Genomic DNA, 244,318 nt, shown 5'->3' with positions numbered 1-244,318 from the left:
GAACTACTATTGTAGGGCTGGACAACATGCTCTGTAGTTTAGTGAACTACTGTAGTTTAGTGAACTACTATAGAGGGCCTGGACAACATCCTCTGTAGTTTAGTGAACTACTATAGCAGGGATGGACAACATGCTCTGTAGTTTAGTGAACTACTGTAGTTTAGTGAACTACTATAGAGGGCCTGGACAACATGCTCTGTAGTTTAGTGAACTACTATAGTAGGGCTGGACAACGTCCTCTGTAGTTTAGTGAACTACTATAGTAGGGCTGGACAACGTCCTCTGTAGTTTAGTGAACTACTGTAGTTTAGTGAACTACTATAGTAGGGCTGGACAACATGCTCTGTAGTTTAGTGAACTACTATAGTAGGGCTGGACAACGTCCTCTGTAGTTTAGTGAACTACTGTAGTTTAGTGAACTACTATAGTAGGGCTGGACAACATGCTCTGTAGTTTAGTGAACTACTGTAGTTTAGTGAACTACTATAGAGGGCCTGGACAACATGCTCTGTAGTTTAGTGAACTACTATAGTAGGGCTGGACAACGTCCTCTGTAGTTTAGTGAACTACTGTAGTAGGGCTGGACAACGTCCTCTGTAGTTTAGTGAACTACTATAGCAGGACAACATGCTCTGTACTTTAGTGAACTACTATAGCAGGACAACATGCTCTGTAGTTTAGTGAACTACTATAGCAGGACAACATGCTCTGTAGTTTAGTGAACTACTATAGCAGGACAACATCCTCTGTAGTTTAGTGAACTACTATAGCAGGACAACATGCTCTGTAGTTTAGTGAACTACTATAGTAGGGCTGGACAACATGCTCTGTAGTTTAGTGAACTACTATAGTAGGGCTGGACAACGTCCTCTGTAGTTTAGTGAACTACTATAGCAGGAAAACATGCTCTAGTGAACTACTGTAGTTTAGTGAACTACTATAGTAGGGCTGGACAACATGCTCTGTAGTTTAGTGAACTTCTATAGCAGGACAACATCCTCTGTAGTTTAGTGAACTACTATAGCAGGACAACATGCTCTGTAGTTTAGTGAACTACTATAGCAGGACAACATGCTCTGTAGTTTAGTGAACTACTATAGCAGGACAACATGCTCTGTAGTTTAGTGAACTACTATAGCAGGACAACATCCTCTGTAGTTTAGTGAACTACTATAGCAGGACAACATGCTCTGTAGTTTAGTGAACTACTATAGTAGGACAACATCCTCTGTAGTTTAGTGAACTACTATAGCAGGACAACATCCTCTGTAGTTTAGTGAACTACTATAGTAGGGCTGGACAACATGCTCTGTAGTTTAGTGAACTACTATAGCAGGACAACATGCTCTGTAGTTTAGTGAACTACTATAGCAGGACAACATGCTCTGTAGTTTAGTGAACTACTATAGCAGGACAACATGCTCTGTAGTTTAGTGAACTACTATAGCAGGACAACATGCTCTGTAGTTTAGTGAACTACTATAGCAGGACAACATGCTCTGTAGTTTAGTGAACTACTATAGCAGGACAACATGCTCTGTAGTTTAGTGAACTACTATAGCAGGACAACATCCTCTGTAGTTTAGTGAACTACTATAGCAGGACAACATGCTCTGTAGTTTAGTGAACTACTATAGTAGGGCTGGACAACATGCTATGTAGTTTAGTGAACTACTATAGCAGGACAACATGCTCTATAGTTTAGTGAACTACTATAGCAGGACAACATGCTCTGTAGTTTAGTGAACTACTATAGCAGGACAACATGCTCTGTAGTTTAGTGAACTACTATAGCAGGACAACATGCTCTGTAGTTTATTGAACTACTATAGCAGGACAACATGCTCTGTAGTTTAGTGAACTGCTATAGCAGGACAACATGCTCTGTAGTTTAGTGAACTACTATAGCAGGGCTGGACAACATGCTCTGTAGTTTAGTGAACTACTATAGTAGGGCTGGACAATGTCCTCTGTAGTTTAGTGAACTACTATAGCTGGACAACATGCTCTGTAGTTTAGTGAACTACTATAGCAGGGCTGGACAACATGCTCTGTAGTTTAGTGAACTACTATAGTAGGGCTGGACAACGTCCTCTGTAGTTTAGTGAACTACTATAGTAGGGCTGGACAACGTCCTCTGTAGTTTAGTGAACTACTATAGAGGGCCTAGACAACATTCTCTGTAGTTTAGTGAACTACTATAGTAGGGCTGGACAACGTCCTCTGTAGTTTAGTGAACTACTATAGAGGGCCTAGACAACATGCTCTGTAGTTTAGTGAACTACTATAGCAGGACAACATGCTCTGTAGTTTAGTGAACTACTATAGCAGGACAACATGCTCTGTAGTTTAGTGAACTACTATAGTAGGGCAACATCCTCTGTAGTTTAGTGAACTACTATAGTAGGACAACATGCTCTGTAGTTTAGTGAACTACTATAGCAGGGCTGGACAACATGCTCTGTAGTTTAGTGAACTACTATAGTAGGGCTGGACAACGTCCTCTGTAGTTTAGTGAACTACTATAGTAGGGCTGGACAACGTCCTCTGTAGTTTAGTGAACTACTATAGCAGGGCTGGACAACATGCTCTGTAGTTTAGTGAACTACTATAGTAGGGCTGGACAACGTCCTCTGTAGTTTAGTGAACTACTATAGCTGGACAACATGCTCTGTAGTTTAGTGAACTACTATAGCAGGACAACATGCTCTGTAGTTTAGTGAACTACTATAGCAGGACAACATGCTCTGTAGTTTAGTGAACTACTATAGTAGGGCTGGACAACGTCCTCTGTAGTTTAGTGAACTACTATAGTAGGGCTGGACAACGTCCTCTGTAGTTTAGTGAACTACTATAGAGGGCCTAGACAACATGCTCTGTAGTTTAGTGAACTACTATAGTAGGGCTGGACAACGTCCTCTGTAGTTTAGTGAACTACTATAGAGGGCCTAGACAACATGCTCTGTAGTTTAGTGAACTACTGTAGTAGGGCTGGACAACGTCCTCTGTAGTTTAGTGAACTAATATAGAGGGCCTGGACAACATGCTCTGTAGTTTAGTGAACTACTGTAGTTTAGTGAACTACTATAGTAGGGCTGGACAACATGCTCTGTAGTTTAGTGAACTACTGTAGTTTAGTGAACTACTATAGTAGGGCTGGACAACATGCTCTGTAGTTTAGTGAACTACTATAGTAGGGCTGGACAACGTCCTCTGTAGTTTAGTGAACTGCTATAGCAGGGCTGGACAACATGCTCTGTAGTTTAGTGAACTACTATAGTAGGGCTGGACAACGTCCTCTGTAGTTTAGTGAACTACTATAGCAGGACAACATGCTCTGTAGTTTAGTGAACTACTATAGTAGGACAACATCCTCTGTAGTTTAGTGAACTACTATAGCAGGACAACATCCTCTGTAGTTTAGTGAACTACTATAGTAGGGCTGGACAACATGCTCTGTAGTTTAGTGAACTACTATAGCAGGACAACATGCTCTGTAGTTTAGTGAACTACTATAGTAGGACAACATCCTCTGTAGTTTAGTGAACTACTATAGCAGGACAACATCCTCTGTAGTTTAGTGAACTACTATAGCAGGACAACATGCTCTGTAGTTTTGTGAACTACTATAGCAGGACAACATCCTCTGTAGTTTAGTGAACTACTATAGCAGGACAACATGCTCTGTAGTTTAGTGAACTACTATAGCAGGACAACATGCTCTGTAGTTTAGTGAACTACTATAGCAGGACAACATCCTCTGTAGTTTAGTGAACTACTATAGCAGGGCTGGACAACATGCTCTGTAGTTTAGTGAACTACTATAGTAGGGCTGGACAACATGCTCTGTAGTTTTGTGAACTACTATAGCAGGACAACATCCTCTGTAGTTTAGTGAACTACTATAGCAGGACAACATGCTCTGTAGTTTAGTGAACTACTATAGCAGGACAACATGCTCTGTAGTTTAGTGAACTACTATGGCAGGACAACATGCTCTGTAGTTTAGTGAACTACTAAATTAGGGCTGGACAACATGCTCTGTAGTTTAGTGAACTACTATAGTAGGGCTGGACAACATGCTCTGTAGTTTAGTGAACTACTATAGCAGGACAACATGCTCTGTAGTTTAGGGAACTACTATAGCAGGACAACATGCTCTGTAGTTTAGTGAACTACTATGGCTGGACAACATGCTCTGTAGTTTAGTGAACTACTATAGTAGGGCAGGACAACATGCTCTGTAGTTTAGTGAACTACTAAATTAGGGCTGGACAACATGCTCTGTAGGATAGTGAACTACTATAGTAGGGCTGGACAACGTCCTCTGTAGTTTAGTGAACTACTATAGAGGGCCTGGACAAAATGCTCTGTAGTTTAGTGAACTACTGTAGTTTAGTGAACTACTATAGCAGGACAACATGCTCTGTAGTTTAGGGAACTACTATAGCAGGACAACATGCTCTGTAGTTTATTGAACTACTATAGCAGGACAACATGCTCTGTAGTTTAGTGAACTACTATAGCAGGACAACATGCTCTATACTTTAGTGAACTACTATAGTAGGGCTGGACAACATGCTCTGTAGTTTAGTGAACTACTATTGCAGGGCTGGACAACAAGATACAGCAGATAGATAGAGCAGCAGCAATAGTTACAGCAGCAGCAGCAATAGTTACAGCAGCAGCAGCAATAGTTACAGCAGCAGTAATAGATACAGCAGCAGCAGCAATAGTTACAGCAGCAGTAATAGATACAGCAGCAGTAATAGATACAGCAGCAGCAATAGATACAGCAGCAGCAATAGATACAGCAGCAGCAATAGATACAGCAGCAGCAATAGATACAGCAGCAGCAATAGATACAGCAGCAGCAATAGATACAGCAGCAGCAATAGATACAGCAGCAGCAATAGATACAGCAGCAGCAATAGATACAGCAGCAGTAATAGATACAGCAGCAGTAATAGATACAGCAGCAGCAATAGATACAGCAGCAGCAATAGATACAGCAGCAGCAATAGATACAGCAGCAGCAATAGATACAGCAGCAGCAATAGATACAGCAGCAGCAATAGATACAGCAGCAGCAATAGATACAGCAGCAGCAATAGATACAGCAGCAGCAGCAATAGTTACAGCAGCAGCAATAGATACAGCAGCAGCAATAGATACAGCAGCAGCAGCAATAGTTACAGCAGCAGCAATAGATACAGCAGCAGCAATAGATACAGCAGCAGCAGCAATAGTTACAGCAGCAGCAATAGATACAGCAGCAGCAGCAATAGATACAGCAGCAGCAATAGTTACAGCAGCAGCAATAGATACAGCAGCAGCAATAGTTACAGCAGCAGTAATAGATACAGCAGCAGCAATAGATACAGCAGCAGCAATAGATACAGCAGCAGCAATAGATACAGCAGCAGCAATAGTTACAGCAGCAGCAATAGATACAGCAGCAGCAATAGTTACAGCAGCAGTAATAGATACAGCAGCAGCAATAGATACAGCAGCAGCAATAGATACAGCAGCAGCAATAGTTACAGCAGCAGTAATATATACAGCAGCAGCAGCAGTAATAGATACAGCAGCAGCAATAGTAGATACAGCAGCAGCAATAGATACAGCAGCAGCAATAGATACAGCAGCAGCAATAGATACAGCAGCAGCAATAGATACAGCAGCAGCAATAGATACAGCAGCAGTAATAGATACAGCAGCAGCAATAGATACAGCAGCAGCAATAGATACAGCAGCAGCAATAGTTACAGCAGCAGTAATAGATACAGCAGCAGTAATAGATACAGCAGCAGTAATAGATACGGCAGCAGTAATAGATACAGCAGCAGCAGCAATAGTTACAGCAGCAGCAATAGATACAGCAGCATCAGCAATAGTTACAGCAGCAGCAGCAATAGATACAGCAGCAGTAATAGATACAGCAGCAGCAGCAATAGTTACAGCAGCAGCAGTAATAGATACAGCAGCAGTAATAGATACAGCAGCAATAGTTACAGCAGCAGCAGCAATAGATACAGCAGCAGCAATAGATACAGCAGCAGTAATAGATACAGCAGCAGCAGCAATAGTTACAGCAGCAGCAATAGATACAGCAGCAGCAATAGATACAGCAGCATCAGCAATAGATACAGCAGCAGCAGCAATAGATACAGCAGCAGTAATAGATACAGCAGCAGTAATAGATACAGCAGCAGCAATAGATACAGCAGCAGCAATAGATACAGCAGCATCAGCAATAGATACAGCAGCAGTAATAGATACAGCAGCAGCAGCAATAGATACAGCAGCAGCAATAGATACAGCAGCAGCAGCAATAGTTACAGCAGCAGCAGCAATAGTTACAGCAGCAGCAGCAATAGATACAGCAGCAGCAATAGATACAGCAGCAGCAGCAATAGATACAGCAGCAGCAATAGTTACAGCAGCAGCAGCAATAGTTACAGCAGCAGCAGCAATAGATACAGCAGCAGCAATAGATACAGCAGCAGCAATAGATACAGCAGCAGCAATAGATACAGCAGCAGCAATAGATACAGCAGCAGCAATAGATACAGCAGCAGCAATAGATACAGCAGCAGCAATAGATACAGCAGCAGCAGCAATAGATACAGCAACAGCAGCAATAGATACAGCAGCAGCAGCAATAGATACAGCAGCAGCAGTAATAGATACAGCAGCAGCAGCAATAGTTACAGCAGCAGCAGCAATAGATACAGCAGCAGCAGCAATAGATACAGCAGCAGCAGCAATAGATACAGCAGCAGCAATAGTTACAGCAGCAGCAATAGATACAGCAGCAGCAATAGTTACAGCAGCAGCAATAGATACAGCAGCAGCAATAGTTACAGCAGCAGCAATAGATACAGCAGCAGCAATAGTTACAGCAGCAGCAATAGTTACAGCAGCAGCAGCAATAGATACAGCAGCAGCAATAGATACAGCAGCAGCAATAGATACAGCAGCAGTAATAGATACAGCAGCAGTAATAGATACAGCAGCAGCAATAGATACAGCAGCAGCAATAGATACAGCAGCAGCAATAGATACAGCAGCAGCAGCAATAGATACAGCAGCAGCAATAGATACAGCAGCAGCAGCAATAGATACAGCAGCAGCAATAGATACAGCAGCAGCAATAGTTACAGCAGCAGCAATAGATACAGCAGCAGCAATAGATACAGCAGCAGCAGCAATAGTTACAGCAGCAGCAATAGATACAGCAGCAGCAGCAATAGATACAGCAGCAGCAATAGATACTGCAGCAGTAATAGATACAGCAGCAGTAATAGATACAGCAGCAGTAATAGATACAGCAGCAGTAATAGATACAGCAGCAGCAGCAATAGTTACAGCAGCAGCAATAGATACAGCAGCATCAGCAATAGTTACAGCAGCAGCAGCAATAGATACAGCAGCAGTAATAGATACAGCAGCAGCAATAGTTACAGCAGCAGCAGTAATAGATACAGCAGCAGTAATAGATACAGCAGCAATAGTTACAGCAGCAGCAGCAATAGATACAGCAGCAGCAATAGATACAGCAGCAGTAATAGATACAGCAGCAGCAGCAATAGTTACAGCAGCAGCAATAGATACAGCAGCAGCAATAGATACAGCAGCATCAGCAATAGATACAGCAGCAGCAGCAATAGATACAGCAGCAGTAATAGATACAGCAGCAGTAATAGATACAGCAGCAGCAATAGATACAGCAGCAGCAATAGTTACAGCAGCAGCAATAGATACAGCAGCATCAGCAATAGATACAGCAGCAGTAATAGATACAGCAGCAGCAGCAATAGATACAGCAGCAGCAATAGATACAGCAGCAGCAGCAATAGTTACAGCAGCAGCAGCAATAGTTACAGCAGCAGCAGCAATAGATACAGCAGCAGCAATAGATACAGCAGCAGCAGTAATAGATACAGCAGCAGTAATAGATACAGCAGCAGTAATAGATACAGCAGCAGCAGCAATAGTTACAGCAGCAGCAATAGATACAGCAGCATCAGCAATAGTTACAGCAGCAGCAGCAATAGATACAGCAGCAGTAATAGATACAGCAGCAGCAATAGTTACAGCAGCAGCAGTAATAGATACAGCAGCAGTAATAGATACAGCAGCAATAGTTACAGCAGCAGCAGCAATAGATACAGCAGCAGCAATAGATACAGCAGCAGTAATAGATACAGCAGCAGCAGCAATAGTTACAGCAGCAGCAATAGATACAGCAGCAGCAATAGATACAGCAGCATCAGCAATAGATACAGCAGCAGCAGCAATAGATACAGCAGCAGTAATAGATACAGCAGCAGTAATAGATACAGCAGCAGCAATAGATACAGCAGCAGCAATAGTTACAGCAGCAGCAATAGATACAGCAGCATCAGCAATAGATACAGCAGCAGTAATAGATACAGCAGCAGCAGCAATAGATACAGCAGCAGCAATAGATACAGCAGCAGCAGCAATAGTTACAGCAGCAGCAGCAATAGTTACAGCAGCAGCAGCAATAGATACAGCAGCAGCAATAGATACAGCAGCAGCAGCAATAGATACAGCAGCAGCAATAGATACAGCAGCAGCAATAGATACAGCAGCAGCAATAGATACAGCAGCAGCAATAGATACAGCAGCAGCAATAGATACAGCAGCAGCAATAGATACAGCAGCAGCAGCAATAGATACAGCAACAGCAGCAATAGATACAGCAGCAGCAGCAATAGATACAGCAGCAGCAGCAATAGTTACAGCAGCAGCAGCAATAGATACAGCAGCAGCAGCAATAGATACAGCAGCAGCAGCAATAGATACAGCAGCAGCAATAGTTACAGCAGCAGCAATAGATACAGCAGCAGCAATAGTTACAGCAGCAGCAATAGATACAGCAGCAGCAATAGTTACAGCAGCAGCAATAGATACAGCAGCAGCAATAGTTACAGCAGCAGCAATAGATACAGCAGCAGCAGCAATAGTTACAGCAGCAGCAGCAATAGATACAGCAGCAGCAATAGATACAGCAGCAGCAGCAATAGATACAGCAGCAGCAATAGATACAGCAGCAGCAATAGTTACAGCAGCAGCAATAGATACAGCAGCAGCAATAGTTACAGCAGCAGCAGTAATAGATACAGCAGCAGCAATAGTTACAGCAGCAGCAGCAATAGTTACAGCAGCAGCAATAGATACAGCAGCAGCAGGAATAGATACAGCAGCAGCAGCAATAGATACAGCAGCAGCAATAGATACAGCAGCAGCAATAGATACAGCAGCAGCAGCAATAGATACAGCAGCAGCAGCAATAGATACAGCAGCAGCAGCAATAGATACAGCAGCAGCAGCAATAGATACAGCAGCAGCAATAGTTACAGCAGCAGCAATAGTTACAGCAGCAGCAATAGATACAGCAGCAGCAATAGTTACAGCAGCAGCAATAGATACAGCAGCAGCAATAGTTACAGCAGCAGCAATAGATACAGCAGCAGCAGCAATAGATACAGCAGCAGCAATAGATACAGCAGCAGCAATAGATACAGCAGCAGCAATAGATACAGCAGCAGCAGCAATAGATACAGCAGCAGCAATAGATACAGCAGCAGCAGCAATAGTTACAGCAGCAGCAATAGATACAGCAGCAGCAATAGTTACAGCAGCAGCAATAGATACAGCAGCAGCAGCAATAGATACAGCAGCAGCAATAGATACAGCAGCAGCAGCAATAGTTACAGCAGCAGCAATAGATACAGCAGCAGCAGCAATAGATACAGCAGCAGCAGCAATAGATACAGCAGCAGCAATAGATACAGCAGCAGCAATAGATACAGCAGCAGCAGCAATAGATACAGCAGCAGCAGCAATAGATACAGCAGCAGCAATAGTTACAGCAGCAGCAGCAATAGATACAGCAGCAGCAATAGATACAGCAGCAGCAGCAATAGATACAGCAGCAGCAATAGATACAGCAGCAGCAATAGTTACAGCAGCAGCAATAGATACAGCAGCAGCAATAGTTACAGCAGCAGCAGTAATAGATACAGCAGCAGCAATAGTTACAGCAGCAGCAGCAATAGTTACAGCAGCAGCAATAGTTACAGCAGCAGCAATAGTTACAGCAGCAGCAATAGATACAGCAGCAGCAGCAATAGATACAGCAGCAGTAATAGATACAGCAGCAGTAATAGATACAGCAGCAGCAGCAATAGTTACAGCAGCAGCAGCAATAGATACAGCAGCAGCAGTAATAGATACAGCAGCAGCAGCAATAGTTACAGCAGCAGCAGCAATAGATACAGCAGCAGTAATAGATACAGCAGCAGCAGCAATAGATACAGCAGCAGTAATAGATACAGCAGCAGCAATAGATACAGCAGCAGCAATAGATACAGCAGCAGCAGCAATAGATACAGCAGCAGCAATAGATACAGCAGCAGCAGTAATAGATACAGCAGCAGCAATAGATACAGCAGCAGCAATAGATACAGCAGCAGCAATAGATACAGCAGCAGCAGCAATAGATACAGCAGCAGCAATAGATACAGCAGCAGCAGCAATAGATACAGCAGCAGCAATAGATACAGCAGCAGCAATAGTTACAGCAGCAGCAATAGATACAGCAGCAGCAATAGATACAGCAGCAGCAGCAATAGTTACAGCAGCAGCAATAGATACAGCAGCAGCAGCAATAGATACAGCAGCAGCAATAGATACTGCAGCAGTAATAGATACAGCAGCAGTAATAGATACAGCAGCAGTAATAGATACAGCAGCAGTAATAGATACAGCAGCAGCAGCAATAGTTACAGCAGCAGCAATAGATACAGCAGCATCAGCAATAGTTACAGCAGCAGCAGCAATAGATACAGCAGCAGTAATAGATACAGCAGCAGCAATAGTTACAGCAGCAGCAGTAATAGATACAGCAGCAGTAATAGATACAGCAGCAATAGTTACAGCAGCAGCAGCAATAGATACAGCAGCAGCAATAGATACAGCAGCAGTAATAGATACAGCAGCAGCAGCAATAGTTACAGCAGCAGCAATAGATACAGCAGCAGCAATAGATACAGCAGCATCAGCAATAGATACAGCAGCAGCAGCAATAGATACAGCAGCAGTAATAGATACAGCAGCAGTAATAGATACAGCAGCAGCAATAGATACAGCAGCAGCAATAGTTACAGCAGCAGCAATAGATACAGCAGCATCAGCAATAGATACAGCAGCAGTAATAGATACAGCAGCAGCAGCAATAGATACAGCAGCAGCAATAGATACAGCAGCAGCAGCAATAGTTACAGCAGCAGCAGCAATAGTTACAGCAGCAGCAGCAATAGATACAGCAGCAGCAATAGATACAGCAGCAGCAGTAATAGATACAGCAGCAGTAATAGATACAGCAGCAGTAATAGATACAGCAGCAGCAGCAATAGTTACAGCAGCAGCAATAGATACAGCAGCATCAGCAATAGTTACAGCAGCAGCAGCAATAGATACAGCAGCAGTAATAGATACAGCAGCAGCAATAGTTACAGCAGCAGCAGTAATAGATACAGCAGCAGTAATAGATACAGCAGCAATAGTTACAGCAGCAGCAGCAATAGATACAGCAGCAGCAATAGATACAGCAGCAGTAATAGATACAGCAGCAGCAGCAATAGTTACAGCAGCAGCAATAGATACAGCAGCAGCAATAGATACAGCAGCATCAGCAATAGATACAGCAGCAGCAGCAATAGATACAGCAGCAGTAATAGATACAGCAGCAGTAATAGATACAGCAGCAGCAATAGATACAGCAGCAGCAATAGTTACAGCAGCAGCAATAGATACAGCAGCATCAGCAATAGATACAGCAGCAGTAATAGATACAGCAGCAGCAGCAATAGATACAGCAGCAGCAATAGATACAGCAGCAGCAGCAATAGTTACAGCAGCAGCAGCAATAGTTACAGCAGCAGCAGCAATAGATACAGCAGCAGCAATAGATACAGCAGCAGCAGCAATAGATACAGCAGCAGCAATAGATACAGCAGCAGCAATAGATACAGCAGCAGCAATAGATACAGCAGCAGCAATAGATACAGCAGCAGCAATAGATACAGCAGCAGCAATAGATACAGCAGCAGCAATAGATACAGCAGCAGCAGCAATAGATACAGCAACAGCAGCAATAGATACAGCAGCAGCAGCAATAGATACAGCAGCAGCAGCAATAGTTACAGCAGCAGCAGCAATAGATACAGCAGCAGCAGCAATAGATACAGCAGCAGCAGCAATAGATACAGCAGCAGCAATAGTTACAGCAGCAGCAATAGATACAGCAGCAGCAATAGTTACAGCAGCAGCAATAGATACAGCAGCAGCAATAGTTACAGCAGCAGCAATAGATACAGCAGCAGCAATAGTTACAGCAGCAGCAATAGATACAGCAGCAGCAGCAATAGTTACAGCAGCAGCAGCAATAGATACAGCAGCAGCAATAGATACAGCAGCAGCAGCAATAGATACAGCAGCAGCAATAGATACAGCAGCAGCAATAGTTACAGCAGCAGCAATAGATACAGCAGCAGCAATAGTTACAGCAGCAGCAGTAATAGATACAGCAGCAGCAATAGTTACAGCAGCAGCAGCAATAGTTACAGCAGCAGCAATAGATACAGCAGCAGCAGGAATAGATACAGCAGCAGCAGCAATAGATACAGCAGCAGCAATAGATACAGCAGCAGCAATAGATACAGCAGCAGCAGCAATAGATACAGCAGCAGCAGCAATAGATACAGCAGCAGCAGCAATAGATACAGCAGCAGCAGCAATAGATACAGCAGCAGCAATAGTTACAGCAGCAGCAATAGATACAGCAGCAGCAATAGTTACAGCAGCAGCAATAGATACAGCAGCAGCAATAGTTACAGCAGCAGCAATAGATACAGCAGCAGCAGCAATAGATACAGCAGCAGCAATAGATACAGCAGCAGCAATAGATACAGCAGCAGCAATAGATACAGCAGCAGCAGCAATAGATACAGCAGCAGCAATAGATACAGCAGCAGCAGCAATAGTTACAGCAGCAGCAATAGATACAGCAGCAGCAATAGTTACAGCAGCAGCAATAGATACAGCAGCAGCAATAGATACAGCAGCAGCAATAGATACAGCAGCAGCAGCAATAGTTACAGCAGCAGCAATAGATACAGCAGCAGCAGCAATAGATACAGCAGCAGCAGCAATAGATACAGCAGCAGCAATAGATACAGCAGCAGCAATAGATACAGCAGCAGCAGCAATAGATACAGCAGCAGCAGCAATAGATACAGCAGCAGCAATAGTTACAGCAGCAGCAGCAATAGATACAGCAGCAGCAATAGATACAGCAGCAGCAGCAATAGATACAGCAGCAGCAATAGATACAGCAGCAGCAATAGTTACAGCAGCAGCAATAGATACAGCAGCAGCAATAGTTACAGCAGCAGCAGTAATAGATACAGCAGCAGCAATAGTTACAGCAGCAGCAGCAATAGTTACAGCAGCAGCAATAGTTACAGCAGCAGCAATAGTTACAGCAGCAGCAATAGATACAGCAGCAGCAGCAATAGATACAGCAGCAGTAATAGATACAGCAGCAGTAATAGATACAGCAGCAGCAGCAATAGTTACAGCAGCAGCAGCAATAGATACAGCAGCAGCAGTAATAGATACAGCAGCAGCAGCAATAGTTACAGCAGCAGCAGCAATAGATACAGCAGCAGTAATAGATACAGCAGCAGCAGCAATAGATACAGCAGCAGTAATAGATACAGCAGCAGCAATAGATACAGCAGCAGTAATAGATACAGCAGCAGCAGCAATAGATACAGCAGCAGTAATAGATACAGCAGCAGCAGCAATAGTTACAGCAGCAGCAGCAATAGTTACAGCAGCAGCAGCAATAGTTACAGCAGCAGCAGCAATAGTTACAGCAGCAGCAGCAATAGTTACAGCAGCAGCAGCAATAGATACAGCAGCAGCAGCAATAGTTACAGCAGCAGCAGCAATAGTTACAGCAGCAGCAGCAATAGATACAGCAGCAGTAATAGATACAGCAGCAGCAGCAATAGTTACAGCAGCAGCAGCAATAGATACAGCAGCAGCAGCAATAGATACAGCAGCAGTAATAGATACAGCAGCAGCAGCAATAGATACAGCAGCAGCAATAGATACAGCAGCAGCAATAGATACAGCAGCAACAATAGATACAGCAGCAGCAGCAATAGATACAGCAGCAGCAGCAATAGATACAGCAGCAGCAGCAATAGTTACAGCAGCAGCAGCAATAGATACAGCAGCAGCAGCAATAGTTACAGCAGCAGCAATAGATACAGCAGCAGCAGCAATAGTTACAGAAGCAGCAGCAATAGTTACAGCAGCAGCAGCAATAGTTACAGAAGCAGCAGCAATAGATACAGCAGCAGCAGCAATAGTTACAGAAGCAGCAATAGATACAGCAGCAGCAGCAATAGTTACAGCAGCAGCAGCAATATATACAGCAGCAGCAATAGTTACAGCAGCAGCAGCAATAGATACAGCAGCAGCAATAGATACAGCAGCAGCAATAGTTACAGCAGCAGCAATAGTTACAGCAGCAGCAATAGTTACAGCAGCAGCAATAGTTACAGCAGCAGCAGCAATAGATACAGCAGCAGCAATAGATACAGCAGCAGCAATAGATACAGCAGCAGCAGCAATAGTTACAGCAGCAGCAATAGATACAGCAGCAGCAGCAATAGTTACAGCAGCAGCAATAGATACAGCAGCAGCAATAGTTACAGCAGCAGCAATAGATACAGCAGCAGCAGTAATAGATACAGCAGCAGCAGCAATAGATACAGCAGCAGCAGCAATAGATACAGCAGCAGCAGCAATAGTTACAGCAGCAGCAGCAATAGATACAGCAGCAATAGATACAGCAGCAATAGATACAGCAGCAGCAATAGTTACAGCAGCAGCAGCAATAGATACAGCAGCAGCAATAGATACAGCAGCAGCAGCAATATATACAGCAGCAGCAACAATAGTTACAGCAGCAGCAGCAATAGATACAGCAGCAGCAGCAATAGATACAGCAGCAGCAGCAATAGTTACAGCAGCAGCAGCAATAGTTACAGCAGCAGCAGCAATAGTTATAGCAGCAGCAATAGATACAGCAGCAGCAATAGTTACAGCAGCAGCAATAGTTACAGCAGCAGCAATAGATACAGCAGCAGCAACAATAGTTACAGCAGCAGCAGCAATAGATACAGCAGCAGCAGCAATAGATACAGCAGCAGCAATAGATACAGCAGCAGCAATAGATACAGCAGCAGCAGCAATAGATACAGCAGCAGCAGCAATAGATACAGCAGCAGCAATAGTTACAGCAGCAGCAGCAATAGTTACAGCAGCAGCAATAGTTACAGCAGCAGCAGCAATAGTTACAGCAGCAGCAATAGATACAGCAGCAGCAATAGTTACAGCAGCAGCAATAGATACAGCAGCAGCAATAGATACAGCAGCAGCAATAGATACAGCAGCAGCAGCAATAGATACAGCAGCAGCAATAGTTACAGCAGCAGCAGCAATAGATACAGCAGCAGCAATAGTTACAGCAGCAGCAATAGTTACAGCAGCAGCAATAGTTACAGCAGCAGCAGCAATAGTTACAGCAGCAGCAATAGATACAGCAGCAGCAATAGTTACAGCAGCAGCAATAGTTACAGCAGCAGCAGCAATAGATACAGCAGCAGCAATAGATACAGCAGCAGCAGCAATAGATACAGCAGCAGCAATAGATACAGCAGCAGCAATAGTTACAGCAGCAGCAATAGATACAGCAGCAGCAATAGTTACAGCAGCAGCAATAGATACAGCAGCAGCAATAGTTACAGCAGCAGCAGCAATAGATACAGCAGCAGCAATAGTTACAGCAGCAGCAGCAATAGTTACAGCAGCAGCAATAGTTACAGCAGCAGCAATAGATACAGCAGCAGCAATAGTTACAGCAGCAGCAGCAATAGATACAGCAGCAGCAATAGTTACAGCAGCAGCAGCAATAGTTACAGCAGCAGCAATAGTTACAGCAGCAGCAATAGATACAGCAGCAGCAATAGTTACAGCAGCAGCAATAGTTACAGCAGCAGCAATAGATACAGCAGCAGCAATAGATACAGCAGCAGCAATAGTTACAGCAGCAGCAGCAATAGATACAGCAGCAGCAATAGATACAGCAGCAGCAATAGATACAGCAGCAGCAATAGATACAGCAGCAGCAATAGATACAGCAGCAGCAGCAATAGATACAGCAGCAGCAATAGATACAGCAGCAGCAGCAATAGATACAGCAGCAGCAATAGATACAGCAGCAGCAATAGATACAGCAGCAGCAGCAATAGATACAGCAGCAGCAATAGATACAGCAGCAGCAATAGATACAGCAGCAGCAATAGATACAGCAGCAGCAATAGATACAGCAGCAGCAGCAATAGATACAGCAGCAGCAATAGATACAGCAGCAGCAGCAATAGATACAGCAGCAGCAATAGATACAGCAGCAGCAATAGATACAGCAGCAGCAATAGTTACAGCAGCAGCAATAGATACAGCAGCAGTAATAGATACAGCAGCAGCAGCAATAGATACAGCAGCAGCAATAGTTACAGCAGCAGCAATAGATACAGCAGCAGCAGCAATAGATACAGCAGCAGCAATAGATACAGCAGCAGCAATAGATACAGCAGCAGCAATAGTTACAGCAGCAGCAATAGATACAGCAGCAGTAATAGATACAGCAGCAGCAGCAATAGATACAGCAGCAGCAATAGTTACAGCAGCAGCAGCAATAGTTACAGCAGCAGCAATAGTTACAGCAGCAGCAATAGATACAGCAGCAGCAATAGTTACAGCAGCAGCAATAGTTACAGCAGCAGCAATAGATACAGCAGCAGCAATAGATACAGCAGCAGCAGCAATAGATACAGCAGCAGCAATAGATACAGCAGCAGCAGCAATAGATACAGCAGCAGCAATAGATACAGCAGCAGCAATAGATACAGCAGCAGCAATAGTTACAGCAGCAGCAATAGATACAGCAGCAGCAGCAATAGATACAGCAGCAGCAATAGATACAGCAGCAGCAATAGATACAGCAGCAGCAATAGATACAGCAGCAGCAGCAATAGATACAGCAGCAGCAATAGTTACAGCAGCAGCAGCAATAGATACAGCAGCAGCAATAGTTACAGCAGCAGCAGCAATAGTTACAGCAGCAGCAATAGATACAGCAGCAGCAATAGATACAGCAGCAGCAGCAATAGATACAGCAGCAGCAGCAATAGATACAGCAGCAGCAATAGTTACAGCAGCAGCAGCAATAGTTACAGCAGCAGCAGCAATAGATTCAGCAGCAGCAGCAATAGATACAGCAGCAGCAATAGATACAGCAGCAGCAGCAATAGATACAGCAGCAGCAATAGTTACAGCAGCAGCAGCAATAGTTACAGCAGCAGCAATAGATACAGCAGCAGCAGCAATAGATACAGCAGCAGCAATAGATACAGCAGCAGCAGCAATAGATACAGCAGCAGCAATAGTTACAGCAGCAGCAGCAATAGATACAGCAGCAGCAATAGTTACAGCAGCAGCAGCAATAGTTACAGCAGCAGCAATAGATACAGCAGCAGCAATAGATACAGCAGCAGCAGCAATAGATACAGCAGCAGCAGCAATAGATACAGCAGCAGCAATAGTTACAGCAGCAGCAGCAATAGTTACAGCAGCAGCAGCAATAGATACAGCAGCAGCAATAGATACAGCAGCAGCAGCAATAGATACAGCAGCAGCAGCAATAGATACAGCAGCAGCAATAGATACAGCAGCAGCAATAGTTACAGCAGCAGCAGCAATAGTTACAGCAGCAGCAGCAATAGATACAGCAGCAGCAATAGATACAGCAGCAGCAGCAATAGATACAGCAGCAGCAGCAATAGATACAGCAGCAGCAATAGTTACAGCAGCAGCAGCAATAGATACAGCAGCAGCAGCAATATATACAGCAGCAGCAATAGTTACAGCAGCAGCAGCAATAGTTACAGCAGCAGCAGCAATAGTTACAGCAGCAGCAATAGATACAGCAGCAGCAATAGTTACAGCAGCAGCAGCAATATATACAGCAGCAGCAGCAATAGATACAGCAGCAGCAATAGTTACAGCAGCAGCAATAGTTACAGCAGCAGCAATAGTTACAGCAGCAGCAATAGTTACAGCAGCAGCAGCAATAGATACAGCAGCAGCAATAGATACAGCAGCAGCAGCAATAGATACAGCAGCAGCAGCAATAGATACAGCAGCAGCAGCAATAGTTACAGAAGCAGCAATAGTTACAGCAGCAGCAGCAATATATACAGCAGCAGCAGCAATAGATACAGCAGCAGCAATAGTTACAGCAGCAGCAATAGTTACAGCAGCAGCAATAGTTACAGCAGCAGCAGCAATAGTTACAGCAGCAGCAGCAATAGTTATAGCAGCAGCAATAGATACAGCAGCAGCAATAGTTACAGCAGCAGCAATAGATACAGCAGCAGCAGCAATAGATACAGCAGCAGCAGCAATAGTTACAGCAGCAGCAATATATACAGCAGCAGCAATAGATACAGCAGCAGCAGCAATAGATACAGCAGCAGCAGCAATAGATACAGCAGCAGCAATAGTTACAGCAGCAGCAATAGTTACAGCAGCAGCAATAGTTACAGCAGCAGCAGCAATAGTTACAGCAGCAGCAATAGATACAGCAGCAGCAATAGTTACAGCAGCAGCAATAGATACAGCAGCAGCAATAGATACAGCAGCAGCAGCAATAGATACAGCAGCAGCAGCAATAGTTACAGCAGCAGCAGCAATAGTTACAGCAGCAGCAGCAATAGTTACAGCAGCAGCAGCAATAGTTACAGCAGCAGCAGCAATAGTTACAGCAGCAGCAGCAATAGATACAGCAGCAGCAGCAATAGATACAGCAGCAGCAGCAATAGATACAGCAGCAGCAATAGTTACAGCAGCAGCAGCAATAGATACAGCAGCAGCAATAGTTACAGCAGCAGCAATAGTTACAGCAGCAGCAATAGTTACAGCAGCAGCAGCAATAGTTACAGCAGCAGCAATAGATACAGCAGCAGCAATAGTTACAGCAGCAGCAATAGTTACAGCAGCAGCAGCAATAGTTACAGCAGCAGCAATAGATACAGCAGCAGCAATAGTTACAGCAGCAGCAATAGATACAGCAGCAGCAATAGTTACAGCAGCAGCAGCAATAGATACAGCAGCAGCAATAGATACAGCAGCAGCAATAGTTACAGCAGCAGCAATAGTTACAGCAGCAGCAATAGATACAGCAGCAGCAATAGTTACAGCAGCAGCAATAGTTACAGCAGCAGCAGCAATAGATACAGCAGCAGCAATAGATACAGCAGCAGCAATAGTTACAGCAGCAGCAGCAATAGATACAGCAGCAGCAATAGATACAGCAGCAGCAATAGTTACAGCAGCAGCAATAGATACAGCAGCAGCAGCAATAGATACAGCAGCAGCAATAGTTACAGCAGCAGCAGCAATAGTTACAGCAGCAGCAATAGATACAGCAGCAGCAATAGTTACAGCAGCAGCAGCAATAGATACAGCAGCGGCAGCAATATATACAGCAGCAGCAATAGATACAGCAGCAGCAGCAATAGATACAGCAGCAGCAGCAATAGATACAGCAGCAGCAGCAATAGATACAGCAGCAGCAGCAATAGATACAGCAGCAGCAGCAATAGTTACAGCAGCGGCAGCAATAGTTACAGCAGCAGCAGCAAAAGATACAGAAGCAGCAATAGATACAGCAGCAGCAGCAATAGATACAGCAGCAGCAATAGATACAGCAGCAGCAGCAATAGATACAGCAGCAGCAATAGTTACAGCAGCAGCAGCAATAGATACAGCAGCAGCAATAGATACAGCAGCAGCAGCAATAGATACAGCAGCAGCAATAGATACAGCAGCAGCAGCAAAAGATACAGCAGCAGCAGCAATAGATACAGCAGCAGCAGCAATAGATACAGCAGCAGCAATAGTTACAGCAGCAGCAGCAATAGATACAGCAGCAGCAATAGATACAGCAGCAGCAATAGATACAGCAGCAGCAATAGATACAGCAGCAGCAGCAATAGATACAGCAGCAGCAATAGATACAGCAGCAGCAATAGATACAGCAGCAGCAGTAGATACAGCAGCAGCAATAGTTACAGCAGCAGCAATAGTTACAGCAGCAGCAATAGATACAGCAGCAGCAATAGATACAGCAGCAGCAACAATAGTTACAGCAGCAGCAGCAATAGTTACAGCAGCAGCAGCAATAGTTACAGCAGCAGCAGCAATAGATACAGCAGCAGCAATAGATACAGCAGCAGCAGCAATAGATACAGCAGCAGCAATAGATACAGCAGCATCAGCAATAGTTACAGCAGCAGCAGCAATAGATACAGCAGCAGCAGCAATAGATACAGCAGCAGCAGCAATAGATACAGCAGCAGCAATAGATACAGCAGCAGCAATAGTTACAGCAGCAGCAATAGATACAGCAGCAGCAGGAATAGATACAGCAGCAGTAGCAATAGATACAGCAGCAGTAATAGATACAGCAGCAGCAGCAATAGTTACAGCACCAGCAGCAATAGTTACAGCAGCAGCAGCAATAGATACAGCAGCAGCAATAGATACAGCAGCAGCAATAGTTACAGCAGCAGCAATAGATACAGCAGCAGCAATAGTTACAGCAGCAGCAGCAATAGTTACAGCAGCAGCAGCAATAGTTACAGCAGCAGCAGCAATAGATACAGCAGCAGCAATAGATACAGCAGCAGCAATAGTTACAGCAGCAGCAGCAATAGATACAGCAGCAGCAATAGTTACAGCAGCAGCAATAGTTACAGCAGCAGCAATAGTTACAGCAGCAGCAGCAATAGATACAGCAGCAGCAATAGATACAGCAGCAGCAACAATAGTTACAGCAGCAGCAGCAATAGTTACAGCAGCAGCAGCAATAGATACAGCAGCAGCAGCAATAGATACAGCAGCAGCAGCAATAGATACAGCAGCAGCAGCAATAGTTACAGCAGCAGCAGCAATAGTTACAGCAGCGGCAGCAATAGTTACAGCAGCAGCAGCAAAAGATACAGCAGCAGCAATAGTTACAGCAGCAGCAATAGATACAGCAGCAGCAATAGATACAGCAGCAGCAATAGATACAGCAGCAGCAGCAATATATACAGCAGCAGCAATAGATACAGCAGCAGCAGCAATAGATACAGCAGCAGCAGCAATAGATACAGCAGCAGTAATAGTTACAGCAGCAGCAATAGTTACAGCAGCAGCAGCAATAGTTACAGCAGCAGCAGCAATAGATACAGCAGCAGCAATAGATACAGCAGCAGCAACAATAGTTACAGCAGCAGCAGCAATAGTTACAGCAGCAGCAGCAATAGTTACAGCAGCAGCAGCAATAGTTACAGCAGCAGCAGCAATAGATACAGCAGCAGCAATAGTTACAGCAGCATCAGCAATAGTTACAGCAGCAGCAGCAATAGATACAGCAGCAGCAGCAATAGATACAGCAGCAGCAATAGATACAGCAGCAGCAATAGTTACAGCAGCAGCAATAGTTACAGCAGCAGCAGGAATAGATACAGCAGCAGCAGCAATAGATACAGCAGCAGCAGCAATAGATACAGCAGCAGCAATAGATACAGCAGCAGCAATAGTTACAGCAGCAGCAGCAATAGTTACAGCAGCAGCAGCAATAGTTACAGCAGCAGTAATAGATACAGCAGCAGCAGCAATAGATACAGCAGCAGCAGCAATAGATACAGCAGCAGCAATAGATACAGCAGCAGCAATAGATACAGCAGCAGCAGTAATAGATACAGCAGCAGTAATAGATACAGCAGCAGTAATAGTTACAGCAGCAGTAATAGATACAGCAGCAGCAGCAATAGTTACAGCAGCAGCAGCAATAGTTACAGCAGCAGTAATAGATACAGCAGCAGCAATAGTTACAGCAGCAGCAGTAATAGATACAGCAGCAGTAATAGATACAGCAGCAGTAATAGATACAGCAGCAGTAATAGATACAGCAGCAGTAATAGATACAGCAGCAGTAATAGATACAGCAGCAGCAGTAATAGATACAGCAGCAGCAATAGTTACAGCAGCAGCAGTAATAGATACAGCAGCAGCAATAGATACAGCAGCAGCAATAGTTACAGCAGCAATAGTTACAGCAGCAGCAGCAATAGTTACAGCAGCAGTAATAGATACAGCAGCAGCAATAGTTACAGCAGCAGCAGCAATAGTTACAGCAGCAGCAGCAATAGTTACAGCAGCAGCAGCAATAGTTACAGCAGCAGTAATAGATACAGCAGCAGCAATAGTTACAGCAGCAGCAGCAATAGTTACAGCAGCAGCAATAGATACAGCAGCAGCAATAGTTACAGCAGCAGCAGCAATAGTTACAGCAGCAGCAGCAATAGTTACAGCAGCAGTAATAGATACAGCAGCAGCAGCAATAGATACAGCAGCAGCAGCAATAGATACAGCAGCAGCAATAGTTACAGCAGCAGTAATAGTTACAGCAGCAGTAATAGATACAGCAGCAGCAATAGTTACAGCAGCAGCAATAGTTACAGCAGAAGCAGCAATAGATACAGCAGCAGCAATTGTTACAGCAGCAGCAATAGTTACAGCAGCAGCAATAGATACAGCAGCAGCAATTGTTACAGCAGCAGCAATAGTTACAGCAGCAGCAATAGTTGCAGCAGCAGCAATAGATACAGCAGCAGCAATAGATACAGCAGCAGCAATAGATACAGCAGCAGCAATTGTTACAGCAGCAGCAATAGTTACAGCAGCAGCAGGAATAGATACAGGAGCAGCAATCGATACAGCAGCAGCAGTAATAGTTACAGCAGCAGCAGCAATAGTTACAGCAGGAGCAGCAATAGTTACAGCAGCAGCAGCAATAGTTACAGCTGTAGCAGCAATAGTTACAGCAGCAGCAGCAATAGTTACAGCTGTAGCAGCAATAGTTACAGTAGCAGCAGCAATAGATACAGCAGCAGCAGCAATAGTTACAGCTGTAGCAGCAATAGTTACAGCAGCAGCAGCAATAGTTACAGCAGCAGCAATAGATACAGCAGCAGCAGCAATAGTTACAGCAGCAGTAATAGATACAGCAGCAGCAGCAATAGTTACAGCAGCAGCAGCAATAGTTACAGCAGCAGCAGCAATAGTTAGAGCAGCAGCAATAGATACAGCAGCAGCAGCAATAGTTACAGCAGCAGCAGCAATAGTTACAGCAGCAGCAATAGATACAGCAGCAGCAGCAATAGATACAGCAGCAGCAGCAATAGTTACAGCAGCAGCAATAGATACAGCAGCAATAGTTACAGCAGCAGCAATAGTTACAGCAGCAGCAATAGATACAGCAGCAGCAATAGTTACAGCAGCAGCAATAGATACAGCAGCAGCAATAGATACAGCAGCAGCAGCAATAGATACAGCAGCAGCAATAGATACAGCAGCAGCAATAGATACAGCAGCAATAGTTACAGCAGCAGCAATAGTTACAGCAGCAGCAGCAATAGTTACAGCAGCAGCAATAGTTACAGCAGCAGCAGCAATAGTTACAGCAGCAGCAGCAATAGTTACAGCAGCAGCAGCAATAGTTACAGCAGCAGCAGCAATAGTTACAGCAGCAGCAGCAATAGATACAGCAGCAGCAGCAATAGATACAGCAGCAGTAATAGATACAGCAGCAGCAATAGTTACAGCAGCAGCAGCAATAGTTACAGCAGCAGCAGCAATAGTTACAGCAGCAGCAATAGATACAGCAGCAGCAGCAATAGTTACAGCAGCAGCAGCAATAGTTACAGCAGCAGCAATAGATACAGCAGCAGCAATAGATACAGCAGCAGCAATAGTTACAGCAGCAGCAATAGATACAGCAGCAGCAATAGTTACAGCAGCAGCAATAGTTACAGCAGCAGCAGCAATAGTTACAGCAGCAGCAATAGTTACAGCAGCAGCAGCAATAGTTACAGCAGCAGCAGCAATAGTTACAGCAGCAGCAGCAATAGTTACAGCAGCAGCAGCAATAGTTACAGCAGCAGCAGCAATAGATACAGCAGCAGTAATAGATACAGCAGCAGCAATAGTTACAGCAGCAGCAGCAATAGATACAGCAGCAGCAATAGTTACAGCAGCAGCAATAGATACAGCAGCAGCAATAGATACAGCAGCATCAGTAATAGATACAGCAGCAGCAATAGATACAGCAGCAGCAATAGATACAGCAGCAGCAATAGATACAGCAGCATCAGCAATAGTTACAGCAGCAGCAATTGGTACAGCAGCAGCAATAGATACAGCAGCAGCAGCAATAGTTACAGCAGCAGCAGCAATAGTTACAGCAGCAGTAGCAATAGTTACAGCAGCAGCAGCAATAGTTACAGCAGCAGCAGCAATAGTTACAGCAGCAGTAGCAATAGTTACAGCAGCAGCAGCAATAGATACAGCAGCAGCAGCAATAGTTACAGCAGCAGTAGCAATAGTTACAGCAGCAGCAGCAATAGTTACAGCAGCAGCAGCAATAGTTACAGCAGCAGTAGCAATAGTTACAGCAGCAGTAGCAATAGATACAGCAGCAGCAGCAATAGATACAGCAGCAGTAATAGATACAGCAGCAGCAGCAATAGTTACAGCAGCAGTAATAGATACAGCAGCAATAGTTACAGCAGCAGCAGCAATAGATACAGCAGCAGCAACAATAGATACAGCAGCAGCAGCAATAGTTACAGCAGCAGTAATAGATACAGCAGCAGCAATAGATACAGCAGCAACAATAGATACAGCAGCAGCAGCAATAGATACAGCAGCAGCAGCAATAGTTACAGCAGCAGCAATAGATACAGCAGCAGCAGCAATAGATACAGCAGCAGCAACAATAGATACAGCAGCAGCAGCAATAGATACAGCAGCAGCAGCAATAGTTACAGCAGCAGCAGCAATATATACAGCAGCAGCAGCAATAGATACAGCAGCAGCAGCAATTGATACAGCAGCAGAAATAGTTACAGCAGCAGCAGCAATAGATACAGCAGCAGCAGCAATAGTTACAGCAGCAGCAGCAATAGTTACAGCAGCAGCAATAGTTACAGCAGCAGAAGCAATAGATACAGCAGCAGCAGCAATAGATACAGCAGCAGCAGCAATAGTTACAGCAGCAGCAGCAATAGTTACAGCAGCAGCAATAGATACAGCAGCAGCAATAGTTACAGCAGCAGCAGCAATAGTTACAGCAGCAGCAGCAATAGTTACAGCAGCAGCAGCAATAGTTACAGCAGCAGCAGCAATAGTTACAGCAGCAGCAGCAATAGTTACAGCAGCAGCAGCAATAGTTACAGCAGCAGCAGCAATAGTTACAGCAGCAGCAGCAATAGTTACAGCAGCAGCAGCAATAGTTACAGCAGCAGCAATAGTTACAGCAGCAGCAGCAATAGATACAGCAGCAGCAATAGTTACAGCAGCAGCAATAGATACAGCAGCAGCAATAGTTACAGCAGCAGCAGCAATAGTTACAGCAGCAGAAGCAATAGTTACAGCAGCAGCAGCAATAGATACAGCAGCAGCAGCAATAGTTACAGCAGCAGCAGCAATAGTTACAGCAGCAGCAATAGTTACAGCAGCAGAAGCAATAGATACAGCAGCAGCAGCAATAGTTACAGCAGCAGCAATAGTTACAGCAGCAGTAATAGTTACAGCAGCAGCAGCAATAGTTACAGCAGCAGCAGCAATAGACACAGCAGCAGCAATAGATACAGCAGCAGCAATAGATACAGCAGCAGCAGTAGATACAGCAGCAGCAATAGTTACAGCAGCAGCAATAGTTACAGCAGCAGCAATAGTTACAGCAGCAGCAGCAATATATACAGCAGCAGCAACAATAGTTACAGCAGCAGCAGCAATAGTTACAGCAGCAGCAGCAATAGTTACAGCAGCAGCAGCAATAGTTACAGCAGCAGCAGCAATAGTTACAGCAGCAGCAGCAATAGTTACAGCAGCAGCAGCAATAGATACAGCAGCAGCAATAGATACAGCAGCAGCAATAGATACAGCAGCAGCAATAGATACAGCAGCAGCAGCAATAGATACAGCAGCAGCAGCAATAGATACAGCAGCAGCAGCAATAGATACAGCAGCAGCAGCAATAGTTACAGCAGCAGCAGCAATAGATACAGCAGCAGCAGCAATCGATACAGCAGCAGCAGCAATAGATACAGCAGCAGCAATAGATACAGCAGCAGCAATAGATACAGCAGCAGCAATAGATACAGCAGCAGCAATAGATACAGCAGCAGCAGCAATAGTTACAGCAGCAGCAGCAATCGATACAGCAGCAGCAGCAATAGATACAGCAGCAGCAATAGATACAGCAGCAGCAATAGATACAGCAGCAGCAATAGATACAGCAGCAGCAATAGATACAGCAGCAGCAGCAATAGTTACAGCAGCAGCAGCAATCGATACAGCAGCAGCAGCAATAGATACAGCAGCAGCAATAGATACAGCAGCAGCAGCAATAGTTACAGCAGCAGCAGCAATAGATACAGCAGCAGCAGCAATAGATACAGCAGCAGTAATAGATACAGCAGCAGCAGGAATAGATACAGCAGCAGCAATAGTTACAGCAGCAGCAGCAATAGATACAGCAGCAGCAGCAATAGTTACAGCAGCAGCAGCAATAGATACAGCAGCAGCAGCAATAGTTACAGCAGCAGCAGCAATAGTTACAGCAGCAGCAATAGATACAGCAGCAGCAATAGTTACAGCAGCAGCAATAGTTACAGCAGCAGCAGCAATAGATACAGCAGCAGCAGCAATAGATACAGCAGCAGCAGCAATAGTTACAGCAGCAGCAATAGATACAGCAGCAGCAGCAATAGATACAGCAGCAGCAATAGTTACAGCAGCAGCAGCAATAGATACAGCAGCAGCAGCAATAGTTACAGCAGCAGCAGCAATAGTTACAGCAGCAGCAATAGTTACAGCAGCAGAAGCAATAGTTACAGCAGCAGCAGCAATAGATACAGCAGCAGCAGCAATAGTTACAGCAGCAGCAGCAATAGTTACAGCAGCAGCAATAGATACAGCAGCAGCAATAGTTACAGCAGCAGCAGCAATAGTTACAGCAGCAGCAGCAATAGTTACAGCAGCAGCAGCAATAGTTACAGCAGCAGCAGCAATAGTTACAGCAGCAGCAGCAATAGTTACAGCAGCAGCAGCAATAGTTACAGCAGCAGCAGCAATAGTTACAGCAGCAGCAGCAATAGTTACAGCAGCAGCAGCAATAGATACAGCAGCAGCAATAGTTACAGCAGCAGCAATAGATACAGCAGCAGCAATAGTTACAGCAGCAGCAGCAATAGTTACAGCAGCAGAAGCAATAGTTACAGCAGCAGCAGCAATAGATACAGCAGCAGCAGCAATAGTTACAGCAGCAGCAGCAATAGTTACAGCAGCAGCAATAGATACAGCAGCAGCAATAGTTACAGCAGCAGCAATAGATACAGCAGCAGCAATAGTTACAGCAGCAGTAATAGTTACAGCAGCAGCAGCAATAGTTACAGCAGCAGCAGCAATAGATACAGCAGCAGCAATAGATACAGCAGCAGCAATAGATACAGCAGCAGCAGTAGATACAGCAGCAGCAATAGTTACAGCAGCAGCAATAGTTACAGCAGCAGCAGCAATATATACAGCAGCAGCAACAATAGTTACAGCAGCAGCAGCAATAGTTACAGCAGCAGCAGCAATAGTTACAGCAGCAGCAGCAATAGTTACAGCAGCAGCAGCAATAGTTACAGCAGCAGCAGCAATAGTTACAGCAGCAGCAGCAATAGTTACAGCAGCAGCAGCAATAGTTACAGCAGCAGCAGTAATAGTTACAGCAGCAGCAATAGATACAGCAGCAGCAGTAATAGTTACAGCAGCAGCAATAGTTACAGCAGCAGCAATAGATACAGCAGCAGCAGCAATAGATACAGCAGCAGCAGCAATAGTTACAGCAGCAGCAGCAATCGATACAGCAGCAGCAGCAATAGATACAGCAGCAGCAGCAATAGTTACAGCAGCAGCAGCAATAGTTACAGCAGCAGCAATAGATACAGCAGCAGCAATAGATACAGCAGCAGCAATAGTTACAGCAGCAGCAGCAATAGATACAGCAGCAGCAATAGATACAGCAGCAGCAATAGATACAGCAGCAGCAATAGTTACAGCAGCAGCAATAGATACAGCAGCAGCAATAGTTACAGCAGCAGCAATAGATACAGCAGCAGCAGCAATAGTTACAGCAGCAGCAATAGTTACAGCAGCAGCAATAGATACAGCAGCAGCAGCAATAGATACAGCAGCAGCAGCAATAGATACAGCAGCAGCAATAGTTACAGCAGCAGCAGCAATAGTTACAGCAGCAGCAGTAGATACAGCAGCAGCAATAGATACAGCAGCAGCAATAGTTACAGCAGCAGCAGCAATAGTTACAGCAGCAGCAGCAATAGATACAGCAGCAGTAATAGATACAGCAGCAGTAATAGATACAGCAGCAGCAATAGATACAGCAGCAGTAATAGATACAGCAGCAGCAGCAATAGATACAGCAGCAGTAATAGATACAGCAGCAGCAGCAATAGATACAGCAGCAGCAATAGATACAGCAGCAGTAATAGATACAGCAGCAGCAATAGATACAGCAGCAGCAATAGATACAGCAGCAGCAGCAATAGTTACAGCAGCAGCAATAGATACAGCAGCAGCAGCAATAGATACAGCAGCAGCAGCAATAGTTACAGCAGTAGCAATAGATACAGCAGCAGCAGCAATAGATACAGCAGCAGCAATAGATACAGCAGCATCAGCAATAGTTACAGCAGCAGCAGCAATAGATACAGCAGCAGTAATAGATACAGCAGCAGCAGCAATAGATACAGCAGCAGCAATAGTTACAGCAGCAGCAGCAATAGTTACAGCAGCAGCAGCAATAGATACAGCAGCAGTAATAGATACAGCAGCAGTAATAGATACAGCAGCAGCAGCAATAGTTACAGCAGCAGCAATAGATACAGCAGCATCAGCAATAGTTACAGCAGCAGCAGCAATAGATACAGCAGCAGTAATAGATACAGCAGCAGCAATAGTTACAGCAGCAGCAGCAATAGTTACAGCAGCAGCAATAGTTACAGCAGCAGCAGCAATAGTTACAGCAGCAGCAGCAATAGATACAGCAGCAGTAATAGTTACAGCAGCAGTAATAGATACAGCAGCAGCAATAGTTACAGCAGCAGCAGCAATAGTTACAGCAGCAGCAATAGTTACAGCAGCAGCAGCAATAGTTACAGCAGCAGCAGCAATAGTTACAGCAGCAGCAGCAATAGTTACAGCAGCAGCAATAGATACAGCAGCAGCAGCAATAGATACAGCAGCAGCAATAGTTACAGCAGCAGCAATAGATACAGCAACAGCAGCAATAGTTACAGCAGCAGCAGCAATAGATACAGCAGCAGCAATAGTTACAGCAGCAGCAGCAATAGATACAGCAGCAGCAGCAATAGATACAGCAGCAGCAATAGATACAGCAGCAGCAATAGATACAGCAGCAGCAATAGATACAGCAGCAGCAGTAATAGATACAGCAGCAGCAATAGATACAGCAGCAGCAATAGATACAGCAGCAGCAATAGATACAGCAGCAGCAGCAATAGTTACAGCAGCAGTAATAGATACAGCAGCAGCAGCAATAGTTACAGCAGCAGCAGCAATAGATACAGCAGCAGCAGCAATAGATACAGCAGCAGCAACAATAGATACAGCAGCAGCAATAGATACAGCAGCAGCAGCAATAGTTACAGCAGCAGCAATAGATACAGCAGCAGCAATAGATACAGCAGCAGCAATAGATACTGCAGCAGTAATAGATACAGCAGCAGCAGCAATAGATACAGCAGCAGCAGCAATAGTTACAGCAGCAGCAATAGATACAGCAGCAGTAATAGATACAGCAGCAGTAATAGATACAGCAGCAGCAGCAATAGTTACAGCAGCAGTAATAGATACAGCAGCAGCAATAGTTACAGCAGCAGCAGCAATAGATACAGCAGCAGCAGCAATAGTTACAGCAGCAGCAGCAATAGTTACAGCAGCAGCAATAGTTACAGCAGCAGCAGCAATAGTTACAGCAGCAGCAGCAATAGATACAGCAGCAGTAATAGTTACAGCAGCAGTAATAGATACAGCAGCAGCAATAGTTACAGCAGCAGCAGCAATAGTTACAGCAGCAGCAATAGTTACAGCAGCAGCAGCAATAGTTACAGCAGCAGCAGCAATAGTTACAGCAGCAGCAGCAATAGTTACAGCAGCAGCAATAGATACAGCAGCAGCAGCAATAGATACAGCAGCAGCAATAGTTACAGCAGCAGCAATAGATACAGCAACAGCAGCAATAGTTACAGCAGCAGCAGCAATAGATACAGCAGCAGCAGTAATAGATACAGCAGCAGCAGCAATAGTTACAGCAGCAGCAGCAATAGATACAGCAGCAGCAGCAATAGATACAGCAGCAGCAGTAATAGTTACAGCAGCAGCAGTAATAGATACAGCAGCAGCAGCAATAGTTACAGCAGCAGCAGCAATAGATACAGCAGCAGCAGCAATAGTTACAGCAGCAGCAGTAATAGATACAGCAGCAGCAGCAATAGTTACAGCAGCAGCAGCAATAGATACAGCAGCAGCAGCAATAGATACAGCAGCAGCAATAGATACAGCAGCAGTAATAGATACAGCAGCAGTAATAGATACAGCAGCAGCAGCAATAGATACAGCAGCAGCAATAGATACAGCAGCAGTAATAGATACAGCAGCAGCAATAGATACAGCAGCAGCAGCAATAGATACAGCAGCAGCAGCAATAGTTACAGCAGCAATAGATACAGCAGCAGCAGCAATAGTTACAGCAGCAGCAGCAATAGATACAGCAGCAGCAGCAATAGATACAGCAGCAGCAATAGATACAGCAGCAGCAGCAATAGATACAGCAGCAGCAATAGATACAGCAGCAGCAATAGATACAGCAGCAGCAATAGATACAGCAGCAGCAATAGATACAGCAGCAGCAGCAATAGTTACAGCAGCAGCAGCAATAGATACAGCAGCAGCAATAGATACAGCAGCAGCAATAGATACAGCAGCAGCAGCAATAGTTACAGCAGCAGCAGCAATAGATACAGCAGCAGCAATAGATACAGCAGCAGCAGTAATAGTTACAGCAGCAGCAATAGATACAGCAGCAGCAGTAATAGTTACAGCAGCAGCAATAGTTACAGCAGCAGCAATAGATACAGCAGCAGCAGCAATAGTTACAGCAGCAGCAATAGTTACAGCAGCAGCAATAGATACAGCAGCAGCAGCAATAGTTACAGCAGCAGCAGCAATAGATACAGCAGCAGCAATAGTTACAGCAGCAGCAGCAATAGATACAGCAGCAGTAATAGATACAGCAGCAGCAGCAATAGATACAGCAGCAGCAGCAATAGATACAGCAGCAGCAATAGTTACAGCAGCAGCAATAGATACAGCAACAGCAGCAATAGTTACAGCAGCAGCAGCAATAGATACAGCAGCAGCAATAGTTACAGCAGCAGCAGCAATAGATACAGCAGCAGCAGCAATAGATACAGCAGCAGCAATAGATACAGCAGCAGCAATAGATACAGCAGCAGCAGCAATAGATACAGCAGCAGCAATAGATACAGCAGCAGCAGCAATAGTTACAGCAGCAGCAGCAATAGATACAGCAGCAGCAATAGATACAGCAGCAGCAGCAATAGATACAGCAGCAGCAATAGATACAGCAGCAGCAGCAATAGATACAGCAGCAGCAATAGATACTGCAGCAGCAATAGATACAGCAGCAGTAATAGATACAGCAGCAGCAGCAATAGATACAGCAGCAGCAATAGATACTGCAGCAGCAATAGTTACAGCAGCAGCAGCAATAGATACAGCAGCAGCAATAGATACAGCAGCAGCAATAGATACAGCAGCAGCAATAGTTACAGCAGCAGCAGCAATAGTTACAGCAGCAGCAGCAATAGATACAGCAGCAGCAATAGATACAGCAGCAGCAGCAATAGTTACAGCAGCAGCAGCAATAGATACAGCAGCAGCAATAGATACAGCAGCAGCAGCAATAGTTACAGCAGCAGCAGCAATAGTTACAGCAGCAGCAGCAATAGTTACAGCAGCAGCAATAGATACAGCAGCAGCAATAGATACAGCAGCAGCAGCAATAGTTACAGCAGCAGCAGCAATAGATACAGCAGCAGCAATAGATACAGCAGCAGCAGCAATAGTTACAGCAGCAGCAGCAATAGTTACAGCAGCAGCAGCAATAGTTACAGCAGCAGCAATAGATACAGCAGCAGCAGCAATAGATACAGCAGCAGCAATAGTTACAGCAGCAGCAATAGATACAGCAACAGCAGCAATAGTTACAGCAGCAGCAGCAATAGATACAGCAGCAGCAATAGTTACAGCAGCAGCAGCAATAGTTACAGCAGCAGCAGCAATAGATACAGCAGCAGCAATAGTTACAGCAGCAGTAATAGATACAGCAGCAGCAGCAATAGATACAGCAGCAGCAGCAATAGATACAGCAGCAGCAATAGATACAGCAGCAGCAGCAATAGATACAGCAGCAGCAATAGATACAGCAGCAGCAATAGATACAGCAGCAGTAATAGATACAGCAGCAGCAGCAATAGTTACAGCAGCAGCAGCAATAGATACAGCAGCAGCAATAGTTACAGCAGCAGTAATAGATACAGCAGCAGCAGCAATAGATACAGCAGCAGCAGCAATAGTTACAGCAGCATCAGCAATAGTTACAGCAGCAGCAGCAATAGATACAGCAGCAGCAGCAATAGATACAGCAGCAGCAATAGATACAGCAGCAGCAATAGATACAGCAGCAGCAGCAATATATACAGCAGCAGCAATAGATACAGCAGCAGCAGCAGTAATAGTTACAGCAGCAGCAGCAATAGATACAGCAGCAGCAGCAATAGATACAGCAGCAGCAGCAATAGTTACAGCAGCAGCAGCAATAGTTACAGCAGCAGCAATAGATACAGCAGCAGCAGCAATAGTTACAGCAGCAGCAATAGATACAGCAGCAGCAGCAATAGATACAGCAGCAGCAATAGATACAGCAGCAGCAGCAATAGTTACAGCAGCAATAGATACAGCAGCAGCAATAGTTACAGCAGCAGCAATAGTTACAGCAGCAGCAGCAATAGATACAGCAGCAGCAATAGTTACAGCAGCAGCAGCAATAGATACAGCAGCAGCAGCAATAGATACAGCAGCAGCAGCAATAGTTACAGCAGCAGCAGCAATAGTTACAGCAGCAGCAATAGATACAGCAGCAGCAGCAATAGATACAGCAGCAGCAATAGTTACAGCAGCAGCAATAGATACAGCAGCAGCAATAGTTACAGCAGCAGCAATAGTTACAGCAGCAGCAATAGATACAGCAGCAGCAGCAATAGTTACAGCAGCAGCAATAGATACAGCAGCAGCAGCAATAGTTACAGCAGCAGCAGTAATAGATACAGCAGCAGCAACAATAGATACAGCAGCAGCAGCAATAGTTACAGCAGCAGCAGCAATAGTTACAGCAGCAGCAGCAATAGATACAGCAGCAGCAATAGATACAGCAGCAGCAGCAATAGATACAGCAGCAGCAGCAATAGATACAGCAGCAGCAATAGATACAGCAGCAGCAGCAATAGATACAGCAGCAGCAGCAATAGATACAGCAGCAATAGATACAGCAGCAGCAGCAATAGATACAGCAGCAGCAATAGATACAGCAGCAGCAGCAATAGTTACAGCAGCAGCAGCAATAGATACAGCAGCAGCAGCAATAGTTACAGCAGCAGCAATAGATACAGCAGCAGCAATAGTTACAGCAGCAGCAATAGTTACAGCAGCAGCAGCAATAGATACAGCAGCAGCAGCAATAGTTACAGCAGCAGCAGCAATAGTTACAGCAGCAGCAATAGATACAGCAGCAGCAATAGATACAGCAGCAGCAGCAATAGTTACAGCAGCAGCAATAGATACAGCAGCAGCAGCAATAGATACAGCAGCAGCAATAGATACAGCAGCAGCAGCAATAGTTACAGCAGCAATAGATACAGCAGCAGCAATAGATACAGCAGCAGCAGCAATAGTTACAGCAGCAATAGATACAGCAGCAGCAATAGTTACAGCAGCAGCAATAGTTACAGCAGCAGCAGCAATAGATACAGCAGCAGCAATAGTTACAGCAGCAGCAGCAATAGATACAGCAGCAGCAGCAATAGATACAGCAGCAGCAGCAATAGTTACAGCAGCAGCAATAGATACAGCAGCAGCAATAGATACAGCAGCAGCAATAGATACAGCAGCAGCAGCAATAGTTACAGCAGCAGCAGCAATAGTTACAGCAGCAGCAATAGATACAGCAGCAGCAGCAATAGTTACAGCAGCAGCAATAGATACAGCAGCAGCAGCAATAGATACAGCAGCAGCAGCAATAGATACAGCAGCAGCAGCAATAGATACAGCAGCAGCAATAGATACAGCAGCAGCAGCAATAGTTACAGCAGCAATAGATACAGCAGCAGCAATAGATACAGCAGCAGCAGTAATAGATACAGCAGCAGCAACAATAGATACAGCAGCAGCAGCAATAGTTACAGCAGCAGCAGCAATAGTTACAGCAGCAGCAGTAATAGATACAGCAGCAGCAGCAATAGATACAGCAGCAGCAGCAATAGTTACAGCAGCAGCAGCAATAGATACAGCAGCAGCAGCAATAGATACAGCAGCAGCAGCAATAGATACAGCAGCAGCAGCAATAGATACAGCAGCAGCAGCAATAGTTACAGCAGCAGCAGCAATAGATACAGCAGCAGCAGCAATAGATACAGCAGCAATAGATACAGCAGCAGCAGCAATAGATACAGCAGCAATAGATACAGCAGCAGCAATAGATACAGCAGCAATAGATACAGCAGCAGCAATAGATACAGCAGCAATAGATACAGCAGCAGCAATAGATACAGCAGCAGCAATAGATACAGCAGCAGCAGCAATAGTTACAGCAGCAGCAGCAATAGATACAGCAGCAGCAGCAATAGATACAGCAGCAGCAGCAATAGTTACAGCAGCGGCAGCAATAGTTACAGCAGCAGCAGCAATAGTTACAGCAGCAGCAATAGATACAGCAGCAGCAGCAATAGATACAGCAGCAGCAATAGATACAGCAGCAGCAGCAATAGTTACAGCAGCAATAGATACAGCAGCAGCAATAGTTACAGCAGCAGCAATAGTTACAGCAGCAGCAGCAATAGATACAGCAGCAGCAATAGTTACAGCAGCAGCAGCAATAGATACAGCAGCAGCAATAGTTACAGCAGCAGCAGCAATAGATACAGCAGCAGCAGCAATAGATACAGCAGCAGCAGCAATAGTTACAGCAGCAGCAGCAATAGTTACAGCAGCAGCAATAGATACAGCAGCAGCAGCAATAGTTACAGCAGCAGCAATAGATACAGCAGCAGCAGCAATAGATACAGCAGCAGCAATAGTTACAGCAGCAGCAATAGATACAGCAGCAGCAATAGTTACAGCAGCAGCAATAGTTACAGCAGCAGCAATAGATACAGCAGCAGCAGCAATAGTTACAGCAGCAGCAGCAATAGATACAGCAGCAGCAGCAATAGATACAGCAGCAGCAGCAATAGTTACAGCAGCGGCAGCAATAGTTACAGCAGCAGCAGCAATAGTTACAGCAGCAGCAATAGATACAGCAGCAGCAGCAATAGATACAGCAGCAGCAATAGATACAGCAGCAGCAGCAATAGTTACAGCAGCAATAGATACAGCAGCAGCAATAGTTACAGCAGCAGCAATAGTTACAGCAGCAGCAGCAATAGATACAGCAGCAGCAATAGTTACAGCAGCAGCAGCAATAGATACAGCAGCAGCAATAGTTACAGCAGCAGCAGCAATAGATACAGCAGCAGCAGCAATAGATACAGCAGCAGCAGCAATAGTTACAGCAGCAGCAGCAATAGTTACAGCAGCAGCAATAGATACAGCAGCAGCAGCAATAGTTACAGCAGCAGCAATAGATACAGCAGCAGCAGCAATAGATACAGCAGCAGCAATAGATACAGCAGCAGCAGCAATAGTTACAGCAGCAGCAGCAATAGATACAGCAGCAGCAGCAATAGATACAGCAGCAGCAGCAATAGTTACAGCAGCGGCAGCAATAGTTACAGCAGCAGCAGCAATAGTTACAGCAGCAGCAATAGATACAGCAGCAGCAGCAATAGATACAGCAGCAGCAATAGATACAGCAGCAGCAGCAATAGTTACAGCAGCAATAGATACAGCAGCAGCAATAGTTACAGCAGCAGCAATAGTTACAGCAGCAGCAGCAATAGATACAGCAGCAGCAATAGTTACAGCAGCAGCAGCAATAGATACAGCAGCAGCAATAGTTACAGCAGCAGCAGCAATAGATACAGCAGCAGCAGCAATAGATACAGCAGCAGCAGCAATAGTTACAGCAGCAGCAGCAATATTTACAGCAGCAGCAATAGATACAGCAGCAGCAGCAATAGTTACAGCAGCAGCAATAGATACAGCAGCAGCAGCAATAGATACAGCAGCAGCAATAGTTACAGCAGCAGCAATAGATACAGCAGCAGCAATAGTTACAGCAGCAGCAATAGTTACAGCAGCAGCAATAGATACAGCAGCAGCAGCAATAGTTACAGCAGCAGCAATAGATACAGCAGCAGCAGCAATAGTTACAGCAGCAATAGATACAGCAGCAGCAATAGTTACAGCAGCAGCAGTAATAGATACAGCAGCAGCAACAATAGTTACAGCAGCAGCAGCAATAGATACAGCAGCAATAGATACAGCAGCAATAGATACAGCAGCAGCAGCAATAGATACAGCAGCAGCAGCAATAGATACAGCAGCAGCAACAATAGATACAGCAGCAGCAGCAATAGATACAGCAGCAGCAATAGATACAGCAGCAATAGATACAGCAGCAATAGATACAGCAGCAGCAGCAATAGATACAGCAGCAGCAATAGATACAGCAGCAGCAGCAATAGTTACAGCAGCAGCAGCAATAGATACAGCAGCAGCAGCAATAGATACAGCAGCAGCAGCAATAGATACAGCAGCAGCAATAGATACAGCAGCAGCAGCAATAGATACAGCAGCAGCAGCAATAGTTACAGCAGCAGCAGCAATAGTTACAGCAGCAGCAATAGTTACAGCAGCAGCAATAGATACAGCAGCAGCAGCAATAGATACAGCAGCAGCAGCAATAGATACAGCAGCAGCAGCAATAGTTACAGCAGCAGCAGCAATAGTTACAGCAGCAGCAGCAATAGTTACAGCAGCAGCAGCAATAGATACAGCAGCAGCAGCAATAGATACAGCAGCAGTAATAGATACAGCAGCAGCAATAGATACAGCAGCAGCAATAGATACAGCAGCAGCAACAATAGTTACAGCAGCAGCAGCAATAGATACAGCAGCAGCAATAGATACAGCAGCAGCAATAGATACAGCAGCAGCAATAGATACAGCAGCAGCAATAGATACAGCAGCAGCAATAGATACAGCAGCAGCAACAATAGATACAGCAGCAGCAACAATAGTTACAGCAGCAGCAGCAATAGATACAGCAGCAGCAGTAATAGATACAGCAGCAGCAGTAATAGATACAGCAGCAGCAGCAATAGTTACAGCAGCAGCAGCAATAGTTACAGCAGCAGCAGCAATAGATACAGCAGCAGCAGTAATAGATACAGCAGCAGCAGCAATAGTTACAGCAGCAGCAGCAATAGATACAGCAGCAGCAGCAATAGATACAGCAGCAGCAATAGTTACAGCAGCAGCAGCAATAGATACAGCAGCAGCAATAGTTACAGCAGCAGCAGCAATAGATACAGCAGCAGCAATAGTTACAGCAGCAGCAGCAATAGATACAGCAGCAGCAGCAATAGATACAGCAGCAGCAGCAATAGTTACAGCAGCAGCAGCAATAGTTACAGCAGCAGCAATAGATACAGCAGCAGCAGCAATAGTTACAGCAGCAGCAATAGATACAGCAGCAGCAGCAATAGATACAGCAGCAGCAATAGATACAGCAGCAGCAGCAATAGTTACAGCAGCAGCAGCAATAGATACAGCAGCAGCAGCAATAGATACAGCAGCAGCAGCAATAGTTACAGCAGCTGCAGCAATAGTTACAGCAGCAGCAGCAATAGTTACAGCAGCAGCAATAGATACAGCAGCAGCAGCAATAGATACAGCAGCAGCAATAGATACAGCAGCAGCAGCAATAGTTACAGCAGCAATAGATACAGCAGCAGCAATAGTTACAGCAGCAGCAATAGTTACAGCAGCAGCAGCAATAGATACAGCAGCAGCAATAGTTACAGCAGCAGCAGCAATAGATACAGCAGCAGCAATAGTTACAGCAGCAGCAGCAATAGATACAGCAGCAGCAGCAATAGATACAGCAGCAGCAGCAATAGTTACAGCAGCAGCAGCAATAGTTACAGCAGCAGCAATAGATACAGCAGCAGCAGCAATAGTTACAGCAGCAGCAATAGATACAGCAGCAGCAGCAATAGATACAGCAGCAGCAATAGTTACAGCAGCAGCAATAGATACAGCAGCAGCAATAGTTACAGCAGCAGCAATAGTTACAGCAGCAGCAATAGATACAGCAGCAGCAGCAATAGTTACAGCAGCAGCAATAGATACAGCAGCAGCAGCAATAGTTACAGCAGCAATAGATACAGCAGCAGCAATAGTTACAGCAGCAGCAGTAATAGATACAGCAGCAGCAACAATAGTTACAGCAGCAGCAGCAATAGATACAGCAGCAATAGATACAGCAGCAATAGATACAGCAGCAGCAGCAATAGATACAGCAGCAGCAGCAATAGATACAGCAGCAGCAACAATAGATACAGCAGCAGCAGCAATAGATACAGCAGCAGCAATAGATACAGCAGCAATAGATACAGCAGCAATAGATACAGCAGCAGCAGCAATAGATACAGCAGCAGCAATAGATACAGCAGCAGCAGCAATAGTTACAGCAGCAGCAGCAATAGATACAGCAGCAGCAGCAATAGATACAGCAGCAGCAGCAATAGATACAGCAGCAGCAATAGATACAGCAGCAGCAGCAATAGATACAGCAGCAGCAGCAATAGTTACAGCAGCAGCAGCAATAGTTACAGCAGCAGCAATAGTTACAGCAGCAGCAATAGATACAGCAGCAGCAGCAATAGATACAGCAGCAGCAGCAATAGATACAGCAGCAGCAGCAATAGTTACAGCAGCAGCAGCAATAGTTACAGCAGCAGCAGCAATAGTTACAGCAGCAGCAGCAATAGATACAGCAGCAGCAGCAATAGATACAGCAGCAGTAATAGATACAGCAGCAGCAATAGATACAGCAGCAGCAATAGATACAGCAGCAGCAACAATAGTTACAGCAGCAGCAGCAATAGATACAGCAGCAGCAATAGATACAGCAGCAGCAATAGATACAGCAGCAGCAATAGATACAGCAGCAGCAATAGATACAGCAGCAGCAATAGATACAGCAGCAGCAACAATAGATACAGCAGCAGCAACAATAGTTACAGCAGCAGCAGCAATAGATACAGCAGCAGCAGTAATAGATACAGCAGCAGCAGTAATAGATACAGCAGCAGCAGCAATAGTTACAGCAGCAGCAGCAATAGTTACAGCAGCAGCAGCAATAGATACAGCAGCAGCAGTAATAGATACAGCAGCAGCAGCAATAGTTACAGCAGCAGCAGCAATAGATACAGCAGCAGCAGCAATAGATACAGCAGCAGCAACAATAGATACAGCAGCAGCAACAATAGTTACAGCAGCAGCAGCAATAGATACAGCAGCAGCAATAGTTACAGCAGCAGCAGCAATAGATACAGCAGCAGCAGTAATAGATACAGCAGCAGCAGCAATAGTTACAGCAGCAGCAGCAATAGTTACAGCAGCAGCAATAGATACAGCAGCAGCAACAATAGTTACAGCAGCAGCAGCAATAGATACAGCAGCAGCAGTAATAGATACAGCAGCAGCAACAATAGTTACAGCAGCAGCAGCAATAGTTACAGCAGCAGCAGCAATAGATACAGCAGCAGCAACAATAGTTACAGCAGCAGCAGCAATAGTTACAGCAGCAGCAGCAATAGATACAGCAGCAGCAATAGATACAGCAGCAGCAATAGATACAGCAGCAGCAATAGATACAGCAGCAGCAGCAATAGTTACAGCAGCAGCAATAGATACAGCAGCAGCAATAGTTACAGCAGCAGCAATAGATACAGCAGCAGCAATAGTTACAGCAGCAGCAATAGATACAGCAGCAGCAATAGTTACAGCAGCAGCAGCAATAGTTACAGCAGCAGCAATAGATACAGCAGCAGCAATAGATACAGCAGCAGCAATAGTTACAGCAGCAGCAATAGATACAGCAGCAGCAATAGTTACAGCAGCAGCAATAGATACAGCAGCAGCAATAGTTACAGCAGCAGCAGCAATAGATACAGCAGCAGCAATAGATACAGCAGCAGCAATAGATACAGCAGCAGCAATAGATACAGCAGCAGCAATAGTTACAGCAGCAGCAATAGTTACAGCAGCAGCAATAGATACAGCAGCAGCAATAGTTACAGCAGCAGCAATAGTTACAGCAGCAATAGATACAGCAGCAGCAGCAATAGTTACAGCAGCAGCAATAGATACAGCAGCAGCAATAGTTACAGCAGCAGCAATAGATACAGCAGCAGCAATAGATACAGCAGCAGCAATAGTTACAGCAGCAGCAGCAATAGTTACAGCAGCAGCAATAGATACAGCAGCAGCAATAGATACAGCAGCAGCAGCAATAGTTACAGCAGCAGCAATAGATACAGCAGCAGCAGCAATAGATACAGCAGCAGCAGCAATAGTTACAGCAGCAGCAATAGATACAGCAGCAGCAGCAATAGTTACAGCAGCAGCAATAGATACAGCAGCAGCAGCAATAGATACAGCAGCAGCAGCAATAGTTACAGCAGCAGCAGCAATAGATACAGCAGCAGCAGCAATAGATACAGCAGCAGCAGCAATAGATACAGCAGCAGTAATAGATACAGCAGCAGCAATAGTTACAGCAGCAGCAGCAATAGTTACAGCAGCAGCAATAGATACAGCAGCAGCAGCAATAGATACAGCAGCAGCAACAATAGATACAGCAGCAGCAGCAATAGTTACAGCAGCAGCAATAGATACAGCAGCAGCAGCAATAGTTACAGCAGCAGCAATAGATACAGCAGCAGCAGCAATAGATACAGCAGCAGCAGCAATAGTTACAGCAGCAGTAATAGTTACAGCAGCAGCAATAGATACAGCAGCAGCAATAGATACAGCAGCAGCAATAGTTACAGCAGCAGCAATAGATACAGCAGCAGTAATAGATACAGCAGCAGTAATAGATACAGCAGCAGTAATAGATACAGCAGCAGCAATAGATACAGCAGCAGCAATAGATACAGCAGCAGCAATAGATACAGCAGCAGCAATAGATACAGCAGCAGCAGCAATAGATACAGCAGCAGCAATAGATACAGCAGCAGCAGCAATAGATACAGCAGCAGCAATAGTTACAGCAGCAGCAATAGATACAGCAGCAGCAGCAATAGATACAGCAGCAGCAATAGATACAGCAGCAGCAATAGATACAGCAGCAGCAGCAATAGATACAGCAGCAGCAATAGATACAGCAGCAGCAATAGATACAATAGATACAATTCAATAGCAGGTCAGTTTAAAATACACTGCTGTTTTTAACATTGAATATTTTTCTTCTAGTCTAGTTGGCGCAACCTTAACTGATGTTATCAGCCAATGAAAACACTTGAGTTTCATGTCCTAACTGGCTTGGCTAGTAGTAGTAGGCTACATAGTTTATAGTCAATTAATCTGATGGCCTTTATTTATAAAGGAACATGACCCATATTAATGGTTGGGGTTATGGCCTGTTGAGTTAAAGGAAGCTGACCCATATTAATGGTTGGGGTTATGGCCTGTTGAGTTAAAGGAAGCTGACTCATATTAATGGTTAGTGTTAGTGTTAGGGTTATGGCCTGTTGAGTTAAAGGAAGCTGACTCATTAATGGTTAGGGTTATGGCCTGTTGAGTTAATGAAAGCTGACCCATATTAATGGTTAGTGTTATGGTTATGGCCTGTTGAGTTAAAGGAAGCTGACCCATATTAATGGTTGGGGTTATGGCCTGTTGAGTTAAAGGAAGCTGACCCATATTAATGGTTAGTGTTAGTGTTAGGGTTATGGCCTGTTGAGTTAAAGGAAGCTGACTCATATTAATGGTTAGGGTTATGGCCTGTTGAGTTAAAGGAAGCTGACCCATATTAATGGTTAGTGTTATTGCCTGTTGAGTTAATGAAAGCTGACCCATATTAATGGTTAGTGTTAATGCCTGTTGAGTTAAAGGAAACTGACCCATATTAATGGTTAGTGTTATTGCCTGTTGAGTTAATGAAAGCTGACCCATATTAATGGTTAGGGTTATGGCCTGTTGAGTTATAGGAAGCTGTCCCATATTAATGGTTAGGGTTATGGCCTGTTGAGTTAAAGGAAGCTGTCCCATATTAATGGTTAGTGTTAGTGTTAGGGTTATGGCCTGTTGAGTTAAAGGAAGCTGACCCATATTACTGGTTAGGGTTATGGCCTGTTGAGTTAAAGGAAGCTGACCCATATTAATGGTTAGTTTTAGGGTTATGGCCTGTTGAGTTAAGGGAAGCTGACCCATATTAATGGTTAGGGTTATGGCCTGTTGAGTTAAAGGAAGCTGACCCATATTAATGGTTAGTGTTAGGGTTATGGCCTGTTGAGTTAAAGGAAGCTGACTCATATTAATGGTTAGGGTTATGGCCTGTTGAGTTAAAGGAAGCTGACCCATATTAATGGTTAGTGTTAGTGTTAGGGTTATGGCCTGTTGAGTTAAAGGAAGCTGACTCATATTAATGGTTAGGGTTATGGCCTGTTGAGTTAAAGGAAGCTGACCCATATTAATGGTTAGTGTTAATGTTAGGGTTATGGCCTGTTGAGTTAAAGGAAGCTGACCCATATTAATGGTTATGGTTATGGCCTGTTGAGTTAAAGGAAGCTGACCCATATTAATGGTTAGGGTTAGTGTTAGGGTTATGGCCTGTTGAGTTAAAGGAAGCTGACCCATATTAATGGTTGGGGTTATAGCCTGTTGAGTTAAAGGAAGCTGACCCATATTAATGGTTAGTGTTAGTGTTAGGGTTATGGCCTGTTGAGTTAAAGGAAGCTGACTCATATTAATGGTTAGGGTTATGGCCTGTTGAGTTAAAGGAAGCTGACCCATATTAATGGTTAGTGTTAGTGTTAGGGTTATGGCCTGTTGAGTTAACTTCTTGATTCTACTTGAGACGCATATGTCTCAAGTAGGCACCTGGAAATGCAAATGCGCTACGCTAAATGCTAAATGTACTCGTTAAAACTCAAACCTTGATCAAAATTCACAAGCAGGGTATTGAATTAAAGCTACACTCGTTGTGAACCTAGCCAACAAGTCAGATTTTTAAAATGCTTTTCGGCGAAAGCATGAGAAGGTATTATCTGATAGCATGCACCACCTGAAAATGCCTGAATGCGACGTAAACAAAGACTCTGCTTATCCGACGCAGCACAAAACGCAGAAATAAAATATAAAACATTCATTACCTTTGACGAGCTTCTTTCTTGGCACTCCTATATGCCCCATAAACATCACTATTGGGTCTTTTTTTCGTTTAAATCGGTCCATATATACCCAAAATAGCTTTCTATGGAAGCTGTGTCATTCAGAAAAAAACATAGTTTTTTAACGCTGCATCATTTTTTTAAATTAAAAAAGTCGACGATAAACTTTCACAAAACACTTCGAAATACTTTTGTAATCCAACTTTAGGTATTAGTAAACGTTTATAATCTATCAAAATGATTACAGGGCGATGTATATTCAATAGCTCCTCATCTGCAAATCAATGGCTGCCATTGTCCACATTTACAGCGTCCTGGTGGAGACTGGAAGAAACGGATGCCAGATACTTGGATTTTCCAACAAAAAATTCAATTGAAAATGACGACAATGGCGACATCGTGTGGAATTTGTATGAATTGCATGCAGGTCGATATTAAATTTTGTCCTCTTTTAACATCCCATGAAAGTGACTTATGGAAATTATTTTTAGCTTTCAGAGAGCAGTTTTTCTTGCGTTTTTCAATGAAACACACGATCTGTTATAGTCACAGCCGTGATTTAACCAGTTTTAGAAACTTCAGAGTGTTTTCTATCCACACATACTAATCATATGCATATACTATATTCCTGGCATGAGTAGCAGGACGCTGAAAAGTTGCGCGATTTTTAACAGAATGTTCGAAAAAGGAGGGGGTAGAAGTAAGGGAAGCTGACCCATATTAATGGTTAGGGTTATGGCCTGTTGAGTTAAAGGAAGCTGACTCATATTAATGGTTAGGGTTAGGGCCTGTTGAGTTAAAGGAAGCTGACCCATATTAATGGTTAGTGTTAGTGTTAGGGTTATGGCCTGTTGAGTTAAAGGAAGCTGACCCATATTAATGGTTAGTGTTAGGGTTATGGCCTGTTGAGTTAAAGGAAGCTGACCCATATTATTGGTTAGTGTTAGTGTTAGGGTTATGGCCTGTTGAGTTAAAGGAAGCTGACCCATATTAATGATTAGTGTTATGGCCTGTTGAGTTAATGAAAGCTGACCCATATTAATGGTTAGGGTTATGGCCTGTTGAGTTAAAGGAAGCTGACTCATATTAATGGTTAGGGTTAGGGCCTGTTGAGTTAAAGGAAGCTGACCCATTGTAATGGTTAGGGTTAGGGCCTGTTGAGTTAAAGGAAGCTGACCCATATTAATGGTTAGTGTTAGTGTTAGGGTTATGGCCTGTTGAGTAAAAGACAGCTGACCCATATTAATGGTTAGTGTTAGGGTTATGGCCTGTTGAGTTAAAGGAAGCTGACCCATATTATTGGTTAGGGTTATGGCCTGTTGAGTTAATGAAAGCTGACCCATATTAATGGTTAGTGTTATGGCCTGTTGAGTTAATGAAAGCTGACCCATATTAATGGTTAGTGTTAGTGTTATGGCCTGTTGAGTTAAAGGAAGCTGACCCATATTAATGGTTAGGGTTATGGCCTGTTGAGTTAAAGGAAGCTGTCCCATATTAATGGTTAGTGTTAGGGTTATGGCCTGTTGAGTTAAAGGAAGCTGACCCATATTAATGGTTAGGGTTATGGCCTGTTGAGTTAAAGGAAGCTGACTCATATTAATGGTTAGTGTTAGTGTTAGGGTTATGGCCTGTTGAGTTAAAGGAAGCTGACTCATATTAATGGTTAGGGTTATGGCCTGTTGAGTTAATGAAAGCTGACCCATATTAATGGTTAGGGTTATGGCCTGTTGAGTTAAAGGAAGCTGACCCATATTAATGGTTGGGGTTATGGCCTGTTGAGTTAAAGGAAGCTGACCCATATTAATGGTTAGTGTTAGTGTTAGGGTTATGGCCTGTTGAGTTAAAGGAAGCTGACTCATATTAATGGTTAGGGTTATGGCCTGTTGAGTTAAAGGAAGCTGACCCATATTAATGGTTAGTGTTATTGCCTGTTGAGTTAATGAAAGCTGACCCATATTAATGGTTAGTGTTATTGCCTGTTGAGTTAAAGGAAACTGACCCATATTAATGGTTAGTGTTATTGCCTGTTGAGTTAATGAAAGCTGACCCATATTAATGGTTAGGGTTATGGCCTGTTGAGTTAAAGGAAGCTGACTCATATTAATGGTTAGGGTTAGGGCCTGTTGAGTTAAAGGAAGCTGACCCATATTAATGGTTAGTGTTAGTGTTAGGGTTATGGCCTGTTGAGTTAAAGGAAGCTGACCCATATTAATGGTTAGTGTTAGGGTTATGGCCTGTTGAGTTAAAGGAAGCTGACCCATATTATTGGTTAGTGTTAGTGTTAGGGTTATGGCCTGTTGAGTTAAAGGAAGCTGACCCATATTAATGGTTAGGGTTATGGCCTGTTGAGTTAAAGGAAGCTGACCCATATTAATGGTTAGTGTTAGTGTTAGGGTTATGGCCTGTTGAGTTAAAGGAAGCTGACCAATATTAATGGTTAGTGTTAGGGTTATGGCCTGTTGAGTTAAAGGAAGCTGACTCATATTAATGGTTAGGGTTATGGCCTGTTGAGTTATAGGAAGCTGACTCATATTAATGGTTAGTGTTATGGCCTGTTGAGTTAAAGGAAGCTGACCCATATTAATGGTTGGGGTTATGGCCTGTTGAGTTAAAGGAAGCTGACCCATATTAATGGTTGGGGTTATGGCCTGTTGAGTTAAAGGAAGCTGTCCCATATTAATGGTTAGGGTTATGGCCTGTTGAGTTAAAGGAAGCTGTCCCATATTAATGGTTAGTGTTAGTGTTAGGGTTATGGCCTGTTGAGTTAAAGGAAGCTGACCCATATTAATGGTTAGGGTTATGGCCTGTTGAGTTAAAGGAAGCTGACCCATATTAATGGTTAGTGTTATTGTTAGGGTTATGGCCTGTTGAGTTAAAGGAAGCTGACCCATATTAATGGTTAGGGTTATGGCCTGTTGAGTTAAAGGAAGCTGTCCCATATTAATGGTTAGTGTTAGTGTTAGGGTTATGGCCTGTTGAGTTAAAGGAAGCTGACCCATATTAATGGTTAGGGTTATGGCCTGTTGAGTTAAAGGAAGCTGACCCATATTAATGGTTAGTTTTAGGGTTATGGCCTGTTGAGTTAAGGGAAGCTGACCCATATTAATGGTTAGGGTTATGGCCTGTTGAGTTAAAGGAAGCTGACCCATATTAATGGTTAGTGTTAGGGTTATGGCCTGTTGAGTTAAAGGAAGCTGACCCATATTAATGGTTAGGGTTATGGCCTGTTGAGTTAAAGGAAGCTGACCCATATTAATGGATAGTGTTAGTGTTAGGGTTATGGCCTGTTGAGTTAAAGGAAGCTGACCCATATTAATGGTTAGGGTTATGGCCTGTTGAGTTAAAGGAAGCTGACCCATATTAATGGTTAGGGTTATGGCCTGTTGAGTTAAAGGAAGCTGACCCATATTAATGGTTAGTGTTAGTGTTAGGGTTATGGCCTGTTGAGTTAAAGGAAGCTGACCCATATTAATGGTTAGGGTTATGGCCTGTTGAGTTAAAGGAAGCTGACCCATATTAATGGTTAGGGTTATGGTTATGGCCTGTTGAGTTAAAGGAAGCTGACCCATATTAATGGTTAGGGTTAGGGTTATGGCCTGTTGAGTTAAAGGAAGCTGACCCATATTAATGGTTAGGGTTATGGCCTGTTGAGTTAAAGGAAGCTGACCCATATTAATGGTTAGTGTTAGTGTTAGGGTTATGGCCTGTTGAGTTAAAGGAAGCTGACCCATATTAATGGTTAGGGTTATGGCCTGTTGAGTTAAAGGAAGCTGACCCATATTAATTGTTAGGGTTATGGTTATGGCCTGTTGAGTTAAAGGAAGCTGACCCATATTAATGGTTAGGGTTAGGGTTATGGCCTGTTGAGTTAAAGGAAGCTGACCCATATTAATGGTTAGGGTTATGGCCTGTTGAGTTAAAGGAAGCTGACTCATATTAATGGTTAGGGTTATGGCCTGTTGAGTTAAAGGAAGCTGACCCATATTAATGGTTAGGGTTATGGCCTGTTGAGTTAAAGGAAGCTGACCCATATTAATGGTTAGTGTTATGGCCTGTTGAGTTAAAGGAAGCTGACTCATATTAATGGTTAGGGTTATGGCCTGTTGAGTTAAAGGAAGCTGACCCATATTAATTGTTAGGGTTATGGTTATGGCCTGTTGAGTTAAAGGAAGCTGACCCATATTAATGGTTAGGGTTAGGGTTATGGCCTGTTGAGTTAAAGGAAGCTGACCCATATTAATGGTTAGGGTTATGGCCTGTTGAGTTAAAGGAAGCTGACTCATATTAATGGTTAGGGTTATGGCCTGTTGAGTTAAAGGAAGCTGACCCATATTAATGGTTAGGGTTATGGCCTGTTGAGTTAAAGGAAGCTGACCCATATTAATGGTTAGTGTTATGGCCTGTTGAGTTAAAGGAAGCTGACTCATATTAATGGTTAGGGTTATGGCCTGTTGAGTTAAAGGAAGCTGACCCATATTAATGGTTAGGGTTATGGCCTGTTGAGTTAAAGGAAGCTGACCCATATTAATGGTTAGTGTTAGGGTTATGGCCTGTTGAGTTAAAGGAAGCTGACCCATATTAATAGTTATGGTTATGGCCTGTTGAGTTAAAGGAAGCTGACCCATATTAATAGTTAGGGTTATGGCCTGTTGAGTTAAAGGAAGCTGCCCATTTCTCCTAAACCAGGTTAGTTCATAAATTTTCACTGACTGTTCTATTACCACAAACGAGGTGTGAGAGATATGAAACCACTAAACATCCTTAACCTCCCTCTCACACAGTCACGTGTAGTAATCTGTCTTTGCCTCTGTTATCAGCTAACTTCTGTCAGTTGGGGACTTCCTCTCTCATCGTCGCAGCCGCAGTTTTCAGTAGTTTTACATAACTATCAGACCACAACACTACAACGTTAGAAGAAAGATCAGAACATTTCCATGAAGTTTGAACCATTTGTTAATTGTCTTTTGAGGTTGTATGTTAACGTGGTTGGTAAAGTTCAGATGGACTTGTCTCTAGGATGGCTTCTGAACTTCCATCACACTTCAATCACTCTCTGTCTTCCATTTCTCTCTCTCTCTCCTCGTCCCTCTGTCTTCCATTTCTCTCTCTCTCTCTCCTCGTCCCTCTGTCTTTCATTTCTCTCTCTCTCCTCATCCCTCTGTCTTCCATTTCTCTCTCTCTCTCCTCGTCCCTCTGTCTTCCATTTCTCTCTCTCTCTCTCCTCGTCCCTCTGTCTTCCATTTCTCTCTCTCTCCTCGTCCCTCTGTCTTCCATTTCTCTCTCTCTCTCCTCGTCCCTCTGTCTTCCATTTCTCTCTCTCTCTCCTTGTCCCTCTGTCTTCCATTTCTCTCTCTCTCCTCATCCCTCTGTCTTCCATTTCTCTCTCTCTCTCCTCGTCCCTCTGTCTTACATTTCTCTCTCTCTCTCCTCGTCCCTCTGTCTTCCATTTCTCTCTCTCTCTATCCTCGTCCCTCTGTCTTCCATTTCTCTCTTTCTCTCCTCGTCCCTCTGTCTTTCTTGAATGTCTTTTTCTCTTTCAAAATGACTGAGACCCTTCTCCCTCGCTGGCAGCTTTCCAGTAAACAACCCCCTCCCCTCATCACCCCTGGCGACAAACGCCCGTGCCAAACACTCTCACGTTAATTTAAACTCATCTGTAGTGTGAAGAGCAGCTTGTGTGTGTGGTCAACCACACTTTAAGGGGGCGAGATTCGATGATTATGATAAATCGGCTGTGTGTGTTGCAGCATGGATGATGAAAGCTGCTCAGCCATGCTCAGGACAGAGAAGACCATCACAAAGAGAGGTAGGACACGCATGTGATAACACGGACACAGTGTCTGAAATTGTCTCTGTTTGCTAACTGTGTGTGTTGTTTTTTGTTGCAGAGGCCTCTGACATCATGAAGAGTATTGGAGAGGCCAGCCAGTTCAACATCACCTCACAAATAAATCAAGGTACCTGACCTTTAACCACTGACCTCTTACCCTACCTGTTCACTACCGGCAGTTTCACCTGCTGACATCTGACTCTAAAATATAATCAAGTCCTATAGCCAAATTAAACTGGTCTCTCATTTCTCTCTCTTCTCTCTCTTTCTGTTACTGTATTTAATTATGCCAATGTGTTTTCATTAAATGAAAACCCTTAATCTATTTTATGAGAATTTGTAAGATTCTTGTTTGCATAAAATAGACGGAGACCAGCCATTTCAATAATAGGTAACAGAATTTATTCTCGAACAGCGCTGCCACGTTACCACCAGCAACAGTTTATATACAATAACATGACGTCATTTCATTGTTTTAACAGAATCCCCTCCTCTCGACCGGGACAAAGTGAGGTTAATAGTTCATTCTAGCTTACTAACACACTCACAGGTCACACAACATAACTGTATTAACTTTTGACCCATCAACATTATCGATCACCACTTAGCTGACAGTTCTAATTAACAGAGAACCTAGGAATGCACTCACAGCCTTATCTAAAACACCCCAGAGCTCACTTTCATTGGTTCAACCATAGGTTAACTACCTTATCTGTTTACTTAATCCACAACCCATTCGTTTCTGCCTAGTTGGAATGATGTTCATTAACTTTAATTACTCCTTGTCCGTGTCTCACAATCCCTTCTTATGAACTCATATTGTTAATCAGATATAATAAAAGAGAATAAGTTTTACTTAGTTACAGTTCCATTTAAAATGATTTGTTCAGTCATTTAATCATCATTTTACCAACACTTTCCCTCTCTCTCTCCCCCCTTTCTCTCTCTCTCTCTTTCCCTCTCTCTCTCCCCCCTTTCTCTCTCTCTCTCTCTCTCTCTTTCCCTCTCTCTCTCCCCCTTTCTTTCCCTCTCTCTCCCTCCCCCTTCTCTCGCTCGCTTTCTCTCCCATCTCTCTCTTTCCCTCTCTTTCTCTCTCCCATTTCTCTCTTTCCCTCTCTCTCTCTCTCTCTCCCATTTCTCTCTATCCCTCTCTCTCCCATCTCTCTCTTTCCCTCTCTTTCTCTCCCATCTCTCTTTTTCCCGCTCTTTCTCTCCCATCGCTCTCTTTCCCTCTCTCTCTCTCTCCCATTTCTCTCTTTCCCTCTCTTTCTCTCCCATCTCTCTCTTTCCCTCTCTTTCTCTCTCCCATTGTTCTCTTTCCCACTCTTTCTCTCTCCCATCTCTCTCTTTCCCTCTCTCTCCCATCTCTCTCTCTCCCTCTCTCTCCCTCTCTCCCATTTCTCTCTTTCCCTCTCTTTCTCTCTCCCATTTCTCTCTTTCCCTCTCTTTCTCTCTCCCATCTCTCTATTTCCCTCTCTCTCGCTCTCTCTCTCCCATCTCTCTCTTTCCCTCTCTCTGTCTCCCATCTCTCTCTCTCCCATCTCTCTCTCTCCCTCTCTCTCTCCCATCTCTCTCATCTCTCTCTCCCATCTCTCTCTCCAATCTCTCTCTCTCTCCCATCTCTCTCTCTCTCTCTCGCATCTCTCTCTCCCATCTCTCTCTCTCCCATCTCTCTCTCTCCCATCTCTCTCTCCCCTCTCTCTCTTCCATCTCTCTCTCTCTCTCCCCTCTCTCTCTTCCATCTCTCTCTCTCTCCCTCTCTCTCTCTCCCTCTCTCTCTCTCCCATCTCTCTCTCCCATCTCTCTCTCCCATCTCTCTCTCCCCTCTCTCTCTTCCATCTCTCCCTCTCTCTCTCTCCCCTCTCTCTCTTCCATCTCTCTCTCTCCCCTCTCTCTCTCCCCTCTCTCTCTTCCATCTCTCTCTCTCTCCCATCTCTCTCTCCCATCTCTCTCTCTCCCATCTCTCTCTCCCCTCTCTCTCTTCCATCTCTCCCTCTCTCTCTTCCCTCTCTCTCTTCCATCTCTCTCTCTCCCCTCTCTCTCTCCCCTCTCTCTCTTCCATCTCTCTCTCTCTTCCATCTCTCCCTCTCTCTCTCTCCCCTCTCTCTCTTCCATCTCTCTCTCTCCCCTCTCTCTCTCCCCTCTCTCTCTTCCATCTCTCTCTCTCTCCCATCTCTCTCTCTCCCCTCTCTCTCTCTCCCATCTCACTCTCTCTCTCTCTCCCTCCTTCTAGCCAGATAACCTCTGTCTAAAATGTCTAATGCACAGCTAAAACTGGCAGAATTTGGTTTTTACTAAAGAGACATTACTGACTAGCCAAGCCGTGTTACACACCATACTACATTGGTAAGGACACACACACACACACACACACACACACACACACACACACACACACACACACACACACACACACACACACACACACACACACACACACACATACTCCTCTGTACACACTCTCCATGCTTGAACTATACAGTGGAGAGGTACGTTAAGATGGTTTAAAACCTTTAACCCCCCCCCCCCCCCCCAAAGAAGTACGATAAATCATGTGACATGGTCTCAAATGTCTGGACATACCTACTCATTCATACCTACTCATACCCAGTATAGGTTATATCAGGGCTGTATGTCTTTACCCAGTAGAGGTTATATCAGGGCTGTATATCTTTACCCAGTAGAGGTTAGATCAGGGATATCTTTACCCAGTAGATGTTAGATCAGAGATATCTTTACCCAGTAGAGGTTAGATCAGGGATATCTTTACCCAGTAGAGGTTAGATCAGAGATATCTTTACCCTGTAGAGCACATATGTCAGAGTCAAGGCCCGCGGGCCACATCCGGCCCGCAAGAAGGTTTTTTACGGCCCCTGGGATGATCTTGATTTATTATTAGAACCGGCCCGCAGCAAGCCGGCAGCCCGCAGATCTTTTACACGCACCAATACTACATTTCCCACAATGCAAAGGTGACGCACCGAGCAGTAGGCTGCTTCATTTCAATATTTATTGGCACAGCAGTCGTCAGCATCACAGTAAAATTAACTTTCAGATACCCATCAAAAATGACAAAACGGAAGGTGGATACTGAGAACCGGGGGTTTCAAACAAGGTGGGAGTCGGAGTATATGTTCACGAAGGTAGCTGGAAAACCTGTGTGTCTTCTGTGTGGAGAAAGTGTGGCGGTACTGAAAGAGTATAATCTGAGACGACATTATGAAACGAAACACGCGGACAAAAACAAGAATATGGACATGGAACAAAGGCTACAAAAGGCAGAGGAATTAAAACGAGGCCTCAAATCTCGACAGGCTCTGTTCAAAAAAGCCAAATCACAAGGCCAGGCTGCTGTCAAGGCCAGTTTTATTTTGGCAGAAGAGATCGCTAAATCAGCCCGGCCATTTACGGAGGGGGATTTCATCAAAAACTGCATGATTAAAGTTTGTGACGAAGTTTGCCCAGAAAAAAGGCAACTCTTTTTAAATGTGAGTCTGAGCAGAAACACCATTGCCGAGAGAGTAGACCAGTTGTCCATCAATCTAAAAGAGCAGCTTGTGAAAAAGGGAAAAGATTTTATTGCATATTCCTTGGCTGTGGATGAGAGCACCGACATTTCTGACATTGCCCAGTTGTCAATTTTCATCCGCGGAGTGGACTCCAACCTAAGCGTGACAGAGGAGTTTTTGGCTTTACGTCCTATGCATGGCACAACTACGGGGCATGATTTGTATGAAGAGGTGTCAAGATGTGTAAATGAGATGGAGCTGCCTTGGGAAAAACTTGTGGGTTTGACAACCGACGGAGCACCTGCGATGTGTGGACACAGGAGCGGACTGGTGGCGAAGATACGGGAAAAGATGCAAGAGGAAAACGCGACAGGTGAGCTGACAGCTTATCATTGTATCATACACCAGGAAGCGTTGTGCGGTAAAGCCTTGAAAATGGAGCATGTAATGAGCATCATCACGCGCACAGTTAACTTTATCAGAGCCAAAGGTTTGAATCACCGCCAGTTCAAGGCATTTCTGACGGAGTTAGAAACGGAGCATGGTGATTTGCCTTATCACACAGAGGTGCGATGGCTAAGCCAGGGAAAGGTGCTTCAAAGATGTTTCGAGCTTCGTGAGGAGATTTGTCTGTTCTTGGACAGCAAAGGGAAAGACACAACACAACTCCGAGACGAAATGTTTCTGTGTGAAATGGCTTTTCTGTGTGACATTACGAGTCATCTGAATGCAATAAACTTGCAGCTGCAGGGTCGGGATCGTGTCATCTCTGATATGTACAGTACAGTGAAGGCATTTAAAACCAAACTGACTCTGTGGGAGACGCAGATGCGGAAAGAAAATTTGAGCCACTTTCCCAGCTGCCAGACCATGAAAGAGAAGCTCTCTACCAGTGCGTTCCCGAGCACACAGTTGGCTGATAAAATAGGTATGCTTGCCGCTGACTTTCGACGCCGATTTGCTGACTTTGAAGCACAAAAAAGCAGGTTGGAACTGCTCGGTAACCCATTTGCTGTTGACGTGGAAAGCTCACCACCAAACCTCCAAATGGAGTTGATTGACCTCCAATGCAATGATGCACTGAGGGCAAAATATGCGGCAGTGGGTGCTGCGGAGTTCGCCCGTTTCCTCCCCGGCACAATGCCCCAGCTGCGCATCCAGGCTGCTCAAACGTTGTCTATGTTTGGCAGCACATACCTGTGTGAACAACTGTTTTCTTTGATGAACCTGAACAAAACATCACACAGAAGTCGACTTACTGCTGAACACCTCCACTCAATTCTGAGGATTTCTTCAGCTCAGAGCCTTACCCCGAACATTGATGAACTTGTGGAAAAGATGGGACACCACCAAGTATCACCCTCAACCTCAAACAAGTGAACATTACTGTGCAATCACATATTTAGAGTTTTTACTCAGTTCAAGTTTAAAAGTTAAAATTTAATATTTGTTTTCACTGCATGTTACTTCTCCTTAAACAAAGTGTTGTTTTTGATTAATAGATTTTTGCACTTTATTTTTTTGTATTTCAATCCAATTATATTTTAAAAATATTTCAGTTGAGTGGATGATAGAAAATTGCTATTATTGTTTTTTCTTTGAAGTAAATTTAGCCCACTTTTGCTAAAATAGAAAATATAGTCTACTGATGGTGCCTTGAATACCGGTTTCTTTCATTTAATGTTCATGTTATGGGGATATTTATATAAAGGAAATTTGTCTTTTGTGTCTGTTGAAAATTAAAGATTACTGACAGAGCCATAAGAAAATATTGCTTTATTTATCTGATCATATTGTAATATATTTGTTAGGTTTTCAGTAGGTTCAATTAGGTTCACTAGACTATATGCGTCATTTAAAAATTTTTCAATGAACATTCGAACAGTCCGGCCCTCGTCTTGTAGCTGATTTTTTTATTTGGCCCTCCGTCCATTTGACTTTGACACCCCTGCTGTAGAGGATAGATCAGGGATATCTTTAACCAGTAGAGGATAGATCAGGGATGTATGTCTTTACCCAGTAGAGGTTGGATCAGGGCTGTATATCTTTACCCAGTAGAGGTTAGATCAGGGATATCTTTACCCATTAGAGGTTAGATCAGGGATATCTTTACCAAGTAGAGGTTAGATCAGAGATATCTTTACCCAGTAAAGGTTAGATCAGAGGTGTCTTTACCCAGTAGAGGTTAGATCAGAGGTGTCTTTACCCAGTAGAGGTTAGATCAGGGCTGTACGTCTTTACCCAGTAGAGGTTAGATCAGGGCTTCGTATCTTTACCCTGTAGAGGTTAGGTCAGAGATATCTTTACCCAGTAGAGGTTAGATCAGGGCTGCATATCTTTACCCAGTAGAGGTTAGATCAGGGCTGCATATCTTTACCCAGTAGAGGTTAGATCAGGGCTGCATATCTTTACCCAGTAGAGGTTAGATCAGGGCTGCATATCTTTACCCAGTAGAGGTTAGATCAGGGATATCTTTAACCAGTAGAGGTTAGATCAGGGCTGTATATCTTTAACCAGTAGAGGTTAGATCAGGGCTGTATGTCTTTACCCAGTAGAGGTTAGATCAGGGATATCTTTAACCAGTAGAGGTTAGATCAGGGATGTATGTCTTTACCCAGTAGAGGTTAGATCAGGGATATCTTTACCCGGTAGAGGTTAGATCAGGGATGTATGTCTTTACCCAGTAGAGGTTAGATCAGGGATATCTTTACCCAGTAGATGTTAGATCAGAGATATCTTTACCCAGTAGAGGTTAGATCAGGGATATCTTTACCCAGTAGAGGTTAGATCAGAGATATCCTTACCCAGTAGAGGTTAGATCAGAGATATCTTTACCCAGTAGAGGTTAGATCTGGGCTGTATATCTTTACCCGGTAGAGGTTAGATCAGGGATGTATGTCTTTACCCAGTAGAGGTTAGATCAGGGATATCTTTACCCAGTAGAGGTTAGATCAGAGATATCTTTACCCAGTAGAGGTTAGATCAGGGCTGTATATCTTTACCCAGTAGAGCTTAGATCAGGGATATCTTTACCCTGTAGAGGATAGATCAGGGATATCTTTAACCAGTAGAGGTTAGATCAGGGCTGTATATCTTTACCCGGTAGAGGTTAGATCAGGGCTGTATGTCTTTACCCAGTAGAGGTTGGATCAGGGCTGTATATCTTTACCCAGTAGAGGTTAGATCAAGGATATCTTTACCCTGTAGAGGTTAGATCAGGGATATCTTTACCCATTAGAGGTTAGATCAGGGATATCTTTACCAAGTAGAGGTTAGATCAGAGATATCTTTACCCAGTAAAGGTTAGATCAGAGGTGTCTTTACCCAGTAGAGGTTAGATCAGGGCTGTACGTCTTTACCCAGTAGAGGTTAGATCAGGGCTTCGTATCTTTACCCTGTAGAGGTTAGGTCAGCGATATCTTTACCCAGTAGAGGTTAGATCAGGGCTGCATATCTTTACCCAGTAGAGATTAGTTCAGGGATATCTTTACCCAGTAGAGGTTAGATCAGGGCTGTACGTCTTTACCCTGTAGAGGTTAGATCAGGGCTTCGTATCTTTACCCTGTAGAGGTTAGGTCAGAGATATCTTTACCCAGTAGAGGTTAGATCAGGGCTGCATATCTTTACCCAGTAGAGGTTAGATCCGGGATATCTTTACCCGGTAGAGGTTAGATCAGGGCTGTATGTCTTTACCCAGTAGAGGTTAGATCAGGGCTGTATATCTTTACCCAGTGGAAGTTAGATCAGGGCTGTATATCTTTACCCAGTAGAGGTTAGATCCGGGATATCTTTACCCGGTAGAGGTTAGATCAGGGCTGTATGTCTTTACCCAGTAGAGTTTAGATCAGGGCTGTATATCTTTACCCAGTAGAGGTTAGATCAGGGATATCTTTACCCAGTAGAGGTTAGATCAGGGATATCTTTACCCAGTAGAGGTTAGATCAGGGATATCTTTACCCAGTAGAGGTTAGATCAGGGATATCTTTACCCAGTAGCAGGAGTGAAGGGCGACTCCGGCAGCTCCTGACTGACGGACGGCTCTGGCAGCTCCTGGCTGACGGACGGCTCTGGCAGCTCCTGGCTGACTGACTGCTCTGGCAGCTCCTGATTGATTGGCCGCTCTGGCAGCTCAGGACAGGCTGTCGGCTCTGGCAGCTCAGTGCCTGTCACGTTGCCGTGCTGCCTCCTCATATCGCCGCCTTTTCGCTTTCGCTACCTCCAGCTCTGCCTTGGGGCCGCGATATTCCCCAGCCTGTTACTGGTTGGTTGGTGATCAAATAGTTATGTCATGCAATAAAATGCAAATTAATTTCTTAAAAATCATACAATGTGATTTTCTGGATTTTGTTTTGTATTCCGTCTCTCACAGTTGAAGTGGTACCTATGATAAAAAAGTACAGACCTCTACATGCTTTGTAAGTAGGAATACCTGCAAAATCGGCAGTGTATCAAATACTTGTTCTCCCCACTGTATGTGTACTATGTGTCATCCATTTCATATGTGTACTACATCATCCATTTCATATGTGTACTACATCATCCATTTCATATGTGTACTACATCATCCATTTCATATGTGTACTCTGTCATCCATTTCATATGTGTACTACATCATCCATTTCATATGTGTACTCTGTCATCCATTTCATATGTGTACTACATCATCCATTTGATATGTGTACTCTGTCATCCATTTCATATGCGTACTACATCATCCATTTCATATGCGTACTACATCATCCATTTCATATGCGTACTACATCATCCATTTCATATGTGTACTACATCATCCATTTCATATGTGTACTACATCATCCATTTCATATGCGTACAACATCATCCATTTCATATGCGTACTACATCATCCATTTCATATGTGTACTCTGTCATCCATTTCATATGTGTACTACATCATCCATTTAATATGTGTACTCTGTCATCCATTTCATATGCGTACTACATCATCCATTTCATATGCGTACTACATCATCCATTTCATATGCGTACTACATCATCCATTTCATATGTGTACTACATCATCCATTTCATATGTGTACTACATCATCCATTTCATATGCGTACTACATCATCCATTTCATATGTGTACTACATCATCCATTTTGTATGACATTACAACAAATTGCCCCAAAAAATGGTATGTGTATATATATATACATACAATTTTTTGGGGCAATTTTTTTAAATATATATATAGATATATATATATATATATATATATATATATATATATTCTGGGGGATTGTTGAAATTTGTATGATATGTTGTGAATTCCTATTTGTACAATATGTTACGAATTTGTAATTGCTCAATAAGATCCCAGACTACATCATTAACCATTAGTGGAAGAAATGTAAAACTGATCCAAGATCAGTGTCTAGAGGCAACTTCGCCCTACACCTCCAACATGCAGGTGAACATGAAGGTGAACATGAAGGTGAACATGAAGGTGAACATGAAGGTGAACATGAAGGTGAACATGCAGGTGAACATGCAGGTGAACATGAAGGTGAAAATGAAGGTGAACATGAAGGTGAACATGCAGGTGAACATGCAGGTGAACATGCAGGTGAACATGAAGGTGAACATGCAGGTGAACATGCAGGTGAACATGCAGGTGAACATGCAGGTGAACATGAAGGTGAACATGCAGGTGAACATGAAGGTGAACATGAAGGTGAACATGAAGGTGAACATGCAGGTGAACATGAAGGTGAACATGAAGGTGAACATGAAGGTGAACATGAAGGTGAACATGAAGGTGAACATGAAGGTGAACATGCAGGTGAACATGCAGGTGAACATGAAGGTAAACATGAAGGTGAACATGCAGGTGAACATGAAGGTGAACATGCAGGTGAACATGAAGGTGAACATGAAGGTGAACATGAAGGTAAACATGAAGGTAAACATGAAGGGTGAACATGAAGGTGAACATGCAGGTGAACATGAAGGTGAACATGAAGGTGAACATGAAGGTGAACATGCAGGTGAACATGAAGGTGAACATGAAGGTGAACATGCAGGTGAACATGAAGGTGAACATGCAAATGTAATGCCTTACTTTTCACACAGAGTGATAGAAGGAAAGTGAGAACATCACAAACTGAAAACATGAAACTCAGAGTTGTTCTGATGAATTCTCTATACATCCTAACAAATGATGGGATCGTTAGAGAGATGGCCTCTTGTGACGATGTTTAGGGTAAGAGAGGGGCCCTTTGGTGACGAAGGCTTTCCTGGTTTTGGGGACGTTCAGCCATGCCATGCTGTCTATCGTTGACCTGGGCTGCATAGACACACACACACACACACACACACACACACACACACACACACACACACACACACACACACACACACACACACACACACACACACACACACACACACACACACATAGAGAAATGCACACACACACACACACAGAGAAATGCACACACACATAGAGAAATGCACACACACACACACAGTGTTCATGCAGGTTTGTGCCTGTTTATCATCAACGTGTTGAAAAATAACCATGATGACAATCAAAGTACACACTCTAAACAGCTGATCTGAAGTAGACACCATTCCAGAAATGGACCTCTTTATCTGAGTCCTTGTACCAAGAAACATAATACTTTGTGTTGTTTTGGAAACATTGTCATGATATGTTGCGTCAGAGTATGATATTTGCTTTTTCTTGACGTTCTAAAATTCAGAAAGTATTCTGGAACAAACACACACGGTGTGCAGATGCAACACTGTCTATGGTTAGATGCACGCTACTGACGTCATACTTACATAGAAACATGGAAACTGAAAACCCAAAGTGACACCTGCAGTTTGGCATCTTTCTCAGCTGTTGACTGTTATGGTGAAGATCACTGTAACACTGTATCCCTATATCAAATCAAATGTATTTATATAGCCCTTCGTACATCAGCTGATATTTCAAAGTGCTGTACAGAAACCCAGCCTAAAACCCCAAACAGCAAGCAATGCAGGTGTAGAAGCACGGTGGCTAGGAAAAACTTCCTAGAAAGGCCAAAACCTAGGAAGAAACCTAGAGAGGAATCAGGCTATGAGGGGTGGCCAGTCCTCTTCTGGCTGTGCCGGGTGGAGATTATAACAGAACATGGCCAAGATGTTCAAATGTTCATAAATGACCAGCATGGTCAAATAATAATAATCACAGTAGTTGTCGAGGGTGCAGCAAGTCAGCACCTCAGGAGTAAATGTCAGTTGGCTTTTCATAGCCAATCATTAATAGTATCTCTACCACTCCTGCTGTCTCTAGAGAGTTGAAAACAGCAGGTCTGGGACAGGTAGCACGTCCGGTGAACAGGTCAGGATTCTATAGCCGCAGGCAGAACAGTAGACACTGGAGCAGCAGCACGGCCAGTTGGACTGGGGACAGCAAGGAGTCTGCATGCCAGATAGTCTTGAGGCATGGTCCTAGGGCTCAGGTCCTCCGAGAGAAAGAAGGAAAGAGAGAAAGAGAGAATTAGAGCATACTTAAATTCACACAGGACACCAGATAAGACAGGAGAAGTACTCCAGATATAACAAACTGACCCTAGCCCCCCGACACATAAACTACTGCAGCATAAATACTGGAGGCTGAGACAGGAGGGGTCAGGAGACATTGTGGCCTCATCCGATGATACCTCCGGACAGGGCCAAACAGGAAGGATATAACCCCACCCACTTTGCCAAAGCACAGCCCCCACACCACTAGAGGGATATATTCAATCACCAACTTACCATCCTGAGACAAGGCCGAGATCTCCGCCACGGCACAACCCAAGGGGGTGCGCCAACCCAGACAGGAAGATCACATCAGTGACTCAACCCACTCAAGTGACGCACCCCTCCTAGGGACGGCATGAAAGAGCACCAGTAAGCCAGTGACTCAGCCCCTGTAATAGGGTTAGAGGCAGAGAATCACAGTGGAAAGAGGGGAACCGGCCAGGCAGAGACAGCAAGGGCGGTTCGTTGCTCCAGAGCCTTTCCGTTCACCTTCCCACTCCTGGGTCAGACTACACTCAATCATATGACCCACTGAAGAGATGAGTCTTCAGTAAAGACTTAAAGGTTGAGACAGAGTCTGCGTCTCTCACATGGGTAGGCAGACCATTCCATAAAAATGGAGCTCTATAGGAGAAAGCCCTGCCTCAAGCTGTTTGCTGAGAAATTATAGGGATGTACTAGTCCGTACGCACTACCCTCTGTAGTGCCTTGCGTTCAGAGGCTGAGATGTTGCCATACCAGGCAGTGATGCAACCAGTCAGGATGCTCTCGATGGTGCAGCTGTAGAACCTTTTGAGGACCCATACCAAATCTTTTCAGTCTCCTGAGGGGGAATAGGTGTTGTCGTGCCCTCTTCACGACTGTCTTGGTTTGCTTGGACCATGTTAGTTTGTTGGTGATGTGTAGAGGATCAGCGTGACGGATGTGCTGTTACCTACCCTTGCCACCTAGGGGCGGCCCATCAGGAAGTCCAGGATCCAGTTGCAGAGGGAGGTGTTTAGTCCTAGGGTCTATAGCTTATTGATGAGCTTTGAGGGCACTATGGTGTTGAACGCTGAGCTGTAGTCGTTGAATAGCATTCTCACATAGGTGTTCCTTTTGTCCAGGTGGGAAAGGGCAGTGTGGAGTGCAACAGAGATTGCATCATCTGTGGATCTGTTGGGGCGGTATGCAAATTGGAGTGGTTCTAGAGTTTCTGGGATAATGGTGTTGATGTGAGCCATGACCAGCCTTTCAAAGCACTTCATGGCTACAGACCTGAGTGCTACAGGTCGGTAGTCATTTAGGCAAGTTACCTTAGTGTTCTTGGGCACAGGGACTATGGTGGTCTGCTTAAAACATGTTGGTATTACAGACTCGGACAGGGAGAGGTTGAAAATGTCAGTGAAGACACTTGCCAGTTGGTCAGCGCATGCTAGCAGTACCTGTCCTGGTAATCCGTCTGGCCCAGCGGCCTTGTGAATGTCTTACTCACGACGGCTGCGGAAAGCGTAATCACAGTCTTCCGGAACAGCTGGCTCTCTCAAGCATGTCTCGGTGTTATTTGCCTCGAAGCGATCATAGAAGTAGTTTGGTACATATAATAACATCTCCTGTAAGTATGTTACCGTCTCCTGTATATTACATCTCCCGCATATTACCATATCCTGTAAGTATATTTCCATCTCCTGTAAGTATATTACTGTCTCCTGTAAATATATTAAGATGTCCTGTAAATATATTACCATTTCCTGTTGCATATTTCAATGTCCTGTAAGTATATTAGTGTCCTGTGTTTTAAATTCGATTTGAGTTTTTACAACAATTTTACTTCCTATTCCTTTTTGGAATTCTAGTGATTATAAAGATACAGTACAGTAGAACTATGGACTCTCCAGATGTAGATACAGTACAGTAGAACTATGGACTCTCCAGATGTAGATACAGTACAGTAGTAGTATGGACTCTCCAGATGTAGATACAGTACAGTAGTAGTATGGTTTGGTGTGTTAATGTGGACTCTCCAGATGTAGATACAGTACAGTAGAACTATGGACTCTCCAGATGTAGATACAGTACAGTAGAACTATGGACTCTCCAGATGTAGCTACAGTACAGTAGAACTATGGACTCTCCAGATGTAGATACAGTACAGTAGAACTATGGACTCTCCAGATGTAGATACAGTACAGTAGAACTATGGACTCTCCAGATGTAGTTACAGTACAGTAGAACTATGGACTCTCCAGATGTAGATACAGTACAGTAGAACTATGGACTCTCCAGATGTAGATACAGTACAGTAGAACTATGGACTCTCCAGATGTAGATACAGTACAGTAGAACTATGGACTCTCCAGATGTAGATACAGTACAGTAGAACTATGGACTCTCCAGATGTAAATACAGTACAGTAGTAGTATGGTTTGGTGTGTTAATGTGGACTCTCCAGATGTAGCTACAGTAGTAGTATGGTTTGGTGTGTTAATATGGACACTACAGATGTAGATAGAGTAGTAGAATGGCTTGGTGTCTTGGTGTGGACTCTCCAGATGCGTGCCTCTCTTCAAATGGAATCATATTCCCGACTTTAGTGCACTACTTTTGACCAGGCCCACACGACTCTGTTCAAAAGTAGTGCTCTATATAGGGAATGCGTTGCCATTTGGGATGCAGATACATTCTCCTGTGACAACAGGCCTCAGTACGCTGACGCTAACCTTTACCCTGTACTCTGGATGAGTCAGAGCCTTCTCATCTTCAGCTGATGCTCTCAGCTAGAAAGCCTTGATGAATTGCCTGGTAGTTAAGCAGAGTCAGTGTGAATGCATGGTGGTTAGAGTTATGTTATGACTGTTTCACTGATGCCCTGATGCACGTTCAGAGATTATCTTCACACCGATTTAGCTATTTCCTCAGAATATCTCTGACTCCTGTTGGTGCAGTACAATAATATACACACACACACACACACACACACACACACACACACACACACACACACACACACACACACACACACACACACACACACAAAGTGTCTCTCTGCAGAAATGCGTCAGCATCAGTCTCATATGGAAACCACATAGAAGCGCCTTCGTCAGAAAAAAATATGTGGACTAAGGTTTCGTTTTCTCATTTGCTATCTAGAACCTAAAAGGGTTCTTCAGCTGTCCCCAAAGGAGAGCCAAATAACCCCTTTGGAACCCTGTTTTCTAAGAGTGTATATTTAAACAGAAAAACTGGTCTAATTTGTTGTATGTTTTTAGTGGTTTGTTCCCGATAGTTTTTGCAGTGAGCGTTAAAGGTGAGGCCAGTATGGTTGTCATTACAGTAAAGGTTTGCTGCCTGCTGTTAAGTGCTCTGGGGCAGGTTTGCTGCTGGTAAGTGCTCTGGGGCAGGTTTGCTGCTGCTGGTAAGTGCTCTGGGGCAGGTGTGCTGCTGGTAAGTGCTCTGGGGCAGGTTTGCTGCTGCTGGTAAGTGCTCTGGGGCAGGTTTGCTGCTGGTAAGTGCTCTGGGGCAGGTTTGCTGCTGGTAAGTGCTCTGGGGCAGGTTTGCTGCTGGTAAGTGCTCAGGGGCAGGTTAGCTGCTGGTAAGTGCTCTGGGGCAGGTTTGCTGCTGGTAAGTGCTCTGGGGGCAGGTTTGCTGCTGCTGGTAAGTGCTCTGGGGCAGGTTTGCTGCTGGTAAGTGCTCTGGGGCAGGTTTGCTGCTGGTAAGTGCTCTGGGGCAGGTTTGCTGCTGGTAAGTGCTCTGGGGCAGGTTTGCTGCTGGTAAGTGCTCTGGGGCAGGTTTGCTGCTGGTAAGTGCTCAGGGGCAGGTTAGCTGCTGGTAAGTGCTCAGGGGCAGGTTTGCTGCTGGTAAGTGCTCTGGGGGCAGGTTTGCTGCTGCTGGTAAGTCCTCTATGTGGGTCACGTTTGAGGGTAGAGTAGGGGAAGGTAACTCCAGTCCTCGGGGGCCTGATTGGTGTCATAGTTTTTCCCCAGCCCCAGCTAACACACCTGACTCCAATATTCACCTAGTCATGAACTTCAGGTTAGAATGCCATTTGATGAGTCACCTGTATTTGCTTAGGATGGAGACAAAGAGTGACACCAATCAGGAACCCAGAGGACTGGAGTTTCCCACGCCTGGGTTAGAGTGTAGAAACGAGTAGCTTTGGTTCTGCTGTTATGGTTAGGATTGGTGTCACATGGTGTCAACCCTCCCTCCGTCTGATAGGGTTAGGATTAACACATGGTGTCAACCCTCCCTCTGTCTGATAGGGTATTGGTATTTAAGGGTATTGGTATTTAACAGCAGCAGTAGAGGTCAGAGACATTATAATGGTATTTAACAGCAGCAGTAGAGGTCAGAGACATTATAATGGTATTTAACAGCAGCAGAGGTCAGAGACATTATAATGGTATTTAACAGCAGCAGATGTCAGAGACATTATAATGGTATTTAACAGCAGCAGTAGAGGTCAGAGACATTATAATGGTATTTAACAGCAGCAGCAGAGGTCAGAGACATTATAATGGTATTTAACAGCAGCAGTAGAGGTCAGAGACATTATAATGGTATTTAACAGCAGCAGCAGAGGTCAGAGACATTATAATGGTATTTAACAGCAGCAGCAGAGGTCAGAGACCATATAATGGTATTTAACAGCAGCAGCAGAGGTCAGAGACATTATAATGGTATTTAACAGCAGTAGAGGTCAGAGACATTATAATGGTATTTAACAGCAGCAGTAGAGGTCAGAGACATTATAATGGTATTTAACAGCAGCAGTAGAGGTCAGAGACATTATAATGGTATTTAACAGCAGTAGAGGTCAGAGACATTATAATGGTATTTAACAGCAGCAGCAGAGGTCAGAGACATTATAATGGTATTTAACAGCAGTAGAGGTCAGAGACATTATAATGGTATTTAACAGCAGCAGAGGTCAGATACATTATAATGGTATTTAACAGCAGTAGAGGTCAGATACATTATAACGGTATTTAACAGCAGCAGTAGAGGTCAGAGACATTATAATGGTATTTAACAGCAGCAGCAGCAGAGGTCAGAGACATTATAATGGTATTTAACAGCAGTAGAGGTCAGAGACATTATAATGGTATTTAACAGCAGCAGTAGAGGTCAGAGACATTATAATGGTATTTAACAGCAGCAGTAGAGGTCAGAGACATTATAATGGTATTTAACAGCAGCAGTAGAGGTCAGAGACATTATAATGGTATTTAACAGCAGCAGTAGAGGTCAGAGACATTATAATGGTATTTAACAGCAGCAGAGGTCAGAGACATTATAATGGTATTTAACAGCAGCAGTAGAGGTCAGAGACATTATAATGGTATTTAACAGCAGCAGTAGAGGTCAGAGACATTATAATGGTATTTAACAGCAGCAGTAGAGGTCAGAGACATTATAATGGTATTTAACAGCAGCAGTAGAGGTCAGAGACATTATAATGGTATTTAACAGCAGCAGTAGAGGTCAGAGACATTATAATGGTATTTAACAGCAGCAGAGGTCAGAGACATTATAATGGTATTTAACAGCAGCAGCAGATGTCAGAGACATTATAATGGTATTTAACAGCAGCAGTAGAGGTCAGAGACATTATAATGGTATTTAACAGCAGCAGCAGAGGTCAGAGACATTATAATGGTATTTAACAGCAGCAGCAGAGGTCAGAGACATTATAATGGTATTTAACAGCAGTAGAGGTCAGAGACATTATAATGGTATTTAACAGCAGCAGTAGAGGTCAGATACATTATAATGGTATTTAACAGCAGCAGCAGAGGTCAGAGACATTATAATGGTATTTAACAGCAGCAGTAGAGGTCAGAGACATTATAATGGTATTTAACAGCAGCAGCAGAGGTCAGAGACATTATAATGGTATTTAACAGCAGCAGAGGTCAGAGACATTATAATGGTATTTAACAGCAGCAGTAGAGGTCAGATACATTATAATGGTATTTAACAGCAGCAGTAGAGGTCAGAGACATTATAATGGTATTTAACAGCAGCAGCAGAGGTCAGAGACATTATAATGGTATTTAACAGCAGCAGTAGAGGTCAGAGACATTATAATGGTATTTAACAGCAGTGGAGGTCAGATACATTATAATGGTATTTAACAGCAGTAGAGGTCAGAGACATTATAATGGTATTTAACAGCAGCAGCAGATGTCAGAGACATTATAATGGTATTTAACAGCAGCAGAGGTCAGAGACATTATAATGGTATTTAACAGCAGTAGAGGTCAGAGACATTATAATGGTATTTAACAGCAGCAGTAGAGGTCAGAGACATTATAATGGTATTTAACAGCAGCAGCAGAGGTCAGAGACATTATAATGGTATTTAACAGCAGCAGTAGAGGTCAGATACATTATAATGGTATTTAACAGCAGCAGTAGAGGTCAGAGACATTATAATGGTATTTAACAGCAGCAGTAGAGGTCAGAGACATTATAATGGTATTTAACAGCAGCAGCAGAGGTCAGAGACATTATAATGGTATTTAACAGCAGTAGAGGTCAGAGACATTATAATGGTATTTAACAGCAGCAGCAGAGGTCAGAGACATTATAATGGTATTTAACAGCAGCAGCAGAGGTCAGAGACATTATAATGGTATTTAACAGCAGCAGTAGAGGTCAGATACATTATAATGGTATTTAACAGCAGCAGTAGAGGTCAGAGACATTATAATGGTATTTAACAGCAGTAGAGGTCAGAGACATTATAATGGTATTTAACAGCAGTAGAGGTCAGAGACATTATAATGGTATTTAACAGCAGCAGCAGAGGTCAGAGACATTATAATGGTATTTAACAGCAGTAGAGGTCAGAGACATTATAATGGTATTTAACAGCAGCAGCAGAGGTCAGATACATTATAATGGTATTTAACAGCAGCAGCAGAGGTCAGAGACATTATAATGGTATTTAACAGCAGTAGAGGTCAGAGACATTATAATGGTATTTAACAGCAGCAGAGGTCAGAGACATTATAATGGTATTTAACAGCAGCAGCAGATGTCAGAGACATTATAATGGTATTTAACAGCAGCAGCAGAGGTCAGAGACATTATAATGGTATTTAACAGCAGCAGCAGAGGTCAGAGACATTATAATGGTATATAACAGCAGCAGAGGTCAGAGACATTATAATGGTATTTAACAGCAGCAGCAGAGGTCAGAGACATTATAATGGTATTTAACAGCAGCAGAGGTCAGAGACATTATAATGGTATTTAACAGCAGCAGCGGAGGTCAGAGACATTATAATGGTATTTAACAGCAGCAGCAGAGGTCAGAGACATTATAATGGTATTTAACAGCAGCAGCAGAGGTCAGAGACATTATAATGGTATTTAACAGCAGCAGCAGAGGTCAGAGACATTATAATGGTATTTAACAGCAGAAGAGGTCAGAGACATTATAATGGTATTTAACAGCAGCAGCAGAGGTCAGAGACATTATAATGGCATTTAACAGCAGTAGAGGTCAGAGACATTATAATGGTATTTAACAGCAGCAGTAGAGGTCAGAGACATTATAATGGTATTTAACAGCAGCAGCAGAGGTCAGAGACATTATAATGGTATTTAACAGCAGCAGCAGAGGTCAGAGACATTATAATGGTATTTAACAGCAGCAGTAGAGGTCAGAGACATTATAATGGTATTTAACAGCAGTAGAGGTCAGAGACATTATAATGGTATTTAACAGCAGCAGTAGAGGTCAGAGACATTATAATGGTATTTAACAGCAGTAGAGGTCAGAGACATTATAATGGTATTTAACAGCAGTAGAGGTCAGAGACATTATAATGGTATTTAACAGCAGTAGAGGTCAGAGACATTATAATGGTATTTAACAGCAGCAGTAGAGGTCAGAGACATTATAATGGTATTTAACAGCAGTAGAGGTCAGAGACATTATAATGGTATTTAACAGCAGCAGCAGAGGTCAGAGACATTATAATGGTATTTAACAGCAGCAGCAGAGGTCAGAGACATTATAATGGTATTTAACAGCAGCAGTAGAGGTCAGATACATTATAATGGTATTTAACAGCAGCAGCAGAGGTCAGAGACATTATAATGGTATTTAACAGCAGTAGAGGTCAGAGACATTATAATGGTATTTAACAGCAGTAGAGGTCAGAGACATTATAATGGTATTTAACAGCAGTAGAGGTCAGAGACATTATAATGGTATTTAACAGCAGTAGAGGTCAGAGACATTATAATGGTATTTAACAGCAGCAGAGGTCAGAGACATTATAATGGTATTTAACAGCAGCAGAGGTCAGAGACATTATAATGGTATTTAACAGCAGCAGAGGTCAGAGACATTATAATGGTATTTAACAGCAGCAGTAGAGGTCAGAGACATTATAATGGTATTTAACAGCAGCAGTAGAGGTCAGAGACATTATAATGGTATTTAACAGCAGTAGAGGTCAGAGACATTATAATGGTATTTAACAGCAGTAGAGGTCAGAGACATTATAATGGTATTTAACAGCAGCAGTAGAGGTCAGAGACATTATAATGGTATTTAACAGCAGCAGCAGAGGTCAGAGACATTATAATGGTATTTAACAGCAGCAGAGGTCAGATACATTATAATGGTATTTAACAGCAGCAGCAGAGGTCAGAGACATTATAATGGTATTTAACAGCAGTGGAGGTCAGAGACATTATAATGGTATTTAACAGCAGTAGAGGTCAGAGACATTATAATGGTATTTAACAGCAGCAGCAGAGGTCAGAGACATTATAATGGTATTTAACAGCAGTAGAGATCAGAGACATTATAATGGTATTTAAAGCAGCAGCAGCAGAGGTCAGAGACATTATAATGGTATTTAACAGCAGCAGTAGAGGTCAGAGACATTATAATGGTATTTAACAGCAGCAGAGGTCAGAGACATTATAATGGTATTTAACAGCAGCAGCAGAGGTCAGAGACATTATAATGGTATTTAACAGCAGTAGAGGTCAGAGACATTATAATGGTATTTAACAGCAGCAGCAGAGGTCAGAGACATTATAATGGTATTTAACAGCAGCAGCAGAGGTCAGAGACATTATAATGGTATTTAACAGCAGCAGTAGAGGTCAGAGACATTATAATGGTATTTAACAGCAGTAGAGGTCAGAGACATTATAATGGTATTTAACAGCAGCAGTAGAGGTCAGAGACATTATAATGGTATTTAACAGCAGCAGAGGTCAGAGACATTATAATGGTATTTAACAGCAGCAGCAGAGGTCAGAGACATTATAATGGTATTTAACAGCAGCAGCAGAGGTCAGAGACCATATAATGGTATTTAACAGCAGCAGCAGAGGTCAGAGACATTATAATGGTATTTAACAGCAGTAGAGGTCAGAGACATTATAATGGTATTTAACAGCAGTAGAGGTCAGAGACATTATAATGGTATTTAACAGCAGTAGAGGTCAGAGACATTATAATGGTATTTAACAGCAGTAGAGGTCAGAGACATTATAATGGTATTTAACAGCAGCAGCAGAGGTCAGAGACATTATAATGGTATTTAACAGCAGTAGAGGTCAGAGACATTATAATGGTATTTAACAGCAGCAGCAGAGGTCAGAGACATTATAATGGTATTTAACAGCAGTAGAGGTCAGAGACATTATAATGGTATTGAACAGCAGCAGCAGAGGTCAGAGACATTATAATGGTATTTAACAGCAGCAGTAGAGGTCAGAGACATTATAATGGTATTTAACAGCAGCAGCAGAGGTCAGAGACATTATAATGGTATTTAACAGCAGCAGCAGAGGTCAGAGACATTATAATGGTATTTAACAGCAGCAGCAGAGGTCAGAGACATTATAATGGTATTTAACAGCAGTAGAGGTCAGAGACATTATAATGGTATTTAACAGCAGCAGCAGAGGTCAGAGACATTATAATGGTATTTAACAGCAGCAGCAGAGGTCAGAGACATTATAATGGTATTTAACAGCAGTAGAGGTCAGAGACATTATAATGGTATTTAACAGCAGCAGTAGAGGTCAGAGACATTATAATGGTATTTAACAGCAGTAGAGGTCAGAGACATTATAATGGTATTTAACAGCAGCAGTAGAGGTCAGAGACATTATAATGGTATTTAACAGCAGCAGTAGAGGTCAGAGACATTATAATGGTATTTAACAGCAGTAGAGGTCAGAGACATTATAATGGTATTTAACAGCAGCAGCAGAGGTCAGAGACATTATAATGGTATTTAACAGCAGCAGCAGAGGTCAGAGACATTATAATGGTATTTAACAGCAGTAGAGGTCAGAGACATTATAATGGTATTTAACAGCAGCAGTAGAGGTCAGAGACATTATAACGGTATTTAACAGCAGCAGTAGAGGTCAGAGACATTATAATGGTATTTAACAGCAGCAGTAGAGGTCAGAGACATTATAATGGTATTTAACAGCAGCAGCAGAGGTCAGAGACATTATAATGGTATTTAACAGCAGCAGTTGAGGTCAGAGACATTATAATGGTATTTAACAGCAGCAGTAGAGGTCAGAGACATTATAATGGTATTTAACAGCAGTAGAGGTCAGAGACATTATAATGGTATTTAACAGCAGTAGAGGTCAGAGACATTATAATGGTATTTAACAGCAGCAGCAGAGGTCAGAGACATTATAATGGTATTTAACAGCAGCAGAGGTCTGTAGTGGAAATTTCCTGTATTTACCAAATCATGAGAGCAAACCACACACAAGTCAGAGTTACACAGAGACACAGTGACTGGCACACAGACATTGTGGAGCCAAGAGATAATTGGTTTAAAAGATATGTTTACATATGAAGACAAGCTTGACCCCTCCCCTCTCTGCGGCCCAAGTAACTTACCCCATGACAGAGAACAGATAACTGCAACCCGCCAACAGTATTATCCAAAATTAGACATTCTGATGAGAAGTAACTCACAAGCATATAATGAATATAAAACATCTATGTTACCCAACTAATTCTGATTATTCCCCAACAGGTCAGAGACATTATAATGGTATTTGTTCTAAAATGAATTACATATTTTTTTTCCTCATCCGTCTACACACAATACTCCATAATGACAAGCAAAAACACATTTTTAGAATTTTTTGCAAATGTATAAATACTGAAAACAATGGATGCCAAGAGAGCCAATGAAATGGTAAGGTATGTGAAGGGTTATTAAGTTATAGCAGCAAACCAAGCAAAATAAGAAGAATAAGAGCATCACATTGAAGCTGCCCAGCAACACCCATTGGGGTGGTGTTGTCGTCATGTTTGACAGTCTCCTGGAGGGGAAGGAGTCTCTCCAGGAAATGGCCATATCACAGTCTGTCGATATGGACAGCCCCATCAAGAGGATACTCCTGGATTATATATTTTGGGAGAGAGTGGTAAGCAGTCTGAAACTCCTGAAACCTATAGCAGTAGCCATTTCACGGATTGAGGGAGACAACGCCATCCTGTCTGATGTTCAAACTCTGCTTGCAGATGTGAGATAATAAATCCATATTGCCCACTTCATTACACTTCACTGTTGCTCCAAGCAGAGGAAACTGCAGTTCTGAAATACATCAAAAAGCGTGAAGACTTCTGCCTGAAGCCCATACACACCGCAGCGTACATGTTGGATCCCAAGTACGCTGGCAAGAGCATCCTGTCTGGTGCAGAGATCAACAAGGCCTATGGTGTCATCACTACCATGTCTCGCCACCTTGGCCTGGATGAGGGCAAGGTTCTTAGCAGTCTGGCGAAGTACACTTCCAAGCATGGGCTTTGGGATGGAGATGTAATATTGCAGTCGTGCCAACATATCTAATCAACCACCTAGTGGAAGGAGCTTTGTGGATCTGAGGCTGTTTCCCCTGTTGCCTCCATCATCCTCCATATCCCACCAACATCAGCCGCCTCAGAGTGCAACTGGTCCTTGTTTGGGAACACACACACACAAACCAAAGCACGCAACAGGCTGACCAATACAAGGGTGGAAAAATTGGTGGCCATTCAGGCAAATTTTAGGCTTTTTGAGCTTGACAACAAGCCATCCTCAACAAGGTTGGAAAGTGACAGTGAAGATGAGGCCTCAGAGTCTGATGTTCAAGAGGTGGACATTGAGGAGGTCCAGGGAGAAGACGTGGAAGCCTGAGAGGAAGACAACCAAAGCTTTAGTTTCTATTTTACAGATGTATGTTGAAAATGTATTTGGGAGATGCGATGGATCATTGGGGGTCATTCAATATTCCCTTTCTTTTGTTGTTCAATGAAATCATCCCATGTGAAGAGTCAACTCATTGAATTAATGTTCAATTCGTAACTAAATTTTTTTTTCTATTGGAAGGATTTAATCATTTGCAATTACTGTATGTCCACTTATGATAAGGTAAATGTTTCTGTCTCCATATGGTAAATATATCCAATGCAAAAAGCCTCTACATTTAAATGGTATTAATATTCATTTTGCATATATTCCCGTTAATTCCCACGGAAAGTGTCCACCTCTGAATATTCCCCAAAATGTGCCACCATACAACCCATCGCTGAAGCGTTCTGATTAGCATGTGGAAGAACTGGCCCACCACTTAAAAGGCTTCACATTTTAAAGGTAAACAAAAGCACTGAGGTAAAATGGTTTCAAAGTAGAAGATTTATTTTAAAACTGCAGTTAAAATCATAATTAAATATCAAAACATTGACAGCTAAAACACTTAAAACCTGATTTAAAATAAATACATTCTACCTCACAAACATTTAGGCACAACTATTTAAAATGTCAGGGGAGCTAATTATTAGTCAAAAACAGACCATGAAGAGATGGCAGTTATTGATTCTTTTACAAAACAAAATACGCTTTCAACATGATCCCATTAATACATTATGGTGCAGAATTCTACTTTATTTCAAATCAGTACTGACATTGGTAATAAAAATAGGATATATTTTTAAATCGCAATATGTTGCAATATGTTGTAAACATGGTCATTCGTAATAGTCATTATTATAGATCAGTATATGATTCCTTACCACATTGTGGTTTATGGTCATTATTACACATCAGTATATGATTCCTTATCACATTGTGGTTAGAATAACATCACATCATTATGCTAATATCCAAACTATACTAAACAAAAATATAAACTCAACATGTAAAGTGTTGGTCCCATGTTTCATGAGCTGAAATAAAACATCCCATCAATGTTCCGTACACACAGAAAGCTTCTTTCTCTCAAATATTGCTTACATTCCTGTTAGTGAGCATTTCCCCTTGGCCAAGATAATTCAGCCACCTGACAGGTGTGGCATATCAAGAATCTGATTAAACAGCATGATCATTACACAGGTGCACCTTGTGCTGGGGACAATAAAAGGATGTGCAATTTTGTCATTTAGATCAATGGCAATTGTATACCGTGACGAGATCCTGACGCCCATAGTCATGCTACTAATCCGCCACCTTCCCCTCACGGTTCAGCATGATGATGCACGGCCCCATGTCTCAAGGATCTGTACACATTTCCTGAAAATGGCCCAGTTCTTCCATGGCCTGCATACTCACTCAGGATGTTTGGGATGCTCTGATTCCACGTGTACGACGGCGAGTTCCAGTTCAATTCCTACCCAGCAACTTCGCACAGCCATTGAAGAGAAGTGGGGAAACATTCCACAGGCCACAATCAACAGCCTGATCACATCTATGCAAAGGAGATGTGCTTGAGGCAAATGGTGGTTACACCAGATACTGACTGGTTTTCTGATCCACGCCACAACAGATCTGTATTCCCAGTCATGTGAAATCCATAGATTAGGGCTGAATGAATTTATTACACTGATTTCCCTATGAATTGTAAACTCAGTAAAATCTTTGAAATTCTTGCACGTTGCATTTATATTTGTGTTCAATGTCCACTATAGAAGGACTTCCAGAAAGTGTCAATCATGAAAATTGATGCAATACAAATTAAACTTTACAGCAGAATGTTTTAGTCAATATGACTGAATAATAAACACGATGATGAATCTGAAGCTAAATGTGTTTCAGGACTTTAGAGAGAAGTTCCTGGCTTAGTTGGTAGAGCATGGCGCTTATAAGGTCATGAACACGGGTTGACTTCCCACTGGGCCCATCCATACCAAAATGTATAAAGGCAGTACTGTACTGAACACGAATTAGGATAAAGTCATCTGATCAATGGTATATATTATAATTATTAGGTCCTCAGAAGGTCTTCAGGACTTTAGAGAGTCGGTCTTCGAGAACGACTAAAGAGTAGGATTAAAGACTAACGCAAAGACTTCTATGGAAAGTTAGAAAAAACACTTCCGCAAAGACACAGACACAGATTCCTTCCTGGACTGAACATGCAGTTTATAGGTTTGGGGTTGGAGGTTATTAGAGGTTTGAGGTTACTCATTCTTGTTGGTCCATGCTCAGGGTCAGTGTGTCCTGGTTGGCTGAGGCAGTAGTTAGGGGTCAGGGGTCAGTGTTTGCGTCTCTGAGAGACCAGGTACTCCTCGATGTAGTTGAAGAGCAGGTCCAGCTCTCCCATTGCCTTATAAAAGCCCTTATCCTGCATCTAGACACACAGGAAGCACACACTCAGGTTAGAGGAACCACACCTTGTGGGGATACAGAATTCAGTCCCATTCAAAATCCTATTTTCCCTAACCCCTAACCCATACTCTTACCCTAATCCTAACTTTAACCCAAAAACCTAGCCTTAATACTAAACCTAATCCTAGTTCTTAACCCTATAACTAACCCTAGTTCCTAACCAACACTAAACCTAATCCTGGTTCCTAACACTCAAACTGACCCTAGCAGCTAACAAACACTGAACCTAATTCTAGTTCCTAACCCTAAAACTAACCCTAGCTCCTAACCAACACTAAACCTAATCCTAGTTCCTAACCCTAAAACTAACCCTAGCTCCTAACCAACCCTAAACCTAATTCTAACCTTAACACGAATTCTAGTCTTAACCCTAAACCCCTTAGAAATAGCATTTGACCTTGTGGGGACCAACAGCATGTCCCCAGTTGGTCAAGTTTCTGGTCTTTTACTATTCTTTTGGGGAATTCTGGTTCAGTATAGTTAAACACACACACACACACACACACACACACACACACACACACACACACACACACACACACACACACACACACACACACACACACACACACACACACACACACACACACACACAAGTAGACAATAAAGATAATTAAAATACCTGACAGGAAACACATTTAACATTCAGTTGATGCTTTCTATTTCCTGTCCAGACACATGGTCTATCGCATTAGATGTTCTTTCTATTTCCTGTCCAGTCATATGGTCTATCGCATTAGATGTTCTTTCTATTTCCTGTCCAGTCATATGGTCTATCACATTAGATGTTCTGTCTATTTCCTGTCCAGTCATATGGTCTATCACATTAGATGTTCTGTCTATTTCCTGTCCAGTCATATGGTCTATCACATTAGATGTTCTGTCTATTTCCTGTCCAGTCATATGGTCTATCACATTAAATGTTCTGTCTATTTCCTGTCCAGTCATATGGTCTATCACATTAGATGTTCTTTCTATTTCCTGTCCAGTCATATGGTCTATCACATTAGATGTTCTTTCTATTTCCTGTCCAGTCATATGGTCTATCACATTAGATGTTCTTTCTATTTCCTGTCCAGTCATATGGTCTATCACATTAAATGTTCTTTCTATTTCCTGTCCAGTCATATGGTCTATCACATTAGATGTTCTTTCTATTTCCTGTCCAGTCATATGGTCTATCACATTAGATGTTCTTTCTATTTCCTGTCCAGTCATATGGTCTATCACATTAAATGTTCTGTCTATTTCCTGTCCAGTCATATGGTCTATCACATTAGATGTTCTGTCTATTTCCTGTCCAGTCATATGGTCTATCACATTAAATGTTCTGTCTATTTCCTGTCCAGTCATATGGTCTATCACATTAGATGTTCTTTCTATTTCCTGTCCAGTCATATGGTCTATCACATTAGATGTTCTTTCTATTTCCTGTCCAGTCATATGGTCTATCACATTAAATGTTCTGTCTATTTCCTGTCCAGTCATATGGTCTATCACATTAGATGTTCTGTCTATTTCCTGTCCAGTCATATAGTCTATCACATTAGATGTTCTTGAATTTTTTTCTTGAAGGTGGATTTACTTTTTGCCTGAGAGATATGGATTGGTAAAGAGTTCCAATCAGCTATAGCTCTTTATAAAACTGTGTATTTAAGGTGATTTGTCCTTGGCTTGGGTTGTCTTAGCTGCCCTGAATTTGCCTGTCTGGTTTGGTGGTTATGCGTGTTGCTAGTATGTACTGGAATGAAAATACTGTTTTTATATATATATATAAATATATAAAACATTCCTAAATAAAATCAGAAGACTGGATAATAATTTGATTTCAACGTGAAGACACGAGATTCTGATGCATTTGGATAATATTTATTACGGTTAGAACAATGGAGAGTTAATCTGGATACCCTGTTTAGAACAATAGAGAGTTAATCTGGCTGCTCTGTTTTGAACAATGGAGAGTTAATCTGGATGCCCTGTTTAGAACAATAGAGAGTTAATCTGGCAGCCCTGTTTAGAACAATAGAGAGTTAATCTGGTAGCCCTGTTTAGAACAATGGAGAGTTAATCTAGATGCCCTGTTTAGAACAATGGAGAGTTAATCTGGCAGCCCTGTTTAGAACAATAGAGAGTTAATCTGGCTCCCCTGTTTAGAACAATGGAGAGTTAATCTGGATGCCCTGTTTAGAACAATGGAGAGTTAATCTGGCTGCCCTGTTTAGAACAATAGAGAGTTAATCTGGCTGCCCTGTTTAAAACAATGGAGAGTTAATCTGGCAGCCCTGTTTGGAACAATGGAGAGTTAATCTGGCAGCCCTGTTTAGAACAATGGAGAGTTAATCTGGAAGCCCTGTTTAGAACAATGGAGAGTTAATCTGGAAGCCCTGTTTAGAACAATGGAGAGTTAATCTGGCTGCCCTGTTTAGAACAATGGAGAGTTAATCTGGCTGCCCTGTTTAGAAAAATGGAAAGTTAATCTGGCTGCCCTGTTTAGAACAATGGAGAGTTAATCTGGCTGCCCTCTTTAGAACAATGGAGAGTTAATCTGGATGCCCTGTTTAGAACAATGGAGAGTTAATCTGGCTGCCCTGTTTAGAACAATGGAGAGTTAATCTGGCTGCCCTGTTTTGAGCCATTTGAAGATTTTTTTTATATCTTTCTTTGCTGCAGATGACCATATAACTGGACAGTACTCTAAGTGTGATAGGACCAGGGATTGACCATATAACCAGACAGTACTCTAAGTGTGATAGGACCAGGGATTAACCATGTAACTGGACAGTACTCTAAGTGTGATAGGACCAGGGATTAACCATGTAACTGGACAGTACTCTAAGTGTGACAGGACCAGGGGTTGACCATATAACCAGACAGTACTCTAAGTGTGATAGGACCAGGGATTGACCATATAACTGCACAGTACTCTAAGTGTGATAGGACCAGGGATTGAATCACCTGATTCAGTGTGCCATATTTTACATACTCTGAAAATTTTTTTGGAACAGCAAATCCCGTACCCATCATAATAACAATATTATCAATGTGTTCTGACCATGATAACATGACGCTTTGTAGTTTAGTTTTGTCCACTTGCTCTACATGCGTTCTATTCATCGACAAATTCAATGAGGGATCATCAGCAAGCATATATCTTGAACCAAATACAATGCATTTCATTTTAGAAATGTTCAACACCAATTTGTTCATATCAACCGACTCAGACACCATTTGTAGTTCACTGCTCAGTACATCTGTTAGCTCGTTAGATTCTGATGCTGCGCTAAACATTATAGTCATTAGCATACATGACCACTCCTGCTTTGTTCATTACTGAAGGTTAATCATTAGTAAAGATAAGAGAAGAGAAGTGGGCCTAGGCAACTTCCTTGAGGAACACCTCAGTGTATATCTTTACTGTTTGAAAAGCTACCATTAAAAAACACTTTTGGATTGATAGCTTTCCATCCAGGACACAGCTGCAGACTTAAAACCATAACGTTTGAGTTTACCTAGTAACAGTTCATGATCAACTACATCAAAAGCAGCACTGAAATCTGGCAACACCGCACCAACTAACTTCCTGTCGTCCCATACTCTTAACACCGGCAGCAAGCTTATAGGATGACTATTAGGACCCGTGAATGCAGTGTTTTATCCTTAAGAAGTGGAATAACCTTTGACTCTTTCCAGACTTCTGGGCACACCCCATACACCAAGCTCTTATTAAAAACATGAGAGATTGGGGCTGATATTTGGTTAGCTGTAACTCTAAGCAATTTGGTGTATAGATTATCTGTACCAGGTGACTTGTTATCTGAATGAGACAACAGCATCCTTTCTGCCTCTTCCCTTTCTACTTGATGAAATTTGAACCGGCATTGCCTCTCCTTCATGATGCAATCTTTTATAAGGGTATATGACATTCAGCCATCAGTTGGAATCATAGCATTTCTCAACTTGTCCGCTTTGCCTGTAAAAATATTACTTAAAGTTGTTTGCGATGTCATGTGGTTTAGTCATAAATATACCCTCTGACATGTTCTGGTCATCATAATCATGTTTAAGGATTATGTAAGACCTACTACACAATTAAGTTATTCATAATGGTCATAAAATGTGTCTTTTTTTAAATGCTAGTGCAGAATATGTATTATAAAACATTGTTCTAAAGCTGTATCAGTGGCACGAGGTTACAGTGATCACAACTTGGTTGCACTCACTAGGAGCACTACAATACCAAAGGCTGGCCCTAAGGTAATCTACCACAGGTCCTATAGAGGGTTCAATCAGGACTCACTCACTAGGAACACTACAATACCTGGCCCTAAGGTAATCTACCACAGGTCCTATAGAGGGTTCAATCAGGACTCACTCACTAGGAACACTACAATACCAAAGGCTGGCCCTAAGGTAATCTACCACAGGTCCTATAGAGGGTTCAATCAGGACTCACTCACTAGGAACACTACAATACCTGGCCCTAAGGTAATCTACCACAGGTCCTATAGAGGGTTCAATCAGGACTCACTTGTGGATGTGATTAAGAAAGGGAATGGTTAAAAGTGTGTAGTAAGGATGATCCTGAAATGTCACTAAGTTTGTTAATGAAATGATTTATGAGTATAGCTGATAAGCCCCTTTAAGAAATGATTTATGAGTACAGCTGATAAACACGCCCCTTTAAGAAAATGCACTGTGAGGTCAAACGGTGCCCCGTGGACTGATGACAAGCTGAGAAATGTAATTATTCAACTTTATGATGTCAAAAAAGTAACAGATAAATCTGGTTCTCTGATAAGCAAAGTTATTGTAAATTAAGAACATGTTTGCCTCTTCTGTTGAATCAGAGAGTATATTTATTACAAAACCACATGACATCGCAAACTACTTGATGAATATTTTATGTACACACACAGATACACACACATAAATGCATGTGCACACACACACACACACACTCAGAGCCTGCTGGGGACTGACCTTTTTATATGAGGAGATTAAGTTGTTGATGTCAAACGGTTTCTTACAGGAGAAGTAGTTCCTCTGTGGAGAGAGAAAGAGGGGAAGGGGGAGGAAGAGATCAGATCTTGTGACAGCCACCCCACGCTGCAATATTGTTGGGAGGCTCCAGGCTGCTACAGTAGTACACTGGAAACAGACAGACATACAGACATACAGACAGACAGACAGACAGACAGACAGACAGACAGACAGACAGACAGACAGACAGACTCTCTCTCTAGCGTAAGAAGGTTGTTGGATGCTGTGTAAATTAGGAAGTAACCGTGTCAGAGTGTGTTTAGGGTTAGACCGCCAGCTGGTCCCTAACTCTGAGGTTTCCAGGGCGGGGGATACATATACAACTATGTCACAGAACATGACGAAGCATTAATGATATGACACACATCCATGGAATAAATAGGAGCAGTTTATATAGGACCAGACTATATAGGACCAGATTATATAGGACCAGACTATATAGGACCAGATTATATAGGACCAGACTATATTGGACTATATAGGACCAGACTATATAGGACCAGATTATATAGGACCAGATTATATAGGACCAGATTATATAGGACCAGACTATATTGGACTATATAGGACCAGACTATATAGGACCAGACTATATTGGACTATATAGGACCAGACTATATAGGACCAGATTATATAGGACCAGATTATATAGGACCAGACTATATAGGACCAGATTATATAGGACCAGACTATATAGGACCAGATTATATAGGACCAGACTATATAGGACTATATAGGACCAGACTATATAGGACCAGATTATATAGGACCAGATTATATAGGACCAGACTATATAGGACCAGATTATATAGGACCAGACTATATAGGACTATATAGGACCAGACTATATAGGACTAGACTATATAGGACTATATAGGACCAGACTATATAGGACCAGGCTATATAGGACTATATAGGACCAGACTATATTGGACTATATAGGACCAGACTATATAGGACTATATAGGACCAGACTATATAGGACCAGATTATATAGGACCAGACTATATAGGACCAGATTATATAGGAACAGACTATATAAGACTATATAGGACCAGACTATATAGGACTAGACTATATAGGACTATATAGGATCAGACTATATAGGACCAGATTATATAGGACCAGACTATATAGGACCAGATTATATAGGACCAGACTATATAGGACTATATAGGACCAGACTATATAGGACTAGACTATATAGGACTATATAGGACCAGACTATATAGGACTATATAGACCAGACTATATAGGATTATATAGGACCAGACTATATAGGACTATATAGGACCAAATTATATAGGACCAGACTATATAGGACCAGATTATATAGGACCAGACTATATAGGACTATATAGGACCAGATTATATAGGACTATATAGGACCAGACTATATAGGACTAAATAGGACCAGACTATATAGGACTATATAGGACCAGATTATATAGGACTATATAGGACCAGACTATATAGGACTATATAGGACCAGACTATATAGGACTATATAGGACCAGACTATATAGGACTATATAGGACCAGACTATATAGGACTATATAGGACCAGTCTATATAGGACTATATAGGACCAGACTATATAGGACTAAATAGGACCAGACTATATAGGACTATATAGGACCAGACTATATAGGACTATATAGGACCAGACTATATAGGACTATATAGGACCAGACTATATAGGACTATATAGGACCAGACTATATAAGACTATATAGGACCAGATTATATAGGACCAGACTATATAGGACTATATAGGACCAGACTATATAGGACCATATAGGACCAGACTATATAGGACTATATAGAACCAGACTATATAGGACTATATAGGACCAGACTATATAGGACCAGATTATATAGGACCAGATTATATAGGACCAGACTATATAGGACCAGATTATATAGGACCAGACTATATAGGACTATATAGGACCAGACTATATAGGACTATATAGGACCAGACTATATAGGACTATATAGGACCAGACTATATAGGACTATATAGGACCAGACTATATGGGACTATATAGGACCAGACTACTTTAACAGGATATCAGACCAGGCTACATACACATTGGACGATCTTCTTCTTCAGCTCGTGGAAGATGTTTCCGATGGAGTCGATGGGAGATTTAAAGTTGTGTGTTCCATTGTTGTTGTTCATGGCGCTGGGCAGCACCGTGTGGAGATAGAACTTCAGGATGCTGTCCATAGTATGACACCCCACCGGACTCTGATGAGGAAACAAAGTCATCAACATCACAACTTTGCTATGTATTTCTGGAGAGAGGAGCAAACACACTGAAGATGAGTTAACTATAACTAACCCTAACTAACCTTAACCCTAGCTGAAGATGAGGACATTTTAACTAACCTTAACTAATCTTAACCCTAATTGAAGATGAGGACATTACAACTAACCCTAAAATTAGGAAATTATCCAGAAACTCTTGGGGGATAATGGTTTATTTTTTAAATAAATGTTGTTAATCTTCAACACACAGAGGAGACAGTATGAACTCAACTTGATGTGGTCTAGAATCCCCTTGTCTAGCAGAGGAGACAGTATGAACTCACCTTGATGTGGTCTAGAATCCCCTCGTCTAGCAGAGGAGACAGTATGAACTCACCTTGATGTGGTCTAGAATCCCCTCGTCTAGCAGAGGAGACAGTATGAACTCACCTTGATGTGGTCTAGAATCCCCTCTCTATCAGAGGAGACAGTATGAACTCACCTTGATGTGGTCTAGAATCCCCTCTCTATCAGAGGAGTCAGTATGACCTCCCCTTGATGTGGTCTAGAATCCCCTCGTCTAGCAGAGGAGACAGTATGAACTCACCTTGATGTGGTCTAGAATCCCCTCTCTATCAGAGGAGACAGGTATGAACTCACCTTGATGTGGTCTAGAATCCCCTCTCTATCAGAGGAGACAGTATGAACTCACCTTGATGTGGTCTAGAATCCCCTCTCTATCAGAGGAGACAGTATGAACTCACCTTGATGTGGTCTAGAATCCCCTCGTCTAGCAGAGGAGACAGTTTGAACTAACCTTGATGTGGTCTAGAATCCCCTCTCTATCAGAGGAGACAGTATGAACTCACCTTGATGTGGTCTAGAATCCCCTCTCTATCAGAGGAGACAGTATGAACTCACCTTGATGTGGTCTAGAATCCCCTTGTCGAGAAGAGAAGACAGTATGAACTCACCTTGATGTGGTCTAGAATCCCCTTGTCGAGAAGAGGTGTCTCCAGCTCATCATTAGCCTCCTGCAGACAACAAACAGCCCAGTTTAGTGAAGTCTGTTTTGTATCATATCCAGTCATGCAGTGGGTGTAAACGGTACAATAAGGTGCTTACTAAAGGGTTGTATATAAAGGTTAGATCAAGAAGTGGTTCTAATTGATACAATGATATGCTTGGTTTGGGTTATGTACAGAGCCTTCGGTAAGTATTGAACCCTTGACTTGTTCTAAAATTTATAAAATTGATTAAATCATTTTTTTCCCTCATCATTCGACACATAATATCCCATAATGACATCACAATACCCCATAATGACCTCACAATACCCCATAATGACAAAGCAAAAACAGGTTTTGAACCACCAAGACTCTTCCTAGAGCACTCAGGGGAGAAGGGCAATGGTCAGGGAGGTGACCAAGAATCCAATGGTCACTCTGACAGAGCTCCAGAGTTCCTCTGTGGAGATGGGAGAACCTTTCAGAAGGACAAGCATCTCTGCAGCACTCCACCAATCATGCCTTTATGGTAGAGTGGCCAGACGGCAGCCACTCATAAGTAAAAGGCACATAACAGTCTGCTTGGAGTTTGCCAAAAGGCACCTAAAGACTCTCAGACCATGAGAAACAAGATTCTCTGGTCTGATGAAACCAAGATTGGCCCCTTTGGCCTGAAATCCAAACGTCACGTCTGGAGGAAACCTGGCACCATCCCTACGGTGAAGCATGGTGGTGGCAGCATCATGCTATGAGGATGTTTTTCAGCAGCAGGGACTGGGAGACTAGTCAGGATTGAGAGAAGGATGAACAGAGTCTTTGAATGTACTTTGAGTGGCCCAGCCAGAGCCCGGACTTAAACCCGATCAAACATCTCTGGAAAAACCTGAAAACAGCTGTGATGCGACGCTCCCCATCCAACAGAGCTTGAGAGATCTGCAGAGAAGAATGGGAGAAACTCCCCGAATACAGGTGTTTCGACCTTGTTGTGTCATAAAGGTTAAATAAAGATTAAATGAAATAAATATATATATTAAAAAATATATATTTTTATATACTTTAGAATAAGGCCATAACATAACAAAATGTGTAAAAAGTCAAGGGGTCTGAATACTTTCCAAAATCACTGTGTAGAGTACTTACATAGTAGTATATTAATTTAAATATATATATAGTACTTAGATAGTAGTATATTAATGTATATATATAGAGTAATTACATAGTAGTATATTCATTTAAATGTATATATAGAGTACTTACATACTACTAATTAATATAAATATGTTTATATATATATATATGAGAGAGATAGAGAGAGAGAGAGAGTACTTAGATGGTAGTATATTAATATAAATGTATATTTCTATAGTACTTATATGGTGGTATATTCAAATAAATGTGTATATTAGAGTACTTACATAGTGGTATATTAATATAAATGTATATATAGAGTACTTACATGGTAGTATATTAATATAAACGTGTAAATATATATATATACAGTATATATATATATATATATATATAGAGTACTTGCATAGTAGTATTTTCATATAAATGTATGTATATAGAGAGAGTACTTTCATAGAAGTATGTTAATATAAAAGTATATACATAGTATAGTACTTACAGAGTAGTATATTAATATAAATGTATATATATATATATATATATATATATATATATATATATATATAGAGAGAGAGAGAGAGAGAGAGAGAGTACTTACGTAGTAGTCTCTGATGGTGGAGAAGGCGGTGCGGAGCTCCTTCAGTCTGACGGGGAAGCCCTCTACGAAGGAGCAGCAGCGGTCGGAGCACAGTACACGTCTGCACTGGGCATGCTCACACTGCAGCGCTGCAGCCAACAGCACGGATAGGAGGAGAGAGCAGGGAGACATCCTGGAGTCTACTGGTGCTGGAGATACTGATCCTCTGGACCTGACACCGTCTGGTGCTGGAGTCTACTGGTGCTGGAGATACTGATCCTCTGGACCTGACACCGTCTGGTGCTGGAGTCTACTGGTGCTGGAGTCTACTGGTGCTGGAGATACTGATCTTCTGGACCTGACACCGTCTGGTGCTGGAGTCTACCGGTGCTGGAGTCTACTGGTGCCTGAAATACTGATCCTCTGGACCTGACACTGTCTGGTGCTGGAGTCTACCGGTGCTGGAGTCTACCGGTGCTGGAGATACTGATCCTCTGGACCTGACACCGTCTGGTGCTGGAGTCTACCGGTGCTGGAGTCTACTGGTGCTGGAAAAACTGATCCTCTGGACCTGACACAGTCTGGTGCTGGAGTCTACTGGTGCTGGAGATACTGATCCTCTGGACCTGACACCGTCTGATGCTGGAGTCTACTGGTTCTCCTTCTCCTGTAGATGTCCTGTTCAGCAGCAGACAGGAGAGCATGTGTACTGTCTGGCCTCAACCCTTCATCGTTTATACCCTGAGAAACTCTATCCTCACCTATTTCCTTTGTGATGTGATCTGGTGATTGGGGGGAAGGGGAGGGAGTTCCTGACAGAACTAGGGTTAACTCGGCAAACTTGATGTTCATGATGCAACATATTCAGTCATTTACATGTCTGCTGCGTTGGGGAAAGTTCTGACTGTGTAATTTACTTCCTCCACATTCCAATTCTCTACATCATATAGACCATAGACAGAAATAGAGAGAAATTCCTGGTACAGACTTCTAAATAGATCTTTACAAATGCGTGATTCATGAGAAATATCTATTTATATGTTTAATTTGCTTTGTAGATTTATCCGTGTTTCACCCTATCATGAGATAATTCTGCTAGTCCAGTGTTTCCCTCAGTTATGTTTTTACTGGTCATGTTCATGAATTGTGCATCAATTAATTCAAACAGTTTCTTTTGACCCCATACAACAGTGGTTCCTAACTCCAGTCCTCCAGTACCCCCAACAGTGGTTCATAACTCCAGTCCTCCAGTACCCCCAACAGTGGTTCCTAACTCCAGTCCTCCAGTACCCCCAACAGTGGTTCATAACTCCAGTCCTCCAGTACCCCCAACAGTGGTTCCTAACTCCAGTCCTCCAGTACCCCCAACAGTGGTTCATAACTCCAGTCCTCCAGTACCCCCAACAGTGGTTCCTAACTCCAGTCCTCCAGTACCCCCAACAGTGGTTCATAACTCCAGTCCTCCAGTACCCCCAACAGTGGTTCCTAACTCCGGTCCTCCAGTACCCCCAACAGTTGTTCCTAACTCCAGTCCTCCAGTACCCCCAACAGTGTTATTTGTTTACAAATACTGGTATGCTTAGATTACATGCTGTAAAATTGGATTAGATTACCAGGTGTAAAATTGGATTAGATTACCTGCTGTAAAGTTGGATTAGATTACCTGCTGTAAAGTTGGATTAGATGACCTGCTGTAAAATTGGATTAGATTACCTGCTGTAAAGTTGGATTAGATTACCTGCTGTAAAATTGGATTAGATTACCTGCTGTAAAATTGGATTAGATTACCTGCTGTAAAGTAGGATTAGATTACCTGCTTTAAAGTAAAATTAGATTACCTGCTGTAAAATTGGATTAGATTACCTGCTGTAAAATTGGATTAGATTACCTGCTGTAAAATTGGATTAGATTATCTGATGTAAAATTGGATTAGATTACCTGCTGTAAAATTGGATTGGATTAGATTACCTGCTGTAAAGTAGGATTAGATTACCTGCTGTAAAATTGTATTAGATTACCTGCTGTAAAATTGGATTAGGACACTGGGTGAATTATAACATATATTCCACAGAAAATACATGATACAACCTAAACTAATTTCAGGTGTTTTGTTTTTGTCCAAGCACTGCAGCGCTGATTCAAATAATCAAAGCTTGATGATGTGTTGATCATTTGAATCAGCTGTGTAATGCTAGGGCAATAATGAAAATGTGCACCCCTTGGGGTCCCTAGGACCGAATTCGGGAAACACTGCTTTATTTGAAAAAGGGTGAATGAAATGACACCGGTCCCAAGATTGGGTTTTAGGGGGAGACGTTGACAAACATGACTCACTTGTCCACATTTGCGTTTACTCCCTGTTGATTTGTGACTGGTTTCAGGTGAATGGGGGGGATATGAGTATGTATGATGGTAAATTATGAGCTGGGTGGTTATCTGGTTACTTGCTGGAGCTTGTGAGAGGGAGTGTGTGTGTGTGAGAGAGAGAGAGAGAGAGAGAGAGAGAGAGAGAGAGAGAGAGATCATGTGCTAGTAAATCACATTTGGGAGCTTCTCTTTCTAAAAAAAATAATATTTTGTGATTAAAAATACGTTTATTTTTAAGTTTTAAAGACCACCCTACTCATCTTAAATACACTTGATGTCACTGAAAGAGGGAGAGAGAAAAAAAAGAGAGAGAGATAAAAAAAGAGAGAGATATGAGTGAAAGAGAAAAGAGATGAGAAAGAAAGGGTGTGTTTCACAGCTGACTTTCCTCTCATGCTGTGACTCTTCTGTTTGTCTGCTCTGTGGTTCTCTACGTCTCTTCTCTCCACCTCTTCTCTCCATCTCTTCTCTACGTCTCTTCTCTACCTCTCTTCTCTACGTCTCTTCTCTCCACCTCTTCTCTATCTCTCTTCTCTACGTCTCTTCTCTACCTCTCTTCTCTCCATCTTCAAGAATTTGTGAGAGCGGATCGTGTTCTGATTGTGTTCAATATAAAGCATTTCTGATCAATGAGCAATTACAAAAGCACACACACACAGTGTGAGATAAGGAGTTGAAAGATAAATGCTGAGTAAGCCTGTTTCTGTAGTGTCTTTAGTGTCTGAAGGGTTTGAAGGGTCTGTAGGGTCTGTAGTGTCTGTAGTGTCTATAGTGTTTGTGGTGTTGGTAGTGTAGTGGTTGTGTTGTCTGAAGTGTTGGTAGTGTAGCGTCTGTGGTGGCTGTGTCGTCTGAAGTGTCTGTAGTGTCTGAAGGGTCTGTAGGGTATGTAGTGTCTGTAGTGGCTGTAGATAAATGCTGAGTAAGTCTGTGTCTGTAGTGTCTGTAGTGTCTGTAGTGAATGTGGTGTCTGTAGGGCCTGTAGTATCTGTAGGGTCTATTTTTGTAAATAACAGCTGGCGCACGATTATCTATGGAAGTCTCGAGCTGTTGCTCACCTGAGGTAGAGTATCTCATGATAAACTGTAGTTGGATTAAATTACCTGCTGTAAAGTTGGATTATATTACCTGCTGTAAAATTGGATTAGATTACCTGCTGTAAAATTAGATTAGATTACCTGCTGTAAAATTAGATTAGATTAGATTACCTGCTGTAAAATTGGATTATATTACCTGCTGTAAAATTGTATTAGATTACCTGCTGTAAAATTGGATTAGGACACTGGGTGAATTATAACATATATTCCACAGAAAATACATGATACAACCTAAACTAATTTCAGGTGTTTTGTTTTTGTCCAAGCACTGCAGCGCTGATTCAAATAATCAAAGCTTGATGATGTGTTGATCATTTGAATCAGCTGTGTAATGCTAGGGCAATAATGAAAATGTGCACCCCTTGGGGTCCCTAGGACCGAATTCGGGAAACACTGCTTTATTTGAAAAAGGGTGAATGAAATGACACCTGTCCCAAGATTGGGTTTTAGGGGGAGACGTTGACAAACATGACTCACTTGTCCACATTTGCGTTTACTCCCCGTTGATTTGTGACTGGTTTCAGGTGAATGGGGGGGATATGAGTATGTATGATGGTAAATTATGAGCTGGGTGGTTATCTGGTTACTTGCTGGAGCTTGTGAGAGGGAGTGTGTGTGTGTGTGTGAGAGAGAGAGAGAGAGAGAGAGAGAGAGAGAGAGAGAGAGAGAGAGAGAGAGATCATGTGCTAGTAAATCACATTTGGGAGCTTCTCTTTCTAAAAAAATAAATATTTTGTGATTAAAAATACGTTTATTTTTAAGTTTTAAAGACCACCCTACTCATCTTAAATACACTTGATGTCACTGAAAGAGGGAGAGAAAAAAAAGAGAGAGAGATAAAAAAAGAGAGAGATATGAGTGAAAGAGAAAAGAGATGAGAAAGAAAGGGTGTGTTTCACAGCTGACTTTCCTCTCATGCTGTGACTCTTCTGTTTGTCTGCTCTGTGGTTCTCTACGTCTCTTCTCTCCACCTCTTCTCTCCATCTCTTCTCTACGTCTCTTCTCTCCACCTCTTCTCTCCACCTCTTCTCTACCTCTCTTCTCTACGTCTCTTCTCTCCACCTCTTCTCTCCACCTCTTCTCTACCTCTCTTCTCTACCTCTCTTCTCTACCTCTCTTCTCTCCACCTCTTCTCTCCACCTCTTCTCTACCTCTCTTCTCTCCATCTTCAAGAATTTGTGAGAGCGGATCGTGTTCTGATTGTGTTCAATATAAAGCATTTCTGATCAATGAGCAATTACAAAAGCACACACACACAGTGTGAGATAAGGAGTTGAAAGATAAATGCTGAGTAAGCCTGTTTCTGTAGTGTCTTTAGTGTCTGAAGGGTTTGAAGGGTCTGTAGGGTCTGTAGTGTCTGTAGTGTCTATAGTGTTTGTGGTGTTGGTAGTGTAGTGGCTGTGGTGGCTGTGTTGTCTGAAGTGTCTGTAGTGTCTGAAGGGTCTGTAGGGTATGTAGTGTCTGTAGATAAATGCTGAGTAAGCCTGTGTCTGTAGTGTCTGTAGTGTATGTGGTGTCTGTAGGGCCTGTAGTATCTGTAGGGTCTATTTTTGTAAATAACAGCTGGCACACGATTATCTATGGAAGACAAAGGAGATGATTGTGGACTACAGGAAAAAGAGGACCGAGCACACCCCCATTCTCATCGAGTGGGCTGCAGTGGAGCAGGTTGAGAGCTTCAAGTTCCTTGGTGTCCACATCAATAAGAATCTAACATGGTACATGTACACCAAGACAGTCGTGAAGAGGGCACGACAAAGCCTATTCCCCCTCAGGAAACTGAAAAGATTTGTCATGGTCATGAAGCCTGGTCACTGGGACACAAAGCTGACCTATATCATGAAGCCTGGTCACTGGGACACAAACCTGACCTATATCATGAAGCCTGGTCACTGGGACACAAAGCTGACCTATATCATGAAGCCTGGTCACTGGGACACAAACCTGACCTATGTCATGAAGCCTGGTCACTGGGACACAAACCTGACCTATATCATGAAGCCTGGTCACTGGGACACAAACCTGACCTATATCATTAAGCCTGGTCACTGGGACACAAAGCTGACCTATATCATGAAGCCTGGTCACTGGGACACAAACCTGACCTATATCATGAAGCCTGGTCACTGGGACACAAACCTGACCTATATCATGAAGCCTGGTCACTGGGACACAAACCTGACCTATATCATGAAGCCTGGTCACTGGGACACAAAGCTGACCTATATCATGAAGCCTGGTCACTGGGACACAAACCTGACCTATATCATGTAGCCTGGTCACTGGGACACAAACCTGACCTATATCATGTAGCCTGGTCACTGGGACACAAAGCTGACCTATATCATGAAGCCTGGTCACTGGGACACAAAGCTGACCTATATCATGAAGCCTGGTCACTGGGACACAAAGCTGACCTATATCATGAAGCCTGGTCACTGGGACACAAAGCTGACCTATATCATGAAGCCTGGTCACTGGGACACAAAGCTGACCTATATCATGAAGCCTGGTCACTGGGACACAAAGCTGACCTATATCATGAAGCCTGGTCACTGGGACACAAAGCTGACCTATATCATGAAGCCTGGTCACTGGGACACAAACCTGACCTATATCATGAAGCCTGGTCACTGGGACACAAAGCTGACCTATATCATGAAGCCTGGTCACTGGGACACAAAGCTGACCTATATCATGAAGCCTGGTCACTGGGACACAAACCTGACCTATATCATGAAGCCTGGTCACTGGGACACAAAGCTGACCTATATCATGAAGCCTGGTCACTGGGACACAAACCTGACCTATATCATGAAGCCTGGTCACTGGGACACAAACCTGACCTATATCATGAAGCCTGGTCACTGGGACACAAAGCTGACCTATATCATGAAGCCTGGTCACTGGGACACAAAGCTGACCTATATCATGAAGCCTGGTCACTGGGACACAAACCTGACCTATATCATGAAGCCTGGTCACTGGGACACAAAGCTGACCTATATCATGAAGCCTGGTCACTGGGACACAAACCTGACCTATATCATGTAGCCTGGTCACTGGGACACAAAGCTGACCTATATCATGTAGCCTGGTCACTGGGACACAAACCTGACCTATATCATGAAGCCTGGTCACTGGGACACAAAGCTGACCTATATCATGAAGCCTGGTCACTGGGACACAAAGCTGACCTATATCATGAAGCCTGGTCACTGGGACACAAACCTGACCTATATCATGAAGCCTGGTCACTGGGACACAAAGCTGACCTATATCATGAAGCCTGGTCACTGGGACACAAACCTGACCTATATCATGTAGCCTGGTCACTGGGACACAAACCTGACCTATATCATGAAGCCTGGTCACTGGGACACAAAGCTGACCTATATCATGAAGCCTGGTCACTGGGACACAAAGCTGACCTATATCATGAAGCCTGGTCACTGGGACACAAACCTGACCTATATCATGAAGCCTGGTCACTGGGACACAAACCTGACCTATATCATGAAGCCTGGTCACTGGGACACAAAGCTGACCTATATCATGAAGCCTGGTCACTGGGACACAAAGCTGACCTATATCATGAAGCCTGGTCACTGGGACACAAAGCTGACCTATATCATGAAGCCTGGTCACTGGGACACAAAGCTGACCTATATCATGAAGCCTGGTCACTGGGACACAAAGCTGACCTATATCATGAAGCCTGGTCACTGGGACACAAAGCTGACCTATATCATGAAGCCTGGTCACTGGGACACAAACCTGACCTATATCATGAAGCCTGGTCACTGGGACACAAACCTGACCTATATCATGAAGCCTAGTCACTGGGACACAAACCTGACCTATATCATGAAGCCTGGTCACTGGGACACAAACCTGACCTATATCATGAAGCCTGGTCACTGGGACACAAAGCTGACCTATATCATGAAGCCTGGTCACTGGGACACAAAGCTGACCTATATCATGAAGCCTGGTCACTGGGACACAAAGCTGACCTATATCATGAAGCCTGGTCACTGGGACACAAACCTGACCTATATCATGAAGCCTGGTCACTGGGACACAAACCTGACCTATATCATGAAGCCTGGTCACTGGGACACAAAGCTGACCTATATCATGAAGCCTGGTCACTGGGACACAAACCTGACCTATATCATGTAGCCTGGTCACTGGGACACAAACCTGACCTATATCATGAAGCCTGGTCACTGGGACACAAAGCTGACCTATATCATGAAGCCTGGTCACTGGGACACAAAGCTGACCTATATCATGAAGCCTGGTCACTGGGACACAAAGCTATATTCTCTTCTATTCAAACGATGTATTCTTCTTCTTCTGTGTTCAGGATTTAAAATCAGTGCTTTACTTTTCTTCACTGGGTTGGAGTAGTTCAAAATGGAGAATAAAATATTACAGTATGTTGTTATGCTTTAGATTGAGATTGTGTGAGTGGGAGTCTCCTGTTTTCCTGAGCATTTAAAGACTAATTAAACTAACACACACACACACACACACTCACTCTCTGTTCTCACACGTCATCAAATCGCATCTGCTCTGAAACATTGGGCTTTCGAAGTACAGTATGGAGTGAACACCTCCGGGAATGAGGATTGTGTTTTCGTACGAGGTGAGGTATGCTTTTGGTTGTTCAGACTATTCAGGTTTCAAATCTTCCTAACATGCAAAGTTTAGTCTGATGTCCTCTCTATATGCAGGATGTGTCTGGGTGTTTTCATATCACACTGTGTGCACGTTTTTTGTAATGTGCCGAAACTGTCTGGCCTCATTTCAGATCAAAGAGAGATGGTCAGAGGTGACTGGCTGACTCATTGGCTGACTGACTGACTCATTGGCTGACTGTCTGACTGGCTGAATGACTGGCTGGTTGACTGACTGGCTGGCTGACTGACTGACTGGCTGAATGACTGGCTGGTTGACTGACTGGCTGGCTGGCTGACTGACTGACTGACTGACTGGCTGACTGGCTGGCTGCTGGCTGACTGACTAACTGGCTGGCTGGCTGGTTGACTGACTGACTGGCTGGCTGGCTGGCTGGCTGGCTGACTGACTGACTAACTGGCTGGCTGGCTGGTTGACTGACTGGCTGGCTGGCTGACTGACTGGCCCAATGACAGGTAAATCATGGGATGTGAAGTTGACATTGCTGCTTTTCAGATTAAGATTAATTCTGCTCATTTACCATGAATGTGATTTCAGCAGGTGTTTCTGTCATTCAGCGGGTGTTTCTGTCATTCAGCAGGTGTTTCTGTCTTTCAGCAGGTGTTTCTGTCTTTCAGCAGGTGTTTCTGTCATTCAGCAGGTGTTTCTGTCATTCAGCAGGTGTTTCTGTCATTCAGCAGTTGTTTCTGTCTTTCAGCAGGTGTTTCTGTCATTCAGCAGGTGTTTCTGTCTTTCAGCAGGTGTTTCTGTCATTCAGCAGGTGTTTCTGTCATTCAGCAGGTGTTTCTGTCTTTCAGCAGGTGTTTCTGTCATTCAGCAGGTGTTTCTGTCATTCAGCAGGTGTTTCTGTCATTCAGCGGGTGTTTCTGTCTTTCAGCGGGTGTTTATGTCATTCAGCAGGCGTTTCTGTCTTTCAGCAGGTGTTTCTGTCATTCAGCAGGTGTTTCTGTCATTCAGCAGGTGTCAATGCTGTTCATCGACTACAGCTCGGCGTTTAACACCATAGTGCCCACAAAAGCTCATCACTAAGCTAAGGTTCCTGGGACTAATCACCTCCCTCTGCAGCTGGATCCTGGACTCTGCCCCCAGGTGGTAAGGGTAGGCAACAACACATCTTCCACGCTGATCCTCAACACTGGGGCCCCTCAGGGGTGCGTGCTTAGTCCCCTTCTGTACTCCCTGTTCACCCATGACTGCATGGCTAAGTACGACTCCCACACCATCATTACGTTTGCTGACGACACAACAGTGTTAAGACTGATCACTGACAACGATGAGACAGCCTATAGAGAGGCGGTCAGGGACCTGGCCGTGTGGTGTCAGGACAACAACCTCTCCCTCAACGATGAGACAGCCTATAGGGAGGAGGTCAGGGACCTGGCCGTGTGGTGTCAGGACAACAACCTCTCCCTCAACGATGAGACAGCCTATAGGGAGGAGGTCAGAGACCTGGCCGTGTGGTGTCAGGACAACAACCTCTCCCTCAACGATGAGACAGCCTATAGGGAGGAGGTCAGGGACCTGGCCGTGTGGTGTCAGGACAACAACCTCTCCCTCAACGATGAGACAGCCTATAGGGAGGAGGTCAGAGACCTGGCCGTGTGGTGTCGGGACAACAACCTCTCCCTCAACGATGAGACAGCCTATAGGGAGGAGGTCAGAGACCTGGCCGTGTGGTGTCAGGACAACAACCTCTCCCTCAACGATGAGACAGCCTATAGGGAGGAGGTCAGAGACCTGGCCGTGTGGTGTCAGGACAACAACCTCTCCCTCAACGATGAGACAGCCTATCGGGAGGAGGTCAGGGACCTGGCCGTGTGGTGCCAGATGAGACAGCCTATAGAGAGGAGGTCAGAGACCTGGCCGTGTGGTGCCAGATGAGACAGCCTATAGGGAGGAGGTCAGAGACCTGGCCGTGTGGTGCCAGAACAACAACCTCTCCCTCAACGATGAGACAGCCTATAGAGAGGAGGTCAGAGACCTGGCCGTGTGGTGTCAGGACAACAACCTCTCCCTCAACGATGAGACAGCCTATAGGGGGGAGGTCAGAGACCTGGCCGTGTGGTGTCAGGACAACAACCTCTCCCTCAACGATGAGACAGCCTATAGGGGGGAGGTCAGAGACCTGGCCGTGTGGTGTCAGGACAACAACCTCTCCCTCAACGATGAGACAGCCTATAGGGGGGAGGTCAGGGACCTGGCCGTGTGGTGTCAGGACAACAACCTCTCCCTCAACGATGAGACAGCCTATAGGGAGGAGGTCAGAGACCTGGCCGTGTGGTGTCAGGACAACAACTTCTCCCTCAACGATGAGACAGCCTATAGGGAGGAGGTCAGAGACCTGGCCGTGTGGTGTCAGGACAACAACCTCTCCCTCAACGATGAGACAGCCTATAGGGAGGAGGTCAGAGACCTGGCCGTGTGGTGCCAGAACAACAACCTCTCCCTCAACGATGAGACAGCCTATAGGGGGAGGTCAGAGACCTGGCCGTGTGGTGTCAGGACAACAACCTCTACCCCAACGATGAGAAAGACAAAGGAGATGATTGTGGACTACAGGAAAAGGAGGGCCGAACAGGCCCCCATTAACATTGAAGGGGCTGAAGTGGAGCGGGTCGAGAGTTTCAAGTTCCTTGGTGTCCACATCCCCAACCATCTATCATGGTCCAAACACACCAAGACAGTTGTGAAGAGGGCACGACAACAACTTTTCCACCTCCGGAAACTGAAAAGATTTGGCATGGGTTCCCAGATCCTCAAAAAGTTCTGCAGCTGCAACATCGAGAGCATCCTAACTGGTTGCATCACTGCCTGGTATAGCAACTGCTTGGCATCTGACTGTAAGGCGCTACAGAGGGTTAGTGGGTACGGCCCAGTACATCACTGGGGCCAAGCTTCCTAACATCCAGGACCTATATACTAGGCGGTGTCAGAGGAATGCCCAAAATATTGTCAGACTCCAGTCAACCAAGCGGTACCGGAGTGTCAAGTCTAGGACCAAATGGCTCCTTAACAGATTCTACCCCCAAGCCATACATTTGCTGAACAATTGATCAAATGGCCACCGGACTATTTACATTGACCCCCCCCCCCCTTTGTTTTTACACTGCTGTTACTCGCTGTTTATTATCTATGCATAGTCACTTTACAAATTACCTCGACTAACCTGTACCCCCGCACATTGACTTAGTACCGGCACCCCCTGTATATAGCCTCGTTATTGTTGTGTGATTTTGTTGTGTTACTTTTTCTTTCTTAAAAAATTATTAAAATCCACTTCACTTTATTTAGTAAGTATTTTCTTAACTCTATTTATTGAACTGCATTGTTGGTTATGGGTTAGTAAGTAAGCGTTTCACAGTAAGGTCTACAATGTAATCCAACAAGACTCCAGCTATAAATCCTTTGGCAGGTGCCCGGCTCCGAAGTTCCATTGTATCAAGTCGGACTTCGCCTGCATATTTTCGGCCATTTTCTTCAAATCTGAAAACGTTGTGAAGCCACGGCCATTTTCTGAATTGCATTATGGGCCCTAAAAGCACAGAAATAGTGTCCACTGCTTGTATACTTTGTACTTTGGCATGCTAACTCTATTCATACTATGACCAATAAGCATTCTCTACATACTCAATTTATGTCACAAATAGTATTGTTAGTGTGGTTGGTATGAGTATTCGTACACAGCTTCGATTTGTATTGCTAGTACTCTATGGATTGAAATGTTGGTTCATTCTTTAGCTAGCTAGCTGGCTACATGTCTAAACAAAAGGCCCCAAGTTAAAGTATACGGTTAGCTCGCCTGCTAATGTTATGTGCATGATCTGTGTTGTAATATTATCTCAAAAAGCCCTTTCCATTGCTAGTTATAGCCTAATGTTAGCTAGATAATTAATATTAAACGTAGCTGGTTAGCTTTAGCTAGCTTTGACAATCGGTTTGTATTGCTAGTACTCTATGGGCTAAAGTGGTTAGATGTCCACACACAATGTGTTAGGCCGGGGTTAGAGTCAGGGTCATTGTTATTGTGTTATGGTTGTGACTGGGGTTAGTCTGGGTCATGGTTAGGTGTTATGGTTGTGACTGGGGTTAGTCAGGGTCATGGTTAGGTGTTATGGTTGTGACTGGGGTTAGAGTCAGGGTCATGGTTAGGTGTTATGGTTGTGACTGGGGTTAGTCAGGGTCATGGTTAGGTGTTATGGTTGTGACTGGGGTTAGTCAGGGTCATGGTTAGGTGTTATGGTTGTGACTGGGGTTAGAGTCAGGGCCATGGTTAGGTGTTATGGTTGTGACCAGGGTTAGAGTCAGGGTCATTGTTATTGTGTTATGGTTGTGACCAGGGTTAGAGTCAGGGTCATGGTTAGGTGTTATGGTTGTGACCAGGGTTAGAGTCAGGGTCATGGTTAGGTGTTATGGTTGTGACCAGGGTTAGAGTCAGGGTCATGGTTAGGTGTTATGGTTGTGACCAGGGTTAGAGTCAGTGTCATGGTTAAGTGTTATGGTTGTGACCAGGGTTAGTCAGGGTCATGGTTAGGTGTTATGGTTGTGACTGGGGTTAGAGTCAGGGTCATGGTTAGGTGTTATGGTTGTGACCAGGGTTAGAGTCAGGGTCATGGTTAGGTGTTATGGTTGTGACTGGGGTTAGTCAGGGTCATGGTTAGGTGTTATGGTTGTGACTGGGGTTAGAGTCAGGGTCATGGTTAGGTGTTATGGTTGTGACTGGGGTTAGTCAGGGTCATGGTTAGGTGTTATGGTTGTGACTGGGGTTAGAGTCAGGGTCATGGTTAGGTGTTATGGTTGTGACTGGGGTTAGTCAGGGTCATGGTTAGGTGTTATGGTTGTGACCAGGGTTAGAGTCAGGGTCATGGTTAGGTGTTATGGTTGTGACTGGGGTTAGAGTCAGGGTCATGGTTAGGTGTTATGGTTGTGACTGGGGTTAGTCAGGGTCATGGTTAGGTGTTATGGTTGTGACTGGGGTTAGTCAGGGTCATGGTTAGGTGTTATGGTTGTGACCAGGGTTAGAGTCAAGGTCATGGTTAGATGTTATGGTTGTGACTGGGGTTAGTCAGGGTCATGGTTAGGTGTTATGGTTGTGACCAGGGTTAGAGTCAGGGGCATGGTTAGGTGTTATGGTTGTGACTGGGGTTAGAGTCAGGGTCATGGTTAGGTGTTATGGTTGTGACCAGGGTTAGAGTCAGGGTCATGGTTAGGTGTTATGGTTGTGACCAGGGTTAGAGTCAGGGTCATGGTTAGGTGTTATGGTTGTGACCAGGGTTAGAGTCAAGGTCATGGTTAGGTGTTATGGTTGTGACTGGGGTTAGTCAGGGGCATGGTTAGGTGTTATGGTTGTGACTGGGGTTAGAGTCAGGGTCATGGTTAGGTGTTATGGTTGTGACCAGGGTTAGAGTCAGAGTCATAGTTAGGTGTTATGGTTGTGACCAGGGTTAGAGTCAGGGTCATGGTTAGGTGTTATGGTTGTGACTGGGGTTAGTCAGGGCCATGGTTAGGTGTTATGGTTGTGACCAGGGTTAGAGTCAGGGTCATGGTTAGGTGTTATGGTTGTGACTGGGGTTAGAGTCAGGGTCATGGTTAGGTGTTATGGTTGTGACTGGGGTTAGTCAGGGTCATGGTTAGGTGTTATGGTTGTGACTGGGGTTAGTCAGGGGCCTGGTTAGGTGTTATGGTTGTGACCAGGGTTAGTCAGGGTCATGGTTAGGTGTTATGGTTGTGACTGGGGTTAGTCAGGGTCATGGTTAGGTGTTATGGTTGTGACCAGGGTTAGAGTCAGGGTCATGGTTAGGTGTTATGGTTGTGACTGGGGTTAGAGTCAGGGTCATGGTTAGGTGTTATGGTTGTGACTGGGGTTAGAGTCAGGGTCATGGTTAGGTGTTATGGTTGTGACTGGGGTTAGTCAGTGTCATGGTTAGGTGTTATGGTTGTGACCAGGGTTAGAGTCAAGGTCATGGTTAGGTGTTATGGTTGTGACTGGGGTTAGAGTCAGGGTCATGGTTAGGTGTTATGGTTGTGACTGGGGTTAGTCAGTGTCATGGTTAGGTGTTATGGTTGTGACCAGGGTTAGTCAGGGTCACGGTTAGGTGCTATGGTTGTGACCAGAGTTAGAGCCAGGCACATTGTTAGATGCTGTCGTGAGTGAAAAGCCCAGGAAGGTGGGGTACCTAATTAACTGCCATGTATGCATGTGCCACATGTAAAGTGTTTGTCTCATGTTACCTTGAGCTGAAATAAAAAAAAATCCCATATATTTTCCATTCGTATAAAAAGCTTATTTCTCTCAAATTTTGAACACAAATTTGTTTATCGCTGTTAGTGAGCATTTGCCAAGATAATTCATCCACTTGACAGGTGTGGCATATCAAGAAACTTATTAAACAGCATGATCATTACACAGGTGCACCTTGTTCTGGGGACATTAAAAGGCCACTTTAAAATATTATGATTTGTCACACAACACAACAAGTTTTGAGGAAGTGTACAATTGGCATGCTGACTGCAGAAATGTCTGTAATAAACCCCTTTTGTGGGGAAAAACTCATTCTGATTGGCTGGGCCTGGCTGCCAAGTGGGTAGCCCTATGTCCTTGTAGGCCCACCAATGGCTCCACCCCTGCCCAGTCATGAGAAATCCATAGAACAGAGCCAAATTCATTTATTTCAATAGACTGATTTCCTTATATGAACTGTAACTCTTTAAAATATTTTAAATTGTTGCATGTTGTGTTTATTTTTGTTCAGTATAGCAATACTGATACAGCATACACTGAGTTCACCAAACATTAGGAACACCTTCCTGTGATGGACTAGACAAGACAGAATAGGGTTAACACTGCCATCTGCTGGTCATGTGGTGGTACGGACCTTCACTCAGAAGAGCCTCAATTCGTCAGGGCATGGACTCGACAAGGTGTTGAAAGCGTTCCAACATGAGATGCTGTCCCATGTTGACTCCAATGCTTCCCACAGTTGTCTAGTTGGCTGGATGTACGTTGGGTGGTGGACTGTTCTTGATACACACAGGAAATTGTTGAGCTTGAAAAACCTAGCAGCATTGCATTTCTTGACACTAACCGGTTCGCCTGGCCACTACTACCATACCCCGTTCAAAGGCACTTAAACCAGGGCCTCCCGGGTCTCATCCTTGTCTCGACTCCTGTGGCGGGCTGGGCGCAGTGCGCGCTAACCAAGGTTGCCAGATGCACAGTGTTTCCTCCGACACATTGGTGTGGCTGGCTTCCGGGTTGGAGGGCGCTGTGTTAAGAAGCAGTGCGGCTTGGTTGGGTTGTGTATCGGAGGACGCATGACTTTCAACCTTCGTCTCTCCCGAGCCGGTACGGGAGTTGTAGTGATGAGACAAGATAGTAGCCACTAAACAATTGGATATGATCCTGTTATTGTCACATGCACATGTGTTGTGTGCACATGCATCTATCAATCCAATGTGATCATAATTTGTCATCAGGGATATTATACTTTAGTAATCCACAATGACCTGGTGATGTAAAAGTCTAATAATGACATTATCTTCCATATCCCTACAGATACTTTGCAACTGGAGATTCCGTCAAAATGATTGCCTACAGTTACCGCGTAGGGCACTGCAGGGTTGGGTGCATTGCTGCGAGTGTTACCAGGGCCATTTGGGACTGCCTCATGGGGGAATTCAGGTGTGTGAAGGCTACCTGTGTTCTGCATAACTTCATGCGGATGGACATGAGGACCAGGAGAGGATCTGCAGCTCACCGCCGTGTGCCAGAGGAGAAGTCTGATGCTTCAGCACCTGCATTGCTTGCTGTTTGGGGTTTTAGGCTGGGTTTCTGTACAGCACTTTGAGATATCAGCTGATGTACGAAGGGCTATATAAATAAATTTGATTTGATTTTGACGCTCTACAGAATGTTTCAAGGATGGGGTCCATCAACGCAGCAAGAGAGTCAATCCGTGTGCGGAAGATCTTCACCTCCTACTTCTTCGAAGAGGGTGCTGTTCCCTGGCAACACCACAGACTACACTACGCACAACCAAAGGGCATTTTAAGAGCCAGTCACATTGCAATAAGAGTATTCTTCCATTTACTTACATTTTTTACTTTTTCACTGCCTCCCACGCCACATTTGCACCACCCGGAGAGAGAAGCACCTTGGAAGATCTGCTCAGATATTGTCCTAGTACATAGTAGGGTGCCCAGGTATGTCCAAGTAGGCCTCAAAAGTTCCGACCTGTTTTGTCTCCTTAAAAACTCTGTATGCAATATTGCACTATTGTCCAATGCGTTCACAGCCAGATGAAACAAAGGTAAATGGAGAAAAAAAAAACACAAAACATTTCAGCTACAAACACTGATAGACAAACTATGTGACTTTGCATATTATGTGACTTTGCATATCGAACTGGCTCCCAAGTGGGTAGGCCTATGGCCACCCATGGCTGCGCCCCTGCTCAGTCATGTGAAAGCCATAGATTATTGTAACTCAGTAAAATCGTTGAAATTGTTGCACGTTGCGTTAAATGTTTTGTTCAGTATATATCCTCTATGAGGCTGTACAGGGATCCAGATTGTGGATTTAAAAGAAAATATGATTTGTAAGCGTACAATGACACATTTGTTTTTAAGTCTGGGATTTTCTAGCCCCTTGATATTATTGTTGGATCTGATTTTAATGGCTATAATAAATAGATATGCTGATAGTGGACAACCTTGTTTTACTCCTCTTGACAGTTGAATATACTAATTTACTGCCTTTAAAAAAAACATAGCTCATATGGCTGACTTGCTTAAACAAATGTGGTGGATAAGAGGCAATACTTAATTTTGATTAAGGCATTACTGAGCGAGCTAAGACGGACATAGTCAATATAAACATTTATTCAGCACTTTTGAAATGTACAGCGACAGAATTCCGAACATGGGCCGTATTCTCCCTGTACACCAAGTCAGAACCATAGGAAAAACGGCGGCATATAAGCAGACAATGAAAGCTCTTACAATATTCAACAATTACATTTCTCTAAAACAAGCTATGGGCTACATGTGCACCACCAAGTCAGAACAGTTGGCTAAATTCTGAGGGGGAAAGGGACCAAATGATTAGGGTGAAGCACATGGGATAGTAACAGCTTACTACACAACATACACTTCGTATGACTTTCTTAGCTACAGTATACATATCTCCCTGGCATATTACATAATTTATGCAGCAGCATACAAGACATGATTGGACTCCCCTTGAGGCGTGGCCGTCCTTCTTGTGGGTACATTTTCATCAAAGTCCGGCATTCTCTAGATTTATGGTGCTTTCAAGAATCATGATGACATCATTGATCTTCATGTCAGAGCTCTAGAAAGAGGCCAGAGTTCCCGACATGGAATTCCGAGTTGGATGACCGTTCAAAACCTATTTTCCCAGTCGGATCTCGTTTTTTCAGAGTTCCCAGTTGTCTTGAACTCAATGAAGTCTGATATTTCCCAGTTCCGAGTTTCCAGTTGTTTTTAACTCGGCAGAAGTCAAGCTGGATTGAAAGCATGGCCAGTGTATTCAACCTTTTCTTTTCATGTAAATGCTTATCCTTTACAGCTTGGAAAAGAGACTTTTTCAGATAGATGTTATAAAGCCAGACTTGGACCACACACCCTCTCCACCGAATAGCAGAAAGGGGAAGCAAAATAAATGATTGCTTTGCGACACTTGCAGTTAGCCATTGATTCCTTCCAAACCACTCATTGTTGAATTTATGATTTACGAACTTGTGTAATGTTTATGTCCAATGGCTGATGAGCAGAGATACATTGTATCTATAATTTCTCTTGATATGACAAGGATTGAAAAGGATTTGCCAGTAGGTTGTCGACGTGATTCATGAGGACAACTGCTTTTCTAGCTTGCTAGCTGAGATTTGTGAGGATGATGTTGACATCATCAGTCCAATCAAAGCTGTGGTAGATATAACGTGATTTGACGTCATTTTATCTGTGACCAATGACCTTGAGACTTCTTGGATGGGCACTTCTAATGTAAATCTATGGCAGCACCCAAGGGGATTGAACTTTCTAGCTCTCCCTGTAGATTTTGCTGTGACGTAATGTCCCCATGAGTGACAGAACACTGAGCCAATCAGGCTGCAACTAGAGAAGATATGTCCTAACCAAGGGAGTGATACCACCTAATGGAGTACATTCATTTTAATCACAGCAATATGTCCTAACCAAGGGAGTGAGAATGACAACCAACTAGTCAAATCATCCTTAATCTATTGCAAAATCTGATTCAGATTAGATTTAACCACATCATCATGACAGTATTGAACCCGTATTCCTAAATATTTAAACCCATTGTATGAGAGCTGAAAGGGTGATGTCACTGGATTTTCTGGGTTCCTACCAATGCCCAATGGTAGGGCCACAGCTTTCACTGTTTATATTATACTCTGAGAAGGAACTAAATGAATGAAAGACCTCCAGGACAGCTGGGACAGACTTGTTTGGGTCATTCAAGAACAGTAATACATCATCAGCATATAATATATATTGTATGCTCCTTCTTTTTAGTCTCAATACCCTTGATGCTAGGATGGGTTCTGATGGCTTCTGCCAGGGGTTCTATGACTAGGGCAATTAGCATGTGGAAAAGGGACAGCCTGGTGATGTGCCCCTTCCCAGAGCGAAGGGGGCAGATGTTGTTCCATCAACCATAATAGTAGCCTTAGGGGAGGAGTACAGAAGTCTAACCCTGTCTATGAATGTTTTACTGAGAAACACATTGAATAAGTACGGCCACTCTATTCTGTCAAAAGCTTTCTCCATGTCGAGTGAGACTGTTAACCTCTCGAGTGAGACCACAACAGATTAGGATCCAATCTTTTAGCTAAGACCTGGGCAAGGATTCTCTCATCAACTTTCAGTAGGGAAATGGGCCTATAGGAAGAAATCTCTTCCGGGTCTTTGTTTTTGGGGGGTATTAACGTATTTGAGGCATTCTGAAGAGTCGGAGGTAGTGATTCCACTAAGCGTGAGAATATATTCTGGTTAATAATGAGGCAAGGCAATTTCTAAATACTTGAAATACTTCTGGGGGAAACCCATCTGGCCCTGAAGATTTTCCAGAGGGTAATTAATCGATTTATTCAGCTACTTCCGTACTAGCTATTGGCATGTTCAAAATTGAGCTGTCATGCTCCAAGATCTGACAAAGTTTTAAGCATTTATCAACAAGGTAGTTATGGTTTGAGAATTGTAAAGAGTATAGTAATTTATAGAACTGAGTAAACATACTGTTAATCTCAGAGCTGAAACATTGGTTGCCTGATGCATCTTTAACGCATGCAACAGAGTTGTGATTAAGGCGACAACAAATCAGATTAGCTCAGCGACTTCCATATGCATTGCCATGCTCATAGATTAGCTAAGAGACTTCCATATTTATTACCATGCTCATAGATTAGCTACTACTAAATAGCTTTTTTATGCTCTTTGAGAAAGTAGTGTGTTAAGAGCCTTCCTTGCCACTGTTGTTCAATGCATTTCTATTGGCCAATAGCAGTAAAGCCAAATTCAATGTTTCATCCAATATTTTATTTTCTTTCAATAATTTTTTTGAAAACTTATCCTTGGTATGACCATCTTAAAACAATTCAATGTGTTAGCTTAGAGCTGTTGTTAGCCTAGTGGATAGAGCATTGGACTAGAAACCAAAAGGTTGCAAGGTTGAATCACCGAGCTGACAAGGAACAAATCTGTCGTTATGCCCCTGAACAAGGCAGTTAACCCACTGTTCCTGGACCGTCATTGTAAATAAGAATTAGTTGTTAACTGACTTGCCTTGTAAAATTAAAAAACAGGGCTTGGACTCTAGGTTTAAGAGCTCTCTTTGCCACCAGTTGTACATTGCTGTTTATGTTCCTGTTCTAAATGAGAAAGTTGTAATTCGCCTGGTTCACCAACTACTTCTCTGATAGAGTTCAGTGTGTCAAATCGGAGGGTCTGCTGTCCGGACCTCTGGCAGTCTCTATGGGGGTGCCACAGGGTTCAATTCTTGGACCGACTCTCTTCTCTGTATACATCAATGATGTCGCTCTTGCTGCTGGTGAGTCTCTGATTCACCTCTACGCAGACGACCCCATTCTGTATACTTCTGGCCCTTCTTTGGACACTGTGTTAACAACCCTCCAGGCAAGCTTCAATGCCATACAACTCTCCTTCCGTGGCCTCCAATTGCTATTAAATACAAGTAAAACTAAATGCATGCTCTTCAACCGATCGCTGCCTGCACCTGCCCGCCTGTCCAACATCACTACTCTGGACGGCTCTGACTTAGAATACGTGGACAACTACAAATACCTAGGTGTCTGGTTAGACTGTAAACTATCCTTCCAGACCCACATCAAACATCTCCAATCCAAAGTTAAATCTAGAATTGGCTTCCTATTTCGCAACAAAGCATCCTTCACTCATGCTGCCAAAGATACCCTTGTAAAACTGACCATCCTACCAATCCTCGACTTCGGCGATGTCATTTACAAAATAGCCTCCAATACCCTACTCAACAAATTGGATGCAGTCTATCACAGTGCAATCCGTTTTGTCACCAAAGCCCCATATACTACCCACCATTGCGACCTGTAAGCTCTCGTTGGCTGGCCCTCGCTTCATACTCGTCGCCAAACCCACTGGCTCCATGTCATCTACAAGACCTTGCTACGTAAAGTCCCCCCTTATCTCAGCTCGCTGGTCACCATAGCATCACCCACCTGTAGCACGCGCTCCAGCAGGTACAGTGCCTTGCGAAAGTATTCGGCCCCCTTGAACTTTGCGACCTTTTGCCACATTTCAGGCTTCAAACATAAAGATATAAAACTGTATTTTTTTGTGAAGAATCAACAACAAGTGGGACACAATCATGAAGTGGAACGACATTTTTTGGATATTTCAAACTTTTTTAACAAATCAAAAACTGAAAAATTGGGCGTGCAAAATAATTCAGCCCCTTTACTTTCAGTGCAGCAAACTCTCTCCAGAAGTTCAGTGAGGATCTCTGAATGATCCAATGTTGACCTAAATGACTAATGATGGTAAATACAATCCACCTGTGTGTAATCAAGTCTCCGTATAAATGCACCTGCACTGTGATAGTCTCAGAGGTCCGTTAAAAGCGCAGAGAGCATCATGAAGAACAAGGAACACACCAGACAGGTCCGAGATACTGTTGTGAAGAAGTTTAAAGCCGGATTTGGATACAAAAAGATTTCCCAAGCTTTAAACATCCCAAGGAGCACTGTGCAAGCGATAATATTGAAATGGAAGGAGTATCAGACCACTGCAAATCTACCAAGACCTGGCCGTCCCTCTAAACTTTCAGCTCATACAAGGAGAAGACTGATCAGAGATGCAGCCAAGAGGCTCATGATCACTCTGGATGAACTGCAGAGATCTACAGCTGAGGTGGGAGACTCTGTCCATAGGACAACAATCAGTTGTATATTGCACAAATCTGGCCTTTATGGAAGAGTGGCAAGAAGAAAGCCATTTCTTAAAGATATCCATAAAAAGTGTTGTTTAAAGTTTGCCACAAGCCACCTGGTAGACACACCAAACATGTGGAAGAAGGTGCTCTGGTCAGATGAAACCAAAATTGAACTTTTTGGCAACAATGCAAAACGTTATGTTTGGCGTAAAAGCAACACAGCTGAACACACCATCCCCACTGTCAAACATGGTGGTGGCAGCATCATGGTTTGGGCCTGCTTTTCTTCAGCAGGGACAGGGAAGATGTTTAACATTGATGGGAAGATGGATGGAGCCAAATACAGGACCATTCTGGAAGAAAACCTGATGGAGTCTGCAAAAGACCTGAGACTGGGACGGAGATTTGTCTTCCAACAAGACAATGATCCAAAACATAAAGCAAAATCTACAATGGAATGGTTCAAAAATAAACATATCCAGGTGTTAGAATGGCCAAGTCAAAGTCCAGACCTGAATCCAATCGAGAATCTGTGGAAAGAACTGAAAACTGCTGTTCACAAATGCTCTCCATCCAACCTCACTGAGCTCGAGCTGTTTTGCAAGGAGGAATGGGAAACAATGTCAGTCTCTCGATGTGCAAAACTGATAGAGACATACCCCAAGCGACTTACAGCTGTAATCGCAGCAAAAGGTGGCGCTACAAAGTATTAACTTAAGGGGGCTGAATAATTTTGCACGCCCAATTTTTCAGTTTTTGATTTGTTAAAAAAGTTTGAAATATCCAATAAATGTCGTTCCACTTCATGATTGTGTGCCACTTGTTGTTGATTCTTCACAAAAAAATACAGTTTTATATCTTTATGTTTGAAGCCTGAAATGTGGCAAAAGGTCGCAAAGTTCAAGGGGGCCGAATACTTTCGCAAGGCACTGTTTATCTCTCTGGTCACCCCCAAAACCAATTCTTTCTTTGGCCGCCTCTCCTTCCAGTTCTCTGCTGCCAATGACTGGAACAAACTACAAAAATCTCTGAAACTGGAAACACCTAATTCCCTCTCTAGCTTTAAGCACCAACTGTCAGAGCAGCTCACAGATTACTGCACCTGTACATAGCCCACCTATAATTTAGCCCAAACACCTACCTCTTTCCCTACTGTATTTATTTTATTTATTTTGCTCCTTTGCACCCCATTATTTTTATTTCTACTTTGCACATTCTTCCACTGAAAATCTACCATTCCAGTGTTTTACTTGCTATATTGTATTTACTTTGCTACCGTGGCCTTTTTTTTGCCTTTACCTCCCTTATCGCCTCATTTGCTCACATCGTATATAGACTTGTTTATACTGTATTATTGACTGTATGTTTGTTTTACTCCATGTGTAACTCTGTGTCGTTGTATGTGTCGAACTGCTTTGCTTTATCTTGGCCAGGTCGCAGTTGTAAATGAGAACTTGTTCTCAACTTGCCTACCTGGTTAAATAAAGGTGAAATAAATAAAAATTCCAGATATCTTTGTTCAGACATAAAAATATATATATATTTAGCACAATAATATGATACAGGCCACGCAAATCATCTTTGGTGGTTTTCAATAACATAGATGGATTAGTGTCGTCATTGTCATTCTCTTTTAATAAAAAGTATAATGTCTTTACGTATGCTCTCACGGAAGTCAGGACAGCGTGATAACAAAGCCAGTTTGCTCTTTGGGGAGTTGTGTTCTTAAGGACAAACTCCATAGAAATGCATGTGTGATCAGAAACATGGATTGACCCTATTGTACATCTCCTGACCATAATAACAAGGTGTAAAGAGAAATAAGTCCAACCTCCAATATGAACCATGAGGGTTAGGGAACAATGAGAACGTAGTCTACCCTCCAATATGAACCATGAGGGTTAGTGAACAATGAGAACGTAGTCTACCCTCCAATATGAACCATGAGGGTTAGTGAACAATGAGAACGTAGTCTACCCTCCAATATGAACCATGAGGGTTAGTGAACAATGAGAACGTAGTCTACCCTCCAATATGAACCATGAGGGTTAGTGAACAATGAGAACGTAGTCTACCCTCCAATATGAACCATGAGGGTTAGTGAACAATGAGAACGTAGTCTACCCTCCAATATGAACCATGAGGGTTAGCCTTTGGTTGAGGGATGCGTTAAATGTTAAATATCAACCAGCCCTGTATTAAAACATAGCAACCCTCCTAATCAGTCATTTTCTCCACGTATACAGTGCCTTTGGAAAGTGTCCAGACCACCTGATTTTTCCACATTTTGCCTTATTCTAAAATGTATTTAAGAAAAATGTATACGTATATTCCTCATCAATCTACACACAATCAAGAATTTTTTGCTAATTTATTTACAAAAAAAACGGAAATATCACAATTACATAAGTATTCAGACCCCTTACTCAATACTTTGTTCAAGAACCTTTGGCAGCGATTACAGCTTCGAGTCTTCTTCGGTTTGACGCTACCAGCTTGGCACACCTGTATTTGGGGAGTTTCTCTCATTCTTCTCTGCAGATACACTCAAGCTCTGTCAGGTTGGATGGGGAGCATTGCTGCACAACAATTTTAAGGTCTCTCTAGAGATGTTTGATTGGGTTCAAGTCCGGGCTCTGGCTGGGCCACTCAAGGACATTCAGAGACTTGTCCCGAAGCCACTCCTGCGTTGTATTGGCTGTGTGCTTAGGGTTGTTGTCCTGTTGGAAGGTGAACCTTCACCAGAGTCTGAAGTCCTGAGTGCTCTAGAGCAGGTTTTCATCAAGGATCTCCCTGTACTTTCCTCCGTTCATCTTTGCCTCGAGCCTGACTAGTCTCCCAGTCCCTGCCGCTGAAAAACATCCCCACAGCATGATGCTGCCACCACCATGCTTCACCGTGGGGATGGATCCAGGTTTCCTCCAGACGTGACGCTTGGCATTCAAGCCAAAGAGTTCAATCTTGGTTTCATCAGACCAGAGAATCTTGTTTCTTTTAGGTGCTTTTTGGCAAACTCCAAGCAGACTGTTATGTGCCTGTTACTGATGAGTGGCTTCCGTCTGGCCACTCTACCATAAAGACCTGATTGGTGGAGTGCTGCAGAGATGGTTGTCCTTCTGGAAGATTCTCCCATCTCCACAGAGGAACTCTTTCAGAGTGACCATCGGGTTCTTGGTCACCTTCCTGACCTGGGCTCTTAGCCCCCGATTGCTCAGTTTGGTCGGCCAGCTATAGGAAGAGTCTTGGTGGTTCCAAACTTCTTCCATTTAAGAATGATGGAGGCCACTGTGTTTTTGGAGACCTTCAATGCTGCACCCTTCCCCAGATCTGTGCCTTAACACAATCCTGTCTCGGAGCTCTACGGACAATTCCTTGGATCTCATGGCTTGGTTTTTTCTCTGACATGCACTGTCAACTGTGGGACATTATATAGACAGGGGTGTGCCTTTACAAATCATGTCCAATCAATTGAATTTACCACAGGTGGACTCCAACTTGTTGAAACATCTCAAGGATGATCAATGGAAACAGGATGCACCTGAGCTCAATTTCGAGTCTCATAGCAAAGGGTCTGAATACTTATGTAAATATTTCAGTTGTTAATTTTTAAAATACATTTTGTTTGTCATTATGGGGTATTGTGTGTAGATTGATAAGGAATGTTGTTTATTTAATACACTTTAGAATAAGGTTGTAACGTAACAAAATGTGGAAAAAGTCAAGGGGTCTGAATAATTTCTGAAAGCACTGTATGAGAGTTGAATGAAACAATGATCTACTATCATACCGGCAGTAATTTACTTTATGAGAGAATATCTTTATCCATAATAAGACCATATAGCCTTGTACTCCAGTTATTTCATTTGTTTGTTTGTTTCACACATGGGCATTATGATCTGTTCTGCGTGTAGGCTGCTGCAAACTATGAGATAGGCCTTATCATGCCCACAAGTGAGTCATTACTTACCCATGCAGAGTTGGTTTGATGGAATTGTTGTAATAGGCCTAGGTCTGGTAATAGGTCTTGATGGTTAAGAAAGGTTTTGGTAGTTCCTTGGAAAGTGATGATCAGGGCAGGGGTGGCAGGGGTGAATTAGCCCGTTCTGGATTTCTGCCTCACGTAGGTGCGTTCTGATATGATTGAACAGGGCTATCTTTCTGGACATTTCGACGGTCATGTCGGGAAAGAACTTTACCTTCATCCCACGAAAGTTCATAGCTCCTTTTTTCCTTAACAGCTGTATGATTGGATGTTTGATTTGGTACCTCTGCATCCTCACGATCAAGGGGTCTGTCAGCATGTCTAGATGGTTTCGGTCCAATTCGATGTGCATTCTCCACGGCTGGTTCACCAGGAAGATCCTCAGCCTGGATAAGTTCTGTTAGAAAAGTTGTCATGTAAACCTTCGGATTTCCTTGTTAGATGTCATTATCAACTCCTATGACACGAAAATTACATTACCGACTGTGCATTTCCAAAACGTCAAGCTTGTCGCGAAGTTTGGCGTTTTCTTCTGAGAAAAGCATGGGATTCTTTAAATTCAGACACCCTGTCACCCACTTTAGAAATTGCTTTATCGACTATGGCTGTATTCTCATTACACTCCACGACTGATATTGTAGTGGTTTCCAGGCTTGGTTGGAGCTTGTTGTCTATTGCTGTCAGGGGTGAAAGCAGATGTAATTTCTTAGGCAACAGCCTAGAGTTTTTTAGGCGTGTTGTATTCATTGTTTTACCAGTACGGCATACCTCCACCATTACTTTTACTGGGATGCGGAACAGGTGTTGTGCCGAAAAGTTCCCCCTTGCCGGTTCGGTAGGCGAGAATATAGCCCTGCCGAAATCCTACCCTCTCATTCTAATTTCCTTAATTTTGTGTCTAGAGACAAATAGTTTATGTGGCACACATCAGAGTCAAATACTTTCCATAGAACAAACTTCATGTCATGATAGGCCACCGAAATGAATAATTAATGTATGTGTGTATATTAAACATAGGAGGGAGTAAAATGTAGACAAGCAATAAACATTTCAGAACAACTACTAGTCGAATAAGATATGGGAGAGATGACATTTATTTATAGACCAATACACCTGAAACAAATAGCCAAACCGAAAACTGCAGACATTACTAGTGTGCCTCCTCGTGATCAAACCGACGTAAAAAATAAAATGAAACTCAGCCTAACGTGATCAGAAATCTCAACTAGCAAGCAAGTCGTAGCAATGAAGAATAGAGTGAGTTCGCATTCACGCGAAGGGGGGGAGCTTTTCGGTACAACCACCGGACCATACCACCTTACCACCCGAAAATACCACCTTACCACCGGACCATACCACCTTGCCACCATACCACCAGACCATACCGCCTTACCACCGGACCATACCACCATACCACCTTATCACCGGACCATACCAACTTACCACCGGACCATACCACCATACCACCTTACCACCGGACCATACCACCTTACCACTGGACCATACCACCTTACCACCGGACCATACCACCATACCACCGGACTATACCACCTTACCACCGAACCATACAACCATACCACCTTATCACCGGACCATACCACCATATCACCGGACCATAACACCTTACCACCGGACCATACCACCTTACCACCGGACCATACCACCTTACCATACCACCATACCACCGGACCATACCACCTTACCACCGGACCATACCACATTACCACTGGACCATACCACCTTACCACCGGACCATATCACCACTTGACCATACCACCTTACCACCATACCACCATACCACCGGACCATATCACCACTGGACCATACCACCATACCACCGGACCATACCGCCTTACCACCGGACCATACCACCATACCACCTTACCATACCACAAAACCACCGGACCATACCACCTACCACCGGACCATACCACCTTACCACCGGACCATAACACCATACCACCGGACCATACCACCTTACCACCGAACCATACCACATTACCACCAGACCATACCACCATACCACCGGACCATACCACCATACCACCAGACCATACCGCCTTACCACCGGACCATGTCACCATACCACCTTACTACCGGACCATATCATCATATCTCCGGACCATACCACCTTACCACCGGACCATACCGCCTTACCACCGGACCATACCACCTTACCACCGGACCATATAACCACTCGACCATACCACCTTACCACCATACCACCGGACCATACCACCATACCATATCATCACTGGACCATACCACCGGACCATACCACCATACCACTGGACCATACCACCTTACCACCGGACCATACCACCTTACCACTGGACCATACAACCTTACCACTGGACCATACCACCTTACCACCGGACCATACCACCTTACCACCGGACCATACCACCATACCACCATACCACCTTACCACCGGACCATACAACCTTACCACTGGACCATACAACCTTACCACTGGACCATACCACCTTACCACCGGACCATACCACCTTACCACCGGACCATACCACCTTACCACCGGACCATACCACCTTACCTTACCACCATACCACCTTACCACCGGACCATACCACATTACCACTGGACCATACCACCTTACCACCGGACCATATCACCACTTGACCATACCACCTTACCACCATACCACCGGACCATATCACCACTGGACCATACCACCATACCACCGGACCATACCACCTTACCACCGGACCATACCACCATACCACCTTACCATACCACAAAACCACCGGACCATACCACCTACCACCGGACCATACCACCTTACCACCGGACCATACCACCATACCACCTTACCATACCACAAAACCACCGGACCATACCACCTACCACCGGACCATACCACCTTACCACCGGACCATAACACCATACCACCGGACCATACCACCTTACCACCGAACCATACCACATTACCACTGGACCATACCACCATACCACCTTACCACCGGACCATACCACCATACAACCGGAACATACCACCTTACCACCAGACCATACCACCATACCACCGGACCATACTACCATACCACCAGACCATACCGCCTTACCACCGGACCATGTCACCATACCACCTTACTACCGGACCATATCATCATATCTCCGGACCATACCACCTTACCACCGGACCATACCGCCTTACCACCGGACCATACCACCTTACCACCGGACCATATAACCACTCGACCATACCACCTTACCACCATACCACCGGACCATACCACCATACCATATCATCACTGGACCATACCACCATACCACCGGACCATACCACCATACCACTGGACCATACCACCTTACCACCGGACCATACCACCTTACCACTGGACCATACAACCTTACCACTGGACCATACCACCTTACCACCAGACCATACCACCTTACCACCGGACCATACCACCGGACCATACCACCATACCACACCACCATACCACCGGACCATACCACCGGACCATACCACCATACCACCGGACCATACCGCCATACCACCTTACACACCGGACCATACCACCATACCACCATACCACCGGACTATAACACCTTACCACCGGACCATACCACCTTACCACCGGAACATACCACCTTACCACCAGACCATCCCACCTTACCACCGGACCATACCACCTTACCACCGGACCATTCCGCCATACCACCCTACCATACCACCATACCACCGGACCATACCACCTTACCACCGGACCATACCACCTTACCACCGGACCATACCAACTTACCACCGGACCATACCACCTTACCACCGGACCATACCACCTTACCACCGGACCATACCAACTTACCACCGGACCATACCGCCTTACCACCGGACCATACCACCTTACCACCGGACCATTCCGCCATACCACCTTACCATACCACCATACCACCGGACCATACCACCGGACCATACCACCTTACCGGACCATACCACCTTACCATACCACCATACCACCGGACCATACCGCCTTACCACCGGACCATACCACCGGACCATTCCGCCATACCACCTTACCACCGGACCATACCACCATACCACCGGACCATACCACCTTACCGGACCATACCGCCTTACCACCGGACCATACCACCGGACCATTCCGCCATACCACCTTACCACCGGACCATACCACCATACCACCGGAACATACCACCTTACCACCAGACCATACCACCATACCACCGGACCATACCACCATACCACCAGACCATACCGCCTTACCACCGGACCATGTCACCATACCACCTTACAACCGGACCATATCATCATATCTCCGGACCATACCACCTTACCACCGGACCATACCGCCTTACCACCGGACCATACCACCTTACCACCGGACCATACCACCATACCACTGGACCATACCACCTTACCACCGGACCATACCACCTTACCACTGGACCATACAACCTTACCACTGGACCATACCACCTTACCACCGGACCATACCACCTTACCACCGGACCATACCACCATACCACCATACCACCGGACTATACCACTTTACCACCGGACCATACCACCTTACCACCGGAACATACCACCTTACCACCAGACCATACCACCTTACCACCGGACAATACCACCTTACCACCGGACCATTCCGCCATACCACCCTACCATACCACCGGACCATACCACCTTACCACCGGACCATACCAACTTACCACCGGACCATACCACCTTACCACCGGACCATACCACCTTACCACCGGACCATACCACCGGACCATTCCGCCATACCACCTTACCACCGGACCATACCACCATACCACCGGACCATACCACCTTACCGGACCATACCGCCTTACCACCGGACCATACCACCGGACCATTCCGCCATACCACCTTACCACCGGACCATACCACCATACCACCGGAACATACCACCTTACCACCAGACCATACCACCATACCACCGGACCATACCACCATACCACCAGACCATACCGCCTTACCACCGGACCATGTCACCATACCACCTTACAACCGGACCATATCATCATATCTCCGGACCATACCACCTTACCACCGGACCATACCGCCTTACCACCGGACCATACCACCTTACCACCGGACCATACCACCATACCACTGGACCATACCACCTTACCACCGGACCATACCACCTTACCACTGGACCATACAACCTTACCACTGGACCATACCACCGGACCATACCACCTTACCACCGGACCATACCACCATACCACCATACCACCGGACTATACCACTTTACCACCGGACCATACCACCTTACCACCGGAACATACCACCTTACCACCAGACCATACCACCTTACCACCGGACAATACCACCTTACCACCGGACCATTCCGCCATACCACCCTACCATACCACCGGACCATACCACCTTACCACCGGACCATACCAACTTACCACCGGACCATACCACCTTACCACCGGACCATACCACCTTACCACCGGACCATACCAACTTACCACCGGACCATACCGCCTTACCACCGGACCATACCACCTTACCACCGGACCATTCCGCCATACCACCTAACCATACCACCATACCACCGGACCATACCACCTTACCGGACCATACCGCCTTAGCACCGGACCATACCACCGGACCATACCACCTTACCGGACCATACCACCGGACCATACCACCTTACCGGACCATACCACCTTACCGGACCATACCACCTTACCATACCACCATACCACCGGACCATACCACCTTACCGGACCATACCGCCTTACCACCGGACCATACCACCGGACCATTCCGCCATACCACCTTACCACCGGACCATACCAACTTACCACCGGACCATACCACCTTACCACCGGACCATAACACCTTACCACCGGACCATACCGCCTTACCACTGGACCATACCGCCATACCACCTTACCACATTAACACCGGACCATACCACCTTCACCCTTGATTGCTGTGTCTATCTTTTCACATATGATAGAGCGGATTCATTCAGCTCATGTTCTCCCCCTGCAAATTGTAAACCAGATTTGGTGCACGCCATTGTATCGACAGTGCAGTTTCTCCGTTTTCTCGCTGATCTTTGTTCTTTCTTCTGTTTGTCCCGTGTACACGAGTGGGCATCACCACATAAACTTGTTAATGTTACCTAAATTAAGATAACGAAAGATTAGTTTAGAATATTCTTGTAAATTCTAATTTAAGCGGGGGGAGGTCAACATTCCGTGCTCACTCCCATCTTCTTAAAATATAACCCTAACCTTAAATTAAAACCAAAAAGCACATTTTTGATCTCATAATTTTTTGGGGGGGGGATTTAGCCGAGTGTGACTTTCTGCTTGTGGTAACTAGTGACAACGGAAAACCGGAAGCATGCACTGCAGCGTGTCATTAATGTCTATTTTGATTGGACCCCAGGTTGTAAATCTGTTCGTCAAGTTCCCGCCTCCAATGACGTTTTGGGCATGTCGCGGACGCTATTGGCGGTTGCGCTGTCCGGTCGTTTGGTGTATATTGTTATGAGTATGGCGGCGGATACTAACTGACGACGGCAAGTTGTTAGAAATGTTCAGTTCAACTGAAGAAAGCTTTAATTTAAAAACTTTTTTTTTTGTGGTCGATAGTGTTTCGAGTGACATTTCTAACATCGACGCAACACAGTTTTAATTTTCTTTCTTGGGACTATTCAGAAGATTACTGGACAGGTGATGCTGCAGTCAAACCTGTCTCCGTTTCCCGAGTCTGCTCTGTCAGTCACCGAACTACCTAGTCTTTCCTATCTAACTCTTTCCGACTCGGCTAACGTGAACTTTTGCAATGAGACCAGTTTATTGTCTACTTGTTTTTTTTTGTTACTTGTCAAAAATAACACAAGTTTACCTGAGGTAACACCATTACACCCGTTCCAGAGCTAGTTGATCACGACTTTTCACCCGAAGAGGCCCGACTCCTATTCCAGCTAAATGACAAGTTCTCAGCGCGTTAGCTTAACTAGCCATATAGCTAATTACTCTTTATAACAGTGTTATTGCTCAATGCCTGTCCAGCTCTACTTACCTCTACAATAGTCGTTTTAAGGCGTGTGTCTTTGAACCTGTTTGGAACATTATGCTTCACGATTAGAAGGATTTGTTGCTGGGACCCTGAATTAGCCTGCTAGCCTTCCTAAATCGGGAGTGGCTAGAAGTTGCATTAGCTAGTTAAACATTTAGCTAGCAAACAACCTCAGATACTCACTCTTTAGCACCCGTCCATAGTGAGTATGATAAACAACTTAATGTTAACTCAGCCTCTATGGGGGAAAAAAAACACATATTGATGACATATTAAACCACGGCCAAATTGTCAGCGGGTGTGTTTCAATGGCCAGCCGTATCATCAGCAGGCACAGGGATAGGAAACCGTGCAATGGTCAGATTGTGTAATATAGCTATCTGGATTTATCCGATGGGCTAAAGATTAGCTGCCTGCCGCTAACTTGCGCGGCATCATAACGCTTCTCTCGCTATACATTTTGATGGACGTGGGAAGATATTTTCTAGATTGCTACTGTTGCTATCGTCAAATGGTTTGGGCTGTACTGTATTGTGGCCTGTACGTAATCGTATTTTGTCATTCACTGGACGTAATGTAGCTCTGTAGAAAGATACCATAAATACATATTTTTTTTTTTTTTTACATGAATACAGGAGGTTTTACGTGTCTCTTTGAATCAAAATAAGAAAACACGTCCATATGAATGGCTAGCTAGCAGTGCTTAACTTAAAATAGAAGAGCCAGACAGACAGCGAATAGCCAGGTTACATGGTTTATTAACACAACAGCCGAGGATTTAAGACTGAAGTTAGTCATTCTGGATCAAGAAACCTTGTCTTTCGTCGCTGATTGGAGTAACACTCCCAAGCCATCATCAATGCCTTCAGCGCTGGCCGCCTTCTCCTGCCGCCCGAATTCACACCCTTTTCAGGAACGTCATGTCTACCTGGACGAGCCAGTCAAGATCGGGCGCTCTGTGGCACGATGCCGACCGGCTCAGAACAACGCTACGTTCGACTGCAAGGTTCTGTCACGGAACCATGCCCTGGTCTGGTTTGATCACAAGACGGGCAAGGTGAGTCTGACTCTCAACCATTCGGCTAACTACTAGCTTTTACTTTGCATGGTCATTGTACATTTTTTTATTTCACCTTTTATTTAACCAGGTAGGCCAGTTGAGAACAAGTTCTCATTTACAACTGCGACCTGGCCAAGATAAAGCAAAGCAGTGCAACACAAACAAAAACACAGAGTTACACATGGAGTTAACAAACATATGGTCAATAACACAATGTAGAAAATCTATATAAGGTGTGTGCAAATGAGGTAACATTAGGGAGGTAAGGCAATAAATAGGCCGTAGTGGCAAAGTAATTACAATATAGCAATTAAACACAGGAGTGATAGATGTGCAGAAGATGAATGTGCAAGTAGAGATAATGGGGTGCAAAAAAATAGCAATATGGGGATGAGGTAGTTGGATGGGCTATGGACAGGTGCAATGATCTGTGAGCTGCTCTGACAGCTGGTATTTAAAGTTAGTGAGGGAGCACATGTTACAGTGACCAGTGAGCTGAGATATGGCAGGGCTTTACCTAGCAAAGACTTATAGATGACCTGGAGCCAGTGGGTTTTCCTACGAGTATGAAGCGAGGGCCAGCCAACGAGAGCATCCCGGTTGCAGTGGTGGGTAGTCAAATCAAATCAAATGTATTTATATAGCCCTTCTTACATCAGCTGATATCTCAAAGTGCTGTACAGAAACCCAGCCTAAAACCCCAAACAGCAAGCAATGCAGGTGTAGAAGCACTGTGGCTAGGAAAAACTACCTAGAAAGGCCAAAACCTAGGATAAACCTAGAGAGGAACCAGGCTATGAGGGGTGGCCAGTCCTCTTCTGGCTGTGCCGGGTGGAGATGATAACAGTACATGGCCAAGATGTTCAAATGTTAACAGTTGTAAGGGTCAAGATTTAGCAACTCTCAGATCATCAGCTATCTGGATTTGGGTGAAGGAGAAATGGGGAAGGCTTGGGCAAGTTGCTGTGGGGGGTGCAGAGCTGTTGACCGGGGTAGGGGTAGCCAGTTGGAAAGTATGGCCAGCAGTAGAAAAATGCTTATTGACATTCTCAATTATCGTGGCTATATCGGTGGTGACAGTGTTTCCTAGCCTCAGTGCAGTGGGCAGCTGGGAGGAGGTGCTCTTATTCTCCATGGACTTTAGTGTCCCAGAACTTTTTATAGGATGAACATTTCTATTTGAAAAAGTTATCCTTAGCTTTCCTAACTGCCTGTGTATATTTTTGGTTCCTGACTTCCCTGAAAAGTTGCATATCATGGGGGCTATTCGATGCTAATGCAGTACGCCACAGGATGTGGAGAATTTGTTTTTAATTAACTGACTTGCCTAGTTAAATAAAGGTTGAATAAATGGTGGTCTCCTTCAATTACTCCCCTCCCCCTTCTTCCCCGTCAGGTCTGTCCGACAGTCTTCCTCAATAGCAAGGCTGTGGTCACTGAGTCTGTACATAGTCAAAGATTTCCTTAAGTTTGGGTCAGTCACAGTGGTCAGGTATTCTGCCACTGTGTACTCTCTGTTTAGGGCCACTAACAGTGGTCAGGTATTCTGCCACTGTGTTCTCTCTGTTTAGGGCCAAATAGCATTCTAGTTTTCTCTGTTTTTTTGTTAATTACTTGACACATTGGAAATAATTATCTTTTTGTTTTCTCGTGATTTGGTTGGGTCTAATTGTGTTGTTGTCCTGGGGCTCTGTAGGACCTGCTTGCTTAGGGGACTCTTCTCCAGGTTCATCTCTCTGTAGGGGATGGCTTTGTTATGGAATGTTTGGGAATCGCTTCCTTTTAGGTGGTTGTCGAATTTAACCGCTCTTTTCTGGATTTTGATAATTAGTTCTGCTCAGCATGCATTATTTGGTGTTTTACGTACACAGGATATTTTTGCAGAATTCTAAATTTGGTGTTTGTTCCATTTTGTGAATTCTTGGTTGGTGAGCAGACCCCAGATTCTATAACTGATTCAAGTATTTTTAGCCAGATCCTAATTGGTATGTCAAATTGTATGTTCCTTTTGATGGCGTAGAAGGCCCTTCTTGTCTTGTTTCTCAGTTGGTTCACAGCTCTGTGTAAGTTACCTGTGGCGCTGATGTTTAGGCCAAGGTATGTATAGTTTTTGTGTGCTCTAGGGCAACTGTGTCTAGATGGTATTTGTATTTGTGGACCTGGCATCTGAACCTTTTTTGGAATACCATTATTTTTGTCATACTGAGATTTACTGTCAGGGCCCAGGTCTGGCAGAATCTGTGCAGAAAATCTAGGTGCTGCTGTAGGCCCTGCTTGGTTGGTGACAGAAGCACCAGATCATCAGCAAACAGTAGACATTTGACTTCAGATTCTAGTAGGGTGAGGCCGGGTGCTGCAGACTGCTCTCTCTCTCTCCCTTTCTCTCTCTCCTGCCTGAACAGTCACTGCCAGACAGGCATGTTGAACAGGCTTGTAATCAGCTGCAAACCAGGTAACTCCATGGAATCGGTCAGTCTGCCACCTTTTGCGAAATAATGGATTATAGCTGCAGGGTTGACACACAAGGACAGCTATGGCAACTGTACTGAGATGGAATATGAAGCCATTGGTCGAAGTTCTGTTTTGTATAGGGTTATAGGACAGTGCTATTTGTGTCTACTTGTCTGTCTCCAATCAAATTCTATGTGTCAAATGCTTCGTAAACAATAGTCTGACTAACAGTGAAATGCTTACTGACAGGTCCCAACAATGCAGAGAAAAATAATAGAAAGTAAACGTGATAATAAATACACAATAATATGGTACCAGTATTGACTCAATGATAACTAGGCAATATACATGGTACCAGTATTGACTCAATGATAACTAGGCAATATACAGGGTACCAGTACTGATTCAATAATAACATGGCTATACACAGGGTACCAGTACTGAGTCAATAATAACATGGCTATATACAGGGTACCAGTACTGATTCAATAATAACATGGCTATATACAGGGTACCAGTACTGATTCAATAATAACTGAGTCAATAATAACATGGCTATATACAGGGTACCAGTACTGATTCAATAATAACATGGCTATATACAGGGTACCAGTACTGATTCAATAATAACATGGCTATATACAGGGTACCAGTATTGACTCAATGATAACTAGGCAATATACTGGGTACCAGTACTGATTCAATAATAACTGAGTCAATAATAACATGGCTATGCACATGGTACCAGTACTGAGTCAATAATAACATGGCTATATACAGGGTACCAGTACTGATTCAATAATAACTGAGTCATTAATAACATGGCTATGCACATGGTACCAGTACTGAGTCAATAATAACATGGCTATATACAGGGTACCAGTACTGATTCAATAATAACTGAGTCATTAATAACATGGCTATGCACATGGTACCAGTACTGAGTCAATAATAACATGGCTATATACAGGGTACCAGTACTGATTCAATAATAACTGAGTCAATAATAACATGGCTATGCACATGGTACCAGTACTGAGTCAATAATAACATGGCTATATACAGGGTACCAGTACTGATTCAATAATAACTGAGTCAATAATAACATGGCTATACACAGGGTACCAGTACTGAGTCAATAATAACATGGCTATGCACATGGTACCAGTACTGAGTCAATAATAACATGGCTATATACAGGGTACCAGTACTGATTCAATAATAACTGAGTCAATAATAACATGGCTATGCACATGGTACCAGTACTGAGTCAATAATAACATGGCTATATACAGGGTACCAGTACTGATTCAATAATAACTGAGTCATTAATAACATGGCTATGCACATGGTACCAGTACTGAGTCAATAATAACATGGCTATATACAGGGTACCAGTACTGATTCAATAATAACTGAGTCAATAATAACATGGCTATGCACATGGTACCAGTACTGAGTCAATAATAACATGGCTATATACAGGGTACCAGTACTGATTCAATAATAACTGAGTCAATAATAACATGGCTATACACAGGGTACCAGTACTGAGTCAATAATAACATGGCTATATACAGGGTACCAGTACTGAGTCAATAATAACATGGCTATATACAGGGTACCAGTACTGAGTCAATAATAACATGGCTATACACAGGTTACCAGTACTGATTCAATAATAGCCGAGTCAATAATAACATGGCTATACACAGGGTACCAGTACTGAGTCAATGTGCAGGGGTACGACTTAATAACTTGGCTATATACATGGGGAAACTGTACTGAGTGTGTGTGTAGGGGTATGAGGTAATTGAGGAAGATGCTGTATGTACAGTTGAAGTCGGAAGTTTACATACACCTTAGCCAAATACATAAGATCACCACTTTATTTTAAGAATGTAAAATGTCAGAATAATAGTAGAGAGAATGATTTATTTCAGCTTTTATTTCTTTCATCACATTCCCAGTGGGTCAGAAGTTTACATACAATCAATTACAATTTGGTAGGATTGCCTTTAAATAGTTTAACAAGAAATTTGTGGAGTGGTTGAAAAACGAGTTTTAATGACTCCAACCTAAGTGTATGTAAACGTCCGACTTCAGCTGTACATATAACTAGGAATAAAGTGGCCAGTCAACAGGATGGATAACGAACAGTACCAGCAGCGTATGTGATGAGTCAAAGTTAGTGCAAAAAGGGTCAGTGCAAATAGTCCGGATAACTATGTAGCAGTTTTATGGCTTGGGGTTAGAAGCTGTTCAGGATCCTCTTATTTCTACACTTAGTGCATCGGTACCACTTGCCGTGTGGTAGCAGAGAGAACACTCTATGACTCGGGAGGCTGCAGTCTTTGACATTTTTTAGGGCCTCCCTCTGACACCGCCTGGTATTGAGGTCCTGGTTGACAGGGCGCTCGGCCCCAGCCATTTACTGGTCCGTACGCGCTACCCTCTGTAGCGCCTTGCGGTCGGATGCCAAACAGTTGCCATACCAAGTGGTGATGCAGCCAGTCAAGATGCTCTCAATGGTGCAGCTGTATAACTTTGAGGTCTGAGAGCCCAGTCAAATCTTTTCAGCCTCCTGAGTGGAAGAGGCATTTTCTTATTTTTTTAAATTCACGACTGTTGGTGTGATAGATCCTTAGGGATTTGGACACTGAGGAGCTCTCAACCTGCTCCACTACAGCCCTGTCAATGTGACTGGGGTGTGCTCAGCCCTCTGTTTCCTGTAGATCTGCTCTTTTGTCTTGCTGACGTTGAGGGAGAGGTTGTCCTGGCACTACACTGCTAAGCCTCTGACCTCCTCCCTATAGAGACTGTCTCATTGTCGGTGATGAAGCCAATTTAATGATGGTGTTGGAATCGTGCGCGGCCGTACAGTCTTGAGCGGAGTACAGGAGGGGACTAAGCACGCTCCCCTGTGGGGCCCTCGTGTTGATGTGTTGTTGCCTACCCTCACCACCTGGGGGTGGTCTGTAAAAGTCCAGGATCCATTTGCAGAGAGTGGTGTTCAGTCCCAGGGTCCTTGACTTAGTGATGCGCTTGGTGGGACCTGTGGTGTTGAACACTGAGCTGAAGTCAATGAACAGCATTCTCACGTAGGTGTTCCTTTTGTCCAGGTGGGAAAGGGCAGTGTGGAGTGCAATAGAGATGCGTCATCTGTGGATCTTTTGGGGCAGTATGTGAATTGGATTGGTCTGGGATGATGGTGTTGATGTGAGCCATGACCAGCCTTTTAAAGCATTTCATGGCCACGTATGTGCGTGCTATGGGGTGATGGTGATTTAGATAGGTTACCTGGGTATTCTTGGGCACGTGGCTGTCAAATGTTGGCGAGTAAATAATCCACCTCAACCCTCCATTCTATTGGCGAACGTATGGTCACCGGAGAACAAACTGGATGAGCTCCGTTCAAGACTCTTACCAACGGGACCTGAAGAACTGTAATATCCTATGATTCTCTGAGTCGTGGCTGAACAAGGAAATGGATAATGTTGAGCTAGCTCGCTTTTCAATGCATCTTTAAGACCGTACAGCAGCGTCGGGTAAGGTTAGGGTAAGGGGTGTTAACAACAGCTGGTGCACAATCTCTAATATTTAGGTCTCGATGTTCTGTTCGCCTGAGATAGAATACCTCATGATAAACTGTAGACCATACTATACTGAACAAAAATATAAACGCAACGTGAAGTGTTGGTCCCATGTTTAATGAGCTGAAATAAAAGATCCCAGGAATGTTCCATATGCACAAAAAGCTTATTTCTCTCAAACTTTGTGTGCAATTTGCAGTGGTATTCAAAGACAGATTCACCAAAATATGTGACAATTTTGTTGGCACTCTATTCCCCATAGGGCTCTGGTCTAAAGTAGTGCACTATGTAGGGAGTAGGGTGCCATAGGGCTCTGGTCAAAAGTAGTGCATTATTTGTGACCACACCCCAAATCTAATGAGATGACCTTAACTGTAAATGTAGGTTTTTGTCATCAGCCATTGACCTTAAATTAATTGCGTTTAAATCAATTATCAAAATGAAAAGGAACCAATAAATACATTTACTCAAAATTGTCACATATTTTGGCGAATCTGTCTTTGAATACCACTGCAAATTGCCTGGGCCACAGTTGATAGGACATCTCAGGAAGCTAATGAGCTTCAATAAAGACTGTTAATGCAAGACCCACACACAAAACAGACGCACCCCCCCCCCCCAGCTGTCTGCTAGATTGACAACTCAAGACGACACCCCACACTACGTGCGTCACATACCTCCCCCAAGGCCTTTCTCATGTACCCACATGCACATCGATCCAGTTCTGTAGTAGAATCAGCACGTTTCCTTGATGAAAAGGTTGTCGTGTTGTCAGGAGGTAATGTTTTTAGGTTACTTACACAGGGCAGTGTTGTGAGTGGAAAGTTAGAGGGCTGGAATTGGTTCATCTCACCGGACCTCCTGTTCAACTGAGAAACCCATCAGATCAGTAAGTCCTGGACTGGGTACAGTATAGCACAGTTGGCACAAACCAGCCTACCTGAGAAACCCACTAGGTCATGTGTCAGGGGTTCAATGTGATTAAAACTTATGACAGCCAGATAATGTGTGGATTTCTCTGGATGTTTACCAAACCAGTTACTGTCCTCCACCCACTCCATATCAGTAGGCTTACAGTACATCATGAACTAGTAAGTTTGCTAAACTGATTTCGGTGCTGCTGTAACCAGTCCTCTCCCTCAAATCCCTGGAGAACTAAATGGCTGTTTTATAAGCTAGGTGTCTATGTTGTGCTTCCTGTTGCTATTAACCAGGCCTCTCTGAACGTTTTAGTTTGACCAGCGTTATAGGTGCAGCAGGCAGCGTCTGGAGTTGAATATAGACAGACACACCCCTTACTTGAAATGCAGCCCGGTTCTTCCTGCTTGTACTAATACACTACATCCCCTACTCGCTGCTTGAAGGACAAACCAGATCGTGCTGATAAAGCAGCGGGTGTCCATCCTATCTTCCCTAACCACTGAACATCAGCCGTAACGTCCTATCTTCCCTGGCCACTGAACATCAGCCGTAACGTCCTATCTTCCCTGATCACTGAACATCAGCCGTAACGTCCTATCTTCCTTGACCACTGAACATCAGACGTAATTCTATACTGAACAAAAATATAAACACAACATGTAAAGTGTGGGTCCCATGTTTCATGAGCAAAGATAAAAGTTTCCTCTAAAATGTTCCATACGCACAAAAAGCTCTTCTCATTTTGTGCACATTTGTTTACATCCCAAAGCATTTCTTCTTTGCTAAGATATGCCACTCCTGTCAGTTGGATGGATTATCAAGAAACTGATAACACAGCATGATCATTAAACATGTGCACCTTGGGGCCTCCCGGGTGGCGCAGGGGTTAAGGGCGCTGTACTGCAGCGCCAGCTGTGCCACCAGATACTCTGGGTTTGCGCCCAGGCTCTGTTGTAACCGGCCGCGACCGGAAGGTCTGTGGGGCGACGCACAATTGGCCTAGCGTCGTCCGGGTTAGGGAGGGTTTGGCCGGTAGGGATATCGTTGTCTCACCAGCGACTCCTGTGGCGGGCCAGGCTCGGTGCGCGCTAACCAAGGTTGCCAGGTGCACGGTGTTTCCTCCGACACATTGGTGCGGCTGGCTTCCGGGTTGGATGCGCGCTGTGTTAAGAAGCAGTGCGGCTTGGTTGGGTTGTGTATCGGAGGATGCATGACTTTCAACCTTTGTCTCTCCCGAGCCCGTACGGGAGTTGTAGCGATGAGATAAGGTAGTAGCTACTAAACAATTGGATACCACGAAATTGGGGAGAAAACGGGGTTAAATTGAATACAAATATTTAAAAAAAATGTGCACCTTGTGCAGCGGGGGGGGGAAGGCCACTCTAAAATGTGTGGTTTTGTCAACAAAATGCAAATGGCATATTGACTGCAGGAATGTCCACCAGAGCTGTTGCCGGAGAATTGCATTTAAATTTCTCTTCCACAAGCTGCCTCCTATGTCGTTTTAGAGAATTTGGCAGTAAGTCCAACCGGCCTCACAACCGCAAACCACGTGACCTCATCCGGCTTCTTCACCTGCGGGATCGCCCACGCTCCAGCAGGTATATCTCACTGGTCATCCCCAAAGCCTTTCCTTCCAGTTCTCTGCTGCCAATGACTGGAACGAATTGCAAAAATCACTGAAGTTGGAGACTTAGATCTCCCACACTAACTTCAAGCAATGGCTGTCAGAGCAGCTTACTGATCGCTGCAGCTGTACACAACCCATCTGTAAATAGCCCATCCAACCAACTACCTACCTCATCCCCATATTTGTTTAGTTTTTTTCTGCTCGTTTGCACACCAGTATTTCTACTTGCACATCCTCATCACTCCAGTGTAAATTGCTAAATTGTAATTACTTCTCCACTATGGCATATTTATTGCCTTACCTCCTTACTACATTTGCACACACTGTATACAAATGTTCTATTGTGTTATTGACTGTACGTGTGTTTATCCCATGTGTAACTGTTGTGTTATTGACTGTACGTTTGTTTATCCCATGTGTAACTGTTGTGTTATTGACTGTGTTTATCCCATGTGTAACTGTTGTTTTTGTCGCATTGCTTTGCTTTATCTTGGCCACATTGCAGTTGTAAATGAGAACTTGTTCTCAACTGGCCTAACTGGTTAAATAAAGGTGAAATAAAAAATTAAAATCTGAGGGGGGTGGGTGCTGAGGAGTATTTCTGTCTGTATTAAAGCCCTTTTGTTGGGATAAACTCATTCTGATTGGCTGGTCCTGGCTCCCCAGTGGGTGGGAATATGCCCAACCATGGCTGTGCCCCTGCCTCGTCATGTGAAATCTATAGATTAAGGCCTGATGAATTTATTTCAGTTGACGGATTTCTTTATATGAACTGTATCTCAGTAAATTCTTTGAAGTTTTTGCATGTTGCATTTATCTTTTTGTTCAGTATATTTCCAAACGTGTGCTCTCTTGTCCCTCTGCAGCAGACCTATGGTGAGCAATGTGTTTGGAACATCGCAATGCACATAGAATTGTGAAAATCGCAATGCATATTGTATCGGCACCATAGTATCGTGATAATATCGTATCGTAAGGTCACTGGCAATTCCCAGCCCTAAACTATAGTATTGTAACGGTGTATTCCACCTCTCTGTATTTCAGTTCTACCTGCAGGACACTAAGAGTAGTAACGGGACGTTCATCAACAGCCAGCGTCTGAGCCGGGGGTCCGAGGAGAGTCCTCCCTGTGAGGTCCTCTCTGGTGACTTCATCCAGTTCGGTGTGGACGTCACAGAGAACACCCGTAAAGGTACACACAACATTGATGTCCGCTGTACAGTTGAAGTCGGAAGTTTACATACACTTAGGTTGGAGTCATTAAAAATAGTTTTTCAACCACTCCACAAATTTCTTGTTAACAAACAATAGTTTTGGGAAGTCGGTTAGGACATTACTTTGTGCATGACACAAGTCATTTTTCCAACAATTGTTTACAGACAGATTATTTCACTTATAATTCACTGCATCACAATTCCAGTGGGTCAGAAGTTTACATACACTAGTTGACTGTGCCTTTAAACAGCTTGGAAAATTCCAGAAAATGATGTCATGGCTTTAGAAGCTTCTGATAGGCTAATTTACATAATTTGAGTCAATTGGAGGTGTACCTGCGGATGTATTTCAAGGCCTACCTTCAAACTCAGTGCCTCTTTGCTTGACATCATGGGAAAATCAAAAGAAATCAGCCAAGACCACAGAAAAAAAGTTGTAGACCTCCATAAGTCTGGTTCATCCTTGGGAGAAATTTCCAAACGCCTGAAGGTACAATCTGTACAAACAATAATACACAAGTATAAACACCATGGGACCATGACAGGAAGGTGACGTGTTCTATCTCCTAGAGATGAATGTACTTTGGTGTGAAAAGTGCAAATCAATCCCAGAACTACAGTAAAGGACCTTGTGAAGATGCTGGAGGAAACCGGTACAAAAGTATCTATATCCACAGTAAAACGAGTCCTAAATCGACATAACCTGAAAGGCCGCTCAGCAAGGAAGAAGCCACTGCTCCAAAACCGCCATAAAAAAGCCATTCTGATGAAACAAAAATAGAAATGTTTGGCCATAATGACCATCGTTATGTTTGGAGGAAAACGGGGGAGTCTTGCAAGCCGAAGAACACCATCCCAACCGTGAAGCACGGGAAGCATCATGTTGTGGGGGTGCTTTGCTGCAGGAGGGACTGGTGCACTTCACACAATAGATGGCATCATGAGGACGGAAAAGTATTTGGAAGTTGAAGCTTGGTCACAAATGGGTCTTCCGAATGGACAATGACCCCAAGCATACTTGGCGGCGGCAGCGTAGCCTAGTGGTTAGAGCGTTGGACTAGTAACCGAAAGGTTGCAAGATCTAATCCCCGAGCTGACAAGGTACAAATCTGTCATTCTGCCCCTGAACAGGGCAGTTAACCCACTGTTTCTAGACCATCATTGAAAATAAGAATTTGTTCTCAACTGACTTGGCTTAAGAACTGCAAAGTCAAGGTATTGGAGTGGCCATCACAAAGCCCTGACCTCAATCATATAGAACATTTGTGGGCAGAACTGAAAAGCATGTGTGAGCAAGGAGACCTACAAACCTGACTCAGTTACACCAGCTCTGTCAGGAGGAATGGGCCAAAATTCACCCAACTTATTGTAGGAAGCTTGTGGAAGGCTACCCAAAATGTTTGACCCAATTTAAACAATTTAAAGCAATGCTACCAAATACCAATTGAGTGTATGGAAACTTCTGACCCACTGGGAATGTGATGAAAGAAATAAAAGCTTAAATAAATCACTCTCTACTATTATTCTGACATTTCACATACTTAAAATAAAGTGGTGATCCTAACGGACCTAAAACAGGGAATTTTAACAAGGATTAAATGTCAGGAATTGTGAAACTATTTATTTGGCTAAGGTGTATGTAAACTTCCGACTTGTATGTGTGTTGTGTGTTATGGGTACAGAGTTGGAAAGAGACCCCTAATTATGGCTTCTCCTGTGACAGCACGGGCAGGGCCTTATTCGTAAACAAACGAATAACTGTGCTGGAGTTTGTGTGTAGTCTAAAAGCCTTCAATAGTGCAAGTACGTCCATCTCAGTGGTACACCTAGTGGGCCTACACAACATGGGTTGCATCCCAATTATCTGTATTTCCTCCCAAAGTGTGCACTCGTTCACTGATTCGAAAGGAAATGGCTGGTATAAGAAAAGGTGAAAATTCCCCTTTCTATTCCACCACCAATCCAATAATTTTAGATTTGTGAAAAGTAGTGAACGACTGGAGTGTGCAATTCAGGAGAAAGGAGCCATTATTGGGTGGGTTTTGAGGTTAGTTTGCCCTGCAGATTGATGCCAATAGCGATGTGATAGAACTTGCCATCAGCTTTTTTGTCCCATGCAGCATTCAATCTGATCACTCTTTGTCGGCTTTGTGTTGTTTTTAAAGGTAATTTCCGATTGAGCTATGAGGTGTTTTTACTGTTTAAAGGGATCGTTCAGGGTTAGCATGCTAGCAGATAAGCATAGACTTCCAGTCATTGCGCTAACGCTAGTTAGCATCGGCTCTTGAAACTACCTCAAACTTCCTTCACACTGGACACGGAGATATATAAATGGTATCAACTGTTCATCTGACTCTGGGGAACGTGAAGCTTCCAAGCTCTGCACATTAAACTGAAATGTCTGGAGGGGAGCCCACTAGAATGTTTAGATGTCTGGATGGGAGCCCACTAGAATGTTTAGATGTCTGGAGGGGAGCCCACTAGAATGTGTAGATGTCTGGAAGGGAGCCCACTAGAATGTTTAGATGTCTGGAGGGGAGCCCACTAGAATGTTTAGATGTCTGGATGGGAGCCCACTAGAATGTTTAGATGTCTGGAGGGGAGCCCACTAGAATGTGTAGATGTCTGGAAGGGAGCCCACTAGAATGTTTAGATGTCTGGAGGGGAGCCCACTAGAATGTTTAGATGTCTGGACGGGAGCCCACTAGAATGTTTAGATGTCTGGACGGGAGCCCACTAGAATGTTTAGATGTCTGGAGGGGAGCCCACTAGAATGTTTAGATGTCTGGATGGGAGCCCACTAGAATGTTTAGATGTCTGGAGGGGAGCCCACTGGAATGTTTAGATGTCTGGAGGGGAGCCGACTAGAATGTTTAGATGTCTGGAGGGGAGCCCACTAGAATGTTTAGATGTCTGGAGGGGAGCCCACTAGAATGTTTAGATGTCTGGACGGGAGCCCACTAGAATGTTTAGATGTCTGGACGGGAGCCCACTAGAATGTTTAGATGTCTGGAGGGGAGCCCACTAGAATGTTTAGATGTCTGGAGGGGAGCCCACTAGAATGTTTAGATGTCTGGAGGGGAGCCCACTAGAATGTTTAGATGTCTGGACGGGAGCCCACTAGAATGTTTAGATGTCTGGAGGGGAGCCCACTAGAATGTTTAGATGTCTGGAGGGGAGCCCACTAGAATGTTTAGATGTCTGGAGGGGAGCCCACTAAAATGTTTAGATGTCTGGACGGGAGCCCACTAGAATGTTTAGATGTCTGGAGGGGAGCCCACTAGAATGTTTAGATGTCTGGAGGGGAGCCCACTAGAATGTTTAGATGTCTGGACGGGAGCCCACTAGAATGTTTAGATGTCTGGAGGGGAGCCCACTAGAATGTTTAGATGTCTGGAGGGGAGCCCACTAGAATGTTTAGATGTCTGGAGGGGAGCCCACTAGAATGTTTAGATGTCTGGAGGGGAGCCCACTAGAATGTTTAGATGTCTGGAGGGGAGCCCACTAGAATGTTTAGATGTCTGGACGGGAGCCCACTAGAATGTTTAGATGTCTGGACGGGAGCCCACTAGAATGTTTAGATGTCTGGACGGGAGCCCACTAGAATGTTTAGATGTCTGGAGGGGAGCCCACTAGAATGTTTAGATGTCTGGAGGGGAGCCCACTAGAATGTTTAGATGTCTGGAGGGGAGCCCACTAGAATGTTTAGATGTCTGGAGGGGAGCCCACTAGAATGTTTAGATGTCTGGAGGGGAGCCCACTAGAATGTTTAGATGTCTGGAGGGGAGCCCACTAGAATGTTTAGATGTCTGGAGGGGAGCCCACTAGAATGTTTAGATGTCTGGAGGGGAGCCCACTAGAATGTTTAGATGTCTGGAGGGGAGCCCACTAGAATGTTTAGATGTCTGGACGGGAGCCCACTAGAATGTTTAGATGTCTGGAGGGGAGCCCACTAGAATGTTTAGATGTCTGGAGGGGAGCCCACTAGAATGTTTAGATGTCTGGAGGGGAGCCCACTAGAATGTTTAGATGTCTGGAGGGGAGCCCCCCCCCCCCCCCCCCTTAACTCTCTCTCTCACACACACACACATACATATATACACACACACACACACACACACACACACACACACACACACACACACACCACAGTTTTGATGGTTGCCATTTAAAAATGGATACAAATGCTTTCATTTTTATTTTCTACTGTTAAATGAAGCGCTCCTCCCATTTGCCATTCAAGTGCATGGGCAACAGTAGGCAAGCTATCAGTGAGTTGGAGGCTGTATGCTTTTTGAAAACATACTGTACATATACAGTACCAGTCAAGTTTGGACACCTACTTATACCAGGGTTTTTCTTTATTTTTTAAAACTATTTTCTACATTGTAAAATATTAGTGAAGACCTCAAAACTATGAAATAACACATTTGGAATCATGCAGTAATTAACAAAAGTGTTAAACAAATATATATTTTATATTTGAGATTCTTCTAAGTAGTCACCATTTGCCCTGATGACAGGTTTGCACACTCTTGGAATTCTCTCAACCAGCTTCATGAGGTAGTCACCTGGAATGCATTTCAATTAACAGGTTTGCCTTGTTAAAGGTAATTTGTGGAATTTCTTTTCTCCTTAATGCGTCTGAGCCGATCAGTTGTGTTGTGACAATGTTGGGGTGGTATACAGAAGATAGCCCTGTTTGGTGAAAGACCAAGTCCATGTTATGGCAAGAACAGCTCAAATAAGCAAAGAGAAATGAGAGCCAGTTTCATCATAGCGACTGCACTTAAAGAAACGTTCAGTTCTTGAACTTTTTCGGATTGACTTTAAAGTAATGATCATTTCTTCAAGTGCCGTCACAAAAACCATCCAGCGCTATGATGAAACTGGCTCTCATGAGGACCGCCACAGGAAAGGAAGACCCAGAGTTACCTCTGCCACAGAGGATAAAATTCATTAGTTACCAGCCTCAGAAATTGCAGCCCAAATAAATGCTTCACAGAGTTCAAGTAACAAACACATCTCAACATCAACAGACCTTCATGGTCAAATTGCTGCAAGAAACCACTACTAAAGGACATCAGTAAGAAGAAGAGACTTGGTTGGGCCAAGAAACACGAGCAATGGACATTAGACCGATGGAAATCTGTCCTTTGGTCTGATGAGTCCAAATTTGAGATTTTTGGTTCCAACCGCCGTGCCTTTGTTAGACAGAGTAGGTGAACGGATCATCTCCACATGTGTGGTTCCCACCGTGAAGCATGGAGGAGGAGGTGTGATGGTGTGGGGGTGCTTTTCTGCTGACACTGTCAGTGATTTATTTAGAATTCACTTAACCAGCATGGCTACCACTGCATTCTGCAGGGATACGCCATCCCATCTGGTTTGGGCTTAGTGGGAATATCATTTGTTTTTCAACAGGACAATGAACCAAACACATCTCCAGGCTGTGTAAGGGCTGTTTGACCAATAAGGAGAGTGATGGAGTGCTGCATCAGATGACCTGGCCTCCACAATTCCCTGACCTCAACTCAATTGAGAGGGTTTGGGATGAGTTGGACTGCAGAGTGAAGGAAAAAGCAGCTAACAAGTTCTCAGCACATGTGAGAACTCCTTTAAGACAGTTGGAATTGCATTCCAGGTGAAACTGGTTGAGAGAATGCCAAGAGTGTGCAAAGCTGTCAAAGGCAAAGGATGGCCTTTTTTTGGTGCGTGTTATGCTGCAGGCCATTTTAAAATGCACGGTTAGGCTATGATGTAAGCATCTTGGCAGGGAGTCAAGGGGGTGTGTGTGTACACGTGCGCTCTCTGAGGAGAGGAGTGTTTTGGAGAGTTGACAGACTGCAGTAGTGTCTGATTGCAGCTGTGTTGAAACGAGAACACATGAAATGGCTGCGTTCTTCATGATGCAACAATAGCTTCTTAGCAACTCAACTACACTACATTAGCTTTTTGGTGCTATCCAGATTTCCATACCGTTTCTGGACCATTCCGGGGTATACGATATTACCTAATGTGCACACGAGGGATGCTATTTTGGCAACAGGGATCTTGATCCAGGAGGGGTTTGAATTGTCTCTGCTGTAACCAAGAAGCTTGACATTAATATCTAGCCATTTAGCTAGCAAGTTAGCAAACCAAATGCATAGCAGGAGCCCTTAGCTGGATATAATTTGACACTTTTTAGATTTCTTATATAGTTACACTTCATAGTTATAAGCAGTTCTGTAGCATGCACACTGCCTCAAATGTATTTATTATTTTAAACGGTATTGTCAATTTTGAAATACCCCGGTGTATGATTAAACAGTATATTGCCCAAGCCTACACTATTTCAGCACAGCTTCTTGGTAACTGACGGGAGAAGTCTGCATCAGTGTGGTAGTTTCTCCACTATGAATAAATTAGCCAAACCCAACATGTATACAGTTGAATTTGGATGTTTACATACACCTTAACCAAATACATTTAAACTCAATTTTTCACAATTCCTGACATTTAATCCTAGTAAAAATTCCCTGTTTTAGGTCAGTTAGGAACACCACTTTATTTTAAGAATGTGAAATGTCAGAATAATAGTAGAGTGATTTAATTTTTTTCATCACATTCCCAGTGGGTCAGAAGTTTATATACACTCAATTAGTATTTGGTAGCATTGCCTTTAAATTGTTTAACTTGGGTCAAATGTATCGGGTAGCCTTCCACAAACTTCCCACAATAAGTTGAGTGAATTTTGACCAATTTCTCCTGACACAGCTGGTGTAACTGAGTCAGGTTTGTAGGCCTCCTTGCTCACACACGCTTACAGTTCTGCCCACACATTTCCTATAGGATTTTCCTCCAAACATAACAATGGTCATTATGGCCAAACAGTTCTATTTTTGTTTCATCAGACCAGAGGACATTTCTCCAAAAAGTACCATCTTTGTCCCCATGTGCAGTTGCAAACCGTAGTCTGGCTTTTTATGGCGGTTTTTGAGCAGTGGCTTCTTCCTTGCTGAGCAGCCTTTCAGGTTATGTCGTATAGGACTTGTTTTACTGTGGATATAGATCATTTTGTACCTGTTCCCTCCAGCATCTTCACAATGTCCTTTACTGTAGTTCTGGGATTGATTTGCACTTTTCGCACCAAAGTACATTCATCTCTAGGAGACAGAACACGTCTCCTTCCTGAGCGGTATGACAACTGCGTGGTCCCATGGTGTTTATACTTGCGTATTATTGTTTGTACAGATGAGTGTGGTGCTTTCAGGTGTTTGGAAATTGCCCCAGAGGATGAACCAGACTTGTGGAAGTTTACCTTTTTTCTCTGAGGTCTTGGCTGATTTCTTTAGATTTTCCCATGATGTCAGGCAAGAGGCACTGAGTTTGAAGGTAGGCCTTGAAATACATCCACAGGTACACCTCCAATTGACTCAAATGATGTCAATTAACCTATCAGAAGCTTCTAAAGCCATGACATCATTTTCTGGAATTTTCCAAGCTGTTTAAAGCCACAGTCAACTTAGTGTATGTAAACTTCTGACCCACTGGAATTGTGATGCAGTGAATTATAAGTGAAATAATCTGTCTGTAAACAATTGTTGGAAACATTACTTGTGTCATGCACAAAGTAGATGTCCTAACCGACTTCCCAAAACTATTGTTTGTTAACAAGAAATTTGTGGAGTGGTTGAAAAATGAGTTTTAATGACTCCAACGTAAGTGTATGTAAACTTCCGACTTCAACTGTATAGACACTGTTATAGATCCGTCTCCCCTTACAGCCAGCTTTTTGGAGTACTGCCCGTAGATACTGTCAAGAATTCAGTCAGACAATTATTTTAGCTAGACGGCTAATACTCCAGAAATGGAAGGTTGCAGCTCCCCCATCTTCTAAATATTGGGTGGGAGATGTGTTGTGCTCTCTGAAATTAGAAACATTTTTTATTCAATATACGTGGGAACCCCAAACTGTTTTGAGGCTTGGGCTCCATTCTGGTCTTACTTTGAACAGTCCATCCATCGGATGGAATTCTTATTAAAACCACAGTAAGTCTGTATTTGTCTCCCCGGTGACTTAAGGGCTGGATGAGCATTTCTTTGTTTTTGGGGGGGGGGGGGGGGGGGGCATCAAGGTTAATGATGTGTCTTTTGATTCTTATTGAATGTGACATGCGGATGCATTGTTCATCTTGCCTTGTCAGAGACTAATGTGAGCTTGTTTTGCCCTGTTTTTAAATTTAGTTTACACTTGTATAAAAAAATGAAAGATATGTATATACCTGCAAACATTTCTAATAACATGTTTTAACTTTGTCATTGTGGAGTATTGTGTAGACTGATGAGAAAATAACAATATAATCTATTTTAGAATAAGGTTGTGACGTAACAAAATGTGGAAAACGTCAAGGGGTCTGAATACTTTACTGTAGGAATGGGTCGTGCCATGAGGGTGTATAATGACACGTGTGTTCTGTGGGTGTGTTGCAGTCACCCATGGCTGCGTAGTGTCTACAATCAAGCTGTTTCTACCGGACGGCATGGAGGCTCGACGACGGTCAGAGTAAGTACTTAGTTACATTGGGAATACTAGTGAGGCAAACAACCAGGAAAACAGATAATTCCCAATGTCTGCCCATTCTGCCCAGATGTAAAATACATTTTACATAGTCAAATATGATTCTCCATGTACTGAAAATTCAGTGGGGTCTTTCTGTGACATGTAATTAACATTTATATCCAGAAAGTCATATTTCGTAACCTAATACATCCGATTAATTTGCACCATCTCTGACAGAGACATTTTTCAGGATTTACATGTTGTGGTCGTCTGCTAAGTTCTTTCTATGTTTCGCAAAAAGCCAAATGAACATGAAATTAACCGAATTACATGGACCAAAACAGAATAATTAAAACATTTATATATTTACCCAGCAGAGTTAAATGGGGAAAAAACGTATAAATTAATACGACACGAACTGAATTACATGGAGAAACATCTAAATTAACATGACACAAACTGAATTACATGGAGAAACATCTAAATTAACATGACACGAACTGAATTACATGGAGAAACATCTAAATTAACATGATAAACTGAATTACACAGAGAAACATCTAAATTAACATGACACAAACTGAATTACATGGAGAAACATCTAAATTAACATGACACAAACTGAATTACACAGAGAAACATCTATATTAACATGACACAAACTGAATTACACAGAGAAACATCTAAATTAACATGACACAAACTGAATTACATGGAGAAACATCTAAATTAACATGACACAAACTGAATTACACAGAGAAACATCTAAATTAACATGACACAAACTGAATTACATGGAGAAACATCTAAATTAACATGACACAAACTGAATTACACAGAGAAACATCTAAATTAACATGACACAAACTGAATTACACAGAGAAACATCTAAATTAACATGACACGAACTGAATTACATGGAGAAACATCTAAATTAACATGACACAAACTGAATTACACAGAGAAACATCTAAATTAACATGACACAAACTGAATTACACAGAGAAACATCTAAATTAACATGACACGAACTGAATTACATGGGGGAATAGACTTCCAATTCAACCTGACAAGCTGGATTACATGTATAAAAAACAACTGCCAATTGTGATGACTGGCTCGATTATGGAGCAACATTTGAAGTGTTATTTTTTACATTGGATAAAAGTAGAGACTCAGAGCTAGAAAATGGTATCGTACACTGTAGTCGAGGAACAATGGGGAAAGTCATTCTGCCTTGATAGTTGATAAACTTGTAAACCCACTTTTGAGAAAATGTCCTTTTAAATATTTTGGTACACCTACTGGAGAGCTTTTTGTCTACACTCATTCAGCATCGTTCACACCCTGTTAAGCTTTAGCTCCACCCATCTCTTTAAAGATTCACGTGAGGCTAAACGACCAAAGATTTCAAGACTAAAGGCTGGTTTATACTACGGGTGTGTTCATTCTGGAGTGCCAGTGTGTGTTCAGAGTGTGTTCAGAGTGTGTTCAGAGTATGTTCTGGGTGTTCGTAAACTCGGAGCGTTTCGCTCTCGGAGCATTCAGAGAGCACACTGGACGCTCTGGCTGAGGAGTAGGGTTGATCTGAGCGTTCTGACCTAACAGCACCCAAGCTAACTGGCTAACGTTTGCTAGCTACTTCCAGACAAATGAGGGAACAGCTCACACTGACCATTTTATTCGCTCAAGCAGAGCTGGTTAACTGTTTTTACATTATCCGGAGGGTTGGTGACTGCAACTGTGCTGCTGGCAAAAATTTGAATTAAACTGGATAAGGTCTCCTCTCCTCTTAGAGCCCATCTGTAGTACAGTAGACTGGATGAGGTCTCCTCTTAGAGCCCTTCTGTAGTACAGTAGACTGGATGAGGTCTCCTCCTCTTACAGCCCATCTGTAGTACAGTAGACTGGATGAGGCCTCCTCTTAGAGCCCTTCTGTAGTACAGTAGACTGGATGAGGTCTCCTCTTAGAGCCCATCTGTAGTACAGTAGACTGGATGAGGTCTCCTCCTCTTACAGCCCATCTGTAGTACAGTAGACTGGATGAGGCCTCCTCTTAGAGCCCTTCTGTAGTACAGTAGACTGGATGAGGTCTCCTCTTAGAGCCCATCTGTAGTACAGTAGACTGGATGAGGTCTCCTCCTCTTACAGCCCATCTGTAGTACAGTAGACTGGATGAGGTCTCCTCTTAGAGCCCATCTGTAGTACAGTAGACTGGATGAGGTCTCCTCTCCTCTTACAGCCCATCTGTAGTACAGAGACTGTTTTAAGGTTGTGTGTTTGTTTTCTTGTCTTTGCAAGGTGTGTGTGTGGTTATGGGACACATGACTTCCCCACAGAATGTTTGGCAGACCAGACCTCACGACCCCCACCCCTTCTCCCCCCCCCCCCCCTTCTCACTCAGCCTCTCTCTCTCTTCTTCTCTCTCCCCCCCCTCTCTCTCTCTCTCTCTCTCTCTCTATCTCTTCCTCTACATGGAAACAGTGTGGAAACAGGCCAGCCACTCAGCCAGCAGGTTATGGAGTAGAGAGAAATCATACCCACGTAGGACCGCAATCTATAAAGACCTTTATGACATGAGCCTCAGGAAAGCCATGTGTTGTTGTTGGTTTAATTATTTATTTATCTGTTAACTAAATAATAACATATAATAAAAATACAGCCTTAATACATGAGAAAAAGGTCCCTAGCGGACTGACACAACATATAGCAGCTTGTTACACAATGCGAGGGAGAGAGAAAAGAGAGACTAATCATTGATACATTTTAGAAACTATTCTCACAGTAATCATATACTTTGCACACGAACCACCACCTGTTTTGAAGTAAGAAATCATGAATGTATTTAACGTTGCGTATGAATGCCTTCGTTCTGTGTTTATCTCTGTCGGAATCAGCCCTTAGGAAGGTTGTTGGCCTTTCAGCTGCACACTTGTATGGCTCTGATTGTCCTAAAGGGTCTTTCCTGTCTTCTACTGTTGTTCACTCTGGAAAATAGCTAGCCAGTCATGTTGACGGTTCCCATTGGTGTTAAGAGTAGTAGGATGGTCCAACTTAAATTTCCTTTTCTAGACTTAGAACAGTTAATCAGCCGTACCAGTGATTGTCCGAGAGGGGAGTTCTCTCCACCTCGGGTTGATAGTCAGAGTTTGAACCACTTTACACGTGCAGTTGCAGCCTGTTCTGGTCTAGTCTGGGAGGTGAATTTATTTTCTTAACCTCGTGTTGAGGTTCAAAGTTCCAACCATTTCAAACGTATAGTCTTTTCTGGTCTAATGTTTAATTCTCCACCAATCCTTTTATGCACTCTGGCTGAAGGGGACTGCTCTATCAGTCTGACACGCTCTCTGACCTCACTTGGGACGTGGCTACTTACTATGCACAGTTTTAGGAGATAGATTATCTCATGGCTTCTAATATCACATTCCTATTTTAACAAGAATACTTTAACAGTTTCCCATATTTTATATACAATGTTAAGGATGGAAACTTGACAGATAGGCTTTTAGTTTTAGAAATATTTAGGGCTAACTTACTCCTTGCCACCCATTCTGAAACTAACTGCAGCTCTTTGTTGAGTGTTGCAGTCATTTCAGTCGCTGCAGTAGCTGAAGTGTATAGTGTTGAGTCATCCACATACATAGACACTCTGGCTTTACTCCGTCAGTGGCATGTCGTTAGTCAAATTGAAAAAAAGCATGGGGCCTAAACAGCTACTCTGTGGAATTCCTGATTCTAACTGGATTATATTTGAGAGGCTTCCATTGAAGAAGAATGTTCTGTGAAACATGTAACTCTTTATCCACATTATAGAGTTACCTCTGCTGCAGAGGATACGTTCATTAGTTACCAGCTTCAGAAATTGCAGCCCAAATAAATATTTCAGAGTTCAAGTAACAGACACATCTCAACATCAACTGTTTCAGAGGAGACTGCGTGAATCAGGCCTTCATGGTCGAATTGCTGCAAAGAAACCACTACTAAAGGACACCAATAATAAGAAGAGACTTGCTTGGACCAAGAAACGCGAGCGGTGGACATTAGACCGGTGGAAATGTGTTATTTTGGTCTGTAGTCCAAATGGGTGATTTTCATCTTTGTGAGACTCTGTGTGGGTGAGCTGATATCCACATGTGAATTTCCCACTGTGAAGCATGGAGGAGAAGGTGTGATGTTGCGGGGGTGCTTTGCTGTGAGTGATTTATTTAGAATTCAAGGCAAATCAAATCAAATCAAATGTATTTATATAGCCCTTCGTACATCAGCTGATATCTCAAAGTGCTGTACAGAAACCCAGCCTAAAACCCCAAACAGCAAGCAATGCAGGTGTAGAAGCACGGTGGCTAGGAAAAACTCCCTAGAAAGGCCAAAACCTAGGAAGAAACCTAGAGAGGAACCAGGCTATGTGGGGTGGCCAGTCCTCTTCTGGCTGTGCCGGGTGGAGATTATAACAAAACATGGTCAAGATGTTCAAATGTTCATAAATGACCAGCATGGTCGAATAATAATAAGGCAGAACAGTTGAAACTGGAGCAGCAGCACAGTCAGGTGGACTGGGGACAGCAAGGAGTCATCATGTCAGGTATTCCTGGGGCATGGTCCTAGGGCTCAGGTCCTCCGAGAGAGAGAAAGACAGAGAGAATTAGAGAGAGCATATGTGGGATGGCCAGTCCTCTTCTGGCTGTGCCGGGTGGAGATTATAACAGAACATGGCCAAGATGTTCAAATGTTCATAAATGACCAGCATGGTCGAATAATATTAAGGCAGAACAGTTGAAACTGGAGCAGCAGCACAGCCAGGTGGACTGGGGACAGCAAGGAGTCATAATGTCAGGTAGTCCTGGGGCATGGTCCTAGGGCTCAGGTCCTCCGAGAGAGAGAAAGAGAGAAGGAGAGAATTAGAGAACGCACACCTAGATTCACACAGGACACCGAATAGGACAGGAGAAGTACTCCAGATATAACAAACTGACCCTAGCCCCCCGACACAAACTACTACTGCAGCATAAATACTGGAGGCTGAGACAGGAGGGGTCAGGAGACACTGTGGCCCATTCCGAGGACACCCCCGGACAGGGCCAAACAGGAAGGATATAACCCCACCCACTTTGCCAAAGCACAGCCCCCACACCACTAGAGGGATATCTTCAACCACCAACTTACCATCCTGAGACAAGGCTGAGTATAGCCCACAAAGACCTCCGCCACGGCACAACCCAAGGGGTGGGGCGCCAACCCAGACAGGATGACCACATCAGTGACTCAACCCACTCAGGTGACGCACCCCCTCCAGGGACGGCATGAGAGAGCCCCAGTAAGCCAGTGACTCAGCCCCTGTAATAGGGTTAGAGGCAGAGAATCCCAGTGGAAAGAGGGGAACCGGCCAGGCAGAGACAGCAAGGGCGGTTCGTTGCTCCAGAGCCTTTCCGTTCACCCTCCCACTCCTGGGCCAGACTACACTCAATCATATGACCCACTGAAGAGATGAGTCTTCAGTAGAGACTTAAAGGTTGAGACTGAGTTTGTGTCTCTGACATGGGTAGGCAGACCGTTCCATAAAAATGGAGCTCTATAGGAGAAAGCCCTGCCTCCAGCTGTTTGCTTAGAAATTCTAGGGACAATTAGGAGGCCTGCGTCTTGTGACCGTAGCGTACGTGTAGGTATGTACGGCAGGACCAAATCAGAGAGATAGGTAGGAGCAAGCCCATGTAATGCTTTGTAGGTTAGCAGTAAAACCTTGAAATCAGCCCTTGCTTTGACAGGAAGACAGTGTAGAGAGGCTAGCACTGGAGTAATATGATCAATTTTTTTGGTTCTAGTCAGGATTCTAGCAGCCGTATTTAGTACTAACTGAAGTTTATTTAGTGCTTTATCCGGGTAGCCGGAAAGTAGAGCATTGCAGTAGTCTAACCTAGAAGTGACAAAAGCATGGATTAATTTTTCTGCATCATTTTTGGACAGAAAGTTTCTGATTTTTGCAATGTTACGTAGATGGAAAAAAGCTGTCCTTGAAATGGTCTTGATATGTTCTTCAAAAGAGAGATCAGGGTCCAGAGTAACGCCAAGGTCCTTCACAGTTTTATTTGAGACGACTGTACAACCATTAAGATTAATTGTCAGATTCAACAGAAGATCTCTTTGTTTCTTGGGACCTAGAACAAGCATCTCTGTTTTGTCCGAGTTTAAAAGTAGAAAGTTTGCAGCCATCCACTTCCTTATGTCTGAAACACATTCTTCTAGCAAGGGCAATTTTGCAAGGCACACTTAACCAGTAGGCTACCACAGCATTCTCTAGCGATACACCATCTGGCTTGGGCTTAGTGGGACTGTCATTTGTTTTTCAGCAGGACAATGACCCAACACCGTTTCAGGCTGTGTAAGGGCTATTTTTACTAAGATGGAGAGTGATGGAGTGCTGCATCAGATGACAAGGCCTCCACAATCCCCCACCTCAACCAACTTGAGATGGTTTGGGATGAGTTGGACTGCAGAGTGAAGGAAAAGCAGCCATCAAGTTCTCAGCATATGTGGGAACTCCTTCAAGACTGTTGGAATTCCTGGTGAAGCTTGTTGAGAGAAGGCCAAGAGTGTGCAAAGGGTGGTTGTTTGAAGAATGTCAAATATATCTTCACTATTAATCTACAATGTGGAAAATAAAAAAAATTAAAAAAAATCCTTGAATGAGTAGGTGTTCTAAAACTTTAGACCGGTAGTGTTTCAAACAGACCACCGTGGTCCCTGTGTTCAAGAAGGTAACCTGCCAAAATGATTTCCGCCCTGTAGCACTCACGTCATGAAGTGCTTTGAAAGGCAGGTCATGGCCCACATCAACACCATCATGCCGGAAACCCTGGACCCACTCCAATTAGCATACCACCCCAACAGATATTACACAATCTCAATCGCGCTCCGCACTGCCCGTTCCCACCTGACCTGGACAAAAGGAACAACTACGTGAGAATGCTGTTAATTGACTACAGCTCAGCATTCAACACCATAGTTCCACCAAACCTCATCACTAAGCTAAGGACCCTGGGACTAAACACCTCAGTCTGCAAATGGAGGGCCGAACAGGCCCCTATTAACATCGACTGGGCTGAAGTGGAGCGGGTCGTGGAGCGTGTCGAGAGTTTCAAGTTCCTTGGTGTCCACATCACCAACAAACTATCATTGTCCAATCATACCAAGACAGCTGTGAAGAGGGCACAACAAAACCTATTCCCCCTCAGGAGACTGAAAAGATTTGGCATGGGTCCCCAGATCATCAAAGTTCTTCAGCTGCACCATCGAGAGCATCCTGACCGCTTGCATCACTGCCTGGTACTGCAACTGCTCGGGCGCCGACCACAAGGCACTGCAGAGGGTAGGGCGTACGGCCCAGTACATCACTGGGGCCAAGCTTCCTGACATCCGGGACAACTATACCAGGCGGTGTCAGAGGAAGGCCCCAAAAAATGTCGGAGACTCCAGTCACCCTAGTCATACACTGTTTCTCTGCCACCGCACGGCAAGCAGTACCGGAGCGCCAAGTCTAGGACCAAAAGGCTCCTTAACAGATTCTACCCCCAAGCCATAAGACTGTTGAACAATTAATTAAATGGCCACCTAGACTATTTACATATATTTACTGACCCCCCCCCCCCCTCCTCCCCCCTTTTTGTTTTTACACTGCTGCTACTCACTGTTTATAATGAATGGATAGAGAACCAGAGCTGTTTTAATATTCGCTGTTAATATCTATTATCTATGCATAGTCACTACAAATTACCTCAACTAACCTGTACCCCCGCACATTGACTCTGTACCGGAAACCCTGTATATACAGTTGAAGTTGGAAGTTTACATACAACTTAGCCAAATACGTTTAAACTCAGTTTTTCACAATTCCTGACATTTAATCCTAGTAAAGTAAAGTTTTCTGTCTTAGGTCAGTTAGGAACACCACTTTATTTTAAGAATGTGAAATGTCCGAATAATAGTAGAGTGATTTATTTATTTCATCACATTCCCAGTGGGTCAGAAGTTTACATACACTCAATTAGTACTTGGTTGCATTGCCTTTAAATTGTTTAACTTGGGTCAAACGTTTTTGGGTAGCCTTCCACAAGCTTGCCACAATAAGTTGGGTGAATTGTGGCCCATTCCTCCTGACAGAGCTGGTGTAACTGAGTCAGGTTTGTAGGCCTCCTTGCTCGCACACACTTTTTCAGTTCTGCCCACAATTGTCTATGGGATTGAGGTCAGGGCCTTGTGATGCAGTGGCTTGTGAGGCCGGTTGGATGTACTGCCAAATTCTCTAAAACGACAATTGAGGCGGCTTATGGTAGAGAAATGAACATTCAATGCTCTGGTGGACATTCCTGTAGTCAGCATGCCAATTGCATGTTCCCTACATTTGAGACATCTGTGGCATTGTGTTCTGTGACAATTGAGTGGTATTTTACTGTTCGCAGCACAGGTTCACCTGTGTAATGATCATGCTGTTTAATCACTGGAATTGTTTTTTGCAAAGGAGAAATGCTCACTAACAGGGATGTAAAGAAATGCACAGAATGTGAGAGAAATTCCCTTTTTGTGCATTTGGACCATTTCTGGGATCTTTTTATTTCAGCTCATGAAACAACACTTTACATATTGCGTTTTCTATTTGAGTTCAGTGTTGAATAGCCATTCAGACACAGACTGTTATGTTAAACGTTGAATTATTGTTGTATGTTATAGAGGTCGACCGATTTATGGTTTTTCGATACCGATTTATTGGAGAACCCATTAATCGGCTGATTATTTTATTTATTTGTAATAATGATAATTACAACAACACTAAATTAACTCTTATTTCAACGTAATATAATACATCCATACAAATCAATTTAGCCTCAAATAAATAATGAAACATGTTCAATTTAATTTAAATAAGGCAAAAACAAAGTGTTGCTCAGAACATGAGAAGATATGAAAGCTGGTGGTTCCTTTTAACATCAGTCTTCAATATTCCCAGTTAAGAAGTTTTAGGTTGTAGTTATTATAGGAATTATAGGACTATTTCCCTCTATACCATTTGTATTTCATTAACCTTTGACTATTGGATGTTCTTATAGGCACTTTAGTATTGCCAGTGTAACAGTATAGCTTCCGTCCCTCTCCTCGCTCCTACCTGGCGGCCCAAACTGTTGCATATACCCTGACTCTGCGTGCAATGACACAATTTCACCTGGTTAATATTGCCTGCTAACCTGTATTTCTTTTAGCTAAATATGCAGGTTTAAAAATATATACTTCTGTGTATTGATTTTTAGAAAGGCATTGATGTTTATGGTTAGGAGCAACGACAGTCCTTTTTCTGCGAATGCGCACCGCATTGATTATATGCAATGCAGGACACGCTAGATAAACTAGTAATATCATCAACCATATGTAGTTAACTAGTGATTATGATTGTTTTTTATAAGATGTTTAATGCAAGCTAGCAACTTACTGCATTCGCGTAACAGGCAGTCTCCTTGTGGAGTGCAATGAGAGGCAGGTGGTTAGAGCGTTGGACTAGTTAACTGTAAGGTTGCAAGATTGAATCCCCGAGCTGACAAGGTAAAAATCTGTCGTTCTGCCCCTGAACAAGGCAGTTAACCCACCGTTCCTAGGCCGTCATTGTAAATAAGAATGTGTTCTTAACTGACTTGCCTAGTTAAATAAAGGTGTAAAAAAAAAAATTGTCCAAATCGGTGTCCAAAAATACCGATTTCCGATTGTTATGAAAACTTGAAATTGCCCCTAATTAATCGGCCATTCCGATTAATCGGTCGACCTCTAGTATGTTATAAACTGTTGAATGAGCTTTATCCTCCTTCTGAACTGAACTCTGATCTCTGTCCTCTCCACAGTGTCATCCAAGAACCTTTACCACTTCCTGTTGATAAGGTAGGCGGATTCGTCTGTCTGTCCGTCCGTCTGTGGTGACAGGTGTGTGTGTGTTTGAGATGTGCATCACACCTTGTCTGCATCAGACGTATGTTTGTTGTTGTTGAAACGTTGAAACCTGAACTACAGACCTCAGTTTAAATCTGCTTTGAAATACTTTTATTTTGGATTCTACGGCTCTGTTGGGCTAAATTGTTGTGAGCGCTACTGTCTGTCACGGGATCCTGCCAGTTTCCGCATAGGGGGAGAGACTGGAAAGCCTGCCTGACTCACCGGTCTCAAATGGAGGTCGCTATTGAACGTTTCCAGCACTGCAGGAGCTGTGTTTACTTTGTTCCGGGACGATGTGGACCGCGCTGACTTTCAATGTAGCAACTACTTGCTTGCACAGGACTATGTGAGCAAAGTGGCTAATCTTAGCAAGCAAGTAGCAATCCTACACAAGCTACTGGGAACCCACGCCCGCATACCTTTTCTTTTACCCCAGTAGCCGGATGCCGCTCTGGTCTGGTGGAAGTGTCGCCGCCGTGTCGGCTCTCTACAGCCAACTGGCTGGCAGGGTTCCATCCCCCCTTTGAACGGAGCTGTTCTCCACCCAACCAAACCAGTCATGGAGGTACGTCACTCGCTTTGGAAGTCGAAGAAAGCATCCTCTGGCAACGGGGGGCCCTTGATCCAGAGGTTCTGGCGCCTTCTTCCTTGGGGGCTTCCCATTCAAGATCGGATCCGGAGGTACCTGCGTCTTCGTCCTCGGTTCTGTCTCCTTCTCCGGTGACTTCTACCTTGGGTTCAGATCCTCTGAGTTCCCAGCCTCACCAGACCGTGAGGCTACCTGAGACCGGTCCATTCAACATCACCAGCTGTCATCATAGTCAGCACTATGGTGAGAAACATCTCTGTCCCCAAGGCAATAACACTGTGCTACCCAGGAGCACGAGTACATAACAAGGCTGCTTCCGACTGTTCTACCCCGGTTTCCTGCAGCTGACACTGTGGTATCCCTTGTGATGTCGTTTGACCCCACATGGACTCAGAACATTTTGAAAGGGATTTTAAATAACTGATTTTAGCACTAAAAGACAACAAAAAAAGGCCAATAACTTCAGGTCCAATACCCTCGTTGGGCCGCGGGTGTGAAAGATTCAGCAAACTGCTGGTGTTACACATCTGGCTGAAAGACTACTGTAGCTCTGTAAACAAATCTCCGTCCCAGTCTCAGGTCTTTTGCAGACTCCATCAGGTTTTCTTCCAGAATGGTCCTGTATTTGGCTCCATCCATCTTCCCATCAATTTTAACCATCTTCCCTGTCCCTGCTGAAGAAAAGCAGGCCCAAACCATGATGCTGCCACCACCATGTTTGACAGTGGGGATGGTGTGTTCAGCTGTGTTGCTTTTACGCCAAACATAACGTTTTGCATTGTTGCCAAAAAGTTCAATTTTGGTTTCATCTGACCAGAGCACCTTCTTCCACATGTTTGGTGTGTCTCCCAGGTGGCTTGTGGCAAACTTTAAACAACACTTTTTATGGATATCTTTAAGAAATGGCTTTCTTCTTGCCACTCTTCCATAAAGGCCAGATTTGTGCAATATACAACTGATTGTTGTCCTATGGACAGAGTCTCCCACCTCAGCTGTAGATCTCTGCAGTTCATCCAGAGTGATCATGGGCCTCTTGGCTGCATCTCTGATCAGTCTTCTCCTTGTATGAGCTGAAAGTTTAGAGGGACGGCCAGGTCTTGGTAGATTTGCAGTGGTCTGATACTCCTTCCATTTCAATATTATCGCTTGCACAGTGCTCCTTGGGATGTTTAAAGCTTGGGAACTCTTTTTGTATCCAAATCCGGCTTTAAACTTCTTCACAACAGTATCTCGGACCTGCCTGGTGTGTTCCTTGTTCTTCATGATGCTCTCTGCGCTTTTAACGGACCTCTGAGACTATCACAGTGCAGGTGCATTTATACGGAGACTTGATTACACACAGGTGGATTGTATTTATCATCATTAGTCATTTAGGTCAACATTGGATCATTCAGAGATCCTCACTGAACTTCTGGAGAGAGTTTGCTGCACTGAAAGTAAAGGGGCTGAATAATTTTGCACGCCCAATTTTTCAGTTTTTGATTTGATAAAAAAGTTTGAAATATCCAATAAATGTCGTTTCACTTCATGATTGTGTCCCACTTGTTGTTGATTCTTCACAAAAAAATACAGTTTTATATCTTTATGTTTGAAGCCTGAAATGTGGCAAAAGGTCGCAAAGTTCAAGGGGGCCGAATACTTTCGCAAGGCACTGTACATGGTATACTGCCCTGTTCTATACATACATGGTATACTGCCCTGCTCTACACATACATGGTATACTGCCCTGCTCTACACATACATGGTATACTGCCCTGCTCTATACATACATCAAGGCACATATTGCCTGGAACAGTGACATCCAGCTAGTCAGGAAAATTCTCAGTGCACTACCTATTTATCATAATCCATCCAAATTCACTTGGTATTATTTCACTCTGAGTAGGTTGTGAGCATGTCGTGAACTCGCTGCCCTTTCCAGTTGATGAGCCTAGGTCGTAGGCTGCCTGATAAGGTGTATGTGTGTGCATAGACCCAGTGTTCCTGTCTAACCTGATGTCCTGGCGTGTGTGTGTGTGTCTCCACCTGCAGGTTGCGGCCAACACCCCCATTATGTACTCTCAGGAACTCTTCCAGCTCTCCCAGTATCTGCAGGTATGTAAGCAACAACAGTGACACCTACTGGCCACACACTGCTACTGCATGGCACTGTGCTATTATTATTATGCTGATTTAACTTTTTGAAGATTTGAACTGTTTGCTCTTGCGATCAGCGCTGTCTTATGCTGACTGGGACCCTATGTATTATTATGCTAACTGATCCTATGTATTATTATGCTAACTGATCCTATGTATTATTATGCTGACGGGGAACCTACGTATTATTATGCTGACGGGGAACCTACGTATTATTATTATGCTGACTGGCACCCTACGTATTATTATGCTGACTGGGACCCTACGATGCTGACTGGGACCCTACGATGCTGACTGGGCCTCTACGTATTATTATGCTGACTGGGACCCTACGATGCTGACTGATCCTATGTATTATTATGCTGACTGACCCTACGTATTATTATACTGACTGGGACCCTACGTATTATTATGCTAACTGGGACCCTACGTATTATTATGCAGACTGGGACCCTACGTATTATTATGCTGACTGGGACCCTACGTATTATTATGCTGACTGGGACCCTACGTATTATTATGCTGACTGGGACCCTACGTATTATTATGCTGACTGGGACCCTACGTATTATTATGCTGACTGGGACCCTACGTATTATTATGCTGACTGGGACCCTACGTATTATTATGCTGACTGGGACCCTACGTATTATTATGCTGACTGGGACCCTACGTATTATTATTATACTGACTGACCCTACGTATTATTATGCTGACTGGGACCCTACGTATTATTATGCTGACTGCGACCCTACGTATTATTATGCTGACTGGGATCCTACGTATTATTATGCTGACTGACCCTACGTATTATTATGCTGACTGGGACCCTACGTATTATTATGCTGACTGGGACCCTACGTATTATTATGCTAACTGGGACCCTACGTATTATTATGCTGACTGGGACCCTACGTATTATTATGCTGACTGGGACCCTACGTATTATTATTATGCTGACTGGGACCCTACGATGCTGACTGGGTCCCTACGTATTATTATGCTGACTGACCCTACGTATTATTATGCTGACTGGGACCCTACGTATTATTATGCTGACTGATCCTACGTATTATTATGCTGACTGGGACCCTACGTATTATTATGCTGACTGGGACCCTACGTATTATTATGCTGACTGGGACCCTACGTATTATTATGCTGACTGGGACCCTACGTATTATTATGCTGACTGGGACCCTACGTATTATTATGCTGACTGGGACCCTACGTATTATTATGCTGACTGGGACCCTACGTATTATTATGCTGACTGGGACCCTACGTATTATTATGCTGACTGGGACCCTACGATGCTGACTGGGATCCCCGTACGTATTGTTATGCTGACTGATCCTATGTATTATTATGCTGACTGGGACCCTACGCATTATTATGCTGACTGGGACCCTACGTATTATTATGCTGACTGGGACCCTACGTATTATTATGCTGACTGGGACCCTACGTATTATTATGCTGACTGGGACCCTACGTATTATTATGCTGACTGGGACCCTACGTATTATTATGCTGACTGGGACCCTACGTATTATTATGCTGATTGGGACCCTACGTATTATTATGCTGACTGCGACCCTACGTATTATTATGCTGACTGGGACCCTACGTATTATTATGCTGACTGGGACCCTATGATGCTGACGGGGACCCTATGATGCTGACTGGGACCCTATGATGCTGACTGGGACCCTGCGTAGAGCCTGGCTACCTGGCCTGATTATGTGTAGAGCCTGGCTACCTGGCCTGATTATGTGTAGAGCCTGGCTACCTGGCCTGATTATGTGTAGAGCCTGGATACCTGGCCTGATTATGCGTAGAGCCTGGATACCTGGCCTGATTATGCGTAGAGCTAGGCTACCTGGCCTGATTATGTGTAGAGCCTGGATACCTGGCCTGATTATGCGTAGAGCCTGGCTACCTGGCTTGATTATGCGTAGCGCCTGGCTACCTGGCCTGATTATGTGTAGAGCCTGGCTACCTGGCCTGATTATGTGTAGAGCCTGGCTACCTGGCCTGATTATGTGTAGAGCCTGGCTACCTGGCCTGATTATGCGTAGAGCATGGATACCTGGCCTGATTATGCGTAGAGCATGGATACCTGGCCTGATTATGCGTAGAGCCTGGCTACCTGGCCTGATTATGTGTAGAGCTAGGCTACCTGGCCTGATTATGCGTAGAGCCTGGCTACCTGGCCTGATTATGCGTAGAGCTAGGGTACCTGGCCTGATTATGCGTAGAGCTAGGCCTAGTATCAGATCCCCAAATGGGCACATTTGTATTTTTCTCATTGTTCTTCACTCACCTTCACCTTGGCGCTTCTCAAAGTAATTTTATCTTTGCTTCAAACAGCAAGTAAACAAAGTGTTTTTTTATTTGTTACATCCATTGAGAATGACAATAGTTCCTCAATGTGGGAGGGAGAGAGGGAGAGAGAGGATCGGGGCAGACAGTTGGAAACATGCTCATAGACTATATTTTGGTCATCTGTATCTCACAATGTCTGGTCTAGCAATGCCTCGTAAATTCACTAAAAGTATATATTAAGCTATCAATGTGTATGTGGCTAAGCTATGTTTCATAGTGCTAGTGAATTGATGTTGATCACCAAATGGATCAGTTTAAAATTAGGCCTAAATGTGCAATAAAAAGTATGTTGTCTATAGCTGATTTAATGAGATATGTAATCTGGTGTTAATGTCATAAAACAGGCCTTCCTGATTTACTCCTTATCCCTTATCCAGCCCCTGATTACTCCTTATCCCTTATCCAGCCCCTGATTACTCCTTATCCCTTATCCAGCCCCTGATTACTCCTTATCTCTTATCCAGCCCCTGATTACTCCTTATCCCTTATCTCTTATCCCTTATCCAGCCCCTGATTACTCCTTATCTCTTATCCAGCCCCTGATTACTCCTTATCCCTTATCCAGCCCCTGATTACTCCTTATCCCTTATCCAGCCCCTGATTACTCCTTATCCCGTATCCAGCCCCTGATTACTCCTTATCCCGTATCCAGCCCCTGATTACTCCGTATCTCTTATCCAGCCCCTGATTACTCCGTATCTCTTATCCAGCCCCTGATTACTCCGTATCTCTTATCCAGCCCCTGATTACTCCTTATCCCTTATCCAGCCCCTGATTACTCCTTATCCCGTATCTCTTTTCCAGCCCCTGATTACTCCTTATCCCTTATCCAGCCCCTGATTACTCATTATCTCTTATCCAGCCCCTGATTACTCCTTATCTCGTATCCAGCCCCTGATTACTCCTTATCTCTTTTCCAGCCCCTGATTACTCATTATCCCTTATCTCTTATCCAGCCCCTGATTACTCCTTATCTCTTATCCAGCCCCTGATTACTCCTTATCACTTATCCAGACCCTGATTACACCTTATCTCTTATCCAGCCCCTGACTACTCCTTATCTCTTATCCAGCCCCTGATTACTCCTTATCCCTTATCTCTTATCCAGCCCCGGATTACTCCTTATCTCTTATCCAGCCCCTGATTACTCCTTATCTCTTATCCAGCCCCTGATTACTTCTTATCCCTTATCCAGCCCCTGATTACTCCTTATCCCTTATCTCTTATTCAGCCCCTGATTACTCCCTATCCCTTATCTATTATCCAGCCCCTGATTACTCCCTATCCCTTATCTCTTATCCAGCCCCTGATTACTCCCTATCCCTTATCAATTATCCAGCCCCTGATTACTCCCTATCCCTTATCCAGCCCCTGATTACTCCTTATCCCTTATCCAGCCCCTGATTACTCCTTATTCCTTATCCAGCCCATGATTACTCCTTATCCCTTGTCTCTTTTCCAGACCCTGATTACTCCCTATCCCTTCTCTTATCCAGCCCCTGATTACTCCTTATCTCTTATCCAGCCCCTGATTACTCCTTATCTCTTATCCAGCCCCTGATTACTCCTTATCTCTTATCCAGCCCCTGATTACTCCTTATCCCGTATCTCTTTTCCAGCCCCTGATTACTCCTTATCTCTTATCCAGCCCCTGATTACTCCTTATCTCTTATCCAGCCCCTGATTACACCTTATCTCTTATCCAGCCCCTGATTACTCCTTATCTCTTATCCAGCCCCTGATTACTCCTTATCCCTTATCTCTTATCCAGCCCCTGATTACTCCTTATCACTTATCCAGCCCCTGATTACACCTTATCTCTTATCCAGCCCCTGATTACTCCTTATCTCTTATCCAGCCCCTGATTACTCCTTATCCCTTATCTCTTTTCCAGCCCCTGATTACTCCTTATCTCTTATCCAGCCCCTGATTACTCCTTATCTCTTATCCCTTATCTCTTATCCAGCCCCTGATTACTACTTATCTCTTATCCCTTATCTCTTATCCAGCCCCTGATTACTCCTTATCCCTTATCCAGCCCCTGATTACTCCTTATTCCTTATCCAGCCCATGATTACTCCTTATCCCTTGTCTCTTTTCCAGACCCTGATTACTCCCTATCCCTTCTCTTATCCAGCCCCTGATTACTCCTTATCTCTTATCCAGCCCCTGATTACTCCTTATCTCTTATCCAGCCCCTGATTACTCCTTATCTCTTATCCAGCCCCTGATTACTCCTTATCCCGTATCTCTTTTCCAGCCCCTGATTACTCCTTATCTCTTATCCAGCCCCTGATTACTCCTTATCTCTTATCCAGCCCCTGATTACACCTTATCTCTTATCCAGCCCCTGATTACTCCTTATCTCTTATCCAGCCCCTGATTACTCCTTATCCCTTATCTCTTATCCAGCCCCTGATTACTCCTTATCACTTATCCAGCCCCTGATTACTCCTTATCTCTTATCCAGCCCCTGATTACTCCTTATCTCTTATCCAGCCCCTGATTACTTCTTATCCCTTATCCAGCCCCTGATTACTCCTTATCCCTTATCTCTTATTCAGCCCCTGATTACTCCCTATCCCTTATCTATTATCCAGCCCCTGATTACTCCCTATCCCTTATCTCTTATCCAGCCCCTGATTACTCCCTATCCCTTATCAATTATCCAGCCCCTGATTACTCCCTATCCCTTATCCAGCCCCTGATTACTCCTTATCCCTTATCCAGCCCCTGATTACTCCTTATTCCTTATCCAGCCCATGATTACTCCTTATCCCTTGTCTCTTTTCCAGACCTTGATTACTCCCTATCCCTTCTCTTATCCAGCCCCTGATTACTCCTTATCTCTTATCCAGCCCCTGATTACTCCTTATCTCTTATCCAGCCCCTGATTACTCCTTATCTCTTATCCAGCCCCTGATTACTCCTTATCCCGTATCTCTTTTCCAGCCCCTGATTACTCCTTATCTCTTATCCAGCCCCTGATTACTCCTTATCTCTTATCCAGCCCCTGATTACACCTTATCTCTTATCCAGCCCCTGATTACTCCTTATCTCTTATCCAGCCCCTGATTACTCCTTATCACTTATCCAGCCCCTGATTACACCTTATCTCTTATCCAGCCCCTGATTACTCCTTATCTCTTATCCAGCCCCTGATTACTCCTTATCCCTTATCTCTTTTCCAGCCCCTGATTACTCCTTATCTCTTATCCAGCCCCTGATTACTCCTTATCTCTTATCCCTTATCTCTTATCCAGCCCCTGATTACTACTTATCTCTTATCCCTTATCTCTTATCCAGCCCCTGATTACTCCTTATCCCTTATCCAGCCCCTGATTACTCCTTATTCCTTATCCAGCCCATGATTACTCCTTATCCCTTGTCTCTTTTCCAGCCCCTGATTACTCCTTATCCCTTATCCAGCCCCTGATTACTCCTTATTCCTTATCCAGCCCATGATTACTCCTTATCCCTTGTCTCTTATCCAGCCCCTGATTACTCCTTATCTCTTATCCAGCCCCTGATTACTCCTTATCCCGTATCTCTTTTCCAGCCCCTGATTACTCCTTATCTCTTATCCAGCCCCTGATTACTCCTTATCTCTTATCCAGCCCCTGATTACACCTTATCTCTTATCCAGCCCCTGATTACTCCTTATCTCTTATCCAGCCCCTGATTACTCCTTATCCCTTATCTCTTATCCAGCCCCTGATTACTCCTTATCACTTATCCAGCCCCTGATTACACCTTATCTCTTATCCAGCCCCTGATTACTCCTTATCTCTTATCCAGCCCCTGATTACTCCTTATCCCTTATCTCTTTTCCAGCCCCTGATTACTCCTTATCTCTTATCCAGCCCCTGATTACTCCTTATCTCTTATCCCTTATCTCTTATCCAGCCCCTGATTACTACTTATCTCTTATCCCTTATCTCTTATCCAGCCCCTGATTACTCCTTATCCCTTATCCAGCCCCTGATTACTCCTTATTCCTTATCCAGCCCATGATTACTCCTTATCCCTTGTCTCTTTTCCAGACCCTGATTACTCCATATCCCTTCTCTTATCCAGCCCCTGATTACTCCTTATCTCTTATCCAGCCCCTGAATACTCCTTATCTCTTATCCAGCCCCTGATTACTCCTTATCTCTTATCCAGCCCCTGATTACTCCTTATCCCGTATCTCTTTTCCAGCCCCTGATTACTCCTTATCTCTTATCCAGCCCCTGATTACTCCTTATCTCGTATCCCTTATCTCCTATCCAGCCCCTGATTACTCCCTATCTCTTATCCAGCCCCTGATTATTACTTATCTCTTATCCAGCCTACAGCTGCTTCTGTCCAGAGCTCACTGGCACAGGGAAACTGATACCATGTTGCAAGTTTGCTATCCAGAGCTTCAGGCCCAAAGTTAATAGTTGACACAATGTTTCACGTTCCTTGCAGACAGGCCATGCATAGCCAATTTGATTTATGGGATATTTATTTTTATCTGGATATTTTCTACCTGCAGGCTGCAATGTTTTTATTTGTTGGCTTCATGTAGGTCATTACAATAGTAGTTACTTTTTAGGTTTATCATTTTCATTTAGATTTAAATATAATTTTGATTAACTACATGACAATGATTTTGACATATGAAGACGTTATTATAAATTAAATTAAACTGTTCCAAGAAATTTGTGCGCATGAAAATGATAACTGGCAGGAACATCAGTAGAAATGGTAGGATAAAATGGAAAAGGCTGCCGACAGCTGGTGTTGCCTATTACCTGCCCCTTCAGGAGCGTAACTGCAGAATCTGTGAAAGCCGGGAGGAGGATGAGGAGGAGGAGGAGGAGGGGGTCGGGGTCCGGAACAGGTTTTGTCCTTCTGGTTAGGTATCTTGATCTCTGGCTCCTTCTTTAGTAATGCGTCTTCATTTTTAATCACAGTGCTGAAAGCATCAGGCAAGCTCATTAGATGGATGACTAATGATGGATACAGCTTGATTCCTGTGTGTGTGTGTGTGTGTGTGTGTGTGTGTGTGTGTGTACAGTTGAAGTCGGAAGTTTACATTTAGGTTGGAGTCATTAAAACTTGTTTTTCAGCGACTCCACAAATTTCTTAACAAATGACAAAAAAAAAAAAAGTCATTTTTCCAGCAATTGTTTACAGACAGATTATTTAACTTATAATTCACTGTATCGCAATTCCAGTGGGTCAGAAGTTTACATACACTAAGTTGACTGTGCCTTTAAACAGCTTGGAAAATTCCAGAAAATTATGTCATGGCTTTAGAATCTTCCGATAGGCTAATTGACATCATTTGAGTCAATTGGAGGTGTACCTGTGGATGTATTTCAAGCCCTACCTTCAAATGCAGTGCCTCTTTGCCTGACGTCATGGGAAATCAAAATAAATCAGCCAAGAGGAATTTCCAAATGCCTGAAGGTACCACATTCAACTGTACAAACAATAGTACGCAAGTATAAACACCATGGGACCATGCAGCCGTCATACTGCTCAGGAAGGTGACGCGTTCTGTCTCCTAGAGATGAATGTACTTTGGTGCGAAAAGTGCAAATCAATCCCAGAACAACAGCAAAGGACCTTGTGAAGATGCTGGAGGAAACAGGTACAATAGTATCTATATCTACAGGAAAACAAGTACTATATCAACATAACCTGAAAGGCCGCTCAGCAAGGAAGAAGCCACTGCATCACAAAGCCCTGATCTCAAAATATTGTGGGAAGCTTGTGGAAGGCTACACGAAATGTTTGACCCAAGTTAAACTATTTAAAGGCAATGCTACCAAATACTAATTGAGTGTATGTAAACTTCTGACCCACTGGGAATGTGATGAAAGAAATAAAAGCTGAAATAAATCATTCTCTTTACTATTATTCTGACATTTCACATTCTTAAAATAAAGTGGTGATCCTAACTGACCTAAGACAGGGAATATTCACTATGATTAAATGTCAGGAATTGTGAAACTGAGTTTAAATGTATTTGGTTAAGGTGCATGTAAACTTCCGATTAACTATGTATGTGCCATGTTATGTTTCCTCATGGTTATGCCTTATTCACTGTATTTTTATGTATGTGCATTTCACCATTAGTGTACACACCTGTTTACAAAGCATATGACATAACGATTCGATTTCAAATCACATTGTATTGGTCACGTAATTAGCAGATGTTACTCCAGGTGTAGCTAAATGCTTGTGTCCTTAACTCCGACTGCAGTTATATCTAACATCTCACAACAATACACACACCTAAAACTAAAATACATTGAATTAAGTCAAATATAAATATTAGGACGAGCAATGTTGGAGTGGCATTGACTTAATACAGTAGAACAGAATACCGTATATACATATGAGATGAGTAAAGCAGTATGTAAACATTATTAAAGTGACCAGTGATTCCATGTCTATGTACAGTATATAGGGCAGCAGCCTCTATGGTTCAGGGTTGAGTAACTGTGTGGGTAGCCGGCTAGTGATGGCTATATAACAGTCTGATAGCCTTGACTTAGAAGCTGTTTTTCAGTCTCTCGGTTCCAGCTTTGATGCACCTGTACTGACCTCACCTTCTGGATGATAGCGGGGTGAACAGGCAGTGGCTCGGGTGGTTGTCATTGATCTTTTTGGCCTTCCTGTGACATCAGGTGCTGTCGGTGTCCTGGAGGGCTGGTAGTTTGCCCCTGGTGATGCGTTGTGCAGACCGCACTACCTTCTGGAGAGCCCTGCGGTTGTGGGTAGTGCAGTTGCTGTACCAGGCGGTGATACAGCCCCACAGGATGCTCTCAATTGTGCATCTATAAAAGTTTCTGAGGGTTTTAGGTGACAAGCCATACTTCTTCAGCCTCCTGAGGTGGAAGAGGTGCTGTTGTGCCTTCTTCACCACGCTGTCTGTGTGGGTGGACCATTTCAGTTTGTCAGTGATGTGTATGCTGAGGAACTTGAATCGTTCCACCTTCTCCACTGCTGTCCCGTCGATGTGGATGGGGGGCGTGCTCCCTCTGCTCTTCCCTGAAGTTCACGATCAGCTCCTTCATTTTGTTGACGTTGAGAGAGTGAGAAGTTATTTTCCCCACTCTGCCAGGGTCCTGACCACCTCCCTGTGGGCTCTCTCTTCATTGTTGGTAACCAGGCCTACTACTGTTGTCGTCTACAAATTTGATTGAGTTGTAGTCGTGCATGGCCACGCAGTCATGGGTGAACAGGGAGTACAGGAGGGGGCAGAGCACGCACCCCTGTGTTGAGGATCAGCAAAGTGGAGGTGCTGTTTTCTACCTTCACTACCTGAGGGTGGCCTGTCAGGAAGTCCAGGACCCAGTTGTACCAGGCGGGTTGCAGACTCAGTGCCCTGAGTGTAAAAATTAGCTTGGAGGGTACTATGGTGTTGAAGGCTGAGCTATAGTCAATAAACAGTGTTTTGATGTAGGTATTCCTCTTGTCCAGATGGGATAGGGCAGTGTGCAGTGGGATGGAGATTGCATCATCTGTGGACTTATTGGGGTGGTAAACACATTGAAGTGGGTCTAGGGTGTCAGATAAGGTGCAGGTGATATGATCCTTGACTAGCCTCTCAAAGAACTTCATGATGACAGAAGTGAGTGCTACGGGGCGTTAGTAATTTAGTTCAGTTGCCTTTGCTTTCTTGGGTACAGGAACAATGGTGGCCATCTTGAAGCAAGTGGGGACAGCAGACTGGGATAGGGAGCGATTAATATGTCTGTAAACACTCCAGCCAGCTGGTCTGCGCATGCTCTGAGGGCGCTGCTAGGGATGCCGTCTTGGCCTGCAGCCCTGCGAGGGTTAACACTCTTAAATGTCTTACTCACTTCGGCCATGGAGAACGAGATCCCACAGCCCTCGGGAGTGGACCGTGTCGGTGGCACTGTGTTATCCTCAAAGCGGGTGAAGGTGTTTAGTTTGTCCGGAAGCAAGACGTCGGTGTCCGTGATGTGGCTGGTTTTCCTTTTATAATCCGTGACTGTCTGGAGTCCCTGCCACATATGTCTTGTGTCTGAGCCATTGAATTGCGACTCCACTTTGTCTCTGTACTAAAAATGTTCCTGTTTGATTGCCTTACAGAAGGAATAACTACACTGTTTGTATTCAACCATATTACCAGTCACCTTGCCACGGTTAAATGCGATGGTTCTCGCTTTGTTTTGCATGAATGTTGCCACCTATCCACAGTTTCTGGTTTGGGTAGGTTTTAATAGTTTCTTTACCTCGCCTCCCTCCCTCCCTCTCGCCCCGCTCTCTCCCCTCGGCCCGTCCCCTCGGCCCGTCCCCTCTCTCTCTCTTCCCCTCTCTCTCTCTCTTCCCCTCTCTCTCTCTTTTCCCCGCTCCCCCAACCTCTTTCCCTCGCCCCTCCCTCTTGCCCCGCTCCCTCCCTCTCGCCCCGCTCTCCCCTCGGCCCGTCCCCTGTCTCTCTCTTCCCCTCTCTCTCTCTTCCCCGCTCCCCCAACCTCTTCCCCACGCCAAACCTCTTTCCCTCGCCCCTCCCTCTTGCTCTCCCTTCTCTCTCCCTCTCCTTTCCCTTCTCTCCCGCTCTTCTCCCCCATTGCACTTTTCTCTCCCCCCTCCTTCCCACTCCCCTCCTTCCCGCTCCTCTCTCCCTCCTTCCCTCTCCTCTCTCGCCCTTTCTCTCCACTCGCTCTCCCCGCTCTCCCTTTCTCTCCCGGTCTCCTTCTCTCCTTTCTCTCCTCTCCCCCTCGTTCTCTCTGCTTTCTCGCCCTTCCTCTCCTATCGCTCTCCCTTCCTCTCCTATCGCTCTCCCTTCCTCTCCTGTCGCTCTCTCTCCCTCGCCCCTCTCTCCCCCCGGCAGGAGGCCCTACACAGGGAGCAGATGTTGGAACAGAAGTTGGCAACGTTGCAGTGCCTACTGGCCACCACACAGGAGGCTTCAGAGAGCAGCTGGCAGGTACAGATACACAGTATTTTGGAATTTTACTGACAGATATAGGTTAAAATGGTGAGATGAATGAACTAATAGATTAGTGGGATGCAACACAGGAAGTTGGCGGAATAGGACGTAACCACTGACACTAGTGCCAATATGTGGTCCTGAGTGTGTGTTGTATCCAGCCCTGTGTTGTATCCAGCCCTGTGTTGTATCCAGCCCTGTGTTGTATCCAGCCCTGTGTTGTATCCAGCCCTGTGTTGTATCCAGCCCTGTGTTGTATCCAGCCCTGTGCTGTATCCAGCCCTGTGTTGTATCCAGCCCTGTGTTGTATCCAGCCCTGTGTTGTATCCAGCCCTGTGTTGTAACCAGCCCTGTGTTGTATCCAGCCCTGTGCTGTATCCAGCCCTGTGCTGTATCCAGCCCTGTGTTGTATCCAGCCCTGTGCTGTATCCAGCCCTGTGTTGTATCCAGCCCTGTGTTGTATCCAGCCCTGTGTTGTATCCAGCCCTGTGTTGTATCCAGCCCTGTGTTGTAACCAGCCCTGTGTGGTAACCAGCCCTGTGTTGTATCCAGCCCTGTGTTGTATCCAGCCCTGTGTTGTAACCTTTTACTGCTTTGTAAAACGCAGTTGCATTTCCTTACACAGAGGAGAGCATGATTTGCTTGAATTTGTACGTCCCATGTAATGAAAGTGGTAACGATGAGTAGAAATCCTTTGTTTTCTGACACGTCTACATCCTCTTTTCCTAATTGTTTTCTGACGTGGCTAAATGCTCTGTTTTCTGACGTGGCTAAATGCTCTGTTTTCTGACGTGGCTAAATGCTCTGTTTTCTGACGTGGCTAAATGCTCTGTTTTATGACGTGGCTAAATGCTCTATTTTCTGACGTGGCTAAATGCTCTATTTTCTGACGTGGCTAAATGCTCTGTTTTCTGACGTGGCTAAATGCTCTGTTTTCTGACGTGGCTAAATGCTCTGTTTTCTGACGTGGCTAAATGCTCTGTTTTCTGACGTGGCTAAATGCTCTGTTTTCTGTCGTGGCTAAATCATACATAATGTTGCTGTTACCGTCACTTATGACCGAAAAAAGCGTCTGGACATCAGAACTGGGATTACTCACCTCAAATTGGACGAGGAGTTTTTCTTTGATGAGTCGGATGCAAGGTATATACTACGGACACCAGGCCCAGATCCCCGTGATTCGCTGGAAAAGGTTTCGCGGAAAGAGATCAAGATGCCTTGTGAGGATAAGACAACGAGTTCTGCTAGCTAATGTTCAATCGCTAGAAAACAAATGGGACGAACTGAAAGCACGTATATCCTACCAATAGGACATTAACTGTAATATCTTATGTTTCACCGATTCGTTGCTGAACGCCGACATTAAGAACATACAGCTGGCAGGTTATACACTCTATCGGCAGGACAGAACAGCAGCCTCTGGTAAGACATGGGGTGGGGGCCTATGCATTTATGTAAACAACAGCTGGTGCACAATATCTAAGGAAGTCTCAAGGTTTTGCTCGCCTGAGGTAGAGTATCTCATGATGAGCTGTAGACCACATGATATAGCTAGAGCGTTTATCTGTATTTTTCGTAGCTTTTTACATACCACCACAGTCAGAGGCTGGCACTAAGACGGCATTGAATGAGCTGTATTCCGCCATAAGCAAACAGGAAAACGCTCACCCAGTGGCGGTACCCCTAGTGTTCTGGGACGTTAATGCAGGGAAACTCAAATCAGTGATACCAAATTTCTGTCGGCATGTTAAATGTGCAACCAGAGGGAAAAAAATTCTAGACCACCTATACTCCACACACAGAGACGCATACAAAGCTCTCCCTCGCCCTCCATTTGGTAAATCTGACCATAATTCTATCCTCCTGATTCCTGCTTACCAGCAAAACTAAAGCAGGAAGCACCAGTGACTCGCTCAATACGGAAGTGGTCAGATGAAGCAGATGCTAAACTACAGGACTGTTTTGCTGTCACAGACTGGAACATGTTCCGGGATTCTTCCAATGGCATTGAGGAGTACACCATGTCAGTCACTGGCTTTATCAATAAGTGCATTGAGGACGTCGTCCCCACAGTGACTGTACGCACATACCCCAACCAGAAGCCATGGATTACAGGCAACATACGCACTGAGCTAAAGGCTTGAGCTGCCACTTTCAAGGAGTGGGACTCTAACCCGGAAGCTTATAAGAAATCCTGCTATGCCCTCAGACGACCCATTAAACAAGCAAAACGTCAATACAGGACTAAGATCGAATCATGTGGCAGGGCTTGCAAACCATTAGACTACAAATGGAAGCACAGCTGAGAGCTGCCCAGTGACAGGAGCCAACCAGACAAGCTAAGTCACTTCTATGCTCGCATCGAGGCGAGGTAACACTGAAATATGCATGAGAGCACCAGGCGTTCCGGATGACTGTGTGATAACACTCTCGGTAGCCGATGTGAGTAAGACCTTTAAACAGGTCAACATTCACAAGGCCGCGGGGCCAGATGGATTACCAGGACGTGGACTCAAAGCATGCACTGACCAACTGGCAAGTGTCTTCACTGACATTTTCAACCTCTCCTTGACTGAGTCTGTAATGCCTATATGTTTCAAGCAGACCACCATAGTCCCTGTGCCCAAGGAAGCGAAGGTGTAAGCTGCCTATATGACTACCGATCCGTAGAACTCACTTTGGCCATGTAGCCATGAAGTGCTTTGAACGGCTGGTCATGGCTCACATCAACAGCATCCTCCCGGATACCCTCCATAGCAGAATAGCCACACACAAGCCTAAGATCACCATGCGCAATGTCAAGCGTCGGCTGGAATGTTGTAAAGCTCGCCGCCATTGGACTCTGGAGCAGTGGAAACGCATTCTCTGGAGTGACGAATCACTCTTCACGATCTGGCAGTCCTGACGGACGAAACTGGGTTTGGCGGATGCCAGCAGAACGCTACCTGTCCGAATGCATAGTGCCAACTGTAATGTTTGGTGGAGGAGGAATAATGGTCTATGGCTGTTTTTCATGGTTCGGGCTAGGCCCCTTCCAGTTTAGGGAAATCTTAAAGCTACAGCATACAATGACATTCTAGATGATTCTGTGCTTCCAACATTGTGGCATCAGTTTGGGGAAGGCCCATTCCTGTTTCAGCATGACAATGCCCCCGTGTACAAAACGAGGTCCATACAGAAATGGTATCGAGATCGATGTGGAAGAACTTGACTGATCTGCACAGAGCCCTGACCTCAACCCCATCGAACACCTTTGGGATGAATTGGAACGCCGACTGCGAGCCAGGCCTAATCGCCCAACATCAGTGCCTGACCTCACTAATGCTCTTGTGGCTGAATGGAAGCTAGTCCCCGCAGCAATGTTCCATCATCTAGTGGAAAGCCTTCCCAGAAGAGTGGAGGCTGTTATAGCAGCAATGTTCCAACATCTAGTGGAAAGCCTTCCCAGAAGAGTGAAGGCTGTAAAAGCAGCAATGTTCCAACATCTAGTGGAAAGCCTTCCCAGAAGAGTGGAGGCTGTTATAGAAGCAAAGGAGGGACCAACTAAATAGTAATGGCCATGATTTTGGAATGAGATGTTCGACGAGCACGTGTCCACATACCTTTGGCCATGTAGTGTATGTAAAACACAGGAAAATCACATCTTTGACTGCACTGGGCCTTAATCTCAAGAGAAGACAGGTTAAAGGTTCAATGTTCTCTTACATATAGGCCTAGACAATGTCCAAAACAACACACCGAATTCAATGTTCAGTCATTTTAATTGTAAAGTCATGTATTTCTACACAATACCACAACACATTTTTTCCAAGAGGTGAACTCGATAAAGAATTCAATAACTTTGCCTAATTTTGCCTGGAATCACGACATTTAGAATGTACCCAAAACACCCCCCCCCCCCCCCCCCCCCCTTCTCTCTGTACTTCTGGTTATGGTATTTATGGTGTTTATGGTTAGGTTATGGTGTGCTGACCTTTCTCTCTCTCGCTCTCTTCCAGGCTCTGATAGATGAGGACCGGCTTCTCTCCAGACTAGAGGTGATGGGCAGCCAGCTGCAGTCCTACTCTAAAGTAAGAACATTTACAAATATTTGGTCATATATTTGGTTAGGAGTTGTTTTGAGGGGACGTCTTTTTCTCTCTCCCTCTCTTTCTCTTCAGAACCAAACAGAGAATGGTATGCGTAACGAGCTGGTAACTCTGCAGGAAGACAAGTACAACTATGAGATTACTGCCAAAGAGTCCCTGAGGAGGGTCCTGCAGGAGAAGACAGAGATGGCCAGGAAGCTGTCAGAGGTTGAGGTGAGACTGGCCTATCTGTTCAATCCACCTCATTTTCTAACAGTTTTAAAACACTGAAGCGCCGTATTGTTTCTGTTAGCTGATACACCGTATTGTTTCTGTTAGTTGATACACCGTATTGTTTCTGTTAGTTGATACGCCGTATTGTTTCTGTTAGCTGATACGCCGTATTGTTTCTGTTAGTTGATACGCCGTATTGTTTCTGTTAGTTGATACGCCGTATTGTTTCTGTTAGCTGATACACCGTATTGTTTCTGTTAGTTGATACACCGTATTGTTTCTGTTAGTTGATACACCGTATTGTTTCTGTTAGTTGATACACCGTATTGTTTCTGTTAGTTGATACACCGTATTGTTTCTGTTAGTTGATACGCCGTATTGTTTCTGTTAGCTGATACGCCGTATTGTTTCTGTTAGTTGATACACCGTATTGTTTCTGTTAGTTGATACGCCGTATTGTTTATGTTAGTTGATACGTCGTATTGTTTCTGTTAGTTGATACACCGTATTGTTTCTGTTAGTTGATACACCGTATTGTTTCTGTTAGTTGATACACCGTATTGTTTCTGTTAGTTGATACACCGTATTGTTTATGTTAGTTGATACACCGTATTGTTTATGTTAGTTGATACACCGTATTGTTTATGTTAGTTGATACACCGTATTGTTTCTGTTAGTTGATACGCCGTATTGTTTATGTTAGTTGATACACCGTATTGTTTCTGTTAGTTGATACGCCGTAGCAAAAACCACGAGGCACGCAAAAACCACGAGGCACGCAAAAACCACGAGGCACGCAAAAACCACGAGGCACGCAAAAACCACGAGGCACGCAAAAACCACGAAGCACGCAAAAACCACGAGGCACGCAAAAACCACGAGGCACGCAAAAACCGCGAAGCACGCAATGACATGTAGAAGATGTGCAGGCTAAACAGCTACATTTAAATAGGTTGTATATCATAATAGGCCTACATTTACATTGAGGTATTATTTGCAGTTGTCACTATGATAATGAACACACCCTGAAAGCACTGAATAGTTGGAACCAGTATCTGTGTTTTATAGACCTCCTGAATGGTCTGAACCACTATCTGTGTGTTTTATAGACCTCCTGAATGGTCTGAACCACTATCTGTGTGTTAGAGACCTCCTGAATGGTGTGTTGTGTAGTTTATCATGCTCGTTATTGGCTTGGTGGATGGCTCCGGGACTTAACTCTAGCACAACTAAGGTTATTATTATCAGAACAGGACTACTAGTTCAGTGGTTCTTCCTTTATAAAAGTTGTGTCGTACTGCAGCACAGCTTGTGGGCTGCCGCAAAACTATATTCTGTCATTCAGTTCCCTATTGTCCTGCTGATAGTTGAAAAAAACATCAGCATTTTGAAAGAGTATTTTTATCATTATTTTATTAACAAATGCATAAATACTGTACAGTATGTGGTTGATCCGACATTTGTGCGGTTGCATGAGGTTTGGAGTTAGAAATGTAAACCTTTAGAGTACTTGATACATTCCAAGTTGGGGGACTACAGTAGCCGAGCTATTAGACTATCCTCTTGTAAAGGTTGAAGAGTCTATTGTCCTGCTAATAGCTCATCATGCAAACGTTGTTTGCAGAATTCACAGCCTGCTACGCTAGTGAAAAACAAAATGCCACGAGCTGTCATCACTACTGTAAATAAAAACACTGCATCTAGTGGTACAAATATATTATTGTATTCGATTTTTTTTTAAATGACGCACATCATTTAATTTTTTTTCCTAACAAGTGGTTGCCATGGTAGATAATCCATTAATAATTGGTATGACACGGCTCTCGGAACTCATTAAGAAAATACTGGCAGATCAATAAAATGTCCCTGTAGATCTAATTACATTTTGAGGATTGGAGGATTCTAAATTAATATCCAAGGGGCAAATCTGGTCTGTGATATTGATTTAGAAATTTAAAACCCTACAGAGAATATCTAAGGGGAGTTTATATAATTATAATGCAGGGTTAACAATAATAATGGTTGGATAACAGATCGGCTCTCTGAACTCATTAAGAGGCGGCTTCTATCTTCAGTACAATCGTTAATTCAGAAGGTTAAACACATAGGTGTTAGGCCTGCAGTAGGTTATAATAATCTGCCTTCTGGGAATGTTAAAAAATCAAAGGTATGGGTGGAGTTAGACATTTGGCTGTCCAGAACTATTAAAATCAACCAATGTCTGCCTTTAAATGCTTTATGATCCAAATGTTTAAAGTGCGTGTGGACGACAGAGAGAAACAAAATGGTGCTGTTTGAGGCCCTGAGGCAGAGTGATGCTGGAGATAAAATGAGTACAAAAAAGAGGAAATGAAGCTTGCAACACGCATCTGATTATTCATTATGATGAGGATTTATTTTGTTTACATTCTTCATTGTAACCATAATGTCATAAATAATTGAACACCCACATGAGCAGATTAACTTGGTCAAAACATTTCTTTATTCAAGACTATCAGAAAGAATGTTGGTACTTAATTATTTTGATCCAAAGCCAAGAATGAGGGAGTCACTCAAATCCTCGCTGGACTCTTTCATTCAGTTTCTTCTGTACATCAGCAAAGAAGGACTCCGTTTCAGAAACTCACTTTATATAGAGGGGCTATCACTCTTTCACTCTGGTAAATACAGACAGTTTGTTATTTAAAATGATTTCTTTCTGTTTTTAGTGGGAGAGAAACCAAAAGCACACAGTGCCTATTTTTCAAAAATCGTCAATCCACATGTCAAGTGACATTCCCCCATTTGTATTTACCCAAGCTCTGTCTTAATTCCAGGACCACCCACACTTTTTGTTATTGTTGCCTAATGCAGGACTCTAGTGCCAGAAGAGAGATTCTCATACTGAAAACACCTCCATTAATTTCTGAAAATATAATTTGTTCCACAGTTTAGACTACCGCTAGATCAGCGTTATAACTCCCCTGTGTGATAGTGTGGTGCAGAGACAGAATGCCGCCATCTACCACTAACGGTCGCGGCAGAAACTCAAAACATTTTCAAGCCAACTTCAATTCAATTATTATAAAATGACACTTAGACTTGTATACTTGACCTTTTATAGTCTAAAAATGGACTCTTTCTAATAATTGACTCTGGCAAGTTTGCCACTGGCACTGCAGTAAGGAAGTAAAGCAGAAGTCGAATCCATTGCATCTGTTGTTTGGCTGTACCCACAGCCATGTTCCAAAATGAGCTAGATAGGGTTAGATTGGAGACGAGGTAGAGGTGGTCAGGAAGCTGTCAGAGGTCGAGGTGAGACAGACCTTCATACCTGGCTGGGGCCTGTTCAGTACAGCACAACGTTGCTAAACATTTTAAAACATTTGTCTATTAGACATGGTAAAATACATGATTAAACTTGTCCTGGCTGACTGTAGGCTGGGTGGAGGGGTTAAATACATGATTAAACTTGTCCTGGCTGGATGGAGGGGTTAAATACATTTTTTTTTTATTTTTTTTATTTTACCTTTATTTAACCAGGCAAGTCAGTTAAGAACAAATTCTTATTTTCAATGACGGCCTGGGAACAGTGGGTTAACTGCCTGTTCAGGGGCAGAACGACAGATTTGTACCTTGTCAGCTCGGGGGTTTGAACTCGCAACCTTCCGGTTACTAGTCCAACGCTCTAACCACTAGGCTACCCTGCCGCCCCGTGATTAAATACATGATTCAACTTGTCCTGGCTGGGTGGAGGGGTTAAATACATGATTAAACTAGTCCTGTCTGACTGTAGGCTGGGTGGAGGGGTTAAATACATGATTCAACTAGTCCTGTCTGACTGTAGGCTGGGTGGAGGGGTTAAATACATGATTCAACTAGTCCTGGCTGGGTGGAGGGGTTAAATACATGATTCAACTAGTCCTGTCTGACTGTAGGCTGGGTGGAGGGGTTAAATACATGATTCAACTTGTCCTGGCTGGGTGGAGGGGTTAAATACATGATTAAACTAGTCCTGGCTGACTGTAGGCTGGGTGGAGGGGTTAAATACATGATTAAACTAGTCCTGGCTGACTGTAGGCTGGGTGGAGGGGTTAAATACATGATTCAACTAGTCCTGTCTGACTGTAGGCTGGGTGGAGGGGTTAAATACATGATTCAACTAGTCCTGGCTGACTGTAGGCTGGGTGGAGGGGTTAAATACATGATTCAACTAGTCCTGTCTGACTAGGCTGGGTGGAGGGGTTAAATACATGATTCAACTTGTCCTGGCTGGGTGGAGGGGTTAAATACATGATTCAACTAGTCCTGGCTGACTGTAGGCTGGGTGGAGGGGTTAAATACATGATTCAACTAGTCCTGTCTGACTGTAGGCTGGGTGGAGGGGTTAAATACATGATTAAACTTGTCCTGGCTGACTGTAGGCTGGGTGGAGAGGTTAAATACATGATTAAACTAGTCCTGGCTGACTGTAGGCTGGGTGGAGGGGTTAAATACATGATTCAACTTGTCCTGTCTGACTGTAGGCTGGGTGGAGGGGTTAAATACATGATTCAACTAGTCCTGTCTGACTAGGCTGGGTGGAGGGGTTAAATACATGATTCAACTTGTCCTGTCTGACTGTAGGCTGGGTGGAGGGGTTAAATACATGATTCAACTTGTCCTGGCTGACTGTAGGCTGGGTGGAGGGGTTAAATACATGATTAAACTAGTCCTGGCTGGGTGGAGGGGTTAAATACATGATTCAACTAGTCCTGTCTGACTAGGCTGGGTGGAGGGGTTAAATACATGATTCAACTAGTCCTGGCTGGGTGGAGGGGTTAAATACATGATTCAACTAGTCCTGGCTGGGTGGAGGGGTTAAATACATGATTCAACTTGTCCTGGCTGGGTGGAGGGGTTAAATACATGATTCAACTAGTCCTGGCTGGGTGGAGGGGTTAAATACATGATTAAACTAGTCCTGTCTGACTGTAGGCTGGGTGGAGGGGTTAAATACATGATTCAACTAGTCCTGGCTGACTAGGCTGGGTGGAGTTCCATATTGATGATGATGATGATGGGTCTCCTTTTTTCCCCTTCCTTTTAGCGAAGCCTCAGTAACACGGAGGATGAGTGTTCCCACCTGAAGGAGATGAATGAGAGGAACCATGAAGAGCTCAGAGAACTGGCTAATAAATACAACGGGGCCATCAATGAGATCAAGGACCTCACTGACAAGATAAAGGTGAGGGTCAGAGGACTCTATCTCAATTAGCTTTATTCTTTAATCTCCTCGCCTCCTTCTCACCTGTACTGGAGAAGGTACAGGGTCCCTCCCCTCTGTGACCACCTCAATAAGGTACAGGGTCCCTCCCCTCTGTGATCACATCCAATAAGGTACAGGGTCCCTCCCATATGTGACCATCTCCAATAAGGTACAGGGTCCCTCCCCCCTGTGACCACCTCCAATAAGGTACAGGGTCCCTCCCCTCTGTGACCACCTCCAATAAGGTACAGGGTCCCTCCCCTCTGTGACCACCTCCAATAAGGTACAGGGTCCCTCCCCTCTGTGATCACCTCCAATAAGGTACAGGGTCCCTCCCCTCTGTGACCACCTCCAATAAGGTACAGGGTCCCTCCCCTCTGTGACCACCTCCAATAAGGTACAGGGTCCCTCCCCCCTGTGACCACCTCCAATAAGGTACAGGGTCCCTCCTCTCTGTGACCACCTCCATCCAATAAGGTACAGGGTCCCTCCCCTCTGTGACCACCTCCAATAAGGTACAGGGTCCCTCCCCTCTGTGACCACCTCCAATAAGGTACAGGGTCCCTCCTCTCTGTGACCTCCTCCAATAAGGTACAGGGTCCCTCCTCTCTGTGACCACCTCCAATAAGGTACAGGGTCCCTCCTCTCTGTGACCACCTCCAATAAGGTACAGGGTCCCTCCCCTCTGTGACCACCTCCAATAAGGTACAGGGTCCTTAACCTATGATCTTCTCCAATTGGTTTTGAGATAGAGGCGAGGAGATGGGATCCTGGAAACGGAGTAAGGATTCCTTGAGAAAAGTGCCAGGGGTTGGGGATGTGGAATAAGCCTTGACTTGGTGTGGCAGAGATGAGTGATATTGCTATTTAGTGACCATCCCAACCAAAAGTACCCATAGCATAATAGTGTGTGTGTGTGTGTGTGTGTGTGTGTGTGTGTGTGTGTGTGTGTGTGTGTGTGTGTGTGTGTGTGTGTGTGTGTAGCTGGCAGAGGGTTGTCAGGAGGAGTTGACTCAGAAGGGTCAGATGGAGAAGAAGGAACTGCAGCTTTGTATTGATGAGATGGAGGAGAAGGAACAGGCTCTACAGGCCCGCTTTGAGGCCTTACAGGCTGATAACGACTTCTCTAACGAACGCCTCACTGCCCTGCAAGGTAATATAACACACACACACATACTGGTGCTGCATCTTTACTGCGTAGGTTATCGGTCCATCTCCTCTCGATTTATGACTCTACCCCTGAGATGTCACTGTGTGGGGAAGAGTTTTCCCTAACCGAACCCCAGCAGGGGAAACGGGTCATCTAGGATTGGCTTATTTTAGTCACTCCACATCCTCTCTAATCTATTTTTGTTGTTTCCAGTTGGTTTAGAACAGCTGCAGGAGAAAAGCATCAAGGACAACAACAGTTTAGGTGAGTGGTGGGCTGGTGGGCTGGCGGTCTGGGTGGGCTGGAGGTCTGGCGGTCTGGGTGGGCTGGCGGTCTGGGTGGGCTGGTGGGCTGGGTGGGCTGGCGGTCTGGGTGGGCTGGAGGTCTGGGTGGTCTGGCGGTCTGGGTGGGCTGGCGGTCTGGGTGGGCTGGAGGTCTGGGTGGTCTGGTGGGCTGGAGGTCTGGCGGTCTGGGTGGGCTGGCGGTCTGGGTGGGCTGGTGGGCTGGCGGTCTGGGTGGGCTGGCGGTCTGGGCGGGCTGGCGGTCTGGGCGGGCTGGAGGTCTGGGTGGGCTGGCGGTCTGGGTGGGCTGGCGGTCTGGGTGGGCTGGAGGTCTGGGTGGGCTGGCGGTCTGGGTGGGCTGGCGGTCTGGGTTAGTGGCGGTCTGGGTGGGCTGGAGGTCTGGGTGGGCTGGAGGTCTGGGTGGGCTGGCGGTCTGGGTCGGCTGGCGGTCTGGGTGGGCTGGAGGTCTGGGTGGGCTGGCGGTCTGGGTTAGTGGCGGTCTGGGTGGGCTGGAGGTCTGGGTGGGCTGGAGGTCTGGGTCGGCTGGCGGTCTGGGTCGGCTGGCGGTCTGGGTGGGCTGGAGGTCTGGGTGGGCTGGCGGTCTGGGTGGGCTGGCGGTCTGGGTGGGCTGGCGGTCTGGGTCTACCTTGCATAACTCCTCCATGTTATAATCTACTGACATAATTGACTCTTCCTTCCGTTGCTTGTTGTTCTTTGTTCCGTCCCAACGTCCGTTTCCGTCTTGCTTCTTGTGTTCTGGGTGAACAGTAGCTAGCTGCTGGTTACTGTAGATACTGTGTGTTCATCAAGCATGTAAGAATCCTGCTGTACCCAGGCTCTGTGGTTCTGTGTTGGGAGATCTGATACTGTATGGGACGTGCAGTAGCAGTAAACACCATACTGTATGGGATGTGCAGTAGTAGTAACCACCATACTGTATGGGATGTGCAGTAGGAGTAACCACCATACTGTATGGGATGTGCAGTAGGAGTAACCAGGATACTGTATGGGATGTGCAGTAGGAGTAAACACCATACTGTATGGGATGTGCAGTAGCAGTAACCACCATACTGTATGGGATGTACAGTAGCAGTAACCACCATACTGTATGGGATGTGCAGTAGGAGTAACCAGGATACTGTATGGGATGTGCAGTAGGAGTAACCACCATACTGTATGGGATGTGCAGTAGGAGTAACCACCATACTGTATGGGATGTGCAGTAGCAGTAAACACCATACTGTATGGGATGTGCAGTAGTAGTAACCACCATACTGTATGGGATGTGCAGTAGGAGTAACCACCATACTGTATGGGATGTGCAGTAGGAGTAACCACCATACTGTATGGGATGTGCAGTAGGAGTAACCGCCATACTGTATGGGATGTGCAGTAGGAGTAAACACCATACTGTATGGGATGTGCAGTAGCAGTAACCACCATACTGTATGGGATGTACAGTAGGAGTAACCACCATACTGTATGGGATGTGCAGTAGGAGTAACCACCATACTGTATGGGATGTGCAGTAGCAGTAAACACCATACTGTATGGGATGTGCAGTAGTAGTAACCACCATACTGTATGGGATGTGCAGTAGGAGTAACCACCATACTGTATGGGATGTGCAGTAGGAGTAACCACCATACTGTATGGGATGTGCAGTAGGAGTAACCACCATACTGTATGGGATGTGCAGTAGGAGTAAACACCATACTGTATGGGATGTGCAGTAGCAGTAACCACCATACTGTATGGGATGTACAGTAGCAGTAACCACCATACTGTATGGGATGTGCAGTAGGAGTAACCAGGATACTGTATGGGATGTGCAGTAGGAGTAACCACCATACTGTATGGGATGTGTAGTAGGAGTAACCAGGATACTGTATGGGATGTGCAGTAGGAGTAACCACCATACTGTATGGGATGTACAGTAGGAGTAACCACCATACTGTATGGGATGTGCAGTAGGAGTAACCACCATACTGTATGGGATGTGCAGTAGGAGTAACCAGGATACTGTATGGGATGTGCAGTAGCAGTAACCACCATACTGTATGGGATGTGCAGTAGCAGTAAACACCATACTGTATGGGATGTGCAGCAGGAGTAACCACCATACTGTATGGGATGTGCAGTAGGAGTAACCACCATACTGTATGGGATGTGCAGTAGCAGTAACCACCATACTGTATGGGATGTGCAGTAGCAGTAAACACCATACTGTATGGGATGTGCAGTAGGAGTAAACACCATACTGTATGGGATGTGCAGTAGGAGTAACCACCATACTGTATGGGATGTGCAGTAGGAGTAACCACCATACTGTATGGGATGTGCAGTAGGAGTAACCAGGATACTGTATTGGATGTGCAGTAGGAGTAACCACCATACTGTATGGGATGTGCAGTAGGAGTAACCAGGATACTGTATGGGATGTGCAGTAGGAGTAACCATACTGCATGGGATGTGCAGTAGTAGTAACCACCATACTGTATGGGATGTGCAGTAGGAGTAACCACCATACTGTATGGGATGTGCAGTAGTGGTAACCACCATACTGTATGGGATGTGCAGTAGGAGTAACCAGGATACTGTATGGGATGTGCAGTAGGAGTAACCACCATACTGTATGGGATGTGCAGTAGGAGTAACCAGGATACTGTATGGGATGTGCAGTAGGAGTAACCATCATACTGTATGGGATGTGCAGTAGGAGTAACCAGGATACTGTATGGGATGTGCAGTAGGAGTAACCACCATACTGTATGGGATGTGCAGTAGGAGTAACCAGGATACTGTATGGGATGTGCAGTAGGAGTAAACACCCTACTGTATGGTGATGTGCAGTAGTAGTAACCAGGATACTGTATGGGATGTGCAGTAGAAGTAACCACCATACTGTATGGGATGTGCAGTAGGGGTAACCACCATACTGTATGGGATGTGCAGTAGGAGTAACCACCATACTGTATGGGATGTGCAGTAGGAATAACCACCATACTGTATGGGATGTGCAGTAGGAGTAACCAGGATACTGTATGGGATGTGCAGTAGGAGTAACCACCATACTGTATGGGATGTGCAGTAGGAGTAACCAGGATACTGTATGGGATGTGCAGTAGGAGTAAACACCATACTGTATGGGATGTGCAGTAGGAGTAACCACCATACTGTATGGGATGTGCAGTAGGAGTAACCACCATACTGTATGGGATGTGCAGTAGGAGTAACCACCATACTGTATGGGATGTGCAGTAGGAGTAACCAGGATACTGTATAGGATGTGCAGTAGGAGTAACCACCATACTGTATGGGATGTGCAGTAGGGGTAACCACCATACTGTATGGGATGTGCAGTAGGAGTAACCACCATACTGTATGGGATGTGCAGTAGGGGTAACCACACTTAAGCTTGTTAACTATTTTGATTTACTACATTGAAAAACAATATAAACACAACGTGAAGTTTTGGTCCAAAGATACATGAGCTGAAAAAAAAGATCCCCTAAATTTTGCAGTCCCTGTTAGTGAGCATTTCTCCTTTGCCAAGATAATCCATCCACCTGACAGGTGTGGCATATCAAGAAGCTAATTTAACAGCATGATCATTACACAGGTGCACCTTGTGCTGGGGACAATTGAAGGCCACTCTAAAATGTGCAGTTTTTACACAACAATGCCACAATGTCTCAAGTTGAGGGAGCGTGCAAATGGCATGCTGACTGAAGGAATGTCCACCAGAGCTGTTGCAAGAGAATTTGTTCATTTCTCTACCATAAGCCGCCTCCAACGTTGTTTTAGAAAATGTAGCAGTACGTCCAACCGGCCTCACAACCGCTGACCACGTGTGGCCACGTCAGCCCAGGACCTCCACGTCTGGCTTCTAAACCTGTGGGATCGTCTGGTGGGGGGAATAAAGCCCTTTGTTTAAAAAAACTTGTTCTGATTGGCTGGGCCTGGCTTCCAAGTGGTGGGCCTATAGCTGCGTCCCTGCCCAGTCATGTCAAATCTATAGATTAGAGCCTAACATATTTATTTAAATTCACTGATGTTCTTGTATGAACTGTAAAATCTTTAAAATCGTTGCATGTTGCATTGATTTTTGTTGAGTATTGCATACTAATATAGGTTCTGCAATAGGATGTTTTAATAGGGTTCTGCTGGTCTAGACTGGGGTACTGTATACTAATATAGGGTTCTGCTGGTCTAGACTGGGGTACTGTATATTAATATAGGTTCTGCTGGTCTAGACTGGGGTACTGTATACTAATATAGGGTTCTGCAATAGGATGTTTTAATAGGGTTCTGCTGGTCTAGACTGGGGTACTGTATACTAATATAGGGTTCTGCAATAGGATGTTTTAATAGGGTTCTGCTGGTCTAGACTGGGGTACTGTATATTAATATAGGGTTCTGCTGGGGTACTGTATACTAATATAGGGTTCTGCTGGTCTAGACTGGGGTACTGTATACTAATATAGGGTTCTGCTGGTCTAGACTGGGGTACTGTATACTAATATAGGGTTCTGCAATAGGATGTTTTAATAGGGTTCTGCTGGTCTAGACTGGGGTACTGTATACTAATATAGGGTTCTGCAATAGGATGTTTTAATAGGGTTCTGCTGGTCTAGACTGGGGTACTGTATACTAATGTAGGGTTCTGCAATAGGATGTTTTAATAGGGTTCTGCTGGTCTAGACTGGGGTACTGTATATTAATATAGGGTTCTGCTGGGGTACTGTATACTAATATAGGGTTCTGCTGGTCTAGACTGGGGTACTGTATACTAATATAGGGTTCTGCTGGTCTAGACTGGGGTACTGTATACTAATATAGGGTTCTGCAATAGGATGTTTTAATAGGGTTCTGCTGGTCTAGACTGGGGTACTGTATACTAATATAGGGTTCTGCAATAGGATGTTTTAATAGGGTTCTGCTGGTCTAGACTGGGGTACTGTATACTAATATAGGGTTCTGCAATAGGATGTTTTAATAGGGTTCTGCTGGTCTAGACTGGGGTACTGTATACTAATATAGGGTTCTGCTTGTCTAGACTTGGGTACTGTATATTAATATAGGGTTCTGCTGGTCTAGACTGGGGTACTGTATACTAATATAGGGTTCTGCTGGGGTACTGTATATTAATATAGGGTTCTGCTGGTCTAAACCAGGTTACTGTATACTAATATAGGGTTCTGCTTGTCTAGACTTGGGTACTGTATACTAATATAGGGTTCTGCTGGGGTACTGTATACTAATATAGGGTTCTGCTTGTCTAGACTTGGGTACTGTATACTAATATAGGGTTCTGCTGGGGTACTGTATATTAATATAGGGTTCTGCTGGTCTAGACTGGGGTACTGTATACTAATATAGGGTTCTGCTTGTCTAGACTTGGGTACTGTATACTAATATAGGGTTCTGCTGGTCTAGACTGGGGTACTGTATACTAATATAGGGTTCTGCTGGGGTACTGTATACTAATATAGGGTTCTGCTGGTCTAGACTGGGGTACTGTATACTAATATAGGGTTCTGCTGGGGTACTGTATAGGGTTCTGCTGGTCTAGACTGGGGTACTGTATACTAATATAGGGTTCTGCTGGGGTACTGTATACTAATATAAGGTTCTGCTGGTCTAGACCGGGGTACTGTAAACTAATATAGGGTTCTGCTGGTCTAGACCGGGGTACTGTATACTAATATAGGGTTCTGCTGGGGTACTGTATATTAATATAGGGTTCTGCTGGTCTAGACCACATTACTGTATATTAATATAGGGTTCTGCTGGTCTAGACCGGGATACTGTATATTAATATAGGGTTCTGCTGGTCTAGACCACATTACTGTATATTAATATAGGGTTCTGCTGGTCTAGACCGGGGTACTGTATATTAATATAGGGTTCTGTGGGTCTAGACCGCGTTACTGTATATTAATATAGGGTTCTGCTGGTCTAGACCGGGGTACTGTATATTAATATACGGTTCTGCTGGTCTAGACCGGGTACTGTATATTAATATACGGTTCTGCTGGTCTAGACTGGGGTACTGTATACTAATATAGGGTTCTGCTGGGGTACTGTATATTAATATAGGGTTCTGCTGGTCTAGACTGGGGTACTGTATACTAATATAGGGTTCTGCTGGTCTAGACTGGGGTACTGTATATTAATATAGGGTTCTGCTGGTCTAGACCGGGGTACTGTATACTAATATAGGGTTCTGCTGGTCTAGACCGGGGTACTGTATATTAATATAGGCCGCAGGTGCATGTTCATTAATTGTTTATGGTTCATTGAACAAACATGGGAAACAGTATTTAAACACTTTACAATGAAGATCTGTGAAGTTATTTGGATTTTTAAGAATGCTCTTTGAAGACAGGGTCCTGAAAAGGGGACGTTTACTATCCAGTATCCTCAGAAGCTGTCTAGACATGTCAGATACTGCTCCTCAGAAGCTGTCTAGAGATATCATGTCAGATACTGCTCCTCAGAAGCTGTCTAGAGGTATCATGTCAGATACTGCTCCTCAGAAGCTGTCTAGACATGTCAGATACTGCTCCTCAGAAGCTGTCTAGAGGTAACAGATACTGCTCCTCAGAAGCTGTCTAGAGATATCATGTCAGATACTGCTCCTCAGAAGCTGTCTAGAGGTATCATGTCAGATACTGCTCCTCAGAAGCTGTCTAGAGATATCATGTCAGATACTGCTCCTCAGAAGCTGTCTAGAGGTATCATGTCTAGACATGTCAGATACTGCTCCTCAGAAGCTGTCTAGAGGTAACATGTCAGATACTGCTCCTCAGAAGCTGTCTAGAGGTAACATGTCAGATACTGCTCCTCAGAAGCTGTCTAGAGGTATCATGTCTAGACATGTCAGATACTGCTCCTCAGAAGCTGTCTAGAGGTAACATGTCAGATACTGCTCCTCAGAAGCTGTCTAGAGATGTCAGATACTGCTCCTCAGAAGCTGTCTAGAGATGTCAGATACTGCTCCTCAGAAGCTGTCTAGAGATATCATGTCAGATACTGCTCCTCAGAAGCTGTCTAGACATGTCAGATACTGCTCCTCAGAAGCTGTCTAGACATGTCAGATACTGCTCCTCAGAAGCTGTCTAGAGGTATCATGTCTAGAGATATCATGTCAGATACTGCTCCTCAGAAGCTGTCTAGAGGTATCATGTCAGATACTGCTCCTCAGAAGCTGTCTAGACATGTCAGATACTGCTCCTCAGAAGCTGTCTAGACATGTCAGATACTGCTCCTCAGAAGCTGTCTAGAGGTATCATGTCAGATACTGCTCCTCAGAAGCTGTCTAGAGATATCATGTCAGATACTGCTCCTCAGAAGCTGTCTAGAGGTATCATGTCAGATACTGCTCCTCAGAAGCTGTCTAGAGATATCATGTCAGATACTGCTCCTCAGAAGCTGTCTAGAGGTAACATGTCAGATACTGCTCCTCAGAAGCTGTCTAGAGATATCATGTCAGATACTGCTCCTCAGAAGCTGTCTAGAGATATCATGTCAGATACTGCTCCTCAGAAGCTGTCTAGAGGTATCATGTCAGATACTGCTCCTCAGAAGCTGTCTAGAGGTATCATGTCAGATACTGCTCCTCAGAAGCTGTCTAGAGATATCATGTCAGATACTGCTCCTCAGAAGCTGTCTAGAGATATCATGTCAGATACTGCTCCTCAGAAGCTGTCTAGAGATATCATGTCAGATACTGCTCCTCAGAAGCTGTCTAGAGATATCATGTCAGATACTGCTCCTCAGAAGCTGTCTAGAGGTATCATGTCAGATACTGCTCCTCAGAAGCTGTCTAGAGATATCATGTCAGATACTGCTCCTCAGAAGCTGTCTAGAGATATCATGTCAGATACTGCTCCTCAGAAGCTGTCTAGAGGTATCATGTCAGATACTGCTCCTCAGAAGCTGTCTAGAGATATCATGTCAGATACTGCTCCTCAGAAGCTGTCTAGACATGTCAGATACTGCTCCTCAGAAGCTGTCTAGACATGTCAGATACTGCTCCTCAGAAGCTGTCTAGAGGTATCATGTCAGATACTGCTCCTCAGAAGCTGTCTAGAGATATCATGTCAGATACTGCTCCTCAGAAGCTGTCTAGAGATATCATGTCAGATACTGCTCCTCAGAAGCTGTCTAGAGATATCATGTCAGATACTGCTCCTCAGAAGCTGTCTAGAGATATCATGTCAGATACTGCTCCTCAGAAGCTGTCTAGAGATATCATGTCAGATACTGCTCCTCAGAAGCTGTCTAGAGGTATCATGTCTAGACATGTCAGATACTGCTCCTCAGAAGCTGTCTAGAGGTATCATGTCAGATACTGCTCCTCAGAAGCTGTCTAGAGATATCATGTCAGATACTGCTCCTCAGAAGCTGTATAGAGATATCATGTCAGATACTGCTCCTCAGAAGCTGTCTAGAGGTATCATGTCAGATACTGCTCCTCAGAAGCTGTCTAGAGATATCATGTCTAGACATGTCAGATACTGCTCCTCAGAAGCTGTCTAGAGATATCATGTCAGATACTGCTCCTCAGAAGCTGTCTAGAGATATCATGTCAGATACTGCTCCTCAGAAGCTGTCTAGACATGTCAGATACTGCTCCTCAGAAGCTGTCTAGACATGTCAGATACTGCTCCTCAGAAGCTGTCTAGAGGTATCATGTCTAGAGATATCATGTCAGATACTGCTCCTCAGAAGCTGTCTAGAGGTATCATGTCAGATACTGCTCCTCAGAAGCTGTCTAGACATGTCAGATACTGCTCCTCAGAAGCTGTCTAGACATGTCAGATACTGCTCCTCAGAAGCTGTCTAGAGGTATCATGTCAGATACTGCTCCTCAGAAGCTGTCTAGAGATATCATGTCAGATACTGCTCCTCAGAAGCTGTCTAGAGGTATCATGTCAGATACTGCTCCTCAGAAGCTGTCTAGAGATATCATGTCAGATACTGCTCCTCAGAAGCTGTCTAGAGGTAACATGTCAGATACTGCTCCTCAGAAGCTGTCTAGAGATATCATGTCAGATACTGCTCCTCAGAAGCTGTCTAGAGATATCATGTCAGATACTGCTCCTCAGAAGCTGTCTAGAGGTATCATGTCAGATACTGCTCCTCAGAAGCTGTCTAGAGGTATCATGTCAGATACTGCTCCTCAGAAGCTGTCTAGAGATATCATGTCAGATACTGCTCCTCAGAAGCTGTCTAGAGATATCATGTCAGATACTGCTCCTCAGAAGCTGTCTAGAGATATCATGTCAGATACTGCTCCTCAGAAGCTGTCTAGAGATATCATGTCAGATACTGCTCCTCAGAAGCTGTCTAGAGATATCATGTCAGATACTGCTCCTCAGAAGCTGTCTAGAGATATCATGTCAGATACTGCTCCTCAGAAGCTGTCTAGAGATATCATGTCAGATACTGCTCCTCAGAAGCTGTCTAGAGGTATCATGTCAGATACTGCTCCTCAGAAGCTGTCTAGAGATATCATGTCTAGACATGTCAGATACTGCTCCTCAGAAGCTGTCTAGAGATATCATGTCAGATACTGCTCCTCAGAAGCTGTCTAGAGATATCATGTCAGATACTGCTCCTCAGAAGCTGTCTAGAGATATCATGTCAGATACTGCTCCTCAGAAGCTGTCTAGAGATATCATGTCAGATACTGCTCCTCAGAAGCTGTCTAGAGATATCATGTCAGATACTGCTCCTCAGAAGCTGTCTAGAGGTATTATGTCTAGACATGTCAGATACTGCTCCTCAGAAGCTGTCTAGAGGTATCATGTCAGATACTGCTCCTCAGAAGCTGTCTAGAGATATCATGTCAGATACTGCTCCTCAGAAGCTGTATAGAGATATCATGTCAGATACTGCTCCTCAGAAGCTGTCTAGAGGTATCATGTCAGATACTGCTCCTCAGAAGCTGTCTAGAGATATCATGTCTAGACATGTCAGATACTGCTCCTCAGAAGCTGTCTAGAGATATCATGTCAGATACTGCTCCTCAGAAGCTGTCTAGAGATATCATGTCAGATACTGCTCCTCAGAAGCTGTCTAGAGATATCATGTCAGATACTGCTCCTCAGAAGCTGTCTAGAGGTATCATGTCAGATACTGCTCCTCAGAAGCTGTCTAGAGGTATCATGTCTAGACATGTCAGATACTGCTCCTCAGAAGCTGTCTAGAGATATCATGTCAGATACTGCTCCTCAGAAGCTGTCTAGAGATATCATGTCAGATACTGCTCCTCAGAAGCTGTCTAGAGATATCATGTCAGATACTGCTCCTCAGAAGCTGTCTAGAGATATCATGTCAGATACTGCTCCTCAGAAGCTGTCTAGAGGTATCATGTCTAGACATGTCAGATACTGCTCCTCAGAAGCTGTCTAGAGGTATCATGTCAGATACTGCTCCTCAGAAGCTGTCTAGAGATATCATGTCAGATACTGCTCCTCAGAAGCTGTCTAGAGGTATCATGTCAGATACTGCTCCTCAGAAGCTGTCTAGAGATATCATGTCAGATACTGCTCCTCAGAAGCTGTCTAGAGGTATCATGTCTAGACATGTCAGATACTGCTCCTCAGAAGCTGTCTAGAGGTATCATGTCAGATACTGCTCCTCAGAAGCTGTCTAGAGGTATCATGTCTAGACATGTCAGATACTGCTCCTCAGAAGCTGTCTAGAGGTATCATGTCTAGACATGTCAGATACTGCTCCTCAGAAGCTGTCTAGAGGTATCATGTCTAGACATGTCAGATACTGCTCCTCAGAAGCTGTCTAGAGGTATCATGTCAGATACTGCTCCTCAGAAGCTGTCTAGAGGTATCATGTCTAGACATGTCAGATACTGCTCCTCAGAAGCTGTCTAGAGGTATCATGTCAGATACTGCTCCTCAGAAGCTGTCTAGAGGTATCATGTCAGATACTGCTCCTCAGAAGCTGTCTAGAGATATCATGTCAGATACTGCTCCTCAGAAGCTGTCTAGAGATATCATGTCAGATACTGCTCCTCAGAAGCTGTCTAGAGATATCATGTCAGATACTGCTCCTCAGAAGCTGTCTAGAGGTATCATGTCTAGACATGTCAGATACTGCTCCTCAGAAGCTGTCTAGAGGTATCATGTCAGATACTGCTCCTCAGAAGCTGTCTAGAGATATCATGTCAGATACTGCTCCTCAGAAGCTGTCTAGAGGTATCATGTCTAGACATGTCAGATACTGCTCCTCAGAAGCTGTCTAGAGGTATCATGTCAGATTCTGCTCCTCAGAAGCTGTCTAGAGGTATCATGTCAGATACTGCTCCTCAGAAGCTGTCTAGAGGTATCATGTCAGATACTGCTCCTCAGAAGCTGTCTAGAGGTATCATGTCTAGACATGTCAGATACTGCTCCTCAGAAGCTGTCTAGAGGTATCATGTCAGATACTGCTCCTCAGAAGCTGTCTAGAGATATCATGTCAGATACTGCTCCTCAGAAGCTGTCTAGAGGTATCATGTCAGATACTGCTCCTCAGAAGCTGTCTAGAGGTATCATGTCTAGACATGTCAGATACTGCTCCTCAGAAGCTGTCTAGAGGTATCATGTCTAGACATGTCAGATACTGCTCCTCAGAAGCTGTCTAGAGGTATCATGTCTAGACATGTCAGATACTGCTCCTCAGAAGCTGTCTAGAGGTATCATGTCAGATACTGCTCCTCAGAAGCTGTCTAGAGGTATCATGTCTAGACATGTCAGATACTGCTCCTCAGAAGCTGTCTAGAGGTATCATGTCTAGACATGTCAGATACTGCTCCTCAGAAGCTGTCTAGAGGTATCATGTCTAGACATGTCAGATACTGCTCCTCAGAAGCTGTCTAGAGGTATCATGTCAGATACTGCTCCTCAGAAGCTGTCTAGAGGTATCATGTCTAGACATGTCAGATACTGCTCCTCAGAAGCTGTCTAGAGGTATCATGTCAGATACTGCTCCTCAGAAGCTGTCTAGAGGTATCATGTCAGATACTGCTCCTCAGAAGCTGTCTAGAGATATCATGTCAGATACTGCTCCTCAGAAGCTGTCTAGAGATATCATGTCAGATACTGCTCCTCAGAAGCTGTCTAGAGATATCATGTCAGATACTGCTCCTCAGAAGCTGTCTAGAGGTATCATGTCTAGACATGTCAGATACTGCTCCTCAGAAGCTGTCTAGAGGTATAATGTCAGATACTGCTCCTCAGAAGCTGTCTAGAGATATCATGTCAGATACTGCTCATCAGAAGCTGTCTAGAGGTATCATGTCTAGACATGTCAGATACTGCTCCTCAGAAGCTGTCTAGAGATATCATGTCAGATACTGCTCCTCAGAAGCTGTCTAGAGATATCATGTCAGATACTGCTCCTCAGAAGCTGTCTAGAGGTATCATGTCTAGACATGTCAGATACTGCTCCTCAGAAGCTGTCTAGAGGTATCATGTCAGATACTGCTCCTCAGAAGCTGTCTAGAGGTATCATGTCAGATACTGCTCCTCAGAAGCTGTCTAGAGGTATCATGTCAGATACTGCTCCTCAGAAGCTGTCTAGAGGTATCATGTCTAGACATGTCAGATACTGCTCCTCAGAAGCTGTCTAGAGGTATCATGTCAGATACTGCTCCTCAGAAGCTGTCTAGAGATATCATGTCAGATACTGCTCCTCAGAAGCTGTCTAGAGGTATCATGTCAGATACTGCTCCTCAGAAGCTGTCTAGAGATATCATGTCAGATACTGCTCCTCAGAAGCTGTCTAGAGATATCATGTCAGATACTGCTCCTCAGAAGCTGTCTAGAGATATCATGTCAGATACTGCTCCTCAGAAGCTGTCTAGAGGTATCATGTCAGATACTGCTCCTCAGAAGCTGTCTAGAGGTATCATGTCTAGACATGTCAGATACTGCTCCTCAGAAGCTGTCTAGAGGTATCATGTCTAGACATGTCAGATACTGCTCCTCAGAAGCTGACTAGAGGTATCATGTCTAGACATGTCAGATACTGCTCCTCAGAAGCTGTCTAGAGATATCATGTCAGATACTGCTCCTCAGAAGCTGTCTAGAGGTATCATGTCTAGACATGTCAGATACTGCTCCTCAGAAGCTGTCTAGAGGTATCATGTCAGATACTGCTCCTCAGAAGCTGTCTAGAGGTATCATGTCAGATACTGCTCCTCAGAAGCTGTCTAGAGGTATCATGTCAGATACTGCTCCTCAGAAGCTGTCTAGAGGTATCATGTCAGATACTGCTCCTCAGAAGCTGTCTAGAGGTATCATGTCAGATACTGCTCCTCAGAAGCTGTCTAGAGGTATCATGTCAGATACTGCTCCTCAGAAGCTGTCTAGAGGTATCATGTCAGATACTGCTCCTCAGAAGCTGTCTAGAGATATCATGTCAGATACTGCTCCTCAGAAGCTGTCTAGAGGTATCATGTCAGATACTGCTCCTCAGAAGCTGTCTAGAGGTATCATGTCAGATACTGCTCCTCAGAAGCTGTCTAGAGGTATCATGTCAGATACTGCTCCTCAGAAGCTGTCTAGAGGTATCATGTCAGATACTGCTCCTCAGAAGCTGTCTAGAGATATCATGTCAGATACTGCTCCTCAGAAGCTGTCTAGAGGTATCATGTCAGATACTGCTCCTCAGAAGCTATCTAGAGGTATCATGTCAGATACTGCTCCTCAGAAGCTGTCTAGAGGTATCATGTCAGATACTGCTCCTCAGAAGCTGTCTAGAGGTATCATGTCTAGACATGTCAGATACTGCTCCTCAGAAGCTGTCTAGAGGTATCATGTCTAGACATGTCAGATGTCATGATGTTGATCCTTTTTTTTATTTTTTATCACACTGCAACTGTGAAGCAGTTGAAAGAAGCAGTGGGATCGTCGTTGCACAGGCTGGCTAACTTTGATGGTAAGTTACGTGTGTCTCTAAGGCAGGGGTTGGCAACCTTTTTTGTGTGGAGTGCCAATTTACAATTTATCCTAACATTTCTAATGATCTGCATGCAAGTTCTGGTTTTCATATGTGGATTACAGCTAATTGTGTCTATTGAATGTCTAATTTCCCACAAACGGAATAATTCTATAGCTCGCTAAACAGAGGCGCTGTCCATTACCATGACTGACTTGATCCTGGAACACAGATTCTCTTGGTGAATGATAGTGACATTTAACCACAGGGTGGCCAAGCTTATCTTCAATCAGCTCTGAGAATCCTTTGTTTCCACACCATAGTGGGGGAATGTCAGTTGTAATAGCGAATATGTTTTTAATATTGACACCGCTCTCCTCAAAATGATCTGTGAAGGAATTTTGCATCTAGTAGTACCATGCATTGGTTTTAAACAAGGCAGCTCGTCACATACCTGCTCTGAGTCACAGTGGGTTTTAAACAAGGCAGCTCATCACATACCTGCTCTGAGTCACAGTGGGTTTTAAACAAGGCAGCTCATCACATACCTGCTCTGAGTCAGTGGGTTTTAAACAAGGCAGCTCATCACATACCTGCTCTGAGTCACAGTGGGTTTTAAACAAGGCAGCGCATCACATACCTGCTCTGAGTCACAGTGGGTTTTAAACAAGGCAGCGCATCACATACCTGCTCTGAGTCACAGTGGGTTTTAAACAAGGCAGCGCATCACATACCTGCTCTGAGTCAGTGGGTTTTAAACAAGGCAGCTCCTCATGTACCTGCTCTGAAAACCAGTGGGTTTTAAACAAGGCAGCTCCTCATGTACCTGCTCTGAGTCACAGTGGGTTTTAAACAAGGCAGCTCATCACTTACCTGCTCTGAGTCAGTGGGTTTTAAACAAGGCAGCTCCTCATGTACCTGCTCTGAGTCACAGTGGGTTTTAAACAAGGCAGCTCATCACTTACCTGCTCTGAGTCAGTGGGTTTTAAACAAGGCAGCTCCTCATGTACCTGCTCTGAAAACCAGTGGGTTTTAAACAAGGCAGCTCCTCATGTACCTGCTCTGAGTCACAGTGGGTTTTAAACAAGGCAGCTCCTCACATACCTGCTCTGAGTCACAGCTGGCAGGGGATGCCATGATTCTTGATAAACTGGACTCAATAGTATTTAGTGGGTATGAGCCTGGTCGTTCCCACTGGTATGTAGTGGGTATGAGCCTGGTCGTTCCCACTGGTATGTAGTGGGTATGAGCCTGGTCGTTCCCACTGGTATGTAGTGGGTATGAGCCTGGTCGTTCCCACTGGTATGTAGTGGGTATGAGCCTGGTCGTTCCCACTGGTATGTAGTGGGTATGAGCCTGGTCGTTCCCACTGGTATGTAGTGGTATGAGCCTGGTCGTTCCCACTGGTATGTAGTGGGTATGAGCCTGGTCCTTCCCACTGGTATGTAGTGGTATGAGCCTGGTCGTTCCCACTGGTATGTAGTGGTATGAGCCTGGTCGTTCCCACTGGTATGTAGTGGGTATTAGCCTGGTCGTTCCCACTGGTATGTAGTGGGTATGAGCCTGGTCGTTCCCACTGGTATGTAGTGGGTATGAGCCTGGTCGTTCCCACTGGTATGTAGTGGGTATGAGCCTGGTCGTTCCCACTGGTATGTAGTGGTATGAGCCTGGTCGTTCCCACTGGTATGTATTGGGTATGAGCCTGGTCGTTCCCACTGGTATGTAGTGGGTATGAGCCTGGTCGTTCCCACTGGTATGTAGTGGTATGAGCCTGGTCGTTCCCACTGGTATGTAGTGGTATGAGCCTGGTCGTTCCCACTGGTATGTAGTGGTATGAGCCTGGTCGTTCCCACTGGTATGTATTGGGTATGAGCCTGGTCGTTCCCACTGGTATGTATTGGGTATGATCCTGGTCGTTCCCACTGGTATGTAGTGGGTATGAGCCTGGTCGTTCCCACTGGTATGTAGTGGTATGAGCCTGGTCGTTCCCACTGGTATGTAGTGGGTATGAGCCTGGTCGTACTATGTTAGTAACAGAATCTCCATGTCTTTGTCAGAGGTGATAGATGCCCACCTGCAGAACAGCCAGACAGCAGCAGGAGACCGCCTTGCCAATCCTGACAAACTCAAAGGTAAGGGAAGCTTTTGGTTCAACAACAATCAGCAGGTAGCCTAGTGGGGCCATAGTGGTTAGAGCTTTGGGCTAAGAACCAATCAGCAGGTAGCCTAGTGGGGCCATAGTGGTTAGAGCTTTGGGCTAAGAACCAATCAGCAGGTAGCCTAGTGGGGCCATAGTGGTTAGAGCTTTGGGCTAAGAACCAATCAGCAGGTAGACTAGTGGGGCCATAGTGGTTAGAGCTTTGGGCTAAGAACCAATCAGCAGGTAGCCTAGTGGGGCCATAGTGGTTAGAGCTTTGGGCTAAGAACCAATCAGCAGGTAGCCTAGTGGGGCCATAGTGGTTAGAGCTTTGGGCTAAGAACCAATCAGCAGGTAGACTAGTGGGGCCATAGTGGTTAGAGCTTTGGGTTAAGAACCAATCAGCAGGTAGCCTAGTGGGGCCATAGTGGTTAGAGCTTTGGGCTAAGAACCAATCAGCAGGTAGCCTAGTGGGGCAATAGTGGTTAGAGCTTTGGGCTAAGAACCAATCAGCAGGTAGCCTAGTGGGGCCATAGTGGTTAGAGCTTTGGGCTAAGAACCAATCAGCAGGTAGCCTAGTGGGGCCATAGTGGTTAGAGCTTTGGGCTAAGAACCAATCAGCAGGTGGCCTAGTGGGGCTATAGTGGTTAGAGCTTTGGGCTAAGAACCAAAAGGTTGCTGGTTGGAATAACCTGTCTGTGCCCTTTGGCAAGGCACTTAATCCTAATTTGTGCCGTCCTACTTTGGCTGACCCTGTAAAACCACACATTACACTGCACCTATCATACTACTATGACTGACACTGTAAAACAACACCTATCATACTACTATGACTGACCCTGTACAACAACACCTATCATACTACTATGACTGACCCTGTACAACAACACCTATCATACTACTATGACTGACCCTGTACAACAACACCTATCATACTACTATGACTGACCCTGTAAAACAACACCTATCATACTACTATGACTGACCCTGTACAACAACACCTATCATACTACTATGACTGACCCTGTACAACAACACCTATCATACTACTATGACTGACCCTGTACAACAACACCTATCATACTACTATGACTGACCCTGTAAAACAACACCTATCATACTACTATGACTGACCCTGTACAACAACACCTATCATACTACTATGACTGACCCTGTACAACAACACCTATCATACTACTATGACTGACCCTGTACAACAACACCTACAACAACACCTACAACAACACCTATCATACTACTATGACTGACCCTGTAAAACAACACCTACTATGACTGACCCTGTACAACAACACCTATCATACTACTATGACTGACCCTGTACAACAACACCTATCATACTACTATGACTGACCCTGTACAACGACACCTACAACAACACCTACAACAACACCTATCATACTACTATGACTGACCCTGTAAAACAACACCTATCATACTACTATGACTGACCCTGTAAAACAACACATTTCACAGCACCTATCTGGTACAATACAATATCTATAGATTAGCTCCAGTATGTGTCCAGCAGCACCACCCTGTGGAAATACCAGATATAGCCTGTGTCTTGTCTTTACCATCATTAAATTGAAGACATAGTTTTATCAAAGATTCTCTGTAATTAGTATAATGCGATCAAAGTAATTAATCATGTACCTGTAATTAACTAGGAAGTCAGGGCACCAAGGAAAGTATTCAGATTACAAAGTTATAATTTCCCAATATAACCTTTCAGATATTTTCATATCTGATCAATAGTCTTCTGATGAATGATTTATTTATTTTACCTCACGTTAGTCTCATTCTAAATGTCGTAAATTGTTGGTTATCTGCACGAACCCAGTCTTGACTATGAGTCATCCATACATCAATTGTCTTAAATCATTTATTTATTACTAACTAAGTAATTCACAGACATGCATAAACAAACACAGTAAATATGGTTACATGAAATGATAGAATGTGCCCTAGTGGGCTGAACCGGCATGGCAGCTTGTTAGACAGAGGGGCAATGGGGGGTCGACTAAGAAGTCCCTACAGAGTTGATTATAACAATTGAAATGCTAATCCCTTACACATGAACGCTCACTCATTCGGGAACAATTGCAATCAAATCAAATTTTATTTGTCACATACACATGGTTAGCAGATGTTAATGCGAGTGTAGCGAAATGCTTGTGCTTTTAGTTCCGACAACGCAGTAATAACCAACAAGTAATCTAGCTAACAATTCCAAAACTACTACCTTAAGGGGATAAAGAATATGTACATAAAGATAAATGAATGAGTGATGGTACAGAGCGGCATAGGCAAGATACAGTAGATGGTATTGAGTACAGTATATACATATGAGATGAGTATGTAAACAAAGTGGCATAGTTAAAGTGGCTAGTGATACATGTATTACATAAAGATGCAGTAGTTAATAGAGTACAGTATATACGTATACATATGAGATGAATAATGTAGGGTATGTAAACATTATATTAGGTAGCATTGTTTAAAGTGGCTAGTGATATATTTTACATAATTTCCCATCAATTCCCATTATTAAAGTGGCTGGAGTTGAGTCAGTGTGTTGGCAGCAGCCACTCAATGTTAGTGGTGGCTGTTTAACAGTCTGATGGCCTTGAGATAGAAGCTGTTTTTCAGTCTCTCGGTCCCAGCTTTGATGCACCTGTACTGACCTCGCCTTTTGGATGATAGCGGGGTGAACAGGCAGTGGCTCGGGTGGTTGATGTCCTTGATGATCTTTATGGCCTTCCTGTGACATCGGGTGGTGTAGGTGTCCTGGAGGGCAGGTAGTTTGCCCCCGGTGATGCGTTGTGCAGACCTCACTACCCTCTGGAGAGCCTTACGGTTGTGGGCGGAGCAGTTGCCGTACCAGGCGGTGATACAGCCCGACAGGATGCTCTCGATTGTGCATCTGTAGAAGTTTGTGAGTGCTTCTGGTGACAAGCTGAATTTCTTCAGCCTCCTGAGGTTGAAGAGGCGCTGCTGCGCCTTCTTCACGATGCTGTCTGTGTGGGTGGACCAATTCAGTTTGTCTGTGATGTGTACGCCGAGGAACTTAAAACTTACTACCCTCTCCACTACTGTTCCATCGATGTGGATAGGGGGGTGTTCCCTCTGCTGTTTCCTGAAGTCCACAATCATCTCTTTAGTTTTGTTGACGTTGACACCACACTCCGAGGGCCCTCACCTCCTCCCTGTAGGCCGTCTCGTCGTTGTTGGTAATCAAGCCTACCACTGTTGTGTCGTCCGCAAACTTGATGATTGAGTTGGAGGCGTGCGTGGCCACGCAGTCGTGGGTGAACAGGGAGTACAGGAGAGGGCTCAGAACGCACCCTTGTGGGGCCCCAGTTTTGAGGATCATATATTTACGCTCAGTGTGTCGTCTTGATCGCTGGTGAAAAGTTAATTTCTTTTGCAGAATTGTCCGTTTCTCTCCTTCTCTCGGTTGTGGTTAGAGGGGATTGTTCAGAGTCACATTCGTTATAGAATGGATGTTTCGGCGGTTGTCGTTCTCCTTGTTCAATGATGCCGAATTCCTAGCTGCAGACTAGTAATTAGTACCAAAGACTTATTCTTATTCTGTCGGTATCGATAGTCTAAGAGTTTTAACCACCTGGTATGGTTAAAAGATTCAGCAATGGTCTACAACCTTCAGTCCCTCTCCTACTGGAGAAAAACATAGTCTACTGATAATTTCTCAAAGTTGGGTTTTATTCAGAGTGGCAGAAGAGTGCTGTCCCAGGATGTCTGACCCTGACTGGGCTCAGGGGCAGTCCAGGATGTCTGGCCCTAACTGGGCTCAGGGGCAGTCCAGGATGTCTGACCCTAACTGGGCTCAGGGGCGGTCCAGGATGTCTGACCCTAACTGGGCTCAGGGGCGGTCCAGGATGTCTGACCCTAACTGGGCTCAGGGGCGGTCCAGGATGTCTGACCCTAACTGGGCTCAGGGGCGGTCCAGGATGTCTGACCCTAACTGGGCTCAGGGGCGGTCCAGGATGTCTGACCCTAACTGGGCTCAGGGGCAGTCCAGGATGTCTGACCCTAACTGGGCTCAGGGGCAGTCCAGGATGTCTGACCCTAACTGGGCTCAGGGGCGGTCCAGGAGGTCTGACCCTAACTGGGCTCAGGGGCAGTCCAGGAGGTCTGACCCTAACTGGGCTCAGGGGCGGTCCAGGAGGTCTGACCCTAACTGGGCTCAGGGGCGGTCCAGGAGGTCTGACCCTAACTGGGCTCAGGGGCGGTCCAGGAGGTCTGACCCTAACTGGGCTCAGGGGCGGTCCAGGAGGTCTGACCCTAACTGGGCTCAGGGGCGGTCCAGGATGTCTGACCCTAACTGGGCTCAGGGGCGGTCCAGGATGTCTGACCCTAACTGGGCTCAGGGGCGGTCCAGGATGTCTGACCCTAACTGGGCTCAGGGGCGGTCCAGGAGGTCTGACCCTAACTGGGCTCAGGGGCAGTCCTCTGATTTAGTTCAAATCAAAAGGGAATTGTACTTTTCTTCATCCACAATCATATTACACTATTATACAAACAGTATCATCCTCACTCATTCATCTTATACAACAATTAGATGTGAACCTCATATCTGAGACTATTATATAAACAGTATCATCCTCACTCATTCATCTTATACAACAATTAGATGTGAACCTCATATCTGAGACTATTATACAAACAGTATCATCCTCACTCATTCATCTTATACAACAATTAGATGTGAACCTCATATCTGAGACTATTATATAAACAGTATCATCCTCACTCATTCATCTTATACAACAATTAGATGTGAACCTCATATCTGAGACTATTATATAAACAGTATCATCCTCACTCATTCATCTTATACAACAATTAGATGTGAACCTCATATCTGAGACTATTATATAAACAGTATCATCCTCACTCATTCATCTTATACAACAATTAGATGTGAACCTCATATCTGAGACTATTATATAAACAGTATCATCCTCACTCATTCATCTTATACAACAATTAGATGTGAACCTCATATCTGAGACTATTATATAAACAGTATCATCCCCACTCATTCATCTTATACAACAATTAAATGTGAACCTCATATCTGAGACTATTATATAAACAGCGTTATGGTAATGTGGCCGCACCGTCTCCCATGAGCTTCCCAAGTTGTGCCAAACGGACCAGTTCGTAGCTGGATTCTTCACCGATCTTTTACACTTTCTCTGAACATGAAATTTGTTCGTACTTACTCCATACTTACCAGACATGTCACCCATTGAGCATGTTTGGGATGCTCTGGATCGACCTGTACGACAATGTTCCAGTTCCCACCAATACCCAGCAACTTCACAGAGCCATTTAAGAGGAGTGGGACAACATTCCACATGTTATTTCATGTGATTTATTTGAAGTTCAGTGTTCTGAGAGTGTTTTATAGTAGTTGTCCCCTGTTGTAAGTTGTATCTTCTTGTCGCTCTGTAGAAAACCAAATGGATGCTAAAGACTCTGAAATGTCAGATACACTGAGCCCCAGCCAGAACCGCAGCAGTGACGACACGTCAGGTAACATCAGAAATAGTCAAATGTTTAAATATATAAACAAGCCATCTTTTTGGCTAAAATATTAACAATTGTGAAATTGTCAGAGGTATGTAGATATTTCCTATTCATTTATGAAAACTGAAAAAGTTAAATAATTTGACTTTGTATATTAATTCATGAAGTTAATGAATTAGTCTTCATGTTTATGAACTGAAAACCTGTCCGTAGGCGTACGATATTAACATTGTAACTATGTAAATGTGTTGTTGTATTATTTGAACCCTGAATGAGGAAATGATATAAGCAGTGTTGTGTCCAGAACATGGAATAAATATAGGTTTACTGTCACTCGTTTAGTTTTCTTGTTTGTCCTGGTCTGGTCCTAGCTCACTGTTCAATCCTCTCCCTGTTCACTCTTTCTCTCCTCCCTCCTCTTCCTCTCCTCTCTCCTCTACCTCTCCTCTCTCCGTCTCCTCTCTCCTCTTCTCTCTCCTCTCTCCTCTACCTCTCCTCTCTCCTTCTCCTCTTCCTCTCCTCTCTCCTCTTCCTCTCCTCTTTCTCTCCTCTCTCCTCTCCTCTACCTCTCCTCTCCTCTCTCCCTCTCCTCTCTCCTCTACCTCTCCTCTCCTCTCTCCTTCTCCTCTTCCTCTACTCTCTCCTCTCCTCTTTCTCTCCTCTCTCCTCTACCTCTCCTCTTCTCTCTCCTCTCTCCTCTACCTCTCCTCTCTCCTTCTCCTCTTCCTCTACTCTCTCCTCTCCTCTCTCCTCTTTCTCTCCTCCCTCCTCTTCTTCTCATCTCTCCTCTACCTCTCCTCTCTCCGTCTCCTCTCTCCTCTTCTCTCTCCTCTCTCCTCTACCTCTCCTCTCTCCTTCTCCTCTCTCCTCTTCCTCTCCTCTTTCTCTCCTCTCCTCTACCTCTCCTCTCTCCCTCTCCTCTCTCTTCTACCTCTCCTCTTCTCTCTCCTCTCCTCTCTCCTCTCCTCTCTCCTCTTTCTCTCCTCTCTCCTCTGCCTCTCCTCTCCCTCTCCTCTCTCCTTCTCCTCTTCCTCTCCTCTCTCCTCTCCTCTTCCTCTTCTTTCTCTCTGTCTCTGTATGTGTGTGTAGATGGAAACATGGATGATCGTGAGCTGAACGAGCCACAGAACAGGGTCGCCCTGCTCAAAGGTAATACATATTTAATGTTTTATTGCGTCTTATTGCCATAAAATCTGTTGTCAAGAGAGGTAGCTGGATGGATCAACAGTGCCAAACCTGGCTGAATATATATATATATATACACCTGGCTGGTGCCTGGGGGACTATTGAATATATATGGAGCTTTAGGGATGGGGAGGCCAAACCTGGCTGGTGCCTGGGGGACTATTGAATATATATGGAGCTTTAGGGATGGGGAGGCCAAACCTGGCTGGTGCCTGGGGGACTATTGAATATATATGGAGCTTTAGGGATGGGGAGGCCAAACCTGGCTGGTGCCTGGGGGACTATTGAATATATATGGAGCTTTAGGGATGGGGAGGCCAAACCTGGCTGGTTCCTGGGGGACTCCATTGAATACACTACCGGTCAAAAGATTTAGAACACATACAAGGATTTTTCTTAATTTTTTTTATTTCCTACGTTGTGGAATAATAGTGAAGACATCAACACTATGAAATAACACATATGGAATCATGTAGTAACCAAAAAAGTGTTTAGAAAATCAAAATATATTTTATATTTGAGATTCTTCAAAGTAGCCACCCTTTGCCTTGTTGACAGCTTTGCACACTCTTGTCATTCTCTCAACCAGCTTCACCTGGAATGCTTTTCCAACAGTCTTGAAGGAGTTCCCAAATATGCTGAGCACTTGTTCGCTGCTTTTCCTTCACTCTGCGGTCCGACTCATCCCAAACCACCTCAATTGGGTTGAGGTCGGGGGATTGTGGAGGCCAGGTCATCTGATGCAGCACTCCATCACTCTTCTTCTGGGTCAAATATCCCTTACACAGCCTAAAGGTGTGTTGGGTCACTGTCCTGTTGAAAAACAAATGATAGTCCCACTAAGCACATACTAGATGGGATGGCGAATCGCTGCAGAATGATGTGGTAGCCGTGCTGGTTAAGTGTGACTTGAATTCTAAATAAATCACAGACAGTGTCACCAGAAAAGCTCCATCACACCTCCTTTAACAAATACAATGATATTTCTCTGTAAACAAATGAACAGACTTTCAGCATGCTTATAGAGAAGGGCACTCAGCATGTACTGCACTGACACAAATGACTGATGATTGGTTGAAATAAATTGATAATAAGATGATTGTGGGAGCTGTACTGTTAGATTTCAGTGCAGCCTTTCATATTATTCACCATAACCTGTTGTTGAGAAAACATATGTGTTATGGCTTTTCAACCTCTGCCATATTGTGGATTCAGAGCTATTTATCTAATAGAACTCAAAGGGTTTTCTTTAAGACAGTCACAACAACATGCCATTGCATTAGTCAGGGTGCTAGAATAGGTCTTATACCTTCAGTATCAACAGATGTCACCTTGTTCTGGAATAGATCTTATACCTTCAGTATCAATAGATGTCACCTTGTTCTGGAATAGATCTCATACCTTCAGCATCAACAACTGTCACCGTGTTCTGGAATAGATCTTATACCTTCAGTATCAACAGCTGTCACCGTGTTCTGGAATAGATCTCATACCTTCAGCATCAACAGCTGTTACCTTGTTCTGGAACAGATCTTATACCTTCAGTATCAACAGCTGTCGCCTTGTTCTGGAATAGATCTTATACCTTCAGCATCAACAGCTGTCACCTTGTTCTGGAATAAATATAATATATTCAGTATCAACAGCTGTCCAGCAGAGTGGCTGCTGGAGGGGGTAGGGTTGGGGTGGTGGACCCTGACAGAGAGGCTGCTGGAGGGGGTAGGGTTGGGGTGATGGACCCTGACAGAGAGGCTGCTGAAGGGGTAGGGGTGGTGGACCCTGACAGAGTGGCTGCTGGAGGGGGTAGGGTTGGGGTGGTGGACCCTGACAGAGTGGCTGCTGGAGGGATTAGGGTTGGGGTGGTGGACCCTGACAGAGTGGCTGCTGGAATGATTAGGGTTGGGGTGGTAGACCCTGACAGAGTGGCTGCTGGAGGGGGTAGGGTTGGGGTGGTGGACCCTGACAGAGTGGCTGCTGGAGGGGTTAGGGTTGGGGTGGTGGACCCTGACAGAGTGGCTGCTGGAGGGGGTAGGGTTGGGGTGGTGGACCCTGACAGAGTGGCTGCTGGAGGAGGTAAGGTTGGGGTGGTGGACCCTGACAGAGTGGCTGCTGGAGGGGTTAGGGTTGGGGTGGTGGACCCTGACAGAGTGACTGCTGGAGGGGGTAGGGTTGGGGTGGTGGACCCTGACAGAGTGGCTGCTGGAGGGGTTAGGGTTGGGGTGGTGGACCCTGACAGAGTGGCTGCTGGAGGGGGTAGGGTTGGGGTGGTGGACCCTGACAGAGTGGCTGCTGGAGGCGGTAAGGTTGGGGTGGTGGACCCTGACAGAGTGGTTGCTGGAGGGGGTAGGGTTGGGGTGGTGGACCCTGACAGAGTGACTGCTGGATTGGGTAGGGTTGGGGTGGTGGACCCTGACAGAGTGGCTGCTGGATTGGGTAGGGTTGGGGTGCTGGACCCTGACAGAGTGGCTGCTGGATTGGGTAGGGTTACGGGGGGGTGGACCCTGACAGAGTGGCTGCTGGATTGGGTAGGGTTGGGGTGGTGGACCCTGACAGAGTGGCTGCTGGATTGGGTAGGGTTGGGGTGGTGGACCCTGACAGAGTGGCTGCTGGATTGGGTAGGGTTGGGGTGGTGGACCCTGACAGAGTGGCTGCTGGATTGGGTAGGGTTGGGGATGGTGGACCCTGACAGAGTGGCTGCTGGAGGGGGTAGGGTTACAGGGGGGGAGGAAACGTTCTTCCAACATTTTCCCCAAGTGCAAAACATGTAAGAATGGGCTGGTCGAGGAGTGGGTCCCCATCTGAAAGGACTTAAAATTCTCCCACGTGAACCGGTATTAATTAGGGACTGAGGCCGAGCCGTGGTTGGTTGTTCGTCACTGTAGTGTGTCACAAATCCTTTGAGTAACAGGCAGCCAGCCACATGTGGTGGGTATACAGATACGGTACAGATGTCCATATCAAGGCGTGGTGATATAACGTATGCTGGGGTATTTGGAAATACCGACGCCTCGCAGAGATGTTTGCTACGCCAATGCATTCAACTATTAAGTGAAGTATAACTAAGAAGTGTGAAATTATCCAGCTCAGGGCTCCAGCTATGCATGTGATTTGCTAACTTGCTAGCTGTCAAGATCAAGCTTCTTGGTAATAGCTGAGACATTCAACCCCCTCCTGGATCCAGATCCAGGTTTTATTTTAAATAGCGCTTCTTCTGTGCACATTGGGGAATACCATATACCCCTGTATGGTACATAAACGGTATGAACATCTGCATGCTGCCCAACCCTATCCATAACTTCCTGATCAATTATGAAAACATAAATACACAACTGACTTTGATAAGTTTTTCTGTGGCCTTTCAATCTAAGCTCCAGCCTCTGCATCACATGTACTTTGTACAGCTGCCAGCATGGGTTCAGATCCCACCCACCGCTCTAGCACCCTCATCTCCTTCCTTTCCTTTATGCCTATATCTAACTATATCCCACCTGTCTGTCCTGGTCTAGATGAGCTGCGGATGGCCAACCTGGAGCCTGGGGACAGAGAGCAGGTGATTCACCACCTCCACAGAGAGCTGCTGGAGGCCCAGGAGTTGGCCAACACAGGCAAGCAGAAGTGTCTGGAGCTCCATGCCTTACTGGAAGAGGAGAGGAGGAGTAACAGGCAGCATACTGAGGAGTCAGCCAAGCAGATCCAGTACCTACAGAGTGAGTATAGTACCGATCAGTACCTACAGACTGAGGAGTCAGCCAAGCAGATCCAGTACCTACAGAGGGAGGATGGTACCGATCGGTACCTGCATAGGGAGGGTACCATCCTCCCTCTACCCTTGGGGCGGCAGGGTAGCCTAGTGGTTAGACCGTTGGACTAGTAACCGAAAGGTTGCAAGATCGAATCCCCGAGCTGACAAGGTAAAAATCTGTCGTTTTGCCCCTGAACAAGGCAGTTAATTCTCAATTGGCCCAGCGTCGTCCGGGTTTGGCTGGGGTAGGCGGTCATTGTAAATAACAATTTGTTCTTAACTGACTTGCCTAGTTAAATAAAGGTAAAATAAAAAAAAAACTATGACTTGGATCACATACACATCTTTTTGTTTCTGCACCATTGCCTGTAAGCATTTCACTACGGTAGGAAGTGCAACTTGACTGTGTATTCTGTGTATAAACTTTGAAATGTGCCCCAAATACCTGTTGTATTTGGGGCACGTGATGAGAAATAAATACTAATTGTATGGCATGGGTAACAAAATGTGGAAAAAGCTGAGGGGTCTGAATACTTTCCGAAGTATTTCCGATGAGACTGTAAAACGGCGGCAATCTCCTCCATGAACATCAAAATGACAAAGCAAATACATGTTTTTAGATATTTTTGCAAATGTATTAAATATAAATAAACCAACCTTATTTACATAAGTATTCAGACCCTTTGTTATGAGACTTAAAATTGAGATCAGGTGCATCCTGTTTCCACTGATAATCCTTAAGGTGTTGCTATTTAATTGATTGGACATGATTTGGAAAGGAAAACCCATGTTTATATAAGGTCACACAGTTGACGGTGCATGTCAGAGCTAAAACCAAGCAAGGGGATTGAAGGAATTGTCCGTAGAGCTCCGAGACAGGATTGTGTCGAGGCACAGATCTGGGGAAGGGTACCAAAAAATATCTGCAGCATTGAAGACACAGTGGCCTCCATCATTCTTAAATGGAAGAAGTTTGAAACCACCAAGACTCTTCCTAGATCTGGCCGCCCGTCCAAACTGAGCAATCGGGGTAGAACGGCCTTGGTCAGGTAACCAAGAACCAGATGGTCACTCTGACAGAGCTCCAGAGTTCCTCTGTGGAGATGGGAGAACCTTCCAGAAGGACAACCATCTCTGCAGCACTCCAGCAATCAGGCCTTTATGGTAGAGTGGCCAGACGGAAGCCACTCATCAGTAAAAAGGCACATGACAGCCCGCTTGGAGTTTGCCTAAAGATTCTCAGAAACAAGATTCTCTTGTCTAATGAAACAAAGATTGAACTCTTTGGCCTGGATGCCAAGTGTCACATCTGGAGGAAACCTGGCCCCATCCCTACGGTGAAGCATGGTGGTGGCAGCATCATGCTGTGGGGATGTTTTTCCAGAGGCAGGGACTAGGAGACTAGGAAGGATCGAGGGTCAGATGAACAGAGCAAAGTACAGAGAGATCCTTGATGAAAACCTGCTCTAGAGCGCTCAGGACTTCAGACTCTGGTGAAGGTTCACCTTCCAACAGGACAACGACCCTAAGCACACAGCCAAGACAGCGCAGCAGTGGCTTCGGGACATGTCTCTGAGTGGCCAAACCAGAGCCCTGACCAGAACCCGACCGAACATCTCTAGAGAGACCTGAAAATGCCGTGACGCTCCCCAACCAACCTGACAGCGCTTGAGAGGATCTGCAGAGAAGAATGGGAGAAACTCCCCAAATACAGGTGTGCTAAGCTTGTAGCGTCATACCCAGGAAGACTCTAGGCTGTAATCATTGCCAAAGGTGCTTCAACAATGTACTGAGTAAAGGGTCTGAATACTTATGTAAATTATCTTTCACTTTAGTATTTTTATAAAACAATTATACATTTCTGCCATGCTAGAGTCTGTAAGTGCTGTTATTGTGAAGTCTAGGAGCAACAACGGCTCAGCTGTGAAGTGGTAGGCCACACAAACTCACCGAACTGGACCACTGAGTTCTGAAGCGCGTAGCTCGTAATAATTGTTTGTCTTCGGGTTGGAACACTCACTACCGAGTTCCAAACTGCCTCGTGCTGACGTTGCCTACAAATAATTGTTTGTTGGGAGCTTCATGAAATGAGTTTCCTTGGCCGAGTATCCGCACACAAGCCTAAGATCACCATGCGCAATGCCAAACGTTGGCTGGAGTGGTGTAAAGCTCGCCGCCATTGGACTCTGGAGCAGTGGAAACGCGTTCTCTGGAGTAATGAATCACTCACCATCTGGCAGTCCGACGGACGAATCTGGGTTTGGAGAACGCTACCTGCCCGACTGCATAATGCAACTATGAAGTTTGGTGGAGGAGGAATAATGGTCTGGAGCTGTTTTTCATGGTTCGGGCTAGGCCCCTTAGTTCCAGGGAAGGGCAATTTTAACGCTTCAGCATGAAATTATATTCTAGACGATTCCATGCTTCCAACTTTGTGGCAACAGTTTGGGGAAGACCCTTTCTTGTTTTAGGATGTCAATGCCCCTGTGCACAAAGTGAGGTCTAGTGGAAAGCTGAAGAGTGGAGGCTGTTATAGCAGTAAAGGGGGGACCAATTGTATGTTAATGCCCAAGATTTTGTAATGAGATGTTCGAAGAGCAGGTGTCAACATATTTTTGGCCATGTAGTGTACACTGAGTATACAAAACATTAAGGACACCTTCCTATTAATGAGTTGCACTCAGAACAACCTGAATTAGTCGGCATGGACTCTATAAGGTGTCAAGCGTTCCACAGGGATGCTGGCCCCTTTTGACTCCAATGCTTCCCACAGTTGTCAAGTTGGCTGGATGTCCTTTGGGTGGTGGACCATTCTTGATACACACTAGAAACTGTTAAGTGTTATATACCCAGTAGCGCTGAAACAAACCGGTTTGCCTGGTACCTACTACCATACCACGTTCAAAGGCACTTAAATCTTTTGTCTTGCCCATTCACCCTCTGAATGGCACATATACACAATCCATGTCTCAATTATCATAAGGCTTAAAAATCCTTCTTTAACCTGTCTCTTCCCCTTCATCTACACTGATTGAAGTGCATTTAACAAGTGACATCAATAAGGGATCATATCTTTCACCTGGTCAGTCTGTCATGGAAAGAGTTATTCCATATTATATAGTGTATATGAAAGTATATACCATCTGTTTCCAGGTCAGTTGGGGAAGCTAGCGGTAGACATGGAGGAGCTGAAGGAGAGAAGAGAGAGCAGCGTCAACAGCACACAGGAGGAGCTGTACTCTGCTCAGGAGGAAGTGCTAGTTCTCCACCACGCCATGGAGGCCGCCAGGGCCGAGAGGGAGCGAGACATCGCCGCCCTGCAGAGGGACCTGGGAGGTGTCACGGCCGAGCTGGAGAAGTGGCGTCAGGCTGCGTCGAAATACGAACAGGAGATCAACTCCCTGCAGGCCACCATCCAACAGCAGAGCCTGCACCAGCACCAGCAGAGAACTAACGATCTACAAGGTACGATACTATACTAAACCTAATCACTGACCCCTAACCCTTCCAACAGCAGAGCCTGCACCAGCAGAGACCTCCTGAACTACAAGGTACATTGCCATACTATGTTAATCTAACTTGGAAATTAACTTCTTTTCATTGGGAGCACTGGAGCTCCTAGAAGAAAGGCTGTAAGGCTTGGAGCACCAAAAATAAAAAACTGCAAATGACGATCCTGACATTTTTAATTGTCATCAGTTGTTCAGTTTGCAGTTGCACTTTTAAATAAAATAAAGGTTGTTTGAATCACCTGTATAAATGTTTGCTGTTTAAGAGCAGTTGGAGGCCACGGAAGGAGTGTTGTATGGCATTGAAGCTCGTCTGAAGGTTAATTAACACAGTGTCCAAAGAAGGGCCAGAAGTATACAGAATGGTGTCGTCTGCGTAGAGGTGGATCAGAGAATCACCAGCAGCAAGAGCGACATCATTGATGTATACAGAGAAGAGAGTCGGGCCCGAGAATTGAACCCTGTGGTACCCCCATAGAGACTGCCAGAGGTCCGGACAACAGGCTCTCCGATTTGACACACTGAACTCTATCAGAGAAGTAGTTGGTGAACCAGGTGAGGCAGTCATTTGGGAAACCATGGCTGTTGAGTCTGCCGATACGAATACGGTGATTGACAGAGTTGAAAGCCTTGGCCAGGTCGATGAAGACTGCTGCACAGTACTGTCTTTTATCGATGGCAGTTATGGTATCGTTTAGGAGCGTGGCTGAGGTGCACCCATGACCAGCTCGGACACAAGATTGCACAGCGGAGAAGGTACGGTGGGATTCGAAATGATCATTGATCTGTTTATTAACTTGACTTTAGAAAGGCCCGGGCAGGATGGATATAGGTCTGTAACAGTTTGGGTCTAGAGTGTCTCCCCTTTTGAAGAGGGGGATGACCGCGGCAGCTTTCCAATCTTTAGGGATCTCGGACGAAACAACAGGTTGGGGCGGCAGGGTAGCCTAGTGGTTAGAGCGTTGGACTCGTAACTGGAAGGTTGCAAGTTCAAACCCCCGAGCTGACTAGGTACAAATCTGTCGTTCTGCCCCTGAACAGGCAGTTAACCCACTGTTCCTAGGCCGTCATTGAAAATAAGAATTTGTTCTTAACTGACTTGCCTAGTTAAATAAAGGTAAAAAAACAAACAAAAAAAACAGACTGGTAATAGGGGTTGCAACAATGGCAGCGGATTATTTTAGAACGAGAGGGTCCAGATTGTCTAGCCCAGCTGATTTGTACATGTCCACCCTAACCCCTGACCCCTTCCGACTGCAGAGCCTGCACCAGCAGAGAGCTACCGACCTACAAGGTAAAAGTTGTTGAGATGGTTGCCCAAAACACATATGGTATCCAGACCCATTAAAAAAGCACCTCTCAACCAAAACAAACTTTAGTCTGACTAAATTATACACGGGTTTTGAAGATTAAAAAAAATATATATATGTTGATTGTACCTTTTATTTTTCTAGGCAAGTTGGTTAAGAAAGGATAGCCTTTAGCCATACCCTCATCCTCCTATGTTCCTCAGATGATGTAGAGGTTAAACCAGGCCCTTTGTGTCCCCAGGCGCTCTCATTTGTTGACTTCTGTAACCGTAAAAGCCTTGGTTTCATGCATGTTAACATCTGAAGCCTCCTCCCTATGTTTGTTTTATTCACTGCTTTAGCACATTCTGCCATCCCTGATGTCCTAGCCGTGTCTGAATCCTGGTTTAGGAAGGTTACCAAAAATTCTGAGATTTCCATACCCAACTATAACATTTTCCGTCAAGATAGAACTGTCAAAGGGGGAGGAGTTGCAATCTACTGCAGAGATAGCCTGCAAAGTTCTGTCATACTTTTCCAAACAGTTGAGCTTCTAATTTTAAAAATGAATCTCCAGAAATAAGTCTCTCACTGTTGCTGCATGTTATAAACCCTCTCAGCTCCCAGGTGTGCCCTGGACACCATATGTGAACTGATTGCCCCCCCCATCTATCTTCAGAGTTCGTTCTGTTAGGTGACACCCCGGCCATCCTACAATCTAAGCTAGACGCCCTCAATCTCACACAATCATCAAGGAACCCACCAGGTACAACCCCAAATCCGTAAATATGGGCACCCTCATAGATATTATCCTGACCAACTTGCCCTCCAAATACACCTCTGCTTTTTTCAACCAGGATCTCAGCGATCACTACCTCAATACCTGCATCCGTAATGGGTCTGCGACCAAACGACCTCCACTCATCACTGTCAAACGCTCCCTAAAACACTTCTGCGAGCAGGCCTTTCTAATCGACCTGAACCGGGTATCCTGGAAGGATATTGACCTCATCCCGTCAGTTGCGAATGCCTGGTTGTTCTTACAAAGTATTTTCCTCACTATCTTAAATAAGCATGCCCCTTTCAAAAAATGTAGAACTAAGAACAGATATAGCCCTTGGTTCACTCCAGACCTGACTGCCTTCGACCAGCACAAAAACATCCTGTGGCGTACTGCATTAGCATTGAATAGCCCCCGTGATATGCAACTTTTCAGGGAAGTTAGGAACCAATACACACAATCAGTTAGGAAATCAATGGCTAGTGTTGATGATTAACTTACAGGAGAGTGAGACCAAATCATGGACGCTGGACAGAGTGGATTTCAGTTGTAACAAAAAGGCAGTTTATTGGTCAAAAGATATCTTGTCCTGCAGTTTTAACGTGCACGGACCTGATTCATATAGCTCAAAATGGAGTTAGCTGAAAAAAGGGACCTAAACAAAGGTTGTAGCAGATTATATACATACAATAATGTAGGTGGAGTCTTGTCGTGGTGGTCTTCTGACTGGTCCCGAAGGGTTGGAGGCGGACCTGCTCTAGCCAGAGCAGGAGCCCCATTGGTGCACAGCAGAGTCTTCTGCTCTGGGCACCCGACCAGTAGACGGGGGATGAAGTGTGTGTGTTCGTGCGATGGAATGTCTGTGTGTGTCCTGGGGTCGTGAGATAAGAGAACTGAGAGGGGCAGTTTATGGTTGGGTATCCTGTTTGGGCAGGGATACGTGCAATGACTTGAGTCAAGCGGATAAGTTTGGTGCTGTATAATATATGAGCTATGTGTATGAATATATGTATATATGACAAATCCCCCTCTTCACATCTTTTAAGACGTGAAAACTATATAGAACCGAGAAGGAGATAACGAAAACAAAAAAAAACCTCTATTATGCAGCGAAACAATAAAACAAGGACCAGAAAAGGCAACACTAGTGCTACACATGGAATGGGCAAGAGGAGAAGTCAGGAGGAAGGGGTTCCTCAAAAGGTGCAAACACTGCCTCAGGGTCATCAACCCCCAAAAGCGGGTACATATGGGCCTGGTCTGTAGTCATTGGGGTAATGGCAGTGGTCACTCTAGTGGCGCAAGGAATACAGCAACAACCGCACAGGGTTAGGATAGCCACAAAAACAGCTACGGACACTAGGACAGAGGAGATCAGGGTCTTATATTTACCGAAAGCATCCATCCAGGAATCCCACATAGAGGTGTCAACCCCGGAGTGGTATTTAATTTTACCATTAAGTGTTCGAAGTCCCTAGGGCAATGGTTAGACTACCATCCATGGCTGTGTTATTGGGAATAAAAGTACAACATTGCTCACCGAACATAGCACAAACCCCACCACGTTCAGCCAATAACATGTCAACAGCAATTCGATTTTGAAACGCCATCAAAGATGTTGCTGCCAGTTGACCATGTACTGCTTCGAATCCTTGCTGAGCCCAATTGCCTAGTTTTTGGACATTGAAATGAATGTAGTTAATACGAGCTACATTTTTGTTAACTGTGCACCACCAGCAAAATGATGATTCAAAACCTGCAGCCACTTGGTCCACTAGTTTATACTCATCTGGTACCCCTCTGGGAACCCCAATGGCATCAATATAAGTGGGATCCCCTGTTATCGGTCCCACTGTTCGCTTGGGCCTGAACAACAGCCTGTCAGGACCTGGAGAGTTAATACGAGAAAGCAGGTCCTGGACGCCTATTGGGTAAACAGAGATTGGCAGCAAAAGGTTAACAAGCGTACAAACTCCAGTGGTGTCCCGGGGAAGTTTGTCAAACAGCCCAGTCCCCCCACACCACCACCATACATCAGCTCTGGACACCGGTTGAAAATAACTTGTAATAACATGAGTGTGAGTGCACCAACTGGCAGGGAGTTGTCCCAAAGACCGTCCTACACCTGTCATGTTGATGCATGTGAAATTAGCCTTAGCCACCTTAGAGGAAAATGTGGGTTTCTTAGCAATATCGGAGACTACTGGATAAACCGTGTCCCATTGTGAGCAATTGGCGGGTGGGTTGTCTTTATTCATGAGGGGCAGTAGGCAGTCATCAGTCAGTACTGCCGGCACTATGCGAAGCAGAGGCCTGGCTCCCATGCAAGGTTGTGTTGGCTGCTTGTTCAGCCAATAAGAGCCAATTATTGGAAAACCCAGAAATTCCAGTGGTAGTGTGTATTGTGTCATCAGGGGAGGTGGGAGTGGAAATCATAGTTACAGGACCCCAGACTCCTGTCCCCTGAGCTACAGAGACAGTCTTGCTTATGTCATCTCCTACAGTAATCGCTGTGGCCTGACCCTTTTCCACAGAGCAGATTTGTACTTGCCAAAATACCTTTATCTCAGTAGAGCCTACATATGGAGCGACCCAAAAATCCTGACAGCCCTTACTGGGTTGGGCCCGGATAATTAATTGGAGACCGGTACTGGTCCTGGTCAGACACAATCTGCTCCTCCATTCAAGAACTGTCTGACCAGAGGAATAGCTTGACCAGTCATAACCAGTCTCAGCCACCAGATTTTGCCAGGTCCAGTCGTCATAGGTTTTCCCTTTTGTCATGTACCAGTCATACCTGGTGTATGAAAGAGCCGTCAGTCCCTTCCTAATCCTCTCGTCTCCCCATGTCCCCCAAGGTAGTGCAATGGTGGTGGTTGCATTTGTGGGTATACATAAGGTGGTGCTTCTAACCTTGTCTGGTGTGCATGGTGGGTCTGTAGGTGTAGTGCTACGTTTGGTGCGTGTGAGATTGAAGGGAGTGGTGCTAGAAATGTTATCAGGGATAGGGGTTGGGGTGAGAGGGGTTGATGCTTTAGTATGTGTTTGTTGTTCTATTAACCATGTGAGAGTGCCTAGGGTTACTCCAAATATCAGTAGGAATATCACAAACAGTGGTTCAGATATTCCTAGCCTTGCCCAGGGAGAGAGAAATATCCCTTTAACTGGGCGAGGTTCCTTTATCAGGGTTAGAGGGGTTTGATGCCCCATCACCTGAGTCAGGAATTTCTTCATTTGGAATCAAATTTAGGCTGTTCAAATCAGCTCTGACTTCAGTCAGTGTTCTGGAAGGAGTTGGGGCTGGGGTGCAATGTGTAAGGTGGTGCCAAGGTGCGCCTGATTTACCTTTGACCTGGACTGAGTGTGAAGTAACCTCCTTCACTTCGTACGATCCAGTCCACCTGGGTTCCAGCCACTTTCTCTTGTGGACTTTAACCCTCACCCAGTCACCAACCTTTACCTTCAGTGTTGGCCTGTCCCCCGGCAGCTCCCCCTCCTGGACCTTGTGAACCTGGGTAGAGAGTGCTGCAGAGAGAACCGTCAGTTTTTTCACATAATCAGACATTACAATTTGTTGTACATCAAGAGCGGGCATATGACCTCCCTCCCTTGATGGACCAGGCATGACTCTTCCAGTCATTATCTCATGAGGAGAGAGATGGGTGCCTGCTCCTGGTGAGGCTCTCATGGCCATCAAAGCCAGGGGCAGGGCTTCAACCCATGTCAACTTCGAACCTGCACATACTTTAGCTATCTTAGCTTTCAAAAGTTTGGTTTGCCGTTCCACCAGACCTTGAGATTGGGGCCTGTACACAGATCCAAATCTGTGGGTTATGCCAAATCTTTCTTCCACCTGTCTTAGGTGTTTGTTACTGAAATGTGAGCCACTGTCAATATACCTGGGTATTAGTTTGGTTTGTAGCCACTTAATGAACCTAGCACCCTCTTTTGCTGTTGGTATTGCCTCAACCCATTTGGAGAACCTATCTACCATGACTAAAAGATAGCGTTCTATGCTACTGTCCTGAAAATATGCATTAGGTATGTTTGATATGGTTTCTTTGAGTTGTGGCTGCCACAAATGTTGTATTCGTCAGAAAATAAGTCAGTCATTACTTTAATTTGAGGGTGTCACCAGATGTGCGAGACCTTTTGAAGGGTCTTTAGTTCCACCAGTCCTTTGTTCTTTGTTCTTTGTTCTGCTTCCTTTCTGCTTCCTCCCCCTCTTGTTTCTGGAAAAGGACGGATGAGGTGAATTAGTCTTTTACAGAAACATCCAACCGCAGAGAGATCTGTTGTCAGTTGTGCAAAACCTGTTGATGATCCGGGTGCGAGGAGGTTCATTGGTATGGGGTAAAAATGTTTTTTTTTTTTTTTTCAGTAAGTTGGCTCCCTTCTCCTGCAGCGGGTGGTGGGCATCGTCATGGCCAGGGCATAACGTTCCCTGCCATATCTTGGAACTGAGGTTGATTGTAGTCTTGCTGTTGCTGCTGCATGTAAGTAGGTCCGGGGTGGTTGTATGCAGGTGCTGGCTGCTGCAGGTGACTGGGTCCTGGTTGATGATGTTGCAGAGGTAGGTGTCCCCCGGCTCCACTACCACGTCCCCTACCTCTCCCTAGGCGTTGCTGAGTGGAGAGTGGCTGTTGACAATTCCGTGAATAATGGCCAGGAGTTCCACAGTTGTAGCACACCCCTCTGTGTAGACCGGTGTAGGTGCCCCGTTGTTGCCAATATGGCTGCTGTTGTGGCGGGCCATACTGCTGTGGGGGAGGGTATTGGGGTGGTGGGGCCCCCATAGGAGCAGTGAGTGGGATTGCCTGCTGTTAGATCATCTGAGAGACAGTCTGGGCCACTATTTGAGAGATGTCTGTTTTATGTTCAGGATCCTGGGTTTCTTCTGCCATCATCTGTTTCTTTGGGTTTTCACCTTTCTGTGCCTCCTTCAATTGGAGCTTCAGGAGTTGTATCTGGAGGGACTGGACTTGGTTCTCGGATCCCCCCTTATCCTTATTGTATTGAGCCACGTGATGGTGTACATGTGTGTTGAATTGAGTCAGTGGGAGTGAGATCAACCCTACCGTTCCTCTCAGTTTCGTTTTCACATCTCCAGGACACCCGTTCACCACCATTTCCTTCCACATGCTGAGTGTGGTGTCTGTGTGATCGTATGGTTCTTCGTGGACCGATCTCCATGTGGTCTTAGCTCTGTCCAGGTATGCTGCAGGTTGCTCACCCGGGTTTATTGTAAAGGAGGATAAGGTGGCATGGTTTCTTTCTGTAGGGTACGCTCTCCGTAGAACTTCCCATAATCTAGTACGGAAGTTGTCTATGGGCAGTGTTAGGGCCCGCCATTCAACGCCAGCTGCTGTCATGAGGGCCTCTATGGTTCCGTGATCAGTGGCTCTTGCTAGTAGTGCTTTCATGTCTCCTAAGCAGAGTTGCAGGCCTGATGTAAGAGTCTGCAGTTGGAGTAGCCACACTGAAGCTCCCCCATGTAAGCTAGGCATCTGTTCCATCAAGGTTGTTAAATCAGTCATTTTCCAGGGCTGGTACTCCAAAGTGTGTGCATCACCTGGTGTCGTTCGCAGGGGGTACTGTCCTGCCATCTCCTGCTCTCGCTCTCTTACATCAGCGATTCTGGAGGACCGACGGAGTGTTTCGAACCCCATTGATTCGGTGACTTCGGTTACTGTTCCTCTCATTATGCCTTCCACACGGTAGGCTCCCTCTCTGTTGTTATCTTGGTTAGCTATAAGCTCCCTGAGTTCCTTAGCTCGAGCTATTGATGATTGCAGTAGCTCCTGCATCCTAGTCACGTTTGGACCTCCCATTGGAGCTGGGGTGAGCACCATGTCAATTTCTTCTTCGTTTTCGATATCCATGCTCTGATGACAGTCCTCCCTATCCGTCTGATAGAAGTGGTTTGAATCTAATCCTGTGAGTAGGTGTCCTCTAGTTTCAGGGGTGAGAGAGTTCACAGAGGAGCATTGCGGTCTCCGTTCCTGGGTGTGGCCTCCTGCGCCTGGAGTCCCGGTTTCGAGCTGTTCACATACAATATGGCCACCCGTTATCCCCAGTGTCATTTCCCCTTTTAGCTCCCCTTGTTGTACTCTCAGAACTGGAGCCTGTATTTTGGGAGGTGCCCTGGGCAGGAATTTGTTGTCCCTTTGAGTATGGCGGGGGCTGAACTGCCTCCATTGACAATTTTGGATATAGTGAGGGAAAAGCGGCCTCAGGGGGAGCCGTGGGCAAGTTCTCAGGCGGGGCTTTAACATCCCCCGTTGACGCACAAGCCACGCACATCATGTCTGGTTTGTCTTTTGGTAGCACCCTCCTACTCTCCTGTATGGCCCATGTCCCTATCTTGAGCTCCACCTCCGCTCTCTCTCTCTCTCTCTCTCTCTGCCTACTTTTTTGAATCTTGTTTCTCTCCGTCTCACTCGCTTTTGCATGCTCTACTGCGTCCTCTAGTTCTGTCTGCATATCTTGGAGTTTTCCCCCTGTAGGGGGTCCTCCGCTAAAGTAACCTGCTTGTGTCCATTTTATCCGTAATCCTTTCCACACTTTCTCCACTTTCCCATGCTGTTCTTTACCTCCCGCTCTATCAATCATACTCTGATCTAAATATTCATCGAATTTGAGTTTGGGTGTGGTGGCTGCAGACATTTTATCTAATTCGTCTGATAATGTGTATAATGCGTTATCTAGGTTTTAGTCAGTCCTTTGTGTGGTGTTTATTTCTATCGTTGTATGCTTAGCCCGTCCCTGGTCGAAACCAGGGACGTATTCGCGGTGTCGGCACAAACTTATCTCTTCCACCCCCACCCTCGCATACAAAGGGGGTTATCAGTATGTGACGCCCAACCACGTGTGTGTTTCTCCGGTATTTTATTTGAATTTGTTCAACGATTTATTTAGGTATTTTCTAGAAATGATTCGGTGATTTCCTTTTGGAACAATATATTAGTGAAATCAAGCAATCCTATAACAATTGTCAGAATAATTTTATCACTTTGGGAACCGGTATTTTTTATTCGGATTTGTTCAGTGAATTATTTAAATACTTTCCAAAAATAATTCAGCAATCACCTTTTGGAACAATATATTAGTTAATTCAAGCGGTTCTATAACAATTGTCAGAATAATTCTATCTCTTGGGGAATAACGACAGCAGAAAGAGGGAAAAATAGCAACCAGTCAGCATTCAGCACGGCGGCTGGGTTAACTCACAGCTCGGCGACTGGTAAGAACAGTATTCAGCTCAGTGTCCGTCAATATTACACCGTTTATCTATTCACAGTATGGCAATCATTCCCCAACAAATGTTTTCTCTGAATTTGGCACAACAAAATTGCGGAACGTCAAAACTGGTTATATTATGTTACAGTTTGATGTGCAATGGTCACATCATTCCCGATCTCTGTCTTGTGGAACGCCAAATTTACATGTACTATATCTATTCGACTACACCTCTAACATAACCAATTAAACAGTCTACAATTTATTAACTTATTTAATAGGATCTTTTACATGCAGATTCAGTTGATCTAACCACACCTCCACAAGACCTATTCGATAATATACAACGTATCAATAGGACATTTTACATGCAGATTCGGTTCATCTAACAATTAACTATAACCACACCTCCACAAGACCTATTCGATAATACACAACATATCAATAGGACATTTTACATGCAGATTCGGTTCATCTATTAATTAACTACACCTCTTACAAGACCTATTCGATAATACAGAAGATATCAATAGGACATTTTACATGCAGATTCAGTTAACCAGTCTCTATTTATGCAAGATATCTTTTAACCATGCCTTAATTTAGTAATTTAACAGCAATTCATACTCACGCTCAGTACTACTGATCAAAATTTGGCAATTGACTAAAATATAATATGCAGATTTTTGATTTAACAGGCTCTGCTTACCTTTTATGTCGAGCGCTCTGATCAGTTTCCTGAGGCAAGTTGAATGGCTGATGTCTACTAGCGACAGGTCACTCTCCCGTTTGGTTTGCACCCAGTGATTTGTCTCCTCTCACATCAACTTGTCCTAGATCGAATTCGGATGTTGGAAACCATCTCTCTGCTACCAAGTTTTGTTGATGATCAACTTACAGGAGAGTTAGACCAAAGTATGGACGCAGGACAGAGTGGATTTCAGTTGTAACAAAAAGGCAGTTTATTGGTCAAAAGATATCTTGTCCTGCAGTTTTAACGTGCACGGACCTGATTCATATAGCTCAAAATGGAGTTAGCTGAAAAAAGGGACCTAAACAAAGGTTGTAGCAGATTATATACATAGAATAATGTAGGTGGAGTCTTGTCGTGGTGGTCTTCTGACTGGTCCCGAAGGGTTGGAGGCGGACCTGCTCTAGCCAGAGCAGGAGCCCCATTGGTGCACAGCAGAGTCTTCTGCTCTGGGCACCCGACCAGTAGACGGGGGATGAAGTGTGTGTGTTCGTGCGATGGAATGTCTGTGTGTGTCCTGGGGTCGTGAGATAAGAGAACTGAGAGGGGCAGTTTATGGTTGGGTATCCTGTTTGGGCAGGGATACGTGCAATGACTTGAGTCAAGCGGATAAGTTTGGCGCTGTATAATATATGAGCTATGTGTATATATATATATATATATAATATATATAATATATATGACACTAGCTTTTCCAAACCTCAGATTTTCCACTTCCGGGTTGGATTTTTCTCAGATTTTTGCCTGCCATATGAGTTCTATAATACTCACAGACATCATTCAAACAGTTTTAGAAACTTCAGAGTGTTTTCTATCCAATACTAATAATAATATGATTATATTAGCATCTGGAACAGAGTAGGAGGCAGTTCACTCTGGGCACGCTATTAATCCAAAAGTGAAAATGCTTCCCCCTATCCCAAAAAGGTTAACAAACCTCCAGACGAGCTTCAATGCCACACAACTCTCCTTCTGTGGCCTTCAACTGCTCTTAAACGCTAGCAAAACTAAATGCATGCTTTTTAACCGATAGCTACCCGCATCCGCCCGCCCGCCCGACTAGCATCACTACTCTAGACGGTTCTGACTTAGAATATGTGGACAACTACAAATACCTAGGTGTCTGGCTAGACTGTAAACTCTCCTTCCAGAGTAATATTAAGCATCCTCAATCCAATATTAAATCTAGAATTGGCTTCCTATGTCACCACAAAGCCTCCTTCACTCACGCTGTCAAACATACCCTCGTAAAACTGACTATCCTACCGATCCTCGACTTCGGCGATGTCCTTTACAAAATGGCCTCCAACACTCTGCTCAACAAATTGGATGCAGTCTATCACAGTGCCATCTGTTTTGTCACCTAAGCCCCTTATACTTCCCACCACTGCGACCTGTATGCTCTTGTTGGCTGGCCCTCGCTTCATACTCGTCGCCAAACTCACTGGCTCCAGGTCATCTACAAGTCTTTTCTAGGTAAAGCTCCGCTTTGTCTCAGCTCACTGGTCACTATAGCAACACCCATCCGTAGCACGCGCTCCAGCAGGTATATTTCACTGGTCAGCCCCAAAGCCAATTCCTCCTTTGCCCACCTTTCCTTCCAGTTCTCTGTTGCCAATGACTGGAACGAATTGCAAAAATCATATCTCCCTCACTAACTTTAAGCATCAGCTATCTGAGCAGCTCACAGATCGCTGCAGCTGTACACAGCTGTAAAAAGCCTTCCTTCGATACTACGGCTTATTTATTGCCGTACCTCCTTACTCCAGTTGCACACACTGCAAATTGATTTTTTTCTATTGTTATTGACTGTACGTTTGTTTATCCCATGTGTAACTGTGTTGTTTTTGTTGCACTGCTTTGCTTTATCTTGGCCAAGTTGTAGTTGTAAATGAGAACTTGTTCTCAACTGGCCTACCTGGTTAAATAAAGGCTTAGGGTTATATAGATAAACACATGACAATACAGCATGGTAGCAGCACAATATGGTAGCAGCACAACATAATACAAACACCTACTACCATTTTGCCTTCATCCTGTCTGTTACATGTGAACTAATGGCTCAAGAAGAATTTATGAATGTTTAAGGCTCAGCACAATGACTGTTCAGTGAGAATCAGCTGTTGTAACCTGTTCACATCTCTCTGTAGGGGAGTTTGAGCGTCTTCAGAAGGACTGTCCCAGTCTGCAGCAGGAATGTGAGTGTCTCCGTTCTGAGAAGACGACCCTGATGAACAGACTACACGGACTGGAGACGGACCTGGACAGGTGGGTCTACACACTGTGGATGGGGGGGTACACCATAGCCGTCACACTAGACATGTTAGGTGGTGGGTTGAGGTCACTCCCACCCCTGCCTGTACAATGACATCCAACTAAAGGAAGTGGTCAGTTCTGCAAGTGTTGCTTTTTCAGTGTTTAATAGTCACATGTACAGGGTTACAAGTGTTATTACAGTGTTTAATAGGCACATGTACAGGGTTACAGGTGTTATTACAGGGTACAGTGTTTAATACTCACATGTACAGGGTTGCAGGTGTTATTACAGTGTTTAATAGTCACATGTACAGGGTTACAGGTGTTATTACAGGGTACAGTGTTTAATAGTCACATGTACAGGGTTACAGGTGTTATTACAGTGTTTAATAGTCACATGTACAGGGTTGTAGGTGTTATTACAGTGTTTAATAGTCACATGTACAGGGTTACAGGTGTTATTACAGTGTTTAATAGTCACATGTACAGGGTTGCAGGTGTTATTACAGTGTTTAATAGTCACATGTACAGGGTTACAGGTGTTATTACAGGGTACAGTGTTTAATAGTCACATGTACAGGGTTACAGGTGTTATTACAGTGTTTAATAGTCACATGTACAGGGTTACAGGTGTTATTACAGTGTTTAATAGTCACATGTACAGGGTTGCAGGTGTTATTACAGTGTTTAATAGTCACATGTACAGGGTTACAGGTGTTATTACAGTGTTTAATAGTCACATGTACAGGGTTACAGGTGTTATTACAGTGTTTAATAGTCACATGTACAGGGTTACAGGTGTTATTACAGTGTTTAATAGTCACATGTACAGGTTTACAGGTGTTATTACAGGGTACAGTGTTTAATAGTCACATGTACAGGGTTACAGGTGTTATTACTGTGTTTAATAGTCACATGTACAGGGTTACAGGTGTTATTACAGGGTACAGTGTTTAATAGTCACATGTACAGGGTTACAGGTGTTATTACAGGGTACAGTGTTTAATAGTCACATGTACATGGTTACAGGTGTTATTACAGTGTTATATAGTCACATGTACAGGGTTGCAGGTGTAATTACAGTGTTTAATAGTCACATGTACAGGGTTACAGGTGTTATTGCAGTGTTTAATAGTCACATGTACAGGGTTACAGGTGTTAATACAGTGTTTAATAGTCACATGTACAGGGTTACAGGTGTTATTACAGTGTTTAATAGTCACATGTACAGGGTTACAGGTGTTATTACAGTGTTTAATAGTCACATGTACAGGGTTACAGGTGTTATTACAGGTTACAGTGTTTAATAGTCACATGTACAGGGTTACAGGTGTTATTACAGGGTACAGTGTTTAATAGTCACATGTACAGGGTTACAGGTGTTATTACAGTGTTTAATAGTCACATGTACAGGGTTACATGTGTTATTACAGTGTTTAATAGTCACATGTACAGGGTGTACAGGGTACAGTGTAGTAGTCACATGTGTAACGGATGTGAAACGGCTAGGGTGGGCGCTACAGTGTTTAGTAGTCAAAATTATACTCTTACATTGATGCTGTTGTGTAACGGATGTGAAACGGCTAGCTTAGTTAGCGTGGGCGCTAAATAGCGTTTCAATCAGTGACGCCACTTGCTCTGAGACCTTGAAGTAGTAGTTCCCCTTGCTCTGCAAGTGCCGCGGCTTTTGTGGAGCGATGGGTAACGACGCTTCGTAGGTGTCAGTTGTTGATGTGTGCAGAAGGTCCCTGGTTCGCGCCCGGGTATGGGTGAGGGGACGGTTTAAAATTATACTCTTACATTGATGCTGTTGACCCGGATTACTGGTTGCTGCGGAAAAAGGAGGAAGGTCAAAAGGGGGGTGAGTGTAACGGATGTGAAACGGCTAGCTTAGTTAGCGTGGGCGCTAAATAGCGTTTCAATCAGTGACGCCACTTGCTCTGAGACCTTGAAGTAGTAGTTCCCCTTGCTCTGCAAGGGCCGCGGCTTTTGTGGAGCGATGGGTAACGATGCTTCGTGGGTGACTGTTGTTGATGTGTGCAGAAGGTCCCTGGTTCGCGCCCGGGTATGGGCGAGGGGACGGTCTAAATTTGTACTGTTCCACATGTACAGGGTTGCAGGTGTTATTACAGTGTTTAATAGTCACATGTACAGGGTTACAGGTGTTATTACAGTGTTTTATAGTCACATGTACAGGGTTACAGGTGTTATTACAGTGTTTAATAGTCACATGTACAGGGTAGCAGGTGTTATTACAGTGTTTAATAGTCACATGTACAGGGTTACAGGTGTTATTACAGGGTACAGTGTTTAATAGTCACATGTACAGGGTTACAGGTGTTATTACAGTGTTTAATAGTCACATGTACAGGGTTACAGGTGTTATTACAGGGTACAGTGTTTAATAGTCACATGTACAGGGTTACAGGTGTAATTACAGTGTTTAATAGTCACATGTACAGGGTTGCAGGTGTTATTACAGTGTTTAATAGTCACATGTACAGGGTTACAGGTGTTATTACAGTGTTTAATAGTCACATGTACAGGGTTGCAGGTGTTATTACAGTGTTTAATAGTCACATGTACAGGGTTGCAGGTGTTATTACAGTGTTTAATAGTCACATGTACAGGGTTACAGGTGTTATTACAGTGTTTAATAGTCACATGTACAGGGTTGCAGGTGTAATTACAGTGTTTAATAGTCACATGTACAGGGTTACAGGTGTTATTACAGTGTTTAATAGTCACATGTACAGGGTTACAGGTGTTATTACAGTGTTTAATAGTCACATGTACAGGGTTGCAGGTGTAATTACAGTGTTTAATAGTCACATGTACAGGGTTACAGGTGTTATTACAGTGTTTAATAGTCACATGTACAGGGTTGCAGGTGTTATTACAGTGTTTAATAGTCACATGTACAGGGTTACAGGTGTTATTGCAGTGTTTAATAGTCACATGTACAGGGTTACAGGTGTTAATACAGTGTTTAATAGTCACATGTACAGGGTTACAGGTGTTATTACAGTGTTTAATAGTCACATGTACAGGGTTACAGGTGTTATTACTGTGTTTAATAGTCACAAGTACAGGGTTACAGGTGTTATTACAGGTTACAGTGTTTAATAGTCACATGTACAGGGTTACAGGTGTTATTACAGTGTTTAATAGTCACATGTACAGGGTTACATGTGTTATTACAGTGTTTAATAGTCACATGTACAGGGTTGTAGGTGTTATTACAGGGTACAGTGTTTAGTAGTCACATGTACAGGGTTGCAGGTGTTATTACAGTGTTTAATAGTCACATGTACAGGGTTACAGGTGTTATTACAGTGTTTAATAGTCACATGTACAGGGTTACAGGTGTTATTACAGTGTTTAATAGTCACATGTAAAGGGTTACAGGTGTTATTACAGTGTTATATAGTCACATGTACAGTGTTACAGGTGTTATTACAGTGTTTAATAGTCACATGTACAGGGTTTCAGGTGTTATTACAGTGTTTAATAGTCACATGTACAGGGTAGCAGGTGTTATTACAGTGTTTAATAGTCACATGTACAGGGTTACAGGTGTTATTACAGTGTTTAATAGTCACATGTTCAGGGTTACAGGTGTTATTACAGTGTTTAATAGTCACATGTACAGAGTTACAGGTGTTATTACAGTGTTTAATAGTCACATGTACAGGGTTACAGGTGTTATTACAGTGTTTAATAGTCACATGTACAGGGTTGCAGGTGTTATTACAGTGTTTAATAGTCCCATGTACAGGGTAGCAGGTGTTATTACAGGGTGCAGTGTTTAATAGTCACATGTACCGGGTTGCAGGTGTTATTACAGGGTACAGTGTTTAATAGTCACATGTACAGGGTTACAGGTGTTATTACAGTGTTTAATAGTCACATGTACAGGGTTACAGGTGTTATTAGTGTTTAATAGTCACATGTACAGGGTAGCAGGTGTTATTACAGGGTACAGTGTTTAATAGTCACATGTACAGGGTTACAGGTGTTATTACAGTGTTTAATAGTCACATGTACAGGGTTACAGGTGTTATTAGTGTTTAATAGTCACATGTACAGGGTTACAGGTGTTTTTACAGTGTTTAATAGTCACATGTACAGGGTTACAGGTGTTATTACAGTGTTTAATAGTCACATGTACAGGGTTGCAGGTGTTATTACAGTGTTTAATAGTCACATGTACAGGGTTACAGGTGTTATTACAGTGTTTAATAGTCACATGTACAGGGTTACAGGTGTTATTACAGGGTACAGTGTGTAATAGTCACATGTACAGGGTTACAGGCGATATTACAGTGTACAGTGTTTAATAGTTACATGTACAGGGTTACAGGTGTTATTACAGGGTACAGTGTTTAATAGTCACATGTACAGGGTTGCAGGTGTTATTACAGTGTTTTATAGTCACATGTACAGGGTTACAGGTGTTATTACAGTGTGTAATAGTCACATGTACAGGGTTACAGGTGTTATTACAGGGTACAGTGTTTAATAGTTACATGTACAGGGTTACAGGTGTTATTACAGGGTACAGTGTTTAATAGTCACATGTACAGGGTTGCAGGTGTTATTACAGTGTTTAATAGTCACATGTACAGGGTTACAGGTGTAATTGCAGTGTTTAATAGTCACATGTACAGGGTTACAGGTGTTATTACAGTGTTTAATAGTCACATGTTCAGGGTTACAGGTGTTATTACAGTGTTTAATAGTCACATGTACAGAGTTTCAGGTGTTATTACAGTGTTTAATAGTCACATGTACAGGGTTACAGGTGTTATTACAGTGTTTAATAGTCACATGTACAGGGTTGCAGGTGTTATTACAGTGTTTAATAGTCCCATGTACAGGGTAGCAGGTGTTATTACAGGGTGCAGTGTTTAATAGTCACATGTACCGGGTTGCAGGTGTTATTACAGGGTACAGTGTTTAATAGTCACATGTACAGGGTTACAGGTGTTATTACAGTGTTTAATAGTCACATGTACATGGTTACAGGTGTTATTAGTGTTTAATAGTCACATGTACAGGGTAGCAGGTGTTATTACAGGGTACAGTGTTTAATAGTCACATGTACAGGGTTACAGGTGTTATTACAGTGTTTAATAGTCACATGTACAGGGTTACAGGTGTTATTAGTGTTTAATAGTCACATGTACAGGGTTACAGGTGTTTTTACAGTGTTTAATAGTCACATGTACAGGGTTACAGGTGTTATTACAGTGTTTAATAGTCACATGTACAGGGTTGCAGGTGTTATTACAGTGTTTAATAGTCACATGTACAGGGTTACAGGTGTTATTACAGGGTACAGTGTTTAATAGTCACATGTACAGGGTTACAGGTGTTATTACAGGGTGCAGTGTTTAATAGTCACATGTACAGGGTTACAGGTGTTATTACAGTGTTTAATAGTCACATGTACAGGGTTACAGGTGTTATTACAGTGTTTAATAGTCACATGTACCGGGTTACAGGTGTTATTACAGTGTTTAATAGTCACATGTACAGGGTTGCAGGTGTTATTACAGGGTACAGTGTTTAATAGTCACATGTACAGGGTTGCAGGTGTTATTACAGGGTACAGTGTTTAATAGTCACATGTACAGGGTTACAGGTGTTATTACAGTGTTTAATAGTCACATGTACAGGGTTACAGGTGTTATTACAGTGTTTAATAGTCACATGTACAGGGTTACAGATGTTATTACAGTGTTTAATAGTCACATGTACAGGGTTACAGGTGTTATTACAGTGTTTAATAGTCACATGTACAGGGTTACAGGTGTTATTATAGGGTGCAGTGTTTAATAGTCACATGTACAGGGTTACAGGTATTATTACAGTGTTTAATAGTCACATGTACAGGGTTGCAGGTGTTATTACAGTGTTTAATAGTCACATGTTCAGGGTTGTAGGTGTTATTACAGTGTTTAATAGTCACATGTACAGGGTTACAGGTGTTATTACAGTGTTTAATAGTCACATGTTCAGGGTTACAGGTGTTATTACAGTGTTTAATAGTCACATGTACAGGGTTACAGTTGTTATTACAGGGTACAGTGTTTAATAGTCACATGTACAGGGTTACAGGTGTTATTACAGGGTACAGTGTTTAATAGTCACATGTACAGGGTTACAGGTGTTATTACAGTGTTTAATAGTCACATGTACAGGGTTGTAGGTGTTATTACAGTGTTTAATAGTCACATGTACAGGGTTACAGGTGTTATTACAGTGTTTAATAGTCACATGTTCAGGGTTACAGGTGTTATTACAGTGTTTAATAGTCACATGTACAGGGTTACAGGTGTTATTACAGTGTTTAATAGTCACATGTACAGGGTTGCAGGTGTTATTACAGTGTTTAATAGTCCCATGTACAGGGTAGCAGGTGTTATTACAGGGTGCAGTGTTTAATAGTCACATGTACAGGGTTACAGGTGTTATTACAGGGTACAGTGTTTAATAGTCCCATGTACAGGGTAGCAGGTGTTATTACAGGGTACAGTGTTTAATAGTCACATGTACAGGGTTACAGGTGTTATTACAGTGTTTAATAGTCACATGTTCAGGGTTACAGGTGTTATTACAGTGTTTAATAGTCACATGTACCGGGTTGCAGGTGTTATTACAGTTTACAGTGTTTAATAGTCACATGTACAGGGTTACAGGTGTTATTACAGTGTAATAGTCACATGTACAGGGTTGCAGGTGTTATTACAGGGTACAGTGTTTAATAGTCACATGTACAGGGTTGCAGGTGTTATTACAGTGTTTAATAGTCACATGTACAGGGTTACAGGTGTTATTACAGGGTAATAGTCACATGTACAGGGTTACAGGTGTTATTACAGTGTTTAATAGTCACATGTACAGGGTTACAGGTGTTATTAGTGTTTAATAGTCACATGTACAGGGTAGCAGGTGTTATTACAGGGTACAGTGTTTAATAGTCACATGTACAGGGTTACAGGTGTTATTACAGTGTTTAATAGTCACATGTACAGGGTTGCAGGTGTTATTGCAGTGTTTAATAGTCACATGTACAGGGTTACAGGTGTTATTACAGTGTTTAATAGTAACATGTACGGGGTTACAGGTGTTATTATAGGGTGCAGTGTTTTATAGTCACATGTACAGGGTTACAGGTGTTATTACAGCGTACAGTGTTTAATAGTTACATGTACAGGGTTACAGGTGTTATTACAGTGTTTAATAGTCACATGTACAGGGTTACAGGTGTTATTACAGTGTTTGTTTAATGACCATAGGGGGAAAAGCAGCATGATCATTGGGGTGCGGGGGAATGACCATAGGGGGAACAGCAGCATGATCATTGGCCTGGGGGGGGAATGCCCATAGGGGGAACAGCAGCATGATCATTGGGGTGGGGGTAATGACCATAGGGGGAACAGCAGCATGTACATTGGGGTGGGGGGGGATAACCATAGGGGGAACAGGAGCATGATCATGGAGGAGGTGGGGGGTAATGACCATAGGGGGAACAGCAGCATGATCATTGAGGAGGTGGGGGGGAATGACCATAGGGGGAACAGCAGCATGATCGTTTAGGAGGTGGGGGGGAATGACCATAGGGGGAACAGCAGCATGATCGTTGAGGAGGTGGGGGGAATCGCCATAGGGGGAACAGCAGCATGATCATTGGGGTGGGGGGGTATGACCATAGGGGGAACTGCAGCATGATCATTGGGGTGGGGTGAATGACCATATGGGGAACAGCAGCATGATCATTGGGGTGGGGGTAATGACCATAGGGGGAACAGCAGCATGATCATTTGGGGTGGGGGGGAATGACCATAGGGGGAACAGCAGCATGATCATTGAGGTGGGGGGTAATGACCATAGAGGGAACAGCAGCATGATCATTGAGGTGGTGGGGGAGTAGCGGGTAAGGTTAGTGAGAGTTGAGGGTGTGGGGGGGACTATTGTCCAGGCTTACAGTACTTGCCCTCGTCTGAGTGATTGAAGCAGAGAGGACAGGGCGTGGCTGGGGTTCTCTTCTTGACCTTCCAGCGACAACTGGTGTTGTAGGTGTCCTGGCAGGCAGGCACTGGTCACCCAGTGGTGCGATCAGCTGCACGTATCTCCCTCTGAAGGGTTCTGCTGCCCGGGGCGGTGGAGTTGCCGTATCAGAATGTGATGCAGTACGACAGTATGCTCTCTGGCGCTCCAGTAGAACACTGAGGGCCCTCTGGGATAGGCCAAATTTCTTCAGCGTCCTGAGATTGAGGAGTCGATGTTGTGTGTTCATGTGGTTAGACGTTTCAGCATCTCTGAGATGTGTACGCAGAGGAATTTTAACTTATTGACTGTGTCCACGGTGGCCCCATTGATGAGGATGGGGGGATGTGTCCAGCCTGGTTCCTCCTGAAGTCCACAATCCTCTCCTTTGTTTTGCTAACGTTGAAGGGAGAGGTTGTTTACCTGGCACCACACCGTCAGAGTGCCTACCTCCTGATGAGCACCTCCTCCATTCACAGCTGTTTCCCACATCTCCATTCAGAGCCGTGTCCCATAGCACCTCCTCCACTCAGAGCCGTGTCCCACAGCACCTCCTCCATTCAGAGCTGTTTCCCACAGCACCTCCTCCATTCAGAGCCGTTTCCCACAGCACATCTCCATTCACAACTGTTTTCACAGGTAGGACAGTTTGTCCTCTGCTCTTCATGAACCAGGTTTTAGTGCGGGCGGTTTAACTTCTAGTTTCACATCAGATGTCCACTTCCCTGTATACAGACCGACTGGGAAGACTAAAAGGGACTTTTGCTGCCTCTGCTCTCTGTCAGTCCCCAAGTCTCTGCTGACACTCAACACCGTCCTGTCAGGACTGTTTCTCCTTCAACATAGTACTATCTCAATCTGGGGGGTAGTAGTGCTAGCTTGGCACTGAGGTGGCTGGGCTAGAAGGTATTTAACTGTCTGGGTGTGAGGTAGAGGTGGCTGGGCTAGCAGGTATTTAACTGTCTCGTGTGGGGTAGAGGTGGCTGGGCTAGCAGGTAGTGACAGTCTGGGTGTGGGGAAGAGGTGGCTGGGCTAGCAGGTAGTGACAGTCTGGGTGTGGGGAAGAGGTGGCTGGGCTAGCAGGTATTTAACTGTCTCGTGTGGGGAAGAGGTGGCTGGGCTAGCAGGTATTGACAGTCTGGGTGTGGGGAAGAGGTGGCTGGGCTAGCAGGTAGTGACAGTCTGGGTGTGGGGAAGAGGTGGCTGGGCTAGCAGGTAGTGACAGTCTGGGTGTGGGGAAGAGGTGGCTGGGCTAGCAGGTATTTAACTGTCTCGTGTGGGGAGGAGGTGGCTGGGTTAGCAGGTATTTAACTGTCTCGTGTGGGGTAGAGGTGGCTGGGCTAGCAGGTATTTAACTGTCTCGTGTGGGGAGGAGGTGGCTGGGTTAGCAGGTATTTAACTGTCTCGTGTGGGGTAGAGGTGGCTGGGCTAGCAGGTATTTAACTGTCTCGTGTGGGGAAGAGGTGGCTGGGCTAGCAGGTATTTAACTGTCTCGTGTGGGGTAGAGGTGGCTGGGCTAGCAGGTAGTGACAGTCTGGGTGTGGGGAAGAGGTGGCTGGGCTAGCAGGTATTTAACTGTCTCGTGTGGGGAAGAGGTGGCTGGGCTAGCAGGTATTTAACTGTCTCGTGTGGGGTAGAGGTGGCTGGGCTAGCAGGTAGTGACAGTCTGGGTGTGGGGAAGAGGTGGCTGGGCTAGCAGGTATTTAACTGTCTCGTGTGGGGAAGAGGTGGCTGGGCTAGCAGGTATTTAACTGTCTCGTGTGGGGTAGAGGTGGCTGGGCTAGCAGGTATTTAACTGTCTCGTGTGAGGTAGAGGTGGCTGGGCTAGCAGGTATTTAACTGTCTCGTGTGGGGAAGAGGTGGCTGGGCTAGCAGGTATTTAACTGTCTCGTGTGGGGAAGAGGTGGCTGGGCTAGCAGGTATTTAACTGTCTCGTGTGGGGAAGAGGTGGCTGGGCTAGCAGGTATTTATTTGCTGTAGGTGTTTGTGAAAGAGGTGGATGGAAGGGGAGTGTGTTCACTTTGCAAAATGAGATCAAAGTACCTCTCTCTGAGATACAACATTTGCAACGACTTCAGACTTCCGTCCGTATCCTGACATGATCTTCTGCTGTCCTCCCCTTGTCTTCCAGGGAGCCGACTGCCAGTCAGCAGCAGACTGATGTGTTTCAGAAGATCCACCCTGTCTGGACTTCTGGACATGGTTTTATATTGTCTCTTTGTCCCCCTCAGTTCCAGGAAGCAGACTGCCAGTCTGAGCAGCAATCTGCAGAGTTTGGAGAAGTCCCAGGGAGAGATGCAGAGTAGACTGGGCTCACTGCAGGACCAACACCTCCAGGACGCTAACAAGCTGCAGTCACAGTTAACCCAGGCTGCTAGCAGGACACAGAGCCTGCAGAGAGAGGTATGATACATGTCCCCCAGAGAGATGTGTGATACAGGTCCCCCAGAGAGAGGTATAATACAGGTCCCCCAGAGAGATGTGTGATACAGGTCCCCCAGAGAGAGGTATGATACAGGTCCCCTAGAGAGAGGTATAATACAGGTCCCCTAGAGAGAGGTATGATACAGGTCCCCCAGAGAGATGTGTGATACAGGTCCCCCAGAGAGAGGTATGATACAGGTCCCCCAGAGAGAGGTATGATACAGGTCCCCTAGAGAGGGGTATGATACAGGTCCCCCAGAGAGAGGTATGATACAGGTCCCCCAGAGAGAGTTATGATACAGGTCCCCCAGAGAGAGGTATGATACAGGTCCCCCAGAGAGAGGTATGATACATGTCCCCCAGAGAGAGGTATGATACAGGTCCCCCAGAGAGAGGTATGATACAGGTCCCCCAGAGAGAGGTATGAGACAGGTCCCCCAGAGAGAGGTATGATACAGGTCCCCCAGAGAGAGGTATGATACAGGTCCCCCAGAGAGAGGTATGATACAGGTCCCCCAGAGAGAGGTATGATACAGGTCCCCCAGAGAGAGGTATGATACAGGTCCAATAGCGAGAGTTGTGATACAGGTCCAATAGAGAGAGGTGTGATACAGGTCCCCCAGAGAGAGGTATGATACAGGTCCCCTAGAGAGGTATGATACAGGTCCCCCAGAGAGAGGTGTGATACAGGTCCCCCAGAGAGAGGTATGATACAGGTCCCCTAGAGAGAGGTATGATACAGGTCCCCTAGAGAGAGGTATGATACAGGTCCCCCAGAGAGAGGTATGATACAGGTCCCCCAGAGAGAGGTATGATACAGGTCCCCCAGAGAGAGGTATGATACAGGTCCCCCAGAGAGAGGTATGATACAGGTCCCCCAGAGAGAGGTATGATACAGGTCCCCTAGAGAGGTATGATACAGGTCCCCCAGAGAGAGGTGTGATACAGGTCCCCCAGAGAGAGGTATGATACAGGTCCCCTAGAGAGGTATGATACAGGTCCCCCAGAGAGAGGTATGATACAGGTCCCCTAGAGAGGTATGATACAGGTCCCCCAGAGAGAGGTATGATACATGTCCCCTAGAGAGGTATGATACAGGTCCCCCAGAGAGAGGTATGATACAGGTCCCCTAGAGAGGTATGATACAGGTCCCCTAGAGAGAGGTATGATACAGGTCCCCCACAGAGGTATGATACAGGTCCCCTAGAGAGATGTATGATACAGGTCCCCCAGAGAGAGGTATGATACAGGTCCCCTAGAGAGAGGTATGATACATGTCCCCTAGAGAGGTATGATACAGGTCCCCCAGAGAGAGGTATGATACAGGTCCCCCACAGAGGTATGATACAAACACGTATCTCACTTTCTGTTGCTTTTATCTCTCTCCCCCTTCTCTCCCTCTCTATCTGTCTATCCCCCCATAGTATGAGGACACTCAGAACTTGCTGTGTGATCTGAGGAAGTGTTGTGAGAGGACTGAGCAGGAGAAACGCTCCATCAACGAGGAGCTGGAACAGTGTAAAGTTAACCTCAAACTGCTGCAAGACAAGGGCCAGAATGTGAGTAGTGACCCCCTGACCCTACACAGAGGCCACCAATCTCTCTTGTCTTTGGTTCAGAGCCTGTACTGGATATGCTAAAGAAATCACAATGGGTGCTCTGGGACATCTATGTCTGTTATGAGAACCATTCATGATGTTCCCAATTTAATGTTATTTTTTGCAAGACATTTGACTGTGAGTCTTGGACAAGTCAGCATTGCCTGAGACAGATTGTCCCATAGGGCATTTGATTGTAATTTATTTAAATCAGTCAATCACACATATATACCTTTTATGCGATCTACAAAGAGAGAAAGTAGTTTTCCAGAGTGTTGGGATGTCGAAGACTATATACCACTACCACCATTTAGAGTTCCCAGTCTGAGGGAGAGATGACCAGAATAACAAACATGAATAAATATGGTGGAACTACCTCTAGCCTGGGCTACATCCACCCTAACAGCATAATGAATAAATATGATATAACTACCTCTAGCCTGGGCTACATCCACCCTAACAGCATAATGAATAAATATGATATAACTACCTCTAGCCTGGGCTACGTCCACCCTAACGGCATAATGAATAAATATGATATAACTACCTCTAGCCTGGGCTACATCCACCCTAACAGTGTAATGAATAAATATGATATAACTACCTCTAGCCTGGGCTACATCCACCCTAACAGTGTAATGAATAAATATGATATAACTACCTCTAGCCTGGGCTACATCCACCCTAACAGTGTAATGAATAAATATGATATAACTACCTCTAGCCTGGGCTACATCCACCCTAACGGCATAATGAATAAATATGATATAACTACCTCTAGCCTGGGCTACATCCACCCTAACAGTGTAATGAATAAATATGATATAACTACCTCTAGCCTGGGCTACATCCACCCTAACAGTGTAATGAATAAATATGATATAACTACCTCTAGCCTGGGCTACATCCACCCTAACAGTGTAATGAATAAATATGATATAACTACCTCTAGCCTGGGCTACATCCACCCTAACAGTGTAATGAATAAATATGATATAACTACCTCTAGCCTGGGCTACATCCACCCTAACAGTGTAATGAATAAATATGATATAACTACCTCTAGCCTGGGTTACATCCACCCTAACAGTGTAATGAATAAATATGATATAACTACCTCTAGCCTGGGCTACATCCACCCTAACAGTGTAATGAATAAATATGATATAACTACCTCTAGCCTGGGCTACATCCACCCTAACGGTGTAATGAATAAATATGATATAACTACCTCTAGCCTGGGCTACATCCACCCTAACAGTGTAATGAATAAATATGATATAACTACCTCTAGCCTGGGCTACATCCACCCTAACAGTGTAATGAATAAATATGATATAACTACCTCTAGCCTGGGCTACATCCACCCTAACGGCATAATGAATAAATATGATATAACTACCTCTAGCCTGGGCTACATCCACCCTAACAGTGTAATGAATAAATATGATATAACTACCTCTAGCCTGGGCTACATCCACCCTAACAGTGTAATGAATAAATATGATATAACTACCTCTAGCCTGGGCTACGTCCACCCTAACGGTGTAATGAATAAATATGATATAACTACCTCTAGCCTGGGCTACATCCACCCTAACAGTGTAATGAATAAATATGATATAACTACCTCTAGCCTGGGCTACATCCACCCTAACAGCATAATGAATAAATATGATATAACTACCTCTAGCCTGGGCTACATCCACCCTAACAGTGTAATGAATAAATATGGTGGAACTACCTCTAGCCTGGGCTACGTCCACCCTAACGGTGTAATGAATAAATATGATATAACTACCTCTAGCCTGGGCTACATCCACCCTAACAGTGTAATGAATAAATATGATATAACTACCTCTAGCCTGGGCTACATCCACCCTAACAGTGTAATGAATAAATATGATATAACTACCTCTAGCCTGGGCTACATCCACCCTAACAGTGTAATGAATAAATATGATATAACTACCTCTAGCCTGGGCTACATCCACCCTAACAGTGTAATGAATAAATATGATATAACTACCTCTAGCCTGGGCTACATCCACCCTAACAGCATAATGAATAAATATGATATAACTACCTCTAGCCTGGGCTACATCCACCCTAACAGTGTAATGAATAAATATGATATAACTACCTCTAGCCTGGGCTACATCCACCCTAACAGTGTAATGAATAAATATGATATAACTACCTCTAGCCTGGGCTACATCCACCCTAACGGTGTAATGAATAAATATGATATAACTACCTCTAGCCTGGGCTACATCCACCCTAACAGTGTAATGAATAAATATGATATAACTACCTCTAGCCTGGGCTACATCCACCCTAACAGTGTAATGAATAAATATGATATAACTACCTCTAGCCTGGGCTACATCCACCCTAACAGTGTAATGAATAAATATGATATAACTACCTCTAGCCTGGGCTACATCCACCCTAACAGTGTAATGAATAAATATGATATAACTACCTCTAGCCTGGGCTACATCCACCCTAACAGTGTAATGAATAAATATGATATAACTACCTCTAGCCTGGGCTACATCCACCCTAACAGTGTAATGAATAAATATGATATAACTACCTCTAGCCTGGGCTACATCCACCCTAACAGTGTAATGAATAAATATGATATAACTACCTCTAGCCTGGGCTACATCCACCCTAACGGTGTAATGAATAAATATGATATAACTACCTCTAGCCTGGGCTACATCCACCCTAACAGTGTAATGAATAAATATGATATAACTACCTCTAGCCTGGGCTACATCCACCCTAACAGTGTAATGAATAAATATGATATAACTACCTCTAGCCTGGGCTACATCCACCCTAACAGCATAATGAATAAATATGATATAACTACCTCTAGCCTGGGCTACATCCACCCTAACAGTGTAATGAATAAATATGATATAACTACCTCTAGCCTGGGCTACATCCACCCTAACAGTGTAATGAATAAATATGATATAACTACCTCTAGCCTGGGCTACATCCACCCTAACGGTGTAATGAATAAATATGATATAACTACCTCTAGCCTGGGCTACATCCACCCTAACAGTGTAATGAATAAATATGATATAACTACCTCTAGCCTGGGCTACATCCACCCTAACGGTGTAATGAATAAATATGATATAACTACCTCTAGCCTGGGCTACATCCACCCTAACAGTGTAATGAATAAATATGATATAACTACCTCTAGCCTGGGCTACATCCACCCTAACAGTGTAATGAATAAATATGATATAACTACCTCTAGCCTGGGCTACATCCACCCTAACAGTGTAATGAATAAATATGATATAACTACCTCTAATCTGGGCTACATCCACCCTAACGGTGTAATGCTTTTATATCTAAGATGGCGGGTGAGCAAGCATACACCTCAGGGAGTTATAACTGGTTCTCACTGCTACTAGACCTCCCTGAAAAAAATTACACCTCTGTTCAGCTTCTAGATGTGGTGTGACAAGAAGGGGGGAACTAGAAGCAGGAGGGGGGGTACTGGAGGCAGGAGGGGTGGTACTGGAGGCAGGGGGGGGGGAACGGGAGGCAGGAGGGGGAAACAAACGTTTGTTTCCCCCTCCTGCCTCCCGTTGTCCCCCTCCTGCCTCCAGTTCCCCCCTCCTGCCTCCCGTTCCCCCCCCCCTGCCTCCCGTTCCCCCCCTCCTGCCTCCAGTACCCCCCTCCTGCCTCCAGTTCCCCCCCCCCTGCCTCCAGTACCCCCTCTCCTGCCTCCAGTACTCCCCCTCCTGCTTCTAGTTCCCCCCATCCTGCCTCCAGTTCCCCCCATCCTGCCTCCCGTTTCCCCCATCCTGCCTCCCATTCCCCCCTTCCTGCCTCCCAGTACCCCCTTCCTGCCTCCAGTACCCACCCTCCTGCCTCCAGTACCCACCCTCCTGCCTCCAGTCGCCCCCCCCCTGCCTCCAGTCCCCCCCCCTCCTGCCTCCAGCCTCCTGCCTCCAGTCCCCCCCTCCTGCCTCCAGCCCCCCCCCCCCCCTGCCTCCAGCCTCCAGTCCCCCCCTCCTGCCTCCAGTTTCCCCCCCTCCTGCCTCCAGTCCCCCCCTCCTGCCTCCAGTCCCCCCCTCCTGCCTCCAGTTCCCCCCCCCCTGCCTCCAGTCCCCCTGCCTCCAGTCCCCCCCCCTCCTGCCTCCAGTTTCCCCCCCTCCTGCCTCCAGTCCCCACCTCCTGCCTCCAGTTTCCCCCCTCCTGCCTCCAGTCCCCACCCCCTGCCTCCAGTTTCCCCCTCCCCCTGCCTCCAGTCCCCCTGCCTCCAGTCCCCCCCTCCTGCCTCCAGTCCCCCCCTCCTGCCTCCAGTCCCCCTGCCTCCAGTCCCCCCCTCCTGCCTCCAGTCCCCCTGCCTCCAGTCCCCCCCTCCTGCCTCCAGTTCCCCCCCCCCTCCTGCCTCCAGTTCCCCCCCCCCCTTCCTGCCTCCAGTCCCCCTGCCTCCAGTCCCCCCCTCCTGCCTTAAGTCCCCCTGCCTCCAGTTCCCCCCTCCTGCCTCCCGTCCCCCTGCCTCCAGTCCCCCCCTCCTGCCGCTACTTTCCCCATGGCCCCTCCAGTCCCCCCCTCCTGCCGCTACTTTCCCCATGGCCCCTCCATTCAGGTTTTTTTGTTTATTGATTAGTTTTAATTTTTTCTTCATTTTAATTTCTTTGATTAGTTTAAAATATTGGTTATTCTATTTGATTATTCTCTCTGATCCCTCCCTCCTTTAGCCACCCATATTGCAGCCTGTCCAGGCCATTTTCATCGGCCTTATCCCGGCCTTGCTGTATTGGTGGTTCAGCCAGTTGTGGTAGAAAGGTACACCGTGTTCCTGTTGTGTTGTCTGTCATCTGTCTGTCATCTTCATCAGTATCATCCTCTCTAACCAATCAATCAAATGTATTTATAAAGCCCTTCTTACATCAGCTGATGTCTCAAAGTGCTGTACAGAAACACAGCCTAAAACCCCAAACAGCAAGAAATGCAGGTGTAGAAGCACGGTGGCTAGGAAAAACTCCCTAGAAAGGCCAAAACCTAGGAAGAAACCTAGAGAGAAACCAGGCTATGTGGGGTGGCCAGTCCTCTTCTGGCTGTGCCGGGTGGAGATTATAACAGAACATGGCCAAGATGTTCAAATGTTCATAGATGACCAGCATGGTCAAATAATAATAATCACAGTGGTTGTAGAGGGTGCAACAGGTCGGCACCTCAGGAGTAAATGTCAGTTGGCTTTTCTTAGCCGATCATTGAGAGTTAGAGACAGCAGGTGCATAGCTGTGCCACCAGAGACTCTGGGTTCGCGCCCAGGCTCTGACCGGGAGGTCCGTGGGGCGACGTACAATTGGCCTAGCTTCGTCCGGGTAAGGGAGGGTTTGGCCGGTAGGGATATCCTTCTCTCATTGCGGACTAGCGACTCCTGTGGCGGGCCGGGCACAGTGCGCGCTAACCAGGTCGCCAGGTGCACTGTGTTTCCTCCGACACATTGGTGCAGCTGGCTTCCGGGTCTGATGCGCGCTGTGTTAAGAAGCAGTGCGGCTTGGTTGGGTTGTGTTTCGGAGGACGCATATGGCTCTCGACCTTCGTCTCTCCCGAGCCCGTACGGGAGTTGTAGCGATGAGACAAGATAGTAACTATTAACAATCGGATACCACGAGGGGGGTAAAATAAAATAAAAATACTAGAGACAGCTGGTGCGGTAGAGAGTCCAAAACAGCAGGTCTGGGACAGGTAGCATGTCCGGTGAACAGGTCAGGGTTCCATATCCGCAGGCAGAACAGTAGAAACTGGAGCAGCAGCATGACCAGGTGGACTGGGGGAAGCAAGGAGTCATCATGCCAGGTAGTCCTGAGGCATGGTCCTAGGGCTCAGGTCCTCCGAGAGAGAGAAAAAAAGAGAGAATTAGAGAGAGCATACTTAAATTCACACAGGACACCGGATAAGACAGGAGAAGTACTCCAGATATAACAAACTGACCCTAGCCCCCCGACACATAAACTACTGCAGCATAAATACTGGAGGCTGAGACAGGAGGGGTTAGGAGAAACTGTGGCTCTAACTACCTTCATCATCTATCTTCATCAGTGTCTTCCTCTCTAACTGCCTTCGTCTGTGTCTTCCTCTCTAACTGCCTTTGTCTGTGTCTTCCTCTCTAACTGCCTTCGTCAGTCTTCCTCTCTAACTGCCTTCGTCAGAGTCTTCCTCTCTAACTGCCTTCGTCGCTGTCTTCCTCTCTAACTGCCTTCGTCAGTCTTCCTCTCTAACTGCCTTCGTCAGAGTCTTCCTCTCTAACTGCCTTCGTCGGTGTCTTCCTCTCTAACTGCCAGCCCTGCACTAAACTAATAACTATCATTATCAGTCTATATTATCACAGTTGACCAGCCCTGCACTAAACTAACCTGTCAGCATTATCAGTGTATATTATCACAGTTGACCAGCCCTGCACTAAACTAACCTGTCAGCATTATCAGTCTATATTATCACAGTTGACCAGCCCCCTAAACTAACCTGTCAGCATTATCAGTCTATATATTATCACAGTTGACCAGCCCACTAAACTAACCTGTCAGCATTATCAGTCTATATTATCACAGTTGACCAGCCCCCTAAACTAACCTGTCAGCATTATCAGTCTATATATTATCACAGTTGACCAGCCCCCTAAACTAACCTGTCAGCATTATCAGTCTATATATTATCACAGTTGACCAGCCCCCTAAACTAACCTGTCAGCATTATCAGTCTATATTATCACAGTTGACCAACCCTGCACTAAACTAACCTGTCAGCATTATCAGTCTATATATTATCACAGTTGACCAGCCCTGCACTAAACTAACCTGTCAGCATTATCAGTCTGCAGTGCCTTCGGAAAGTATTCAGACCCTTTGACTTTTTCCACATTTTGTTACATTACAGCCTTATTCTGAAATGGATTAAATACATTTTTTCCCTCATCAATCTACGTACAATACCCCATAATGACAAAGCTACATGTTTTGCAAATATATTACAAATAAAAACAGATGAGACTTGAAATGGAGCTCAGGTGCATCCTGTTTCCATTAATCATCCTTTACATGTTTCTACAACTTGATTGGAGTCCAGCTGTGGTAAATTAAATTGATTGAACATGATTTGGGAAGAAACACACCATCATTCTTCGATGGAGGAAGTTTAGAACCACCAAGACTCTTCTTAGAGGTTGACACCTGAGCAAACTGCGCAATCGGGGGAGAAGGGCCTGCTCAGGGTGGTTCCAGAGTTCCTCTGTGGAGAGAACCTTCCAGGAGGACAACCATCTCTGCAGCACTCCAGCAATCAGGCCTTTATGGTAGAGTGTCCAGACGGAAGCCACTCATCAGTAAAAGCCACATGACAGCCCACTTGGAGTTTGCCAAAAGGCACCTAAAGGACTCTCCGACCATGAGAAACAAGATTCTCTGGTCTGATGAAACCAAGATTTAACTCTTTGGCCTGAATGCCAAGCGTCACGTCTGGAGGAAACCTGGCACCATCCCTACGGTAAAGCATGGTGTTGCAGCATCATGCTGTGGGGATGTTTTTCAGCGGCAGGTACTGGGAGACTAGTCAGGATCAAGGGAAAGATGAGTGGAGGAAAGTACAGAGATTCTTGATGAAAACCTGCTCCAGAGCGCTCAGGACCTCAGACTGGGGTGAAAGTTCACCTTCCAACAGGACAATGACCCTAAGCACACAGCCAAGACAACGCAGGAGTGGCTTCGGGACAAGTCTCTGGAATGTCCATGAGTGGCCCGGACTTGAATCCGATCAAACATCTCTGGAGAGACCTGAAAATAACTGTGCAGTGACGCTCCCCATCCAACCTGACAGAGCTTGAGAGGATCTGCAGAGAAGAATGGGAGAAACTCCCCAAATACAGTTGTGACAAGCATGTAGTGTCATACCCAAGAAGACTTGAGGCTGTAATCACTGCCAAAGGTGCTTCAACAAAGTACTGATTAAAGGGTCTGAATATTTATGTAAATGTTATTTCAGTTTTGTAGTTTTTTTTATTATCAATTTGCCAAAATGTTAATCTGTTTTTGCTTTGTCATGGAGTATTGTGTGTAGTTTGACAGAATAAAAAAAATGTAATCCATTTTAAAAGGAGGCTGTAAAGTCATTGGTCTGAATACTTTCCGAATGTACTGTATATATTATCACAGTCATTGATGCCCTCTGTCTGTCTTGGATCACTCTATACTCATTGATGCCTTCTGTCTGTCTTGGGTCACTCTATACTCATTGATGCCCTCTGTCTGTCTTGGATCACTCTATACTCATTGATGCCTTCTGTCTGTCTTGGATCACTCTATACTCATTGATGCCTGTCTGTCTTGGATCACTATACTCATTGATGCCTGTCTGTCTTGGATCACTCTATACTCATTGATGCCTGATGCCTGTCTGTCTTGAATCACTCTATACTCATTGATGCCTGATGCCTGTCTGTCTTGGATCACTCTATACTCATTGATGCCTGATGCCTGTCTGTCTTGGATCACTCTATACTCATTGATGCCTGATGCCTGTCTGTCTTGGATCACTCTATACTCATTGATGCCTGTCTGTCTGTCTTGGATCACTCTATACTCATTGATGCCTGTCTGTCTTGGATCACTCTACTCATTGATGCCTGATGCCTGTCTGTCTTGGATCACTCTATACTCATTGATGCCTGATGCCTGTCTTGGATCACTCTATACTCATTGATGCCTGATGCCTGTCTTGGATCACTCTATACTCATTGATGCCTGTCTGTCTTGGATCACTCTATAATCATTGATGCCTGTCTGTCTTGGATCACTAACACAATGCCACCAACGCTTATTCTTTGGTTTCAAGTTTTTTTTGTTTTTGTTTGTTGTCATTATTGCTTTATGACCATCATACCAGCAGCTTTTAAATGTTTTCCTGTTTTTAAACCAAATGAGCATGTATTTTTCCTTGTTCCCTCAGTCAGAACAGTCGTGTTTGATTTTCAGATTATTTTTCTCCCGTGAGGTAACTTAACTGGCTCTCTCCCAGTAACTGTGCCACACTGTTTCTCACTTTCCTACACCCCATCCCCCCTCTATCTCTCTCTCTCTCTCCAACCTGTACCTGTGGCCTCAATCTCAGCCCCGGTGTAGGCTAGCTGACGGCCTAGACTAACCCAGTCTTTCTCTCTCTGTGTCCGTCTGTCTCCTGCAGGCCGGTTGGAGCCCCTGGATGCCAGTTGTAGGAGTGATGGTAGCAGTGACTGCTGCGGTGCTTTATCCCAACTTCTCCAAGAGCACCTCCACCTGAGACCTTACCTACTACATGTCCTCTACCACGTCTTCTTCTGGCATCTCTACCTCTGCCCACACCAATCCCCTGCCCATTTTTTGATTGATTCATTAATCCATTAATTAATCTATTGATTAATTTATTACCTCTGGTCGGTTCCCCTACAGAAAGTCCCTCTGCTTTAAACTGTACAAAGTATAACTGTATATATATATAGAGAGAGAGAGAGAAGTAGTATTTCTACCGTAGATATAGGACTATTTCTACCGTAGATATAGGACTATTTCTACTGTAGATATAGGACTATTTCTACCGTAGATATAGGACTATTTCTACCGTAGATATAGGACTATTTCTACCGTAGATATAGGACTATTTCTACTGTAGAAATAGGACTATTTCTACCGTAGATATAGGACTATTTCTACCGTAGATATAGGACTATTTCTACCGTAGATATAGGACTATTTCTACTGTAGATATAGGACTATTTCTACCGTAGATATAGGACTATTTCTACTGTAGATATAGGACTATTTCTACTGTAGATATAGGACTATTTCTACTGTAGATATAGGACTATTTCTACTGTAGATATAGGACTATTTCTACCGTAGATATAGGACTATTTCTACCGTAGATATAGGACTATTTCTACCGTAGATATAGGACTATTTCTACTGTAGATATAGGACTATTTCTACCGTAGATATAGGACTATTTCTACCGTAGATATAGGACTATTTCTACCGTAGATATAGGACTATTTCTACCGTAGATATAGGACTATTTCTACCGTAGATATAGGACTATTTCTACCGTAGATATAGGACTATTTCTACCGTAGATATAGGACTATTTCTACCGTAGATATAGGACTATTTCTACCGTAGATATAGGACTATTTCTACTGTAGATATAGGACTATTTCTACCGTAGATATAGGACTATTTCTACCGTAGATATAGAACTATTTCTACTGTAGATATAGGACTATTTCTACTGTAGATATAGGACTATTTCTACCGTAGATATAGGACTATTTCTACTGTAGATATAGGACTATTTCTACCGTAGATATAGGACTATTTCTACCGTAGATATAGTATTTATCAGCTGTTCTTAATCAGTTTGATGATGGGAATATTGGTATTATTGTTAAAGTGGCCTAAACTAGGCTTTGGTTTAGTTTTTCTGATGGGTACCTAACCTTTATTTTTGTATTATGTCTCCAGGTTGTTTTAGCTGAGTTGACTTCCTGTGTGGTTGGTTTAGCTGAGTTGACTTCCTGTGTGGTTGGTTTAGCTGAGTTGACTTCCTGTGTGGTTGGTTCACCAGGTTGGGGTGTTAATGTTCCATTACATAACAGGGTTTATTATTAAAGCCTAATCATCAATCTGATTATTCTGAGTTCACGTCCCAAATTACACCCAGTTTACTGTGTAGTGCCCTCGGCCCTGGTCAAAAGTAGTGCACTATATAGGGAATAGGGTGCCATTTGGCTGGTGTAAAGTAGTGCACTATATAGGGAATAGGGTGCCATTTGGCTGGTGTAAAGTAGTGCACTATATAGGGAATAGGGTGCCATTTGGCTGGTGTAAAGTAGTGCACTATATAGGGAATAGGGTGCCATTTGGCTGGTGTAAAGTAGTGCACTATATAGGGAATAGGGTGCCATTTGGGAATCATCTGATGTTCATTGTGCACAAGGGGTTAAGTGCCTATGGTAAGGAACAGCAGAGATGTGTTTGTGAAGACAGTGCCACTCCTACAGAGGCAGTTATTGAACTAAAACAACAACCCAGTAATCACTTAAATAACATTGTTGGTAGATGACTATGTTCAGAATAACTTTTATACACCACATGATGGTGCTGTATGTCTGTACTACTGTCTTGTCTCAGCTGTGTGCTGTAAACAACTAGGACTAAATCATCAGAATGTTTTCAAGAGAACACTACAGAACATAGATGTGTCATTAAAATGGAAAGTTTGATGTGCTACTTCCATGATTTTTTGGTCATTTTGGAGCTTGTTGACTTGAACACAGTTTGTGTTCACTGGTTTGAGACAGTGGACACTGGAAGACATTATGGCCCACAAACCCCTTCAGGTTGAACGTCTGTAAAGGCTCTAGTGGACTGAACCAATTGTCTGTCTATGCTTTAAACTCTAGCCTGCTAACTCTGCTTTCTTGTCTCTGGGTTCTAGGCTCTCTGAACTCTATCGGTTCTAGTCCCAAGCCTCTGCTCGCAGTACTTGTTGGGTTCTATTCCCAGACTGTTCTCTGTACTCTGGTTTCTAGTCCCAGACTCTAGTCCCAAACTCTGTTCTCTGTACTCTCTGGGTTCCAGTCCCAGACTCAGTTCTCTGCAGTCTCTGGGTTCTAGACCCATACCAGTATGTTGTTGGTTTGTGTCCCCAGCCAGCCCATAGAAAGCCCTCTGTAGCTCGGATCAGATCACTACTACAAACTCATCAAAGGCTCTGGGATGATTCTGCTGCCTTACCTGTCCATGACACGGAGTCTACCTGTCTGTCTACCTACCTGTCTGTCTGTTGGTTTCGTATCATTGTGATCCTACCCCTACTAAGGACAGATCAATATTCACTGAAACCAGTGTGGTTTATAATGGGGTGAAAGGGCAGAGGTGAACCTCTTGTGTAGAGAGACTGGATCTGATGAATGGGTTATGATGCTGAATGTGAATCAGGAGGTGGTTGAGAGGAAGACAACCGGATGAACTGTGGGGTGAAGGAAGGCTTATGGCTTCACCTCCTGTGTGCAGACTGAGTGCTGCCATCTCCTTTGTTCTCACTGGTTGTCTGGTTTTACCACATTACTGCCCGCGCTGTTTCTGTAAATAAACACTGAGTCAGTCCAAGAATAAACAAGCTATTCATCATATTCCATCAATACATTGTCAACACTTTAACCTGACCCTGATCTGAACTTTTTCCTGTTGAGTCACCACCAAGCACTGAACTATTATATCCACAGGAGGGAAGACAAAACTACTCTCAAGTAGACCGGAGGATGTAACTATTAAGGTTAACGCGTCAGTCCTTTAACAGCCAGCAGTCCAACTTGAACAAGAGCCCTGTATGTTATTCACAGTGACACCTGCAGCGTTCACGTGCCTGTCAGAACTAGGGGACGCTGAAATGTCTGACTTCCTAACTAGTTGAACGCAGCACGTGTATAACTACAACCAGTTAGTTAGTAAGTTGGACATTTCGCAGTTTCCTAGTTCCGACTAGTACGCGAACACAGAGGCGTCCCTCAGTAATTGTGTGCTTCATCGCCAGATCATCTGAAGGACAAGACAAAATATTTCCTTTCCATGCTTTTTGAAATGTGATGTTTTAACACTGCTGCTATTGCTATACTATGGAGAAGAATTCAGTTGTAAATCAGACACAATGTTTCTATGTGTAAATATAGACATTCTAGACACAAAATAAAAGTTGAGTAACAGTGGTATTGGTGATGAGTAACAGTGGTATTGGTGATGAGTAACAGTGGTATTGGTGATGAGTAACAGTGGTATTGGTGATGAGTAACAGTGGTATTGGTGATGAGTAACAGTGGTATTGGTGATCAGTAACAGTGGTATTGGTGATCAGTAACAGTGGTATTGGTGATGAATAACAGTGGTATTGGTGATGAGTAACAGTGGTATTGGTGATGAGTAACAGTGGTATTGGTGATGAATAACAGTGGTATTGGTGATGAGTAACAGTGGTATTGGTGATGAATAACAGTGGTATTGGTGATGAGTAACAGTGGTATTGGTGATCAGTAACAGTGGTATTGGTGATCAGTAACAGTGGTATTGGTGATCAGTAACAGTGGTATTGGTGATGAGTAACAGTGGTATTGGTGATGAGTAACAGTGGTATTGGTGATCAGTAACAGTGGTATTGGTGATCAGTAACAGTGGTATTGGTGATGAGTAACAGTGGTATTGGTGATCAGTAACAGTGGTGTTGGTGATCAGTAACAGTGGTATTGGTGATCAGTAACAGTGGTATTGGTGACAGTGGTATTGGTGATGAGTAACAGTGGTATTGGTGATCAGTAACAGTGGTATTGGTTATGAGTAACAGTGGTATTGGTGATGAGTAACAGTGGTATTGGTGATGAGTAACAGTGGTATTGGTGATGAGTAACAGTGGTGTTGGTGATGAGTAACAGTGGTGTTGGTGATGAGTAACAGTGGTATTGGTGATGAGTAACAGTGGTATTGGTGATGAGTAACAGTGGTATTGGTGATGTCCAACAGGCTGCTGGAGGGAGTAACAGTGGTATTGGTGATGAGTAACAGTGGTATTGGTGATGAGTAACAGTGGTATTGGTGATGAGTAACAGTGGTATTGGTGATGAGTAACAGTGGTATCGGTGATGAGTAACAGTGGTATTGGTGATGTCCAACAGGCTGCTGGAGGGAGTAACAGTGGTATTGGTGATGTCCAACAGGCTGCTGGAGGGAGTAACAGTGGTATCGGTGATGAGTAACAGTGGTATTGGTGATCATCCAACCTGTTTCTCATGTTATAAAATACAGTTCTGTTTAGATTTTATTTTTACCTGCCCTCTGACTACCAGGTAAGTGTGAATAACCATGAATAGACATGAAATATGAACACACGGATCGGGCCCTCCACCCCACACGGATCGGGCCCTCCACCCTACACGGATCGGGCCCTCCACCCTACACGGATCGGGCCATCCACCCTACACGGATCGGGCCCTACACTCAACATGGATCTTGCCCTCCACCCTACACGGATCGGGCCAGATAAGAGAGACGGCCACAGAAGAGGGGCAGATAAGAGAGACGGCCACAGAATTTTATTTATTTTACCTTTATTTAACCAGGCAAGTCAGTTAAGAACAAATTCTTATTTTCAATGACGGCCTGGGAAGACAAAACTGTTCAGGGGCAGAACGACAGATTTGTACCTTGTCAGCTCGGGGGTTTGAACTCGCAACCTTCCGGTTACTAGTCCAACGCTCTAACCTCTAGGCTACCCTGCCGCCCCAGAGAGAGCCTAGAAGAGGGCAGATAAGAGAGACGGCCACAGAAGAGGGGCAGATAAGAGAGACGGCCACAGAAGAGGGCAGATAAGAGAGACGGCCACAGAAGAGGGCAGATAAGAGGGGCAGATAAGAGAGACGGCCACAGAAGAGGGCAGATAAGAGAGACGGCCACAGAAGAGGGCAGATAAGAGAGACGGCCACAGAAGAGGGCAGATAAGAGAGACGGCCACAGAAGAGGGCAGATAAGAGAGACGGCCACAGAAGAGGGCAGATAAGAGAGACGGCCACAGAAGAGGGCAGATAAGAGAGACGGCCACAGAAGAGGGCAGATAAGAGAGACGGCCACAGAAGACACTGTTGCCTAATGGGCAGGAGTTCAAGCAATTCATTGTGGATATATGCCAGCTAAATCTGGGGTGATTTTTTTGTGCAGGAAACGTGGCCCAAACCGAATGTGAAGTTTATGGTACAGGGATACAGTGGGGCAAAAAAGCATTTAGTCAGCCACCAATTGTGCAAGTTCTCCCACTTAAAAAGATGAGAGGCCTGTAATTTTCATCATAGATACACTTCAACTATGACAGACAAAATGAGGGGAGAAAATCCAGAAAATCACATTGTAGGATTTTTAATGAATTTATTTGCAAATTATGGTGGAAAATAAGTATTTGGTCACCTACAAACAAGCAAGATTTCTGGCTCTCACAGACCTGTAACATCTTCTTTAAGAGGCTCCTCTGTCCTCCACTCGTTACCTGTATTAATGGCACCTGTTTGAACTTGTTATCAGTATAAAAGACACCTGTCCACAACCTCAAACAGTCACACTCCAAACTCCACTATGGCCAAGACCAAAGAGCTGTCAAAGGACACCAGAAACAAAATTGTAGACCTGCACCAGGCTGGGAAGACTGATTCTGCAATAGGTAAGCAGCTTGGTTTGAAGAAATCAACTGTGGGAGCAAGTATTAGGAAATGGAAGACATACAAGACCACTGATAATCTCCCTCGATCTGGGGCTCCACGCAAGATCTCACCCCGTGGGGTCAAAATTACCACAAGAACGGTGAGCAAAAATCCCAGAACCACACGGGGGGACCTAGTGAATGACCTGCAGAGAGCTGGGACCAAAGTAACAAAGCCTACCATCAGTAACACACTACGTCGCCAGGGACTCAAATCCTGCAGTGCCAGACGTGTCCCCCTGCTTAAGCCAGTACATGTCCAGGCCCGTCTGAAGTTTGCTAGAGAGCATTTGGATGATCCAGAAGAAGATTGGGAGAATGTCATATGGTCAGATGAAACCAAAATATAACTTTTTGGTAAAAACTCCACTCGTCGTGTTTGGGGGACAAAGAATGCTGATTTGCATCCAAAGAACACCATACCTACTGTGAAGCATGGGGGTGGAAACATCATGCTTTGGGGCTGTTTTTCTGCAAAGAGACCAGGACGACTGATCCGTGTAAAGGAAAGAATGAATGGGGCCATGTATCGTGAGATTTTGAGTGAAAACCTCCTTCCATCAGCAAGGGCATTGAAACGTGGCTGGATCTTTCAGCATGACAATGATCCCAAACACACCGCCCGGGCAACGAAGGAGTGGCTTCGTAAGAAGCATTTCAAAGTCCTGGAGTGGCCTAGCCAATCTCCAGATCTGAACCCCATAGAAGATCTTTGGAGGGAGTTGAAAGTCCGTGTTGCCCAGCAACAGCCCCAAAACATCACTGCTCTAGAGGAGATCTGCATGGAGGAATGGGCCACACTGTTGGGCCAGCAACAGTGTGTGAAAACCTTGTGAAGATTTACAGAAAACATTTGACCTCTGTCATTGCCAACAAAGGGTATATAACAAAGTATTGAGATAAACTTTTGTTATTGACCAAATACTTATTTTCCACCATAATTTGCAAATAAATTCATTAAAAATCCTACAATGTGATTTTCTGGATTTATTTTTTCATTTTGTCTGTCATAGTTGAAGTGTACCTATGATGAAAATTACAGGCCTCTCTCATCTTTTTAAGTGGGAGAACTTGCACAATTGGTGGCTGACAAAAAAAATTTGCCCCACTGTATGTATAAGTTCGTATGTGTAAGCGAGTATGTGTGTTCATATCCACTTCATAGTGTTCAGATATTTTTACAGTTCCCATACTTTCTTTCTTTCTCAACATGAAGTCCCTGTAGATTTTAGTACAGCCATGTTGTTATGAAGCCATCTCTGAATAGCTGTCCATCTATAGTGTTAATGAGTCTCCAGTCCTTTAGCTCTGATTTATGATGTGCTACAAACCCATGGCAGGATGAGACGGATGGGTTACAGGTTAGGGTTACTTGGGGCCCAGCCCATGTGGAGGGGAACGAGGCAGTTGATGTATTGGCCAAACAAGCACTTAGTAGTGGGGATATAGTAGTTTTAATGAGCAAGGCAGAGGCTAAAAGCCTGAAATGGACAGTGATGGTGTAGAGATGACAGGTTAAAGCCTGATATGGACAGTGATGGTGTAGAGATAACAGGTTAAAAGCCTGATATGGACAGTGATGGTGTAGAGATGACAGGAGCAGGTTAAAGCCTGATATGGACAGTGATGGTGTAGAGATGACAGGTTAAAAGCCTGATATGGACAGTGATGGTATAGAGATGACAGGTTAAAAGCCTGATATGGACAGTGATGGTGTAGAGATGACAGGTTAAAGCCTGATATAGACAGTGATGGTGTAGAGATGACAGGAAGCCTGATATAGACAGTGATGGTGTAGAGATAACAGGTTAAAAACCTGATATGGACAGTGA

The 244,318-nt window shown here is 44.3% G+C and overlaps 2 protein-coding genes across 5 annotated transcripts; one reads left to right on the top strand and one right to left on the bottom strand.

Moving 5' to 3' along the window:
• Positions 1-75,385: 75,385 nt before the first annotated feature.
• Positions 75,386-85,793, bottom strand: LOC139369963 (interleukin-10-like). The gene is made up of 5 exons (XM_071109247.1): positions 85,623-85,793; positions 83,864-83,923; positions 82,728-82,889; positions 80,576-80,638; positions 75,386-75,557 (listed from the first exon to the last, which is right to left on the bottom strand). Exons 1-5 carry the CDS (start codon positions 85,791-85,793, stop codon positions 75,462-75,464), a joined length of 552 nt encoding a protein of 183 aa, XP_070965348.1. The 3' UTR covers positions 75,386-75,461.
• A 31,941-nt stretch (positions 85,794-117,734) lies between these two features.
• LOC139371473 (sarcolemmal membrane-associated protein-like) lies at positions 117,735-238,791 on the top strand. 4 transcript variants are annotated; one of them, XM_071111914.1, is made up of 21 exons: positions 117,735-119,339; positions 128,982-129,129; positions 137,627-137,699; positions 147,575-147,611; positions 150,283-150,345; positions 161,615-161,710; positions 165,712-165,783; positions 165,874-166,014; positions 171,083-171,220; positions 172,226-172,394; positions 172,605-172,655; positions 188,683-188,757; positions 194,265-194,345; positions 195,429-195,488; positions 199,031-199,231; positions 202,420-202,731; positions 214,986-215,103; positions 225,378-225,549; positions 226,995-227,129; positions 231,917-232,004; positions 236,400-238,791. In XM_071111914.1, the coding sequence occupies exons 1-20, from the start codon at positions 119,142-119,144 to the stop codon at positions 231,998-232,000; spliced, it is 2,424 nt and encodes an 807-aa protein (XP_070968015.1). In that variant the 5' UTR covers positions 117,735-119,141; the 3' UTR covers positions 232,001-232,004; positions 236,400-238,791. The 4 variants fall into 4 exon arrangements, with proteins under 4 accessions (XP_070968015.1, XP_070968014.1, XP_070968017.1 ...); XM_071111913.1 differs by lacking the exon at positions 231,917-232,004 and having other exon boundaries at positions 117,765-119,339; positions 236,400-236,713; XM_071111915.1 differs by lacking the exon at positions 231,917-232,004 and having other exon boundaries at positions 119,140-119,334; positions 236,400-236,713.
• The last annotated feature ends 5,527 nt before the right edge of the window (positions 238,792-244,318 follow it).

Source organism: Oncorhynchus clarkii, chromosome 17 (assembly GCF_045791955.1).
Source record: "Oncorhynchus clarkii lewisi isolate Uvic-CL-2024 chromosome 17, UVic_Ocla_1.0, whole genome shotgun sequence".
In the NCBI taxonomy this organism is placed as follows: domain Eukaryota; kingdom Metazoa; phylum Chordata; class Actinopteri; order Salmoniformes; family Salmonidae; genus Oncorhynchus; species Oncorhynchus clarkii.
Note: the sequence above shows the minus strand (reverse complement) of the source record. Positions and strands in the feature narration are given on the sequence as shown.

Bases quoted from the DNA above. Each gene is read 5' to 3' on its own strand.
- LOC139371473 (XM_071111913.1), top strand. From the start codon at position 119,142: ATGCCTTCAGCGCTGGCCGCCTTCTCCTGCCGCCCGAATTCACACCCT. The intron at 161,711-165,711 runs GTACAGATACAC...GCTCTCTTCCAG, and splicing joins CTTCAGAGAGCAGCTGGCAG to GCTCTGATAGATGAGGACCG. The intron at 194,346-195,428 runs GTAACATCAGAA...ATGTGTGTGTAG, and splicing joins CAGCAGTGACGACACGTCAG to ATGGAAACATGGATGATCGT.
- LOC139369963 (XM_071109247.1), bottom strand. From the start codon at position 85,793: ATGTCTCCCTGCTCTCTCCTCCTATCCGTGCTGTTGGCTGCAGCGCTG. The intron at 82,890-83,863 runs GTGAGTTCATAC...TTTCCTCATCAG, and splicing joins GGATTCTAGACCACATCAAG to AGTCCGGTGGGGTGTCATAC. The intron at 75,558-80,575 runs GTCAGTCCCCAG...CTGTGTGTCTAG, and splicing joins TAATCTCCTCATATAAAAAG to ATGCAGGATAAGGGCTTTTA.